The 288358-nt window shown below is 38.5% G+C and overlaps 1 protein-coding gene across 1 annotated transcript; it reads left to right on the top strand.

Moving 5' to 3' along the window:
- The first annotated feature begins 78506 nt into the window (after positions 1-78506).
- On the top strand, positions 78507-236911 carry LOC145989056 (uncharacterized). Its single transcript, XM_083124354.1, has 9 exons — positions 78507-78604; positions 164643-165413; positions 175107-175475; positions 181225-181255; positions 182129-182290; positions 210536-210705; positions 223989-224183; positions 229357-229499; positions 235431-236911. The coding sequence occupies exons 1-9, from the start codon at positions 78524-78526 to the stop codon at positions 235510-235512; spliced, it is 2004 nt and encodes a 667-aa protein (XP_082980480.1). The 5' UTR covers positions 78507-78523; the 3' UTR covers positions 235513-236911.
- Positions 236912-288358: the final 51447 nt, after the last annotated feature.

Here is a 288358-nt window from a genome sequence, read left to right as displayed (position 1 = left end):
AATCTTTCTCTTAATTTAGCAATTACTAAATAATGGTCACTGGCACAGTCAGCACCTCTATGTGTACGAACGTCAATTATACTAGTATGCCTTCTCTTATCAATGAGAATATGATCTATCTGATTATGAGTTTTACCATCTGGAGAAGACCAGGTATATTTATGGATATCTTTATGTTTAAAAGAGGTACTTTTCACAATTAAATTCTTTGAGGTTGCAAAAGTAATCAATCTTATACCATTATCATTACTTAATTCATGAAGACTTTCTTTACCAATCGTGGGTTTAAATGTCTCTTCTTTGCCAATCTGTGCATTACAGTCACCTAACAGAATTTTCATATCATACTGAGAAAATTTATCAAAGACCTGTTCTAACTCTGTATAAAAATCATCTTTAGTATTATCATCTTTATCTTCCGTTGGTGCATGTATGTTTATTAAAATATTTGTACACCACCTACCCTGTAAAACTGCATATGATATCCTATCGTTAATAAATTCTACTGTTTTAAGAGCCGAGATAATTCTATTATTTATGAAAAAGCCTGTTCCAAAATTATGATTTTCAGTACCACCATAGAAAAAAGTATAATTTTTAGTTTTACAATTCTCTTCTCCTGGCCACCTAACTTCCTGGACAGCTACTACATCTAATTTATACTTAACTATCTCATTAACTGTACACTGAAATGCCCCAGGCCGGTAAAGGCTCAGAACATTCCAGGTGCCTAATTTAATAGCCTTATTCCTTACGTAGATCTTATCCTTAGTCCAGAGACCTCCCAAAGTAGTCCCCACCCGGAGATCCGAACGGGGGACTATTTTACCTCCGGAATATTTTACCTTGGGAACATCCATGGCCTTATATTGCTGTTTCTTGACATTTTCTTTTTACAGTGCAGAGTTGTCAGCTCTACGCCTAACCCCCAATATGAATGGAGGAACTACTACACAAGACAAACACAAACACATTAGACAGCACAATTACTACACAAGACAAACACAAACACATTAGACAGCACAACTACTACACAAGACACACACAAACACATCACAACTATAACACAATATAAACACAAACACACCACAACTACTACACAATATAAACATAAACAAACTACACACCACAACTACTACACAAGACAAATACAAACAAATTAGACAGCACAACTACTACGCAAGACAAAACAAACATACTAGACAGCACAACTACTACACAAACATACTAGACAGCACAACTACAACACAAGACACATACATACACATCACCGATACTACACAAGACAAACAGAAATACATTAGACAGCATAACTACTACATAAGATAAACACAAACACACTAGACAGCACAACTACTACACAAGACAATCCCAACCACACTAGATAGCATACCTACTACACAAGACAAACACAAACACACTAGACAGCACAGCTACTACAGAAGACAAACTCACACACTACACAGCACAACTACTGCACAAGACACACAAACACATAACAACCACTACACAAGGAAAATAAACGCACAACTACTACTACACAAGATTATGGAAAAAAAAAACGTATGAATGAAAGAATGAAAAAAATATTTTCACTCTTCTAGGGTGTCAATAGTGTAAATGTTCCATCCAAGAAAATATTTTTTGTTGTTTTAATATTTCTTTCCCTCTAGAACTTGCAAATAGTAATAATCTCTCGCCTTCACAATCGTCAGCTAGTAAGAAAGTGTTGCCATCTGCCATGACTAAAATTTCTGGATCCAAGCCCGGACGACACGCAACTTATTAAACCGTCGCGGACAAACTGTAACATTTTTCTACGAATTTCGCTTTCGGACGAACTGCAACTCGGACGAAACGCTACTGAACCGGCTAGGGGAGCAGAAGCCAAGAGCGCCATTCAAAGCTTTAAAGAAAAGAACAATAATAGAATATGCGACGAAGAAATTTATACTTAACAAAGGTTTTAGGTATATTGTGGCAACACACTGCTGGAATTTTCTGTTTCCCAAAGTGGTAGTAATAGTACTTTTCTAAAGATTTTCTGCTGACACTAAGATATAACTGAAGTATTTTGAAATATGCTGAATCTTTTAACATCAGAACTGCAAACTACAAATCTTTAAATATAACCTATATTACTTCGTTCCCCTCATTTCAAAATTTGTAGGATGCAAATATCACAAAACATGACATAATGTCGGTGAGTAGGAGAGGAAAGGCGACAAACCACAATCACAGATAATCGTATTATACGTTCCTAAAATGACAATTGATTATGCAACAGAACAATGTTGTGGACAACAATTACTCCCTTTCGAACATTCACTGGATAGTACCTTCAAGTTCTTTACATTTTAGTCAAAGTTTCTTTAACGGAAGCTGAAGTTTTAAGGTTGTACAAATTTATTACAATGTAATGCAGACATGAACACGGAAATATTTTATTTATATTTAATCTAAAATGGTTTTAAAGGCTTTGCATATTTTCGAATAGGGTAAGGTTTTAATTTTTACTGGTTATTTTGTGTTGTACTGTAAGGAATATGTAATGTTTACTATGTTATTATTATTTGACAAGGAAGGTGCTGTACGTGGCAGGATAACTGTTCATGGAACAAACAAAAAGCATAATTGTTACATAAAGAAAGATAGAGATGGCCCTAGGATATATTACAGTGTCCTGTTTATTAATAATCCATAAACTGAGGCTATGTTCTACCTTTGTTACTATCTGAATTGCAACATACTTCACTTTTATAGTGTTAATAGTTTCGGAAACATTACAATTACTGTGACGAATCCAATTCATCATTTTGGGGTGTAAGGGGTGCTCCTTCCACGTAGTACACCCTGGTGCAGACTAACGAGGCTCTGGCGACTGGCTCCATGACCAGTATAATTCTGTGTCGTCCTGTGTTTTGTCCTTATTTGTGCTGAGCGCCTTTTTTGGCCTCAGCTTTTAACCAAGCTAAGGAAATTTTAGTTTTCAGGCACGCTTTTATTTTTGTTGTGATAAGGGGCTGGACCCCGTATAGTGTGACGGGAGCAAAATAGCCTCAGTGCTGACGAACCAAAATTATTTTAATTCAAATTCAAATTAATTCACAATTTTCTGTGGTTCACTTTTGCTAGATATTGCAGATTTAATTTTGAAATAAAACCATTCCATTGTTTGGAGAGGAAAGTATGATCACAATGTGGGTGAGATCGCATTTGTAAGTTTTGTATTTCTACTTCTATTTTGGTTATTGATATTTTTTTACCAGTACTAGCACCCTTGGAGTGCGAGTGTTGAAAATTTTTAGTTGGTATATTATTTTTTTTACATGAAAAATATTGATATTATGTTTTCAAATAATTCAAAATAAGGAAATGGCACAATTTCGAAGCATATATTTCTTGCCCCTCCTGGGAAAAGTATTGTTTTGTTGTGTTAGTAACTAAAAACAGTTGTATTTATCTTCAAAAGAAAAGACGAAAAATTATGATGTAATGTTATTGCAGTTCTATATTTTATTCATTGATTTCATTCACATGAAAGTTAGAGAATAACTTATGTATATTTCCTTTCACACCTTTCCTCCAAACCCTTCTCTTTCATTTTGAGATGAAGTTGAGAGAGTTTCATTAGACCTGCTAAAGAGCAAAGATTATTGTTGCATTTTTTTCAGTATCACAACAATGATTCTTTATGATAAGGAAATGCAGTTTACAAACTACCACTTCCAGACGTAAATCCCTTCACTCCAAATGCATAATATTGACACTTTACCGCACAAAGCATCATTTCGAGAAAGGTCGTGAACGGAAGATCCTTGCACTTTCTCAAAGTTCTTGACTTTCCCTGGAAAAACCGTTTTGTCGCTTCTGTCCGATCTCCACAATAGAGTTGTGTAAGAATCCCTGTGATGGAAGATACGCTTTCTCAGGGTTTCGAAACGCCTCGCTGGCATTGGCTTCAATGCAGTTCAAAGTTTTCCTTTCAATGTTTAAATGAGCCCCAGATTATGTAGTTACCTTCTTTCCCCGTACCAACAAAGAAAACCCTGTTGCCAAATTGATTTTAAGTTCCAAGTTATACGTTCCCACTGAAAATTTTAAGTTTGCATCCAGAAGCGTACCTTTGGGCCTAACTTTCTGAGGACACAATATGAACCTCAGATTGATTGTTTATTTTACGTCGCTTTTCTGTCTCCTTTGGATAATCACGACGACCCTGGAGATTAACTTCTAAAAGTCAATAAACCCGAAAGTGTTGGTAGGACGAGTGCCACTCTTTGCCCACCCTACGTTATTCCAATGATTGATTGATTGAGTTGGAATTTTAAGTCCACTTTATGCACATTAAAGGCCGCGGTGGCTCAATCGGTAACGCGTCTGACTATCATGCTAAAGGTCCCGGGTTCGATCCCCGGCCGGTTCAAATCCGGGAACTTTTCTAACGATGGAAGCGGCCCCGGCGCCCACCCAGCGTCGAATAACATGGGTACCTGGGGGAAACCCTGGGGGGTAAAGGCGGTCAGGGGCGTGATGCTGATCACATCACCCCCACTCACGACCGGATCAAGAAATTGTGGGGCGTTACCCCCACACCCACTATACGCCTTCATGGCGTGGTGCTATGCACAGGGCAGCACTTTTATGCACATTAAGGCTAATCGGGACTGGACCTACAGTTTAAACTGGTATCAGAGCCACTGTATGAGGAAGGCATACAGTTGTCCTACGTGAAACACCAGCCCTGTCATGGTGAATTTGAACCAGTTTGTTCACTACAAGTTATGCGGAAGGAGGAATATAATAGTTCAACTTTGAAAGAAAAATAAAAACTAAACTTCATGTGGGAAGACCTGATAAGAAATGTCTTATTGTTATTGGGTGAATGGTAACCACCCAATCCAGAGTCCCGTTGCCGCTATTATCTGGTTTCAGGGGAGGACCCGCGGCCCAATTTCAGAGAAAACTGATCCGGTGGAGAGTAGTGCGAAAATCGAATCTATGACAATTGCGATGGCGGACAATTTCGATGAAGCCAAAATCACGGACAATTGCAATGATTTTGACGGTGCAATTGCGACGATCAGGATTACTAACCCACAGGTGCACCTAACCTAACCTAACCTAACCTAAAAGTGGTTGTAATGCAAGTACGTTTACAAGCTACCTTGCCAGTCTCAAGCCTGGAGAAAGTGTGAGACGAATCAGAAATCAATATTTCACATAATTCTATTGTAATAGGTATTGTACAGGGCGTTAAGTCACCCTTCAATTTGATAGAAGATTTAAAATGTGATCGCAATTGTCCAACCGTACTTTCACTTCTGTGTTCATCACAATTGTCCGCCATCGCAATTGTCCGTCTACCGGGAAAATCAAGTCGGAGAGAGCTTTTAATTTTTTTAAATAAATTTGATTACCACAGTTAATAGTGAAGTTGAAGTTATCTTCATATTTAACAAGAAAGAAAGAAATGACATTCAAAAGGAAATGTACAATTTAGAGATAGAATTTCATAACCTTGTTAAAAAGAAACCATAGTCTTACATGTAGAAAGGAAGAAGCGTGTTCACAGATTATGCCTGATTTTGCCAGACATGGTGCCAACGAAGTTCAAACTTTGCTAGAGTTGACGAGCTGTATCTTTGCGGGTGAACCCTGCCCAAGCCCGGCTGCGCAGTAGCAAGGAGGAGGAGCTTCCGGCTGCGCGTCATTATCCTTGAGTTCTGTCCTTGCTGTCGACCACCCAAAGGGCGAGTAGGTGGCAACTACATAAACGTATCTCTCACACACTCTGCGCGAAGTATCCAAGGCCACCCGCAAAGATACAGCTCGTCAACTCTAGGTTTAGTACCATTATGCTTGGGTTGCCTCGCTGACTCCCTCCTTTCCGCATGCGTTACAACGCTACAGTAAGGCTGCATATACGAGGGTGATCTTTCACAAATACGGCGGTTAACCAATCCTGGTGTAGACGACAAAACTACTTTATTTTACGTCATATTTTCTGCCACTTTTGCTTAAATGCGAAGGAGTTGGCCTACAGGAGAGGAGATATTGATATTTTAGTGAGAGAGCATTACCCCTTACACCTAAGGTGACCATATGTCCCGTTTCAGAGACGTGTCCCGGTCGTCTCGTTTAATCCATATGATTAAAAAAAAACACTATTTGTCCAGTTTTATAAAAGTGTAGGAGTTATCTTGAAGAACAAGTCTAAATTTGAGTGATATTTCAGGCTAAAAAAAAGATGTATTGTTTTGCATATGTGTTCCGTCATTTGTAGAGCATTGAATAAGCATACAGTTTCTTTGGGTAATTGCAACAAGAATTTTAATTTCCTGCGTCTTGACACAACCTCAAAAGAAAAATCTTAGAGTTGTGTGTCTGATATGTGGGGTAAGGCTTTCGAGGAGAATTATAAACAATTGACGAAGAATACGGCTGCTCTCAAGAAGACTGGTTCTTCTACTAAATACTTCTGGTACAGCGCCTTGAATAACGTAGTGTGGAAAACGGCACGGTTCCGCGCTCTCTGGCTGGTTCCACTCAAAAATGATACCGCTAGAGGCGCTGGTGTTGGACCCGGTGCTAGGTATTCGTTTGCTGGAAGTAAATGGAGTTTTCGCTGCAACGTCTGATTCTTTTACATGAAGCACTTCTATGAATGCGATAATTGCTATGATATTTGGTACAGTGGTCGCGAAGATATTAACGAACATTCTAGACAGTCGACCACGTCCTGTTATCGTCATACTTTCGTTAATAATACGGGAGAAAAATTACTCGTGGAATGCTCTTGGCAACTAAATTTTTGCGTATGAATTAGGTTCATTATTATTATCATCATCATCATTTCTTTTAAAGATATACACACTGAAGTATTTGTATTTTGGATATTTACTGTCTCTTTTCTTCCGCTTTAAATTAATCGCGGCGATGATGATAATGATGATTGCATGAAACGACAAGGGGAACCCCACAAAACTTTCTTAGTGCCATCGACATGAGTGTAAGGAAACTTTCAAACCAATGGGACAAGCGACACGGGATGTTCACACTGTCACACTAGTGACACACACTTCCAGACTGTAAAATAGCATTCATTGTACATGAGGGTCCAAACAGCAAACGACACGTTCATATGGCGTATTCGCGTGCTACTTGTTACTTCGGTCGGAAAGCTCCTTAAAGGAAGGGTGCTGAGACCGAAGCGACGCAATACAGGGGGAGTTCCCAACTAAGTGACAAGCGGCATGGTGCCTTCAGTCTTATTAGCAAGCGTTGCTTGCGAACAACAGATAGGCGATACGATAAGCCACACGTGACGCTTTGTTGCTTCTGCGTCGCTCAAACTGGGCCATTTCCTCAATAGCTTGCAACATGTTGCCGTGGTTTGTTGTTCGCGCATACGCGATGCAATGCGTGTCTTGCTTGAGTGAGATTGCGCACCAAAGCGACAATCGGCACGCGCCACTTATCACTTGAGGATTTCACCAACCGAACGCTGGCCTGTGCTTCCCGTCATGCCGCTATGATGTGAAATGTTGCTCTTGATTGGCTCCTTTCCAAGCAACATGTGTCGCTTCGGTATGAAAGTTGCCTTGGACCGAAGGACCCGTCGCTTTGGTGTGAAATCCTCGTATCGTTTGTCGCGTGTCGCTTTGGTCTAAAATCTCCTTGAGGAAACGGTGCAGTCAGAGCTTGTGTCCCTACGGTTCGAAAGGCTGCATTGATTACCGACTGCTCGCTTTCAAGAGACACTTGTGGTTTGTCGCCTCGGTATGAAATATCTCTCAGGATACTATATTCTAATAACATACAAAAATAAACTCTAATATACAGTCCAAGACCTGACGTCCGGAATCACATTGCGATGTTTCTTCTTGTGTTACGCACGCATGCTATTTATTTATTAATCTTATTTTACTTTTCTTTCCAAATTAATGCCATTTCGTGACTGCAAATCACTCCACAAATATAACTGTTTCCATCAATTCACGTACCGCCTTTCAAGACAAACAAATCTACATAATATGTTCCAAAAACTAACAAAGCCGCATTACTTTCATAAGAAAATTAGCACCGATACTGATCGCACTGCCATCTATGTTCTCATCAGTCGCGGGAACCAGTTTCTTGGGTCGTTTTCCACACTACGTTATTCAAGGCGCTGTACTTCTGGCATTACTCAACTTCAGCGTGGGACTTAAAATCAAAGGCTGATCAGAATGGACCAGAAACAGTATGGAAGTCATACTGAGATTATAATAATACCTTTTGACAAAGGGAGAACATACGGTATTACATTTATTGTTTATGATGTTTCATTTATGTGATCCATGCCTATAATAATTTTATAATTAGGCTTAATGGATATTTCAGGAAAGGGGGAGTAAACTGATCTCCTTGGGATGTCCCGTTCTTAGGTCAACATATTATGGTCACCCTACTTGCACCCCATACGGTAAAGAAACGTTAAGTCATGTCTGCTATATTTAAAAAAAAATACTCCGAAATAAAGTCATAAGTACGCCACTGTACTAAACGTTTCTGAATCTGTTTCCCATTATACTCTTTCCTTTCCTGGTACACTCGCACGATTACAACTAATGTACCCTTTCTCCTACTTTCTTTTCCTTTCCTTTTCACTAGTGTTACGTTTTAGTGTTCTGTGTTATGGCATCCATTACAAAACGTATCCTTAACATTCTGTAATTTCAATACCTATCCTTTTCTTCATTGCTTCCATTCCCCCTTGGATTGTGTGGATGTAACAATTAAAAGTACAACAATGCATGTGAAATAACATTCTGAAGACGTTACAATTGGAGTTGGAGAAGGTGCATTTTTAAAAGTTCGTATGCGTCGATAAAGGATTATTCTTCCAGTGAAAGCGACAACATGTAGCTCGTTCTAACTCCAAAGATGTTCCTGAAGTAAATAACCTTTTGCAAACGCAACAGTTATCCATTTAGAAAGATGTTTAACCGCCATTCTCAGTTCAGAAACCTCTGTGCGTCCTATTCGACGATAAAGACTTTCGTGGGAGAAGTCAAAACGGTGTATAAAAGGAAGGAACGTTGCTCCATATGCTAATTCTTGTCAGCTGTCGCTTTGGAAAGCTTGCTTCGTCTTGGGCTATGAAACGATGACAGTACAGTGTGTTTCGGCGTTTGTTCTGCAACGAGGATTTTAAGTGTTGGACTCGTATCTAAGGTTAGTTCTTGTTTTCTGAGTCGACAATATCACTGATGTTCGCTTGTTTCGTGAACGATAACAAATCGTTTCGTTACGTGAGGTAGTGTTCCAGTGTGTATTCGTCAAACATTTTCAGCTGGGGGTCTTCAGTGTGCCAGGATTCTCTGATTCTCTCTTTTTCCGTAAACCTCTGTTTATCTGTTCTGTTATCACATTTTCTCACTATTTTCTTTCTTCTTTCTTCTTTTCTTCCTCGGTTTCTCTACCTCACTTTCTTTCCACTTCCTTTTCTCCTTTAACTTTCAATGAATTTCTGTCTTTCAACCTTTCAACCTTACCGATTGCGTAGTTGTAACGTCGTCGCATTGTCATCAAGGGGTTCCGGGTTCGATACCCAGTGGAGGCTCATAGTGATTCGGCTTCCACTTTGAACTGTATATGCAGTCTCGATTAGCCTATCTGTGCATAAAATGAACTTAAAAAGCAAACTGAAACAAAATCTCTTGTTCTAAGTGATTCTGAAAATTTATCACAGGGGGGAGAGGGGGGCTGCAGCCTCGGGTTTCTATTCTCAAAGGGGCTTCAACTGTAGCAAGTTACTTCTACAAAATGAAAAATGGAGATATTTGAAATATGTCAGAAAGTTTTTTTTCAAGTCCACTTTATGCCCAGATGGGCTAATCGCGACTAGACCTGCAGTTTCAAGTGGGATCCTAATAGCAGTGGCAATGTGCCTACGCCAGTGACAGATTCAGAGCCTACAAGTCGACAACGTTACAAATGAACCATCAGAGAGGCTTAACTTTGAAATGTGGTGAAAATAAAAAACAATAGCCATGACATAACTCACCTACTCGTCCTAAATCCTTGACTATTTAGATGAGCAGAAGATTATTCCACGACGGGCGAGAGTCCACCCTAAGCCCCCTCTCAGTTGACGCCAGTGCTTAACGCTTCAAATGCAGCGGACTTAAGCGTCTTGTACACGATCAAATTAATCATGAACTCATGAACAATTCGCTGAATTGAACGCAATTGGAAGTCAAACAGCATTCCTGTTAGAAATCTTGAATGATCTGAAATTGATGATGTAGACGATGAAAGAAAAAAATGGACAAGTTCACATTTGACCAAAAGGTGACAGTGTGTACGATATGCAAAAAAATATATAGACTAGCGATTAGCCGTAACAGAGATAATTTTATTTCCAAAGGAAGAAGTAGGACATATTAGAAACTCGAAAGAAGTGTGATGTTGACGTATTTTCTCGAATCTGCTTTAGTCGAAAGCATTTCCTTTAACATTATTGTTAGCATAAATGCTAAGTAAATGCTTCAAAACATCTTATAGCAGATATTACTTTACACGAAAGCATTACAAGGAAGGAGCATTTCTCTTAGTTTTTGCGATTTCAATGTATAATGCATACAGCACGAAAGGCACATCGAGTTACACCAAATATTCTTCCATACGTGTACAGTAAACGCTCTAAAGTATGTATTTCACCAGTGCCATTCTTTTGTACCTAAAACCATTTAATATGAAACCTTATTCCCCTCGGATGAATAGTTAAATACTTTTTAAAATGTGAAGTGAAACATTGTTTACATCTCACGCGGCCGCCATTACATCTGAATTCGTGACGTAGAGGTCGCTTTCGATAATCGATTTCAATAGCATGTGTTCTGATTGGTCGACAGTCAGGCTTGGATCGTGTTAATTAGAACCATTCCTAAATAGAAATTCTTTAACCGAACCTTGGATTCAATAAGAAAAATGGCGTTGTCTCTGACATCATTTCCTTTTAAGCGTTCAATTCAAGGACTTGTTCATGATTTATTTGATCGTGTGCAAGGCGCTCTAGCTCTTCCTTGCACTTCCTGATACGGGTCTGGTGCAGTGCACACACAGCATGCAACAAACGCCAAAACTTAAGAGCTCTAAACCTGGCCCTCCTCCCAACCTAGCCACCACATATGCATTATTAGGCCTAAGCGGAACTGTAGGTTAGGAATTGTTAGGTTAGGAGGGCCTGGTTTAGAGCTCTCAGTGTTTAGTTTTGGCGTTTTGTGGAGCTGGTTATGCCTCGCACCAGACCCATTCTGATACTGACTCAAAGCCATCAAATGAGTTGTAGTGCAATCAAAATTGACGGTACGGATAGGAATTAGATTGTGGTTATGCAGTCTTGTTTCTATGTAACTTAGCACCTGCGCGATACCGTAGAAGTAGATGTTAAAACTGAAGTTTCGAAATTAAGGATGCCTACATTGTTATCCGGTGCATTTTTTGATATTAAAATAATACAATATAAAATAATGACAAAAATACATAATAATCATAGAAACAAGTTGGCCAGAAAGTCACCCAACTAGATGAAGGCCACCAATTAAGGAACCAAGACAAGCTATAGGTTCTTTCCTACCTGTGCGTAAAGTGGCCTTCGATTTTTTTTCCCTAATTTTTTGTAGTATATGTACGTAGATACAAACTTCCACGTTGGTCTAAAGCCTACTCAGTCTCAAGTAAAAATAGTGCCCTAGGTTGATTGGTTGATACATTATAATACAATAATACCTTGCTCCCCCCCTAAAAGCCAACGGTTATATTACGGTTACAGATTAAAGCGTTTATGTGTATCCTCGTTACTATTATGCAGTTAGCTTTGAAGACTGAATATACGTATATTATGTATTCTATCAAATATTTTCTCATTCCAGACGCTTTCAGAGAAGCTTCAGCCATGAAGACTGAATTCTACTTCCTACTATGTTTTGGTAAGTAAAGTACGTTACGTTCCTGCCCTGAGTAAAAGGGCAGAAATGTGAACAAAACTAAATAAATCAATCAATTCAGAAATGCTACTGTAAGTGGACGGTATTTCTCGCATCCTCCACATTTCTAGACTTGAATTCATTTCTAGAATTTCAGTTCAGAATTCCAGTCGTTGAACAAGAAAACGAGAGAGCTTTATATTCAAGGGTAGCATTGTTTAGTTGACGACTTCTTTTAATTAGCCTGACTTGGTACTATCTGGTACGAACTGGTACTATCATATGCGAGTGGTTGAGCGAACTATCTATTCTGTCCATTGAGATAAAGCTTCCAAAGTTTTGGATTTAAACAAGGTTGTAGATCATTTTGCAGCTGCTCATAAAAACAGACGTATCATATTGCAATTTCTTGCTGTGGTTCATTTCAGAAAAAAAAAATTCAGTCTTTACACAGAAATAATGTTACATGTAGTATTTATAGGCCTACGTATATCCAGAGACCGGTCGCGGAGACCTACTATAACGGCTGGGGATACGTCGGGCTGACCACCCGGCTATTCCAATACTGGTCGAAGATCTCCACGCTTAGAGGTGACGAAGGAAAGCGTGGGAGGGTGACCGGCAGTCGGTAGATAAGCCAAGGCCCTTCATGGGCTGTTACGCACAGGATTATTATTATTATATCCATAGAGTTGAGAGCGAATATAGTTTCTATGGTGTACTGTTTATTTGAATTATGAGTGTGTGATTTTATTCTATTAAATAATGACATATGAAAACAACATAATTATTGTATTTTATTTGACTTAAAATATTCGTACGTAAAATAACTTTTGTGTATGATCGAACAGAATGCCACATCTTACATAGTGATTTATATTTGGGTCTAACTGTAAAATATGTTATTAGTAAAATTATATCGTAGTAAAGGTTTAAGTAAATAACTTGTTTTGCTTGCATTCATTAGCTACCCGTTCACGATCACTTTCAATTGAGCCGTTACAAGACAAATGTGCCAGGTCCTGTACATGATTTTAAGAACAACGAAACAAATTATTTTTGGTTGTCTTTATCTGGAATAATTAATAGTTGTGATTCAGGGATATTTTCAGATGTTTTTTTTCTCTTTCGTGTTGTAAAGCATATAAGGCATACTAAGACCGAGTATTCAATATTGCGTACAGATGACTCTGCTCATCATAAACATAGGAATGAATTCACCATTTCTTCAGAACGTAAATAAATCAAGCATTTTGCTTCGATAGAAAAAAAAAAACTTATAAAAGATATTTAATTCAATGTGAGAGTAAATTATGAATGTTTTGATGGAATGGATACTCAATTGTCAAATACGATTTCACGAGGCAAAAAAGAAATGTTTTAGTTATGCTTACAGTGGAAATTTTCATGTTTTGATACGTCTTTTAATTTCTCCGTTTCACCCGAATCGAATTCACAAGCATAAACCTACATATTAGGCAAAGGTAACAAAAAATATCAAGTATAATGGAGCATATGATATCAACGTACTTCTTCTTCTTTCATGAGAATAAGTATATGCATATGCATCTGAGGACATACTTTTAGTCTTTCAGTGTCTCCAACATAAGTTCTATTCCTCCAAAATTTCACACCTTTTCATCTTGGGCACATATTCGGTATTCCTACACACGCCGAGTGCTTCACGGGTCTCTCAAGATGGGCAGAACATGATTTAAAAACAACCCAATTCTTGCTTGGTTGTAACAATATTTTGTGTTCATTGGCGCTAAACAAATAGTTTCGAATCCTGAATTAATGCAACTTATAACATTCACAAACAACGTGAATCATACGCTCGTATATAAATGTACACACATATACAGCTTATTAAAAATATACATATGTTCTGTTTTCTTTTCAGCAAATGTCATGAGTAGTCCGGCAGAAGAATCTGTAGACGACAGGGTAAGTGTACTGAAAATTTAGAAATGTTTAATTGTATTTCTTAACCCTTCGTTGGTAGCGCACGGTCTCAGAGACCGGTTTTTAGAAAAGGTACTCTTCGTTAATTGGGCATGGAACGGTATATCGGATTTTCAGTGAAAACTAGTTACGCCTATAGCCGCGTATGGACTAAGACAGCAAATGGCTTCAACCAGGTGCCTGCAGTCTCGTATCATTCCTTGCTTTCGGTTTGAAGCCAGTGGGCGGAGCTTAAGTTTGTCTGCGTTAGATGGCCGCATTACAGCGCCTTGAATAACGTAGTGTGGAAAACGACCCAAGAAACTGGTTCCCCGAGACGATGACAAGTAGATGGCAGTGCGATCGACCCAGGTGCTAATTTTGTTATGCAAGTAATGCGGCTTAGTTAGTTTTTGGAATATATTGCGTAGATTTGTTTCTCTAGAAAGGCGGTAAGTGAATTGATGGAAACAGTTATATTTGTGGAGTGATTTGCAGTCACGAAATGGCATTAATTTGGAAAGAAAAGTAAAATAAAATTAATAAATAAATAGCATGCGTAACACAAGAAGAAACATCGCAATGTGATTCCGGACGTCAGGTCTTGGACTGTGTATTAGAGTTTATTTTTCTTTGTTATTAGAATATAAATAGTATCCTGAGAGATATTTCATACCGAGGCGACAAACCACAAATGTCGCTTGAAAGCGAGCAGTCGGAAATCAATGCAGTCTTTCGAACCGTAGGGACAAAAGCTCTGACTGCATCGTTTCCTCAAGGAGATTTTAGACCAAAGCGACACGCGACAAACGATACGAGGATTTCACACCAAAGCGACACGGGTCATTCGGTCCAAAGCAAGTTTCATACCGAAGTGACACATGTTGCTTGGAAAGGAGCCAATCAAGAGCAACATTTCACAGCGTAGCGGCATGACGGGAAGCACAGGCCAGCGTTCGGTTGGTGAAATCCTCAAGTGATAAGTGTCGCGTGCCGCTTGTCGCTTTGGTGCGCAATCTCACTAAAGCAAGACACTCATTGCATCGCGTATGCGCGAATAACAAACCACGGCAACATGTTGCAAGCTATTGAGGAAATGGCCCAGTTTTAGCGACGCAGAAGGGACAAAGCGACACGTGTGGCTTATCGTGTCGCCTAGATCTGTTGTTGTAATGTGCGGTTTATCGTGTCGCCTATCTGTTGTTCGCAAGTAACGCTTGCTAATAGACTGAAGGCACCATGTCGCTTGTCACTTAGTTGGGAACTCCCCCTGTAGCGCGTCGCTTCGGTCTCAGCACCCTTCCTTTAAGGAGCTTTCCGACCGAAGTAACAAGTAGCACGCGAATACGCCATATGAACGTGTCGTTTGCTGTTTGGACCCTCATGTGCAATGAATGCTATTTTACAGTCTGGAAGTGTGTGTCACTAGTGTGACAGTGTGAACATCCCGTGTCGCTTGTCCCATTGGTTTGAAAGTTTCCTTACACTCATGTCGATGGCACTAAGAAAGTTTTGTGAGGTTCCCTTTGTCGTTTCATGCAATCATCATTATTATCATCGCCGCGATTAGTTTAAAGCGGAAGAAAAGAGACAGTAAATATCCAAAATACAAATGCTTCAGTGTGTATATCTTTAAGAGAAATGATGATGATGATAATAATAATGAACCTAATTCATACACAAAAATTTAGTTGCCAAGAATCCATGCGTATTTTTTCTCCCGTATTATTAAAGAAAGTATAGCGTTAACAGGACGTGGTCGACTGTCTAGAATGTTCGTTAATATCTTCGCGACCACTGTACCAAATATCATAGCAATTATCACATTCATAGAAATGCTTCATGTAAAAGAATCAGACGTTGCAGCGAAAACTCCATTTACTTCCATTATAAGCAGTCGAACACCAAGCACCGGGGTCAACACCAGCGCCCCTAGCGGATCATTTTCGAGTGGAACCAGACAGAGAGCGCAGAAGCATGCCGTTTTCCACACTACGTTATTCTAGGCGCTGTAGCCGCATCTACTTCAACCAATGACTTCAACAGACAGAAGAACATCGCATCGGCTGCTGCAAGCGCACGCGGGCTGGAAGGAGCATGGAATTAGGCTCCAACTACAAATGTAAACTCGAGGTTTACTTTACACTTAAATAGTACAAAACAAACGATGACTAGCGGTATTTGCTTATGGAATATTATTCCTTCAGTTTTCCTGTTGCTTCTGTTGGTACAGCTATATGCTGAACAAGCCACCATTGCTCCGCAATTCGCATTAAAAAGTACACAAAATCACATATGTTCTTATGGCGACTACTGATGTCTTGGTCTGCCTACCACTGTTGCCACAATCTGGGCGCATAATTTCCCTTTCCAAGGGGCAAAATTTCGCTTTTTTCCCTTCACTAAAAACCTTTAAAAATAATAGTAATAAATAGTACATAATCTGTACTAATCTGTACTATTTTTGAGTTTGGTGTCTTAAAATTTCCATGGAATTTTGGTATTTTTCATCCCATTTCGTTCAAAATTTGGTTCGAATTTCCCTTCATGTGGCAACACTGCTGTCTCCGCTTTGTCCTACCACGTGACTCGGCTTCAGAAAAATGGCGCGATGCTTGCTCCTCTCCCTTCTTAGCTCCATGGCTTCAACGAACCCTCCCTAGCGGCTCGAATATCTTACTAACACTAAACACAAAATCGTGGGGTAAAAAAGGAAGGTTAGAAACTCAGCTAGGCAGAGGAAGGGTGTTGACTGATAAATAACGATGTTAAAATCACATACCGTGCGCGAGCAACGCAGGGTTTCAAACGAGCTTCCCGCCTATTGATACAATACACCTCAAGGCCCCCTCCATAGCTTTCCTCATTTCCGCCTCTCTCCCTTGCTGGCTGCTGCGAGGTTCACGCGTGCACACTAGAGCGCCAGGCTCGTAGCCAGAATTTTATTTCGGGGAAGGAGGGCTCATCCCTGACTCAGCAAGGTCGTACTCAGAAATATTTGTAGAGGGGATCAGACCATTGATGAAACTTGATTAGCAGAAATAATAATAACAAGATATTTTCACATACGTACTATTTTTAGTTCACTTTATGGGCACTGAGTTGCAATGCACAATGAATACTTTCTCTAAATTTTCAAATAAAAATGAAAAAGATTTTTGCTACAGTCCCAAAAAAAAAAAAAACCTCTCGGGTAAACATGGGAGTAAGAACGAATCCACTTCGAAAATGACTGTATATTTCTTGAAAATGCAAAAATATGCTGAATATGACAAAAAACATCAAAATATGCTATATCACGTAAAAATGACCAAATATGCCAAAATATGCCCTTAAAGAGCATCTTAACTTAATTAGCTTCTTCATAATGTAAATTTCTATATGTTTGGGGAAAACATCACCCTTAGCAAAAAAATATGCTAAAATGTAATAATAATTATTATTACCATGCTTATAATTGTAATTTTACAATGATAACTATTATAAGTTATTAAAAATAAACCAATTTCAATCCAAAGTTATTGTAACTTTTACACATTCCGTTCGAGAGAAGGCTTTAAATGTTAGGGGTAAATTTTACTCATTAAGTTTATATTGTTTGAGCTTTCAAAAAGAAAACTATTAATTTTGGAAGCTGTGAATCCATTTTTAATTTCGATTAAATGGCACAACATAAAAATATAACCGGATTTATCTGCTATACACTAAACGTTATTCGATCTAATGCAGTTTGTACATTGGTTAAAACTTTATTTCTGTTATCAACAATGAAAATAACGGAGTTCTGCCTTTTCAAAACTTGAACGATGTCAATATCCAGGGGGGATGGTCGACGGACCCGTTCGACCCCCACCCCCGGAAAAGTAGAGGAGAAGCTCTGAAGATGAAATTCTCACTATATTAGAACTTATTACACAAGATGTTTAATCCTGTTAAGGAAGTAAAATTAATTACAACTATACACTATTCAAATTAGATTTTTGTAGAATATCGGAGGGGAGGGGGGCTTCAGCCTCCTTAGCCCTCCCCCTGGTTACGTGTCTGAAGAGGGCTCTACCATAAATAGAGTGAGGTGTCCAGACCTGTTCAAGATGAAGATTGTGTTTCCCTCATCCTCTAGATGCAAATAAAGCTCTTATGCGTGCAGTGTGCTTCCTATAAAATTTCGAAAATAAAATCAATTACTTTTAAAACTCAAAATTTGCATAAATTGTCTGACGAAGCGTTATTAAGTTTCAATTGCTTGCTTAATAGTTGTAATTAATATTTTAAGGTCGGTTATACACGAAATCTATACGAGACATGTTTACTTCTGCTTGATTGCGTATTCCAGGTCAGAAGTAATACGATGTTGTTCCTATTTAATTAGGTTTAGATTCATTGAATTAGGATAAGTATGAAGTACCTGTATGACTAGCATACTAATGGGTGGCTCTGGTCCGTAGTGAAATAGTTTTAGCTCCTCCAGACCGCTCAAATCTGCTGCATCAGAATTGGTTGTATTTGAACAATAACCACACACATACACTTAGAGTGTTGAACAATAACCACACACATACACGTAGAGTGTTGTTGGTTTACAGAAAACTGAAAAGAGAAAAGAGAGAAAGTGAGATACAGAACCAAAGGGAGAACAAAGTACAGAAATGGAGAAAGAGTAAAGACGATATACGTACAATATGTAGGAGAAGAAAGAATAAGACCTAAGGGGAGAATATTACAAGAAAGCGACAGAGAAGCACAGAAAGAAAGAAATGGTGGAACAGAGAACAAAACTAAATAGGAAATAGAGCATGCAATATCACAAGAAAGAAAGAGAGAACAAAGAACGAAAGATAGCGAAACAAAGGGTGAAACAAAGAAGAAAATAAAGGAACAGAGTAAGAAACAAACCGAGGATTAAAATAGAGGAAGGAAGAAAAAGAGAAATATAACAATAATGGGAGACACAAACATAGCAAAAGATGGACGAAACAAATAAGGAAGTAGACAAACAGGATAACATAGAAACAGAGAAAGAGATAGAGAAAGAAAAGGAGATATGGGTAAAGAGAAAGAAACGGAAGAGGCAAGAAAAAAAGAAGAGGAATTCTAGATGAAAAGAAACGAATGAGAGAGGGAGAGAGGGAATATTAGCAGTCTCGACCACCAGCCCACTTCCCCAATTATTTCCTCTGGTTTTGAGTCCATTCGAATAAAATCCACTGGCTAAGTCAGTGTGACTCCGTCGTAAACCAACTTTCTTTCCAATATAACACAAAAACATCAGTGTAAATCTAGATTATTTACCATGTAATCTTTACCACTTCTTAATAATACCAAAAAAATCTTACAGCCAAGTAAGTTCATAATCTGCACCGTAAATTTTAATACGATTATAGATTTTCCAAATATCTGTTTAACTATGAAATACAGGGTGGGCACAAAGTCGTTCTCTCCAATAAATGAAGAAATCAAATATTTGGGGAAGGCGACTTTGTGCCCATCCTGTATATACAACGCTTGTCGTTTGTTCTTCTGTTAGGCATCATTCAAAAGATGACAGAAACAAGTAGTATTTTTAAAAATATTTAGTTTACTTATTTTAACTGGGTCCTATTATATTGGGAAAAAAATCACAATTTACATTACACTTGTTCTTGAGTGCACTCAGAGAGGATCAACGGAGGTTACTTACCTCTTAAAATAAGCAAAATTGCCCCTTTATTGTTTGCTTCCTCCTTTTTTTTCAGAATTATTTCTTTGCTTTCTGTTTTGCTCTTCTTATATCATTTTACAATATTTTGTGTTTCTCTCTTCTTCCGATTTCTGCCCCATTCTCTCATTTACACATCTCTTCCTCTCTCTCTTTCTCATAGATGCCTTCTCTCTATCACTTCTAAACTTTCCTTCCCTCCTCTTACTCCATTTTACTTTTGTGTTTCTCTTCACTTTCCTCACTCAATCGCTTCATCTTACATATTTCTTTTGTTAATTCTCTTAAAATGCTTCTGATTACACGTTAATTTAATATCAACAGCGCAAATATAACTTCAAGAAACAACATTTGAGTGTCTTTAGTAACATTTTATTGTCGCCCATGTATTTGTTATTCTTATGTACTTGGCAACTATGAAAAAAATGACTATTCAGGCAATCCTGTTGGAGTTTTTGAGATTTTTGCAGCGTCTGTACTTAAAAATTCCATTAATTATTTTAAATTAAAGCATAGATGTAGTTCCATTGTTCATATTCTGCAATTTCTGTCTCTCTATTATACTGTTTTCTTGGTATTTTACTTAGGACAAAAGAGGAACGTACGGTACAAGTTTCAGCAGTGGTCCAGGAGGTTATGGTGGATACGCAGGAAATCACGTGCCAATATCAACAATAGCCCAGCACGTAGCTTTGAGAGCCAAGGCAGTTAGTCTAGCAGAGAACTCCCACAAAGCAGCGCTGTACGTGAAGCTGAGACTAGCCCAGAAAGCACAAACCGCTCAGGCAGCGCTGCTAGCGAAGGAAGCGGTCGTGCAGCGCTTGAAGCAACAGTTGTACGATCTGGAAGCGCAGGTCGAGTTGGAGACTGCGCAGGCAGCGGAGGCGCAGCAGTCGGCAGCGGCTGCGCAGAAACTTGCGCACGAGTGCGACCAGCAGGTGCAAGCGCTCACGACGGCTTTGCATTCGGCCAAGATCAACGCTGCCCGAGCTGCGCATGCGTCGCAGGTGGCTGAGGACGAGGCTTTGCTGCAGAGTCAGGTGTTGTACGAGGCCAGGCAGAGGATAAGGAGATTGGAGGAGAAGCTGAGAGCGTCAGAAGGTGATCTGGACGCGGCCAAGCACATTGCTCACAAGGTCGCGGCGGTTGCACAAATAGCCAAGGATGAATGTTGTAAGGAAGAGTGAAAAAAACAGTATTGTCAATAAAATTTACACACTTTTTATACATGTTTATCAACCATAACTTTTTATAAAGCCATTTTTTAGTTAATAAAAAGAAAATCAACTTTTGTGTGTTTGGTTCTGAAGCTCCTGGTGTACAAATTACAACTTTGTTGTTGAGTTAAGTTTTTGTTTTTCGGGGCTGGACCTACAGTTTAAAGTGGAATCCTAGCAACTATGTGTCTTCACTAGGTATCGAATCGGAGACCTCTTGATTACAAGGCGACGACGTTACGGCTACGCCATCGAAGAGGTGCATGCAACTTGTTTTACTTCGCTATTCTGCCACATTTGGCAAATCGCGAAGATGAGAATGAATTGTGATAAGATCCAATAAATGAATGGACAATCATAAACACAAAGGGACAGAACAAAACACGAGCTCCACAGAGGATTATACTAGCTGTGAGTCCAGACGCCAGAGCCTCGGTAGTCTGCAACATGCAGTCCAGGGTGTACTACGTGGAAGAGAGGTTGACATATTGGGTGTCTTGAGAAAGATCACTCCTTACACCCTAAATTTATATTTTCCAAGTGCAATATGTTAACATCCATATCAAGCGAATCAGCTCGATTCCTGTTATAAATATATTTATATATTATATAAATATATATTAATGAAAATGTAGGTTATAATGCACTTTTGGCTTATTGATTTACCACTTTCCCGTGCGGTCTAAGGCTTTAGATTCCGACTGCGGGACGGCATGGGTTCGAGTCTGCCTGGGTTTTCGGCCTGTGTATAGGACCGGCGGCAACTCACCATCGTGAGGAAATTGGGGAGCTACGAGTGAGTAACGTAATCCGGTCTCGGAAATCTCCTATAACGGCTGCGGGTTCGACGTGCTGACCCCACGTCACCCCCATTACTGGTTGAAGATCTCCACACCTCTAGGTAGCATTGTGAGATGGAGAATGGCAGTCGGGAGATAGGCCAAGGTCCTTCAAGGGCTGTCGAGCCACGGGTTACTATTATTATTTTTTTTAATCATTATAGTTAATAAATAACTAAATTTCTCTAAACAAGGGTGCCCCCCCCTCAGGTAAGTAAGTTTCTCGTACGGCACGGATAAGCGAGGGTTAACTTGATGATCAGTTCAATGTCTTTAAAGAAATCTCTTCTAGAGGGCAGCATGAATTGAGCACAGCGAGAGTCATCTATTGGGAAACGCTTGAACTGCGTGCAAGAGAAGCTCACGATGCAGACTCCTCCAAGGCAAATCACGATGATATCCCCCTAATATTTTTAAAGTTAAGTCTTGGCCAGTGATGTGCGTCTACGCGTAAACAACGGTAGTCTACATTCTACACGTAGACAATTTTATAAACGTAGATGACGTAATCTACGTAAACAACATGGCGAAAGGTGATAACTCAGCAAAGGGCGCCGTGGAATTAAAAGAAAATTATACTGCGTATCAGTTGCTAATGTGTAAGGAGAACTTTTCATACGCTCTCTTCCAAATTCGAACAATTTCTCACCTAGGAAGAAACCTAATACAGGAAATATTGTAGTGTTTTATGGGAAAAATACCACTCTTGGCACATGAGTGCCATCTGTTGTTCTTTTAGCATACTATTTATCTTCTTCCATAGTTGATGATGGAGAGAAGAGAAATTTTGTTGTAAATAGGATTCTTTTCAGTTCGTTAGGGACAATGCTAGTTCTCCTCGATTACAGCAAAGCCTTCCAAACCGTAGACCACGATATCCTTCTGGCAAAATTGTCATCTTACTTCAACTTTTCCCAACCCGCTGTTGACTGGGCTCGCTCATATTTAGCAGCCCGACAGCAACGCACATTCGTTTCTGACAATAAGTCGTCGTGGCTGCCGACGAATTGCGGTGTACCCCAAGGTAGCGTCCTGTCTCCGCTGCTGTTCTCCATGTACGTAAATGATATATCTGGAAACTTTCAATCGACTAATTACCATCTGTACGCTGATGACGTCCAATGTTATTTGTCGTTCCCTAAAACAAGCATCAATATGGCCATCAAAGCCCTAAACGACGATATTATGAACGTCTGCAAGTGGTCTCAGGCAAACGGTCTGCGAGTAAATGCTGAGAAAACTAAATGTATTTTAATTGGCTCACGTCAGCTCATTTCCACAACAGAGAAGTCCTCCATCCCCGACATTCTTGTCGAAGGAAACCCCATTTCGTTGTCGCTTTCGGTCAAAGACCTGGGAGTCGTCGTGGACGAAAACCTCACTTGGAGTGACCATGCGAAGGCCATATGTAAAAAATCCTACGCAGCATTACACTCGCCGTACCGCCTTAAAAATATTTTACCACAAGAAGTAAAAAAAACACTCGTGGAGTCCTTAGTTCTGTCTCATATAGACTACTGCGACTTGACATATATTGACCTCAACGGTGAACTAGCAAGACGTCTACAGCGAATACAAAATGCACGTGTGCGCTACATTTATAATATCAAATTTTTTGACCACCTGACCCCGGCTTTCAAGGACCTAGGCTGGTTCGACCTTTCCACTCGCCGCCGCTTTCACGCTCTTACAGCGCTCTACAAAATAGTAAACTCACGAGAGCCGTCCTACCTACTTTCTCGATTTCAACCCCTAAGTTCAGCACACACATTTGCCACCCGTTCGAGAGACAACTCTCTGCTGGCCATCCCCTCCCACAAGACAACGTTTTATGGAAATTCCTTAACGGCCACTGCTACCAGAGCGTGGAACGACCTCCCCAACGACATAAGAAACTCTTCTTCTCTTCTCCAATTCAAATCAAAATTAACAAATCATCTTCTGGAGTCAACTTACCAGAACTGAAAACAGGGAAATAAAATAAAATTAAACCTTCGTGTAAACTGGTAGGACCAACACCCACCGACTTTTTCTGTAATTTGACTATGTTTGTTGCGTGTGTGTTTATGTTTTACGTGTATCTTTTTTACTTAGTGTGTATGTATTTTTGTCTTTATTTTTTATGTTTTTTGCGTCTTTCTCTTTTATTTTTTCTTGTGTTTTTCTTTTTTTTGGTATCTCAATGTTCTTAGTTTTTTATAGATTTCATTTCTTGGTATCTTAAATATTTAGTTTTTTATATATTTATCATACAGTTAGCTATAAAAATCAATTTATAAAATGTAATGTAGAGATGGTTAAGTGGAAGAAAAGGCTTGTGCCTTAACTTCGCCATCCAAAACAAGGAATAAATAAATAAATAAATAAATAAATATAGTTGAAAATATCAATTTCCTTTCATGAAAGCCTTGAAAATTAATTCTAATGCAATTTAGATTGTCCAGGTAGTCTATGTAAACTACAACCCAATGTAATCTACGCGTAGATTACGTGTAGACAACGGATGTAGACGTAAACTTATAGTCTACGGCACATCACTGGTCTCGGCTTATAATCTACAATACGGAAAATAGAGGTCAAGGGATCTGCATCATTCAATCTCCCACCGCTTTTAAAACTCGACGACAGCGCAACAGGATTTGCCTTCGTGGTAGAGCTGTATTCTCCCACCTCAGTGGCGTACACAACGGGGGGTTATACTCTCCCTTTCCCTGTTGGCTCAGAAGAAAAACACCTCACCCACAATAAAATTGGAGTCTGCTCCCTGATGAAATGTTCACATAATTTAGTATTGAATACAGGACTAAGGAAAGTGATCATGAAGAAAAATGGATTAGTACGATCGAATATAAATAACTTCCGCCTCACCCACCCTTATCAAAGGGTTTAATTCTAAAATTGGTATAAGAATTCTTCAAAGGAATGTTTGATGTACATACACGTACAAGAAACATCCCAATTAAGATGCTCTTCAATTACAGAATATTTACATGGGACAGAAATAGTGTAATAAAGGCAGGGCATCTCAGGCACTCAGTAATTATAACTGGAAAGAACCAGATTCATGAAGTAAATGCAGGACCGTAATGACGTGAAAAGTACTGCCTTTTCACCTTGTTAAGAAATGGCCACGGTAACGATACTGAAAGGAAAGCGAAGATGTTATATAGGTGATAAAATAATTTGCAACTTCTTAGCGAACAAAGAATACAACTTTAAGACGGGTGAGAATTTGAGAAAGGCGAAGAGTATACAGAGAAAAGGAAGTAAAATAACGGAGAAGAAAATAGAGAAAATAATGAGTGAATGATAATGAGAGAAGAAAGGCGAAGAGTATACAGAGAAAAGGAAGAAGAAATAAAAGTAAAATAAAAGAAGGAAAAAGAGAAAATATTGAGTGAATGAAAATAAGAGAGAAAAGTAAACTAAGAAGTGAGGGAAAGATGATAAAGAAGCAGACGGAAAGATAAAGATAGCCAGGGTGGCAAATATAAAAAGGGGAAGAAATAAAGGGAAGGGAATGAGAGTGAAGGGGGAAAGAAAGAGAGAGAGAGAGAGAGAAAGACACACATTGAGGGGTGAGAGGCAGGGACGGCGCCAGAAATTTTCGACCGGGTGGGCAGAAGCTCCTTATTGATAGATTAGGGTGGGCAGTATAAATGTAAGACCATGTATGTGTACGTATGTATCCCTCTCTCTTACACTCCCGATTTTCCTCTTACTTCTTTTTCCTTTCCTTGTTTTCCTCTTTATTCTTTTCTAATCTATTCTCGCATCTTGTTCCATTTCCTTTCGTTTTGTCTCTGATGGACACAAGGAAGTGTTTACACATGCGCAGCCATACCCCAGCCATACATTCTAATGTATGCATGTTAATGCAGTGAAATAAATTTGAATTAGATTTAAGCTTGTGTTGCAAATACAAGGCACATACTTGATTTTATGTATTCGGCGACAATGATAGAAAGTGCGATGGTAGACAATCGTGAAGATTCTCGTAATTTAAATGCATGTTCCTGAGCATAGTATTTTCATCGTATGAGTTTTTAACTGAAAGAGTATTCTTACTCCTTAGGGGTCACTTTTCTTAGCTTACAAGGTTTGTACAACTGAGAAATCTATCTGAATGTTTGTAGTAGCGGCGATCGGGTGCCAACATTTGAGGGGCAAGGACAATATACTTTTTCTTGGTAGAAAAGGCTTAGCATAAAAAGGCCATAGTGCAGGGGCAAAAAGTGGCAAAATTTGGCGAGGGAACCGCATCCCCCACTTCTCGGTTCTCCTAATCGCCGCCACTGAATGTTTGGATTGAAATGAACGTCTTATTAGGAATGATTTAAAACACACACGGAAATCAAATTCTTTGTTCATTGTCCAGTATGCCTAGGCTAATGAAAGGCTACTTTGACAGAATATCACTCACAAACAAGTAAGATCGAAAAATCTGTTCAGAATTGAAGAGATTATTAGCTAAGTTGTTATTCATTTTCTGAACTGTCATGTTACTAATGCGGGAGAAGCAATACACGTATGGTTGGTTACATGAACATATTTTTTGAGGTAACAAAATTATTTAGGACACAGGAATTCATCGAAGTTGATCACCGTGCCAGTAATAATTCATCTATTTTTCATAATGACTTGGGTTGCATGGCGTGACCATTTCGAACACACAAGAATGTCAACCTCTATCCTGTGCAGCACACCCTGGAAACTTGATTTTTCAGGTAACGAGTCCCTGGTGCTTGGAACCACTGTCAAAGTAATAATTTATGAGGGTTTGTATTTTGAGTGTCAGCTTGTGTTTGATTTCGCCCCTTCGTAACTTTAATCTAATCACCATTGAACCTTATCGTCCTCATTATCAAAATTAGCAGAAAAATGACAACCTTTAAACAGCCAATGGGTCATATATGACCCATGGTGCGGATTACAACATTCACGTGCTTTTAGGACCTTCATACTTGTATGTGAGGTTGTAAACGCTGACAGATGTTGAGACAAGACATTGAAATGTCATGTGGAAGAAAACCCACCCCCTAACCCTTTCTCTAATATGCAAATTAGCTATTTTTAGCCAAAATGCAAATTGTACATATTACTTCATATTTCAGCTTGTATGAGAACTAGAACTTGAAACAAGTTTCGCTTTGTTGCAAAAGGTCTACTCTTTGAAAACAATGCAAATGTTTGCGCCCTTTTTCCAAAATAAGGGGAGAAGAGGGTGCGAACGCCAGACTTTATTTTCATTGAAATTTTGGGACTTGCCCCTCCCAACCCCGTTTTTCTCACTTGGTCTTTCTGAATTATACACGGTCGCGTGCTCTGATGATTTTGCTTTCAAACAAAAGTTATCCGAAGTAGATTGCTCAAATAGTATCCGAGATATAACGTTTTCCTGAAATAAGTGTAAAAATTTAAAAATCGCGTGCAAAGACCGCGGCGAGAGAGGGGTTACTTTCGAAAACCGGCTCGGCTGTTTAAAGGTTAAATATAACAAATCAACCACAACTTACTGTTCCAAAAATGGAGTTGCATTAGTTCATACCTCTTAGACAGTTGAGATGGTAGTTTCAATTGCACAGCGTTTCATTAGTGGATCAAGTCAAGGCAGCTAATTCCGTGAACAATGATGTTGTTTTCCCAAAGTCTCAAATATTTGCCTCAGGCAATCACCCTCCTAAAATGGACGCACCTTCTGTGGTGATAAAATGCCACGTTTGGTGCGAGTTCTTTCTGTATATTTTTCCCCAAAGGCATAACGCTGTCGCATTATAATGAAGACGTCCTGTGTTCGACTCCCCCTCCTCTGGTGGAAGCACAATGCACACTGGTGCCACGTTAAACTGTAGGTTTAGTCCCGATTAGCCTATCTGACCATAAAAGTGGATTTAAAAACAAACTAATAAAATCGTCTTCTGGATACTTCGTGACATAACTTTCTTTCTTTACTTCAGCTGCATCTACAGATTCTGTTGACATTTTTGGCTGATTCATGTGGCAAAATTTATGTATGGAACGAAGATTTCTAAATAGGATAAGCCACTCATTAGCAATTGAATAATTCTGTAGCTTTTTCCATACATAACTGGTTTATTAAAATTTATTCACTGCAGTATTGTAGTGATTATTGTGATTCCTTCTTATTAGTAAAATGAATATAAAGTTGATATTTCGCATACCATATTGATATTTGAAGATAAGAAGTATATAAAAATTGTAATGAAATAAAAAAAAGGACACTTCTGGAATTTTAATGCAGAGCTAATTAAAACTATATTATACTCTCTAGGTTTATGGCTTCAGCAACAGAAGCCTTCCATCTGTCCCTATTCGGGGCAAGATCAATCCAATCTTTTCGATCCTTGCCGATTTCTTTTAGGTGCATCTCAACGTTATCCATCCATCCTCGGCTTGGCCTTCCTACTGGTCTCTTACCATCAGGTTTCCCAACAAGAATCCTGTAAACTATTTTTTCCCTCTGCCATTCGTGTCACATGGCCTGCCCATCTAAGTCTTCTTGATTAAATTATTCTAATAATAATAATTAAAAAGTCAAAATAATGTATTGTGTTGCCGGTGGAAGTAACGCTAAGATGATGATTTTATTTGTTTATTTAGAGATTATTTTAACCAACCCAGGCCGGGATTTATATACGTGTGTGGAGGCCCGGATCTGCAATCCTCAAGTTCAACCTAAATTCTGATCTAAACTTGATCATACCCTGCATAATTTTGAGCCTCCTAAGCCTACTAACTGCTTTTAATCATGGAAGTATTCATTTGATCACAGTTTTTGTTTCAATAGCTATAGTATTTACTTTCACTTTCTAACGACAAAATTGGCTTTTTATGTGTTGATAATATGTGAATATTTTTAGCATAGATAATATTCACAAGTAAAATATATATGTTATGAACACCAGAATACACTTATTTATCGAATTATTCATATATCTCCAAGTATATGTAATTATTGAATTTGATTGGGTGGGCAATCGGGTGGGCACAGGAATTTTTGGGTGGGCGCTTGCCCACCCGTGCCCACCCCTGGCGCCGTCCCTGGTGAGAGGGAAGAAATATTGACAAAAACAGAGAAGAGAGGCAGCGATAAAGACCCAGAGAGGAAGAGAGAAAGTTAGAGAGACGAAACAGATAAAGAAAGAGAGTGAAGTGGTATAAAGGAAGAGAGAGAAAGACGGGGAGAGAGAACAAATAGATGGAAAGAATGATATAGAATCAAACACCGAGAAAGATAAGGAACAAATAGAGGAAGAGAAAGAAAGAGAGACAGAAAAACAAGGACCGGGAGAGAGAGAGAGTGAGAGATAGAGAGAGAAAGAAACAGAATGGGGAAATCACGAAATGTGATTTGGACATTATCTATTGTCTAGTGCTTTTACTACTCATAGGTATTCCAACACAACGCCTCTCTAGTCTTCGCGGCAATAAACAGTGGGAAATCTAACTTATGGCTTTCTGATTTTAAATATAGTGCCTGGCACGTGTCCTTGGAAGTTACGTCAGAGCGATCGTTTGCTGTGTTGTGTTGCATACATACAGGTTAGATTTTAATGTCTTTTGAGGTAATGTTTGTAAGGACGCGTGTCTGAGCAGAGCTGAGCGATCATCCAACCAGTTAAGAGGTGACGCGTGGTCAGCACGACGAATCCCAAGGCTTATGCTACTCATTCGTAGCTCCCCAATTTCCTCACGATGGTGGGTGGCCACCTGTCCCATACGCAGGTCGAAATTTTAGAATAAATGTTGTTACGCTTCCCCCAGAAGACTTGAACATAGTACAAACCCTGCCGCCTTCGACCACACGGCCACGGTGCGAGACGCACATCATATACACTCAGTGGCGTGCACAGGATTTTCGAAAGGGAGAGTTTATGTACACTTTTTCTGGTAGTCAGCCCTCATTTCGCCATCTTATCCTACATTCGATGTTCTGTTTTTCTTGAGGAGTACTGAGCCAAAAGGGGGCGGGGTTAACCCCCATCAACCCATCACCCCTTGGGCACGCCACTGAATACACACACTCTAAGTAGGACTGCGGGAGGGAGACTGGAAGTTGGGAGATAGGACAAGAACAGTAACAATATGGGCCCAGCCCAGGCCCGTAGCCAGGCAGTGGCCGGGGGGGGGGGGGGTTGAGCTCCACCTGGAACTGCCGACAGCCCCCCTTGGCACTGAGGTCAGCCCCTTGACATTAGGTAAAACTATTTTGTGTAATTTCATTGCAGTGAAGAGTCAAAATGTAGACAACCGATATTATTTTGCTCACAACTTTGGTGAAGGATAAATTCAGGGAGCATGAACAGCAGCTATTACATTCATGCATCTTATTTATAAGAAGTCTAGTAGCGGCAAGTACTTAGGAGATTCTCTTCTCTAGACTTCAGAAAGTTCCTTCACAGGGGAGCTTCTTTATCTGTACCTTCGTTGCCTCTGTTGCAACCTCCCATTTATACAGAAATCTGTGACTTTGATGTCATTATGCAAATTCCCTCCGCATCTTCGCCAAAGGTTAACAGCTCCCAAATTTTGGGAACGAAGGGGAGTTGTATTGTTTCTGCCTGGGAGTGGAATGTTCGGTAAGCACTATGATTGAATATTGCCCCTTTTTGTTGTGTGATATCTGTATCATCAAACGTAATATGGAGTGTGTAGTAAGGGATGATTTCAGTAGCGGCCAATTAACACTTCAAGTGATATTTTAAAAGGTGTAGAAAAATGTAGTATTTGTGTGATATTTCTAAACTTTATGTAACTTAATGACACCCCCCCACACACATAATTTACCTTAATTTAACACTGTTAAACTTTTGAAAAATGGAGTTGATTTACAAAGCCCCCCCCATAACCCGTGAGCCCCCCCTGGAGATCAATTCTGGCTACGGGCCTGGCCCAGCCACAACAATATCCACAATTGGGGGAGAGGGCACTTGTGATTGTTAATGGTTTGCCGGAAGAGTGAACCAGAGCGAGCGTGCTAAGGAGCTCATTGTTTACATTCAAAGTCCTTCACGTGGAGGAGAGCGTGGGTCCCGAAGCAGCTTGTGAAAGTTACGCTGCATTTCCGGTAAAGCTTTTGCTGTGCAGACTTATGGAGGATTGAAGGCGACATTGCGATTCTCTTTTGTCCGAGCCACCCTCCCTCCACCCACGCAAGCGGCGACCGTGATTTGGCAGAGGAAAACTGGGAGAAAGTTTAAGAAAGAAAAAAAGAATTCAGCGGTGGAATTTACGAAAAAGGATTAAGAATTCCAGATTTCCACTTCTTGGAGGTTACTTGCGGTCAATGGAATGTCGTTTTTCCCCACACCCAAAGTATATTTTAAGTTCATCTCATGCACAGATAGACTGATCGGGACTGGACCTACAGTTTAAAAAGGAATCCGAACCAGTGCCTTCACCGGGAATCGAATGTTGGATCTCCTTGATTAGAAAGCAACAGCGTAACCACTACACCATACGGGGAGGATAAACTTTATTTTTCCATTAGATGTTTTAGGTGAATTTTGTTACTCCTGAATACATTTTTGATGGGGGACTTTATATTGCCTCTTATAAATTTAAAATACTATAATAATGACGCCATAAACAATTCAAAAATAGGTTCTAAGGGTTTTAAATTATGTGAAATGCTTCAATTGTTGGATTCCAAACAGTTTAATTTAAAGTTATAACACTTAAAGAACCACCCTCCAATATCTGTAACATAGTTGGTTATCATCCCACTTTTCAATTTTGTGTTAGAATATCAATGCAGGTCAGATAAACGTATGATAATGTTCCTAAATTTGAAAGATAATATATCCTACGCTGCAACTATATCATGGCATGTGTCAAATGCAGCGTGAGTCACTACAGGATAATAATATTAATGCATGTGTTGAAAATTGTATAATTTCATTCTAGGCCTTGTTGAAAGAAGCGAAGAGTAAATCTCAAAAGAGAAAAATCTATTATAAGTACAGAAAAACAGGATACATGGTAGGTATGGTTCTTTAGACTGCACGAGTAATGCTAAAAAGCAATGATTATTAGCAAAGCCCTAGTATTTCTACAAGTTCTTGTAAAGTTATACTTATGAAAAAAAATCTTGGTTCTGGAAACAGATAAGTTAAAAAAGCCATTGGCAAATATTCAACATATGATTATAATAGATCCTGCAAATCCTTCAGTTTCCTGATTTGTCAATAAAAAGTATAGCATTTCAGTTACTTAGAATTAAAAATGATATAATTTCCTTGAAATATGATCGTATCTCGATTCAATTTTAATGTATATTCACAAATGTTGGCGTAGGGATGTGACTACCTCATCGCCCAGTGACTTGTTCACTGCAGTTAGTCAACCAACAGAGTGAAATGGTCAACATTTTGCTCTGTTGGGATTTACAGAGCTGTCCTGTCATGGCTCTATGAGCGTCCCACAATCGGCAGAAGTGGGGTATGGTTGGTGGACTACAATGTGATCCTCCCAGCTAGATCCGAGGGATCCGCTGACCAACGACAGGTGCGGTCCTCCATTCATATTGGGGGTTAGGCGTAGAGCTGACAACTCTGCACTGTAAAAAGACATGTCAAGAAACAGCAATATAAGGCCATGGATGTTCCCAAGGTAAAATATTCCGGAGGTAAAATAGTCCCCCATTCGGATCTCCGGGTGGGGACTACTTTGGGAGGTTCTTGGACTAAGGATAAGATCTACATTAGGAATAAGGATATTAAATTAGGCACCTGGAATGTTCTGAGCCTTTACCGGCCTGGGGCATTTCAGTGTACAGTTAAAGAGATAGTTAAGTATAAATTAGATGTATTAGCTGTCCAGGAAGTTAGGTGGCCAGGAGAAGGGAATTGTAAAACTAAAAACTATACTTTTTTTCTATGGTGGTACTGAAAATTATAATTTTGGAACAGGCTTTTTCATAAATAATAGAATTATCTCAGCTCTTAAAACAGTAGAATTTATTAATGATAGGATATCATATGCAGTTTTACAGGGTAGGTGGAGTAAAATTATTTTAATAAACATGCATGCACCAACGGAAGATAAAGATGATAATACTAAAGATGAATTTTATGCAGAGTTAGAACAGGTCTTTGATAAATTTTCTCAGTATGATATGAAAATTCTGTTAGGTGACTGTAATGCACAGATTGGCAAAGAAGAGACATTTAAACCCACGATTGGTAAAGAAAGTCTTCATGACTTAAGTAATGATAATGGTATAAGATTGATTACTTTTGCAACCTCAAAGAATTTAATTGTGTAAAGTACAACTTTTAAACATAAAGATATCCATAAATATACCTGGTCTTCTCCAAATGGAAGAACTCATAATCAGATAGATCATATTCTCATTGATAAGATTGATTGATTGAATTGTTGTTTTAAGTCCACTTTATGCACAGTAAGGCTAATCGGGACTGGACCTACAGTTTAAAGTGGGATCCGAACCACTTGTGCCTCCACCGGGTATCGAACCCGGGACCTCTTGATTACAAGTCGGCGACGCTACCACTGCGCCATCGAGGAGGCCCTCTCATTGATAAGAGAAGGCATACTAGTATAATTGACGTTCGTACACATAGAGGTGCTGACTGTGCCAGTGACCATTATTTAGTAATTGCTAAATTAAGAGAAAGACTCGCAGTGATAAATCATAAGCAACAAAATATAAAAGTTTTAAAATTTAATACAGGAAAATTTGCTGATGAAAGAATTAAGAAAGATTACCAAATTAAACTGTCAAATAGATTTGATGTTTTGCAGAATTTAAATGATGATGAAAATATAAATGAGACAGACGTAAATAAGAATTGGGAGCACATACGTAACGCAATAGAATCAGCAGCTAAAGAAAGTATAGGATACCATAAACCAAGAAAAAGTAAGCCATGGTTTGATAATGAATGTCATAATCTAATAGAAATAAGAAATCAGGCTAGACTTAGGTGGTTAAATAACTCTGATGATACAAATCTAAGCAATTATAATAGAATAAAGCGAGAAGTTAACCGCACGTTTAGAAGTAAAAAAAAAAGAGATTACTTGAAAAGCAAAATCAACGAAATTGAAACAAACAGCAAAAACAAAAATATCAGAGATTTATATAAAGGTGTAAATGAATTTAGAAAGAGGTGCCAACCTAAAGTAAACTTGATAAAAGATAAAGACGGTGATTTTCTAGCTGACCCAAGCGATATTCTAAATAGATGGAAGAACTACTTTAATGACCTTTTAAATGTCCATGTAGGAGATAAATGAGAAGTAAATGAATTACACACAGCAGAACCTTTAGTTCCAGAACCTAACCTGACTGAAATTAAAGATGCTATTAAAGGGCTAAACAATAACAAAGCACCTGACATTAATTTAATACCAGCTGAGTTAATTAAATATAGTGGGAATTTGTTAATATGTCAAATTCATAAATTAATTTGTTTAATATGGAATAAAGAAGAAATCCCTCAACAGTGGAAAGAATCCATAATTGTTCCTGTGTTTAAAAAAGGTGATAAAATGAATTGCAATAATTACCGTGGAATTTCTCTACTCTCAACAACAAATAAAATATTATCTAACATTCTTTTAACAAGACTAACCCCATTTGCTAATGAAATTATAGGTGATTATCAATGAGGATTTAAACGTAACAGATCAACTACAGATCAAATTTTTCACATCAGACATATGCATATGATTCGGTCAAAAGAGATAAATAATATAATATAATAGTCGAGTTTGGAATACCTAAGAACCTTGTTAGTATGATAAAAGTATGCACCAGTGAAACAGAAAGTAAAATTCGTGTGGGTATTAATGTGTGTGACAAATTTACAATTCATGATGGGTTAAAACAAGGAGATGCATTATCTCCATTGCTCTTTAATATTGCCTTAGAATATGCTGTAAGGAAGGTAAAAGAAACTAACGAAGGACTAAAATTAAATGGTATGACTCAGTTGTTAGCATATGCAGATGATGTAGATTTATTAGGGGATGATATAAATACAATTAAGAATAATGCTAAAATATTTTTTAAAACTGCTAAAGAGATATGTTTGGAAGTTAACAAAGAGAAAACTAAATATATTCTTACAGGCCGAAACCAGGTGTTAGGTAATTATCAAAATCTAATTATTGATAACAACTTGTTTGAACCAGTTTCCAAATTCAAATACTTAGGAGTAATATTAACAAATGAAAATTATATCAAAGAAGAAATAAAAAGTAGGCTTAATTCAGGAAATGCATGTTACTTCTCTCTTCATAAACTTTTGTCTTCTCGTTTAATATCTAAGAAACTAAAAGTTAAAATATACAAAACAGTATTTTTTCCTGTAGTATTATATGGATGTGAAACTTGGTCCCTTACATTGAAAGAGGAACATAAATTGAGAGTATTTGAAAATAAGATCCTTAGGAAAATCTTTGGACCTAAAAGGGATGAGGAGACAGGTGAGTGGAGAAGGTTACAAAATTTAGAACTACATAATTTGTATTCATGTATAGATATTATTAGAATAATTAAATCAAGAAGATTTAGGTGGGCAGGCCATGTGGCACGAATGGGAGAGGAAAGAGGAGTTTACAGGATTCGTGTTGGGAAACCTGATGGTAAGAGACCTATAGGAAGGTCAAGACGAAGATGGAGGGACAACGTTGAGATGGACCTAAAGGAAATCGGTAGGGATGGAAAAGAGTATATAGATCTTGCTCAAGATATGGACAGATGGAAGGCCTGTGTTGCTGCAGCCATGAACCTTCGGGTTTAAGAAGGCTAGAGAGTTAGTTAGTTAGTTAGTTAGAAATATGATCGTAAAAATTGCGGACAGCAGACATCTAATCACATTACTCTCATTGTTGGAATTCTTCTCAAAGTACTCGACAAATACGTTGGTATTTGCTTGTACAGCGTTGACCAAAAGTCTTAGGACAACGACATGATACTAGACAACCCAACTTGCACAAGGAGTTGGTAAGTTAGGATCATTTTTAGGGTTGCCACATACACAATATATATGTGTAAAATGCACGAAAGGAATAAGAAAAAGCTATCACGTATTTAAAGATACAAATAATTCAGTCTTATCGAAAAAGAGAAAATAGGTTACTTTATGAAACAAGTAAAGTTCCCGTACATAAATGAAATCAATTTGTCATCCCTGACGAGCCTAAACGAAATAAAAGAAGACAGAAGAGAAAAGAAAAGCGAAGATGAGGCGAAAAAGGGAGTAGGAAAAGAATCGGATGGAAAAAATTAGAGAAAAGGAAAGTTCAATAGATACGAGGGGTAGAGGAGGAGGGGAGAGAAAAGGGAAAAGAGAGAAGACGAAATGAAAATAATGGAGGGGAGGAGACGAGAAGAGGGTAGAGTGAACGAGAGATAAGAAGGAGTTTGGTTTGGTTTGAGTTGGTGTTTAAAGTCCACTTTGTGCACAGGAAGGCTAATCGGGACTGGACCTACAGTTTAAAGTGGGATCCGAACCACTTGTGCCTCCACCGGGTATCGAACCCGGGAGATAATTGTATTTTTAAGTACGTGATAGTTTCTTTTATTCCTTTCGTGCATTTTACACATATACAGGGTGTTTCTAAAGGTCGTTTACAACGCTTGGGAGGTGATTCCTCACACGAAAACAAGCAAAAAGTCTAAGTTCCATTTTTACGACTGAGGCTTCGTTTCCGAGATAGGAGCCTCGCAAAAGGTGACAAAGTGATCGTCACACCTAACTGGGACGAATACTATAACAGATAGAGAGGCGGTTCCAAGGGAATCATAAAGGAATCGTATGTGCTCAGTCCGGAAGTCACTATGAAAAGTTCACTGCACGCATGCGCAATGGAGTCCTCAAAGGAATTGGGGATTTCCAGCAAGAACAATACATGGAAAGGGTATGTAACGCAGCAAGAAGGACCGTGACAATGAGAAATGCGTTAAAGACAACACATCCCGACCTCAAACATCAAAACATGAGCACCGAACACAAAATCCGAAAAGTTGAGCACGGTTGCATACCCCAGTTACACGCGAGGAATGAACGAATCATGTCATGTGGCATACGAGAGACACATTACTCCACCAGGAGGAGGGAAAGAAAAACACATTATCAGGTGATTGCGACAACGTGTATTTTTACACGCGACAACTACGTAATATCCCCCCCCGACACACACACACAACAAACAACAAATGCTACAATGTCTTATGCACAGACAGTCCGTGTCACTGTACACCAACTGAAGATGTCACTTTCACCACACAAAGGGGGTGGGGAGCAATACCAAGAGTGTTCTCACTGAGATTTGCCGAGGGCAATAATCACAGACGGTTTTCAAAATGTCTGCCATTCACTTCTACGCAGAGATGACAGCGACATTTCAAGGATTGTCGAGTACGAGCAAACAAGCCAGATGTATCTGCTACCGTCGCGGCGGCGACGTTGATGCGACAACGAGGTCCTCAGCTGATGTGACAGGTGTGTCGTATACGAGGGTTTTCATTTCTCCCCAGAAGAAAAAATCGAGAGGGTTGAGAACTGGCGACCTCGGTGGCCAAGGCACAGGCTCATCCCTACCAATGAACCTATTGCGAAACACGTCATGCAGGAAATGTCGTACATTACAATCGATATGAGCTGGTGCACCATCTTGTTGGTACCACATTTCTTGCCGCAGTGCCAAAGGTACGGTCTCCAACAGTTCAGGCAGAACGTCACTAAGAAATGCATGATACGTGCGACCATTCAGGCGAACAGGGAGAATGTATGGTCCAATTAAATTATCATGTACTATCCCGCACAACACATTCACTGAAAACCTGTGCTGGTGATGGGCCACAAAAAGTGCATGTGGGTTGTCAAAGTCCCATACATGACTGTTTCTACTATTGAAGACATCAATCCTGGTGAAAATGGCTTCATCTGTCCACAATACGTTTGCCCCGAAGTGAGGGTTTGTGTCCAGATGATGCAACAACCATTGGCAAAACTCCATACGAGGGCGAAAGTCACGAGGTAACAGTTCTTTTACTTTCTGCAGTTTAAAAGGGTGCATTCCTTCCTCTGACAACACTCGCCAAACATTCACATGAGACGTGTTTCGTGCCCGAGCGAGCACGCGAGTACTAGTTCCAGGATGTTCTGCGACCGCTGTTAACACATCTTCTGCAAACTGATGTGTGCGTACACTTCGGGGTCTTCCAACTTCTTGCCGCGGTGGTAACACTGACCCTGTTTCACGCAGTCGATTGTCCACTACCTGAAAGAAGGTGTGAGACGGTAAAGGTCTATGTGGAAAGCGTTCTCCATAAAGACGCCTTGCCTCGCGGCTATTACCACGTGCCTCCCCATACATGAGATGTATGTCTGCTAGCTGCTGGGTCGTATACGCAGCCATCTGTGTAATAGGGAGCTGGAACTGCAAAGTATTGTTTTTGTTTAACACTGGCACACTGCACAAATTGGCCGTATCACCGTACGAACACCACAGACCAATTGTTGCGATACTTGACTTGTCCACTCCACCACGTCAACTTCTTTCAATACAACATACTAGTACTCTTCAATGCGTATGACAACCTAGAGCGAACTGCTGATCATATCCCAGCACCTGCAACACGACTGGAACGACTGCCGGAGAGAACCAACCCTTCGAGCTCCTCTCGCGGGAACAGCAGTCATGAAGGTCAAACGTAGACTACGAGAGCCAGACTTGCCTGTGCAGCGCTTCCAAAACTGGTCTCTTTTACGTCACAATGATCGCGTGCGAACACTTTTGGTATTGCTCCCCACCCCCTTTGTGTGGTGAAAATGACATCTTCAGTTGGTGTACAGTGGCACGCACTGTCTGTGCATAAGACATTGTAGCATTTGTTGTTTGTTGTGTGTGTGTGTCGGGGGGGGATATTACGTAGTTGTCGCGTGTAAAAATACACGTTGTCGCAATCACCTGATAATGTGTTTTTCTTTCCCTCCTCCTGGTGGAGTAATGTGTCTCTCGTATGCCACATGACATGATTCGTTCATTCCTCGCGTGTAACTGGGGTATGCAACCGTGCTCAACTTTTCGGATTTTGTGTTCGGTGCTCATGTTTTGATGTTTGAGGTCGGGATGTGTTGTCTTTAACGCATTTCTCATTGTCACGGTCCTTCTTGCTGCGTTACATACCCTTTCCATGTATTGTTCTTGCTGGAAATCCCCAATTCCTTTGAGGACTCCATTGCGCATGCGTGCAGTGAACTTTTCATAGTGACTTCCGGACTGAGCACATACGATTCCTTTATGATTCCCTTGGAACCGCCTCTCTATCTGTTATAGTATTCGTCCCAGTTAGGTGTGACGATCACTTTGTCACCTTTTGCGAGGCTCCTATCTCGGAAACGAAGCCTCAGTCGTAAAAATGGAACTTAGACTTTTTGCTTGTTTTCGTGTGAGGAATCACCTCCCAAGCGTTGTAAACGACCTTTAGAAACACCCTGTATATTGTGTATGTGGCAACCCTAAAATTCATCCTAACTCTACATGCAACCCACTAACTTCTTGCGTAAGTTGGGTTGCCTAGTATCAAATGTTGTTGTCCTAAGACATTTGGTCAACGCTGTACAAGCAAATACAAACGTATTTGTCGAGTACTTGGATGTCTGCTGTCCACAATTTTTACGATCATATTTCAAGGAAATTATATCATTTTGAATTCTAAGTATCTCAAATGCTATATTTCTTATTGACAAATCAATAAAAATGATGTATTTGCAGTGCACACATACAAAAATGTGTATGAGCTTAAATTAATTATATGTACTTAAATCAACTTTTAACATACACGCGTGACTTTTCTTAGGTATCTTTCGAATGAAAGTGCAATGTTGCCTACAGCATATCGCCTGTTATAGCTCATAAAAAAACAATTCAGTAAAATTCAACCTTTATTACCAGAATGGGGTGACGCGCTTCATAATATTCTTGTATTTAGTTCAGTTCTATTCAATCGACATCTACATTTCTGCATGAAAGCTCTCTTGAAGCTAACTTGAAACTGATATTCACACACTATTTGCTGTAGTAATTTTGTTGCAGTGTTCGCAAAATTACTGTCTGAAAGTAACTGAGTTACATTTACTAATTTTAAAAAGTAATCGGTTACTGTAAGTTACTTTTACATTAACTTTCTGCTGGAAAATGTTTTGAAAGAATATTACAGGCACTCAGTAATGAATTAATGACTTATATTTTTATATTCATAGTCGCTGAACTTGTGTGGGGGCAAGCCAGTTTCTGCCCACCAAAATTTATCTAAATTTTATCTTTATCCTCTGTTTATATTATTACAACAAATAAAACGATGGAATAATGAGTCAGCTAAATTCAAATGCAACGTAGCCTAGCTTCCTTGCCTTAAGCGATTCCACGAACATCCTTTCACCTTAGGATCCAGAAAACATACACAGTTGGGAACAAAGTTGCCAAAATTAGCTCCACCTTCGAAGTTACAAATTTTCAAGATACCAATTTAAGTGTAGTTAAGTAACTGTAAAAATAACTGTTCTATTGAATAAATTAACTCTGTTACAGTTAAATACTATAATAAATATGTTATATACAATTCATTTCAATTCCACAATTCACAAACAATAAATCTAAATCCCTACTTTTAAAAGTACCTAGTTACAGTTAGAATTCCTCAAAAAGTAAAAGTAACTCTTACTTCCAAACACTGTTCTCTTGCCATGACTTGTATTCTTCTATAGGTCCCGACGATACTATGACGTCAACCCTTTTCAAGCTTTCGCCAGGCTTGCTGATAATTTGGTGCCTGCAGAGATGATATCGGCAAGCGAAACCACCACTGGAAATGCAATCACCCTGTCATAATTCACCTTCTGGAATGTTCGAACCGAAGAAGTGACCGAAACGATGTGGAAGCCAGGACAAGGAATGCAAAGAAAGTAGGAAACGAGTTAAAAATTCCAGTGATTATAGATTTTACACTTTCCACTTGCTTGTCCCATTTGAATAAACTGAAGCTCCCAGACTGGACAACAATGCATTCAAGGAATAACCGAAAATTTCCGTAACTTTCTTTACACGCTGAGACAGTTCGTAAGAAAATGATACGGCCATAAGAGAAAGGTTGTCTTCTTTTAGTAGACTTTGCTATGGATTTGCATGTATTTTACATCCATTCTCTTTTTTAGAAAATTGGAAACATGAATCCACAAACCGCGTCCCCTTTTGGACATGCCATTGCTATCGTGAATTGAAATCTGTCGTTTTATCATGTCTTCATACTGACTACTGCATTCCAAGAAAGAAGAGTTCAGAACCATTAAATATGGAATTGTGGACCCAATAGCTAATTCTGCGCTTGCGAGAAATGTATAGATGGCGTTTTCAAGCTTTAGCACTCTCACGACTCTTACTTCATTAAACACTAGCTGATTACCAGGCGTTGACCGGGTGTTTAATGAATTCTAACAATAGCGTAAAATGTAACTAATTTTATTTACAGCTCTTTAAAAGTATAAGCACAGTATATAAATTATAAAATAATATCTTTTACAAATTCACTAAGTCAAAACTTGATTATGAACAAAATTTTTAGTAACACCTCCAGGAGCAAGAATAAATAAATTGAACGCCATTGGGAGTGTCACTATTCATCTTAGCGACCCCGAAAACTATGGATTCCACACTAATATCGGTCGTTTTACATGTCTCCCCCTTTCCACCCCACCCCCAAGGGTGCCAGGGGTGTCTTGGAGTTGATCGACATTGGGAGTGTCACTATTTATCTTAGCGACCCCGAAAACTATGGATTCCACACTAATATCGGTCGTTTTACATATCACCCCCTTCCCATCCCCACCCCTAAGTGTGCTAGGGGTGTATTGGAGTTGAACGGCATTGGGAGTGTCCCTATTCATTTTATCGACCCCGAAACTATAGATTCCACACTAATATCGGTCGTTTTCGATTATTTTTACATGCCATCCCTTCCCATCCCCACCCCTAGGGGTGCCAGGGGTGTCTTGGAGTTGAATGGCATTGGGAGAGTCCCTATTCATCTTATCGATCCCCAAAACTATGGATTCCACACTAATATCGCTCGTTTTCGATTATTTTTGCTTGTCACCCCCTCCCACCCTCACCCCTAGGGGTGCCAGGGGTGTCCTGCCCCCACAGTATTTCTTTCCAGATTGCAAGTGATACGTGTTCCAAGTTTGGTTGAAATCGCTCCAGGCGTTCGAGAGTTATGTCGGTACAAACATACACACATACATACATACACACGTACATACATCCATTTTTATATATTAGATTTCATTGTAGTACTTCTTACCATTTTGGTAAATCACGAATATGTCCTGAATGGCTAATGGTAACACGATTTAACCTTGTTTCCACGTTAAATGCATTAAACGTGTTGATCAATCTTGACCTGTCAGTGATAGAGAACCGTTAGTCGCATGTCAAGAGATAACTTGCATGTAAATTCCTGTAGAGAAAACGTCCAAGATAAGGAATATCAACGTGATGGGTTTTTCTGTCTAGACACACTGAATCTAGCGCTTAAAGTGGGTTACGAATCACTAAACACGCCACCGATTACCTGCTTGCATTTTCTGATGAGGAAAGTGCATCCGTGCAATAAAACCTTGGAAAATATATAATTTTTTCGAGTACTAATTCGATGCTGGAAGTTTTGAATTTCCTTTAACATTTACGGCTTCGTTTTTTCGCTTGCATATGAACGCAGTTATTGTGTTATTGGGGCAAATGATGTAATGTAACCACGAAGAAAATTTCACGAGAAAAACCTTGAGTTGTTCTCGACTTTCCTTCATTGTTTTAGAAAATGCTATGATTGCTATGCTGATCACTTTTTCTAAAGTGCTGGTCAACACTACAAGTGACGTATTTGAGACAATTGTGAGTAACAGCAAGGTATGGTCTGTAGTTTTAAAAATATGAGTTGGCGGGTTCCTTTCTTTTACCTTGGTTTGCTATAATTGCAGTCACCCGGGTGATTAACGATGAGTGTATGGTGAAAAGTAAATGTCGTGTGTAAGACTAATGGAGAAAATTGACAGGAATTTCTTGGAAGTTTACCGCAAGGTTACGTAAGGCGTTCTTGGGTAGTAATTCCTGTACAACAATTGCAAGATAGGGTCAACTGTAGTTACTCTGAGAACTGGCATAGCAGAGAGGGAATGCGTTTATGTCAACGTAGAAGTATTCTCAGTGAAAGTATAATGTTTAAGGTGACGTCTACTCGTGATGTAAATTTTAACCTTGGAACAGATCATGGTGTGCACAGATATAATACACACACTTTCCATTACGTAGAAAATTTTTAAAAATTATAATATGAGGCATTGTGTATATTAGGAGGAACTCGCAAAATACAAGTTTCGAGCAGCTTAAAAGTAGCCACGTCTGTTTCTGCACTGTTCTATTCTAAAACAAATTTCAGAGTATTCGAGCCGAGTAAATGCTCGTCACACGTTGCATGAGTTCCTACAGTCTTCATTGATGCAACAATGAAAGAAAAATCGACCTTCGTCGAGTTAGCCACAAATATCCGCTAACACCTCACATGCACTAGCTGCCGTCCTCGGGTTGATCCATTTAACTACAACTTAAGCTTCTGAGAGCTACACATAGGCGTAAGCAGGAAGGGTGGGTGGAGTAGCTTTACCCTACCCCTCCGCCTTGATGTATGGAAAATTGTATACGTATTCTTGCCTTCTATGTTCTACATGAATCTCTCTTCATGTATCTTCTATCTAACTATCGATATTTTATTTTCAGTTTTAGTTGAATATGTACTTGATTGCTTCCACCCTTCTTGGTCAATTTATTTTACTGTTTTCCCTGCCGTTGTCTGCCTGATTTTATTTTTAATTCCGTTTCTTTTTCTCTCCTCCTCTCTCCTTTTTTATTCGTTTCTTTTCCTCCCCCAATTTTGCTCCTAAATTTACCTAACTTTACATTCTCTCCCCCCCATCTCTCGCTCCCTCTCTTTGTCTGTTCATATCCGTCTGGCTTCCTTTTTCTCTTTCTTACCCTTAAACCCAATTCCTACTTCATCTCTCTTCTTTCCTCTATTTCTTAAACACAACGTAATCAATTTTCATTCTCTTGCAGCCACACCTTCACAACTAATGTAGCTAACTAAGTGACATTTGCTGAAGTCACTTAGTTGCCAACCTCTCTTCTATGCAGCACACCCTACACTGGATAATAGGCCACAGAGCCAATATAATCCTCTGCGCGACTTGTTTTCTGTCCTTGTGTGTTTGTGCTTTCATCAATTTCATCATTTTTCATACTCATCTTCGGGACTACCCAAGACTGGCAGAAAAGCGAAGTAATATACGAGTAAATCAACCAAAACGGACAGTAATATTAATAACAATGCAATATGGGTTGCAATAGAGCTATGCATTTTAAAATGATAATAGCGTTATATTACTTTCCAATAATACCTTATTGTGGTGGTAAAAACATTTACATGTTAATTGTAACGCGAGAAGCTTAGAATACATGGTGTAAACTTGGAATCCACTTCGGTATGTTTGTATCTTTGATTTGTTGTTTTAAGTCCACTTTATGCACAGATAGGCTAATCGGGACTGGACCTATAGTTTAAAGTGGAATCCGAACCACTATGTGACTCCACCGGGTATCGAACCCGGGACAACCACGAGAATGAATGATGAAAGGGAATTAAGACAAACCATAGAAGACCCATGCATTACCAATTCTTCCCAAATACTACCAGCAAGATCCTGATAGAACTTCAAAAAATTAGCTTGCTTAAAGTTAAAAAAAAACATAGCTGAATATAATTTAGTTCGATAGCACTTAAAATTAAAAGGTAAATTAAATATAAGAGGAGTAGAAGCGGAAACGTACTTTTTATAACATTAATACGGTCTCTAACATTGGTTAACACTAGATCCAAAGTTTTATTGTTATTATTTTTTATGTCATTGATACTACTTAGATCAAATAAATTCATAAAATCATTAAGTGCATTTGCGATATTCCCACACCGCGTAAGATCAGCATGTGAATCCAATATTGTGGGGATATTAAAATCTCCAATAATAAATATGTTACCATTATAAGAGATATACACCTCTTCTAACAAAGAATATAGGTTTAAATATTTATCCAATTTAGTATCAGGAGGAATATACAATGATATAAATAAATAACTTTTGACGGCACAACTTATACGCAAATATACAATTTCTATACAATCAACTGACATATTAATACATTTTACACTAATAGTTTCCCTGACGGCGACCAACACACCTCCCCCCTCTACTTTTTGTTCGATCTTGTCTAAAAATCTGATACCTATTGTCTAATAATTCTGAATTTTGAACATCACTTGTCAGCCAAGATTCCGTAAGAACAATATCATAATCAGTTGCTAAGACACCCAAGTGCAACTCAGTTAATTTGGTATTCATGTCCCTTACATTTTGATAATAGCACAATAAGTTATTGTTCTCCATTGGCGGCATTGCTAATTATTAGGGCATGCACATCATCCACACTGTTTAAAATGTACACCTGGGGGTCATTATGGGTCTTTCTAAGCTTAATAGTCCCCGTCATGTCAATCCAAACATAAGCAAAGTTCTTATCTCTCTTTACTTTCCTGGCTTCATTAAATATTTGTTTACGACGTATTGTTAAATTTTGGTTAATGTAAATCAAACTACCAGTACTATAACCCAAATCACAATTCCGTAATGTCTTTTTGGTTTCCTTTTCTCGCAGCAAATTATCCCTAACTACGCGAACAAATTTCACGATGATTCCTGGTGGTTGTTGAGATGAGAAAGACTTCAGTCTGTGACGGCAGCTGATCATGTTCCTGTCTGATAATCCAATGCTCGACCAACATCCTTCACTACTTGCATTGTATTCTCGTTAGCCTGACAAGGAATACCATGAAGTTTCAACGTGTCCCTTCGTTCATACTGATCTAATTCATCAATCTGCAATTCCAAAGATTGTATTTGCTTTTGCAATCTTAAGTTCTCAGACTTTATATTGTCAATTGTATCGTAACACTTCTTCAAAGATTCTCCATGACTCTTCAGAAGTTTAGTATTCTCATCTAGTTTTTCATGTTTTTCTTCTTCAATCGTTTTTTGAGATAGTTTTAATGTTTCTATTTCTTTCTGAATTGTTAACAATAAATGATACACTTCCTGTATAGTTGGACAATCATTGGACAACGAAACCGGGGTTTCAGTTGTTATACTTGATCTTCGAGCTTTATCATACCGCTTGCAGCGCCATATTTGGTTTGAATCATGTAAGTTATGCATGCTCCATGGAAAACATCATTGCAAGATCCACACTTCACTTTTAAATTTTGATTTTGCCGAATAATTGGCTTAGAACATTTCTCACAAAGTCCCATGTTTGTACTAATATTCACACCCACTACTACCACACACACACACACACACACACACACACAAAACAATAAATACAAGTTCAGTTTAATGTCTGTTGAAAATTGACAATATAGTCGAAGAAGAAAAATCAAGCAAAAAATAATCGAAAAAATAATCGAGCGATTGTCTGACTGTGCTCCGCCATATAGTTCCAATATATGAGCTGGCAATCTTACCAAGCATGAGACTCGGTTTGTTTACATTGAGCAGTTCAACCTTAAATTAAAAAAATATTCAAGAAGGGGCTGAAAAAATTCAAAAATCTCTGGATGAATTATCATCATGGTGTGATATCAATGGAATTGAAGTAAATCCAGATAAGTCTTCGGTGGTAGTTTTTAATAAGAAGAGATCTCATTCATGCATATCAATAAATATAAACGGAAAAACTATGAATCAACAAAGAAGTCATAAATTTTTGGGACTTATATTAGATGAAAAACTTAAATGGAAGTCACAAGTAGAACTGGCACAATGTAAGGGATCTCAAGTGTTTAACATAATAAAAATGTTGACAGTTAAGAAAAAGTGGGGTGCTGATCCTAAATTATTACCTCAGATCCATAAATAGATGCTAAACTCAAGACTAGAGTATGGTTCCTTTATGTACAATGATAATCTAAGTTGGGCTTTTAACACGCTATCTTCTATCTAATATAGCAGTTTATCCAGGATTTATGGCCTTTGGAAAGGAATTCCAAAACAAGCAACTTTCTTAGAAGTGGGAGATCCACCATACAAACTTAGAGTTAAATATCTTGCGAGCAAATTTTTACTTAAGAAAATTGCCAACACGACATCTCCGATCATACCAAAACTTCAACTGTTAGACTCTTTGATGCTCAACAGACGTACAGCAAAATATAAATCCAGATTACCTATACTATATTATGCTTATAAGGACATTAATAAATTTCAAGCTAATACAGAGTGTCCGAAAAGTCACGCAACCCGGTGTTTACGACCGTATAACGGAATAGCGAAACGGAATGAGAAGAAACGCTTTCCGCCAAGAGAATGCCCTGTATATTGGGAAAATTTAGAGAGACAAACATATGTAAGAACATGCATGTTTTAATAACAAATAAGCAAAGTGTTGCCAAAGGCGGAAAAAAAATATTTGCAAATCGTGTATATTGATGCACAGAACTCACTGAGGTAAATTATTGCAACATTTCACAATACCAACGAATAATTTGGATGGCCATCTAATGAATTTGACAGAAAAAGAACTTTGACGAAGTTTCAAAAACATTGCAGAAGGGAATAAATGGGCTGTTCCAAAAATCGATGTTTTCACAATATTACGAGGGACACTGGCAACACTGTTGGTGTCACGTGTCACTAACAGACGTGTTTCACCTCAGGCTATCACATTAAGGCACTTTTAACGACAAAGGAGAAAGTTGGTTATTCTCGAACATATGCAATAAATTACATACACCTTGCAACCCTGAAATGTGGGTATCCCTACAAATTAAAGCAAATGTTCGAAGTGTCCACCATTTTCTTGGATACATAAGTTGGTTCGCTTGATCATGTTCTCAGATACCTTCCTGAGGGTTGCAGCACCGATATTATTAATTTCCTATGTAATGTTTCGTTTCAGCTCCTCCAATGTTCTGCGTCCCGTTTGGTATACTTTCCCCTTTAAGTAACCCCACAGAAAAAAGTCTCCAGATGTTAAATCGGGCGAGCGACTGGGCCATAAATCCTTGGATATTAGACGATCACCAAAAAATTATCTCAGCATACGAAGAGATTCATTAGATGTATGCAAGTTGCTCCATCTTGTTGTAGCCAAACATCACGTTCGTCTTCTTCCAGGAGAGCAACGAATTGCATTATGAGATCCCCGTACACAGCAGTATCCACTGTTGTCTCAAAGAATAACGGTCCCACAATACGACGTCGCGATATTCCACATCATACACCGATTTTCGGAGAGTGCAAGGGTAGTTCATGCAACTTATGTGGGTTTTCTGTCGACCAATGCCTGGAATTTTGGCTGTTGACATACCTATCCAATTGAAACCACATTTCAGGGTTGCAAGGTGTATGTAATTTATTGCATATGTTCGAGAATAACCAACTTTCTCCTTTGTCGTTAAAAGTGCCTTAATGTGATAGCCTGAGGTGAAACACGTCTGTTAGTGACACGTGACACCAACAGTGTTGCCAGTGTCCCTCGTAATATTGTGAAAACATCGATTTTTGGAACAGCCCATTTATTCCCTTCTGCAATGTTTTTGAAACTTCGTCAAAGTTCTTTTTCTGTCAAATTCATTAGATGGCCATCCAAATTATTCGTTGGTATTGTGAAATGTTGCAATAATTTACCTCAGTGAGTTCTGTGCATCAATATACACGATTTGCAAATATTTTTTTTCCGCCTTTGGCAACACTTTGCTTATTTGTTATTAAAACATGCATGTTCTTACATATGTTTGTCTCTCTAAATTTTCCCAATATACAGGGCATTCTCTTGGCGGAAAGCGTTTCTTCTCATTCCGTTTCGCTATTCCGTTATACGGTCGTAAACACCGGGTTGCGTGACTTTTCGGACACTCTGTATTATTCGTTTACCTAATGCACCATGCTTCATGACAGACTACTTTCATATGATATCTCCCATGAGGATTCATTTTCCTGCCTACCCAAGTAGAGTTTTCAGGAAGACAATCCCTACAATTTCAAATAATATACAACCTTAGTGACAATAAAGTTCGACCAGTCACAAATATAGGAGTGCGTTGTGAAAGAAGGAGAACACATGCATATGCTGAACATATTTTATTCAGCAGGCTACATGGAACAAAGGAAAACATAAATTTCCGCTGCAACGCAGCAATGTATGGTGTCCACACAAAATAAAACATTTTCGTCCATCTACACGTGACATTGAAGTTTGACCACTGTTAGAGGGGATCCTGTTTACCATGGTGTGACGCCGCCCCGTCGGCGAATAACTGTGGCAATGCGTCGGGGCATGCTGCGCACGAGTCGTTCAAGGTATTCCACATCGATGCGGTGCCATTCCTCCTGCAGGCAGGCGATAAGAGCAGCCACTGTCGTGGGTCCCCTCTGTTGCACACGTCGCTTAAGAACACGCCGCACATTCTCAATGGGCGAAAGGTCGGGACTCGATGGTGGCCATGGCAGAGTTCGCACGTGATGGCGAGTCAACCATTCTCTTGTCAGCCGCGCTGTATGAGGCCTGGCATTGTCGTGTTGAAAGATGAGACGCCGTCTGTGGAACAGGTGCCTTCGCACTGTGGGAAGATGCCGCTCCAGTATGCGTGTATGGGCGTGTGCATTCACAATGCCCTCGCAGACGTGTAGTGGGCCAGTGCCGTCATGCATCCCCATACCATCACTGACGCAGGTTTCTGTACCCGACGTGCATAACATTTTGCTTCATTCTGTTCCTCCTTCCGACAAATGACTGTTTTCCGTATTTTCCCGTACACAACATTCAAAATGGATTCGTCCGTCCACAAAACCATGTTCCACTGCCGAAATGTCCATCCCCGGTACATTCGTGCCCACCGTAGTCGATTGCCTTTGTTCAACATGGAAAGGAAGGGTTTACGTTTCGCCTTGTACACTCGGTAACCGCATCGCTGTAGGTAACGGCGAATGGTTCTGGTTGACACTTCAATGTGAAAGCGTTCTCGAGTCCACGGTCGTAATTCGGCCACAGAAACATGATTGTTGGTCTGGATATAGCGCCTAAATATCTGTAGGTCACGCAAGCTCAGCAGGCGTTTTCGACCGGGGGCCTTACCTGGCTCTGTAGTACCCGTATTTTGGTGGTGTTTGATGATGCAGTGGACGGTTGACTTGGGTAAGTTCAGTTGGCGCCCTATTTCCCGTTCACTGAGTCCATCCCGTTGCAACTCCACCACTCTTCTCCTCACGGTGTTGTCAATAGGTTTGCCCCTGGCCATGGTGATGATGCACTGCGGTTCCTCGGTGCACAGCACGCGCTTATATATGGCGGACTCCCTTATCGTGTCCGTGACGTCATGCTTCCGTCGAATGCGCCACTATCTGGAATTTTTCGTATGGGTCTGGTGCCTGGTCGAAGTTCAATGTCACGCGTATAGTTCCCCGTTTTCGTTCTTTACGTGACCTTGGGTGCAACATGCTGGGATCACGATTCTTGCCTGCTCACACGCCTCCTCTTACACACATGCGTCACTTCTGCGGGTCACCCATTCCACCGCCTATGCCTCTGCATTTAATCACGTATTCCTTTCTGGTTGAACTTCATTGTCGCCAAGGTTGTATATCAAGACTACATACATTCAAAATTACAATGTGAATATCACATATATACAGATGCTTCAAAATCAACGTCTGGAAAAACAGGAGCAGCATTTTACTGTGATAATTCTGCAGAATTCAAAATTTTTCCTTTGCCATCGTATCTGTCCATTTACACTGCAGAAGCTTTTGCAATACGACAGGCATTGCTTTATGTACAAAAGAAGAAGTTAAATTCAGTTCTAATTGCAACCGATTCAGCCTCTGTGCTAAATTCTTTACAGTTTGCATCATTGTCATGTCATACGGAATGGTACATTGTTAACATAAGAATACTCACACTGAAATTAACGAGATTGGGATATGATATCAACTTTATTTGGACACCTGGACATTCTTTAATAGAAGGGAACAATGTAGCAGATACTTTGGCAAAATATGCAGCGAATCAAACAATCCAACGACCGCTTTCAATAAAGATTCCGTCCGTAGTTTTGGAATCACACACTAAAAAAATACTATTTACTGACTGGCAAAGCTTGTGGACAAATACTGGCACTCAATGCGGTAAGGCCTACTATTCTATACAAGAAAGAATTCCAAAGGAATGTTGGTTTAAACAGATTTCGCTCTCCCGGAGTTCCCTCACAACTATAATGCGCTGCAGGTTAAATCACACTATCGCCGCAGCTCACCTTTACAAGAAGAATTTAGTGACTTCACCAGTTTGTTTGTGCAATGAATATACTGCAACTCCAAACCACATTATATTTCAATGCAAACTTTATGAAACTTACAGAGAACCATTTTTACAGGAATTGAACAGGAGTGGACATCAAGCGCCACTGACACTGCCTTGTTTACTGACTTCACCTTCATCCTCGGTAATCTATATTCTTACAAAATATCTTAATAAGTCTAATATAATTCTGTAAAAGTGTAATGAAATTTGGAAACTATTTATTATGAAAGGAATAATTGTGAGTAAATATTATGTGAATACATGTATATAATACCAATTGATAAATTGTTAACTGGTGCATGGATTTTGTCCACAACCAATAAATATTTTATATAAAAAAACAACCTTAAATTAACTAATTCAATTCATAAGGTTCGTTCTTCCACTGTCCAGCTTCATAATTACATAAACAGAGTACTTAAGTGAAATAAATCACTACTATCTTCACTCCCACATTGTTAAAAACCAAAGAAAATTTTATCTAAAGACGGAGCACAATCACAACACGTCAAGAAATGCAACCACGAATTTTTGTCTTGGTCAGTGGGGTAAGTTAGTAACCAATCCAATAATAATGTATACATGTAGTTAAAATGAAACACTTCACTTCGGTGTAATGAGAACAGGACATTACCTAAAGGTATATTTGGATTTGTAATGACAACAATATTAACAATTTTCTTACACCAGCTTAGGCATGTGTTCTTTGGTGACCATCCATTTATCAATTTTATCATATCACCACTCATCCTCATTGTTGCAATTAGCCACAAGTGGCAAAAAAGCGACACTAAAGAAAAAAAATCTAAATATACTTGCTGGTACTATACGACTTGGGCAATTCGTAGTAGCTCGCGTTTGGTCTGTCACGTGCCAGTGCCGACAACACAATGAATGTTGCAAGGAGGAATGGTTTCTCGGAATCGACGAGAGATGGCAGCACGCTATATAAAAGGAGCAAAGGCAATTGTAAAAACTTGGAGCGGAGAAGAGGGATTATATATAGTATAGTAAATTGAGAAATATATAAAAGAAGAGTCTAAATACTATAGAAGAAGTAAATAGAATGGTGTATATAGTCAATTAAAATAATTAAGAATATTGTCGCATACGAAACGTTTAGGGAAGTTATTAAGTAAGATAACGAATTCAGAAATGTATCTTTATATCTCTGACGAGGAGAACATCGTCAGTTTTTTGTTTGTTTGTCCCCGGTGGCGCTGTGTCAAATTAGACGCCCCGAAGCACTTTTCGGTTGCGCTTTTTCTTAGTCGCACTGGGCCATTGGTAGCGCTTGTTATTAGCGATCCTGGTTATTTCCCTTTGGTCGTCAAATAGGAGGTGGCGCTATTGTCAGTTTAGTCGACCCTACTCTTTCTACAAGTATAGCTTGTATTGTTTGACAAAGAAGTGGGGGGAAAAGCGAGCACATAAATAAGATTACGCTTTAAAGGAAGATAATAAATTAAACGAAGAAAAGAAGAAGAAGCTTTTTCGATAATTAAAGAACAAGAAGCCTTTTGATGATAAAAGAAGAAGAAATTCATATTAAAAGAAGAAGAAGCCCTTTCCATAATAAAAGAAGAAGAAGCTTTTCCATATTAAAAGAAGAAGAAGCCTTTTAGAAGAAGAAGAAGCCTTTTAAAAGAAGAAGAAGCCGTTTCCATAATAAAAGAAGAAGCTTTTTCCATATTAAATGAAGAAGAAGTCTTTTAAAAGAAGAAGAAGCCATTTAAAAGAAGAAGAAGCCTTTTTGATAATAAAAGAAGAAGAAGCCTTTCCGATTATACATACATATATATATATATATATATATATTCTCTGTATTTTGTCAAGTTCTCAGAATATAGATCCGCTTTTTACTATATCCTCTTGGCTATAAAACTCTTTCTTATTTGGAATTCTCAAACAAAGAACCTATCCCCCTGAGATTAAGATATCTGTAGCCGTGGTAAATAACATGTAAGTACGTACCCACAAGGGGCGTAGCAGGTCATGGTCGATTTTCCAAGGTAATGAACCTTTTGCTTTCAAAAATTATTTAATTCCTCCAATTTGGCTATGCCTCAGAAGAAAACAATGCTTTTATGTCACAGTTGCTTCCTGCCACACACACAAATAAAAATAACATGACAACCGGATAAAAATTGGCTGGTCGAAATATGATGAATTGACGTACACATTTCTTTGTTTCCAATATCAAATTTGTCCCTTTTCCGTCAATTGTGTCTAAGCTTTTGTAATGCACACTTTTTACTTGCTCGCATTCCATTACTTTTCAATGTAATCTACTTCTGTGTCAGAGCCGTTGTATCTTCCGGTGTGAACCTAGGCTGTTGCGTCACTATAGGGAGTAGGCGTCGTGATTGGCCACTTGCGGGGTTGTCTTTCCTGTGCGTCACAGCAAGCGTCCGAAACAGCCTAACGAGCGTGTTCTTGGATTCATCCCGCGCTCTTACGCTATTCGAGGCTGGGAATAGCACCGACCTTACTTTAAGTTATAATGGTCTCGGTGTGGCTTTGTAATACTTTCCGTTTCAATGTATTATGTTTGTTCTTACTTGCTATAAATTCCTTCTTTCTTTTTTCTTCCTTATTTTCTGTTCACTTCTTCTCTTTAATAAAACTGGTACTGTGTTTTCTATTATTCTTTCATTTTTTTCTTTCTTTGCTTAGTAAAAATAAAAAGTCTAGTAAAAATTTGTCTTGTGACATATTTTTACTAAATTAATTCTTCTTCTTCAGTATTGACAACCTCCGTGGTTAGCACAGCGCGCTAGGACGCCAGGGGTCTTGGGTTTGAATCCCGGTTTGGTCATGGATATTCATTGTTTTTCCCTGCATCAGTTTCATAATATCATCATTCATCTTCATCTTCGCGATTAGCCAAAAATGGCAATAAAGCGAATAAAATAAACCAAATCAATCAATCTTCTTCAATATTTTAACTTAATATTGGACTAGGTGATGATTGAGATAGAAAAGATCATTGTGTAAAGAGTGCAAATTCTGGAACTGTGAGTATTACAAAGTTGATTTTTAAGGCAAAATTGGCTACTAATTGCGACGGCACAATTTGAATTGATTTCTATTACCACAAAAACTACCTGCTAGGAGACATTACGGCAATATGGTAGAGAAAGGAGAAGGCTAACTACGTACAAATTAAATGGCATAACAAGGTACGAGGAAAAAAAACTCATGTTTACTCTAAAGTGGCGAGCAGAAGAAAAGGCTGGCCTTTCATTTCAATAACCGAACAAGAGCTTCGGTCACGATTTTCTCCTTAGGCCATCAAGGGGGAGGATTCGTAAGGTGTCGTTAGTTGCTGCTATTTCCTCGTGAGGCGTCAACAAGAAAGAACTGTAGTCACGACCACAGAAGAGCTATTGGTCATTCCGTTCTCCTTCTGTGTGAGCAGATACCTTCGCTTCCTTCCTGCTGTCTCTTGGGATTATTTGCAGGGAAGTTCCTGCCAAAGGTCAAGTGCTCTGTGGTTCATCAGTCTTCCATGTCCAGTCTTCTCTCACGGTTTATGAACTCCATGCCCGGCTGACTTCTAAGCGTCAGCTCTTTTGTGTCGTTCTTGTTTAGGAACGACACAAACTCTTGATGTCCAGTAAACCTTGGTTCCTAGTAAGGTGTTTTAATAAAATGTTTTTTTTTCTTTTCTGCTGGAAATTCTTCCTCACGGTTTTGGCAACACTTATTGTCTGTAATTTGTTTGACGAAACTGTACCATTTGTCAAAACCCTGTTGCCATTACGGATCTTCCTTATCGCACAAGGCGAGAACAACCTTGCGTTTCTGACGTCACCGCGGAACTCTTTCGTTATTAGGCTAAATGCCTACGTTGCTAGTTTAGGCTTGATAGTTAATTCTCTTAGCATAAATAATACATTTGCAGTGTATCTACACTAAGAAAACCAAACATAACAGACCTAACCTAACAACTTAGGCATTTCGCGTTTGACGTCAGAACACAAAGTTGTCCTCTACTACTACGGTAGTCCTTCTTGGGTCTCACTTATCGCACAAGCTTCTAGCAATCTCGTCTTCTGACGTCAGCGTGGAAGGAATGCCTTTGTTGTTGGGTTAGGTTTGGTTCTCTTAGCATAAATACACTGCAAATGTATTATTTATGCTAAGAGAACTAAACCAAACAAACCTAATCTAACAAGAAGGCACTTCGCCTAACAATGAAAGCTTTCCGCCATGATGACAGATGGCGAGGTTGCTAGAGTCTTGTGCGATAATTGAGACCCGTCGTTCTTAAGCCACCTGATTTCATTGTTTCTGATTATTCAGGACAATTTAAAAGTAAGATGTTTGCAAGTAGCCAACAAATCACTCTTTTATACATATATACATACAGGGTGTATCGTAAGTAATAGCGCAAACTGACGCAGTTGAAAGTACACTATAATAAAAGCAACAAAGTCTCAGTAAACATGGGTCTGCAAACGAGTCGTTTTCGAGATAATTGCGAATGTGTGCTTACAAGCCGCCACTGACTTCATTGTTTGTAAACGTCGTCCTAGTTGGTAAAATGCTAATAATGTGTGGTTACAAGCCGTCATTGATTACATTTTGTAAACACCGAGAACTTTACTCCTTGCGCGTTCCGAGGTTTGATCTTTGTTTACAAAACAGAACGTTTCCGAGAGATGGCGTTGTAATCAAACAGGATGGATACACTCAGTACAGAGAATTGTACATGTTTGTGACCAATTCCGAAATGAACCGGGGGTGTTCGAAAGAATTCGAAACTCAATACGGAATCGCGTCCAGTATTGCATCCAGATGCAAGGATGACACTTTGAACACCTCCTTTAACAGGTACGAGTGTACAGTAATTGTAACATACTAACGTTTGTTAAAGTAAGTAGAACGTTCAATAAAAGCAATGAGATCTCCAATGACTTTCCTTACTGTATTATTAGCATTTTACCAACTAGGACGACGTTTACAAACAATGAAGTCTGTGGCGGCTTGTAACCACACATTCGCAATTATCTCGAAAACGGCTCGTTTGCGGACCCATGTTTACTGAGACTTTGTTGCTTCTATTATCGTGTACTTTCAACTGTGTCAGTTTGCGCTATTACTTATGATACACCTTGTATAGCTATATATATTGTTATCTAGCGTCGGTCGTGTGCCACTTTTGGTTAATCGCAACGATAAGGTTGAGTGGTGATATGATGAAATTGGTGAAGAGACAGTCACAAAGAACGCCGGGATTCGAACCCGTGATCCCTGGCGTCGTAGCTCGCTTTGGCAATCATTCTTTTTTTCTGAGAGGAAAACCCCTAAGCGGAAATTTCCCCATCATTCATTTTCTCTGTTATCTTATGCCAGTTTCACTCACTTTTCTATTTTTCTCCTTAAGGACATACACAAGCATCCATCTCTTAACCGGGATTCGAACCCGAGGTCCCCGGCATTGTAGCGCGCTATGTTAACAAAGTATCTGTCACTGCGGGGATTGATTTAATATGGCACAAAAAATGTCATGAGGCACCATGGCATCTTCCCGCCGCCCCGTAGCTACGGCTCTGAATTTGACAAGATTGTAAGAAAATAAGACAATGCGAGCGAAAAGAAGACAATGTCCTGCTACCCTTAGATTCTCCTAGTCTTGCTTTCTTTTACCTCAATGTTTGCCCCGCTTGCCCCCCTAGAATTGATTTCCGTTCCAAGTTGGGGACAGGCAATGCCCATTGCACTCCCTTCCCCCGTAGTTGCTTTGAACTTTAATCGGCTTGAAAATACTTAATTTTCTTGAAGAGTATAATATCGTTTAATAACGGCGGTAAGATTCCTCTCCACTAAGTTGCTAGGTGAATGTACAATAATGTAGGAGGGACATGGACGTCTGAAAGGGGGGGGAAGGATGGTCACACCTCCCCCTTAGGAATCTAAGCTCAACCTAAAAGTATATATTTCACACGTATAATTTGATTTCAGTCATAGTAATTTATATTAATGCGATAATTTCAAATTCAAGTGGTGTTTTTTTGAGGGGGCAACACTATTATCGGGGTAATATGCCCCATGAAAAAATACTTTGCTTGTTCCTCCGTGGAAAAATCTGCGGACGTGCATGATTAGGGGGGGAAATTGCCCCCCCTTGCCCCCATGCGCACGCTTATGGCAGTGGGGTCCACCAATCCCTTGTAGAATGCGAAAATGGCTCGTAATAGGAACACAGTACCACTGCACTACAGGATATCTACAATACCTTTGGTCCGATTTTGTTATTATCACCAAAATCAAAATTGTAAAGACTCAACATTGTGCCCGAATTATGTGTATGACGTGATACGAGTACACTGATTGTATTTTGCAGAAGCCTGACAAAGGCTTTAGAAACGCACTTTGACAAAATGGATTCCCCTTTAAGTATGGTATGGATCAAGGCTTAACGAAATGCTTTCAATCCTTTGGGCTTTACGTAAATAATTCGCAAAAAAATCAATTAGTAGTATTAATGAGCCAAAAAATAATCCCAAAGATGGCAGGGTGAATTTTATATTTGAAATACACTCTTTCTTGAGAAAAATGTTTCGCAACCATTGATATAAATACAGGATAAAGAAATGTTTAAAAGGCGCTAGATTGTTGTTATTCTAAAGATTCAGGCTTTCCTTTTTCTAACCATGATGCATACAATATTTTGCGATGTCATGGTAAACATTACAACAACAATAGTTTATGAATATTGTACTTTTAACATTTGAATCAAGTATAAAAATTAATTATTTCGCTGTATTGGAGTCAATATGTATAGAGGCATTCTATGTCAAATCAACAAGTGAAGAGACACTTTAGACCAATTAGTGTCGTACCAGTGTACATCCTGAACGGTGCATGCTATGTTGAAAATTCAAGCACTTTAGATTCAAAATCATCTACTTCCACCAACTTTTCCCTTTTTTCATTTTCTCGCTATGTGCACTAATAACAGAGTTGCCAATGGAACTAGACTTTTGAGTCACCCTGTATTTCTAATAAACTGGAATTTAAATATCATATTCATGAACGTTAATTCAAACAATATTGTATTTGATTTCTGTTAGACTTTTACTTTTGAATATTAGGAATTTGTCTATCAAAATCTGTTACCTTCCATTACCTAACATACCAAACCCAGCCTAACCTAATCTATATAAATCTAACATAACACCGGATGCCATTGGCGGCCCATTTAAAAATTTTGTACACTTATTGAGTAATAGTGTATGTACGTATGACATGCAACATTTAAAAAAATAAAAGACCCGTTTTTTGATAAAATGGCTACCAAAGTTTTCTTAACACCACCTTCAATTGTTTTTTACCCTGGCATAGGCATGCTATATCTCGTGTGAAAGAGCCTTTCAAGTCTTTTCCAACGCCGTCCGAATCATTTCTATAGGTGCTCTGCTTACCGAAATATTGCAATTTAAAGTTAACAAGATGTTGGGGAAAATGGTCAAAATCGCACAGTTTGCAACACTGTAATTTCGTAAATACAAAAGATAATGACGTGTACAGTTGCATATTTTCCTACCTCAGGTGTCTGCTCCAGTATGCCAAATTTCAAATAAAAAAAATGTAAGGTTGACGACCTTGTTGATTTGATATGGAATGACCCTATAGCGAGATCGCACGTGAAGCACATTTCTTCAAATTATGCAATTACGTCATTGCTGGGTCATGTTCTATGCACATTTATATGATTAAAGTTTAAATAGGCAAATCTATAATTTCAGAAGACTTGCACCTTACATCACGTATCATTGCTGGACATTCTAGGAGAATTTTGCTCTGGTAGGCTCAAGTGTGGAGTGAGGTCTTCTGAGATCGTCTCTCTCTATACTTCTCTTCCTCTGTTTATCTAGGTCTTTCATCTCCCTTCATTTCTAGTTTTCTTTCTATCTGTTTCCATCTCCTCATTAATTCTCTATGTCTTTCTTCTCCATTCGTTTCTAATTTTCTTTCGCTTTTCCGTTCCTATCTCTTCCTCGGTTCACTAAGAATTCTTCTCCGTGTGTTTCTAATATGCCTTCTCTTTTTCTTCTTCATCACGCTCTTTATTCTCTCTATGACATTCTTCTCCATTTGTTTTTAATATTCTTTCACTTTTTCTTCTTTATCTCTTCCTCTGTCCTCTATATCTTTCTTTTCCATTCGTTCCTAACATTTTTTCTTTTCCTTTCTCATCTGTTCCTCTCTTCTCTATCCCTTTCTCTCTTAATTTATATCAACCAGTCTTTCTTTCATTCTGTCTTCTCTTTTCTTCTATCGTCCTTTGTCCCTCCTTTTTCTCTCTCCTTCTATCTTAATTTCTGTCTACCAATGTCTCTCTCTATTTTCCTATTCTCCATTGCTCTATTTGTGAGAGTCTTCCTCTGTCCTCTATATCATTGCTTTTTCAATTCTGACTACTATTCTTTCTCTCATCCCATTCCCTTCTCTCTCTCCCCTCTTCTCTGTGTTTTAGATTCCTGCACTACTATAAATAAGCCTGAGAAATACTGAAGGAAGTTATTTGGGTGGGTAGAAGGGTGGCCTAAGTCCAGATTAGATAAATATCAAGGCCCAGAAGCTTCCTTGAGGTGCCAATCACGCTGCCCATTTAGCAGTTTAACGTTGCAGATCTGGTTCGTGACCAACTCATCACGTAAGAGAAACTCGTTATACTCCGACATGTTGAAGGAGCAAACATCAAAACACACAAACAAGTTGTACGTGATCGGAATCAGAAAGCGGGCAAATGAAGTAATTATAAGAAAATTAAACTAATTTGAAAATGAATTTATAATCACTCGCGATTCTGTGCAGAAAAGTTTCTCAGTATTGAATTGTTTAGTGTTGTACCACACATTCTTCCATGGCTAATACACAACCTAAGGTATGGCTTTCCTTTCAGCTAATCGAGCTTTATATGGCTCTTATACAATTTAAATAATAACTCAATTTGTCACCATTATAGCATAGCATCAGAAGAACTACTTGAAATTTTAATAACAGCAGGTTACCAGGGATGATATAAGGATTTTAACCCCATAAAAGAGTATTGATTGATTGATTGATTGATTTAGTTTATTTTACTTCGCGTTTTGTGCCTCTTGGCTAATTTGCGAAGATGGGAATGAGTGATGAAATGATGAAATTGATGAATGGACATTCACAAACAACCAAGCCCGACCGGGATTCGAACCCGGGACCCTTGGCGTCGCACCGCGATGTGCTAACCACTCGGCCACAGGGTCGGGCCCCATAAAAGAGTAAAGAGATTATGGGAACACTGTACAAGATAAGGAATGTATTATTATTTTCATCTTTTGTATAAATCCTCTACATACGGGTAAATTATAAATGCGCACCAAATAAATCACTCAATTTTTTTTAAAAATATTTTGTCACCATTAGAAATTTATTCGTGTGGGATTGGTAACGTGCGTAAATCTAGGAGTCACCAGTTCGAACTCTGGTTTAGGCATGGATGTATCATTGAGCTTGTCCCATTACCCACGTAATCAGTTCATATTCATTCTCAAGGTCGCGATTAACCCAGGAGGTACAATTGATTGATTGAGTGTTTAAGTCCACTTTATGCACAGAAAGGCTAATCGGGACTGGATCTATACTTTAAAGTTGGATCCGAAACACTATATGCCTCCACTGGATATCGAATCTTTGACCCCTTTCTTTATTACATGTTACCGCTACGAGCCACCCCCCACACACACTACGTTATCGGGGAGCCCCCCCCCCCCCCACACACACACACTCCAAGGGATACAAACGCGATTATTACAGGTAGTAATTTATCACCAATACGAAGGTCACTATTTATATTTTGAGCCTAACAATGAAAAGACAGGAATTTGGCATTGAAAACTGCTTTATTGTTTTTCGAAGTATTCTCCTTTATGGTCAATACACTTTTGCATTCGTTCGAACCATTTGTCAAAGCAGTTTTTACAATCTTCTTGAGACACCTCCATAATATGGTTTTTGAACACATCAACGGCGTCATCCGCCGACGAAAATCATTGTCCACGAAATTTATTCTTGACATTCGGGAACAAGAAGAAGTCATTGGGTGCCAAATCAGGACTGTACGGCGGATGACCCATCAATTCGATTTTTTGACTGTTCATAAAGTCGGTTGTTAGACGAGATGTGTGACAGCTGGCATTGTCTTGATGAAGAATGATCCGAGGGCGTTTGTTTGTTTTCCGTATTTGACCGAAGACCTCTGGCAAACAAATTGTTGTACCCATTCAGAGTTGACCATTCTACGTCCCTCTAAAGGCACAGTTGCCACATGATCAGTTTTCCCGAAGAAACAGGCGACCATTTGTTTCGATGTGCTTCGAGCGCGAACAACTTTTGTTGGATTGGGTTCATGTTGAAACACACATACAGTCGAATGCTGTTTACGTTCCGGCTCATATGCATATATCCATGATTCATCACCTGTTACAATCTTATATACGTCTTTTGAAGCAGCACGATTGTATTTATTGAGCATTTGTTTACACCAATTGACGCGAGCGTCTTTTTGAGTTTTTGTCAAATTGTGTTGGCTCCAACGAGAACATACCTTTCTCACAGCTAAATGATCATGTAATATTTTATATATTCTGGTGAAACTAATGCCTATGGTTGCCTCAATCTCACAGTATGTCACATGACGATCTTGCAGTATTAGGTTTTGCACAGCATCAATGTTTTCTTGAACAACAACTGATTTTGGACGACCTTCGCGAATCTCGTCGGTGAGCGTATGGCGGCCACGATTAAATTCGTTATACCAGCGTTTCACAGTGGCAAAGGATGGGGCTTCATCTCCAAATGTGGAAGTAAGTTGATCGATGCACTCTTGTCTTGATAATCCACGTCGAAAATCGTAAAAAGTCATCGCACGAAAATGTTCACGAGTTAATTCCATTTTATTGTTGTCGCGCAATCTCCAAGGCAACATAAACAACACAAATGAAGCTATTGACAAAACATTTGAAGTAGGTTATGGTCAATAATGCCAGACGATTCCGTGCAAACGTCAAATCGCGCCTAACTTCAATCAGTGTTGCCAAGGCTCAAAATATAAATAGTGACCCTCGTATCCCTGCGTGGAACAGATTTGTGGTTCACCTAGCCTCGCATGAATGGCTAAGTACCAGAGAGCAATCTTGGGGCAGAGGGAAGTGGGTTAAAGGCGTCCGGAGCGTGGTGCCAACCACACCACCTGCACAAATGGCCGATTGTGAATGTGTGGTGTCCTATATTTACATCCCTCCATAGGCTTTTATGGCATGGCATGTTGCAACATGCAGTGTAAGCTTTAACTGAATATTTTATTTCTCTCTCGATACCCCTAATAGAAAGAGATCATCTCTCTCTCTCTCTCCCTCTCTCCATTGGCGTACCCAAATTTTTCTCCAGTGGTCTTGAACAGTCACTCTTGCAGTCATAGGAGGAGAATTTGCTAAAGATATCTCTACAGAAGTGCGAATGTAAAACTTATTCATATTTATTCAACTGAAAGATGCAGGAACTGCAAGATCATATATGCACACTAATGATTTACTGGAGGAGTTCTTCGAATGTGCACTAGAAAATAATTATATCTCAGGTGACAGAAGAATCGAATTACTGAGTTATTTGAGTGAAAGGTAAGTGTAATATAACAAAATACTGTTAATGGTTCTGTTCTAACGATAGTGGGCTAATTGATGGCGACATCTCCACTGTCTAATGGAAACTTAATTATGGACTAGTTTCCATCAGAATACTTTTAATGAAAGTGTACTTTAATGTTTAAGTATTACTGACATGTTAGGCTTATTCTGTAAACCTGAATCCATATATTAATTGGTTTGCAAGGTTTGACACGAAAATTTACTTATTTAAAGAAAGACCACCGTTAGATGATATGGCATACTTGGGACACAGGAGAAAAGAACTATATTCGTTCGAAGCCCATTAGTATCGTATAACCGTAATTTGTCTGAGGTAGTAAGCCCTCAAACATGGATCGTGAAGTGAAAGACGAAGTGAAATTGAAATGTTAAAATGTGCGTAGTTTAGCCTGCCTATCTTGCCAATACACGGTCATATATGAAAATGAAATACGTAGTTGATTGTGGGCTGAAACTACCAAGATGGATATTTTACTATCTACAATTATTGTCAATTTAAAATTATATTCTATTGTATGCGCTCCAGGATGGGGACCCGAACGGGTACAAGTGAGCGAAAGTGGTCCCATGCAGGACTACTTCTTCTCGTCAAGTAGCTCCCACTAATTTAACACTGAAATTTTGATGGGTTCGCACCGAGAATCGAACCGGTGACCACTCGCACCAAAGGTGAGAACGCTAACCATTTTTTTTTAAAGGAAAGCCCCTAAGCGAAAGCTTCCCCCATACACTTCATTCACTAATATAAGTTTTACTCAAATCTCTATTTCAGAACGGACAATCACAACCATCCACATCCGAGCCGGGATTCGAACCCGGGACCCCTGGCATTGCAGCGCACTGTGCTAACCAATGTGCCACGGAGAGCGACCTTAGCTAAACGGAACCACATACTGAACATTAGTCTAAACAAGACAGAAAACTTACACAGGCAGAACAGCAGAAACTGCTTTTTCACTGGTTATTACTGAAATCGACACATTACTTCAACTAGAGCTTCTCAGCGTCTGACTACCATGCGAGCGACCCGGGTTCGATCCCCGGCGGGGGTGAACCGGGATATCTTCCACCTGTTCAAGCGGATCCGTCGCCCACCAGGCGTCTTATAAAGTGGGTACCTGGAGGAATCTCTGGGGGGGGGTGTGTAAAGACGGCCAGGTGCGTGGTGCTGATCACATCACCCCCAACTTCGGCCGTGATGTGAGACCCTAACTCTACACCCCATATACACCTTCATGGCATGGTGCAAAGCACAGGAGAACACTTTACACTTACTTTTAGAGCTTCTGAGAGTAACATGTTAATTCTCTTCACACGTGGATGTGTATACATTATTCACTCTTCACGAATTCGAACATATGTAATACGTTCTTCCGCCCTAGGCGTCAAATATGCTGGGGGAAATATTTTCTGCCTCTGTCACCCCGACAACAAATTTCCTTACATTTGAGTGGATAGGAAGAAACACAGAAGAATCTTATCTACACTGGAGAATCTATTCTCTCCGAGGTTAATTGAATCAGAGTTTTGTTTAATGTGAACTTTATGCATAGAAAGTCTAATCGGGGCTGGACCTACAGTTTAAAGTGAGATTTGATAGATTGATATGATTTGTTGTTTTAAGTCCACTTTATGCACAGTAAGGCTAATCGGGACTGGACCTACAGTTTAAAGTGTGATTCGAACCAGTGTTTCGAACGTGAACCTTGCATTACAATCCGTTGACGTCACCACTACACAATCGAGCCGCCCCCGTGACGGAGTGGTTTGCAGATCGCGCTACGACATCAGGGGTTTCGGGCTCGAATCCCGGCCTGGGCATGGATGTTTGCGAGTGTCCATTCATCAATTTCATCATATCATCACTCATTCCCATCTTCGCAAATTAGCCAAAAGTGGCACAAGAAGCGAAGTAAAATAAAGCAAATCAGTCAGTCATTCACTGCGCCATGGAGGAGGTTCAAGAAGTTTATTATCAAGAAGAGACAGATTTCAGCTCCGGCATCTCTTGAAATTAGAAGCGCTACTTTGCAATAATCACTAGAGAAAGGTATATTTCATCTTTGTTGCATTGTAATGTTTTCTTTAGAAGTATTCAGAAGGTGTGCTGCTATATTTTGTCATGAATTAATGCAAACTGAAGTCCAAAATGTAAATATAAACACTTAAACACGCAATCTTTAAATTTATTTACTGACAAAACAGTTTCCTGGATCTAAATTATACTGTGACTTATCCAAAATCCCCGAATATTGAATCATTCGGCTGCAAACTTTAGGATGGAGAAATATGGTTCTCTACACAGGAATAAGCTTAATAGGGCTCCGAATAACTAAAGAAACGAATGTAGAAATATTTTAGACGAAATATATTGATATAGTTGTTAGCGTAGTGCTCTATCAAGTTGGTGGTTATATTACTTCGAACCCAGGGCAAGGTATGGACATTGCATTCTTTATTCCTTGAGTAACAATTGACTACTCATCCTTCATCGTTGCGATTAAACTAGAGGTAGACCAGAGACATTAAACTACAAAAAATAATGACACCATCAAGCCTGGTTTCCATGATATGAAAAACTCAATATGCTGACCAAGGCACAAATTTATTTTATTATAAAACATAAACTAAACGTAACGTTTCAACTTTCTAGCAAGGTCTTCTTCAGACTCTGTAGCAAGTACAAATGCAACAAGGTACACAACAGGACGATATTTATACACAAAAGTACTCCACTCCAGACTATTAGAAAGTTGTTGAAAGTACAGTTGTGAAAGTACAGTTGACAAGGGAAAACCACCTGCTAGAATGTTCCAGAACAACTTTCTAATAGTCTGGAGGGGAGTAATGTTTGTGTATATATCGTCCTGTTTTGTACCTTGTTACATTTGAAGTTGGTGCAGAGTCTGAAGAAGACGTTGCTAGAAGGTTGAAACGTTACGTTTAGTTTATGTTTTATAATAAAATAAATTTCTGCTTTGGTCAGCATATTGAGTTTTTCAAAAAATAATGCTGTAAGATTATGAGCGTAGACAGGGTCGGCTCAAGATAAGATTTTCACCCGGGCGAGGTGGAATTCTGGCGTCCCCTTAATTTTTACCTTGCCATCCCTTAACTTTTCACCCCGGTGCCCATATTTTTCACCACCCCTCAATAAAAAAAAGAGACCATATTACATATTTACGGATTTAACAATGAAAAAATAATAGTCTTACTTTCTAAATACCTTAAATGTTACTGTTCAAGACCATGTTTATTGTAGTTATGTATTTATGTAATAACTACATAAAACTAAAAGAAAGTGGCACGACAGCCCTTTAAGGGCCAGGGCCTGCCCGAGCGACTATTTCATTGAGTGACGCGTCCCATCGCCGCTGTTTTCTCGCTTTCGAGACCGGAGTCCGCTACTTCTCCTTTTCAAGTAGCTCCCCAATTGTCCTCACGACGCTGGATAAACGCAGTAATTTTCGGGGTCTCCCACCTGGAATCGAACCCGGCACCGCTCGCACCAAAGGTGGGAGCGCTTACAATTTGGAGCACATTAATAATGGTACAAAATAACAGTAATCTCTTAGCTCACATTGCCGGCCCCCTTGGCGGAGTGGTTAGCACATCGCGCTACAACGTCAGAGGTCCCGGGTTCGAATCCTGGCCTGGGCATGGATGTTTGTAGTGTCCACTCGTCATATCATCACTCATCCTCATCGCAAATTAGCCAAGAGTGGCACAAAAATCGAAGTAACATAATGCAAATCAATCTTAGCTCATAATGTCTCATGTTTTTTTGCAATATACTTATCATGTTACGCAGCGGTAACATTAATTAATTTTTGTCTACCTAAACCCAACTTTTTTTTAAAAAAATATATCCACGTTTATACAATTATGAATAAGGTTTTGGCACTACTCAAGGGGGACACCCCGGTTTGGCGCTCCCCGAGGGCGGTGCCCCGAACCTTAAGCAGCCCTTGAGCGTATAGGGAGAAGGAGAAACCAAATGTATCATTACAGCCCTTTACTTTTATAGAATCTTTACACCACCTACAATGCAAATGTTTACACATGACTTGTTTAACTGGCACGATTCACAAAATAATACTAAATCAGTTAAAATAAAATAAAAAATAAAATAAAAAAATAAAATAAAATAAACAATTCCTGTATGAATGCTTCTAATCCAAATGTACAATGAGAGAAAATGTAGCATCTATACACTTAGAGGGGAGGGGAACATGGGCGTCAGCAAGGGGGGAGTCGAACCGGTCTACTTTTTTTCAATTTATGGCAATTTATAAACAAAGCACTTTATTTCACCTCATATTGCGTCATTGTTTAAAAATGGTCTTGAGAGATAGAATTTGGTACGAAACTTTCATAATTTGCAACACTGAAATTCTGTTAATTTGTAACTTTCACACGTTTTGAAGCTTCTTATACTACTGCGTTTGCTGATGCTAATGTTAGAAGTAACTATTATGTAATCTTGGTTGTAACAAGAACTATATTATTCACATAATAAACTTACTGGATGCTAAAATAAACTCAACTAAAACTGCTACTACTGCTACTAGTACTGGTAGTAGTAGTAATAATAATAACAATTTAAAATACCGATAATGCAATAATTTTAAAAATGAACCCCTCTTTGACACACTTCTGCATATGCCACTGGTCTGTCTCTGTATCAGAATATTTTTAAGGGGAGGGGGTGTCCTCGACATCTTAGATTCGACCCCCCTAGGAAAATTTCTGGCGACGCCCATGGAGGGGAAAGACCTTCTTTCTCTAGTTGGGATTTATAACAAAAGCAGTGTTGAAGTTTCAAGGAGAAGCAACGAAATTATCCTTTATTTATTAATACTCGTATAACAGTGTCGCAACAAATTTAATACTTTATATTCTACTTTGAAGGATAGCGACAATGCATTCTCAAAGATGTTTTACTTACTGAATATGTATCTCGACTGTGTTCATGCTGTTCAAAATTAGCAGCTTATCACAAACAGGCTCGCTCACTTTCCACACTTAACACATGAATGGAAACTCACTTCAGACCTTCCGCTTCATAAAAAAATCATTTGGAGCGCAGCTGGAAACAGCGTTTCACTTTGTTCATGAGTTACAAATATCTCTGAAAGGTGTGTTACCGCCTCGCACCCATTTGAAATTAGGTTTTGCACTATGCTAAGGGAGTATTACTGGAAAGTAGAGGGTGACCATAAAGTCCAGAAATCTCTGAGAGAAACGATGGAAGGAATGCGACAAGGAGGAGAGTCACCATCCCAGCATTCGTTTGCGGCCATTGACGGGAAGACATTCAGAACGGGATTTGAAATGACGACCTCCAAATTTTCAGTTTTTTCCCCCCACTGTACGAATTAAACTTTGGGGGGGGGATGCCCACTCAGTGGCGTATTTGTGATTTCATTTTGGAAGGTAGGTTCTTTGGGGAAAAGCAAATTTGTATAATATATGTTATCTTTATCGGTCAGTAAACTAAACTACAGTAAAACTTCGTTAATCCGGACTATTGGGGGGATAAGTTGACCGGTTTAACGACAGTCCGCATTAACTGAAATAATCTAAAAGAACAGTAGAAAGCGTAACTGCGTTTATAGGAACAAAACAATTTATTATGGTGTATTTAAAGGGCATAGGGCTAAGTTCACTTGTTGCTGAATGTTGTTCGACTTCAAAAAATTGTGTGTTGGCTTAAAGCAAGGGGAGTCCGTTACGGAGCAATATGACGAATGCGAGTGTTGACTTCTAGCCACATTTAAAACCTTGCATTCTGCTTTTTTTCCCTTTTGCCTGTCCGGATTAAGCGTAGTTCGACTTATAGGGGTACGGATTAACGAGGTTTTACTGTATTACCTTGCGATTCTAAGTATCTTAGAACATTGGTTCTAACATTTACACGTAATTTAGCTTATTACCTTCTAAGAAAACCCAAACTCATGCAAAAAAAGAGGTATCGAACTAAAAACACCGAAAACTTGACCAAATTCCTATTGCCAAGCTGAAACTTAACGTCCATCGAACCCACCCACAAGTTTCTGGCGAACACTTTAATACATGAACAATGAATATTAACACTATATCATTAAAACTTAGCGGAAAACAACCTACTGTTGTCTCGTGTCGGTGAGGTTGCAGAATTGTGTCGTTCTTTAATCCACAAAGCTGGAAACGTTTCTGCAGGGAAATCTTCGATGACTGGACTGTTAAGAGTCATTATTTCGAAATTCGAACAAAAAAGGGATACTTGTACAGTTGTTTTTTGATTGGCTTCATTGTTTTATATGTTGAAGTAGGTCATAAGAAATTAATATTGTGCAGTTTTGATACCTTGAAAAGTGTTTCTCTTCCCTGTAGAAAATGTCATAGTTCAAGGTCAGACCGCCCATTTTTCATGAAAAGTGAAACATGAGTAAGTTCGAGGTGCTGTATCTTTGGAAATCAACATCATCCCAAACTTTTGTCTTGATATTACTGTTAATATAAGACTGGTTGCTTATATACATTCAATTGTTTAATGGAACATTGTTGCTTTCCATTGTTATGCGGTAACAAAGAGGGTCCAAAATGCAATTTCATCCTGTTTCGGCCCTTAATATCTTGGTTAAGCAACAGTACTCCAAAGATTTGTTTACTGGGCATTGAAGCTCACTATTAAGACAAGCTACCTGATATAGCACATTACTGTTGTGGAACAGTTTTCGTTTTTCTTTCTTTGATGGATAGCATAGTGGTAACGTCGCATCCTAGTAATCAAGGGGTCCCGGATTTGATGCAAGGTTAAGGTACAAGTTGTTCGGATCCCACTTTAAGCTGCAAGTCCGCAGTCCCGATTAGATTTTCAGTGAATAAAGTGGTCTTAAAAACAAAGCTATATATACAGGGGCGTACCAAGGACTTTCGAAAGGGGGGGAGGGGCTATACATTTTTTAATAGACAGCCATCTATTTACCATCTTTTCCTGCCTTTGACATTATTTTTACTGGGCCAAAGGGGGGGTTATTATCCTCACCACTCCCCCTTTATGCACGCCACTGTCTATATTGCAATAAGAGTATGTTTGTAAACGATTCTGTATTATTGAACCAAATAAAACAAATAACTTGAGATTCCAAGAATAAACCAATTTCAATTCAGGTAGGCCTAAGAGCAGACCTTCGTGATGGAGTGGTTACCACAGCAATCCACGACGCCAGGGTTCCCGAGTTCGAATCCCTGTCTGGGGATGATTGATTGTTGTTTGTGAGTGTCACTTCATCGATTTCATAATATCATCACTCACCCTCTTTGCCATGATTAGTAAAAGTGACAGAAAGACGACGTAAAATAACCCAATATCAGGCAATCAATCTCAAATAGGCTTAGGGAAAGTAGGCTTAGGATATTTCCATCATCTTTAATATTGTTACTGCAAATAACCAACATGCTTTTTTTATCATCATGGCAATTATTTGAAAGACATTTTAAAACACCAGACATAAATTTATATTTTCGGGTGCTTCACCTTTCAAGCATAATGGGGTATTCGAGATTTGCTTGGTTTTCTTTGAATTGTGGTACTGACAAGCCTTCAAAAAGTAATCAGTTCTCCCTTCTGACAGAACTAGATGACGAAACATACAACAAGTATTCCATAAAAGGCAAAACCATTAGGTCCATATAGGTTAAATGAAATTGTTTCAATGTAATATTTTCTACCCACCTGGCCAAATGTTTGCTCGTAAGTAAATCATGCAGCCATCCTGCACATGAATAATCAGGCAAGAAGAAGATCAGTTGACTACGGCTGTTAACCACGGGGCATGTTCCATGAACTATTAGAAAAGTTGTCAGAGCCTGCATAAATTACTTCTGTAAAATTCAGTATCTCTACAATGTGAATGAACTAAGTGCCCGTACAAAAATATACATGAAGAGGAAACTACAGTAGCATCCAGATGGAATGCCAAAACATTTACTAGAATGCAGAGCTTGAAGTAGAAATTCCTAGATGGGAGGAAATTTGATTGAGAATTGGGACAAGCTAAGTGTTGGCAGGGGGAGGGGGGTGCACTTCTTTGTTTTAACACGTTGATAGGCAACAAAACCCTTGCAAACTGGGGGGGGGGTACCATCCCCTGCATTCTCTTAACTTATAGCACTGCTTGAATGTTCACATCAAGATGGTTGCATGCTTTTCTGGAATGCTTGTTGTAAGTCTCATGATCTAGTTCTGTCAAACGGGAGAACTGATCAGTTTTTGAAGGCTTGTCCGAACCACAATTCAAAGAAACAAGCAAATCTCGAATACCCCATTATGCTTGAAAGGTGAAGCACTCGAAAATATAAATTTGTGTCTGATGTTTTAAAATTTCTTTCAAATAATTGCCATGATGATAAAATAAAATTGGTTATTTGCAGTAACAATATTAAAGATGATGGAAATATCCTAAGCCTATTTGACATTGGTTGCCTGATATTGGGTTATTTTACGTCGCCTTTCTGTCACCTTTACTAATCATGGCAAAGAGGGTGAGTGATGATATTATGAAATCGATGAAGTGACATTCACAAACAACAATCAATCATCCCCAGACAGGGATTCGAACCCGGGACACCTGGCGTCGTGGATTGCTGTGGTAACCACTCCATCACGAAGGTTTGCTCTTACGCCTACCTGAATTGAAATGTTTTTTTTTCTGGGAATCTCAAGTTATTTGTTTTATTTGGTTCAATAATACAGAATTGTATACAAACATACTCTTATTGCAATATAGACAGTGGCGTGCATAAAGGGGGAGGGGTGGTGAGGATGATAACCCACTTTTCGCCCAGTAAAAAGAACGTGAAAGGCTTGAAAAGATGGCAAATAGATGGCTGCCTACTAAAAAATGTATAGCCCCTCCCCCCCTTTCGAAAGTCCTTGGTACGCCCCTGTATATATAGCTTTGTTTTTAAGCCCACTTTATTCACAGGAAATCTAATCGGGACTGCGGACTTGCAGTTTAAAGTGGGATCCGAACAACTTGTACCTTAACCTTGCATCAAATTCGGGACCCCTTGATTACTAGGATGCGACGTTACAACTATGCTATCCATTAAAGAAATAAAAACGAAAACTGTCCCACAACAGTAATGTGCTATATCAGGTAGCTTGTCTTAATAGTGAGCTTCAATGCCCAGTAAACAAATCTTTGGGGTGCTGTTGCTTAACCAAGATATTAAGGGCCACACACAGGAAGAAACTGCATTTTGGACCATCTTTGTTGCCATATAACAATGGAAAGCAACAATGTCCCATCAAAACAATTGAATGTATATATGCAACCAGTCTTATATTAACAGTATATGAAAACAAAAGTTTGAGATGTGGTTGATTTCCAAAGATACAGCACTCTGAATTTACCCGTGTTTCACTTTTCATGAAAAATGGGAGGTCTGACCTTGAACTTTGACATTTTCTACAGGGGAGGGAAAAATTGTTCAAGGTCTCAAAATTGCACAATATTCATTTCTCATGACCTACTTCAACATATAAAAAATGAAGCCAATCAAAAAATACAACTATCTCACTTTGTTCGAATTTCAAAATAGCTCTTAATGTCAATTGTGTTTTTTGCATGGTTAAGAAGCTGTATACTATGTAACGTTTTCAATTCAATTTTTGTTTGTGAGTGTCCATTCATCAATTTCATCATATCATCACATCATCTTCGCAAATTAGCCAAAAGTGGCACAAAAAGCGAAGTAAAATATAACAAATCAAATCAAATCAATTTCATTTTATTTAAGGAGAACAGAAACATACAATCTTATTACAATAAGATAATACGTAGCGGTGAAAGCTTGTGAGGAAGGGGGAGGGATGTGGGGGTAGTGTTCCAGACATTCACAATCTCAACCATTAGTGGAGCACTTCAGCATCATGCTCCGGTGCTTCCACACTTCCATTTAATAGAGGAAGCGTGAAACTTCAGTTCAGATCCATGCACGGAGATTGTTGGGAAAATTCCCCACCTGAAATGACCCACCCGAGAATCGAGCCCGGGTCTCCAAAGTGACGGTCAGACACCCTACCGACAAAAGAGGCTGCAAGTTAGAAGAGGACGTCTTGTAGGTAGTCCTATAGTTTGACGGATTGAAGGTTTCACTGAACCTCAGGACCAGTGGCCAGGCACGTAGCCAGGGGGAGGGCTCGGGTGGGTTGAAGCCCCCTCCGAAATCCTTCAACTATCAAATTTAAATAGTGTGTAGTGGTAATTAATTTTACTTCATTAGCAGGATTAAACATCTTGTACAATATGTATAGTATGGGTGGGTTTTATGTGACGTCAGGATACGCATGTTTGTATTTGTCGTTAAGAAGGAAATATTAAGCACGTAGCGTTCGTTACATCCGCACAAACGAATGTGTTAGTATCTCCCGCCCGCTCTCTTGAATTCCGTATGCTTACAAGAACTGGCTTCAATCATGGCTGTTCGAAGCCACAATTCAGCAGTTTGTGACGTAGGTGAAATACACCTATAGTAATTTCGTCTTCAGTTATTCTACCCCCCCCACCAATTTTTCGCCTTTAGATGGCGTCTGCTGAAACGGATGAGCCCCTCCGAAATGAAATTCTGGTTGCGGACCTGCTAGAAGTCAGAGGAGGACGTTTTGCAGGTAGTGCTATATTTTGACGGATTGAAGGTTTCACTGAATCTCGCGACCAAGTGGCTATCTTGAGTGGACGATCTATAATATCGTCTATTAAGATCCATCAATTTCATCATATCATCACTCATCCGCATCTTCGCAAATTAGCCAAAAGTGACATAAAAGGCGAAGTAAAATAAAGCAAATGAATCATAACTGTAAACAAAACGGAAATCTTTAAGCCAACATATGACAAGACAACAAACAAGTTTTCTTTGATTTCAGTACCATTTCTCAGATACAAGTCGAACAACCCCCCCCCCTTAATTTTTTTACTTTTCCTTACACTGAGTCGCATTCCTGCAAGTTTTGGCTGATCGCTACTATATAAAGGAGCACCCATTCTCAGAACAGAACTCGAACCCAGAATCTTAAAAGACGATATTGTAGGTCATCCACTCAAAGTAGCCACTTGGTCGCGAGATTCAGTGAAACCTTCAATCCGTCAAAATATAGCACTACCTGCAAAACGTCCTCCTCTGACTTACGATATTAATTGAGTTGGCGTTTTAAGTCCACTTTATGCACAGTAAGGCTAATCGGGACTGGACCTACAGTTTAAAGTGGGATCCGAACCACAATGTGCCTCCACCGGGTATCGAACCCGGAACCTCTTGATTACAAGGCGACAACGCTACCACTGCGCCATCGAGGAGGCCTGACTTATGTTCTTGAAACGTTTGGAGCAGAACTTTGGAAAGTGAATACAAAAAAAAAAAAAGTCGCAAGAAGTACAGAAAGTGAACGAGGTCAGTTCAGAAGCCGCGAAAGAGCCCTGGCGGTCGTTGAAGGTCTCAGAAAGGAACTATTGCATGTTTGACATCAGCATTGCATTGCACGTATGCGATTATATTCAGAAGCCCAATCCAAATTATTCACACTTCGAATACTGGAAGGTTCGTCGAATGCCAAGAACCTTGAAATACCTTGGTTGCAGGGTAACGAGGCTCTAGTACATTGATTGACATGGCCAGTACAATAAAATACAGGGTGTTCCGTTCAAACCTCCCAAATTTCAATTCATCATTGCTAAAAATTATGAAACATAATGGAATGCGAGTGGTACTAGACGAAAAAGAAGAATTTAATGCATGAAGCACTAAACACGAATACACCAATACACTGAACTCTAATACACCTGTGCACCAATCTGAGAACCTCCGGATTCTTTATTAACACTTCCAGTCGCCAAAAACTTCGCACAGCATGCCTTAATGGTTTTTCATCAGGTGCTTCACCTCCATATTGTCTCCGGTAATTTCTTTGCACTGTAATGATTGATTTGGTCTCTGCATACCAGAATACAGATTGTGCGCGCTGCTGCGGAGTCGCCATTGTGCTTTATGCGATTGTGGCGCTACATAGTGACACAACGGTGAACTTCGAGGTCATGCAATAAAATTTGAGTTTCTCTTTCGTCTAGTACCACTCGCATTCCATTATGTTTCATAACCTTTTAGCAATGAATTGAAATGTGGGAGGTTTGAACGGAACACGCTGTATAACATTTAGCCTAATCTTCAATTGTAGCAAATTTCGTTAGGCGAGCAAACTTGCCTAATTATTAAATATTTACAATTAATGCTAAGATAATTCATATTAAGTAGCTTGTTCAAGTAGTAGGTGCTTTAACAGGAATACAATAGTAACAGTTTTCCAATAATTTTAAAAATAACAATATATATGACATCGATCTATATGGGACCAAACCTTTTTGAGAAGGCAAAAAATTAATGACATTTGACCACGTGGTACTTTCCTAATATAAACTTCAATGTGACTTGGTATATTTATAATATACCAGACGTTTACATTTTATAATCTTTTCTTTACGTCACTCTTATGTCACTTGGGCTAAATTCGGCATAAGAATGATTAAATGAAATTTAATAATGTTTGACAAAGAAACAGTCGTGACTATACCGCGTTTGTTACAACCGCGCTTGCTGATCGCTGGCTTTTCTAGCAGAAACCAAGCAGCATTGCCGCTGCAGACCGCGTGAACCCTGTGCTGGGGAAAGCCGAAGCAAGGTTGTGAATCAAATACTAGAAAATGCATAAATATACACAATTGTCCTTCCTGAATGTTCCAGCTAAGATGACATTAAACACAAAAAGGACACAATCAAATATCACCAGAATAAATTCCATCCTGGATATTTTAAAACGGACACTAATCAGCACCACGCTTACAAAACAAGCTTCTTCAACAAGACACAAACAAAACACGTGAGTTAGACCGCAATGTGGCAACAGCGTCTACGTAAACGCCTTACTTCTGCCTTCCATTCGCTCCTCGCTGCCCAGCAGACGATATTTTTCTAGTTTCTCATTGGCTCCGAAACAGTCTAGCGATTGCTAGCGCGGGAAACGGGACAGGTTCTAACAAACACGGTATAAGCTGGTGTTCGAACTCAGAATCCTTGTTAACGAGGTCGTCATTGTGCGGTGTTACTAAAGTGGTTAAAATAATTAGTTTTTAAAAAGTAATTAATTTTAGTGCTATGTGTGTTGTTATTCATAAAACTTCACTGTTTACACATTTTTGTTGTTGATGGTCCGTCCTATTCAATAATTTAATCAACTCAATCAACAATCTTTGAAACCATGTAATCAGTCCACTAAAATTATCCACAAATTTTTCATGTTTTGTCATTTTGCCTCTAGCCTTACCTCCACACCCTTTTAATCGAAAGTCTGAACAAACCTTTGATTCCACTAATGATGAATGTGTAAGAATTAGATTACGGATAATTTGATTTTTGTTTTTTAGAATCGCTTTTCTGCCACTTTTGGCTAATCGCGACGATGAGGATGAGTAATGATATGATGACATTGCTGAAGGGACACTCCATGCCCAGGAAGGGATTCGAATCCGTGACCCTGCATGAATAACAATGACATTATTGAACACTTTACGGAGGAAGATGTAGTAAAACATGTTGCTCCACTGGATAATGACTGGATCTCAATCTCCATGCGTCATCTTCCTCAGAACGGTGAGTTTCGCATTCTTTCAAAGGGAATAATTATGTGACAATTCTTCAGGATTAATTGAATTCCTGTTTTTTTTTTGTATTGGTTATCTAGTGTTCAAGCAGCGGAAAGCAGGTTTCGTCGGATTTGACGTCATTAGATTTTTATACACAGGGTTTAATGTACGTTCCGTAGTAAAATATAGATGTAGTTGTTCTTCGAAATCGCAAAAATAAAACCGTTCCAAGATAGCACTTGCAATGTTTCAATATGAGTTTTGCGAGAAGCTTGTTTGCTTTGAGATCTGTTGAGACATTAGTATTTGATTTGTAGAAATAGTTAATTGGGTACACATAGTTTGTCTTTCGCTTATTATCTGTACTGTTTTAAAAATAAATTGTTATTTTGAAGAACCGCCGTATGTGATTCTCTGGGTAGGAAATAGTCCCTGTTTAATATGCATTTAGTGTACGTACAAGCAAGTATCTTTACGACGTGGGTATATCCTGGTCTTAATGTGTCTGTTGATAAGAAATGTGCGATCTGTGATTCTGTTTTAATGGGCGAAACAAGTGTAATTAATGGCAATAATGTTCGCTCTGCTTCATGACAACGCGACTCCACACACGGCCCACAAACAGACCTGCAAAAAACTGAATATAGCAACACAGATGTAATTTTCGGCGTCTGGCCATGTTCAATATTTTGTTTGTGCTTAGAGTTGGAAGAATATTCTGGACTTAGTGAATTTTGGTTTTGTTTCGAAAGGATAGATTTGGTCCGTAAATTACGTCGCAGTAGTCTAGTATAGGAACGATCAGTTATTGCAGTAGTGTCTCATTTTAATCTCTGTTTCTGTACATTCTTTAAAACTGTAGATGGATCTTAGCACATATGAAAGTCCCAGTTAATGTGTTAATCGAAAATGACGCGTAGATTTTTTGCATCTGATGAATAAGGGATTATAGCAGGCCCGTAGCTAGAATTGATCTCCATGGGGGCTCACGGGTTATAAGGGGGGCTTTGTAAACCAAGTTCATTTTTCAAAATTTTAAGCTATGAAATGAAGGTAAATTATGAGTGTCGGCGGTCATTAAGTTAATGTAAAACATAAAATTTAGAAATACCATGCAAATACTATAATTTATTTCTATATCTTCTAAAACATCTATTGAAGTGTTAATTTGACTGCTGCTCCATATTATTTTTGATGATACAGATATTTATATCATACCAGTACAAATGTACAATATTCACTTCAATCATAGTGCCTACCGTACCCCGGCAGAAACAATACTCTCCCTCGTTCCCAAAACTTTGGATCTGTTGACATTTGACGCAGCTATAGAAGGAATGTGGATGACGACGTTAAAGTCACAGATATCTGTCAAACGAGAGGCTCAAACAGGGGGCAGACTTCTGCTCACAAACAAGATGAACAAATGCAATAGCTGCTGTTCATGTTCTGTGAGTTTATCCCTCGCAAAGTTGTGAACGAAATAATATATGCTGTCTACATTTTCACTGTCCATCTCAAAGAAATTAGAATACAAAATAGTTTTACCTAATGTCAAGGGGGGCTGGCGCCAGTGCCAGGTAAGCTCCCCCACCTGGCCTCTGCCAGGCTACGGGTCTGGATCATAGCATATATGTTTTGCCCGTTGCATATTGGTGACCTGGAAAAAAAACAAAATTCTGTTCATGGCAACCATGAAGAGCATAATGACCTGCCCAAAAGAGCAATTACATTTTTCCTCCGCTGCTCGTCATCTGAAGATTCTCCGTCCGTGAAGAACCATCAGCCAAACTCGCCTCGGCATCACGAGAACTTCCTGGTGCATCCATCCGGCGGGGCCATTGTCTCGCCTTCGGAGACTCCGACGGTGAAAGTCGCCGCCTCGCTGCCGCCCCTCCCTGGAAGTCGAGGGCCTGCCTCAGTGTGACTGATTGTGCCGCGCCGTCGACATGTGCCTCAGTGTGTTCTCTTTCAGGCTGTCCTGTGTTCTGTTCCTGGTGGCGGCCACTCCCGCAGGATACGCTGAGAAGGTAGGTGGTTCATTATTCGATTTGGTTATTTCACTTCGCTTTTCTGCCGATTAAGGTAATCGCGAAGAAATTCAAGATCATAAAATCAATAATTGTTGATCTAACACAATAACATTTTCACCATACCTACACTATGCTGGTCTCCGAATAATCATTGGTCCATTTTCTGGTATGATATACCTATATGTAAAAGAAAAATAGTTACAAATAAATAATAAAGAACAAAGATAAACAGGGGAATTCGGCAAATATTTCGCGTAACTGACGTTCCGGTATAATTTAAGACAGCGGAACATACCACATATCTCCGAATGTATGCGGGTGGAGGAGGGCATCTCTTGCGGTTCCCCACTTTATTTTTTCTCAATCGCAAAGATGAGGATGAATGATGAAACCCATGAAGGGGCACTCACAAACACCCATGCCCAGGCCGCGATTCGAACCCGGGACCTCTGATAATGTAGCGCGCGGTGAACGCATTGGTTTATTTTACTTCGCTTTTCTGCCTCTTTTGGCTAATCGCGAAGATTGGGATGAGTGATGATATGATGAAATTGATCAAGGGACACTCACAATAAACACCCATGCCCAGGCAGGGAATCGAAGTCGGGACGCCTGCAGCGCGCTGTTCTAACCCTTCCGCCACGGGGGTAGGTAGTTATAGAATGAAATAATGAAGTGAAAATACCATTTTATGTGAATCAATGTAAATTCACTAAAGTGAAAATTATAGGCCCCGTCTATATTCTATACCTCAGGCCCTTTCTAGAAGGCTTGTGTCCCTAGTTCGATTTCGGTAGCTGCAATCCACTGGCGTTGCATTTGTTGACGTCAATCTCTTTTCAGATGTAAGATCTCTGTACAGAAACTAAAAAATTACTGGAATCCTGGGCGGAATTTTTATAGAATGTGAATGGGGGTGAAGTGGGTCAATCTTCTCGCCCAAAAGTCTTTTTAATTCCCTTTTGACTACAGCATTACATGCAGCATCTGTATGTACAGTCAAGAGAAATGCCATTGTAAGACTTAGAGCCAACCTTGCATCGTGTATTGCAGTGGTTCTCAAACCTTTTCCTCATTGTACCCTTTAGTCGTAACTAAGCGTCTATTGTATCCCCACCGAATAGTGAATTTTGGGTTGTTGTTTTTTTGGCTGCTTTATTGGTGGGGTGTTTATTATATGTGGAGGCGTCTATCTCTCTCTATGTTTGATTCTATCAGCAGAAGTAATCTCTATCAAAGTATTTTGATTTTGCTCTTTTGCAAATTTGTGGTTTTGTTTTTTCTGTAGATATTTATTTGATGTGATTTCATTTGATATGAAAATTTAGATTATTATTCAATATATATGCAAATGTCTTGTGTAGTAGTTCCTCCATTCATATTGGGGGTTAGGCGTAGAGCTGACAACTCTGCACTGTAAAAAGCCATGTCAAGAATCAGCAATATAAGGCCATGGATGTTCCCAAGGTAAAATATTCCGGAGGTAAAATAGTCCCCCGTTCGGATCTCCGGGTGGGGACTACTTTGGGAGGTCCCTGGACTAAGGATAAGATCTACGTTAGGAATAAGAAAAATATTAAATTAGGCACCTGGAATGTTCTGAGCCTTTACCGGCCTGGGGCATTTCAGTGTACAGTTAATGAGATAGTCAAGTATAAATTAGATGTAGTAGCTGTCCAGGAAGTTAGGTGGCCAGGAGAAGGGAATTGTAAAACTAAAAATTATACTTTTTTCTATGGTGGTACTGAAAATCATAATTTTGGAACAGGCTTTTTCATAAATAATAGAATTATCTCGGCTCTTAAAACAATAGAATTTATTAATGATAGGATATCATATGCAGTTTTACAGGGTAGGTGGTGTAAAATTATTTTAATAAACATACATGCACCAACGGAAGATAAAGATGATAATACTAAAGATGATAAATTTTCTCAGTATGATATGAAAATTCTGTTAGGTGACTGTAATGCACAGATTGGCAAAGAAGAGACATTTAAACCCACGATTGGTAAAGAAAGTCTTCATGAATTAAGTAATGATAATGGTATAAGATTGATTACTTTTGCAACCTCAAAGAATTTAATTGTGAAAAGTACCACTTTTAAACATAAAGATATCCATAAATATACCTGGTCTTCTCCAGATGGTAAAACTCATAATCAGATAGATCATATTTTCATTGATAAGAGAAGGCATACTAGTATAATTGACGTTCGTACACATAGAGGTGCTGACTGTGCCAATGACCATTATTTAGTAATTGCTAAATTAAGAGAAAGACTCTCAGTGATAAATCATAAGCAACAAAATCTAAAAGTTCTAAAATTTGATACAGGAAAGTTTACTGATGAAAGAATTAAGAAAGATTACCAAATTAAACTGTCAAATAGATTTGATGTTTTGCAGGATTTAAATGATGATGAAAATATAAATGAAACAGACGTAAATAAGAATTGGGAGCACATACGTAATGCAATAGAATCAGCAGCTAAAGAAAGTATAGGATACCATAAACCGAGAAAAAGTAAGCCATGGTTTGATAATGAATGTCATAATCTAATAGAAATAAGAAATCAGGCTAGACTTAGGTGGTTAAATAACTCTGATGATACAAATCTAAACAATTATAATAGAATAAAGCGAGAAGTTAACCGCACGTTTAGAAGTAAAAAAAGAGATTACTTGAAATGCAAAATTAACGAAATTGAAACAAACAGCAAAAATAAAAATATCAGAGATTTATATAAAGGTGTAAATGAGTTTAGAAAGGGGTGGCAACCTAAAGTAAACTTGATAAAAGATAAAGACGGTGATTTTCTAGCTGACCCAAGCGATATTCTAAATAGATGGAAGAACTACTTTAATGACCTTTTAAATGTCCATGTAGGAGATAAATCAGAAGTGAATGAAGTACACACAGCAGAACCTTTAGTCCCAGAACCTAACTTGACTGAAGTTAAAGATGCTATTAAAAGGCTAAAGAATAACAAAGCACCTGGCAATGATTTAATACCAGCTGAGTTAATTAAATATGGTGGAAATTCATTAATTTGTCAAATTCATAAATTAATTTGTTTAATATGGAATAAAGAAGAAATCCCTCAACAGTGGAAAGAATCCATAATTGTTCCTGTGTTTAAAAAAGGTGATAAAATGAACTGCAATAATTACCGTGGAATTTCTCTACTCTCAACAACATATAAAATATTATCTAACATTCTTTTAACAAGACTAACCCCATATGCTAATGAAATTATAGGTGATTATCAATGTGGATTTAAACGCAACAGATCAACTACAGATCAAATTTTTCACATCAGACAGACACTTGAAAAAAAGTGGGAATATAATCAAAATGTCCATCAGCTATTCATTGATTTCAAAAAAGCATATGATTCGGTCAAAAGAGATAAATTATATAATATATTAGTAGAGTTTGGAATACCTAAGAAGCTTGTTAGTATGATAAAAATATGCACCAGTGAAACAGAAAGTAAAATTCGTGTGGGTATTAATATGTCTGACAAATTTACAATTCATGATGGGTTAAAACAAGGAGATGCATTATCTCCATTGCTCTTTAATTTTGCCTTAGAATTTGCTGTTAGGAAGGTAAACGAAACTAAAGAAGGACTAAAATTAAATGGTGTGACTCAGTTGTTAGCATATGCAGATGATGTAGACTTACTGGGGGATGATGTGAATACAATTAAGAATAATGCTAAAATATTTTTCAAAACTGCTAAAGAGATAGGTTTGGAAGTTAACAAAGAGAAAACTAAATATATGCTTACAGGCCGAAACCAAGTGTTAGGTAATAATCAAAATCTAATTATTGATAACAACTCGTTTGAAACAGTTTCCAAATTCAAATACTTAGGAGTAATATTAACAAATGAAAATTATATTAAAGAGGAAATAAAAAGTAGGCTTAATTCAGGAAATGCACGTTACTTCTCTCTTCATAAACTTTTGTCTTCTCGTTTAATATCTAAGAATCTAAAAGTTAAAATATACAAAACCGTAATTTTGCCTGTAGTATTATATGGGTGTGAAACTTGGTCCCTTACATTGAAAGAGGAACATAAATTGAGAGTATTTGAAAATAGGATCCTTAGGAAAATATTTGGACCTAAAAGGGATGAGGAGACAGGTGAGTGGAGAAGGTTACATAATTTAGAACTACATAATTTGTATTCATGTCCAGACATTATTAGAATAATTAAATCAAGAAGACTTAGGTGGGCAGGCCATGTGGCACGAATGGGAGAGGAAAGAGGAGTTTTCAGGATTCTTGTTGGGAAACCTGATGGTAAGAGACCAGTAGGAAGGCCAAGACGAAGATGGAGGGACAACGTCGAGATGGACCTAAGGGAAATCGGTAGGGATGGAAAAGAGTATATAGATCTTGCTCAAGATAGGGACAGATGGAAGGCCTGTGTTGCTGCAGCCATGAACCTTCGGGTTTAAGAAGGCTAGAGAGTTAGTTAGTTAGGAGGCGTCTATCTGCAATAGAGCAAAATGACATTCGGACTGTATGTGGAAAGATGGTAAACAAAAAAACATTAGATTCCTACGTTTACTATTTTATTTGGGGTTACAAAAATAAAAATGTGAAAGTCATGTATGCCATGAAGTGCTTAACTTTAATTTTCATATATTTTTCCACATTTATTGAAAAAAGTAAAGAAGAAGAATAAGTTTGTAAACGAACTGTCAAGCACCATTTTAGACTTTTCATTGTAAATACTCAGAGTTTCTAGTAAGAAGGATATGCCGACACAGTTTCTTGATGTCTGGTTGTGCACTTGAAACTTTCAAGCGGAGATTCGGCTCCAAATTTAGTCTATTATAGACTTCGAACGAGTATTTTATTTCAAAACATGTGAAACAAAGATAAGAGTGTCAGTGACAAAATCAGCCTTATTCTCCTGTTGAGTGTTAAAGCTATGGAATCTGCAATACGCACCTGTAGGAAAAATTTGTCGTATGGGTGTTCTCGACATTTCTCTGCCGAGCTGATCGCGTACCCCTTCAAGTAAGTAGTTCATATGCCCCTGAGGGTACGGGTACCACAGTTTGAGAACTACTGCATTGCATTATGAATTTTACTCTTACCATACTTGTCTGCTGAAACAGAATATACAGCATATTGTAGCAACTTTACTGTGTTTTAATGAATCCATAACACCTGCAATTTTATTTCGATTTCCCATTTTCACCTGCAGCGAAGAACTGAGAAAATAATACGAATTAGTGAAAAATTAATGAACGGCACATGTAAATAAATAAATTGATTGGATATGCTTGTGTAGTGTACAGGTCGTCTCCGATAGGGGTGGGTCTCGCGCTATAAGAGGCCTTGTGCTTCCGAAATATTTATATAATATTATTAAATATATTATTCGCATTCGTTTCTTGTTCAAATGTGATCGAATTAGAACACAAGAAAGAAAATCTATTATCAGCGATAGAGCTCAATTTAAAACAAGCTTAGGCACTATATAATAAAGGAATTGCTAGCTGCAAGCCTGCTTTGTTCGACGACGATTTCCTGCCATAAACTATTGTCCAAGAGAGTGCGGGACCTAAGGTCTAAGGCGATTCTTTGTTTTGGGGCCGAGACCCCAAATTTGAGGTTGATTTGAGTGATTTTTGGTACCGACAGATTGATTCATTTATTGATTTGGTTCATTTTACTTCGCTTTTCTTCCATCTGAATGATGTCATGATGGAATTGATGAAGGGACACTCACAATGAAAAACCAGGTCCAGTCCGCGATTCGAACCCGGGACCCCTGGCGTCGTAGCATTGGCTCCGTATAAGTCTAGCTCGTTTTGACTACGAGTTGATTCGGAATCAGGACTCAAGTAGATGATCCACATGTAGCAAATCTTTGGAACTGATTGGTTCGAGTTTTGGATTCTAACAACTAACTACTTCTGTGCGATTTGGGGAAGAAGGTCACTGAACTTTGATCGCAGGTTAAGTCCTCATGGAACAAAAAAGTCCAATGTTACTCAACCTTGTACTTACTCCTAACCTTTAACATTTTTTGCGCGGAAACAATTGACTGACTGGCATATTTTCCAAAGCCGGCCAACTTCTGTTGAACGATTTGTACTATGTTTTTACCTATACCATCTAAAAATATAAGTTATACTAAGACTTCACGTAGCCAATGATGACGAAACATATCATTATGCACTTGCAATACCACAATGGTTATTTCTTCAGTGTTTGAGGTAACAATTGACTTGTGACTGAATAATGGTAACTGTAGCTAGTTATTATTTATTTTAATGCTAAGTATGCTTTTAATATTTTATTATAGGTTACGATCGTATTGGCTACAGTTTTGGTTATATTTTGGCGTGTTCGATTGACAAGCATTCTGACGATGTACTGGCCACATTGAATTAGGAACATTCGTCAATGCGCTGGTAGAGTTGGATGTGCACAATGATATCGATTTTGATTTAAATTTTGATTTTTATTATTTAGCGTCGCTTTTCTGCTGATTTTGGCTAATGGCGACAATGAGGATGAGGGATATGATGAAATTGATGAACTGACACACGGAACAATAACGCCAATGCCGGGATTCGTACCCTGGACCACTGGCGTCGTAGCGCTCTATGGTAACCACTCCTCCACGGAGAGCGGTTGCAGAATGTATCGAAATAGTCTACGAGATATTACTCATTGGAGGGGGGTGAAACGGGTGGGTTAATGAGATTTTGAAGATACTTTTATTAATTTTGCGTACCGCTAATTTTTATTTAGTCATTGCCATGGTTTACTTAACAATACGTCATATATAACTACTATAAAAGTTAGTAGATCTACGCACTTGATATCGCCACCACAGTTAATTAAATTATTACAATCCATGCCAGTATAATAATAGCTTTTATTCTGTGCAAAAAAACAACAAAAAAAACATGCTAATGGAGATGACTCGAATCAGTTCACATTACCGGAATCAGAATTCTACTTATTTGAGAATCAAATGCTGATATACTTTGGGAAATCTATCTGAGAATATCACAGTAACTCGAAGACAAGAACTCACATTCCAGTACGAACTTGACTACCTAGTTTTCAGCAGTCACAGAAAACCTGACAGATCGTTAACGAATAGAGAAAACTTTCAGCCTGTAACGCTCTATGTTCAACATTAAGATAGTGCTGCCACCTTTTGGCCGCTCTGTAACTTCTGTACGCTATTTTCGGAATGAAATTTCTTTATTTTATCTGATTACAGACTATGGCTGATCTGTGCATACACGCAAAACTCGGAATTCCGAGTATGTTCTTCGACCGAAGAAGCAAAAGAGGGCATCAAGCTTTTAAAAAATGAAAATAGAACCAAAAAATATATGGGATGGAGAAATTTACACTTGGCAGAGGTAAGGAAAGGAGGATAACAAAAAATTTTTAAAAAATGACGATTTTTTTCTTCATTGTTAGCTAAGAAAGTAAAATTCTAATTATTTTATTTCTGAGATGTCAGTTGCGCTTTTTAAATATTTTGTAAATTTTACTTAGAATAAATAATATGTAATAATAATATGTAATACATATATATCTGGAGCGGGCGAACGAAAACAAGTACGTCTCTGCGCAAGAAGTGACGCGCGAGGGCTCCACTAATGAACACATGAGAGGAACGGTATTACATGGAAAGGGGAGGGGAGATACTGCAGTTACCAGCCTTCGAGCAGCGTGTACTGCTTCGCTCTGACACTAGATTCTCTCCGGTTCTCTGACGCTATGAGCAGCCTTGCTCCACAGACAGATGGGACAGAGTATAGTATTATAACGATGTAATTTTTTGAAGTACAGTTGAATAATATTAAATTACAATTTTTTCTACTGACAACATAGTGCACACGGTATTTTTTTTAAAAAAATATTATCCTTAACCATTGGCGTACGCAGAGGGGAGCCTGATGGGGCTACAGCTCCTCCAGAAAATGTTAAGATAATAAAAATTTTCAAATGGAAACAGTAAACAACTCGGGGAGAAACAAGTGTTAACTGAATCTCCGTCTTAAAATTATCCCGATTACAACGCAGTTATGTTTCACAATTCCTGCACCTTCCGAAAAAAATCGACGACAGTGTCCTTAACCTCTTGTTTTCTTCTTTTATAGACTTATATTCTCCTGGAATTTTCTGTTTCCCAAAGTAAAGTAAGAACTTTAAAGATGTGCTTTAAACATTAAGATATAACTGAAATATTCTTAAATATGCTGAACGTTTTTTTTAAATCAGAAATGCACATAACGAATCCATAGGTAAGATATATATTTTTTTTAAAATCAGTTTTCCTTGTTTCTCATTTCAAAATTTGTAGGATGCAAATATCACAAGCCATGGCATAAGAAGAAAATATCGAAGGGCGCTCATAAAATGTTAGTGCGGGCAGGCGCCAACTGCAATCCTGTCTAGTAGCTCTAGTAGCTGGCAGCTCTTGGGTCAGTTTGTTCTACAGTTTCTTGTCCTCCCGGCCCCTGTGGCGGAGTGGTTATCAGATCGCGCTACGACGCCAGGGGTCCCGGGTTCGAATCCTGTCCTGGGCATGGATATTTGTGAGTGTCCATTCATGAATTTCATCATATCATCACCCATCCCCATCTTCGTAAATTATCCAAAAGTGGCACAAAAGGCGAAGTAAAATAAAGCAAATCATATCATATCATAGTTTCTTGCCCTGGGCGAAAGTGTAAGAATTCTCCCGAAACCGGATCCAATGTTGCCATACTCTAAGGAAACTAACAGACATTTTTCTAATTTTTTTACGTTCCTTCGGCTTTTAGTCAATATACAAATGACCCTTCCCTTAGCTCAGAACAACACTTAATTACCTTATTCTGAGACCACTTAAGACATAACTATAGCCAGTATGATAACATATCTTCGGCATCTACACTAATACCAGAATTCTCTAATTTATAATCAAACTCTGCTGCTACTAATAGGTCTTTTTTTGTCTCAAAATATCAATATCTCTGTATGCAAACTGAAAATCTACAGGTTTTTTTACTCGTACACATTTTCTTGTTCAACAAGTCCATTTTTTTTCAGCTCATATTCGTCTTTAACGACACACAAGAAATTGTGCAGACGTAATGCTATCGTGAAAGGCAGCTGTCTTTATCCTGGTATTGTTTTGTCACGTTTTGGTTTATTTTCATTTGTTTAGATTTTTTAGAACACTAATTTACTGTTTTACTATTATTTATTTTCGGTTTAAAAGGGCTTCTGCTCCACTGGAAATGTCTATATATAAAAAATAACCACTTTGCGTCATCTACTGGCATAACAAGACATGACGTCATGACCCATGTCGAACTGCTAAGTTACGCGTAGGTGTGACAAAGTATAGTTTGCTAAAGTTTTTCATTAAAGGTGAATAAATGTTTCACGTGACGTAATTCTTTGACGGGTTCACTTTGAATTTTCGTAATTAGATATACCAGGTTTAATATAATTTAATGTTAACTTTGAGATGTTTATCAGCAACGAAAGAACAGTCCTTTTGTGCATCATATACGAAATATCTAAAAGTAACTTCCAGTTACTTTTTCAAGCAAGGGTAACTGAAACAAAGTTGCGTTTCAAAAATAGTATGTCCTAACCAAGAGTCGAACCCGGAACTTTTCTGAATTGATAATAATAACAACATTACACTTAATATATCTCTTATTACAAACAACCTAAATTCATCTAGCTGCAATAGTTCACGAGATATGAGCAATGATACATTTTTACTCAGACCTCCGTGGCGGAGTGATATGTGTAACGCACTATGATGTCGGAGGCCTCAAGTTCGAACCCTCATCAGGCATTGAGCTTGTCCAATTGCCAGTTCATGACTCATCCTCATCTTCGCGATTAACCAAAGAGGCGGAAAAGCGACGTAACTGAAAATAGACATTGAAAACAGAAATAGCCGGATCGATCTAGTCTGTAAACCAACATTTCGTACCAAAGTTTTCCTTTGCAATACATTGTATGTTTACATTTCACGTAGGTCATCAGGCACAGACACTCATAAACCTCTTTTTAAATGAGAAGCCTTGGCTACTCATTAATTAATTGCTTGTTTCCGTGCAAAAAGCAATCACTTCATAATGACTAAAGCGCCAGCTTTGAATCTACCGTGAGACGACAAACATGCCGAGTACACTCAGCAAGGAGAATACTGCTGTGAAATTTCCTCAGAATTTTCCCAAGACGGTTTAGTTTGCGGGGTAGAAAAACCGTAACATGTTGCTTAATGCATGATTTAACCCTTTCTCGGAAAACACAGATGTGAACGATGTTTTTACATGTAACGGAAGTTCGCTACAGTGAATTGCATGTGTTCTAAACTCTTTACCGACCTGCATAAACGTTTATAGTGTACTGTCAGTCCGCCGCGTAATAATATTTTCGAGGAAATTACCTTTGCTACAGCATGTTTATGTTTTCGTGTGGAGACTTGCATACTCAGAAAGACACGTAACATAATAATAAAGAGGTCCCGGATTCGAAAGCCGATGGAGACATTGGTTCGGACCTCATTTTAGACAATCTCGATTAGCATAGCTGTGCATAAAGTGAAGCTAAGAAACAAAGCTCAAAGTAACATAGTTCATACAGATTTTTTTGAAGTTTTCTAACTTTCAAATTGAAAGATAAGCTAACATAGTGCCTTGCCGAGGATTCGAACCTAGAACCTTTCTTGTTTTGCGTTACGTTACCCACTCTGCCATAGATGTCAGTTACAATTTGTGTAGAAACTTCAATTCATCCCATGTTCAAAAGTTCATGTCAAATATTACTCAATATTTATCTGTGTACGTTACGATATCAAATACAGATGTCAGGCATTTCTGATTCTCTAATTTTGCTCTAATAGTTTTTGTCTCTTGAATTCAGACAACAAATTAACTTCTCCTATTAAAATTTTCTGTTTCACCAATTTCAGTAATTTGTTTTGTTCCATAAATGGTAAAAAGTTATTTTATGGTAATAGTTTCAGCACAATATCACTGTATATCATATTTGAAAGTCACATTTTATGTAGCCCTATGGAGCAGCGTATATGAATAAAAATTTCGATCTTTATGCACCAGTGAAACAGAAAATAAAATTCGTGTGGATATTAATATGTCTGACAAATCTACAACTCATGATGGGTTAAAACAAGGAGATGCATTATCTCCATTGCTCTTTAATTTTGCCTTAGAATATGCTGTTAGGAAGGTAAAAGAAACTAACGAAGGACTAAATTAAACGGTGTGACTCAGCTGTTAGCATATGCAGATGATGTAGACTTACTTTGGGATGATGTAAATATAATTAAGAATAATGCTAAAAAAATTTCAAAAGAGAAAACTAAATATATGCTTACAGGCCGAAACCAAGTGTTAGGTAATAATCAAAATCTAATTATTGATAACAACTCGTTTGAACCAGTTTCCAAATTCAAATACTTAGGAGTAATATTAACAAAGGAAAATTATATTAAAGAGGAAATAAAAAGCAGGCTTAATCCAGGAAATGCATGTTACTTTTGTCTTCTCGTTTAATATCTAAGGAACAAAAAGTTAAAATATACAAAACAGTAATTTTGCCTGTAATATTATATGGATGCGAAACTTGGTCCCTTACACCGAAAGAGGAACATAAGTTAAGAGTATTTGAAAATAAAATCCTTATAAAAATATTTGTACCTAAAAGAGATGAGGAGACAGGTGAGTGGAGAAGGTTACATAATTTAGCAGTACATAATTTGTATTCATGTCCAGATATTATTAGCATGATTAAATGAAGAAAACTTAGGTGGGCAGGCCATGTGGCAATAATGGGAGAGGAAAGAAGAGTTTACAGGATTCTTGTTGGGAAACCTGATGGTAAGAGACCAGTAGCAAGACCAAGACGAAGATGGAGAGATAATGTTGAGATGGACCTAAAGGAAATTGGTAGGGATGGAAAAGAGTATATAGATCTTGCTCAGGATAGGGAAAGATGGAAGGCCTGTGTTGTTGCAGTCATGAACCTTCGGGTTCAAGAAGGCTAGAGAGTTCTATGCAGCAGCGTAATTAATTGTGTTAATGACGTATAAGTTTGAGGATTACCTTAAATTAATTTTATGCACCGATAAGTAGGCTAATCGGGAATTGACCTATAGTTTAAAGTGTCATCCGAAGCAGTATGTACCGTCACCGCGTATCGAACTCAGAGTCCTTGATTACAAGGAGATGACAATATCACTACTCACTACGTTATCGGTAAGGCCCTATTTATTTAAAATGGCACACAGGTTAACAAGGAGAATATCAAAGGCGACACGCGGAATAGTGTGAGTCAAGTTCATTTTGTAAAATACATTATTTGAAAGACAATAAAAAAGAATGTAAATTTACTCCATGTATGAGGCAATTTTACTACAACATTTAAATATTATAATGAATGTGAACTTATTACTGGCTACATTAAAAGCAGGACAGAAAACACTGGATTGCACTCCAGAAAGGATACGTGTTACATTTCCGTTTCTTTAAACACCCAAGCAATACTGAATACAAATCTTTCTTTGCAAATTCGCAAGGAAATGTCTCTGCGTATAAGTTTTCACGCATGAAAGTTTTCTCGTAATCCAGACAAAATAATCGCTGGTCGAAGTGCAAATGACACAGAAACTACAAGGACGAGTAAAAATGCAATTGAAATGTGAAAACAAGGAATGTCCGAAAGGGAGTCTCACTTATAGCACAACAACATTGAACACTGACGTCAGCGCGGAATGTCTTCATCATTAAGTTAGGTCTGTTAGGCTTAATTCTCTTAGCATAAATGCACTGCAGTTTTCAGGGCTTGGCCAAAAAAAGCATTATTTGTGTTAAGAGTCCTAAGTTAATATGCCTATTCTAACAACGAGAACATTTATCGTGACGTCAGTAGACGACGGTGTTAAATACGGTGTGCGATAAGTGAGGCCCGTGTCAAAGTACAGTTTGGGAAGATTTGAGTCCACATAAAAGTTAATCTGTATTGGACATAAAGCTAGATCCCAAATACAGAAATGTTCCTCCGTGGAGAATCGAACCCGGAACCCCTTGATTGCACGACTAGTGCAACGGAATAACTTGTAATCTCACAGAGAAAAATAAAAATTTCGGGACACGCAGAAAATTCAGTTTCTCTATTCTATCATTACGTAAAGGCTAATCAAATTTAATTGCTTAAATATAATGAATATGGCCTAATCTAACTAACTTTTTGCATTGAAGAAATTAACATGCCACTAGCTTGAACACTTTAAGAAATTATCTAGTGGTAGCCTATGTTAATTTCTTTAGTAGAATTTATAAGTAATATGAGATTTCCTTTAACTTTCAGTCAAATTTTGACCCATGTCCACAATGTTTATTAGTGGAAGGAATATAATTATCAAGTTAATCAGTGGTTTGAAATATTTGATAACAACAAACATTCTCAATCCAACTACATCTTGTGATCTATGAGCGTATGTAATGTGTAGGTAAAGTGTTGCAAGCCAAACTAAATTTCCCTTCATTGAATATTTCGGTGATTAACGCGTGGCTAGTTAAATGTGTTGGTAAGTTGGTAAAGAAAGTTTTGCAATGTGTTGGAACAGAATTGCTGCGTGTTATAGGATAGTTGAGGTTGTATTTTGACAGGAGATTTGTGTTGCATGTGATTGGAATGATTATATAGATGTCCTATACGTCCCGGATTTTCCGGGACAGTCCCGGAATGGTGTCATTGTCCTGGTTTCTCAAAAAGTTTCTTCGTGAAGCATTGAAGTCTCGGAATCGGATGGGACTACACTTTCATGAACATTATTTGTATTTAAATCCGTGATCTTAATTTTAAAATGATCATTTTACAAACCAATCTGACTGTACTGTACATTGCTCGTTATCAATAACACATAAGCTGCAGAGATCTTTGACTCCACACCACAGCGTACAAAGCATTTGATTGAATTCACACGGATTATTTTTATTTAGCAGGTTTGAAAGTTCTGGCTATTTCGTATTCAAAGTAGATGCAATCTTGGTACGTTGCGTTCATAGATTTTACACATTTAGCAACATGTTGAGAATGTTCCGGTTATTTTGACATACCGTTTACAATGGTTACTGATAATTGACCACCTTGTCAGTCGTGACTTTTGTACGAATATTCATATTGTACGGACCGTAATATAGAATTATTGTATTTTCCATCTTATGTTTTGCAATGTAGTGGATTGGCAGAACGTGCTGTACAGACAATTAAGAATTTAATTATGCTTAAAGTAGTAAGTTATCTAGACTCACTATTAGTCAGGTTACATAATACGCCTTGCCGTTCCACAAATCTCATTTACGCTAATGGTCATTACCTCTTTAAGTAAAACAAAAGAAACGTCTTCGAATGCAGATAGTCGGTTCCAAGACAATGCTGTTTATTTTAAGAGCTGTGCATCTCTACTGATATCGGAAACATTACTATTATGTAATAAGTGAGAACTTCCAAGGTCTATGGAAGCAAAATTACTTATACGTAAAGGAAGTAAAATTTCCAGGGTGACATACAGAAGCACATTAGATATGTGAGTACTTGTCTCTTGATGAGACTTCCTAGTAATTATAGGGATCCTGGTTCGGTAAGAACAAAATCGGATTACAAGTCTGCTAAAAATATTGATGATACCGAAGTGATGTTCTTTGACCAAGAAGTTTTATCCAGCACCTACTTCCCAAGAGATTCCTAAAATTACAATATTAGAAGGTCGACTAGAATAGGGAAACTGTCGGACGCTTTTGTGTATCCAATAGATGAAGTTTTTTGCCCGAAAGGGAAGAGTGTGGTGGCTCATGAAATGTATTATGCTTCTTTGCGTTTGATCTCTGACTAGATTCCCAGAGAAACGAGGTGCAACAAGGAAGGAGTTATATAGACATTTTGCAATGTGGTGCATTGCACATGTTTATTTGTGCTTTTCGATTTGCAATTTATTGAGTTCAGTGTAATTATAGCTTTGAGCTCCGTATATACTTATAAAACAACAAATCACAAGATTGAAAATGGAACTCTTTGTTATTAGAACCTACAAAACACACATTATTCTCATTTCCACATTGAACTCTCCCTTCTTTAATTCCCATTCCTATTATATCCTCTCTCCGTTCAGTCTCATTCTTATTCTCATCTCTCTTCTTTCATTCTCATTGATATATTCCTCAATCTTCTTACATTCTCATTCCTATCTCTTCTTCCATTCTCATGACTATATTCCTTTCTCTTCTCCCATTCTCATTCCTATTCTTCCACTCTCTACTTTCCTCCACATTTCTATATTCGCCTCTCTTCTTCCATTCAAATTCCTATATTCTGTCTCTCTTCTTTCATTCTCATTTTGATTGTTCCTCTCTTCTTCCATTCTCATTCCTATTCTCTCCTCTCTTCTTACATTCTCATTCCTATCTCTTCTTCCATTCTCATGACTATATTCCTCTATTTTCTCCCATTCTTCCCCTCTCTTCTTTCGTCCTCATTTCCATATTCCCCTCTCTTATTCCATTCTCATTCTTATCTTCCTCTTTCTACTTTCATTTTCCTTCCTATTCTTCTTCTCTTCTATAATTCTCGTATATATTTCCTCCTCTCTTCTTACATTCTCATTTCTATATTCTTCTCTCTTCTTTCATATTAACTTTGTATACCCCTGTCTTCTTTCTTGATATCCCTATTTCTCAACCAGCTTTCTATTCTCCTGCATTCTAATTTCTATGTTTCTTCGTCTTCTTTCATTTTCATTTCTACACTAATCTACTTTATTATCTCTGTCTTTCTTTTTCTATATTTTCGTCTCTTTACCCGAATCAGGGAAAAATGCGCCCGGGAAAAATGCGCTCTCGCAATAAAAGTGGGAAAAATGCGCCCTCCCAAGAGTAACCACATTAGAAAGTGGAAAAAATGCGCCCAGCACACAATTAAGCGAGTGGCAGCTAAGAAGCGAGCAAGAGAAGGTGACGAATCTATGTCTAAGCTCTACCAGAAAGAAATGGGTCCCTTGTTTAATCAAGGATTCGACCTCGTGGCGGAAGTTCCTGTGTACTCCAGCTTCAAACGCAGCATGAACTATGTGAGGAGGCAGGCACAAGGAGATCGTCGAGACCGAATTCCAGACAGAACATCGTTAATCAGTGTCTGTGGCGCAAAGTTCAAGACGTTGGATTGGTACCGGACTACAAGAATGACGAAGAAGTAAGGCTTCATGTCCGCATGTGCAGTGGTCTGGTAATGATCCCCCGCGAGGACGTTGAAGATTGGTGGCTCCTAATCCATAGTACGCCAGTTGATGTGTGGCACTGTGGAGATGCAAAGCACCGAACGAACAATGCTGTCGAAGGGTTGAACAATAAGTTGCAGGAGAAAGTTTGACTTCATCCCAAATTCTACACCCTTCTGAAGACGCTGAATCAGGAAGCGGAATACAGTGGATACAAATATGACAGGGCTAGCATCGGTTTGGAAGGAACGAAGAGGATGAACAGATTTACAAAATTTTACATACTTACAAAACAAGCACACCCAAGGACCTTACCAAGTGCCTGAGAAGTCTGGCGTACATCCAAAAAATGGAGGAAAAGATCGTCAACGGAGGTCACAAGAAATGGAAATACAAATGTAAATAAAAACTTTAATCAAATAAAATAAAAATTACAACATATTAAATAAAAATTACAAAAGTAAAAAAAAAAAGTATGACGAAGGACATCATCTCCAACTTCTAAACACGCCAGAAAAGAGAGTATTTTTACTGTACTTTTTTTGAAAAAAAAAATATCTTTCCTGACAGTCCCAAACCTGTGTTAAATGTGAGGGGAAGCTACGTCAAGGTTGTTTTAATCAACCTATTATCATATTGGTGAAGGTCGTGTGTGCTGGGCGCATTTTCCCCACTATTCACTGTGGTTACTCTTGGGAGGGCGCATTTTTCCCACTTTTATTGCGAGAGCTCAATTTTCCCGGGCGCATTTTTCCCGACACCCTTTACCCATATTATTTTATTCTGGTTTCTTTTATTTTAATACAAGCACCTTCTCCTTTTGCACAAGTTTCGCAAATGGAAAAATGCATCCTGGAATCCATTAGACACTAAGTTTAAGAGTGTGTCTTCAAAGGATTGTCCATAACCTTACAGACCCACATTTTAATACTGCGATGCTCTTAACCCGGTGCAGTGAAAGTTCTCCATCGTGTTACGAAGAGTCGGCAACTTTATATGTGTATTCCTTTGATGGTAGAAAGTAGGCATTGGTTTCTACGTCGCATTTAGGGTTATGGAGCATTTCAGCTTTATGTGTCCCAAGTAATGGGCGATATTGTCCGACAGAGGAAGACGAGACTAGCTTGAGAGGACGAATCTACTCACTATAGGGAAGGTAGGCAGTAACATGAACGAAACAATGTTGTAGGTTTCAGACAAGTGTTTCGTTTGTATGCGCTCAGTTGTATTGTTTATTATCGCTCGCATTGTTGTGTTTGTGATTTGCGATGGTTGTGTGTGTGAAACATCAATGCTGCTTCAGCAGCATACGATTTTCACGGAACCTGGTTCCCGTATCGCTCCATTTGCAGCTGTCATCCCTATCTTGTCACTGGACTCGTCCAGTCAGCGCATGCGCACTTGCATCAATAGTCTCGATCAACGCGCACCTCTGTTTATTTTGAATGGGTTTCAGCGAAATTTAAAGCTTGTACATGCTTCTTGGACCTGACATTGAGTAAAAGAAAGTGAATAAAAATGGTGACTGACAATTTGCGTGGTACTTCTTACGTATCCCACTCTACACAACACATAAGGGTAAAGTGGTCACCATCGTACCTGAAGGAATGTTTGAAACTTTTCAGAATAAATACATTTAAATATATGTAGGACAATAATTGTCAGCATATTAATATTAGATTGTTTAGTGTACTTACCACCTCTTTTTCACCCAGTGTCTTCCGGCCAAGAACAGCATAATTTCGTACAACCAATCATATCGGTGCTTTCTCAGGTTTTCATTGAACAGGAAAGTACTGCTTTTAATAGTTACTTAACACTCAATGCAAATCAATATTCGAACTAGACCAAAATTTTAAGATAAAAGGGCTTGAAATCTGAAACCATTAAAACGAGGAACAGCGTCAGATAGTTTGTGCACGAAACCGGTGGCGTGCCCAAGAGGTGTTGGAGGTGGATAAAACCCTCTCTTTGACCCAGTATTCCTAAAAAAAGAAAAAATAATAAAAAAAAACTAAAGGAGAAAAATATGGCAAAATGTAGGCTGACTAACAAAAGTACACGTACCCCTTCTTTTCGAAAATCCCGGGCACGGCACGCCACTGACGAAAACCTTACACATTCAACCAATGCTGCTGAAGCAAATTCCTCAAGGAATTTTGCCATTTACTCTGCAAACATTTGCAAAAAAAAAAAAAAATGCATTGGTGCCTGTCTACCAGTTACTGTTTCATGGGTGTGTAAGAAACGGACCTCTATCAACATTTATTCCATTTGTTGAGTGCATTGTCGTGTTTGCTGCCACACTTGAGTTTACGCGCGTGCTTAAAGTTCACATTTGCATCTATTTGCATAATTCAATATTGATGTTGAATTTTTGCATTCCATCAAACGCCTGTGCAAATTTAATTTTTCTCTTTTCCAAAAATTTCCTAACAACAAGAACAGTTCTTTTTTTGGTCTGGGACCTCTGTTGTCTTTTTCTTCCAGTTTATGTGGCTGATTCTAAGAACTTCCACGCTCTGTTGCACACGCAACTACAATTAAGCTCACGCAATGTTCTTTGAACAATCATTGTGTGGGAGCATTGTTGTAATTAAGCATTTTTATGGGTGCTGGGTGTGATATTGATGTTAGACTATGACACTGACGCAATGGCAACAAAATGCTTGCATTATTTTTGCGAGTTAATGGTTATTAAAAACTTGTGGTGTGCAGTGCAGTGTGAATGTACTAAAATAACTTAATATTACGCTGAGTATGTGTTTGAAGATGAGTTTAAGATAAAATTAAGTATGATATCGGGACGGAGAAAGAAAAGCTAGGTATGATGGAATAAGGGAAAACTGGGTGTGGTACTTAGACGGAAGAAGTGAACATTTTATTTCGGGGGGGGCTCATTTCTTCTCAGCAGCTAGAAAGTGGAGGGCGTTGAAGCCCTGAATATAAATTTCTCAGTAAATAACAACTTATTATACAATATGTTTAATCCTGATAAGGAAGTAAAATAATTACGGTAAAACCTCGTTAATTCGGACCCCAAAAAGCCGGACTTGGCTTAATCCGGACAGGCAAAAGGCATATATATATAATAAAACCACAGAATGCAAAGCTTTAAATGTGGCTAGAAGTCAACAAGAAAACTTCCCAGAGAAAAGGCAGTCAACGACTGATGAAATTCTGTTTCCCGCAGATTTTGTACTGTACTGTATAGTGTATTTAGGCCTATGTCCTTTAAATACACCATAATAAACGTGTTTTGTTGCTATAAACGGAGTTTTAATGCACTTTCTACTGTTCATTTAGGTTATTTCAGTTAAATCGGTCAACTTATCCCCCATTAGTCCGGATTAACGAGATTTTACTGTACCACTATACGGTATTTACAGATATTTGTAGGATTTCAGGGGAAGCTTCAGCCCCGTGAACCTGCCTCTGGCTACGTGCCTGGGTCTGACAAGCGTTGGGCATTTGGACACATTCTATACTCAAACTCTACCAGTACACTCACGATTTTCTTAATTCAATGTAGCCAGCACATCATCATCAGAATGTCCGTTAGTCGAAACACACTGTGAACATAGGGTGAGGCAGAAAAAGTAATGCAACACTGAACATAAACGTGCGCAGACACTCTGACACTTTGATTAAGTCCGTGAAAGACAAACCTCATTTGATCTCAATGTTATATTGTATTGATGGGTACGAAACAGGGGCGTGTATAGTGTGCGGCTCCCAACATGCCGAAAAATCACTGTTTTAGAAGAATTCCAACTTCCTTAGCACCAGTTTTCTCCGCACCTTCCTCTATATCCCCTCTCTGTGGTTCAGACACTAATTTGCATATAAACATGGTTTTGTACAGCAGATTCAAGACAACTACACATAATTTATTCATTTCCAACAGTGGCGCTACTTAGGGGGACGTGGGGTGCAGTTGCTCCCCCACTTCTTGCCCCCGCACTACTTGCTCCCCCAGTTTTGGTACCCAATCACTGTTGCTGTTCCAATGTATGTGCAATTTATTCTGCAAACTTATAGTGGTAACATAAATAACGAATAAAGTGCCTGGGAGTGTTAAAAACAAGAAATGTGCTAGAGAAGGACGTTGGAAAATCCAATTACAGATGATATAAAGCACCCCTGGTGATAAGATTGCTATACACTAAATTTCTTCAACGGGGGGGGGGGGGCAACTGCCCCCTCTTCCAGCCCGTGCGCACACCAATGACACTGAAGGTGCGGCCTGCAAATTCTAGGTCACCTTTCACAAAACTGGCTGGACTTGCACCCGCAGTTTAAGGCCTTGACCGAAAGTTAGCATGTATTTACGTGGAATTGGGTACATGAAGAGAGTCTGATAGCTTTTAAACAGAAAAAACGGGAAAAGACAGTACACCAAGAAAGATTTAACCTGTATAGCTATATCTGACTGTGTCAAGCAACTTTTACCTTATTCTCACCAAGGTATGTGTAATGTATATACGTATTCTCCGAAATTTCGTCTTTATATTGATGTACGTACGATACACGTCATTTTTTTGGTTTCATAACTGCTGTGAAGATGCCCCTTCCGATGTAAAATCCAATGCTACCGAAAGCGGAAAAAATTACGTGACCAGTTTGTATGGACTCAATCTTGCTCACTGACGTCACATCAGAAATCTGTGACTTGCATCCACGCCTCTGAAAGGAATTATTCTTGCTCCACAAGCAGTAAGCAGTACTAAGCTAAAGCCGCGTTCACACCGGTTGGTAACATTTCGAAATACGCTCGTGAATTTGTTATCAACACTTCTCATGTTAGCAACAGATTTCCCGTGTTGGCAACATAAATTTTGTTAGCCACAAGATGTCGGTAAAGATCAAAGAATGTTAGCAACATTTGTTACCAACACATGTTAACAGAGCCATTTCGATGTTAGCTACATTTCCCCCGCTTCCCCTCCCGCCAACATCACGCCAGTGACAGCCAGCCAGCGAGTGCGATAGCATCCGTCGGTACAAGGTGTGTTTTGTTTTGTAATTTATTTATCATAGAAAATCTTTTGAGTGAGATGGCGTGGTCAAAGGATCAAGTGCTGAACTTATGTTAGTTGAATTCTTCCTCGTGAAGCCTGTCATTTGGGACCAAACTTATCCACAATTTATAAGACAAAAAACAAGAGGTCACTTCCGCAATAATTAGCTCTTGCCCGGAGTGAAGGTCTCTCCCAGAATCTCCTTGCTCTTCTCTCTTGCACCAAAATGACATATGTTGCCGCAGCGAGTACAACTTCCTCCACACTCGACATTTTGCAGCCAACAAAAGTTATTAACAAAAATAAAGTCAAACTAGTGTTCTGGTTACCAACATTTGTTGCTAACATCTGTTATTATCTGTTGGTAACAAAAAGTTAATAACATGTGTTGCAGGAGCGTATATTCTAAGCTAGCTAGGCTATCTGCGAAGACTGAAGTCTTGAGAATAAAATAAGGAGGAAAATCGATCAGAAATTGTAAATAAAATTATTCATATCAGTGAAATGATGATGGTGATTCTGGAGTTGGCAACCTGATTTCTTGAGAGTTGGTAACCAGAATTCCTATGAGTTGGCAACCTGATTTCCTATGAGTTGGCAACCTGATTTCCTAGAGTTGGCAACCTGATTTCCTATGAGTTGGCAACCTGATTTCCTATGAGTTGGCAACCTGATTTCTTATGAGTTGGAAATCTGATTTCTTAGGAGTTGGTAAACGTATTCCTATTCATAGCCTAGGACCACGCGACATAGTGATAGCCCAGATTTTGGACTCAGTATACGCCACTGGTTTGTTGGTAACATTCGCTGTAAACGCGGCTTAGGACGAGAATATTCATGTAGTAGTACAAACAAAGTTTCATGAAATGATATGTCCTACTTGATTTGATATTGATATTTAATATTTAGCGTCCCTTCTCTGCCACTCTCCTCCCAAGCTTCGTTGCCAAAAAATTCAACAATGTTAAATATTACTTCTCTACTCTACTATAAAGTCCGCGCGTTCATTATATCCCCATCGGCAACCCTTTGATAAAACTTAACACTGGAAACAATAGCCAACAATAGCCAGACCGCTTCCGATAAGCGCGTGCACCCAGACGTTGTTGCCACATTTTCTTTACATTTCTTGTAGTTGCAAGGCGGAGCTGGCGGGTGCGTGAGCCTCTCGTTATTTTTGCACCATAACCACGTGCGGGGTTGATTTTCTTAACTAGTTGTGATGTGTTATTTCTTTGTTGTGTTATGGTGCTGCGTTGTTGCTTTGTTATAGTGTTGTGCTTTTAGTTTTTATATTAGATTTTGGTTTTGTTATTAGCATGCCAATATCGGAGACAGCAAATATTTTTAAATTAGACAGGAAAACAGTGCGAAAGATCACAGAAAGAGGCCCAGTTACACCAAAGAAGCCTGGTAATAAAAATAAAAAAATCATAAAGTGGACGAGTTTGTTTGCGATTTTGTTAGGAGAGAGATTTACAATTTTTTTTCTAAAGGACGCGCACCAAGTGTCTGTGAATTATTAACGCAACTGAAACTAATATCAGACTTCCCTTACAAACAAACGACGCTTCGAGAGCTTCTGAAGAAACTTTGTTTTTCTTTTCGTCAGCTGAAGAAAAGAAATGCAATAATGGAGTCGACAAGAATTGTTGCTTGGCGGTATCGTTACCTTCAAAAAAGGGTGGGACGATGGTACTTGCAACTGTATTTTGAAGTCGCCGTCAGCACGAGGAAAACGCATCATGGTGCTCCATGCTGGGAGCAGTGAGGGGTGGGTCCCAAATTGTTTGTATCTTTCCGCTAAGAACATTGGAGATTGTAAAGCTGATAGTCACGACGAAATGACAGGACAAGTGTTTGAAAATTGGTTTACCAATAATCTGCTGCCAAATTTGCCAAGTGATAAGAAGTGTATCATAATTTGCGATAATGCAAGTTATCACTCGAGGTTGCTGGTGAAAATCCCAACTATGAACACAAAACTGCAGGATATTATTTCCTTCATGGAGAGGCACGACATTCCAGTACCGAAACCTGTTCATATAAAAGCCCTTTTATTAGAAATAATTAAATCGGCAAACATTACTAAAAAGTACGTAGTGGATGAGCTTGCAGCCTCACGTGGACATGAAGTGTTGCGACTCCCTCCCTACCATTGCATGTTTAATCCCATAGAACTGGTGTGGGCCAAGTTAAAATCATATGTGAGGAAAAACAATGTATCTCCTACTCTAAGTGCCAGTGTATGCCAGCTGTTGCGTGATGGAACAGAGACAATTGATGCCCAGCTTTGGTTGTCCTGTATTCAACACAGCATCAAAATTGAGAGAAAATATATTGACCACGACACGGATAGTAACCAGGAGAGATTCGTGATTCACGTGGGAGACAGCGATGACGATGAGTGAAGGTAAGTTAACTATATATGTATATTCTGAATAATATATTATTCGAGTAGTAAATATGAGGATTTATAATATGCCTCTTTCCTATCTTTATTAATATTGTCCTTTTTAATCTTTATCTGTATTTCTTTTCTCTTTACATCTTCTTTAATTTGTTTGTTTCTCTTTCTTTTTCTTTACCCTTTCCTTCAATTTGACAACATCGCTTTCCTACTCCAGTTTCTTCAAGAGAAAACCGCCCGCTTGGGTGTTTCTTTTAACAAAGAGCACCGCTCCCTTAGTTAACCGCTGGGGATATAATGAACGCGCGGACTTTACAAAGGGCACAGAATACAGGTAATATCCACAATGTGTTGAAGAATGCCTCACATTTTAGCAACGCAGGGGCAGAATCACACAGTAAGCAGCTGACTGCATCACCCCACGCTCCATTCGTTAGGTTAGGGCTGAAAATTCAACGACAGCGCTAGAAATGGAACGCTTTACTTTTCGTCAACATGATATGTCTATCTCCTTTTCTCTCATTGATACAGCGTCGAGATTGACAACTAGCGAAGTGACGTGACGAAATGATAGCTAATGTTACAAGTTTTACATGAACATACATTGGATGCGAATCCTCTGGACTTTTCTTCCCATTTTAAAATGTAAACAGACGGATATTGTTACGAGGATTTTTTTAAAAAAATAAATGTAGCTTGTGAATGCTATAATATGTATTTTAGTATTTTTTTTTATTATTCAGTTTATTTTACTTTGCTTTTTTACCACCTTTGGCTAATTGCGAAGATGAGTAATGATATAGTCAAACTGATGAATGGACATTTACGAAGACCCATGCCAGCCCGGGATACGAACCCGGGATCCCTGGCGTCGTAGCGCGATCTGCTAACCACTCTGCCACGGGGACGGGTTACTGTGCTCATGCTGTTAAAGTAGTAACAATTCAGTTCACACTGAAAAGGAAAATGTAGTGAAATATCTCATATATTTAAAGAAACCGGAACCGTCCGTTGACATTTCTGACGAAGGGGAACGGGAAGGTTTCAATATTCACGAACCGGAACACCGTTCCTGTCCGCTCCGGTGTATTTCCTTCCACCCACGCCTGGGTATTTGATATTGTAGCATGTCTAAACAACTGGCAGGTTCTGCGGCGTTTTGTTTCCGTGAACCGTTTACTTGAAATCCATAAAGGAGCTTCAGCTCATATTGTACTTCGACAGGTAACTAAACCTTTTTCTATTCAAGCATTCAAGCACTCGGAAACGACTGCAAAGGCGTCCACATGTCCCCAAATGGATTTTTAACCCGTTTACGATCTGAGGTCAGGCCCGTAGCCAGAATTGATCTCCAGGGACTTATAGTTATGAGGAAGGGGTGGGGGAAGCTTTATAAAGCAAGTTTATTTTCAAAAGTTTAACAGTATTACATGAAGGTAAATTATATGTGTGTGGGGAGTTAATTAACATAGGACACAGAAAATGTAGAAATGTCGTTCAAATACAAACAGTTCATTTACAATATCTTGAACAAACCCCTTCTTCCCACGCATAGTTGAGACCGAGATAATATTCTAATTCCTTCTCCTTACTTTGACCGGCTCGTAAATCAGATGAACGATGTGTTTTTTTATTATTATTTATTATTTTGTGAATTTATCTTTATCAATTTTTGAGCAAAATAATAAATATCTGCTGTCTAATTTTCATTCGTCACTGCAAACAACTTTTACAAACTAGCTTTACCAAACTTCAGAGGGGGTGACGGCAATGCCAGGTGTGGCTCAGCCTCCCCCCCCCCTTCCGGCCCGGCCCTGGCTGAGGTTGGTTAATACCACAACGAGCATAGCATGTCAAAGCAACCTTTATCATATTCTACTGTAAAGCACGTGTCGTTCCTAGGTGGCGTTTGGAAAGCAAGGAGGAAAAGTGAAAGGACGGTGAGGAATCATCACCGATGACCTGGCGCTGTCAGGGATCATTTAATCCCGTTCCTCGCCAGGGAAAGTGTTACGGTTCCTCTGGAACACCATTTTTCTTCTTTGCCCAGCGGGCGTCCTTGAGGTGCAGCTTCCGTCTTCTTGGGGGAGTAGGCAGCAACAGCGTCCTCGCGGAAGTGACGGTGGCTCTTTCCTATCGGTGTCCTATGGGCTGCAGTTTTCAGGATAGCACCTTAAAACTGTGTGTCTGTGTTTGGAAGTAACTAGTTTGCTAGTAACAGCCATAGAAGTAAAATTATCAACAGTAACTTTTACCTGTTGGAATGTACAGTCGAAGAATTTCAGGAAATAAATAATTTTATAAAATAAATTTAGATTTGAATACATCACATAATGTATTTTTACAATATTACTGCACTAGGTATAGGAAAATGAAAATAAAGACATATCATATTGTTTTAGTACCATGAAAAGACAGTGTCCATTTTATGTATATTGTATTAAGTGCTTCGTCAGCATATTATATATAATCTGTCATGTACTTCCATCAATCCTGTGAGGGGTATTTTCGGTGTCAAAATTTCTCATTGATCTCAATTATTGGAGTGTACGGGGCGACCCTTTCTAAAGATACCCGAATGGCAACCTAAGTTCCATGTAGTACGCCCAGGACTACATTGTGGAAGACTAACGAGGCTTTGGCGACTAGACTCACGGCCAGTATAATCCTCTGTGGAACTTGCCTTGGATGCTGTATGTTTGCGGTTGTCTTTTCACCCATTTCATCTTATCACCATTCACTCTTACTTTCGTGATAAGCCAAAAGTGGCAGAAAAGCGAATTCAAATAAACCGAAAGAAACTTAGTGAATGTTTGATGCATCATCATTGCGGTTCAAATAAATTCGCGAAAGAGTGAATCGTTAATGAACTTATTGTGTAATCTGTTTCATTACTAAGAATATCGTACCGCCAAACATTACTGTTGATCTCACGTATCCATGAGAAGTGTTCACATTTGAGCCAATATGGTTGGAAATTCCACCATTGAAAGACTAATCTTCACATGATACAGAAAGTCAATAGCTTATAGGCCGAAAGAAACATTGGAATGGTTCCACACCCTCCATACAGTCATGATTTAGCCCAGCACTGTGATATTTCTTTATACCACTAACATAATTTTGATATGGAGATGGGTCAGAAAGGACTACAGAAAGATGGCAGGAGTCGCAGCCAGGCTTCAACAGTTACATTTCCTCCGGAATCACAGCGATACTTTATTCAAATTAACAAAAACTTTCTTATAAATTTCCGCGCAGTTCTTTCTCGACGCTACAAACCTGATATGATTCATATTTTTGTGACGTCATCACTTAAAAGTATGTCACTGATATATTCTTTTGTTAAAGAAAGCGTAACTATTTGTGTTATTATATGTAAATTGCACCTTGTTTGCAATGCATATCTCTTGTTTAATATTTATTGTATTTTATGATGTATTATGAGTAATTCAATCTATCTTTATATTTGAGAAAATGCATAGTGTGAATTTGGAATCTAAACTTGTGTAGATGTCAGTTTTGTTTGTAGCATCTATTTGTAATTAGCAAGTGATTCATCTGTATTTGATCTGTGACCTTGGAATGGTATAAAAGCGAGGATTTCGTGCAAGAAATTATCACACATTCGCCGCAGATCGTCGATAGAATCTAAACTCAAAATAACTGCTCGGTGTTGTACATACCTCTTGGTGTGGTAGTACGGGGCGCAAGCTAGGCCTATGCGACCATAGGTACGCCGATAGCCACGCATTGAGGTTATGTGTTATAGTTGCGTCGTACTTCGTTAAAGGAAAATCCTCACATTTATAAGTATATTTGCATAATAATTGTAAGAAATAGATAAAATTCCTTTCATTTCATCTACGGCAGTAAAGTGGTTTTATTCCTCTGTGCTGTGAAGTATTATATTTGCCTAACACTACCCCTGTACCTGAGAGGAGTCTGTGTACTTCAGCGAGTCTCATCGTTCACCGCTGAGCACTATTCAGTTATTATTACTAAAAATAAAATACAATCTTGGTAATGCCAAATATAATAAAACACCTAAACGTATGAAACCAATGTCAGTAAGAATTTTTTCGTCTTATTCAACAATAATTTATATATATAATTTATGGAGGTATATTCACGTTTCTGTCGGTTTAGAATATGTTTTTCTTTTCAATTAATTTTGTGTGAAAGTTATCAATAGAGGATATTTAACTGTTTGCAAGTCTCTGTTAATATTGTAATGCACGATATAAATACTAATTATCTTAAAATGCTTACAACATTCTACTATGTCGTCTAATGAGTACATCCCATATCAAACGTATTTGCTTTTTCAATGTCAACTAAGTTCGTTTTATCAAATTCGCCGAAAATTTCGAAAACCTCGAATATGCTTTGATCATACTTGTAGCACAATACATTATAAGCACATAAACAGATAAAGGTTATTCAATTTGCTCACCAAATCTTCCTGCAATTTTTAATTATTTTCTGTTTTCTTTCATGGCATGATATATGCACTGGAAAATGTAATAAGAATTTCCTGGGAAATTAAAGAAAGAAAACGTCAATGTAAAATACCAGCGTGATAGTGAACGCTTGGAAAATGTATTTTTTTGTCAGAAAATAAATCATTCACTATGCAGTTATTACTTAACGGCTTATTATTTTTATTATTGACAATACTTATAACAATAATATGCATTAAACTCTCCTCCAAAGGGAATAGGTATTCTTACAAATGAATTTAGATACGAAATTCAGGGTGGCAAAAGCGGGGAGGGGGTACTAAAGTGTAATACGAGGGTCACTATTTATATTTTGAGCCTTGGCAACACTGATTGAAGTTAGGCGCGATTTGACGTTTGAACGAAATCGTCTGGCATTATTGACCATAACGTACTTCAAAAGTTTTGTCAATAGCTTCATTTGTGTTGTTTATGTTGCCTTGGAGATTGCGCGACAACAATAAAATGGAATTAACTCGTGAACATTTTCGTGCGATGATTTTTTTACGATTTTCGACGTGGATTATCAAGACAAGAGTGCATCGATCAACTTACTTCCACATTTGACGATGAAGCCCCATCCTTTGCCACTGTGAAACGCTGCTATAACGATTAATCGTGGCCACCATTCGCTCACCGACGAGATTCGCGAAGGTCGTCCAAAATCAGTTGTTGTTCAAGAAAACATTGATGCTGTGCAAAACCTAATACTGCAAGATCGTCATGTGACATACTGTGAGATTGAGGCAACCATAGGCATTAGTTCCACCAGCATATATAAAATATTACATGATCATTTAGCTGTGAGAAAGGTATGTTCTCGTTGGATCCCACACAATTTGACAAAAACTCAAAAAGACGCTCGCGTCAATTGGTGCAAACAAATGCTCAATAAATACAATCGTGGTGCTTCAAAAGACGTATATAAGATTGTAACAGGTGACGAATCATGGATATATGCATACGAGCCGGAACGTAAACAGCAGTCGACTGTATGGGTGTTTCAAGATGAACCCAATCAAACAAAAGTTGTTCGCGCTCGAAGCACATCGAAACAAATGGTCGCCTGTTTTTTCGGGAAAACTGGTCATGTGGCAACTGTGCCTTTAGAGGAACGTAGAACGGTCAACTCTGAATGGTACACAACAATTTGTTTGCCAGAGGTCTTCGGTCAAATACGGAAAACAAACAAACGCCGTCTGATCATTCTTCATCAAGAGAATGCCAGCTGTCGCACATCTCGTCTAACAACCGACTTTGTGAACAGTCAAAAAATCGAATTGATGGGTCATCCGCCGTACAGTCCTGATTTTGCACCCAATGACTTCTTCTTGTTCCCGAATGTCAAGAATAAATTCCGTGGACAACGATTTTCGTCGGCGGAAGACGCCGTTGATGCGTTCAAAAACCATATTATGGAGGTGTCTCAAGAAGATTGGAAAAACTGCTTTGACAAATGGTTCGAACGAATGCAAAAGTGTATTGACCATAAAGGAGAATACTTCGAAAAACAATAAAGCAGTTTTCAATGCCAAATTCCTGTTTTTTCATTGTTAGGCTCAAAATATAAATAGTGACCCTCGTATATCCACATCCAACGAAAAATGTTAATTTGGGCTTAAAATGGCGTTTATTTTATCTCTTTGTTTTCTCGAGGGGAGGGGTAAAAGGGAGTACTTGTCGACCGGGCATCCAGCATAGAATATGACCACATATCATTGGTATACAGTACAAAGGTGAAGGGGACACTTTATAATTTAGCCCCGCCGCATCAAGGAGACTTAAAATATTACACTTGAAACATTCGTGTTTCTGTATTCTAAATGGATAGCAGGCAAACTGAATTAATTTCAACAGGAATAGGAAAAATATTTCCGATGTGACAATGTTATTTCTTGTACACATTTTTACATGTATTTTGGAAAACCTTCGTATCTTTTCTTTGAAGTAATGTTATCATTAATAGCTCTTGAGACTAAATTCAGTTTCATATCCTCTAGGAATTAAATGTAGAGATATTTTTCAACTCTCTGGAAAGACAAGTAAGATCTTTGAGAACCGAAGGAAAATACACGTTTCTCCGTCGGTTTTGCATATAATTTTATTTTCAATTATTTTTCTGTGAAATTCATCATAAGAGGATATTTAACTTTCTTTCTGTCTTTGTTAACGTCGTGATATTAAGTTTTAATAAGAGTTCCTGCACGATAGAAACGTCAAAAAAGCTGAACAAAAGAAAAATGTGTTAATTTCTAACCTTCTTTTGGTTTCAAGGAAATAAATAAAAGCGTTGACTTGTGCACTGAGACAATTGTAACTAAAATTAGTACAATGTTGTGTAGTTAGGAATTTAGTAACATATGTTGTAATTGCAATCTTTATGGAAAATTAACCAAACTATCTTCTAGCATATGCATTCTGTTCTTCAAATGTCCATCTCTTCAGATATGTCAATTTTAATTTTGTTGGCCATCTATAGACCGTTATATCAACAGAACCTAGCATTTCTGATTCCTCAGAAGTATAATTATATTATTCGTTTTCGCTACGGGGAATATCAAATAACATAACAATTCGAATGTGAGTCGCTAAATATGTTAGATATATAAACAAATTTTTGAAATGTGGTGAAATTCTGGAATCGACAGATGGTTCAGAAGACCTCATAAACAACAAAATTCAATGACAAAACAAGATCTACATAAATACAGTCGATCTTCACATGTAATTCTTCGTCTTCTGAAGACTTCTGTGTCACAAACTATTGGTCAAAACAACCCAATTTGTCAAACATGTTAGTGCTAACAGAATTCGCGAAAGGAAAAATAAAAGTAATCAATGCAGGCAATCGGTTCTCCGTTCGAACAGTGCGCAGATGCAAGCAGAGAAGTAAATGCTTAAGTTGAAACAAAAAAAATGCATTAAGTCTGTAGCTCAGGCCAAATATTTAAGTCCATCATCGAGAAATATGCAGGAAGGTACTTAAAAAAAATCAAGTGATGCATTTGAAGTACTGATTTACTTAGAAAGAAATACTCACCTGCATCCCATGATGCACTTTGGCGTTCCTTTTACAAACAGAACATCCAATTGTGAACCTGATTCTTGGCAAGGGCCAAAAAACATACTTCAGTGAAACAGTCTGTGTGTTTCTGGTGCATAAAATAGATTCATTTAGCCTCAGTCAAATTGAAAACTTACCAGATTGCAAGATTCCACGTGACGTCATCATCTCGATTAAAACAGCTGATAAGAAATGCAGGCGGGTATGTTGGCGATGGCGACGGAGCTAGTATACCAAGGACCATAGACAGACATACAATATCTAACAAATAGAAGAGGCAAGTTAAAAATACAAGCGGCTAGCGAACATGACCTGCCTAACCTACTAACGTATGATGTAAAAACAGAAATATGGAAAACTAAACCTGCCTAACCTATTCAAATGTTTATTTCTGCTAGTAGATGCACATGTGAGTAGGTTAGACAAGTCAGGTTTGGCGCTGTTGGCATGTATCTCCAAGCAGTACAAAGTTGTACAAACAACTGGAACTTCATACGCGCATAACCTGTCATGAAACTGTACTGGACTGTGTACAAGCTCTCTATTACCATCAATACGTTTCATAAAATTCAGTAGCGAAATCATGTTTTGCCTTAAGCAGGGCGTTGGCATAATTATATTGAACAGTGACTTCTTTTTATCAGTGAAGGCGGACATTGACTAACGTCTTTGCATTGAGAATGAGTGACAAAGTCGGAATCGAGTCTATAACCATTCAGAAGTGTTGTGCCAGCTGATTCCAAACACAGGTACATGCGAGGAAAGGTGTGTCGTGAATGACATTGCCCAACGTATATTGAATATATGTAAATACAGTTTCTGTACTCTTGTATAGCTCGTTCAGGAGAGTTCTTTGTAGTACACTATCGTACAAGTACTTTCACACGCAGTCGAAGACTTGACTGAAGCAATGATTATAATGTTTATTCTGTTCAGTGGTGGGCTAACGACTTCTCGTCAATATTCATTATGTAAATTAATTCTTATTTAATTATAGTTTTTCTGTCAGTTTCCCTTAATTTTGGATATACTGGATAGCCTATGTTGTCTGAAAGAAAATTCTGTCATACTGGTTTCATTGACTCTAAAGCAATTATTCGTTTAGCAGGTACAGTCCGTTTGCGTCAATCAAGACAATCGACATTAATGCGCATGAGCTAACTGAACGAGTTCAGTGGCAAATAGGGGTGAAGGCAGTGAGGCAGGTTCCGTGAAAGTCATCTGCTGCTGACAGAACTTTGAATTATCAAGCACAATATCATGTCTGTAGTACAAAACTAGCGATGATTAACAAGTGAATGCATACAAACAAAACTGCTGATCTGAAACTCATAGTGTAGTTTCACATATGTGTCTCTACCCACTTTTCCTCTCTCGTGTGGATTCGTCCACTTGAGCTACGTGCGTCTTCCACTGTTGAACAGTTATCTCTGGATGCATTGACTCTACAGTACTACACTTTCGCTCGATCATATTCGTTCGAGTCTGACACCGTCGAGCGTTTACAATGGAATATGGTTTCAATGTGACAATAATCGTAGATACATATTGTGTATAAATTTTCAGTCGTGACAGTTTCAGCCCATAATCATCCGTTTCATTTTCATATATCTGTATTGGTAAGATATATTAAAATGCAGTTTAACGTGAAGATGATGACTTTGTTCACTTAAGTTTCAATTTCACTGCGCCTTTCACCTCACGAACCCACTACCACAGACAAATTAAGGTTATTCGTGTACTTTTGGGCTTCGAGCGTATACCGCTCGAACGCTCTCAATTCCGTAGGCTATCTAGCGTCGTCCGTGTGAACTATTTGGTGCTCGAGCGAAATTCTCTGCCTGCATCACTCTAATTGTCCCAATGTATACAAACTTCTGACGAGAGAGACAAACCTGCAGAATAAAATGTAAATGCAACAAGAATAAGAACAATCTTGCAGATGGAATTCAGTGACGAACAATGGCTGAGGAGGTATTTGGAAGGGATATAATCTAGCTAGACTTAAAGGACATGCGATGGACCAATATGTATAGTAGTAGCTGTTTAGAGAAACGAGATATTTGTAAAATGTACTGTGAATAGAGCTTGTTGAATGGCTTTGTTGAGAAAACTAAAACTTTTAAAGAGTTGTAACGTCAATGGAGGAAGAAGAAGAAGAGAGCAGAGATTGTTAATTCCTGTAAGGCGGTAGAGGAAATCTATCACCCTTGTCGCGATTAGCCAAAAGTTTTAAATGATGAAGGATGGTACCTTTGGATACACATATTTGTGGTAGATGGCACTAATTTTTGGAAGAAAGAAACAGTATTTGTGTTTTCGTTATTTAAATTCGCCTTATATCTCTTTACAGTCTCTCGGGAAGCTGCGGGGCAAGGCCGCGCATAAAGGAAGAGAAGGGGAGAGAGCTAGTGGGCGGAGCGAAGCAGCGCGCGCTGCTGCAAACGTCTGGTTTCCCTCACTCACTTTCCCTCCCTGACGTGTTCATTGGTCAAGCCCTCTCGAGTCACTACTTCCGCAGAGGACTTGTTTTCGTTCGTCGCAACGGTCTGGTTAAATTGTAAATTGCACAAGTAAATGAACACACACAATGTGACGCCCGCCCTTCTCTCTTGATCGAGTCTCTACGCTAACCACTCCGCCATGCAGGCTGGCGAAAAATAGGCGACCTTAGAGGAGAATTGAGAACTTTTGGAGTGTCCATTACATAACAATGTCAGCTTGTTTGGTCTGTTGGCGCATGCTAACACTGAAACACAATATGTGACAAATAAACCTTGGGCTTCTTCGAAGGGAACTCTCAATCGAAGCCTTTTACCGAGTATCAAATCCACCCCGACACACCTGAAAACGATTTCTTCAATCAGCAGTTATGTAAGATGTATTGAATAGTAAACTATGCAACTGTACAATGTAAATATTAGCCCGACGGGGTCTTTTGCAACTCCATTTCCATCGCAATACTAGCGGAAAGGTGTGGAAAGTGTGTGGGTGTCGAGTTCAAAAATGAACACGCCGTAAACGATATGTATAGCGGCTTCACAAGGAAAAATTCCCTGCACTATAAACGCCCTCCTCCCCCTTCCCCAGTGTAAATTCAGACAAAAATGATTTATCTGACCTAAGAACCTTACATAACAGGTAAATTTTCTCCCATAGAGCATACAATAGCTACATTACTGTAAATTTTCTACATAATTTTTATTTTTTCAATTTTCTAGGATTACCGTTGATTTTAACGAAAATATGACAAGAATAACAATTGAAGGTCTTATTTATACCATTCAAGCAAAAAAAGACAAATTTAAATCGATTGAGAAATAGCCGAGAAATGAGCGATTTAAAAATATGAATTCCGCCATTTTGAATCCAATATGGCGGCTAAGGGATCAAAAAGCGAGTCATGTGATCATTTTTTTCTTCTTACTAGGACAACCTGTTAATATTCTGTTCAGACAAATTGAGGGTACATTTCAGTGCACACGAAAGTGGAACTCAATCACTAATCATAAAAACTTATATGTGCCCCATTCAGAATTCAACGAGAACACCGTTGATTCCAAACCGGCAACATTAACCACTACCCAGTGATCGAAGTGATGGGGGGGGGGGGGTATCGGGAGATAAAATTCGCCAAGCTAACAAGATTTTCACGAATCATTCCCCAAGCTAACCCCAAGGCTCACCCAAACACCCTCCCCCCCCGTTAAAATTTTGCAATTCAGGCGCTGGGTCTACCAGAGAAGTGGTAGAAGTTATACGTAATTTACCCCCCATGATCATGAAGCAACAATTACTTCGTACTATATTATAACAGCACCATCCTCAAACAGCTTTCTAGTTTTTTTTTGTTTTTTTTGCAATAAGTAATTTCATACTTGTAAGTAATTATTTTGTAATGGAGGGTCATTAAAGCACTTGTATCTCACAACAAAGAAGCCGGAATGATTATATAACCAAGTATTCGCATACCGAATGGTATGTCATGTGTAAGAATGTTATCTTATGTGCTCAAGTGTAGCCTATTATTGCATCGTCATCTTGTTATTGTTGCATAAAGCAAGCAATACGGAAGGACACTACGTATGCGGATGATGTAGTGATCTAAGCATTTGAAAGTAGCGGTGGTCTTTCAAAATAACCAATAAAAACATTGGAAAGATTCGGGTTGCACTTTGTGGTAAGTGGTTGTTTCGTTAGACTAAATAACCGCCTTAGTAAATTAAAGGATTTTTTAATATAAGAAGAAGATTAACACTGGAAATATTACCTTTAGCAGAACTGGGAAAAAACGCAATTATAAATATTAAATATACACGGTGTTTTGTAGAAAATAGCCCACATTAATATTTGTTTCTGATTTTGAATTTATAGCCGAAATATATATTGATAAGTATCAGTGTTGTAATTCACAAAGTTTTTAAAATTTCAATATTTTTCAAATTATCAGGATATCACGCACATATTATCTCCTAATGTTAATACATAAAACCCGAGAGGGGAAACATTATCCAGGAAGGGGATTCTTCCCGACCCCATCAATTACGACCACTCCAATTTTGTTTACATTATCATTTTGTTCGAAGAACAAGTAAATATTTTTTTCATGTGCATGACCAAATGACACAACTTTCCAAGTATAATGGCTCACTTTGAATTATCCCCCATCTATATTTTCTTATTTAAACATATGAGACTTATAACAAGTAGAGCTGAGCCGATACCGAGGCCGGCCGATACTAGTGGTATCGGTATTGGAAAGTATCGGTTCGAATTCATCTACCCATACCAGCCGATACCTTTCCTGGATATTGGTTTTTCATAGGGTCTACAAAAATGCCGCGTGACAATTTATCTTAATCATCTTGGAATTTATGCAAATTAAAAGTTTATTTTTATTTTGCACAAAGTTTGCACGAGCAACTGTATTTTTTGATTACATAACACCTATTTTGATATTCTGACGTAACTCTTGACTATTCCAAAGAAAATTCCTTGGCAAATTGATGTATATAATTGGGAAAATAATATTTACACACCAACATTGATCAATATTTCGAACAAATTTTATTTTTTGCAATTTACAAGTATCGGTATCGGTAAGAGTATCGGTATCGGTAAGAGTATCGGTAAGAGTATCGGTATCGGTAAGAGTATCGGCATCGGTATCGGTAAGGGTATCGGTAAGAGTATCGGCATCGGTAAGAGTATCGGTATCGGTAAGAGTATCGGCATCGGTATAGTAAGGGTATCGGTAAGAGTATTGGTAAGAGTATCGGTATCGGTAAAAGTATCGGTATCGGTTCAAAGTGGTATCGGCTCAGCCCTAGTAACAAGTTAATACAAAACAGTCCTAATTTTCTGTGATCAGTAAAAATGAAGAACCGTCTTGCAGTTCATGAATTAGTAAAAGTAACGTACAGTTACTTGTTCATGCAATAGTCACTGTACAAAGTGACACATTAAAAAGAGTAACTTGCTCCCTCGTTTTCTCATTAAGTAATATTACCTCTGTCGTCGTAATCGATTAATTAAATATAAATACAATACAGCATACCGTTCGATCGAATTACAATTAGTAACTGAATAGTGACAAATAAGATTGATTGATTGATTTAGTTTATTTTACTTCGCGTTTTGTGCCTCTTGGCTAATTTGCAAAGATGGGGATGAGTGATGAAATGATGAAATTAATGAATGGACATTCACAAACAACCAAGCCCGACCGGGATTCGAACCCGGGACCCTTGGCGTCGCAGCGAGATGTGCTAACCACTTTTTTTTTTATTACATTTGCAATTTACATTTCAACTTATTGGGCAAGTAAACATTACAGTAAGAAAATTAGCATACAATCTATTTCTTTTACAGTCAGGTATCCTGTGGTATTCTTGATGGAGGTAATTTACAAATTGTATATTAAAATCTGGTTGCCGATATGTCGATAGGAAATAGGCATAGTGTCCTAGGAGCCATTGTACACTTTTACGTTTTGTTTTTGGGTAATATTCAAAAGCTGGATATAAAATAATATCTACAGAGATGTTATACACTGATGTTCGACAAATAGTACTCACAAGTTTCCTTATATAAAGCCATGATGTTTCTATTATTTGGCATTCACTCAGTCTATGGACTAAACTATCAGATACATTACATTTGGCACACATTGGCGTATTTATTAATTTAAGATCATAGAGTCTCTCTCCAGTGATTAATTTTTGGTGGACAATTATATACCATGCTGATCGGATTCGTGATGTAAGATGGTGAGCCTGAATATTATTCCATATTTCTCTCCACTTCATTCTGGGATTTTGCTCAATAACACTGTACAACAAATTTGAGGTCATGTTCTGTCCTTTAGTCGAAAACAGGTGATTTGGACTAAATTGGAGGTGCTGAATCGATATGTAAAATCCGATTTCTCCTAACACGTACCATTTTTATTGTACAGTCACATGACATTTTGTTACACAGACATTAGACAGGTAAATCAACGTATACAAACAAAAGACTAAAAAAATGTCTACGAAAATGTCCTTTGGTTGAAAACATGTGAGTTTAAATAAGTTAAAGGTACTAAATCGATATGTGAAGTCAGTTTTCTCCCAAGACATACCATTTTTATTGTACAGCCACATTATATTTTGTTGCACAGACATTAGACAGGCATTTTACGTATGCAAACCAAAGAAAGTACAAACTTCTACGGAAATGATAATTGTGATCTTCTTCTCTTGTATCTATGTGAAGGAGTCTATCTGTTGATAGACCAGCAATATTCAGCAAGCATACTGCTGTTCCATCGTCCACTGAACCGCTTTTCAAATGTTGCATGCAATGTCTTGGTGGAACCGTTCCCCATGTTCATCACTAACAGCCCCTAAAGTTTGTGGAAAGAAGTCAAAATGAGAATCCAAAAAAATGTAATTTCAGGGACATGTGGCATCCCATGATTTGGAAGCAGTGCACCTAGTTTGATGTTTAATATGGGAAGAAAATCATCTTTAGGGTTCACAAGTTGTTGATGTGATACGTTCTTGATTCCTGGTACATATTCCTGTCGTGGTGGCCATATTTTCCGCATGTAATGGTTAACTCGGTCCCGGCTGTCCCAATCACACAGAAAACAACAAAATTTGGTATACCCTTGTTGCATGCCAGTAAGAATTCCAATTGCTTTCAGGTCTCCACCGATTCACCCCTTGAATGTATTATATTCAATGTACTGCGATATGTCACGCATTACCTCATATGTTTCTTTTTTTGTGAACAGTATACGCCACTGGCACTAATGGATAAGCATTACAAATATGGAGCAATACTGCCTTCAGCCTTATCTTACACGAATCAATGAACAATCGCCATTCTGCTGGATTGTGTTCATGGCCCAACTCCTGAAATAAAGCATTAATATTGTTTCAAAAAACAATTCCTCCAGTTTCCGAAAAGCAAGATGAAAAGTTACTCTGTCGCGTTCAGAATGTGCTGATTTTGACATTTTTATCCAATAGATTCCATTCTTGAAGTCGAGAGCCCAAGATTTCTACTTTTGTTTTCGATAGATTTAAGTCCCGTACCAGATCGTTTAACTCTTGTGTGATGAGATGTGGTGCACTTGAGAGGGTTGGTGGCGCGAAGTCGACGTCCTCGTTGCCTGAACTTCCTTCTTCAATTGATGTATCAAATGTACAATTTTCTGGAGCTTTCGGCACTATGAGCCACTGGGCGCCTTGCTGATTCCAAATTAGGATATCGGATGTGATGTTTTGATTTTGAAGAGAAGACCATTACATCTGTCAAACAAAAGTAACAGTCACTTATGTGGTCTTTGGGCTCTCTCCAAAACATTGGTACGGCAAATTTTAGCCCACTTCGCTTTCCTTGCATCCAGTTTCGCAAGTTCCTGCAACAAGAATTGCAGCAGATATGTGATGCCCATCGCTTATCTTGATCGCCTACTCGGCATCCAAAATACAGTTCATATGCTTTTTTGACAACAGGGGTAAGGCTACGTCTTTGACTTTTCAACGTCAGTTCACCACATATATAACAAAATGAATCAAGGTTATTCTTACACTGACGGGACATTATGATCCACTGAACGAAGCCTCCTTTTCATACACACCTCACTAACAGAAACCAGCCACAAACATTAAAACTTTACACAAACACCTGCAATTGCAAAGCACAACCTTCACGTTGGATAGGACAAAACAGATGGCAGCCCTTGTTCGTCAGTGGTGCCAGTACGGTTATTGTTAAGTAACAAATTTATCACTAGAGGATCCAGCAAAACGTTTCTTTATGTAACAATGCGAACTGACAGCGATATCATTTTTATCAAGCGCTGGAAAAAAACAGTTAAAGGGATTATATTTGTTTAAACGTAGTTAATACACATAATGTGTAAAGATGGCGTTTTTTTTAAAAAAAACTGTACGTGATACGAAAAAATTAATTGCAGATTCGTGTTTTGTATGCAAAAATACATTAGAAAAACATATTTTTAAGCAAAGGACAAATTTCGTGTTGTACAGTGTAATTTTACATGTTGGTTGTTCTAATTTACATAGTCTGCGATATATTTCCGATATCACTGGTATTGTTAATATCGGAGATTGTAATAGGGCATAACTAATATCCACTATTTTTGACTTAAAATACCATAAAGTGCCTACCAGTCTAGTAATATCAATAGGAGCCTCTAGTGAAATATAGTCCAAAGCGCTTCTCAAAACTTTACTTGTGAGGCTGAGTGGATGCTGAATCAATGTCTGCGTGTCAGCTTGAATACATAAGGCCTGGCCTTTGAGTTCTATATTCACAAGATTCATTCCTCCCTCGGCAAAAGGCAAACAAAGTAATACATGTTTCACCCTCAATATCTGACCATTCCAAATAAACCAATTTACTGCACTCTTAAGGTTATTTATATCTAACTTCCGTAGTGGGAGGATTTTTGCTATGTACCATACCTTTGACAGTGCATAGACCTGTACAAAGGCCACCCTTGACTGTAAACTAAGGCTGCGAAATTTATTTGTTTGTAATATCGCTTTAACCCCAGTTAATACTCTATCATAATTTAATTGGATCATACTTTGGATAGAGTGCGTATATATTATACCTAGTATACGTATCATTTGTACAACCTTAAAATTACCTCGCTGCGAGTGAGAATGAACCAAATTTAAATTCAAAATTGACGATTTTTCTTGGTTTACTTTTAATCCCGACCATTTTCCAAATTTCTGTAATACTTGACATGTTTCATCAATATCAGACTGTTCATTTATTAATACAGTAACATCGTCAGCATACGCTAACACCTTAATGGTAGTAGAGTGTATGTTAATTCCTTGAACTTTTCGGCCTATTTCAGACAGAATGGGTATCAGTGCAATACAAAACGCTAACATCGATAAAGGATCTCCTTGCCTTACACCTTTATAAATATAGAGTTCTTTTGTCAGAAAACCATTTATTTGAATTTTTGCTGTTGCATGACTATAAAGACTTTTAAATACTGAAAGAAAATGTCCACGTATACCGTAGCCCTGCAAAACGTTAAATAGATATTCATGATTTATCGAGTCAAAAGCACGTTCAAAGTCTAATGCTAATATAGCATTTTTAGAGTTTTTGTTCTGTAGTCTATAACATGTAATTATTTCACGCATCGTTTGTAAAACATTTGTGATTTTCTTATTTAAACCAAAAACATATTGATCCTCTCCTACTAATTTGTCGACATAAGGCATAAGTCTGCCAAGCATACATCGCGCCAATATTTTATAATCCGTACAAAGGAGGGTGATGGGTCTATAATGACCAGCTTCGCTTGGTTTTGGACATTTTGGGATTAGAATTATAATACACATATTGGAAGATTTACCCATTTGATACGTGCTAAACACTGCATTTATCCAATCCGTTATTGTTTCACCCATCAATTTCCAAAAGGTTTGATAAAACTTATTGGGTATCCCATCCCAACCAGGAGCTGAAAAAGATTGCCCTACCTTAACCGCTCGAAACACTTCCTCACTTGTATATTCTTTGTATAATTTTTCACTTTCTTCATCTGTCAAAACCTCTGATTCGGATGCCAATTCATCCATTAAAGCTCCATTATGTGACGCTGGTTGGGAATATTTTTGCTCAAAATAATTATAAATGCAATTACGTATTTCAGGGGCTGAATTGATCTTTGTTCCCCCATTATCCAATATTTCACTAATACATTGTCTTTTAGCATTTATTCTTTCATGAATTACATGGCTGATAGAGGCGACCTCATCGTTGTCAAAATAAGGAAGTCTACTACGAATTTTGACCCCTTGACGCCTTTCTGCAGTCATTTTTAACAATACAGCTTGTATACGTTTGACTTCAGTTTGCACTTTTTTCCCGTCTGTTGCTTGCTGAATTTGTTCACGCAATACCCTGTAGTAAAAATTATATTTATTTGTCCACTCTCTCGACCGTTCCTTACAGTAACTGATACAAAATCTTTTTATACCCGGTTTGAGAATCTCCTCCCACCAGCGGATTATATCTATCCTCCTCAGACGGTGTGTTATTCATCTCGACCATTGGTCATTAAATGCTTGTTGGAAATTTTTCTCATTAAGAATTGAAGCATTTAATTTCCAACAACCGTACCCTCTCGGGACTATTGGAATGTCAACATTTATCATCATAATGACAGCACTGTGATCTGAAAAACATGTAGGTAATGTGGGTGTGACATAAAATCTATCCAAACGGGATGCACAATTGTCACGTACATACGTGAAACCCCTCTGCCCAAAACATTTGTCACTCCAGACATCTGTGAAGTTAAAGCCAGTTACTAATTTTTGCAATGAGTTCGACGTGTTAAATCCAGGTCTTTGATCCTGCGGATACAATACACAATTAAAATCTCCCCCACATATTATGTGTTCTCTCCTACCCTGCATTTCAACAGCAACTTCCTGCGCAAAAAACTCATCCCTTTGTTTTCTACACTGTGACCTGGATGGAGCATATATGTTATATATCCATACATTTGCAACTTTTGCTGATATGATTCTATTATTAGGATGACATACCACATTTGTGAGGGGAACCGTATTACGTGTTAACAAAGCTGTTCCTGTCGATTGGAAATTTGCATTATTATGAACTCTTATCGTTGGGGAAAAATTGAAATTCATTTGTCCACATTCTTGGAGAAAGACAATATCTAATGATGCTTGTATAATAAAGTCCTCTAACGCCGCCTGTTTTGTGAGGGATTTCATTTTGTTTATATTTATTGTAGCAAAACGAAGGGTTGTCATCATAAATACTATGAACAAAATTTTTGGGATTGGGTATTCCCAATACTTATACTTCCACCTTTGCCCCATCTAAGAGTAATAGTTCTTACACTATTTTTATATGCCCCTAATGTTATACACCAAAAATTAACAAACACACTAACAATATTATTTTAGTAGGGGGGAGGAAATACCCCTTTCCTTTGTATAGCTTAATCCATAAATATCTACCACCACGCAATACAATATCATTAACTTTCTGACAGTCCATATAAAAATATTCATTCCAAATGATACTATTTTCTAATCTTAAAGTGATTACCTGTATCCAGTATTCACAAACTTTCATGGCCTATCGGACTTGGATCAATAACCATGTCTTGGACATTTGTTTTTACATGTCGCAATGATCGTCTTTTCGTCCGATTGCTGCCTGACGCTTTCCTTATACTCTTTGGTCGTTTTTGTGAGCCGGAAACCGAACGACCCGTACTACTTTGGACACTTCCACTTTCACTATCCGTTTCCGAATCTTTTTCCTGTTCAGCTACTTGTCGGAAGTCCTTTTGCTTGGTCTGATTCTGCTTCCTCTCCTTGTTGCTCTGTAGCACTTCAGCACTCGATTCCTCTTGCACTTTAGTTATGTCTTCTTGTCGTCTTAGTGGTCCACCCTTCTTCTGCTCCATAGTATCCAGGGACATTTCTTCACTTTGTCGCGTAAGTTGAACATTTAACACAGGTTCTTTTGGTTGATCTTGCATATTTTCTTCAGTTCCTTCCTTGGTCAAAGTTTGTTGATCATTCTTGTGAATATTTTTCTCTTCCTGTATATGTTTTCCCTGTTGAAGCCCTTCTATCACAGTCAGTTGTGCTGATTCTTGACTCACATTTATATCTTCGTGTGTAGATGTAGACGGTGCAATTGCTTCGCTATAGGACCGAACTGCACGACCCATGACTTTGAACACTGTTGGTTTCCGTAAGGTACAATTAAACCGCATGTGATCACTACTACCACACCATTCACAAGTCGGGATTTGACCATTATATACTACATGTGCCGTATATTGGCCTATTTTCACAAAGGAGGGATTTGGCTTCTTAATTGCCATCAAAACCTGACGCACCCCATTATACACTTTGTACCTAAATTTGTCACTCCAAGTTTCTGCTTTCAATTCATCGATTGTCCCATATTCACTCAGTTTTTCACGAATTTGTCGTTCTGGCACTTCCAAAGGAAGATTAAACACTCAAACCGGCTTCAAAATTCGATTCGCATCACTTAGTTTCACTTGTGTCACAGCTCCACTACTATAATAAAAATTCACTTCACCAGTATTTTCTTCTAATATTTTTCTCATTTTTCCCGGACGCACTAATTTCAAAAATACACATTTAATCGTCGTGGGAATTTGTATGGCTGCAATTTCATCCACACTCAGTTTGAATTTATCATGAATAAATTCGTGTACTTCCAAAGGACTAGGTTTCAAAGTTCCCGTTTCAAAACTGATTTGTATCGTATTTTCGCGATCCATTCTATACTTTACATTTGTCCAATTCTTCACTAGCACAGTTCAACAGCACACCCTCTCCCACACGTACGTACCGATATCGCGCTGAACTTTCACTTTTCCTCAAAGCACAGAGCTCGTACAGCACGACCTACCTGTTCCGCGCTAGGCGCGAGACTGACCACTTGGCCACAGGGTCCGGCTGACAAATAAGAAAAAGTCACAAAAAAGAAAATTTGCTTGACCTAGAAATTAGCCATATTCGCGAGACACTCATTTATTAGAGACCGGGTGAACCCCTGAGCCAATCCGTGCAGCAAATATCCTCGAAAAATTCCAATTAAACAATGGTTTCTTTGCAGCTTGACCTCTATGTTCCAAAGGAATGTAACAGTCTACCAAAACACTGCAGTCCTTGCGCACAATTAGAAAATACGAATTCTAATATAGCGTGGATATTCTAAATTTGGCAAGCAGCAAAGAGACTAGCTTACTTGGTATAGGCGATTGCACGAAAATCTTTTCACCTTAGCATCCAGGGAAGACACGTAGATCAAAACAGGATTGTGAAGTTAGCAAGTCTCCTACTTTACAAATATTCCAGTTAAGAATTCAAGTGTTACAATGTTACTTGTATTGCAAAAAAAGTAACTCTGTTACAGTTAGGACTACTTACTTTTAATTGATTGAGTGATTTGCGGTTTTAAGTCCACTTTATGCACAGTAAGGCTAACCAGGACTGGACCTACAGTTTAAAGTGGGATCCGAACCACTATGTGTCTCCACCGGGTATCGAGGCGGCGATGCTACCACTGCGCCATCGGGGAGGCCTACTTACTTTTAAAAGTAGCTAGTTAAAGTGAATGTAGGACAATTGCGATGAAGCCAAAATCACGGACAATTGCGATGATTTTGACGGCGACGGTCATTTTACAAATTAATGGTAGGACAATTTCGACGATCCGGACCTACCCTAACCAAAGGCGTCACAGAACTAATATGCTGTAGAAGGTTGAGACAAAAAAATAAATAGATGGCTTGTTCTGGCCTGCCGCAGGAGCCAAGCAGAAGACACCAACATCAAGTACATGCGGATGCAACTTAATCTAGAAGGTCAGAAAAGGAACAAGCGTGACATTAAAATCGGCGAGAGAGTTGGGAAGTGTATTCGCACATATGAGGAAACGGGTCACTTCAAAAGGTGGTCAGTTGGCTCTAGCCCCTGTTCCAAAACTTGATTGAACCAAAATCCCAACCGAAAATATCAATATTTTACATATTGTACTGGGTGTTAAGTCACCCTTCAATTTGATGTAGAATGTCATCGCAATTGCCCACCCGCCCTTTCACTTCTAACTGTGTTCATCGCAATTGTCCGCCATCGCAATTGTCCAGCTGCCAGTTACAGTTAGTATTCCTTATATAATTGTTACTGTAACTGTTACTTCCAAACGCTGATGTATAGGGAAGTGAGAAGAGAGAGAGAGAGAGACGGGATGGAAATAAAACAGATAGGGGGAATAAGAGTAATAGGAAGATAGTGATAGGAGGATGAGATGGCGGGAAAAACAGTAGCAAAAAATAATAATACAAAATAAGAAGATAAGCAAATTCTAAAAGTGAAACAGAAGAAAGAGTTTGAGATTTAGTGCATAGGCTAATCGCGACTGGACCGGGAGTTTAAAATTAGATCCGAATCATATGTGCCTCCACCGGGTATTGGGATTCCTTGATTACAAGGCGATGACGTCACCTCTAGCAGTGAAAGGAAGGCAAAAATGTAGGAAATAAAACAAATAGATTAAAGTAATGCAAATAATTAAAGGAAGAATAAATGAACACTTTTCTTTATTCCAAGAGGAGCCAAATTACCCACTCCCCCTTTTTTCCCCCGTGGGCGACGCACTAGTGTTGCCTACGAGACGAGACGAGACTTTGGTCTGTCTCGACTCTTCTCGTGGAAATGCTGTCTCGTCTCGTGTCTCGTCTCGAAAATATTCGTTTGTCCCGTCTCGTGTCTCGTCTCGAAGGGTTCTGTCTCGTCTCGTCCCTCGTTTTGTCTCGTCTCGTCTCGTAAAAGTAATGCAGGATATTATACCAACAAAAGTTATAACTATAGAATCTGCCTTGCTTTTCTAGCTCCCATCCACTCTTAATCCATCGTACACGTAAGGAGCTTTCAGACAGAAGGAACACGCGACAGGCGACAAGCCACACGGGGGTTTACACTGAAGTGACAAGCGACAGGATCCCCTTCCGTTCCATCTATGATAAAAGTATTCACCGCACGGGCAGTATCAACAGATCGAGGCGATTCTACGCTCGATATTAAGAAAACGACCCAATTTGAGCGACACGGAAGCGAGAGACACGTGGTGTTTCGATTCGGAAGGTTACGTTTACTGAGGGTTCGTATCCAAGCGAAACATGTTTCTTGCTTGTCGCTTCTCTCCTCTGGCTTGTTCAATGTGACAAGCGACACGGAAGTATCACACTGAAGCAACGAACGACAGGGACACTTCAGTTTATAAGCAAGCATTCATCGCGCATGCGCGGATAACAACCCTCGCGACTATATACACGGTATCCAGAAAACGGCCAAAGCAGAACAACAAGCAAGCGACAAGCGAGACGTGCAACTTCGGTTCGAAGAGTTTCCTGTGAGGAAGATTTCTTCACACCAAAGTTACAGGCGCCAAGCGACACGAGTCGCTTGGAAGCGAACTTTCAGTAGTTAATGCAAATGCCTTGTCGCCTCGGTCCGTTGTTCAAGGATGCGGGGTGAATGTTTTCCTTCAGACTGAAGGGGATTGTGTCGCTTGGGTGTGAATTATACGTGTCACTTGTCGCTTCGGTGTGAAATTTCCACAACATAGCTTTCAGGTTGAAGCAACAGGCGACAAGCGACACAGGGTTTTCGTACCAAAGCAACAAGCGACACGCTCCTTTAGGGAGATTTCAGACCAGAGCGAAAAGCGACACGCGACACATGTTGCTTTGGAACGAACCAATCAACAGCAACGTTTCACAGCGTAGGAGCATGGCAGGCCGCACCTGCGTTCGATTGGTGAAATCCTGAAGCGAGACGTGTTAAGGAACGCGTGTCGCTTCGATGTGAAATCTCCCTTAGTCTATAAGCAAGCTTTCACTGTGAATTCACTACCAACAGACAAAGGGGACACAATGCACGCTATTAAAAAACGGCCCAGTCCGAACGAAACGCAAGCGACAAAGCAACACGTGCCGCTTGCCGGTCTAGTCGCTTCCGTTCGGAAAGTTGCATTTATTACTGTGGGTTCATTTCCAAGCGATACTTGTTGATGTCGCATGTCGCTTATTACTCCTATGACTTCAGGCAATTTTATGTTCGTTACGTCAAAGCAGAGTATCTAATTGAACTAGCTTTTACTAGGTTTTTAGAGCCGCGGTGGTGTAGTCGTTAGGGCGTCTGACTGCCAGGCGGGAGACCCAGGTTCGATTCCCGGAGTGGATGAATAAAGGTCGGAATTATTCCGCATTGTCCCCGCATAAAGCAGCTCCGGGGCTCAAAAGCCTCATATCAATGGGTGTAATCCTGGAGGGCAAAAGCGGCCGGAGTATGATGCTGATTACTTCGCCTCCAAAGTGACCTTTCCCCCACATCCCGTAAATGTGCCTTCATGGCACTATGTTATATGCACTTGGAACTTTACCTTTACCTAGGTTTTTAGTGCGAAATCTTTGGAGTTTGCAACCAGCACTCGAGGCTGCTGTGGATTTTGAGAAGAGGGTCGCAAATGAAAGAAGGGTCTGTTTGGACGAGAAATTTTATGACGATTGTCGCCAGTATGGCTGGAACAGGGCCATAGTAAACAATGGCAGTGACTACCTACGGATCGTTTTGCGCAAGAATGAATGGAAGAGAGCTTTTGGGGTAGCAGATAGTTGCCAGATTCAAGGTATTCTGAGGAAATTTCAGTAGGAAGATACAGGGATTTTGCAAGTTAAGATAGTTGGGAAGCGAGGCTAAAGTCTCGGCAAATACGTTACAGACAACGTGTGACGAATTAGGATTTTTCGAGGGGAGAATCTTGCAGATCTTTATTCATGTAATTGAAGCTCTTTTGGGTTTCCAAAGAAAATGCTTTATTCCGAAAAAATAAATATTTGCAATTGATTAGTTATTTTGTTTATATTTTTTCGAGACGAGACGAGACTTTTCAGGAGCCGTCTCGTCCCGTCTCGTGTCTCGTCTCGAAAACGAGACGAGACAGGTGGTCAGTCTCGTCCCGTCTCGAATTTTAGAAAGGCTGTCCCGTCTCGTTTTCGAGACGAGACGGGACATGGTAACCAGGCAAAATTCCAGCAGCTATATCACACGGTGAATGTGGGAAGACGATGATTCCCATGTGTCGGTGCTCTTCCATTGACAGGGGAAAGTGTTGCTTTGACGCGGAGTGGGTTGGTTGGCTCTCTTCTCTATGGACGGCTGCAGCTGCCCTTGCGAAATGGATGAAGAATTTGGAAGGTATCAGAGCGTATCTTCGCCGAGAACAAAGAGTAATCTTTCATGGAGCGGGTAAAACGGGGCAGCATATTCGCAAAGCAAAAGCTGGAAAAACTAAAACAGAAAGAGATCTCCACGAAAGAACTGTTTGAAATGAAGTGAACGTATTTGTTTGGTAAAAAATTCAAAACAACCTCAAGGCAACATCTAACTTTTGTTTTACGCGACTTCTGGACCAAACTCTTTTGTTTGGGGTAAATGGTGACGTAGGTGAGGAATAATGAGACACAGATGAGAGAGATACAAAAGAGAAATTAGGAAAAGAGGAAGAGAATGAGAGAAGGAAGGAAATGGAAAGAGAGAGAATATTAGAACGAAATAAATAGCGTAAGATGGTGAAAGAAGAGAGAAAGAGAAAGGACCACAGAGAGAAGAAGAGATATGTAAAAGAGAAAGACAAAGACGAAAGAGAGACAGAAAAGTGAAACAGAGAAGGAAAGAATTTAGGAATCACATTAACAAAAGAGAGAAGCGTAAAGGAAGACAAGGGAACAGAAAAATGAAGATAAGAAAATGAAAGAGGTAGTGAGAGAGAGTTAGAGCAGAACTGTACAGGAAAAAAGAAAAGAGATTAGATGGAGGAAGAGATGACGAGAAGGAAGTACAGAGTGCAGAAAAGATGAAGAGATCGATAAATGAGAAAGGAGTCCAAAAATGCACAAAGAGAGGGGGGGACAAAGTGAGCAACTCGCGTGCACTTGTGGAGGACATCTCAAAGGAAGCAAGCAGTAGAGGGAGTTGAAAAACTTCTTTCGACAAAAGAACGACTTCAAGAGCTGTAAATGGTGATATATTGAGCTGGAATTTTTACTGTAGCTAGGGTGGGGGACGCTTTCCAGTTGACTACTTTCCTCCCCTTACCAAAGTAACAGCAGACATGAAGATCCGATCTACTGCACGGGGTTGTGCGACAAGTTTCTGATAAACATAAGGTTCACACTGACACTTAACCCTAACTTATCCGAGGGAAGCTACCAGGCCTACCACCTCCTGTTTTCGATGGTGGTAGGTCTGGCAGCTTATCTGGGACCTCCGCATGTGATGTGTGTTCCGCCGACAAGACACTCATGCTTGTAACACTGTACAATTGATTGGTAATTATGGTAATTTTTGTAATTCTTATAATTATTACATAAATTGACTTAAAAAAGCATTGATTCAGCATTAATAGATTTCTATGTGATTTAGTGAACGATAAAATACGCGTGTGTCACACAAGCAATAATTTTTTCTTATTTTTTTAATAATAACGATATTTTTTGTAATTATTATATAATTGCATGTATGTAAACAACAGAGGAAACAAAATGGTTTCTTGTATTTTTGTGATAAAAATGTGTGGTCGTCTGAGCAGTCTCCCCTTTCAGTAAGTAACTTTCTCGTATGTCATGAAGATGAATATCATAAGAAACTTCGGGTCGGGTACCCTATTCTACACCCTCGAATTCTGAAAAAAAAAATTTCATTATGAAGATTATGTGATCCTATTTGTGAATTTAAAAAAAATAGAGCCCGGAAAGAAGTATTTACGACTGTACAGCCGTTAAAAGTTGCGATTTTGTCGTTTCAAATTGTTGAATCAAAATTTCCCACCGGTTTCGGGCTCCGCCCCTGCGGTAATTGACTTACCGCCCCCTACCGCTACCGCGGCCCCGCCTATATCTATAGAGTCCCTTTTAAAGGCATGTTAGAAATTGGCCGAAGTCACCTGCCCCCAACACTATTTCTCACTGTTTTCCGCATTGATACATGAAGATACAAAAAATGAAGGCTAAAATTAAACCAAAGAAGGTAACTTACCTCTTTTTACCAAGGCCAGGTATTGAATTGTGGGTTAAAGTTCAATTTGCAAGTCCAAAAATGAAGTAACTCCTACGTTGAAAGTCCTTCTTGTCCTTTTCCATAGAATACCAACCTCTACTCCCTTCCCATCATAAAAATTAGAAGTCGCAAATTATCCCATCCCACAAGTCATTTAGAAAAAACAACCCTCCCCTTTACGGCATGCAGTTGCCAAAAAAATATTAATATTTCCAATTTCTGAAGTCGCACAAATGAAATCGAATGTCTGAAATGTCCAATCCGCCAATATAGCCTATCACACAAAGAACATATCGCAATCGCAAATGTTCCTATTGCACAAGTCAATCATAAGAAGAAAAAGAAAAAAAATCAGACGTGCGCCTGTGACATAAATCGATGATCCGAAATCTTCAGACTTGCGCCTGTGACATGAATGCATCATTCGCCATCATAAAGTTGTGAAAAACCTTTTTGACGTTACGCAGGGAATTAATTTCATAAAAAACGTAAGTTTCGTAGCACGTAGATCTAAAAAATTACATCGTTTATTATGAAGAACTAATTTTTGTAACGAGAATATTTGAAATGTGCGAAAAATCGAGGGTGTAGAAAAGGGTACCCGAGCCGAAACTTCTTTGAGACAAGAATTTGTATTTTGTACTTTGAAATCGAGGAGAAGATTCCACGCTTCAAAAGCACTAAGACATTGGAATCATACTAACATCGAATGTTTACACGAGAGATTAACGCAATGCTAATATGAAGCCATTACATACTAGTATCAACTGATGATATAACATGTGTTCCTTGCGCAATATGCCTTTAGTTTATTGTTCTTCCCTTATCATGTGGAAGTTCTGTTTACTAGAATTCTTCGGATTTGGGACGCAATGGAAGGTAAAGGAAGAACCACGTGACAAAGTCATTATCTAATGCACGCTGCATTGCATCAAGCGCGACCTCTATTAGCCACTGAAAGGTCAGCTCCTTTATCGGCTATTCACAACCATGTATTTGTCCTGGGAAGGCATTTCGTGATTTCTTCTACGTGCTGTTCGGCAACTTTGCCAATACGCCGATGATATCGCAATTATCTTAGGATACCTAACTCGCTGCAAAGACCTACAGACTGGCCGATAACCTGTAGACTTCTTGCATGTAGAAGGGTTGATAATATCTGATAATTATTGGTTACGGCGCTACTTGCGGTAAGCCCACTGTCACAAAAAGACAATTAGCAATTATAAAAGACAAGAGATCAGTTGATCTTAACCTAATGGCAGCGGAATTCTGAAAGACCCACGAAGGCTTGAAGAAACGTTACGAGTGTCTGAGCCTATACCGATTCCAATGTATCGGTATCGGAAAGTATCGATTGGAATTCATCTACCGAAACCAGCCGATATTTTTCCGGCATATTGGTCTTTCACAGGAGTCTAAATATCCTGAAAATTATGCAAGACTCAAACTTCCTCATTATTTTGCGCAGATTTTGCATGAAAAACTGGATGTTGTGGTTGTATAACATATATTTTAATATTCTATTTGTTCTATTTGGAAGCGAGGTTGACACTTCAAAAAAGGCAACTACTTACACCCCACGTTACATGTAAGAAAGCCGATAAAAATAGATTTGTAAATCAAATGCTGTCCATTAAGGTAATAATAGGCCAACATCCACTCTTCAGAACTTTTTTTTATATTATTAAAGTAAAATATGAGTATTGGAATATATTTTTTGGTATAATTATGAACAGAAAATCTTTGATGATCAAATATGATAGGTTAAAAATGCTGAGATAGCATTAGATATTATTTATTCCCTGATATTGATAGATGTCACTGCTAAAGTAGATCGACTGAATAAGATTCTATCTTTTGAGCTTTGCTCCTAAATGATGTAATATGTAAACCTTTAAAATGTATAAAATACGTAGTAAAAAGTATAATTTTTGTAATCAAGTGGAAAGTAATTTAAAAACAATAAAAATGATAAGAAGGAAATAAATTCTAACTGTATCAATATCTGATTGTCATTAATTTGAATCACAATATGTACTAAGCACGTGAATCATGATCCCCATCTTTGCTTATATTGATTGATTGAGTTGGTGTTTTAAGTCCACTTTATGCACAGAAAGGCTAATCGGGACTGAACCTACAGTTTTAAAGTGGGATCCGAACCAAAATGTGTCGGGTCGGGTCTTGGACATCCTAAATAATTTGAGAAACAAGGAAGATTTAAGTAGGCCTAAAATTACTTTTCTCATTTCTACTCAATGAGATTTCTAATGTTTGTTACAGAATGACTCCAAGGTATGGTGTCAGATTGTTGGTTTTCTCATATTTAACCAGCATTTAAGCCATTTCTTCCCTCTGGAAGCCTCTTGGTAGATGGAGCCCTGGTGGTGATCTTCTCCGCCCCCCCCAAAAGCCCCTCCAAAATCCTGACCTGGCCACTGCTGCCGAGTATAGCTACCTACAATCAATCATATAGTTCGTCGGCTATCTTCAAAGCTCTTTTTCTCAGCGGTTTTCTTTTCCAAGGAAGAAGAAACAACAAAAAAGGACTTGGACACGCAAAGTGAAAGTCAACGAGAGTTTGTTCACACAAAAGACAAGAGAAGACAGACTGTGACAAATGAGGTGACACGTCGATGCTTCAGAATCAGTAAAAAATATATATATCCGGATGTTTTTACTGTTTACACAGCTCTCGTGGTATATTCTACTGAAAGTGTGACGTCATAATTTCCTGCTCCTTACCTTATCTGAAAGATACTCGAATGAATATTCAATATGACCAAGGCAGGCATTTTGAAATACAATGGATTTTATTATTATTATTAAGGATTTGTTGCTTTATATAGACAGATTTCGCTGTATAACAGTGGCAAAGTTTCACAGCAAAAGCGAGTACTTTTCTTGATAACGTTTCACTCGCTGAAGCATCGTTTCGACGCTACGAGCCCTTGAAAACAGGAATTTTCATCCTGCATATATCCAATCATGGTTGCCAGTAACATTCATTTTGTCTCTTGGATAACACTATTATTTGTTACTTTTTAACGAGCAGACGAAGGCCTTGAAAAACGATATATTCATACTGCATGTATGCAACCACGCGGTACAGTCATGGTTGCCAGTTGCATTCATTTTGTCTCTTGGATAAACACTATTATTGGTCACATTTTAACAAGCGGAAGAAGAACACTCTCTCACACTTTCCACCTCCTTAAGGTCCGTTGTTGCCTTCTCGTCTCTTCCCTCTGCGCATCTGCCGCTCAGTGTTGCCAGCCTATTGACTTCTACCTATTTATGGTACAATTTTTATGTAGCTGATTTGTCGGTAGTAGGATTGAAATATTCTTTAAAAATTGTTGGCAATGTTTTTTTTTTTTTTGTTTTTATGATATTTTTAAAGTATGATAGCTATTAACAGAATGCTTAAATTTCAAACAGGGGCCTGTTGCTCACATTCTAAATATTTTATGCTCATGAATTATAACGTAATAAATGTTACGAAAAGATTTGCTTTATAAACTCAATAAGCATGGTACTTGTTAAAGTAAGCCACATGTGACAGGAGAGAAAAGGAGTGCAGGGATTAAAAAAACAATCATTCGTCAATATGAGGTACCATGAAATTCTACAGTAACTTCTTTTTAGAATTAAGTATTGTACATTCCAGTGTAATGTGAAATTTGAGACTTGATTGAGGGAAATGTAATTTAGGTTGAATACCGACAGATAGATTGCGCCTACAATATAAGGCTGACAGGTCTTGGCTTGACTTAATTTTTTTAAAGTACACTTTATGCACAGGCAGGCTAATTTGGACTGGACTTACAGCTTAAAGTAGGATCCTAACCACTATGTGATTCGCCTCCACCGGTGTAAGAGGCTGGAAATTAAAGGTAATTTCGCAACAAGATATCCTTATCCACATTATTTCTAGCCCTCATCTGTTTAGCTTCGTGTAGTGGAAATTATAACAGTTAGCAAGATCTGTGTATTGGTGGCCGTTAAATTAACATTGACTTGGAAAGAGAAGTAAGGAACTGTGAACAGTGTCAAGCACTTCAGAATAATCCCCCGAGAAATAAATACGTACCTTGGGAGCACACAGATAAGCCATTTCAATGAGTTCATTTGGATTTCTATCATTTCGCTGGTGGCACATGTTTATTGTTCGTTGATTCATGTAGAAGATGGATAGAAGTTTGATAAGTTAAATCTACAGGGAGCGAAGAAACGATAAAATGTCTTAAATAATGTTTTGAAGGGTATGAATATCGTAGTGTAATGACATATGATAATGGACATCCGTTTTCGGGAACGAAGCTTAAGTAATTTTGCATTAATTTGGGGATACGAATTATTCATTCACCGTCATATCATCCACCTACTAGTAATGGTTTAGCCGAGAAGTGGGTACAAAACGTGCTTAAAAGTACTCTGAAGAAGAGGTTGTTGGAAGGGTATCTGGGAAGAAGTTTCAATTTCAGAGAAGCGGTGGAAGGTGCGTTATGAGTAGCCAGGTATACACCTTACATGCTACGGGAAAGACACCTGGAGAGTTGTCATATCAACCTTGGTCGCAAATTTCCAAAATATGTACCAGCCACAGTGACGCGTCATTTAGAAAGACGTCTGTTGTTGGTCAATGCCGGTGGAACAACGACAAGGGTACACCTACATCAAGTAAAGTTTAAATCGAACACGTTGGATACGAACAATGCAGAAGATAATTTTTTGATCTTCGATGGTTCCGTACTAGCACAGGACAGGGCGTGTAAGGAGAGACTGCAGACTTCGCGAGAGGAAGCTGTTACCACCTCAGCTGCGAAGAGTCCACGACGACCTTCTAGAAGGCGGAAACCACCTGACAGACTGCAGCTGTCATTTGGAAGAAGGGGAAAGTTGCAGTAGATAGATTGTGAAACATCTACGATGTTGTAATGTCTTAATATGTAGAGATTCAATTGCTTTGTTGATTTTGGTTATTAAGATGGAGTTAGTCATACTGTAATATTCTGAGTTATGAATAAAAATTGTTATTAAATCGAACCCACATAAGTTATTATATTACCGTGGTTGGTAACGCAGCAGAAAGCACTGAAGTGTCAACCTCACTTCTGCACATTACACCCTGGACTGCAGATTAACGAGGCTCTGGAGACTGGATCCACAGCTAGTATAATCATATGTAAGGCACGTGTTATGTCTGATTCAAAGATTAAAAAGTTTCAATCACTACTAATAGTAAATAACATGTAAATAAGTTTATAAACGCTAAGGATCCAATGCAATTATTGTTTAATTGCACGATAAAGCGATAAAGTACGAACAAATATCTATATCCATTTTCCAATATCCAAAACACACCCTATTTATATCCATTATTGGATGTTCAGTTTTGGACAAGTTCTAAGTACGTATTAGATAAATATGATTGGCTGAGTTCCAGATATCCAGTTTTGCACAACATATGGCAACATATTGGACATCTAGAATTGGTTGAGTTTCGGTTATCCAGTTCAGGATATCCCATAGATGTCCAATGAATATCCAGAATTAGGTATTCCTAACTGGATATTTAATGGATATCCATAATATCCATGGATCTTATTTGGACAATGTGGATATTCAGTAGATATCCGTTGGAGATTTGTGCTTTGTGGACATGTATGTTTGTGATTTTCCATCAACTTCATCTCATCACAATTCATCCCCAACTTCGCGAATAACCAAAGGTGTCAGGAAAGCGACGTAAAATAACAAAATCAATCAATGCTCGGCACTGGCGTTTTCAGAATTCGTGATCAAGGGGTACGATAAGCAAAACAGCGCCCCCTGTACTTATACAGAATAAAAATCGATTATACAGTTTCACACCATCTTTTATATATAACAATAACTTTACCAATTGACGTGACTAATGTACAATTTACTGCAAAAGCGAAGTAAATGCAAAAGAAACCTATTTTTGCTTAAGTGCGTAACCTATTTTTGTTCGCATTGAATTTCAATAAATTTAAAATTTCCTGCTTTTCCGTTGATCCATTGATAATTTTGTACAATAAAATTTGCTCGTGGATTTCTCTTCTAGTAGAATGTATTATATTAATTTTTTTCTAGCAATTTTATATGTAGTATCTGTATGACGATTTCTTTTTCAGTTTAATAATACAGTATAATTAACGTAAGAACTTTTTTGGAATATACAGAACTAGTAAAAAGGATCCCATATTATACAGGCATATTTCTATATGGTTGTAACGAAACTATTAACATTTAATTATTAATATTTAATAATGAAATTATATAATTAATGCCTCTATATTGTTAATGTATTTTGTATTTGTTATATGAAACCTAGCACATGATACGAGGTATTACATAACATATTTTTTCAATATGTGTTCTGAAAGACGAAAGTTAACTTGTGATCGATCACTGATTTCTCTCCTCCTTTCCAAAATATTACCACCCACTTTACACTCTAAGCAGACTAAATGTACCTTTCTCTTGTAGCGCCGGTGCCGTAAGGTTTATTTAATTTTCTTCTATTTGTACTGAAATGTTTGTGCATGTTAAAAATACCAAGGTTAACATTTGAGTTTACAAAAGAAGCCTACGAGGGCCGTACGATCTGAATCTATCAATGCAATGCGAAACATTAACATTTCTGCACAAGTTTTGTTCAACAAACATCATCAAAAATTCCTCGAGTCGATCTTAAGTTATTGAGAGACAATTAAACACGTAACCTGTTGCCCCCGAGAAGAAAAGTTAAACAAATGCATAATAATTTTTGCAAACATCTTCCCCATTAGCTACCGTGTTAACCCTGGAAATTAAGATTTTTGGTCCTAAGTATACATACCAACATTAAAAAGAACTAGAAGCCACAAAGAAGAAATCGGGAACTTGAGAGTTCCGAACAGTATAATTACATGTCTAATCCTAATATTTGATTTTCTTTGGGGGACGATAGCTTTTAGAATCATTAAGACGACCGGAAGTATGATGAAATGGGTGAAACTATAGAATTTGGTACGACTACTTCACTCAAATACTCGCCCAAAACGTATGATTTGATTAACGTTTTTTCTCAGGGGCGAAATGTTGCGTGTTCTGATTGTTTCTCAATAACTTCACGGACGAAAGGTTGGTTAACTCACGTTTCGTTTTGTCGTTGTTAGCCGTACCTATACGTGCTATACGTAGTTTTACCAAGAAATGTTCAATTCTTGCAGCATTATTTTATTGTCATTTCAAAAGAAAAAACCAGGAGAGAAGCAAAGACAAAAACAACGACAAACCTGACATAACTAATGTTATCCAAAATTCAAGTGTCAATATCTCTAGTTTCCAAACTCGAATCGCAAAATTCTTTTCACTGATACTGTTCGGGAAAAGTGTACAAAAATGATTCGCTAGAAGTAGGCTGTTTTTCAATGATTTAATAACTCACCTGATTTCGAACGTTGCAGAAAATTATTCATGAAAGTAGACTGACGCAAGGTAGCCTTTTCCCGTTCTCTCTGCCTTTTTCTATTGACTGCCCCTGACAGTTTTTTTTCTTTGCTGTACTCATTTTCATTGGATGCGAAAACGGAAAACCTTCTAATGCATGCGATTCACTCACTACCAGACCAACGAAGGGAAGCAATACTACGAACTATTTCTTTTAAAAAAAATATCATGCCGCTTATTGTTGGGGATTATTAAAATGTTCAAAAATTTGCAGTAGCCCTTCCGAACAACCGCCTGCCGCGTTCTGAAGCAGTGAACGGAAAAAGACACACCGACAAATTTGATTCGTAAAAGTGAGAATGGATCTTATAAGGGATTGTTGACGTTAGAGGACAGGTTCCGCCCGATTGTTGACAGTTGATTGAAGCAGCAAACAAAAGGAACGATGTTATGGCATTTTTTCCACTTACATATCCTCAAAGTGTTTCAGTCGGAACTTGGCAACGTCGAAGTTGCACAGCAACAAACATGCGCAAGAACAAGAAGAGTTTACCCCAAAGGATGCATTCAGTAAATACAATCCGGCTACGTTCTGCCTACATGTCGCCCGCCCTGGCGTCCGTGAAACAACAGGGGGTACGGCCGTACCATCGTATTCACCCCCCTGGAGCCGCCGGTGATGCTCGGCTTCGTTCAGGAATCAAGAAACAATAGCAAATATCATGATTCCTTAGATTTTTTACCCACGTCATCAAACGTAATGGAAAACGGAAGCGTTCAGGTCACCCTGAAGTTTTGTAGAGTGGGACAACCACTTCAGGAGCAAGTTTTATGCAACCACTCCTCTCGAACAGACGAGCTGGACAGAAGTGAAGGTTTTCTGACGTTTTAGTAGGTTGGAGAAATATTCTTGTCATCCAATGTTGGGAAAACAATCTTCTTGTGAGATTTCCTGTTTCACACTTTCACTCAACTCACTCCTAAACGCTCCAAAAAGAGAACTTGGATCGCATTATTTGTTTAATGTCTTAATTTTACTTTTCATTTTGTTGGATATTCATGAAATACTTGGGCATAATCTTACGCAAGACGGATTTAAGTAATGAGGCAAAGAATTCGGTTACAACTGTTAACAGAACACATCTTTCATGTTCCTTAAAGCATTTGACAGGCATGATTGTTCTCTTTGTATGATCTTGCAACAGGCCCTTATTTAAGGAAAACCCAGTTTAGATTCAAATTCCTATTTCCGACAACGTTCCTGTTAGAGTAGTGGTTATTAATATATCTCGTTGCTAAGTTATAGATTTTGGGTTGATGCGTTAGCTGTCAAATGTCTTTGTTTTGTTATTTAGCGTCTCTTTTATGCCACTTTTGGCTAAGCGAGACGATGAAGCTGGGTCATGATATGGTGAAATTGTTGAAGAGACACTCACAACATCCATGTCCGAGCCGGGACTCGAACCCCTGGCAAGTTGGCGCGCTGTGATGAACACTCCGTCACATAGGTCTGCATAGTTTTGTTGTTTACTTTTATAATGATTCATCAGACTTCAAACAGTTATTTACAATGCAAGAGAGCAGAGCAATATGTCAATCCGCGGGAAAAAGCATCACATATTTTACCTTATTATAGGTATTTCCACTCTCATGGCGGCCGGTCCTAGTTCTGGCAAGAGAAGTGGGGAGCGTGAATTTCGCCATAGCCAGACAACGGCAGTGGCGCCGAGAGACACGGCGCGGCGAGAAAACGTACTACGTGAATCTCGTTCTACAGGCTGCTGCGTTTCTTATCGTGCTGGATTGGTAGCTTCCCCGCTCCCCACTTCCCTTGCCAGTATGAGGATCGGCCTCAGTAAGAGTAGAAAATACCTTTAGTGCTCATGTAACATCCTTTAGAGACACCAGCAACATTAAGGTGATAAGAGTAAATTTATACTCATTTACTAGGTAGGGGGCTTCACTACAAAATATTTCATAATTACCATCTATTTTGAAAAACGTTTGACCGAAGACAAAAATAGTAAATGGGGGTCACTTTAAGGGAAATTAGCATTTACCACTTTGCTTTTTCATCGAGTTCTTTGGAAAATTTCGGGAAATGCTGTAGCCCTATCAGCTCCCCCTTTCGCAAGGATGAAATAGTGATGGATTAAACACAATGATACATCCATGTCCGAGGGTTCGAACCTAGGACATCTGGCTTCGTAGCGCGTTATTCTGACCACTAAGCCACGGATGCCGGCAGATATAAGTTTTCCGAGTGTAGTAATCGATTTCGCAATTGGTATTAATTCTAAGATTTCGGTGTTCAAAATGCAACGTGTCGATGGAAATAAACACTTACTTCATTAATTTAATGATGTTAGCCTGAGGATACTCCATGATTTTATTAGATTCAGTGGTTGACAGTTAATTTAAACATAATTTCATATTTGTCAACAAGCCTCTTTATGAGTATGGTTTAATTTATTTATTAATGTTTAATTTCAAGGGTACATATTAATTAGTGTACAAACAATTGAAAAATTAGAATGGTATTTAGGAGTAAAATTGTTTGGATTGGTGTATCTAGTTGTAAAAAAAATAATAATTGACAGGGACGCGGTCTCACGAAAGTTGAGAACAACTGCCTTAGGGCACCAATATCCAAGTGCCACACGCTTAATCCTTTTCTCCAAACACAGTTGGAAATTTAACAATAGGATTGTCATGGTTTTGTTGTTCCCTCAAACAGAATTCGGTATTGACGTTTGTCATAAATTCGGTAAACATATCCATGCATGTACACACATACTCAGAATATGCATTGTTTCCCCATAACGTCCCCTCTATTGCTTTCACCTTTCTCTTCGAAAGCCTCTTCGGAGGAAATGCTTTCGGGGCGGTGATTATTGTGTCTTATCCTCTTATTGGATTAGAAAGTATCGACGAAACAGAAGTCAGCGCATAGTCACTACTTTGACACGAACGGTGTGCAAATCTCCTTTCTTCCGGTTTGCAGAAGCGACGCTGCTATCCTGAGATCTCTGTGTAATTCCCATCTACCCACTTCGAGTCTCACCCAACCACAGCTATACAATGGTAGTGTGTTTACTAAACCAATATTGAAATCGCAACTGTAGGAGTGACTTAAAGCTTCAATTAGTAGCACTGTATTTCATTTCTTCATATTTACATCAGTCATAATGTTTATGTCTTACTTCTTCGTGCATGTAGCATTTGAATGTTGTTACAGAAGGTGAAAGTTGTTGTAATAGATTTTACAAAAGGTTAGAGCAAGTGGAAGAATATCAATAAAAGTAAATATTTGTGTGAATGTATGTTAGCCGTTTTGTAACTTATAATTAAAACTATTGTCAATAGATGGCGAAAATATAATTTAAATTCAATTTTGATGTACTCTTTTACATAATGGAAAATATACAAAACATACAACAAGATCTTGTTGTAGAAATATGACTGTTAAATAAAAGTTTTAGAATTTGAATTAGAATTAAAAATTCTTTATTCATGGACGAAGTTCAGCCTGTGAGAACCATAATGGAAACTAAATAAAATTAACATTCCTTTAAAACTTTACATCTGAATTTATATATTTTAAATACGAAGAAAGACAGTTCAACTGTTGAGAAGATATGAGAGTAGATCGATCACTCCTCGAAGTTTTGCTTGAATTGACGTATGGATTATTGTGGTTGCCTGTATCTACACAAATTTTCTCTGTTTCTGAGACCCTTATAGTGTAATCTGATCTACTTTTCTGCGAAGATCCCACCTGCAAATTTCCTCAGCATTAAGGGGAACTTAGGCGAACACGTTTTCTTAATAAGCCTTCGTTAACATTGCAAATTATGATGCTAGATGGTGCTGGCGTGATATTATTTCTATATTTCCATATTTAGAAGCTTTTATTAAAATACTGAAGTACATTTATTCCAGTTATCAGAATATAATAATAGTAAAATGAAACTGTACCTTTTTATTTAATAAACTGTCTTCATTACTAGGATATGACTAAATAAGGGCCTATTGTTATTGCATTAGTATAAGATAAATTTTCAAATTTGTTCGTTTAATCTTGCATGCACAAGGTAATCATCTGTAGCATCTCGAGCTTTTGACTACTAGGTGTAAACATATTGTATTGTTACATTGTTATGTATTATCATTAATAAAATATTGTATTTAAATTATGAGGGACTGGAGTCACATAAGAATTTAAAAATAAGATATCAGCCAGTCAGACATAACAAAACTGCTGAATTTAATATCAATAATGTTTAAAATGGTGATAATATTGGAATCTTTATAAAGTATCTTAATTACTAAATGTGGAAATTGAGACCTACGTATACTTAAGTGTAGTATAGCTCCGGCAAACTCGCGAACTAAAGTGGAAAGTCATTTGTGTTCTCTCGCTTCCCCTTTGCTTGTACCCCCTTCCTCTCCTCTACTTGCTTTGCTGTCAAAATCTTCAACAGTAATGTTGCATCTCTACTTTCGCTGTGCACGGTTTAAAGGAAAGTTATTACATAGCTACGTTATATTTCGTAACCCAGTTCTTTACTGGTTTCATTTGAAAAATTCGATTTTCATGAATTTCTGAAGGGACTGTAGTCACACCAGCCCCTCCCAATGCACGGCAAGCATCTGATTGCATCACCCATTCTCCCTCCGCTTGCATGCGGTTGAAAATTCGACGACAGCGCCAGAGGGTTTTTCTCGTCTTGGTCGATCGTTACGATGTTTGTTGGGTTTAAAATTGGTTTTAAATTCGCTTTAATCACAGATAGGCTAACCGGGAGGAGGCTTACGGTTTCAAGTGAGATACTTGTTGTTGTTGTTGATTTGGTTTTAAGTCCACTTTATGCAGAGAAAGGCTAATCGGGACTGGGCCTACAGTCTAAAGTGGGATCCGAACCACTTGTGCCTCCACCGGGTATCGAACTCGGGAAACCTTGATTACAAGCCGACGACGCTACCACTGCGCCATCGGGGAGGCCACAAGTGAGATACGAACCACTACCTCCACGGGGTATCGAAGAGTACCATGTGCATCGATACTTGCTTCACATCAATTTTCCCAAGGTTGAAGACAGGTGCTTTCTGGATTCCAACCTAAAAATTGTGACTAAACAGCAACGCTACTTGTTAGGCTGGGTCAAAATGCTAGTATATTATTAACAAGACTGTGAGGCTACTATCAGTTTCAAGAGAATGAATATGATCTGGCAAATGTCTTGCAAAAGATCGCACCTATGCGCCGAAACATCACCTCCAGGCAACACTATTCGCTGGTGGGTCATGGTTAAAGTGTAGGTCACAATCGAAAGTCCAAGGCGAGCCTTTTCGCATTGTTATCGTAACAAAGCCATTCGTTACCTAAGTGTTGTTCCAAATACTGAGATTTCTTCTAATTTCTGACACACTTTATTTGTCTCTCTTCCTGTTGTTTACTTCAACGTTAAACCAACTCAGAACAGACAAAGAGTACCCTTCAAATGATAGGAAGAGAGAGAACGACTGCGAGGACCTCTACCGTAGAAATCAGCAAGCACAAGAATACACACCTTTTGAATGGCTGGCAATGTACGTAGGGAAAGCAGAACGATTTGAGTACGATGTGAAACGTCAACCTCAAGGAAAAGAACCTTCGGCCAAAAGTCTCCGCGTATCGAGACTCTTCATCGATTCAACTCTGGCCATAAGGAAGCACGATCCACTATGCCGCTCCCTCCAGGCGGGAGTACGATGCACAACATCCGTGTCTTACCTGGCGTCGTAGTGCGCTGGGCTAACAATTCTGCCACGATGGTCGACAACTAACCTAACTACCGAGCCAGCGACAGCGAAAATTGCAATGGATATTATCAATAAATAACATAACATAACCCGTGGTACAACAGCCCTTGAGGCTCTGGGCCTACCTACAGACTGCAGGTCTCACTCCCACACGTGGCAGATCATCAAACCAGTTACGGGGTGACGTGTGGTCAGTACGACGAACCCCAGTCGTTGTCGTAGGTTTTCCACGACTGGGTTAAGTTTGACACGTGTCAAGCTACGTTTACATTCTGACAAGTTCCAGACTTATGACACGCAACAGTGCATAATACGCCCGCAACAACACTGGAGTGCAGGACCGCAGTGTAGCGTTGTGCAGTGCTGTAGAGTGGTTCAGTGTTTCTTCTCTTGTATTGTAATAATTTGGTGGTGATTGAACTTGTGTAAAGATGGACAATACAGGTATGGCGGGTTTTGCTGTTATGGCAGGCGCGTGTCATGAACTTCTAAAAAAGAGGTGAAAACGACCTAGATGGTGGATTAGAAGTTTTCTAGCGGGGAAAAAACTTGTTTATGAGAGACTTACGTCTTCAAAGTGGATACGAGAACTTTGTAAGGATGACTGCAAGTGATTTTGCATTGTTTTTAAATCTTGTTGGACCAGAGATATAGTCGCGTCGTCTGTTTCTACTCTAGTGCGCATGCCCGTGCCCCAGGAACTTGCTGCAGGCTGTTTCCATTATCCGCGGCGCATGTTGTGCGTCAAAATCGTTTGGGTCAATTTTGTCCCGGGCACTTGCGCAGCGGCATGTTGCAGACAGTTTCCATTTCAACAAATGCTTGTCACATGCCGCGCGTCATGTTGCGCGGCAAATTTCTGGTAATGGATACGGGGCTTTACAAACACGGAAAAATCCGGCAACTAGAACTTCTGTCGTCTGCTTCTATTGAAATCAAATGGTGTAACGCTTACTACTGGGGAACGTGTGGAACCGAAGCACGGAATTTCCGAGTAGAAGTCTGCGGGTTATCTTGAGGGTTGTCGCCCACTGAGACACCGAAAGCAAAACTGTTCCGTTCTTGTTCCGCGCTTCCGGCGTCTCAGTGCACGTCAAGCTCAACGATACTCATTCGTAGCTTCTCAATTTCATCAATATGGTAGGTGACCACCGTTCCCAGGAGGCCCATACCCTGTCCAAGAAGTTGTTGCGCTTCCCCCAGAAGACTCGAAAACCAGCGCGCTTCCCGTAGCCCGAGTTCAAAGCCTGAAGCCTACTGTATAGCCACGGCGCGGACTACTATAGTGGAACCACAAGCAAAAAAGCCTGCGCAGATCCGCGACTCCTGTGCACCGCACTCTCGCGTGGAGGGGAGGGGCAGAGTGTAGCATGCTTCCTTATGGCCCGAGCTGAACGAAGGGCTTTCCCGATGACGCAGTGGTAGCGTCGTCGTCTTGTAATCAAGCGTTCCGGGTTCGATACCCGGTGGAGGCACATAGTGGCTTGGAGCCCACTTTAAACTGTAGGTCCAGTCCCGATTATCCTTACTGTGCATAAAATTGACCACCAAATCAACCAACCGAGCTGAACGGAAGAAGAGGTTCTTTTGGTTGTGGTCGCTCTATATCAATTCATGGCAGCGATTAGGGGGGGCGAGGGGGGCAGTTGCCCCCTAACTTTTTGCCACTTTTGCTCCCGCTGTATGCTAAACTTTATCTACCAAGGAAAAGTAAACTGTTCTTGCCCCCTTAGTTTTTGCACCTTGCCCCCCCCGCCAGTTTTGAAACCCAATCGCCGCCAATGCTATCAATTTATAGAAAAATATACAAACACACACACACACATATCAGGTAGTACATCCCGATAACTGCAATGTTGTATGCCAACAAGATCTCTGGTGTCTGGACCTATGCCAGTATAATCATCATCTGCAGGTGTGGTGTCCTTACATGTGCTGAGTGCCCCTTTACAGCCTCAGCTTGTAACTAGGTAAGGATGTTATTCCTCAGAGACATGTGGTGATTTTAGCTACGGTAAGGGCCTGGACCCCTTATAATGTGACGGGTGCAAGTAGCCTAAGCAAATTGAAATGGCGCACACAAAATTTTTATTTCAATCAATCATATAAAACACACACTTCGTTTTTCTGCTACTTTTGCTTAATCACGAAGATGATGGTGAGTAATGATATGATGAAATTGAAAGGACACCGATGCCCAGGCCGGAATTCGAACCCAGTACCCAGTGCGCTGTGGACTCCGCAATGGAGGTCGGCACATACACCGCCGAATTCTACTCTGGGTAGCCATTTGTTCACACGCTCCTTCAGAAAGGACTACGATTGCCATGCAACGCCAGGACTACAATGACCTGCCCATAAAAATTAACGTCCTTGAAGAACAACGGCAAAGATCTTCTTGCAGTGGAGTCTCTCTCCTTCCGTCAAGGTCCAGAGACCGTTAGCTGTTCCAGTTGAAGTCTGAATCAATGCCAAGGTCACGGCTTTCTCTTTTCTGCATCGCCCGGTGGTTTACCAGATGGCTTCTTCTGCAGCACTCTGCATAGATAAAGGCCGAATCACACGGACATGGATTTCCAGTTAATTGGCGCTGAACTGGCTACCTGACCGGAAGTGATGGCTGCCTGGCTGGCTACTTGATTGGTTTTGAGGAATAGGTCATGTTCTAAGAACTGGCTATCATCGACTGGATTCACTGGAAGAGCCAATCAGAGCGAAGTTTGGCCATGTCAAGAAAATCTGTGTATTTGCAGAAGGAAATTTTTTGTCTGTGGTTTCCGAGTGTTGGTTGTTTTCTTCGTTTCTCGACAAAAGAAAATGTAACTGAAATGATTCGCGATCGTGTTCAGTTCGTTAGGTATTTATGCAAAGGGATGAGATTTATACCTGACAAATATGATTAGCCGATAATGAAAATCCTTATTATTGCAAGTGCATTGAATGTTTGATATATTTAGTTGAAAAAAAATATTGCTTTAACGGATGAATCCTGCGAATCTCGTGTATGAATTAATTGAATATGTATACCGGAATTCGTTAAAAAGTTTCATCAGTACACATTGATTATCATATTTTCCTTCGAAACAATTTCTACTTCATGCTAGATTCCTTCATTGCAAGGCGACAGCGCTTCCATTGCGCCATCGATTGATTGAACTGGTGTTTTAAGTCCACTTTATGCACAATAAGGCTAATCGGGACTGGACATACAGTTTAAAGTGGGATCGAACCACTATGTGCCTCCGCCGGGTATCGAACCCGGAACCCCTTGATTACAAGGCGACGACGCTACCACTGCGCCATCTGGGAGGCCTGTTTGTAATATGTTCTAAGGATAGCCTTGAAGCTTTTGTGCAAGGAAGTTGTTGCATTTACTATTGAACCTAATACGAGGAGGTGACGAGAGTTCACTGGTAAAGAGTTGTCCATCAATGATTTTGAAATGAAATCTCAAATCAAAAATTCGATGGTCAAGAGAAAGATTGCATATTTGGAGATTGGATATCATTTTATGTTTGGAAGGGGTTCGCAAGCTTAGGACATCTATGTTTAACTTCCAAAGCACTAGACTAATCCAAAGAGACTTAGCTACGCAGGGTGTACCAAAAGTCCCATTATCCCTCCCCCCCCCTTTGAATTGTAGACAAACCTGCAAAATATTATTTTAACAGCATGCGTATGATCAGAGGATGGTATACCATTAAATCAGACCAATGGCCACCATTTACGCCAGAGGATCTGTGTGCGCACCGCCAATTTCATGGCACAGTATTATTCGCCTCCAGGTGCGAGGTGAAATCCTCTGTAACATAAGATGTCAGATCTGGATTTCGGGGTGGCCATTTTAAGAGAATTCCTCAATGATGTGTTCTGAGACAAATGGATTGGACGAGGATCGCCAAATTTACCAGCACCTCTATAATTGCCAACCCGAAGTCCAAATCTGACATCTTGTGATAATGCGCTATGGGGGTACATCAAACAGAAAGTCGCCCATAATCGTTATCAGACAACTGAGGAACTTCAAGAAGCTGTTCGCAGTGCGTTTGCTTCCCTCACGCCAGCCAAGTTACGGAGGATTTCACATCGCACCTGGAGGCGAATAATACTGTGCCATGAAAATAGCTGTGGGCACACAGATCCTCTGGAGTAAATGGTGGTCATTGGTCTGATTTAATGGTATACCATCCTCTCATCATACGCATGCTGTTAAAATAACATTTTGCAGGTTTGTCTACAATTCAAAGGGGGCGTGATGGGACTTTTGGTACACCATGTATATACACGTATATAGTAACTTGGAGATATATGCTAACAGCACTAAACTTGACCTGCTTAACCTACTCACGCCTGCATCTAATATCAGCAATAAACAAAACGTAACCTGTTAAACCTATTTATAAGGTTATTTCTGCTATTAGATACGTAAGTGAGTAGGTTAGGCAGGTCAGGTTTGGTGCAGTTAGCATACATCTCCAAGCTGCTGTAGCTGTCGATAGCCGCTCGTCCAATCCAATCCTTTTCCCTTGGTAACAGAAGCTTTACAATGTACCCAGTCGACTGTGGCCGAAGCAACCACGAATCTGACCGATGATCCATAGCAATGCCTTAACGTTACATCAGACACGATTGCAAGAAAGTTATTTTTTGCTCCCAGTTCAGCATAACGGGCAACGGCAATGACTTCATCCAATTTTTTTGGACTCGCGTACCACAGCCTACGGTAACAAAAAATGATCATTCATTAGCTAAGCGATTTCGTCATCGGTTTTTTATACCCTTTATTGGTCAAAGAAAATCCGCCATCATTGGTAATCTAGGGCATAAGCTCAGCGTGGGGTTTGAACCACTTGTCTATCTGCAAATTTATTTCTCATGTCTTGTGGTTTCTTTTCTTTTTGTTATTTTGCTTGGATGGAACCAAAAGAATGGTTTGTATGTGTTGTTTATCGGTGGTAAACAATGGTAGATGCTTGTGTATTCCCTAAGTTAGAATAGAGTCAGTTTGTTGATACTTATTGTTCTTGTTAAGTATATTGTTAATATTTTTAAAAACAATAGGTGCTCAAGATGTCATATTCTCCACTTCTTGGAATGAAATTCCTGATGTGTCCTACCTTTTTCTATCTAATATTCCATCCATGATCTTGAATTTGAATTTGATTTTAAAATTTTGGGTGCGTCAGCACTTAGGCTATTTTGCTCCCGTCACATTATACGGGGGCCAGCCCCTTACCATTACAAATGACAACTCTAACGTTGCATAATTAAAAATCTTAAAATGTTCTGACCTCTGTTAAACGCTGAGGCTGTAAACGGGCACACAGCACACACAAGGACAAAAAACAGGACAATACACACAAAATTATACTGGCCATAGTGCCAGTCGCCAGAGCCTCGTTAGTCTTTAGTCCAGGGTGCACTACGTGGAAGTGAGGTTGACTTTTGGGCGCCTAAGTGGAAGGTACCCCTCACACCCCTCCATCCATGATCTCATCGGCATAATTGGTTCAAATATTACAATGTTACTAGCGCTACGTAAAATTTACGTACATGAAGGAATCGATTTTCAAATCAACCTGTACATCATGAAAACAAAATTACAATTCTTTGTGAACATTTTTTAAATTTATTTTCCTTATATTGGAGTTTTGAAATGTTTATACATGGTTTTATTAAACATAGAATATTTTAATAGAATGTCTAGATTGACAAGCCCGTACGTACATTAAGAATGAAGGCGGAAAATTCAAACAATGAAAAACAAACAATAATTATATTCATAACGCTGTAAATAAGGAACGAAGTCTTACAAGAAAATTGTGCATGGTTCTGAACTTTTGTTTTCAAAATCTAACTATCCAAATCGAATTTTTAAATGTCAAAATTACGTGCACGATTCTTCTTCTACTTGTATTACTAGCGCTACGTATTATTGACGTACAGAGTCCAACATAACGAACAAACTAAAGACGTTCAATGCTTGCACCCTCCTTACTACAGTGCTGCCTGGTGCGAGGTGGGAGGGCAAAGCATACGTAAATTTTACGTACGGTAGTGTTCCAGGGACACGAGCTGAGTGGAGTTTTTGTTTAAAGGCTCGCGGTACCGTTAGATGATGCCAGCGAAGCCTTTTTACAATTTTCCTCTCCTTTTGAAAAACCGTTATTTCATTCCAAAATATGAAAATCTAGAGCATACACGTGAATCTTCGTGTGGTTTGCTCCCGCTGGTTCCTATAGATACTTGCAATTCTTTCATCACTTGTCTAAATAACCCCATTAAACCACTGAGAATATCCGGACTACAGCGGAAGAACACAAAGATTCACGTGAATGCTCTAGAAGGAATTCTAAGGAGGTGTAAATTTTCAGGTTACCCTGCAGCGGTTTTTCGAAGGGAGACAAAGATCCGAAGACAGCTACCCTTGCGTCGACCAAAGGTCCAGTCCAGCCTTGAGTCCACTCTATGCACAGAGAGGCTAATCGGGACTGGACCTACAGTTTTAAAGGGATCCGAACCACTATGCAATGTGGCTCCACAGGGATTCGGACCCGGAATCCTTTCGTTACAATGATACGTCCCTATTCTGTATTATTATACTATTAAACGTATTATTATATTTATTAATAACTTAATAATACTCAGCGGTGAACGATGAGACTCGGTGAAGTACACAGACTCCTCTCGGGTACAGGGATAGTGTTAGGCAAAGACAATATTCACAGCACAGAGAAATAAAACCACATTACTGCAGTATATATAAACTGAAAAGTTTTATTCTTTATTTATTGCGACTCGCGTACTTTCGACGTGGCCCTTGGCCACGTCTTGTACGCTCGCATGCGTTACCTTCGGCCACGTTGTGGGCGCAATCATGTTATAGATGGGGTTCTTCATAGATCTTAATGACTGAAAATGTCTGCATGTTGTATTGGATGATGGGGAACATGTGTACAAGTTTGAAAAGTTTAGAAAGTAACTTTATGTGTGTATGGGCTCTAATAAATTACAAATATTCAAACTATTATTGTCTATTTTCTTAATAATAATAATAATCTGAGTAAGTAATAACCGTTTCAAGATAAGTAGTTGGATGTTTTGCATAAACGAATTGAATAGCGACTAAATTGAAAATGCAATATTTACGTATTTTGTTATTTTCACATTTTTGAACATAATTGGACAATAACTGTTTTCCGTCATTCTCCTCAAATTCCTACATTGCCTCTGTAATAAATTCTGATGCTCGTATTTTGAAATTCGAAAAGTCTAGCATAATTCCCTTACAGTAGTTTTCGGAGTGAAAATAAACTTTCTTTAAGTTCCCTAGCAACACCCGTTTCCATGGACAACAATAGTCACTTCAAGCTCTAAGGAATTGCATGTCATTATACACCATAAACATTTAGTTAAAACAAGCACGATGTAGATAATAATTTCGCATTGAGTTTACCAATATATATACGTAATTGTATCTGGGCTGAAACTCCTTATTATGTAGATGTCACCCTTGTTTGAGCCATCTTTTCAAAGCCAGGAGTTGATTCATCTGTGTGTTGTAGATCTGTGAGAAATATAATGTATCTCGACAATTAAGAATTGAAGGAAACAATGTGTGCGAAAGAAATGCCCGTGGCAACGGTTGCTAAGGATGTGAAAAAAGGGCATTTTCACCCTTAAGGAAGGGCAAAGTGAGCGATTTCTTAATTTTCTCGGCCTTTCGGGACGATTTCATGGGGGGTCGTAATCGGGCGTTTTTCGCCTCCGTGGCTTCCTTCATGGAGAACATTTATGTCAGTGAGTCAGTGAGTGAGTGGTGGGATTGGGGCTTTATATATGTTGGACTCGCGCACTTTCGACGTGGCCTGTGGCCACGTCTCGTGCGCTCGCCGACGTGGTTCGCTTATTTGGAAAGTTTTGAACGTAAATTTATGTGTGTATGCGCTGTATATGTACAAATAATCAAAATATTGTTGGTTTCTTTCTTAATAATAAGCTGGGTAAGTAATAACAGTTTCAGGATAGTTAGTTAGATGTTTTATGTAAACGAATTCAATAGCGACACTAAATTTGAAAAGTAACATTTTACTTCTGTAGCCAGTTTTACATTTTTAAACATAATTGAAATTATAACCCTCTGCCCACAAATGCATTGAATGTGCTGGTAACATTGCAACTGATGTCATGCCTGGATTTGATTGGCTGTTATGCTCAGAGCCGCCAGGAGGAAACGAGCACGGTTTGTCTTGAGGCATCGGTCACGGGGGAAAGAGCGGTGTAGCTCTGACTGTAAACGTGTATGGTAAGTGTGGCGATATGATGGGGAATTTACGTAGTGTGGTTCCTTTAAAATTCTATAGTTTATTTGTTCATTTCTTTACCCTATATTAGGTTTTTGTTATTCTAACTTCTAATTAAATTAATATTAGTTTGGGTATTGAGGAACCTATTCTTAGAATTCTCGGTCGTATGGCCGCATTCACTATACACGCATTGACCCCTAATTAATTGTCAATTTAAGTTATAGAATATAAATTTAAGTTGCATATCATACAGTTGTGTGATTATGGATATATAAAGAAAGGAATTTATTTACTTTTTGATTGTTACAATTCTATAAAAGTACTTTGCACTGTTAAAATAAAAAGGAAAAGATCTAAGTTTCTGGTTTTGAATTCGTAACTAATTTCCTAGAATAATGGACTCTGATAACAGCTTGCTTTCACTGAGCCTCTGTATGGTAGATCCTGCTTTATGCAGTTGAGGTTGAGCGTGTTGAATATGAGTAAATGGGCCTTTTTTACAGCTTAGTTGCAAAATAAAGAAATGTTTTCCTTCATTCTTCGCAAATTTCTATCTCTCCTCTGCAATGAATTATGATGCTCACATTTTATAATTCGAAAACTCTCATACTGTGCACAAAGTGGACTTAAAACTCCAAATCAATCAATCAATCAATCGAAAACTCTAGCATAATTTCCTTACAGTAGCATTCGGGGTGAAAATAAACTTTCTTTAAGTTCCCTAGCAACGTCCGTTTCCATGGTGAACAACAAGCACGGCAAGCTCTAAGGAATTGTATGTCATTATACCCCCTAAACATTTAGTTGAAACAAGCACGATGCAGATATTTACGCATTGAGTATAACAATATATACGTAATTGTATCTGGGCTGAAACTCCTTATTATGTAGATGTCACCCTTGTTTCAGGCACCTTTTCAAAACCAGGAGTTGATTCATCTGTGTGTTACTTATCTGTGAGAAATATAATGTAGCTGGACAATTAAGAATTGAAGGAAACAATGTGTGCAAAAGAAATGCCCGTGGCAACGGTTGCTAAGGACGTGAGAAAAGGGCATTTTCACCCTTAAGGAAGGGCCGATTGAGAGATTTTTGAATTTTCTCGGTCTTTTGGGACGATTTCATGGGGGGTCGTAATCGGGCGTTTTTCGCCTCCGGGCCTTGCTTCATGGAGAACATTTATGTCAGTGAGTCAGTGAGTGAGTGGTGGGATTGGGGCTATATATATATTGGACTCGCGTACTTTCGACGTGGCCAAGGCCACGTCTTGTACGCTCGCATGCGTGACCTTCGGCCACTTTGTGGGCGTAATCATATTATAGATGGGATAAAATGTCTGCATGTTGTATTGGATGAAGGGGAACAAGTGTATAAGTTCACTAATTTTAAAAGTTTAGAAAGTAACTTTGTGTGTGTATGGGCTCTAATAAGGCACAAATATTCAAAGCATTATTGTCTATTTTCTTAATAATGAACTGAGTAAATAATAACCGTTTCAAGATTATTAGCTGGATGTCTTGCATAAACGAATTCAATAGCGACACTAAATTGGAAATGCAATATTTACGTCTTTTGTCATTTTTACATTTTTAAACATAATTGGATAATAATTGTTTTCCGTCATTCTCCTCAAATTCCTACCTTGCCTCCGTAATAAATTCTAACGCTTGTATTTTGAAATTCGAAAAGTCTAGCATAATTCCCTTACAGTAGTTCTCGGGGTGAAAATATACTTTCTTTAAGTTCCCTAGCAACGTCCGTTTCCATGGACAACAACAAGCACGGCAAAAACTCTAAATAATTGTTTGTTATTATACCTCTAAACATTTAGTTAAAAGAACCACGATGTAGGTAACATTTTTCGCATTGAGTTTACCAATATATACGTAAGTAATTGATTCTGGGCTGAAACTCCTTATGTAGATGTCACCCTTGTTTAAGGCACCTTTTTGTACCAGGTGTTGATTCATCTGTGTGCTATTGATCTGTGACAAATATAATGTAGCTAGACAATTAAGAATTGAAGGAAACAATGTGTGCAAAAGAAATGCCCGTGGCAACGGTTGCTAAGGGCGTGAGAAAAGGGCATTTTCACCCTTAAGGAAGGGCCGATTGAGAGATTTTTGAATTTTCTCGCTCTTTTGGGACGATTTCATGGGGGGTCGTAATCGGACATTTTTCGCCTCCGGGGCTTCCTTCACGGAGAACATTTATGTCAGTGAGTGAGTGAGTGGTGGGATTGGGGCTATATATATATTGGATTATAATGCAAACAGCTTAGTACGAAAGTGAGGATTTCTCTTTGTCAATGAATTGACTCAACTAAAACGCATAAACTCAATGCGTGGCTATCGGCATGCCTATGGTCACATAGGCCTAGCTTGCGCCCCGAACTACCATACCAAGATGTATGCACAACACCGAGGAGTTCTTTTTAAGTTTAAAAGCTTCGTCGATCCGTGGCGAAAGTGTGTGTTATTTCTTACGCGATATCTTCGCTTTTATACTATTTTCGAGAACACAGATTCAAGTACAGATGAATCACTCACTATCTACATAAGGATACTATCAACAAAACTGACATCTACTACACATGTATAGAAATACAAATTCACATAGTGCACCCTCGCAAACATGAAGATACATTAAACTCCTCATAATAGAGCATAAAATACAATAAACATTAAACAAAAGTTATACATTACAAACAAGGTGCATTATTACATATAATAACACAACATTTACGTGTCCTTTCATAAAAATATAATATATCAGTGACATATTTTAAAGTTGTGACGTCACATAAAAATATGGATCATATCAACAAGATTGTAGGCACGCACGGATCTGTATCGTGCGTTGGATAGTCGATTCACGATCGAAGGTTTCGAGTTCGAATCTCGACCTGGGCATGAGTATTCCTTCATCAACTTTGTCTAATCACTATTCTCATCATCACGAGCGCCAAAAGTTGCAGGAAGGCGACGCAAAGTAAGAAAGTTTTAAAATTATTCCCTGAGTTACAACTACAGCTTACTGGAACAGTTTCATCAATTTTTTAAAAAAGTTGGATTCATCGAATTCTATGTGACGTAAACAGTAAAACTTGTCACGTGACCATAACCTCAACTAAAATCCGCTTGAACCATGGAGTCGTTTGGACTGATTTTTTCGTACATTTCTCCACTCGTAAGAAAAAAAAATCGTTACAGCTGCTGGTTTTATGCTTCTACATTGCTTGCTTACAAACCGCACTTGGCAGTTCTGAAATGTGTTTTTTTTGACTGTGGCAACACACCATGAAACTATGGAGAAAACTGGAAAGTGCACTTTCGCAGATTTTTTGATTAGCGTTGTAAAAACATCTGAAAAACAAACCGAATTCCATTATATTGAACAATATTTCGAGGATGGTATATTCTGACATACATATAAAAGGAAAAAAGGGTTATATCAGTATATTGTTCGAAATTTGTTGGGCAATATTGTGAACCAAGCACTACGCACATGTCTGCGAAGGTATTCGTGGAAAACGTAGGCTTTCTAATGTACCAACTTTTTATCTTTTCGAAGTGAAAATATATTCTTAAGCACAGGGAATTTTCAAATATATTTGACGTAACGAAATTGAATTCTAGCTACATACGCTACACTTTCATGTGCACAAATATAATTTACATTCAGAGTTCATTAGATAGTCGTGTTAATAATTGTTGACTAGCATCAAGGGTGAACTTCCACATAGCCAAATAGTGTTGCCATCTGCTGTCGTCTATCGTTCTAGTTCTGGTGGAAGTCCACCATATTGCGGTGTTGAGCCAAGCACAATTGCCACGGTGCTACTGGAATAGAAATAGCGGGCTTCAGTCTCATAAAGTTAGAAAACACTGGCGATGGGACTTCTTGTTCATATTATGTACACCTTTATCTCTAAACATAATTGTCTTACCTACAATGCACACCTTTATCTCTAAATCCAATTTTCTTGTTCAATTAATGCACACTTTATCTCTAAACGCAAGTTTCTTCTTCATGAAATGCACACCTATATCTCTAAACAAATTTCCTATTCATAATGCACGCCTTTATCTGCGAACGCAATTAATTTTCTTTTCAAATAATGCACACTTTATCTCCAAACACAGTTTTATATTTTCATAACATACACTTTATCTTTAAACATAATCCTCTTATTCAAAATAATGCACACCTATAAATACAAATTTCTTGTTCATATAATGCACACTTTTTCTCTAATTTTCTTATTCATAAGGTACACCTTTATTTCTAAACTTAATTTTCTTGTTCATATAATGTACACTTTATCTCCAAACATAACATTCTTATTCATAATGCACACCTTTATCTCTGAACACAATTGTCATGTTCATGTAATGCACATTTAACTGCAAACGCATTTTTTTTTGTTCATACATTGCGCACTTTATCTGTAAACATAATTTTCTTATTCATAATGCATACCTTTATAATTTCTTGTTCATATAATGAACACCTTTGTCTCTAAACACGATTTCCTTAATCATAATGCACATTTTATCTCTAAACACAATTTCCTTATTCATAATGCACACCATATCTCTAAACATACATTTCTTGTTCATATAATGCACACTTTTATCTCTAAACACGCTCATCTTATTCATATAGAGCAACGATCATTATTTTCAATCCCTGTACTCATCTCTCCTTTCCCCATGCAGGCCTCTTCGAAAGGAAGGTAGATCGTTATCGCCTTGGAAGGGGATGGACAACCGAGGCCATTATGCAACCTAATTGCTTGGCGCTTTGCAGGATCATCGGGTCAAATATATTTTTTCGTTCCAAACAAGGCTTTTGCTCGTCCGAAGACAATCCATCGACGAACGCGAAAGCTCAACGGTCCTTTCACTTGGTCAGTTGCTGTTCCTGCACTTCGTCACGTTCTCGGCATCCTCTTTCTGACTTTCAACCTATCACTCAATTCTTTTCTTTACAAAATAGAAAAGAAAGACTCGTGGGCACAGTCTGTTTCTGCGATTTCCGCCAGACCCAATTCTCGCACTTACGTAACGACGCATCGTTGTGTACATTTAGTAGGTTCTATTTCTCGGCTTTGTTTCTATTACAAGGTTGGCCACAAGTCAATTGACACTGCCTGTAATACACCTCTTTGCTGGCCAGCGTGTAGCAGTCACTTGACTAGGGTATAGTAGGCCATGTTATAGGAGAGTGACAGCTGTTGAAGTTGTTTTCCAAGTACACTTAATGTGATTTGATTTATTTCACTTCGCTTTTATACCACTTTTGACTATTAAGAATTATTTGGTTTGGTTTGAGTCGGTGTTTTGAGTCCACTTTGTGCACAGTAAGGCTAATCGGGACTGGACCTACAGTTTAAAGTGGAATCCGAACCACTATGTGCCTCCACCAGGTATCGAACCCGGGACCACTAATAAGAATGAGTGATGATATGATGAAACTGATGCAAAGACACTCACAAAGAAATCCATGCCTAGGCCGGGATTCGAACCCGGGACCCCTGGCGTCGTAGCACGCTGTCATAGCTACTCCGCCATGGAGAACGACATTTAACCTCAGTGGTACGGATAAATGGTTGTAATCAACACCATGAAAGTTTAAAGTTGACCAAAATATGATGTGGACCTCCTTCGACTACTGTCTGTGTTGCAGTGAAACTGCACCTTGTTAATACACCAGACAACACGCCGACCGCCGTGGGGCAGTTGTTCGTCGCGCTTCGACGTCAGAGGTCTCGGATTCGAATCCCGGTCTGCATCTGAGTGTTCCTTCATCAATATCATCTAATCACTATTCTTAGTCATCATTGCGATTAGTCAAGGGCGACAGAAAAGCGACGCTAATGAACAAAAATGAAATAAAAATATCATAGACAATACCCAAAAGAAATGTTTTTACAGCTTTATTTTTCTTCTTTGAATTCGTAGTGATTTGTCCATCTTTGTTTGCTCTAACACAACAACGCCACCTGGTCAGTTTCTCTTGTTCATCTGGTTTCATCTTGTGGATACCATATCAAACAATTTCTAATAAGTACTTGGTGAATGGAAACAGATTTGATTTCTGCTCTGTTTGTACAACCGTGTTACCACACTCGTTAAAGGAAGATCTTGTACTTCGTTCAGAAAGTACTTTCGATTCTGTGCGGGTCTTGATGAGGGAAAAATCTCATGAGAGAAGTAGAAGATGCAATGCAATTTCTGATTTCATACCCAAGGAGCGATCCAAATTATCCGCTTGCCAGCCATCCACGCTCCAGAAGTGCAGCGGAATGAGCTGCTCCATTGAGAGGAGCAACTCGCCGGTGCAGAACTCAGCCATTGATTGCCTCACACAGATCGGGCGGTTCCCATGGCCCTTGTGTTCCCACAGTCAAAGAATTGCACCAACGAACCACCCACACATTTCTTCTAAATCTAATTACTCCCGCTCTCCTTGCCTTTCGTTTCAACTTCCGCCAGTTTTCGATTGCTGAAACAAACACGAAGTGCATTTGTCTCTGTGGACCACTCAGTCTCCGAATACCAGATCGTTACATTCTCTATCTCAGCTTAGCATGTCATGCTGTATCGCACGCAAGGTTTCATTCCGAATCACAGATGTATTTAGGGGGGACTTGAGGGTCGTACCCCACCTAACCAAGCCCAAAACGATTTGATTTGCTTTATTTTACTTCGCCTTCTGTGCCACTTTTGGCTAATTTGTGGAGATAGGGATAAGTGATGATATGATGAAATTGATGAATGGACTCTCACAAACATCTATGCCTAGGCCTGGATTCGAACCCGAGACCCCTGCAAGCCCAAAATGAAATAAGCACAATACTTGTTGCTGTTGTATAATACGAAGTTGATTTATTTTCGCAGAACCTACACAAACCGTGAATATGTAGTTTTGCGTTACCAGTGACTGTGAAAATTTAGGCGTACCACTACAATAATAATACACAAAAATAATGATCAGAGACTTTACTTTGCATCGACATCCGAACAAAATCGAAAGTACTTTCTGAACGAAGTATAAGGCCTTCTGTTAACAGAGCAGAAATCTTTTGAACGACCTCACAATTTTTTGTTATTCAATACTCCATTTAAAAAGTTGACATATATTTCTCTGGTAAGACAGCTGCTTTTATTTAAATGTGAGTTATTTTAACTACACGTAAGCCGGATAATGATCGCATACTTCATTTCATCTGTTCATGCAATAACAACGACAATAATTATTATTAATTCAAGAATTTTAATATTATCATTTTAATCTCATTAACCTGTTGAGATTAAACATCATCATCATATTAATACATGCCATGCACTTAGTTCTGACCCCCCCCCCACGCCGAAATATAATTCTGGATACATACCTGATCCTAATGTCTGTCATTTTCTAGCTGAGTTTTGTGACATGACACGTATGATGAATCATAATACATATGTGAACGTTCTCCGAATTAATTTCTTATGTAAAAAGGGTTTATACCTCTGGGGTTCATAAACTTTGGAAAATGTACTTTGTACGAGGGACATGAGTTAGTGGTATTACAAATCCAATCAGTGGCTGTGATTGAGTTCCAAAACTGGGGGGGGGCAAAGATAGTATATTTCACTTTGTATATAAGGTTTAGGTTTCTTGTTTCCCCCGAACTTAACTATTCTTATACCGCCATTTTACCTACTCACGTAATAATAATAATACAATATTAATTTACATAATGTTACATAATTAAATTATTAAGTCACATTATTTTTATTATTACTTATAAATTATATTAACGTATTAATTTAAACATTTAAATTCTTAATATTTCTGAGACACTTGGTTCGCCCCCCCCCGAAATATATTTGTGGATACGTTTCCGGTGTATTGGTGCCATATATTTTTTAAAAAAGCATGTATATGACACGCACATATATAACTTGATTTTTACATCAACTACTGCAAGTAACAATAGACTGGAAATCTTTGCCTCCTTGTTTCCGTAACGCAACAACCAATTCTTTGTTCTCTCACACACTATTGTTATCCTTATTATCTCAACAATCACACAAGATGTCACTCAGGTGTTAGGTCTTACTGTCTGCGTGCAATAATAAACCAGTGCTACAGTTGTCTTACATGGGAAAGGCAATTTGTAACGGAGCAAGATTATTCACATGATAAAATTTCTCACACCCATGCGGAATTTTCCACCAATAGCTGCCATCTCTTTAACTGAATTTTCCCACTCAATTTCAGTTGCATAATATATTTATGTCTCTTGGTCACTGAAAGGGTGCAATGGACGGAATTAAATCTACGGGAAGCGTTGCCACCGTATGACCCTGACCAGTGGCGGCCATTTTGTACCAAACTTTGGGGGGGGGGGGGGTGCAAGGGAAGTAAAATCTTATCTTGGTAGACAGAGCTTAGCATTAAGAGACCATGGCAAAAAGTGGCAATTTTTTTTGGGGGGGAGGGGGCAACTGATTTACCACACCCGCATTTTATTTACAAACTGTAAAGTGATTTATCCAAACTCCTCCTCAATCAGTCCTCAAAATTTTCACGAAATTCCCGTCCTTCTTTTTTTCAATAGTATATACTGATCATTTGACTCCAAAAGTATATGTTACCGCCTTCGTTTCCCTATCACCTTCAAATCATGATTTTCATTAAAAGAAGAAAATTTTAAATAGCATCCTGTGTAATTATATAAATGATACTTAAGATATAATATATGACCTGTGTGCTGCAAACGCACTAGTACTCTCGTTCACTTTTAAATATTAAAAATATTAAACTAAAGAACGTGGCACAAAATGTTTGACAAATGCTGTTGTTTTGGATGACGCGTGGTCAGCGCATCAACTTTGAACAGTGCTACCATCTAGTTTTCTGTACCGAAATCAGCAACTTCTTTCTAATTAACTGCTTACTTATCCTCACGACGTTGGGTCATTGATGATCGGCGAATGTATTCTGTATAATCATGAGCGTATCCACAGGGGACAAGGGGGACACCTGCTCTCCCTGGAAAACGACTGGTGAAAAATGTCATTACATTAATTGTGATTTTTACGTGCGAAGTGAAACAAATGTTATCCCCTTTTCAAATAATTCAGAATAAAGCACTTCCCTGCTAATCACTGTGGCACGGTGGCCGGCAGGGTAAATTAATGGTGCATACAGAAAGATTTCTTTCTATTGTAATTATTTTTCGTAGTTTTTTTCTTTAATCGAGACGATGAAAAATGAACGAAGAGCTGATGGAACAAAAAAAAAGGATTCGAATGCATGGCGCGTTACGCTGATCATTTCGCCACGGAGCAAGGGCGCCCGGGGGGAGGCACTTGCCCCCCTGAGATTTCTAGAAAGATTTGATGTAATTCGAATGGTGAAATTGTAGCGATAATTTATTTTTAAAAAATATTGTTTTCTGAGACTTACAGGAAGTAAGTTACTGCAACTGGTATTAGGTATTATTATTATTGAAGCAGGATTACATTTAAACTTACAGTCTACTTTACACTGATTATCTGACTATAAAAAACAGCTTTTTGTCCTACATGAATTAATATGTTAAGTATTCAGTATAAGCCGTCTAACGCATGGTCACCTGCTCCAAGGGCTGGACCCTCCGTTGTGTCGTGCTTGTAATGTTATTTTAAGCATCCGACACATTCTCATTGAATGTGTCGATCTTGCTTACTTCCGGCAGACTTTTAACCTTTCCGGCTGTTTGTCATCCCTCTTGGGTGATGACAGCAGTATTTTATCAAATGTTTTTAGGTTTTTGCGAAGAGCTGGACTCTTCCACCGTCTGTAAGGAAGTTTTTAGTTTGTTTTTTCTGACTTTTTAATGTGTTGTGTTTGTCTCGTGCAGGCCTCTTTACAACCTTGCACTTTTAGTTTTTTCCAAGGGGCTATCTACACCCCTTTTTTAAATTTTAAGTCAGAATTTTAGATAAGGGGACATTTCCCCGTATACATAGAAGGGTGCGAAATGGCCTTAAGTGCCGACGCACCCACAAATTTTAATTCAATCAATCAATCATAAGCAAATTATACCAGGTGATCTGTTGGAGATGTCAGAAAAGTAAACCTTTATATACAAGAGGTTAATGTAGTATCTGTGAGCAGCTTGTTGTAATATAAGAAGAAAGGATGTAAGTTTCGAATGAGTGCTTCAGCTGCGTGGCGGCAGTAGCATGCATGTAAAACTCGAAAATTTCGCATACCATGTGACATACTATGTGCGCTGTTGTGCCGTGATCACCACCTTTGTTATCATGCACATTAGCGCCGCCATGTGGCTGAAGTCTGTAAACCTCCACTCATTCGAAACTTACGTTTCTTCTTATATTACAACAAGCTGCTCACAGATACGTACGTGTATATTAACCTCTTGTGTATAAAGGTTTACTTTTCTGACATCTCAAACGGATCACCCGGTATATAGACGCACAGAATATGGAAATGTATATATTTTTTTAAAAAAAGAAGTTTTTGTAATAGTAATGATGTTAATAATAATAACAACAACCACAGAAATAATATCAACAATAATAGTAATGATGATGACGATAGTTTCTATGACCGCCCCCCCCCCCTGAGAAAAATCCTGCTGGTGCCCTGCCACGGAGGCTGGCGCTGGGTAGGGATTTGGCACAGCTGACTGGGAAAAGCAAAAAAAAAAAACAATAGTGTCTGGACCGGAAGCCGACAGAAGCGATCATTAGGAACTGCACAAGGCAAACTGTGCGAGCCGCTCAACAAAGATCAGAATCTAAATCGAATTAGCACTCTTAAGAAGAATCCGATGCATCAGAACAGTGAGGAAGTGAAACGGACTCAATATGGCCAAGTCCAGATTGAATGGACACGGAAGTAAAATGCGGACGATCTCACAAACAAAAAAAAAAGTCCCCCTTCCCCCTACTTAGATGATCAAATGCCTTTCCTGGAACATCCGTGAAATTTTACACGCACTTCCCTGTGATTTCTTTTTTTCTTTCCTTTATAACCTGGTTCGATTGCAGTGAAAGTGCATTTCGCAAGATGCAATCGGCGACATGGCATTGAAATTAAACTGCCAGGACAGTAACTGCTAATGGATAAAAATGGTGTTCTACATTTCTATAGTCATAGACGTCCGCATGATTTTTTTTTTCAGGGACGGGCAAGAAAGGTCATTTTTTCCCAAGGGGGCCAAAGGAGGCATTCCCCCCTCCCTTAATAGTGATGGCCCATCAAAAAACACTGCATCAGTCTGGAATTATTATGTTCCTTCATCACCCTCATAATAACATAAATTACTATGACTGTAATGAAATTATATGTGAAATATATACTTTTTAGGTGTACATTCATGTCCCTTGGGCCCCCTTCCGGACGTCCATGGTTGTAGTTCCAAAATTTTCACAAGGTATACAAGTTTCTTGAAGATCGTGTTTCCATTATCTTTGGATTATATTCCAATTAAATATAAAGATGAAAGCATTTAACTTCTAAAAAAAGGTCATAGAATATGATGGTGATGATGATGCTATACCGATAATGGACATAAAAGAAAGGTATTACAATAGAGAAGGTATTTTCAAAATGAAAATAAATATACAGTAAAACCTCATTAATCCGGACTAATGGGGGATAAGTTGACCGGTTTGACGAAAGTCCGGATTAACTGAAATAACCTAAAAGAACAGTAGAAAGTGCATTAAAGCTCCGTTTATGGCAACAAAACACGTTTATTATGGTGTATTTAAAGGGCATAGGCCTACATACACTATACAGTACAAAGTCTGCGGGAAACAGAATTTCATCAGTGGTTGACTGCCTTTTCCTTGGGTGGTTCTCTTGTTGACCTCTAGCCACATTTAAGACCTTGCATTCTGCTTTCTTTTTTTCTCTTTTTTTTGTCTTTTGCCTGTCCGGATTAGGCGAAGTCCAGCTTATCGAGGTCCGGATTAACGAGGTTTTACTGTATATGAAACTCGTAGCATGTTATTGTGTTTTTTTCTTTCTTGGTGATATTTCTTTTATGAATTTTCAGATTGTATACTTTTAATAACTTTAATAATACTGATAATTACACTAGAAATGGAAAAAAAATTGGGAAATACTTCTGTAAAACCGAAAAGTGAACAAGAAAAGCAATGATTCTCTCTTATTTTTGTTAAGACTGAAATACAATAGACCTCAGTTATCGCGTTTAAAGATTATAGTTCTCTGTGGCTCAGTCAGACTGAAATACAATAGACCTCAGTTATCGCGTTTAAAGATTATAGTTCTCTGTGGCTCAGTCGGTAACGCGTCTGACTACCATGCTCAAGGTCCCGGGTTCGATCCCCGGCCGGTTCAAATCCGGGAACTTTTCTAACGGTGGAAGCGGCCCCGGCGCCTACCCAGCGTCGAATAACATGGGTACCTGGGGGAAACCCTGGGGGGTAAAGGCGGTCAGGGGCGTGATGCTGATCACATCACCCTCACTCACGACCGGATCAAGAAAGTGTGGGGCGTTACCCCCACACCCCCTATACGCCTTCATGGCGTGGTGCTATGCACAGGGGAACACTTTACCTTTTTTTTTTTATAGTTCTCTGTAAATTATTGAAGTAATTATCAAATTACATAAACATGAATGCATTGTACTCATTGTAGAAGAATGTATAGCCTGAGTACGGTTCAACAGGATATACGGCAGAGATGCTCTTTAATTAGTGTCAAGGAGTTATCAGTTCTAGTGATTTGCGATAGATGGCGGTCCAAGTGCTAAGAAAGCTTTTTTGTTGCTACTATGGATAAGAAAATAAAACTCAACGACAATCCTTTGTTTTATAAAGAAAATTATGTCTCATGGAGGCCTGGAGTTCTGACCCCATTGATCTACTCTTTGGTGCATCTCTGTGCATAGTGTATATAGTATATCTACTTACATTGGTTTAACTAAAGTATGTAATGGCATGGAGCACGGGCTATGTTTGAAGTATAAGAATTTGTTGTTTAAGTCACGTGTTCAATGCTTACTCGAGAAATTCTAGTATAAATTCAGTACTTTCCGACCACGGAGGACAAGTCTAGCTTGATTCATTCATATGGTTTATTTTACTTCCAATTTCATTAGGGTGAGTGATGATATGATGAAATTGATGAAGGGACATTCACGAGATTCGAAACCCCTGGTGTCGTAGCGCTCTTAGCTAAATATGTCACTACAAAGGTTGGCAAGAACAGCTCGAGAGCATGAATCAACACGAGATAGGGAAACTAAGCAGAAACAAGCACGAAACAAAGCTGTAGGTTTCAGATCAGTGTTTTGTTTGCATGTTTCAATTTGCTTTGTTTACTATCACTCGTTTTGTTGTATTTGTGTTGTGTTGTTTCAACATTTGGATATTGGATTCAGTATTCGGATGTTGAATCCAGTATTCGGATTTTGAATCCTGTATTGGATTTTGAATTCAGAATTCGGGTGATGGATCCAGGTCTTGGAAGTTGGATTCAGGTTCCAAAATTCGGACGTAGGAATTGAGTTTCATAATTCGGACGTAGGTATCGGGTTCCAAAATTCGGTCGGAGGAATCGAGTTCCAAAATTCGGTCGTAGGAATCGAGTTCCAAAATTCGGTCGTAGAAATCGGGTTCCAAAATTCGGTCGTAGGAATCGGGTTCCAAAATTCGGTCGTAGGAATCGGGTTCCAAAATTCGGTCGTAGGAATCGGGTTCCAAAATTCGGTCGTAGGAATCGGGTTCCAAAATTCGGACGTATGAATCGGGTTCCAAAATTCGGATATCGGATCCAGAGTTGGGAATCGAATATCGGATCGAGAATTCGAATCCCACTGATTCGTATTGGAAATACTTTCCTTATAATAAATAAGCAAGATTAAATGAATGCGTTTCTTTTTTGTTCTATCCTAACCTCTGCGTATTTCTATTTCCAGCACAAAAGGCAGATCTTCAGAGAGCAGGTGCTACCCCGGACGGGAGGGAAGATCCCAGAGGAAGCGTTCAGAGTGGATCGTCTGGTGCTGAACAAACTGAACAAGGAAGGGATCGCCATTCCCGACGGAGTCCTTCTGGAGACGAGGAAACACAAGAGCGTCGACACCTCGGAAGACCCAGAGGACGAGGTAGCAGTGATCAAGATAGTTCAGAACCTGGACGGACGATACGTGCCACCGGAAGGGAAATATCAGTACGAGTACCCGCCTGTTGTAGACTCGACGTACATCATCCGCCCTCCCATTGGGTCGTACGTGCACGAACATCCAGGACCCACACATTACGTCATTCCCGTGAAACCTCCATCGTTGTCACCGTACCCTTCTAGCTACCCTGTGGGGTTCTCACACGGGTACAGCCTGTACCCCAACGGCGGAGTGTTCTCAAGGGCCCATCAGGGTCTGCTGCACTACTATGCCCCCAGATCAGTGAACGTTGACCCCTCCCTTGGGCTGGTGTTCCATCCTCACACCAGGCTGCCAAGGGGGTATCCAGAAAGGTACAGGACTGTTCGGCAACTTCCGGTTCCGGTTGTGAAGGAAGTTGCCGAAGCTGTAAATGCCAACGTGGCTTCTAGTGACTTAATAGTTAGAGGAAGGGCAGGTGTTGATTACCCTTCTCTTGTAAGTGTTCCTAAAACGAACTTCAGATGCAGTTCGAAAAGAAGTGCCAGGACTAGATTGTTTGCTGACACTGATACAAGATGTCAGGTATTTTGATGCTTATTTTTCAATCCTTCTCTAGTGATGACAAAGAAATCAGTATTTTATCTGTTCTCATCATGTACATTTATTTAAGAACATGTTAATCTTTTCAATCAATTTCTTGTACAAATTTCAACCTTTTAAACATGATGTTATATTAAGAAGCACTCAGCAGTGATAATATGGTTTGGTATTATACGAATATTGCAACATGTAATGAAGTTCAAGTAAAAAATTCTTTGTAGGCTGCTAGTTCATTGAACTCTCCAGCCTAACTATTGCCTATTTTTGGGGAAGCAGAAAAGGTTCTTAAAGCCCTTGCCTAGACTTATTCTCGCCCAACAGGTCGGTAGGTGACGGGGGGGGGGGTTGCCCCAAGTTAAGTTGATATTTTCCAGGAGATGAAGCCAGTAGAATTGGAATCAGTTCTGACCAAACAATAGACCCTTTAATTGACATTAATGGTTTTGTTTTATTAATTTTCGAAGGGTGACGCTATTGTTAATTAATCTAGCGCCACGTGTCGGGGGTGGAGGAGGAGATGAGTCATCGATGACTCATGCACACGTGTGAGTTTGAAATTAATGGTTTTCCATTAGTGCACAAAAGATACTATTATGTATTCCGTTTTCGGCCAAACCTAACACTATTGTTGTATTTTATATATGCGTTTCTGTCGGATATGAGTCACAGATGATTTATACAGACGTTGGAGTTTGGAATTAATGGTTTTTCCATTAATGTACAAAAGACACTATCATGGAGTTCGTTTTTTTTACTCTAACCTAACACTATTGTTGTACTTTATATATGTGTTTCAGCCGGATATGAGTCACGGATGATTTATACAGTCGGGGTACTTGAAGTTAATGGTTTTTCCATTAATGTACAAGCCATTTGATGGCGTCAGGCAAGGTTTCCAGGCGTCGATGATGTCATGTGGCGACGGTGGTGGATTATATTAGCTATAATTAAGGATCTGGATTTACCCGAATTCAACTGGTGCCGACGCGTTCGATCGGAGGTAGAAGATATTATAACATATGTTCGCTTTAAAGCCGAAGAAATTGAACGATGTAGCCTATATGAAAACGAAGTATTCGGGAAGAATGCATGTTATTAATAATAATTGCTCTTAAAAAAAGGGAACAATACAGCAAGAACCTGCTACGAGCTTGCATTCATCGTCTTTCCAAACCGCGAGCGATCATTCACGCACGAGAGGAGAAACGACTCTATTGTTATGTCCCCCATCGGTCTTTTTTCGGAGCTGTATGGTAGGCACGCAGGTGCCGCCAATATTTTTACACGTGGGTATTGATTTTCTTTGAGGTTCCAATTTTATTTGGCAGAAGTAATTTACGCGTTCTTTTTTCTTCCGCCTTTCATAACATTGCAAAGATTATTTAACCTAAGGCGTAAGTAATTTGGCTGAACTCGGAACAATCACTTACAGTATCTTCAGGTTAAAGTGGATGCGATCCACTATTTGCTCTTACTTCTAGGTTGCGAACCACGGACACCTTGATTATTGCCTTATGAACATCAGGATTTACGTAAAATTGACCAGATTTTTTACTGTTAGCGCCAATATTTCGCATTTTTTGTGTATTTTTACTCAGAAAACGCTATTTGAACGATTCAAGCAAGAGTTTTCATGGCAATTTAGACACACAAACTGTGTTTCTTCAACTTTAGCTAAAGTTTAGGTTTATTTTTTACTCTAATATCACAATTTCATCCTTTCAGGCAACATTTTTTATTAAATTTTGGGCTCACAAAGACATTTTTTCAACTTTTAACTTGCTATTTTAAAAGTTTATTTCCATTTTTTTACTCAAATAACACAATTTCATCTATTCTGGCAGGAGTGTTTATTGCAGTTTAGACTTGCAAAGATAATTTTTTCAACTTCTTTTATTAATTTTTATTTATTGCCTTTTGTATCTTATATTTTCTTAATTTTTAACTTTGAGTTTTGTTCTTTATTTAAAAAAATTCTCTAATCACTAAGGAAGAAGTACTTTTAAGTAAAACTGTACCCACAAACTTTGTTATTACTATTATTATTATTATTATTGTTTTGATGTAGTTGTTGATTGTGTAGTTCATGTTAGGGTTTATTGACTTCCACTATGCTATTTTTGGTTTGCTTCGTAGGGACGTTTGTTTATTTTAGAGTTTCCTCGGTATTTTCGTATTGTTAGGGTAGGTAAAGTTTGCTAAATATATGAGTAGGGTTCCATATATTCTTGTTCTTGCATGTTTTTTCATATGATGTGATCACCACAACTCTCCAAGTGCCTTTACTGCACGTTTCCATTTTATTGAGGCTTAGTGATTCCTAGAGCCGCTTTATGCATGAGAGAAAGCTTGAAAATTTCGATCTGTGATAACCTTCAATCTTATGTCAGAGTATTTTCGAGTATATTTCAGACTTATTATGGGCCACTAGAATATCACGGCTTGCTTATTTTTTAAGTATGTTGCGCAGTTATTGTATTTTTGCTTTTGCTTTCTAGATAAACTGTATGAAATGTTTAATATTTGTACTTTTTTGCACTTATAAGAGGCCAAACATTTACTGTAACTAAAATTATTATGTCTCTAAGCACTGAAATCCCTTTACCAAGAGTACTATAACTGAATGTTTATTAATATTGTTTCTTTCATCCCTTCAATATAACAATTTAACAATATAATGACAAATAATATTACAAGACACAAAACAAGTAGATTCAGTAAACAAATAAAAACAAATAAGGAAATAAACAAAAAAAAGCAATCAACAATAAAGTTAAAAAAGGATAGCACTGAAGTCAAACAACCTAACTCAGATAACAAGCAGCAAAAAGCATAAACAGAAACTAACATGGAATTCAGAAAGGGACATCAATAGCTACAGCCATAGCAAAAATAATAGGAAGTCAAACAACCTAACTCAGATATGAACCAGCAACATACCTCAGATATCTAGCAGCAACAAGGCATAGAATAGAGTAAAACAGGGCATGCGTATGGAGAAACTCAACAACATAAGAATAAACTGGACAGCCAAGGCTATTTACAGTACAGAATTATAATTACCCAAATAAGGTACATCATACATAGCCCCTGCGAATAGGATATTAATAACATCAGCAGTAACTACTTATACCTGCTAGAACAACTAAGCGACTATAGTTAATCAGAAAAATACATATTTTCACGAACTAATTAACCACTACGATAATAATACTGTACTAGCAGAATGCTAAGGCTTCAAAAGATAGCTCCCAGATCAAAGTACAGCGTGGAGTATAGGGTCACATGCAAATGATTATTCAAAGGAGCTTCGTAGATCAATAAGTCAATAGCGATTATTCTAAGTACTGCAACTTGCCCGAAAATAGGAAACCTACACAAGAACATCAACGCAAGAAGGAAAGATACTTACTACCATTACAGCAGCCACTCAATATCACAAAAGACCATGCAAAATATTCTACAACAATCTGCTTCATAACATAAAAAACTGCTAAGTTTCCAAAAAGTATCCAATCAATGAAAGAAAACTGCTTGAAAAGGGAGAACTCTCAACAGTCTCGCAGAATTATAGGAAAATAACAGCAAAACTTGGAAGCATACACACTCAATAATGCTCAATATGCATACACTTCACATGCAATCCCCTGCAAAAGGCACATAGCAGACTCTCATCTGAACTTGGACACCAAAAAAACAGCACTTTGGGATTACTAATACTCATAAATACTAAATTGCCTGCCCTTGTTTGAATAGCGTGGATGCAAACTTCATAGCAAAATATTGAAAAACGTCAAGTGTATGTTCGTATAAGTGTGTAAATGTGTGTATGTGAGTGGGGTGCGTGTATGTGTATAAAAGAGAATATATGTGTATTTACCAGAGTGTGGTCTTACATAAATTGATAAAAACAGCAATATAGAATCTGATAGAATAGGAAATAGTAAAAAAATAATGTTTTTAACGTGCCAAAGTAATTAGTTTAGTTTGTTAATTATAAGAAACATAAGTTAATTACAAGAAATATAAATGAAATGCGCTAAATAAGTACAATTGTTTGGTTTGAAGGTAGTGAATATATCGAATTTGTGCAAAAGTTTGCATTATAACCAGTGAATTAAACAACGTTTGCCTTAGAATAGCACAAAATAGCATACTTATTCGATTAATAACAAACTTTCTGATGCAGTAAAGTATTGACTAGTGCTGAATGATTCAATTACTGTAAAATATTAGTCTCAGATTGAAGTAAATAAAGTGTAAACATTACCATTTGTTTGTAAAATAGGGTTGTTAATTCCTCTGATAGCAGAAATATCAACTTGTACACAGTAAATTTGAGAGTTTTAGCAATATTTGTCCTGAAATGGATATAAGTGTAACTTGTTAAGCGTGCCAAATACAAAATATTTAAGAAACAGTACAGTATAACCTCAATTTTGAAAGCTAACAGTACTCTAGTGTTTCTACATAGGCGTCTGTAGTGGTAAAATACATCCAGTCCTTAAGATTTTTTGGCCATCCATTCATCCTCAGCATCACGATTAGTCACAAAAGCAAAAAAGCGAAATCTTGTGGTTGTTATAATTTCTACTTTTCATGCAATCACCTACACCATAGTACTAAGTTTAGTGAATTTTGCAGTCTTCCTGATTGGTCTGCTAAAGTTAGTAATCAATAAAAATATACTTGCATAGAAAAAATCCTGATATGGTTGGATTCTCAAAAGTATGTACAATCAGTGTTCTTGCTACATTTAGCCCCTAATATAGTATAAATTGAAGTCAAGTTAGTGTTGGGCTGTAAAATGTTCTGGTACATGTAGTTACTTGAAATAGCAAATATTGGCTGTGTAACTGGTAAAGCACTCAAAAAAACCAACTTCATTTCCTCGTAGTACTCCCTGAAAGTGCTTCTTGCACGCTAATAAGGCTCTGGCGTGTGTTCCTATGCCTCCTACTAGCCTCTGTAAAATTCATATTGACCAGTGCTTAACCATTCAACATGCTGTAGAGCCTAAGCTTTAAGCTTCAGTCAGTGGAATTTAGTTCTAAGGGACATATAGTGATTGTAGAATAAAAAATAGAAGCCTCGAATAATACAGCATAACAGATACAAATAACCCCTGGTATTAATCAAACACTCAAAAAGTCAATAGTACTTGAAACGTACCCCGGATAAAAGACTATAAGAGTAAATAGCATGGTAAGAAAAGTTTGGCAGGTGGACTTAAGAGCCACGTAGTCATCTGCTAACATCGACTTGTCCTGCGATTTGTCATTATATTGTTAAATTGTTATATTGAAGGGATGAAAGAAACAATATTAATAAACATTCAGTTATAGTACTCTTGGTAAAGGGGTTTCAGTGCTTAGAGACATAATAATTTTAGTTACAGTAAAGGTTTGGCCTCTTATAAGTGCAAAAAAGTACAAATATTAAACATTTCATACAGTTTATCTAGAAAGCAAAAGCAAAAATACAATAACTGCGCAACATACTTAAAAAATAAGCAAGCCGTGATATTCTAGTGGCCCATAATAAGTCTGAAATATACTCGAAAATACTCTGACATAAGATTGAAGGTTATCACAGATCGAAATTTTCAAGCTTTCTCTCATGCATAAAGCGGCTCTAGGAATCACTAAGCCTCAATAAAATGGAAACGTGCAGTAAAGGCACTTGGAGAGTTGTGGTGATCACATCATATGAAAAAACATGCAAGAACAAGAATATATGGAACCCTACTCATATATTTAGCAAACTTTACCTACCCTAACAATACGAAAATACCGAGGAAACTCTAAAATAAACAAACGTCCCTACGAAGCAAACCAAAAATAGCATAGTGGAAGTCAATAAACCCTAACATGAACTACACAATCAACAACTACATCAAAACAATAATAATAATAATAATAGTAATAACAAAGTTTGTGGGTACAGTTTTACTTAAAAGTACTTCTTCCTTAGTGATTAGAGAATTTTTTTAAATAAAGAACAAAACTCAAAGTTAAAAATTAAGAAAATATAAGATACAAAAGGCAATAAATAAAAATTAATAAAAGAAGTTGAAAAAATTATCTTTGCAAGTCTAAACTGCAATAAACACTCCTGCCAGAATAGATGAAATTGTGTTATTTGAGTAAAAAAATGGAAATAAACTTTTAAAATAGCAAGTTAAAAGTTGAAAAAATGTCTTTGTGAGCCCAAAATTTAATAAAAAATGTTGCCTGAAAGGATGAAATTGTGATATTAGAGTAAAAAATAAACCTAAACTTTAGCTAAAGTTGAAGAAACACAGTTTGTGTGTCTAAATTGCCATGAAAACTCTTGCTTGAATCGTTCAAATAGCGTTTTCTGAGTAAAAATACACAAAAAATGCGAAATATTGGCGCTAACAGTAAAAAATCTGGTCAATTTTACGTAAATCCTGATGTTCATAAGGCAATAATCAAGGGGTCCGTGGTTCGCAACCTAGAAGTAAGAGCAAATAGTGGATCGCATCCACTTTAACCTGAAGATACTGTAAGTGATTGTTCCGAGTTCAGCCAAATTACTTACGCCTTAGGTTAAATAATCTTTGCAATGTTATGAAAGGCGGAAGAAAAAAGAACGCGTAAATTACTTCTGCCAAATAAAATTGGAACCTCAAAGAAAATCAATACCCACGTGTAAAAATATTGGCGGCACCTGCGTGCCTACCATACAGCTCCGAAAAAAGACCGATGGGGGACATAACAATAGAGTCGTTTCTCCTCTCGTGCGTGAATGATCGCTCGCGGTTTGGAAAGACGATGAATGCAAGCTCGTAGCAGGTTCTTGCTGTATTGTTCCCTTTTTTTAAGAGCAATTATTATTAATAACATGCATTCTTCCCGAATACTTCGTTTTCATATAGGCTACATCGTTCAATTTCTTCGGCTTTAAAGCGAACATATGTTATAATATCTTCTACCTCCGATCGAACGCGTCGGCACCAGTTGAATTCGGGTAAATCCAGATCCTTAATTATAGCTAATATAATCCACCACCGTCGCCACATGACATCATCGACGCCTGGAAACCTTGCCTGACGCCATCAAATGGCTTGTACATTAATGGAAAAACCATTAACTTCAAGTACCCCGACTGTATAAATCATCCGTGACTCATATCCGGCTGAAACACATATATAAAGTACAACAATAGTGTTAGGTTAGAGTAAAAAAACGAACTCCATGATAGTGTCTTTTGTACATTAATGGAAAAACCATTAATTCCAAACTCCAACGTCTGTATAAATCATCTGTGACTCATATCCGACAGAAACGCATATATAAAATACAACAATAGTGTTAGGTTTGGCCGAAAACGGAATACATAATAGTATCTTTTGTGCACTAATGGAAAACCATTAATTTCAAACTCACACGTGTGCATGAGTCATCGATGACTCATCTCCTCCTCCACCCCCGACACGTGGCGCTAGATTAATTAACAATAGCGTCACCCCTCGAAAATTAATAAAAAAACTATTAATGTCAATTAAAGGGTCTATTGTTTGGTCAGAACTGATTCCAATTCTACTGAAGCCTGCTCGAAAAGGTTCTTAAAGAAGTTCAATGATAAGTAATGTTGATGAAAATTATTTTAAGAACATAGAATGGGAATTATTTGCCAGCGTGCTCTGTGCTTCTATGGAGCAACTCGAAGAGAAGAACTATCGTGCTCCAGTATTGAAATCCAGAAGACAGTGGCGATGGGACTCGATGGCCTGACCACGTGTCACCAAAGTAAATGCAGCTCTGGCAGGTCCGGCTCCATGAGGGCTGTTCAGCCGTTGAGTTTAGTATGCATTGCAAAATTTGTTTCTCTTTGTATAAATTATAGAAATATTGAATTCATAATATTCCCAGTCGATGGAAAAGTGACAAAATTAATGTGAACGACAAGAAGATGCAGACCAAACAGTCAAAGTAGTGCACTTTCTATTTGGTAGAAAGATTGCTGACTCACTAGCGTAGGCAGGATTTCTTTCGGAGGGGGTTGGAATTTTAAATGTGGATAACACTGGGTTCTAGGGAGAGGACGGGATACACAATATTATTTTTAATAGTTAACCATTTTAACCTTCATTTTAATAGTTGTTCAAAGGCAAAAATGTTAATCGGGGTATTTTTTAAAAGGAAGGGGGTTGCATTCCCTACTTTGGTTTTTCCCCTGAGTCTTTTAATTCTTTCATTTGAAAACTTTTATTTTTTCAAAATTGCGGGAGGGGCTCTAGCCCCATTAGTCCCCCCCTGCATACGCCAGTGGGCTGACTCGACGGTACTTTAAAGGTCGGCTGCTAGCCTGTTAAGTAAAATAGCAGCAGTAGCTATTATCCTAAACGTTCTTATTTGTCTGCGCAATGTCTGGTATGCGAACGATCATTGTCATGAAGCAACAGGACGTTCTTGGCCCCCTTTCTCTTGCGACACTGCTGTATCCGGCGACTTAACTTCGTGGGAAGGGAACAAAAGTCTACCAACAAGTAAGGTAACGAGATTCGTATATGGCGGAAACTGACAGGTGAGCAAGTACCACACAGAAAGGCCAAATGAGAAGGAACTGGATATCCAGTTGGTTGGCGCTGAAGTGGCTACCTGACCATAAGTGATGGCTGCCTGACTGGTTTGGAGGAATAGGACATGTGCTAATTATACCGGCTTTCCTCGACTGGATTCTGTGGAACAGCCAACCAGAGCAAAGTTTGGCCATGTGAAGATAATCTGTCAGTTTGCAAAGGGGAGTTTTTTGTCTGTGGTTTCCGAGTGTTGGCTGTTTTTGTTAGTTTCTCGATAAAAAAAAAGTGAAGAGATGGCGTGCAGTGCATTCGTGTTCAGTTCATTAATATTTAGGTATTTATGCAAGGCGATGAGATGTGTACGTGACAAATATGATTAGCTGAAAATGAAAATCCTTACTATTACAAGTTTATTAAATGTTTGATTTTTTTTTTTATGAATCCTACGAATCTCATGTAAGAATATGCATACCCGTGTTCATTAAAAAGCTTGTTCGGTACGCATTGATTAACATATTTTTTTCGAGCCAATTTCTAATCCATACTTTTCTCTTTTAATTTTTAATAAAAGCACAAAGCAGTAATTCTCCTACAACATTCTTCAAATTGCTCGTACGAGGGGCGTTTACAAATTATTTAGACTGGGGCTGATATTCGAACCCCGGAATAGGCAAGCAGGCGACAATACAGTAGTCTGAAATAGTCGACCTTGAAGAGTGAATAATGATGCGGGAGGCCGGTAGATGTCAGGAGTAGTGTGACTAGCGCGCCATTTTACAGGCAACCTGTGTGGCGTCACAGATAATGGAGTGTGATTACCACGGGCAGAGGTGGACTGCGTGGTTCCTGTGGAAAGAACGGAACAGGCCAGCAGCCATTAACAGTAGATTGTGCGCAGTGTGTGACTGGTGATGAATCTTGGTTTCATTATTACGCCCCGGAAATGAAGCAGCAGTCCATGCAATGGAAGCACAAGGGCAGTCCTGAACCCCAAGACGTTCCGGTCCACTCGATCCTGTGGAAAGCATATGGCAACGGTCTTCTGGGACGAACATGGCATCCTCATGATGGATTGGCTCCCGCCGAACATGACCATCAACAGCGATGTGTACTGTGTTTCTCTACAGAAGTTGAGTCGCCGGATACAGCAGTGTCGCAAGGCCAAGAACGTCCTGTTGCTTCATGACAATGTTCGTTCGCATACCAGCCACCGCACAGAGGTTAAGCTGAGATCACTGGCGTTCACAGTGTTGGCACATCCTCCTTACTCGCCAGATTTCGCACCGAGCGACTACGCCCTCTTCAATGAAATGAAGAAACCCGTACGTGGGGGCTTCAAGCAGCTGTCAGGGACTAAGTACTTGACACCCCAAGAGATTAGTACCGTGCGGCCATACGAAAGCTACCGGAGAGGTGACAATGTTGCATCGCTCTTCAGGGAGAACAGGGAGAATACGTGGACGCCTAACCTGGGAGCCCGGGCCATCCACGACATGGTACGTGTCATTAGTCTAAATCATTTGTAAACGCCCCTCGTATATTGCTGATATTAAGGCTCCATGGGGAAGTATTTTCCATGACTGTGCATCTGATGCATTCGCATAACGTACATATCCACCACTGGCGTATTAACAATTCTCTCTTGAGGGGGAAATGACCTTTTCAGCTTTGGCTGGCTGACTTCATAGCTTCAAAATTAAGCGATCTGTGCGATCGCTTAATCACGATAAGTACTCGCTTGATCATGGTAGGTGGTTGCTCAATCGTGGGAGGTGTTCGCATAATCATGGTAGGCGATTGGTTAATCACAGTAGATAATCGCTTCATCATTGCGGGTAGTCGTTTGATCACTGCAAAAGCACAATCCTGCCTAAGGCGCCAAAATATTCAAGCTACGGGGCTGATAGCACAAATCATATGTACTGTAATTCCAATTCATTGAAAACCGCTCTGTAAGTCGTTGTGTTTAAGTCTCCAAAAGTAGCAATTAGAAACATTTTCATGGGCAAAAAAAATTGAAATGGCGAGAGGTATTTTCGAATACTGTAAAATTAAAATTATACTTGGCAATGTTCTACACTGTAAACATTGAGTGGAGAATGACCGTTTAAATCGTCTATTCTCGCTGCCATCCAAAAATTACCATGAACGATTTTCGTAGCACTAACGGTCATTCCAAGTTAACCTAATATGTGTAATTTAAAATATACAATTTTCAAAAGCATGATAGAAATATTCACATTTAAATTACGAACTGCTTGCTTCTGTGTCTCAATGCAACAAAAACAGTTTTTTTTTGTATATTAACATTTACAATACCGTAAATGTTTACGGTAATTTCTAACAATGCAATATATTAGCTGCTTACAGCATTGTTTTGATTGATTGATTTTGTTTATTTCACTTCGCTTTCCTGCTAATCGCGACGATGAGAATGAGTGATCATATGATGAAATTGTAGAAGGGACACACAAATAACGCCCATGGTCGAACCGGGATTCGAACCCAGGACTTTACTGTATATAATCATCACTGTTAAGCATTTTCCTCTCTCCTTATAGTAGAATGGATTATCTTGCGTTTGAGTTTTCAGTTTTTGCCTTAAGTCAACTTTATGCACAGATATGCTAACAGGGACTGGACCTACAGTTTAAATTTGGATCTGAATCATTATGTGTCTCCATCCGGGACCCTTGATTTGAAGTTTCTTGCAAAGTATTTTCTCTTTAGGGAATCCACGATTGGATTCAATTCCCCTCATAAATGAGAAAGAAGACCAATTCCCATTTTAAGAACCATAGATACGTCTTCGATAACACAACAAAAGTTTACCTATTCACGTAACATGACATGTATAGCTCTCGTTTTAAAATCCTTTGTGGCTAAGGCAAACCATGTGCAATTCTCCGCTTTCACTTCTCAAAATGCATCGCAAGCGACAGAGAAAAAAAACACTCCTCGTGGATGTCAATTACAACATTGCAATCCATCACTGATTACTCTAATTCTCCATTTCACACGAGATGCAGAGGAATGCATCTTGAAGAACCTGTTTCTTCATCTTTTTCCTGCTCTTACTTAACCATTTTTGCGTTTGGGAACATCCCCGCTACGTGAATCATTATTTCAACTTGTTTTTGGCGCTAGTGTAGACCGTCATAGGCTCGTCTGTTCCTAGAAGTAATGTATCCATTTAAATTAGTTTTTCTTTCTGTGATGAAGATGCTACTTGTTGGAATCACATGTAAATGAGGTGCCATTTCTATTATGGGATATGTTTCGGGATGAGTATTAGTAAACATTGACTGCACAAAAAAGCTGACTCCCTTGTACCTTAATCTTACAAGCTTCAGAATTGGTATGAGTTGAAAAGAATATGTTTCCAGATAAACAGAATAAGTTTCCCCAAAAATGATTCTTGGTAAAAACCACATATTAGTGAATAGTTTTGCAAAGATCAAATGTTTCAGTATTTGCATGTAGCAATTGTGTTTCTAGGAAAGAAAATACTTGCATATATTCACAAACAGGCTTCCTCATGGAAATTTTCCAGGCACCAAACTTTTCAGCATTTACATAAACTGAAACCGTATCTAGAAAGAGGGAATGTGTTCCGAGAACACATATTCCTAATACAAAACCCATATTTCTGAACAATTTTCTAGGCACAAAGTGTTTCAGGATTTGTATGACTTGAAACAAACATGCTTCTGTAGGAAAATACAACAATATGGGCTGTATGCATGAATTGAAGTTTCATTTAAATGATGATGAAAATATAAATGAAACAGACGTAAATGAGAATTGGGAGCATATACGTAATGGAATAGAATCAGCAGCTAAAGAAAGTATAGGATATCATAAAACAAGACAGAGTAAGCCGTGGTTTGATAATGAATGTTATAATCTAATAGAAATAAGAAATCAGGCTAGACTCAAGTCGTTAAATAATTTTGGTGATATATAAATTTAAGCAATGATAATAGAATTATGAGAGAAGTTAACCGGACGTTTAGAAGTAATGAAAGAGATTACTTGAAAAGCAAAATTAACGAAATTGAAACAAACAGCAATAATAAATATATCAGAGATTTATATAAAGGTGTAACTGAATTAGAAAAGGGTGGCAACCTAAAGTAAACTTCATAAAATATTAAACCGGGGAATTTTTAGCTGATCCAAGCCACATTTTAAATAGATGGGAGAACTACTTAATGACCTTTTGAAGGTTCTTGTAGGAGATAAATACGAAGTAAATGAAATACACACAGTAGAACTTTCAGTTCCAGAACTTAACGTGACTGAAATTGAAGATTCTATTAAAAGTCTAAAGAATAACAAAACACCTGACATTGATTTAATACCAGCTGAGTTAATTAAATATGGTGGGAATTCGTTAATATGTCAAATTCATAAATTAATTTGTTTAATATGGAATAAAGAAGAAATCCCTTAAGAGTGGAAAGAATTAATTATTGTCCCTGTGTTTAAAAAAGGTGATAAAATGAACTGTAATAATTACCGTGGAATTTCTCTACTCTCAACATCATATAAAATATTATCTAATATTCTTTTAATAAGACGAATCCCAAATGCTAATGAAATTATAGGTGATAAACAATGTGAATTTAAACGTAACAGATCAACTACAGATCAAATTTTTCACATCAGACTGACACTTGAGAAAAAGTGGGAATATAATCAAAATGTCCATCAGCTATTCATTGACTTCAATTCGGTTAAAAGAGATTAAATATTAGTCGAGTTTGGAATACCTAAGAAGCTTGTTAGTATGATAAAAGTATGCACCAGTGAAACAGAAAGTAAGTTTCGTGTGGATATTAATGTGTCTGACAATTTTACAATTCATGATGGGTTAAAACAAGGAGATGCATTATCTCCATTGCTCTTCAATTTTGCCTTAGAATATGCTGTTAGGAAGGTGAAAGAAACGATTATAGGACTAAATTTAAATGATCTGACTTAGTTCTTAGCATTTGCAAATGATGTAGACTCTCTAGAAAATGACATAAATACAATTAAGAATAATGCTGAAATATTTTTAAAGGCAGCTAAAGAAATAGGATTGGAAGTTAGCAAAGAGAAAACTAAATATATGCTTACAGGTCAAAATCAAATGTTAAACAATAATCAAAATTTAATTATTAGTAACAACTTTTGAATCAGTTTTCAAATTCAAGTCCTTAGGAGTAATACTAACAAACGAAATTGTTATTAAAGAGGAAATTAAAAGCAGGCTTAATTCACGAAATGCATGTTACGTTTGTCTTCATAAAGTATTTCATCTTCTCGTATAATATCTAAGAAGGTATAAGAAATATACAAAAGTGTAATTTTGCCGGTAATATTACATGGATGTGAAACGTGGTCCTTTACATTAAACATAAATTGAGAGTATTTGAAAATAAAATCCTTAGAAAACTATTTGGACCTAAAAGGGATGAGGAGACTATCGAGTGGAGAAGGTTACCTTATGTAACAGTTGGGCTGAAAAGTTCGTAGGCTAACATAGTAAAAAATATTTTTTTCACAAAATTCGATTTTATTATTCAATATAGTTGCCTTCGAGGGCGATACAACGATTATAGCGGTCATACAATTTTTCGATGCCATTTTTATAGTACGATTTCTCTTTAGCCTCAAAATAGGCCTCAGTTTCGGCGATTACCTCTTCATCAGTGCTAAATTTCTTTCCAGCGAGCATTCTTTTAAGGTCTGCAAACAGGAAAAATTCACTGGGGGCCAGATCTGGAAAATATGGTGGATGGGGAAGCAATTCGTAGTCTAATTCATATAATTTTGCCATCGTTTTCATTGATTTGTGACACGGTGCATTGTCTTGATGAAACAGCACTTTTTTCTTCTTCAAATGGGGCCGTTTTTTCGTGATTTCATCCTTTAAACGCTCCAACAACGCTATGTAATAATCGCTGTTGATGGTCTGGCCCTTTTTGAGGTAATCGATGAATATAATACCATGCGCATCCCAGAATACTAATGCCATAACCTTGCCAGCCGACTGTTGCATCTTTCCACGCTTTGGATTCGGTTCATCACGTTCAGTCCACTCGCCTGACTGTCGATTGGACTCTGGAGTGTAGTTATGGAGCCATGTTTCATCCATTGTAATATATCGACGGAAAAATTCGTGTCTATTACGGTTGAATATCGCTAAACATTGCTCCGAATCATCAAAACGTTGTTGCTTTTGATCGATTGTGAGCACGCGCGGCACCCATTTTTCACACAGCTTTTGCATGTTCAAATATTCATGCACAATATGTCCAACACGTTCCTTTGATATTTTTAAAGTCTCAGCTATCTCGATCAACTTCAATATACGATCATTTAAAATCATTTTGTGGACTTTTTTGATGTTTTCGTCGGTAACAGCCTCTTTGGGGCGTCCACTGCGTGCATCGTCTTCGATGCTCATTTCGCCTCGTTTAAATTTAGCAAACCACTTCTCAACGGTTGATTTTCCTGGTGCAGAGTCCGAATAATGTTTATCAAGCCAAGCCTTAGCTTCAACAGTATTTTTTTTTCGCCAAAAAGCAATGCTTTATTAACACACGAAATTCTTTTTTATCCATTTTTTCACAATAACAAAAGCTGCTTCACTCACAATGCTATATCTCACGAACTAATTATCCGGCAGCTGTGAAATTTATACACGTATCTTTTGAAGGTTAGTACTAAGTAAAAATCACATGGATTTAATTCTAGTAACGCCATCTATGAGTCAGCCTACGAACTTTTCAGCCCAACTGTTAGAACTCCATAAAATGTATTGATGCCCAGAATTAAAGCAAGAAATCTTAGGTGGGCTGGCCATGTGACACGGATGGAAGAGGAGAGAAGAGTTTACCCGATTGTTGTTGGGAAACCTGATGGTAAGAGACCAGTGGAAAGGCCAAGACCAAGATGTAGGGATAACGTTGAGTTGGACCTGAAGGAAATCGGTAAGGATGGAATAGTTGGATTGATTTTGCCCTGGATAGAGACAGCCATATACCTTCGGGATCGGGTTTAGGAATGCTAGAGCAGCCTGCCATACATGAACTGAAGTGTAACGTTATCGAGTAACAATGTGTAATTTTTGAAGTTTTCTAAACAATATTGACAGTTTTATTGTAACAATTAAACTTAACAATCAACTTCTCTTTTGTTATTGCAGTACTGGTATTGAATTCGTGAAAACCTAAAACTTCTCTCTAATTTCAGGTATTTCACAAATGCACTCCAAATGGTAAACGTGAGTCTTATGTTTGTCCAAAAGGAACTACTTTTAACCAGAATCTGGGACACTGTGATTGGTGGTACAACGTGAAATGCGGATGAACATTAAATAACCTCGGCAATCTGTTTCCTATTTCATCAAATAATACGAGGACTTTTGAGAAGCAGCGAACAATAAGCGAAAGAGCATTGGACTTAAACTTATTCGACAAACAATTGCGCATGGAGAATATTTCTGTGATCCAAGTCCTAAAAATGTGAAATTCAACTACAAGCATAAATGTCATCATGCCAAAAGAACTAGATTACAATTTCTTAAAAATGTGCATGAATGTGAAAACATATTTAAATGTTTAATGTGATTCCCGTTAACTAATTTTTAGTGTGAAACGTACGGAAAGAGCAAAAAAGTGTTTTTAAGCAAAGTCCGAATTTGATTTATATAAATTCTTCAGTAGTATTTAAAGTAAAGAATGTACAAAGAACGTTATTGACAATGTACATTTTTAAACACGATAAAGCACCATGTTATTTAATAAGGCTTTTTATTATTTAATACAAACGTTTGTGAAGTGACTTTTAGCAGATATTGGATAATATTTTGGTCAAGTGAAGTATACAATGAGTATTTTCTACATAACATTCTATGAATCAAAAACTCACATGGAACGATGTGCGCTGTTAAATTACTAAGAAGAAAGTGTTATTCTCACAATAAGTTAATTTTTCTGAGATAAATTGAGTCTGTGTATAACACACTTATGAATGATATTTGTCAACACGCTTTCTCTTGTACAAAAAGTAATTTTTTGACTAATTTCGCATGAGTAAAAATGTTATTAATTTGTGTGTATACATGAAGTGATAAAAAAAGGTCTTTCCATTGCAGGCTTCTTGTTTCTTTCTCCATTGTACACTCCTGTTCACAAAAATAGGCACACTTTATGGGATGAACAGTTGAAGAATGTGCTACTTTATGTGAACAGGAGTGTACAAAGAAGCAAAGGGAATTTTTACATCGAATGTGTGTGTGGCATGTGGCATCTGGAAGGTGAGGGAGACTGGCATCCTTCCACTCACTGAAATGTAGGGGGGGATAGGAATGAAGAAAAGAATCGGAAAGGATGATGGAATGAGGGGAGAAGACAAAAGAGAAGAAAAGCGAGAGAAAGAGAGAGAAAGAGAGAGAGAGAGAGAGAAGAGGGAAATTAGAGATAATAGAGAATAAGGGATAGAGAGAATGTAGTCTGTGAACAAATGAAATGTCAAAACTCCAGAAAAAACTTTATGAGAAGGAAAAGAGGAAGAAATGAACGGGAAAATGGAAGATAGAGGATGAAATGGAAGATAGAAAGAGTGAATAAAATGGAGAAGAGAGAAAAAGAAGCTATGAAAACAAAGGAAAAAGAATAAGTAACGAGATATACAGAACGAAAAAAGGAAAGAAAACCTGCGAGATGTAGATGTGAGGAAAAGCAGGGCTCGTAAATGTTTGTTTGCTTGCCACCTTAACCAATTATTTTAAACTCAAGTTCGATCCCCGGGATGGTTTATTACGGGTGGGAAATTTTCTAGCAATGACCATACTTAAAGCGGCTCTGGGGTTCACCTAGCCTCTAATAAATGAGTACCGGGAGATAACCCTGAGGGGCAAAGATAGCCGAAGCGCTGTCCTGATCACATCACCTCCATATCCCCATAAGCCTTCATGGTAAGTTGCAACGTGCATGTACCTTTTTCTTTCTTAAGTATAGCCCATTCTTATTCATGTAATTTAATGAAAATTAGTGTTAAAATTTTAGATCGTCATCAGTAAAGAAGATAACTGCTCGCTGGGCTGGACTGGATCGGGACTGGACCTACAGTTTAAAGTGGGATCCGAACCACTATGTTTCTGCACCGGGAATCGAACCTGGTACCCCTCAATTATAAGGCCTATGAGTAATAGTAAATGTAGATTATAGTAACAGTAAAAGTAATGGAGTTGTAACTCGGTTACATTTCAAAGATAGTAAGCGTAAGCGAATTACTTCCTGAATAAAATAAATAAATATAAGAAGTAAGCGCACAAAGACTAGTGATAATTCATAAAAAATGCAAATTATTGAATGGAACCAAAACAAATTCATTTATAACTCTAGTATAAAGGTAAGAAGATACCTGATATTTTCCCGCATTCCTCAAAATTCTCTCTTCTCCTAGAAAGAAAAGAATACTAACTTACAATTTCTGAATAAAGAATTTCAATAGAAGGATATGATCATATCCGCAAAAGTGTTTCATTACCATATCCATTCAGTGGCGCAACCATAAGGGGGGCATGGTGGTAATCCCCCCCCCCACCCAACCTTGGACCGAAACCAATTCTAAAGGAGGCAATCTAAGAAGTAAAGAAAATCAAGGCTAGCAGAATCTAAGAGTAGCAGGACAAAATGATACTAAAGATGGAATTAGTTTTCATATATTTCTTGCATTTTCCTTCCAGACTGCCTGCAGACGGTCACGGAGAGACCCCCCCTTGATTTCAAATTTTATGCAAATAAAAACACTTCTCGCGAAATTTTCTTGCTCGCTTCGCTCACATTTCTCCTTTTCTTAGTCTCATCATGTTCAGAGCCGTAGCTAATGGGCGGCAGGAGTCGGACCTGGGAACAGAACGATCTCAATGAAAAAAGTTGTAATAGAGAGAATGCCATGGCGCCCCGTGAAATTATTTGCGCCCTATTAAATCAATATTGTTTTCAGTTTGCAAAAATTGGATCTAAAAATATTCTCGCTCGCATTTTCATTATGCGTTCTAAATTACTGGAGAGAGAAGTTAGACCACATACGTTCTTCAGACTGTTGCTGCTAGATTATTTTCTTTTAAATGTATGAACAATTGTTTTGAGGAAAAGGAGCACACACATGTGGGAGACAATTTCTATCATTTTTGCTGTTGGTTTGTTATGAGGTGCAGGAATTGATTATGTAACGTATTTAAATCATATGTATATCAATGTTTCTTCAATACACACACACGCACACACACACACACACACACACACACATGTCATATGTACAAAAATAATTACATTCGTCATTTTTATCTTTCAAAAATACAGTTTCTGTGCTTGTCTTTCATTATTAGCTAATGTGAAATTGAAAGTGTTGAAAAAATACCAGGAAATAATTCCATAATAATAATAATGCCATTATTATTATTGTCAGGTTTATCCTCCTGGTACTCTCCCCCCCAGACAAAAATTCGTGGTTCCGCCTCTGTATCCATTACCCACACGCTCCTTGTCTTACATCAAATCTACCCTTGTACATTGTTACGCCTCCACATAATTCTCAAAATCCAATGCTTAATTATAATAAGAAATACTTGTGTCATAGCATGACGTCATAATTTGTTTAACGAAAATTTGAAATGTGTTTCAATGGTTATTGTTACCTTAATATTTCAGTTTTGGTTGCTCGGTGATGTGAATTATTGATTATTATTTAAAATGGCTTGAGTACGCTACTATGTTCCGTTCCGTGTAATTATTCCACAGTTAATAGTCAGTCTTCTAGCTTCTTCTTCTTCTCCTGTTACCCCTCTCTGAAGCGCAGGATCGCCACTGTTCAATAATCTACGGCTTCGTTAAACAGTTTAGCGGGAAAGTTATACCTTATGGAGAAACCATCGGCTAATACAGGAAAAGGTTGAAAGACTTTAGATTAAGTTGAATGACTTTAGAAAATCAAGTGTAGTAATTTCGTCTTGATACAGTTTCATTTTTTAGCCAAATAAAACACTCTTGCAATCTATACCCGTTGCATTAAACAACCAAACCCAAAGCCTCTGACTCATTTCCATTGTTAAAAAAATCTAGATTTATGAATTAATATGTATATTATTTGCAATTTACAGTGCAATTTATTGAAAATGTAAATTGCTTTGTGACTATATCGTCTAAGTTTTTGATCTTAAGTATCTTTGCTAACTGAAATTAATTCACGATACGAGATCCTTAAACATCTATTTTTAGGACTGTAACTTAAATGACAATAAAGTAATATGAATTAAAACAGGTATTGCCATCTGGAATTCTTTTTGTAATTTCTAACCCTATCAAAACTCAAAAACCTTTAAAGCGTTTAAGATTTTTGTTAACATTATTTTACCAAAATTTTGAATGAAATTTATACACAATTCAATGGAGTTGGGATGAAATTTCTAATGGCAAGTGATGAATTTTTAAAACATCGAATAGCATGTTCAATTTTTCTTCTCCTTTCTCAGCCCTCCGTTTTCTCTGAGCGAGAGAGAGAGAAGGAAAAAGACAGAATTGTTATTAAAAAATAACATGTAGAGGGAGAACATAACATTTGGAAAGTATACGTAAGAAAATATAAATTCAGCAATGCTCAGAACATGTAGAAGCAAATTTTTACGGGCATCTATTGAGATTTTAACATTGATAAGATATTAAAATATAATATATGCGTTGTTGAACGATTGGATATCGAGAATTCTACCATCTCTTGTGCAGACGACTTCCTTGTTCCAATTCATTAAAGATATTTCTTCACGGTTCACCAGATGAGATCTGAAGCGTTTTCGAGTTTTCAGGAGTCAAGATGAGAGGGATGTAAGTTCTCGAAAGCTCGGAAACTTTTCCAGAACTCACCTGGTGGGTGTCATTCAGAGAAAATTTCCTGAACAATGCGAGTGTAATTGTCCTTTTTCTTTGTCACGGCTTGAAATGCTGAAAACGAAGAAATTTTCAAATGTAAAGCATTCAGCGCATAATATACTACCATACAAATAGCATTTTGAGGAGAGAATTAGAACAATAGGTCCTATTACGTTAGCAATAAGGCTTTACTCTAAAATATCGTAAAACATTAAATGACGTTGCACTCGCGATGCAACAACTCGTTGTGCAACGTTCGTGACATGAAAGTAATGCAGTTGGTGCAATGTTCTCAAAGCTCACAATCTGGGCTGATTTCTGGCTTTCTTGCACGTAAATCACGGATCGTGGTTGAAAATTACTTTCATCCACCATCAAAGCTTGAGAAAGTCAATTTACTTATGCGCTACGTACTTTCTCTAATTGACATTAACTTAATGGAAGTATCTTATTTTTAGAAAATCTAATTCAGCGCTTTGCAGAATTGGTGTTTGTCTACATCTTATTTTTCATTGCTTCGCTATCACAATCGCGACGATGGGAATGAAACAGTTATGCCCAGGCTCGAACTCTGTTTCCTAAACATGGCACCAGTTGGTGCAGTCTCGTCTCGTTTCCTCGATGAAGAAGCCTGTCTTGTGCTCGGTTACGGATTTGAGTTTGTAAGGCCGGGGCGTCGCCACAGCATTTAGTTCGGCTGGCTTCAAGAGTGGACAAATTATTTTCTGTTGGGTTGCGCTTCGCTGATCATCGTTAAGATACTCAGTCAATTATCTTTCTCCATCTCATATTTGTTTCTTCTCCTCTTTCTTCCTTTGTTTAAGTATCTGTTTCTCTTTTTCTCCGTCTGTCTCTTTCTTTATATCCCTCCTTTTCCCTCCTTTAAATCTCTATCTTATCTTTCTATGTTTCTTTCTATCTCTATTTATTCCTCTATTCCCTTCAATTTCTATGTTCTCTCTCTCCTTTCCTCCTCCATTCCTCTATATCCTGTACCAGCTAACTGTAGACCAGGCGAACGAGAACAAGTCCCTGCGCAAGTACTGACGCGAGAAGGCTCCACCGATACTCTTATCTTTGTTTCAAATGTTTTGAAATAAAGTACTTGTTCGGAATCTCTACCCATTTCATTATTCAACTCAAAACCTAGAAACATTTGTTTGTAAAAACGTCACGAGTACGACTGGGTATTTGATGAAGTTTATAAGCATGGTGCAATAATACAGGCGGTACCTCCTAACTACTGACAATACATTCTGGTGCCAAACTTGCTTCTGCATTGTTAGATTGTAGATGTTAATGTATACGCGAGCACGCAATGGTTTGAGTGAGGTCTTTACTTTCTTTGAATTCCCCTGGAAGAAAAATATATAAAAATTAAGGTTTTTTTATGTACTTGTTAGCATACATGCGTTTCATAATTTTATTTTTCTAACTAATCTTAAAGCTTGTATAATAAATAATAAACGTAGGATTCTATTGCTTATTTGTTTACCATCTTTCCACATTTAACCTGAATGCCATTTTGCTCTATATATGAAAAACGTCCTATCAATTAGGCAGTCAAAAAAAATCCCAAAACGCATGATTCGGAAAAAATCTATGTTGGGGGTACATTAAACGTTCAGTTACGACTGAAGGAAAGGGTACAATGATAAAAACGTTTGAGAACCGCTGGCTTCTTCTTTAATCTATCTTTGCGCTTATTTTTCACTCTTACTTCCTCCCTCTCTTTCATTCTTCTATCTTGTTACATTTATTTCTTTCTCCATATTCCTCTTACCCTCTTCTTACTTCTATATCCGGCACGTTGATTGACTTGCTTTCTTTTACTTTGCTTTTTGTACCAGTTTTGGCTAATTTGCGAAGATGGGGATGAGTGATGATATGATGAATGGACACTCACAAACATCCATGCCCAGGTCGGGAATTGAATTAGTACAATAAATAACATGTCTAAATGTGAATTAACAAAAAGAAGAGACATTTTGGCATCACAACTGCAGTTCCAAAAAAGTCGGTACAGGAATTAAAAGTAACGGAATGTCTCGACTAAATCACTAAATCGGACATCTGGTAGCCATGCATCAATGATTATAAAACCAAAAGAAACCAATATTGTATATGTAGACTACAGACTTCTACACAACAAACACATTATGCAGGAACAAAATTGAAATTTTTACAAATTCGCAAAATTGTAGATGTTATTTTCGTAGCTTCTTATAGGTTCATATTTAAATGTTTCATGGTTTGGGGGGGGAGCATGGCCTGTGTGTGAGTCTAGCTGTACTGTAAATGGTAAAAGAAAAAAAATCTCATGCACGCTATTTAGATAGGCTAGCAGACTATTTTAAGAAGGACACGCCCCTGTTGAAGGGTCTCTATCGTTCACAGTCTTCCCTATATGTCAACTCCAAGCGTTTCGAAGTTGATTTTAATTTATTGATGTACACCCAACGACGAAATAAACAGTAGACGGGTTATCCACGACCATTTTCATTCGGTCTGAATTACACAATGTGATGACAATGAATTGAAATAATGACGTCAATAAGCAGATGAGAATGCCTGCTTCGAACCAACATAGTTTCATTCCTTAAAACAACACAGAACGTAGAATAAAAAAGTAATGACAATATGGTGGACAATTTGCCCACCATTATCTTTGCCGTTGACTGTACAAAGATAGAAAAATATTATTAAAACAATCCTAAATATGTCTACGTTTTACAATGCAGTAACACGTTGAGTTGTGTCGAGGTTTCACTGACAGATGGCACTAGCAGTCAAGCATGATGAAAACCTCATTCGGTTACCTGCCATCTGACGAGAGATTCAAGAACTGCTGAGTGAAGCCTTGGCTCTCGCACTTTTCCCGTCTCAAGACTTCGAGGAAACGACATGCAAAACACCACCTTATTCCCATCTACTACACCTAACGGTAAAAGAAATAGTAGGCGAATTGTTGTCCATCATCATTTCCATTTAGCCTCTTTTTCACAAAAATAGACTGGATGAAATCATGAATTGAAATAAAAACATCAATAATCACATGACAGCTCCATCTGCTTCGAATCAATAGAATATGTAGAATATAAAGGAATGAAAATAACGGTGGGTAATTTGCCTACTATTATCTTTGCTGTTGGCTGTACAAGGTCAACGAAGTTAGTAACAAAGTCTGTTTTATACAGCGCATATTGATACACTTGTAAATTGAATCATAGAATAGTTGGTTTGAGTTGCTGTTTTAAGTCCACTTTATGCACAGTAAGGCTAATCGGGACTGGACCTACAGTTTAAAGTGGGATCCGAACCACTTGTGCCTCCACCGGGTATCGAACCCGGGACCCCTTGATTACAAGGCAATGACGCTACCACTGCGCCATGGCATAAAATAGTAAGAAGAGTAACCTTACTATTCTATGGTTGAATTGTATATTCTGCAAACATGGTGTATATTGAAACTAGGGATGGCCAGATCCTGGCGGATCCGAAATCCGGATCCGGTTGGTTCCGGATCCTAAAATTTTTCGGATCCGGAATTTTTTGTTCCGGATCCGGATCCGTTTGGCCATCCCATATGAGCGCTTTTTTGAAAAAAAAAAAAAAAGACTGTGTTTATAACATATTGTTACCTGCTAATATATATATATATATATATATGATAAAAGCAAGGAGGTTACACAGAAGATATACTGGGAGAGTACCAATGTGGATTTCGACCTGGCAGAAGCACTACTGATCAGATTTTTATAATTAGACAGATGATGGAAAAGTTTTATGAACATGATGTGGATTTGCATTTTTTATTTGTTGACTTCAGGCAGGCTTTTGACAGTGTTAATCGAAATGAACTGTTTAAGGTACTTGAAGAGTATAATATTCCCATCAAAATAATAAGACTAATAAGAATGACTATGAGTGGTACTAAGGCACGAGTGAAAGTTTGTAGTAAACTGAGTGAAAAGTTTAAATTCAATACAGGAGTGAAACAAGGGGATGGCCTTTCGACAGTATTATTTAATCTAGCATTGCACAAAGTAATGAATGTAGTTGATCAAAAGGGAACCATATTTGGAAAATCCAGTCAAATATGTGCATATGCAGATGATGTTACAATCATTTCTAGAACAATAACAACACTTAAGCAAATCTATGAGCAAATGGAAAGAGAAGCAATAAAAATAGGGCTCAATGTAAATGAAAAAAAGACAAAGTATATGAGAATGTCTAACTCTGAGAGCAGAAGAGCACCTCAAGATCTGACAATTGGAGATAATAAGTTTGAGGGAGTTCCTTGTTTTAAATATCTGAGGACAATGGTATATAGTGATAATGATATGAGTAAAGTAATAAAGGAAAGAATACAGGCAGGCAATCGTGCATATTTTGCAAATATGCAGTTGTTTAGAAATAGACTGATCGCAAGAAATACAAAGCTTAAAATTTATAAGACACTGGTACGACCAGTTGTCACTTATGGATCAGATAATTGGACTTTGAAACTGTCAGATGAAAATGCCCTCAGAATATTTGAGAGAAGAATATTAAGAAAGATATATGGACCTGTGAGGGAAGATGACGACTGGAGAATAAGATATAATGCAGAGCTAGATGATTTAATAAAAGGCCAAGATATAGTGAGATTTGTCAAAGCCCAGAGAATAAAGTGGTTCGGGCATGTGGAGAGAATGATGGACGATAGGATGCCAAGAAGAATGTTGAAAGAAAAGCTTCACCACGCAAGAAGAAAGGGCAGACCACGACTTCGATGGATAGATGACGTAGCTGCAAACTTGCGGACAATGAAGATTAAAGGATGGAGGAGAAGAATTGATGATAGATTGGAATGGAGGCTGATTGTGGAGGAGGCCAAGGCCCACCAAGGGCTGTAGAGCCAGAAAGAGAGAGATATATATATGATAAAAGCAAGGAGGGACAAAAGGGCTAAGTAAAAATCAAAGAAGGTAAAAGGAAACACTCACCGGACAGTAGAAAAATTAAAAATTTTCGCTAACTTCGTAGCATCATCGGTGTGTGTGCGCTTGCGCGATTTGTAATTAATGCACTTACAAGGGAGGTTATCTAAGTGTCCCCCTCCGATTTCCATGAAACTTGGCAGGTGTATAGAGGGGCCCAAAGGATGAAATACGTGTTTTTGTGTTTCAGCTAAAAAAAAAACTGTTTTAGGGGTCACCCCCCCTCAAATGTCAAGATGAGGAGAAATTGAAGTGGGGATCTGACCACGAAACCACGTAAATATGGCATAGGAAGAAACAGGGGGCATAGGGCCCCTCTATACACCTGCCAAGTTTCATGAAAATCGAAGGGGGACATTTCAATTTGTCCTTATTTTGACATTTGAGGTGGTTTTGCCGCCCCTAAAACCGTTTTTTAGCCGAAACAAAAAAAACACGTATTTCTTCCATTGGGCCCCACTATACGCCTGCGAAGTTTCATGGAAATCGGAGGGGGACACTTAGATAACCTCCCTTGTTAGTCTTACACTTTATAATTATATAACACTGCATATATTATAATGTTTTATTTTAATTTTTAAAGCTGTAACTGTAGAACAATTGTATAATTTTTGTATAAACATTTCTATGTTGTTAATGTGTTAAAGGTTTCATCCTGGTATGGAATGTCTCACATTTATGTGTGTTTCCATTTCCAATCCATTCGAATGAATACATATTCGTTTCAATGGCATTTACAAAATCACCTCTGACATTTTATGTTAAACAAGTAAGATTATTTTTGTGCACGAGTGTGTTAGCCGATGCGTAGCAAAGTATTTTAGGAACAACGCTTGAAAAAAATTCTTGTAGGATTAACTAATGAAACATTTCTTTGTAATCGAAGATCATAATACCTTTTAAGGTGTGGTAATATTATAATGGGATTGAGATACGAAACTCTCGGATCCGGATCCAGATCCGGAATTTTCGGAACCGGATCCGGATCCGGATTTTTCGGATCTAGATCCGTTTGGTCATCCCTATGAAACAAACTACCGGAGTACTAATTGAGGTGAGTCTTCACCTACAGCCAGTATAACCCTGTAAAGAAACAGTACCTGCAGGCAGTGGCGGCTGGCAGGTAGTATGATGTGTAGTGCCAACGTTATCAAGAAATCGAAAAATTTTTGCTAGCATATGTCATAGAAATCAAATGAAAGAGGTAATTTTAACGGAGCTTTGTTTACTAAAGTTGCAAACAAAAATTCAGAGTTCCTAAGATTGGTTTATTTTACTTCGCATTTGTACTACTTTTTGGCTAATCGCGAAGATAAGGATGAGTGAACACTCACAAAGAACACCAATGCCCAGGCCGGGATTCGAACCAGTGATCCCTGGCGTCGTAGCATGATGTGTGAAGGTCGGCCAGAGTTTATAGGAAATAAATGCGACTATTAAAATTTCGACGCCTGTCACCTTTACCATTTTGTTTTATATTTTTAAATAGAATTGTTGTTAAATCTGGTGTGGGACAGCCAAGTTGTTTAAGTTTTAATTTTACCTTGGAAAACGCTGTATGTAATAATGCTCTAATCTGGCTCATCTTTAATAACTACCCTTCCTTTCAGACACCATCGGACACTTTCACTTCATGAAAAAGAAAAACACTGAACAATTAGAGACACCGAGTCGAACACGGTATTCTCGCCTTGCTTTGTTTATAATTTGCAACCCCAGCACGGCAGACGGTACATCAACAATCGGTGTTACTAACAACTGAAATATGATTATCTGCTAAATAAACTGTAGAATTGAATTATATCTCCAAGTGAAATTCTTATACTGATAGATTTTCCGTGTGATTTTTTACAAATATTAAAGTAAAAAATCCCCTGGTGATGCGAATTCCCTTTGATATTTAGGCAATTCTTTTGTACAGAAAATTTCTTCAATATTGTCACGTCAGTTGCAACACGTGAGTGTCTGTGTGCGTGAGAGCAAGGGATATATATATTTTCTTAAGGAAGAAATCGATAACAAAAAAGTCTGGATGGCTCTTTAGACGCATCTATATACATGGTTATATAAATTTGCGGAAGATATTACGTTCGTTCTTGCCAAGTATGCAGGAAAGTATCTTTCTCGCGAATTACTTCTCTAACGAATATTACAAATCGGTCAGGATTAGTCACTTCTCTGTGAAGTTTGCAACTATGTCAACACAATGCGAAAGCTCTCGCGTCGTGCCAGCCGAAAAGGGGCACGGCTGGTTGTCTTATGGCTACCACTGGGCTACCACCTACTCGCTCGTTAACTGCGGAGACTTTTTCATGCCTCCGCGCATGCCTCTGCGCTTAGGCCAGACTATGCTGGCCCAGAGCAATCGAGAGAACAGCTGGGGATGCGGCGAAGGAATTGAGGCGGCCGTAAGCTCGAACGCTTACGAGATTCGAATCTCCTCGTTCGTAAATGTATTAATTTAACTATATTTTGGCAAAGCAAGTGCTTTTTCTTTTTCTGAGGGTAGAGCCATGGCACGGCGGCTCTCCCCTTAGAGCCGCCGCTGCCTGCAGGTATTTCTTGACAATGCCAAAATGAGGTGGAGCCCTACCATGCTGGAAAATTTCTGGAAATGCATTTCGTTTCTTTGGAGGGCATTATATGTTCAGTTCTCATTCCAAAAAGAACTGGTTATTATCAATGTTTCTACACATAAACATTATATACGACTTATTTACAATTATATATATGCATACAGGGTGATTCACAAGTATGATAACACCCATTTAAAAACAGTACAGATAGGGAAAAACATATCAAACGTGTTGTTACACGATATAGAAAAGGAGGAAAACTTACTAGGGTATGCTATAGATCGACCACAAGAAAAAAAAACCTTGGGACGAGAAGTCCCCGCGCAACTTTCCCTTCTTCCCTCCACCTCGGGCCATAAGGAAGCATGGTTAACTCTCCCCCTCCCTTACTCGCGGGGGTACGGTGCACATGACTCGCGGGTCTGCGCAGGTTGTTTTGCTCGTGGTTCCACTATACCTACATGCTGGTCATCTTGAAGTCCGCCATCTTGGATTCGATGTCATTTTACATGGAAATGTGATTTTCTCAAGCTCAGCTATTCTGTTTCGTCAAAATGCATTACTTCACGTAACGTACAGCATTATTTTCATGATTTTTCTTGTTTCAAGAATGTGTCCTACTATAGTCCAGCACAGATATTTCTGCTGTGCGATGCGCGACAGAACTAAAGAAGCAGTGTTGCTAATGGAGGAGATAGAAAAATCGCTGCAGTGCGCCGATGCACAGCTGTTACGTACAACAAGGAAATTAGAGAATTCAGGTCTATCTAACGTTGAGTTTTAAACGTCATGCATTATACCAGGACTAGGATTAATATGTACTAACAAGTGGCTTTGTATGTAACTACATACATATGGACTAAAAATTCGCAAAATATGAACTAACACATACGTAAAATTACCAAAAATGCTGCAAAGAAGACTTCTTCATACGATTCCTTATTTGAGTGATTTCAAACAAAATAAAAAAATATTATTTTTCATTGCATTAATGCACTGGTGGCGTTCTAACTGTTCACTCCCAAAACCCGTATACACTGGTACGGAACTGCAACGGCAGATAACAACGTGCCAACGTGTTAAACCGCGACAATTGGACCACAACACTCCTCCTCAAGCAGTATTATTATTTCCTCTCTGTGATCGGCGAAAGTCGGTTGCCTTTGTTCTACATTTACAAACGATGTACATATACTGCCACTAGACGATAAGCTGCGCGGCTTTTTCTTTTGCTATGAACCAGGGCTGGCGCTAGTCATTTTGCCTCCCTGGGCGGTGGCCGTAGATGCCGCTCCATTTCGAACCCTCCCCCCTGTTACGCAGCAACGGGAAATTGAAAATCAATATATTCCTAAGTAAAACATCAAAATATAAAATAAATAATGAGACTTCTTATGCTATTTCAATACTGTTAAGCGCAAAAGAATATCTCGCTCGACCACAGTTTTCAATAGGCTTATTTTAACTTCTCTTCAAATTTTGCCGCCCTGGCTGGTGGCACGGTTCGCCCTCCCCTTTCGCCGGCCCTGCTATGAACTTGGTCACCCATCAAACCATGGCAATTTTAACACAGAAAACAATATGCATCGCATTAAGCAGCAAAAATGACAGCATCCTCTTCCTCCACCTAAATCCCATCTTTCGCAGCAAACGTCGCAAACTCTCTTGACTTCCCGCAAAATGTATGTCCGCCTGTAATTTGACATGCAATTTTTTCAATGTCGGCACTTCATTTTCACGCAGAGCGTAGTCGTATATGCGCCTACGGATAACGTTTTCATCGAAAGCGTCCACTGACGATTTGGTCGCTGGTTTTTGTCGTTCTATCCCGGGAGTGTGGAATGATGTGGAGGGGCCTTCTGACATCTCAAGAGATTGTCTTTCGTTCATGATAGCCCTGATTGTTCGTTCAGGAACTCCAGTCGTAGCCGCTGCTCTCTTGCCAAAATGCTGTATTGGGATGCTAACACCTTCACTGGCTTCCTCCTTCATGAACTCGTGCACGTTGCTTAGAATTTCCCGAGCTTGGCTATACAAGGTTTTTGATTTCAACTTTGACAGAACTGGAGGCATTATGGAAATCAACGTTAATTAACAAACGCACACGCAATACACGTACACAACGTCAAACCGGTAAAATACTTAGTATAAAATAAAAATATGGTGCTTCCAATCCAACAAAACTCACCGTCATTTTACCTGCCTTTCCCCTTCCGTGACAGAAATAGTGCTTCATTATTACAGTTGGCAACACTAGTTACTAGCTAGCCAATGAACATGCACTGCATAAAAGAAGCAACCACTACGCCGTTCTATATTGCCACATTACCGTCCCTGCCGAACGGTGTGAACCGCGAGCTGGAGCGCTATTCAATTGTTTTCAATGATGTTTGCGCGAGTGTGTCCAGGAATGGAAATACAATATGGCAACAATAGCGAAGGTTTTCGAGCAGGGTAGAACACGTGATACTAAGAGAGAGGGAGACGAAACGAAAATTGGTATCTACGCAACGGCAAATTTATGTGTGATGCACTCTACAACTTCTCTAAGTTTGAGAACTGAAGGTGCTTTTGCTAGGAACTTAATTAGTTTTTGCTGAAAATGGGAATTGAATTTTTAAAGAATATGTTGATCTCGAAGCTTGTAATCAATGGCCGCGATTAGGGGGGGCAGTTACCCCCCACAAACTCTTTTTGCCACTGTTTCTCCTGCACTGGCCTCTTAATGCTAAGCCTTGTCTACAAGAGAAACTAAACTGTTCCTGCTCCCGAGGTTTGGCACGCAACCGCTGCTACTGATTGTAATGGTCGATTTTCAAAGTTATGTAACATTGTATATCAAAGGAATGTCTAATCCACTGTTTAACAAACATAATTCCCTCACTCTTCTCTCCTTGAATTATAATTTTATACATTTCTTTTTTTTTTAAATTTTACGCCGCAATTCTGCCACTTTTGACTAATCGTGACGATGAGTAAGAATGATGATTACATGAAATTTACGAAGAGACATTGACAAAGAGTCGCCCATGACCAGGCAAGGACTCGGAACTCGATGGCCAGATCGTGAGTCGGTCACCCAACTCTCTCGCCCACCGAGGCAGTTCTCTTAAAAATTCTAATATATTTATTAACCACCCACCCACAACTAAGTACTTTTCAGCTTTGCTTCAGATCCATGGTCTGTCCCAGGGGCTGTGGAGCAAGCGAACGAAAACAGGTCCTCCACGCAAGTTGTGACTCGAGAGGGCTCGACCAATGAGAGCGAAAGAGCATGCATGGAGGAGGCAGAAGCCGAATGCAGCAGCGCGCACTGCTCCACTCACTTTCTCCTCTTCTCTGCCGCTATGCGCGGTGTTGATCCAGACTGTACTACAGAACAGGTCCAAATTTCTTTAGCCGTTTCACACTTACGTGAACCGAAATATTCACATTTAGAGCATTTATTTGAAAGATTTGTTTGTAAAATTATGTTTAATTTCTCTAGTTTTCGTTAATTATTATACTTTATATTGCCGTAATGACTCAAGTTTCCCTGCTCTGGATTAGTGTAATGAAAATAATATCAGTTAAGCAGTTGCGTTCCCAGGATTTTTGAAAGGGGGAGGGGCTACGTATATTTTTTTAGATTTATCTTTTCCTGTCTTTAACGTTCAATTTTTTGGAATACTGGGCAAAAGGGGGGGTTATGAACCGCACTAACCCCCATTAGGCACGCCACTGCAGATAAGTCCTCAAATTCAAAGCTAAGAAGACACGAAGAGACTGCTTCTCGCAACAGCCTAACTCCCTACTTGTTGTATCAGGTCCAGCAAAATCGAGTGACAAGACTGTCAACCCTCAGCAGAACATGCTTTCTTTTCTGTCTGTATACATTATGCTTCATCGTCGTCTAGACAACCATTATGCACACCAACTCTATTTTACAGCCACGTGGAATTATTGAAAGGTAAAAAGAAGAAAGGAGGGATACATTTTTGGTCAAGAAACATCGGAATTCCGATCCCTGGATTGCAGTCCATCCTGAAATCCCGTGCATTCCCTAATGACAACGATCTCCAGGTGTTCTTTCTTAACCTACTCGTCTATGAAACGAACGCATCACGGTTGAAACAGGATACGTAAATCAAGCATAGCAATTTGTTTCTCGTCAAATTATAGCCAATTTTGATGTTACATGACCATCTTTCTGTTTAAAAAAAAGTGAAGTTGAATTCAAGATGGCGGACTTGAAGTTGGCCGCCATGTTGTAAGCATATCCTCTCTTCTTTTCTATATCATGTATCGGGATAGTTGATTTCAGTTTTCCCATCCTTACTTCTTCCTAATGGGTTGTTTGCTTTGTCAATTTAAGACCATTTTATGCTGAGCAAAGGCTAATCGGGGAAATACTATAAACATTTTCTGGGGAGCACTCACATTTAGTTTACACTTAAATATGATCCAAGAAATGCATAGTTGGGCAAAGAGAGTATATATTTGTATAATTTCTCTGGCACCGTCACTGAATCTGAACCACTTAGCAATGTACTTCTACCGCGGATCGAACTTGGGACCCTTTAATTACAAGGGGACAACGTTGTCACTACATCGTTTAGGAACCATGATCTTAACAGGTGTTTCCATTGTCTGCAAATGGATTTTACGAGACCTTGCCATAGCTTTGAATTATACTCGACATTAAGACATGTTAAACCTCGATTTTCGAAAACAAGATGTCTCTGAAAACGTTATTTAAACATTGTTATTATAATTTTAGTCAAGAGTGGAAATATATGTAAACGTTTTTACAAAAGAAAAAGAATAATATAAAAAGTTGTGCAGTAACGCAGAAAGCTGAAGTAGAGTTCCTGTAGAATTCCTTAAATCCATTGTCACAGACGAATTGCCCAATGTTATTTGTGATACAACCAAAAATATAATTAGGTCACGTTGTCGAATAAACAATTTTTCCTGTGTGTTTTTCTGGAAAATGTTTGTTTATATGTTATGTTTTTCTAAAGTCTTTTAAGAAGCCTTTGTACATTTCCTAAATTGCTTCATTATTTTCCAGTAATCGTCCTGTTCCTAGCATAAAACAGAAAAGAAAGAGAAAGGCAAAAAGAAAGAAAGCGAGAGATGTATAAAGACGGAAGAGGAAGGGAACATAGAAATGTAGAATAGAAAAGACATAAGAGAAACGGAGAAAGGAAGAGGAAAGCGATAGGAAGAAGAAAGAGATAAAAGAACAAAAGGAAGACAGAACTACAAGGATAAAAGGAGAGATAAAATGAGAAGAGAGAAAAAGATAGAAATATAAGAAAGGAAAAGAGAGGAGGGAGAAAGAATGATATAGTGAGGTACACAGAGACAGAAAGAGAGAGAGAGAGAGTTCCTTTGTCTCTCCCCTATTTTTCTTTTATTCTCTGTCCCTGTTTATTTTACAGACAAGAATCAGAGGGAAATGTATATTGTACACTCTATCTCTTTTCCTTTCTCTCTCTGCCTTCCCTCTCGTTTCTTTTTGTATCTCTCTGCCTTCCCCCTCTCTTCTCTCTCTCTCTCTCTCCGTCTGTCTCTCACAGGAAGAAAAAGTCTAAGGGAAATGAAGACAGACTTCTTATTCTTTTCTATGTACATCTGTCGTGCTTCTAATAATGATGATGAATCTTTCATAAGACGAAGGATTCCAAAGCTCCGTTTCCATTACCACAAATTTGCCGCGCAACATGACACGCGGCATGCGACGCGTCATGTGCCAAGCATTTGTTGAAATGGAAACTGTCTGCAACATGCCGCGGCGCAAGTGCCGCGGACAAAATTGCCCCAAACGATTTTGACGCACAAAATGAGCCGCGGACAATGGAGACAGCCTGCAGAAAGTTCCTGGGGCACGGGCATGCGCACTAGAGTAGAAACAGACGACGCGACGACAACCACGTGCTCGCTTTTCGGACTGAAGCGGCGTCACGACCATAGACAAACTACTATGAGAGACCTGTGAACTTTATGTTATAACTTGTTGTCTTAATACATCACGGGCAAAACTAGCGACATCTAGTTGACGATGGCACATCTAGCGTAAAACCAGAGCGTATAGAAGGAATAGTGTGCGTACTCCCTGAGTTGCCGTGGTCCACCGCCTAGATGGCAGTGGTGACGTTTGAGACGGCGCGGAAGATGCTCGCGTTGCTTACGTAACTAACTACATAAGAAACAAAAATGCATGATACTTATGTTTGGAGAAGAGCTCAGTAGCTGGATAGTTTGGAGAATTTTCGACATGATTTTGCTGTCTTCGGGGCACTTAATTCCTTTCTTATCTCCTTGGTGCGGAAGAAAAATCGACATTTCAGAGAGTGAAATACGAGTTTAGGTAGCGTACGCAGCACATGATCTTCACAGCATACTAATTGCGAAGTTTTTACAGCAATTATATTTAAATTGTCCAAACATTCAAAAAAATACATCACCCCATAAACTATTAGCACATGATAATTTTTCTGCAACAACTTCTTCCACTCGTAACAGCAAATCATAAACACTTTTCGATGCATAGGTAAGGTGTTTACAGCCGTCGCCCGAACCATAGTCTTGGATTAACGTAAGTGAGGCAGGTACATTAGTTGGTTCCCCGTGCAGAAAAGTTGTACACAGTTTACAATCCGTCACTTTGGAAATATACCGCACTATGTATCCTGCCAAATGATACACCAAGTATTCTTTACCAACACTTTGTTCATTTAAGTTCGGTATGTTGTTTTCCCAGTCCAGTATTTGGATTTCATCTTCAACAATGGAAATTTTTTCCCTTATTTTATTTTCAGCTTGCTTCTTCACCGAAAGATTTTTATTTTCGGTTGATCTTGCCAGAGTTCGCATTTGATTAACAAACTACGTCAGAGGAGATTCCGTCCGGTATTCACAGTTTCCGCTCGAAAATAAAGCAAGTTTTGCTGGTACGTAAATTTATTGCATCATATGTAAGTGCAGAAAATCCACAGTGGAGGGATGATCATCACACGTGAACGACCGGAATACGCGTATACCAAAATGGCGTTCTAGGGGATCTTGATTAAATTTTCCTGTCAAAACGTACTTGTAATTGTTGTTCCACAAATATTCGGACACTTCTAAAGTACTTTCGAAAGTCACTCTTAAGCACTCTAGAGTTTTTTTCTGAAGCGAAGGAATTTCGATTATCTCTAAGGACAGCATTCTGAAAATGCCCAAAGCTTTCTACTAGAGTCAGCTGGATTGGGTATAGTGCACTTAAGATTGTTTCTGTTTCCGGAAATTCCTAAGCATTTCCATAACTTTTTGTTAGATTGGCTACCGTCAGATGGAAAACCAATAATTCTGACCCCTGCTTTTTCCAAATGTATGATAACCTGGATAAGTATTTTTGTGAGAATGTCACCAGGGGTCTGGAACAAACATAAAAACTAGAGTATGATTTGCTAATTGATTCTTGCTTTCGTCTGGAGTAAGATTTCCCAAATCAACAAAGCCGTCTATTTTTAAGGAATTCGAGTTAAACTGAATTGCTTCCCTAAGTTTAACTTCATCAAAAATCAGCATTCCGCTACGCTCATTCTCATTCTTTTCACTAAAAAAATGTGTTACAGCTTCGATGGCATGGGAATTTACGCCATAAGACCCTTCACCAATTTTCTCAAGTGAGCTTCAGAAGGCAAAGGTAGCAAACAGTGTCTATACCCCTTGGGGGACTTAATTTTTAAAAGAAGAGAATCCAGTATAAACTCAGAACTGTATCTCATTCCTGTCTTACTTTTCAGTTGGCATTTCTTTAAGATTGTATCAATTACATTTTTTTGATTTTTTGCTAAGAGGCGCGAACTGTTATATTGCGTTTCTGATTCTTAAGTGTTTTCTTTAGCAATGCTATTGTATTGCTAGCATACGCAGTGTGAAGCAAATCATCCTCTACTGATAAGCTTAATGATACATTGCGACGAATACTTACTTCATTATCTATCATCTGTCCGCAAGGATTGCCTTTTTATGGGAGATTTTAGCTTTTTAACTGTCTTAGAGAGGTGTTTGGGCAGATTAGGAAATATATGAGGAACTGCTTCTGGTTTTAATTTCCACCTTTGTCGTGGAATTTCTACTGTTTCGCCATCCACTATGAACGAATCCACTTTCACTAAAAGGTCAGTGGAAAAATTAATGTCACACACATAGCAATTATGACTTAGTTTTTTAGCTTTTCTAGGGATGGCATGGCACTCTCCCATTTTGAGAAACCATTACTGTCTTTAGGTGGCCTAAAAAATGTCTACTACGTGAACAACAGCGGTCATATATAGATCTACAGCCAGGTACGAAACACGTAGGCATCTTGTAGTTTTCGCTCGCTGCTGTCTCAAACACAATAATAATGCTTTGAACACAACACAAACTAGTCACAACTGATCAATCAAAAATCTAACCACACTAAACTGAATAACGTAACAACGTTGTCATTAATAAAAGTACACAATGTTATTCTAGCACAACAAAACACAACGCTCTACATAAAGCGCGGCCGCACTGCAAGCAGAAGACGCTCGTCGCAAGCGAAGGTGCTGCCAGTGTTTCGGTGGGGCACTGCTCTATTCACTTGGCTTACGGGAAGAAACCGAAGTACGCACACTTTCTCTTCTATACGTTCTGGTAAAACTATGAAATACTTCGCGACTGAGAAGCGCATAGCTTGGGCTCACTGCCAATTGATGTCGCTAACATCGCTGACGTCACGAAGACCACAACTCTCGTCATTAGAGTCTCACCCCCCCTGGTCACGACACAACGTCCTGTTATTTGAGTGTAGTTGTTGCAGTTGGTTGTGTAGTTGTACGTGAGTGGTGTTTGTTTTGTGGACAATATTGAGTGGTCGAAAGATAAAGTAGTAAAACCAATAGAGCAACATGAACAGGAGTCAGTGTTGTGGAATTGGAATGTCACCAGTTCGAACCATAAAACTCAAACTTTTGGGGCGATGCCTTACAACGAATTGCCGACGTAATTGAAACCGCTATGGAGGAAGTTGAGAGGAAACTCCCCACACTCAGATCACAGTATTTGAGGGTGTGGGTGCAGGTGCAAAGGATGTTTACTTTCCGAAATGGCACTCCAGTGTTTTTGCGGGCATATTTTTCAGAAGTAGTTTTGAATTGGAAACGGTGCACTACATGACGCACAACATGCGCCGGCGCATGTTGCGCGTCATGAGTCTGGAACTTGTCAGAATGGAAACTTAGCTTAAGGAAATTGTTGCGTCTTATTAAGCAAACTGGAGAGAAGTGACCCAATGAAAGAACTTCCGATTGGTTTGAGGAAACTCTCCAAAATATATTCCCTTAAGCTTGACGCACACTCAGACGTTCCCTTGTAGTAAACATTACACAATTTCATTTCAATAGAAGCAGACGACAGAAGTTGTGTTGCGCGATTTTTCCGTGTTTCCCCCTTCTCAGAATGCGGGGTCCTTTACATGTCTTTACATGTCCTTTACATGTTGCTTACAGTTCTGTAAACAGGAGAGAAAGAGTTAATGTATAGAAGATGATGAGGTATGCTAATTTGACTAAGAGTACGTCATGATTAAAAGTGTCAAATGCTCTACGAAAGTCAATACATATTTCGTTAACATATTTTTCTTCATCCAAGCTAAATCTATAAAGTCTGTTATCGGTAAGATTAGTTAACACAAACAAGAAATTAATGCCGAAAATGTTAACACTTTATGCAATCATTAAAATGCACTCCAAATTCCTAAAGTTGGAGCTGTGTTTAGTACGTAGCCGCGAGTAAAGTGGTCGACTCCCACCAAAGCTCCCAGGTTCGAATCCTGACCTACGCATGGGTATTCTTTGTGAGTGTCCTTTCATCAATTTCGTCTGTCTTCACTTATCCTCATCGTCGCGATTAGCGAAAAGTGGCTAAAGACGCTAGATAACAAACATACAGATATTGCGTAAGAGCAATATGCTCCCTGGGTAGTGATCAGTATATTGGCACATACTACAGTTTTCTGGCTAAAAAATATCCATTTGCTAACAAGGATAATTTATAACAGAATTAATTAGCATTTCAATCCGATATAATTACACAAGTTTCATCTTTCTAGCATTTCATGTTCCCTAAATAGTCAAATCACCACAACTAATGTTTTATGAAGGTTATTAACTGAGGTATTTTTTACCCACAAAATATATTTTTTTCTCTTCTGTTAGTTATGGGCTGCTATAATTCCGATTTCTGTCAAGTTTTCACTCACATTGACAGACAGACAGACAATAATTGATAGATTGATTTGATTCTTTTTACTTTGCTTTTCTGCCACTTTTAGTTAATCACGAAGATGAAGATGAGTGATGATATGATGAAATTGATGAAGGAAAACTCACAAAATATATGCACAGGCCGGGATTCGAACCAGGAACCCTTGGATCGAGATAATGAATATCCCACGATAACAGATCGTGGTATTCTATCAGTTAACGAAATTCTATCTATGTATCTGCAATATTTCCGTGCAATCAACAGATAACAAGCATTTGTTTTCATGAACGGACAACTGGACGGACCAATCGCATGCTCTTCTTAGAATTTTCTTTATATGTTTTTCGCGACACCAAATTAAATTTCTGTACCTTTATTTAGATATTATACAGGGTGTCATTTTAATGGCGCCCACGGACCACAAATTCGTATAGAGGACATCAAAACAAAAAACTTTTCTCAGTAACATTTTTCTCGTTTGTGCGTCGATTCGACGCTACAGCCGTTCAAAAAATACCGTTGTGCCGCCTGGATGCTGGCAACCCAACACAACATTTGATCGTATCTGTGACGTCATTTCCTGCGGCGAAACAGCGCACGGCAGGGTTGCAAGGAACACACAAATTTTGTGAAAATTGACAAAGTACCAACCACATAATTAGGTGTAAACAGAATCGAGAAACGCGTCCAGAAGACCGAACATCATAATCTATCAGTCAGAAGATCAGCAGTCATCTCAGCGGAAGGGGGAATTGAACCAACGATATGAGAAATGGTAAAAACGTATTCAAAATGAAGTGTCAATATTGGATTTTGTCTCGGCCTACATGTAAAATATCAACAATACATTTTATTGGACTTACAGCTTACATGTGGCTGTTTGCGCTCAGCTACATGTCAAATATATGCAAATCTCGTTGCAAGGTTGATATCCACAGGTTTGTGTCCAGATGCCTTGTGGTACTTTTGTGCTGATAACGGAATTATCCGAGGTTCACGTTGTTACGGCTAAAACAAGTACAACCACAGTAATAATCTAATTTATTTATTTATTTATTTATTTGAAAAGTCCTGAATACAGAAAAATCCATTTTACATCAGGATATCAACCGGAAAAGAAATGAACAAAATAATAAGAAGGACACATACACACACATATACATATAATATTTACGTAGTTCGTAAAGTAAGTTCCACTGATGAATACCGTGGCGCTGCAAGCGGGGCAGTATGAATGCGCATGCACCTTGTGTAGCCACAACCTTGATGAAGTGCAGACGTCAGTCTGAGGCAGGTTGGTCAGGATAGTAGTGCATAGTGCGTTGTTGTTATGTTTAAGACAATCCAAACTCCCGCCACGTGTGAGGTGCGATCCGTGATCCGTTTTCTGGATGCACGTAATGTTCCACGTCAGATTTGTGAGGTGTATGGAGAAGGAATAATGAGTACTTCAATGGTAAGAAGATGGGAGAGACAGTTTCGTGGTGGACGGGTTAGTGCTCATGATGCAGAACGAAGTGGTCGACCGTCTGTTGTGAATCCCAATTTGGTTCGTTTAGTGGAAGAGCAGATTAGGGAGAACAGACGATTCACTTTGTCTGAGCTGTCATTAGAGTTTCCACAAATCTCCAGAACTGTGCTGTATGAAATTGTGACAGTGAATTTGAAATTTCGCAAATTGTGTAACCGTTGGGTCCCTCACCAGCTCTCCGAAAATGTCAAAAAGGAAAGAATGGGAAGTGCATTAGAGTTTTTGAAACGGTATAGTGAGGAGGGGGAAGAGTTGTTGGATCGGATTGTGACTGGAGACGAGACATGGGTTTTGCATGAAACCCCAGAACAGAAACGAAGCACCATGGAGTGGAGGCACTCCGCGTCACCACGGAAAACACAATCAAAACCAAAGCTTACAAACAAAAAAATCATGTGCACTGTGTTTTGGGATAGGCATGGAGTATTGCTTGTGGAATTTATGGAGCGTGGACATCACATCAGTGCCGAAACCTATTGTGTGACACTTCAAAACCTGCGTCGTGCAATCCAAAACAAACGACGTGGCATGCTCAGTCGGGGTGTCATTCTCCTCCACGACAATGCTCGTCCGCATGTGGCAAATGCAACTCAGGAACTCCTGACGACCTTCCATTGGGTAAAACTACGACACACCCCTTACAGTCCTGATCTTGCCCCATCTGATTTTCATTTGTTCCTCCACCTTAAGGCATTCCTTGCTGGAAAACATTATGGTACTGACGAAGAACTGAAACGTGCAGTTTCCCAATGGTTCTCCATTCAGGTGGAAACGTTCTATGATAGGGGTATAACGAACTTGGTATCTCGCTATGATGCGTGCTTTAATTCTTATGGCGATTATGTGTGAATGTTGTACCATGTATATATTCTCATCCCTATAAAGGACGTGATATTACCATTTATATTTTTCATTTTATTGCATGATGGAAATTACTTTCCGAACGACGTAATATATATAACAAGAATAATAACAACTAGGGCAAAAATAATATTTTTTATACTTCAGCTGCTTTATGCACGCCGTTCTGTAAGTCTGCTTTGATAAATGGAAGCCCGGAGCGTCTTTTAATGAGTTGTAAGTGGTTTGTAGCCTGTAGAGAAGTGATCTTTGTTCTAAGGATAGCCTTGAAGATTTAATGTAAAAGAAGTTGTTGCATTTACTGTTGGGACGTGGGATTCTGATATTAAGAAGTGGCAAGAGTTCGCTGGTGAAAAGTTGTCCATTAATGATTCTGAAGAGTAGTGTTAAATCTGAGAGTTGACGGCGAAGAGAAAGGTCATGAATTTGTTGAGTGGATAGAATTTCTTGTTTGGAGAAGTTTGGAAGGGCTGGGCATCTGTGTTTGACTATTCTGACGAAGAAACTTACTACTTTGTTTGTTTTCTTTAAATTGCTTTCACATGCCATTGACCAAATACAGGAGCCATATTCAAGAATAGGAACAACACATATTGTAAAGTAGGTTTTGAGGGCAGAAACGTGTGTTATGTCTGTAAATCTGTAAATTATTCCAAGTGTTTTCATCGCTTTCGAAGTTATGTAGTCTATGTGATGGTTGAAAGTCAGTTTGCTATAAAAAATGACACCAAGATCCTTGTACTGTCGTACGAACGGAATAACCTGGTTGCATAACTTGTAGGATGGTACTGTGTTATTGGATTTTAGGGTAAACCTCATGACAACAGATTTATCCGGATTTAGTTTGAGATTCCAGTCTTGACACCAGCGTTCAATGTGTTTGAGATTGTCTTGGATATAGCATGTGTCCTGAAGTGAGGTAATGTTTCGGAATAATTTGCAGTCATCAGCATACAATAATACTGAACATTCGGAAGAAATATATTCGTGAATGTCATCCATGAAGAGAGAGAAACACAGGGGCCCCAGAGAACTTCCTTGGGGCACACCGAAAACTACTGGAAGCCAGGACGAATGATGAATCAGTAGTGAATATACTGCCTTGCTCACAGTTTCAAACTATTACATGTGTATTCGGTGCATAGATAAACACAGTTGTCAGAGAGCTTGTATTACTACTACTTATATCCCTGTTTTTTCAACCATTTTTGTCACTTGCCTTATAATGTCCCTGAATTACATTATATTATGTGTTGCTTACCTTTGGAATTTTGAGTTCTTTCATTCCTATTTTGTCATCTGTTCAGTGTGTCACAGACAACTAGTATCAGAAGGACGAAGTGGATAGACTAAATTGTAGATGACAACTTGGTAACTAGGTTTGCAAGTATTTTACATGTAAGCTGAGATAAAATTCGATATGACCATTTCCACCTGAATTACTTTTTCTTTCTACCATTTTTCGTATCGTTTGTTTACTTCCTGTTAGGTTAAAGAACATGTTTTCTCGTTTTCTTTTACGGTACATAATGTGGCTGATTGTACCTATGCCATTTTTCACAGAATATGAGTGTTCCTGGCAACCCTGGAACGCATTGCTTCACGACGGGATATGACGTGACAAATGCAATCAAATGTTGTGTGTTGTTGCCAGCATTCAGGCAACAAAACGGGCTCCTTGAACGACTGTAGCGCCGAAATGATGCACCAAGGAGAAAAATGTTACTGAGAAATATTGTTTGTTTTGATGTCCTCTGTACGTTTCCGTGGTCCGTGGGCGCCATTAAAATGACACCCTGTGTATATATAAGGTTATACATATATTGATGGCTTATTTTCGATTGTTTGATTCCAATACACGAACAATCAAATGAACTTCTCTTATATCATTTAGATTGATTCTCTGATGACCTCGCTGATTGGGAAGTAAGTACTCTGGTCATCCCCCCGCCCTCCCCTATTCCGAGAGGTGTTTTTCAGAGATGGAAAGTGCATTACACCCGCCTCAAATCGGATTGAGAATGAAGTCACAACGATTCACCTACTTCCCCGACAAAATACGCAAATGCCAATGTACAGTAAAACGTCTAATCCGGACTATTAGGGGGATAAGTTGACCGGTTTAACGAAAGTCCGGATTAACTGAAGTGACAAACGGCAGACGATAAGCGACACGTATAATTCGATAGTGAAAAAGCAAGCGACACAGATCACTTCAGTCAAGAGCAAAACATTTACCGAGCATTTGCGAACAGCAGACCAAGGCGACACGATACACAGTACGGAGAAAACGGCCTGTTCCGATGGCAAGCGGAAAAAATGGCAAAGGGAAAAAATGTCAAATGGAAAACTGGCGAAAGTAGAAATCACAAACAGAAAGCAAAAGCAAATGATAAATAATTGATATAAATAATTAATATGTAAATTGTAAAGAAGAAATATATTGATGCTGTGTTTAACAAAATCAATATTTATTCACCTTTGATTTTGTCACTTTACAATAATGTATTTAACCAGGTCAATATTTATTCACCTTGGGTTTTGTCACCTTTTATTGTATTTAGCTAACAAAATTTATTCACCTTTGATTTAGTTACATGCATTGCAACTTTACGTTATGTGCTACTCCTCGTAAGAAATTCTGCATTGTTCTTTTGTTATATAGCACTGTCGGTATAAATTACCCTAGTTTTCTTCTCTAGCAGTTGTCAAGTAAGTACTATATAGTATCAAATGTCCTCTTATACCGTCCAAAATGTTTCAATAAATTTATTTTTAGAATTCCTCGACACTTGAATTTGTTCCTCCACCTCATTACATTCTTCAGATCAGACTGTTTTGTACACACGTAGATTCCTACCAGCTTCTCTGCAGCTTTCCGAGATTTAACATTTTTCATTTTGAAAAAAAAAAAAAAAAAACAAACAAGTTCGTCTCTCTGAGAGAAATCAGTGACACAAATTAGTGCGGGGGGGGGGGGGTAGATAAGGGCCGGCTTCAAGTCCTGATGCTGCACCCGCCTCCCCCTTAAGTTTCATGAATCACACATGCTTCAAATTATTTACAAAGGTTACTTTTTATTAACGTGATTCTATAGCCTCAGGAACTTCTGCCAGAAGAAATAAAGAAATAAACGGCATTAAGAGTATAATTATTTTTGGAAAACTCAAATAAAATGTATCAATTCAAAAGCAAATTAGTGATAATGACACCAAAATTATATTAACTTTAAATTCCAAACTGTAAAATGCAAGACCATTTCTCAATTTTCGTGTAAAATCGTAATTTATTTTATTTGGCATTTTTATTCTTGCCATTTTTTCCATTGCCATTTTTTCCTTTTGCCATTTTTTCCCTTGCGCTTGTCGCCTTTCGGGTACCGATTGAAAGCGAACCCTCAGTAATCAATGCAACCTTTCGAACCGAAGACACACGACAGGCTGTACGTGTCTCTTGTCGCTTAGACTGGGACGTTTTCTCAATATCGTGAATGGTGTCGCCTCAGTCTGCTGTCCGCACAGGCGCGGCGAATGTTTTGCCTTCGTGAGATTTCAGACCGAAGCGACACGCGACATGGAACACATTCTCTTGGAAACGAGCCAATCAGCAGCAACGTTTCACATTTTATCGGCATTGTAGGCCGCACAAGCCTGCATTCGAATCCTGAAATCTTCTTGCGACACAAGTTCCCTGTCGCTTATGTATGAATTCTCCCTTGGACTGAAGTGGCTTGTGTCGCTTGCAGTGCGAATTCCACGTATCGCTTCGGTCTGAAAGCTCTCTAATATTCAGCGAATGCTTGTTCTTTCAAGGAAGGTCGCAAACCATCTCTTATTTCACCATTCACCACGTTATTCTTATAAAACTAGTTAATTCAGCGCTGCGATAAAACGTCATTGGATATGCGGTAACGGAAGTCATGCTACCAAACTTGATGGAAATATCGCTCAACGAAGTAAACACAGAGATATCGTACATTGACTCGGAAACTATAAAACAATCACCTTAGCACGACGCGACGGTGAAATTTCATCATAACATACAAAGTACATCTCGTTTATAGTTAATTTGAATCCCAATTTGCAATTCTGCCAGCGTACTCGACTTCCCTTGAAAACTTTCCCAGATCGGATGCTCCAATTTTTATTACGGAAAAAAAGTCCTTCCAGAAGTGAAAAGAAGAAAGTAAAAGCATTCTCTCTCTCTCACAAGCCTGCACTTTACCTGTTACAATATGCAATTAAATTGAACAATAAATAACACCGAAGCAGCGACCGAACATTGCTAATACCGTTGCCGCCGCTGAAGGTGAATGTTGTAACAACACTTCTTTGTCGTTTCCACGTACACAGCTCTGTGATATTTCCCGCTTCGGGGTCTTGAGAGGCTGAGATCCTTTTGGGAAAGGAGGTCGGCGTGTTTGTTGCAGAGAAAGTGGTTACAACCAAAGAACGCAAAGCAAAACCTCACGAACATACCCAGCATCCAGTTACAGAATGAAGCTCTACCTACATCTGCTGGCAATCGTGTTTCTCCTGGTCATTGTCTGCGCCGGGGGAGAGGATCCGAAAATCAAGGTAAGCAAATACCATATTTAATCATATTTGGACCATAGCTTCCTTCCAGGAAGATAGGTTTCTGTGCATATTGCTTTTGGTTGTGTTTGGTTTCGTAAGCACGCACGAGAACAATGTTTAAATAGATGGAAAGTCCGCTTCTCGTTTTGGCTATGTAGGTCATTGAGCGTTTTTGGAATCTTTTAGATGGACGTTTTCCAGTAACTCCTTTCTAAGCCAGTATATTCCTCTAACGGGTAGTGGTACCTTTAAAGTGGACACTGGAATATTAACGTTAGATTTGTAAGACCATCCAGTGCAAAAGGGCAATGAACCATGTCATTTTCAAAACTTAACCGTTTTCTGTAATCCTGGTGTGCTTCAGAGGCTCAACCAGGAGTTTTTGTCGGGGGGGGGGGGGGGGGCAAGTAACAGGATAATAATAATAATAACAACAACAACAACATTGCTATTATTATTATAGTAGTAGTAGTACTAGTAGTGGCAGTAGTAGAGTAGTATCCTCGCAAATCACGTAAAAAGAGGGTAGAAGTCGGTTTTATTTTGGCACAAACGATTTTAATATAATTTTCAAAACGTTCAATTTCACATGTGTTTTACACATATACAACATGGAGCGACGTAAAATAAAAAAATATGCTAACATGTGTACGTATTAAAAGCATTTTAATACATATGTATACTACATATATTATTTAAATACATTACATAATCAATTCATCCACCTCACAATAAACCAACAGCAAAAAATATATATTATATTATCTCTCAAATGTGCACGCTCCTTTCTCTCCAAACAATTGTACATACATTTAAGACAAAATTAATTAAGAGCAGTCATACATCTCTCTCTCTCTCTGATAATTTACAATGCATTACAGAAAACAACGAGCGAAGCGAGCAAGAAAATGTTTAGATCTACATATTGCAAATTGAAAACAATGCTGATTTAATATGGCGCAAATAATTTCACGGGGCGCCATGGCATTCTCCCTTTTACAACTTTATTCATTTAGATCAGTTGGCTCTCAGGCCCCAGCTACGTTTCTGAACTTGATAAGACTAAGAAAATGAGGTATTGCGATCGATGCGAGCAAGGAAATTTTACGAAATGTGTTTTTATTTGCGTAAAATTTGAAATCGAGGGGGCGATTGACCCTCTGTACCCCTGAAGGTGCCCTTGACCGTCAATGTTTGCCACCCCTCGTCCCCCTTGAATCGATTTCCCTTTAAGTTTGGGAAGGGCGACGTCGTGCGGGATGTAAAGCAATCAGCAACGTTCTTGCCATCTGTAGTTGCTGAATGTAATGGCGGCAATTAGGAGGGCGGTGGGGTGGGAGGCAGTTGGTCCCCCTCCGTGTTTTGTCCCCGCAGGCCACAGTATGGATTCTTAATGTTAATTCTTGCCTAGCAAGAGAAAGTAAACCCTTCATGCCCCTCAGTTTATGCACCCAATCGCCTCTACAGCTTGTTTGATATACAAACCAATTACCAACGTTCTTGCCACCTGTAGTTGCTACTTTGGGAAGCGAAGCAATCAGAAACTTTCTTGCCATCTGTAGTTTCTACTTGTATGGGATACAAAGCGATCAGCAATGTTCTTGCCACCTGTAGTTGCTACTTTGGGAAGCAAAGCAAACAGCAACGTTCTTGCCATCTGTAGTTGCTACTTGTATGGGATACAAAGCAATCAGCAACTTTCTTGCTACCTGTAGTTGCTACTTGTATAAGATGCAAAGCAATCGGTAATATTCCTTCTCTATGCAGTTGCTACGTTCTGTGGGATTATTTCAACACCCCCATTCAAGTGTATTCCGTGTAAAGTGTCCAACATGTATAAATTAGAAACCAATAACGCATGTTCCAAAACCCGCCTCCTTCCCCAAGATACATGGAATTCCCCCCCTCCCCGCTGTATCAAATCATTCCTAGCCTCTCTCGAATTTTGTTCTGAGAGAGGCACAGAATATGCTGCAAGCTTATAATAGGATGTAAGACCGAAAATTTAGTTTGCCTTCTCTACAACTCCTTGGTCACAAGAAGACTGCGCTAGCAGTTTGTGTGTGTGTGTGTGTGTGTGTGTGAGAGAGAGAGAGAGAGAGAGAGAGAGAGAGAGGCGGGTGCTTATGAAATAAAAGCAATTTTACAGTACGCAAATTAACAATGATTTTTCAAAAATTGAAATAAGTAAGCTTGAGAATTCACGTCCTCAGTCGAAACTGTATCAAACATCGGAAATATTTGGTTTTCTGCAATACTTCCTCTTTTGCATCAATCAATGAAAATTTAGGTAGAGTCTACAATTTCGTTCACTACCTTATTATTCGAGGAACAATTTTTAAAAGATGAAACATAACGAGATCATCACTTTTCATGTCATGATCTTATCCACCCTTTCTGACTACACAAAATTATTATCAAGAAATATTTAAAATTTTAAAGTATTTTTTTATATTTGGCTAAAACAAATAGTAGCAAGATAATAAATATAATGCAAAAAGTTCCAAGAATAGGGAAGTTTACAACACTGCAAGACTTCTAGCTTGGTAATTCTCAAATTAAATTCGCACCAAAAGATGGAGCGAATGGACAATTTTTGGAATATAGTGAGTACAGCAAGAAAGAATTTTAATTTTATTCCAATATTTAATTTTAACAAACTCAATTAAATCTGATGCAGAATGAGAAATCGTGTTATGTACAAGAAAAATGCAAATTCGGTAGAGTTATTTGTGGAAGGGTGTAATTTGAAAGTCAAAGTTGTGCGTTCATTATTAGCACCGCAGTTTCATACAACTGATTTGAATGTTTGCTTAATTAAATGAACAGATTTGAAGTTTAGCAATTTCGAAGCGAATTGCGCACTATACCCTATTACGCTATTAGGGGCTGTTCAAGGTCAACTTTCTACATTCTAGCTTGGACGAATTCTCTCCTCTCTCTCTCTCTCCTCCGAACACAGTAGCCTGATAGCAGTGTTGCCAGTAGTATAATAGTGATTCAAACTAAATCCATGTGTGCGTATTATGTCTACAATTTAAGTTTAACAACCACACTTTGCTACCACAAAAGCTGACGAAACGTAAATATTACTGTGAGGCACTTTGAACCAATTGAATTTTGGTTGAGGTATTTCGCAATCAATAAAGGAGAACCTTAACACTCTTTGTTAAGGGCGTTGCGAACAATAGTCAATCATGAATCATTTTTGTCTGCTTCTAAGAACATTACAATGCCCCCCCTCTCCGACTAAGTGCTCCGTTACGCAAAAATTACACCAGATGATTGGTTGGAATACAATAGACTGGCAAAACTGAATGAAGTGAGCAGTGCGTCGAGGGAGGAAGGGAGAAGGCAACAGAATTTACAAGGTGATGATTCTTATTGCGAGGCGGGAAGTAAGATAGCGTGGCCTTCATACGCCAATTTTAAAGTAACAATGGTTATAGTGCAGGAGACCTTAGAAAGATCGTTTCGCGGGCTTGCAGCAGACGACAATATGGGAGTGTGTCTGCGAGAACCAATCAGGTCCGCGAATGAGCGAGCCCGGTTGCCACAGCTAGCTCGCAGCACCCTTCTGAAAGGGCGAATGACCTCTGCCTCTTGCTACCTCGGCCTGTTTGTTCGGCTGAGTAGCAGACGACACGAGAGTATCGGCAATAGTGTGCGAGCGACGTCTGTTGTTAGCCCGCGAAACGCTCTTTCTAAGGCCTCCTGCACTATAGTAACTTGTATCAACAGAATGTTTCTATATATTTTGTATAGGTTCTTTATAGCTGTCTGCTACTATGGTAACATTTACTGTTACTTTTGGATGTCTACTAGGAAAGGGAGGGGGCTCTATTCTTTATTCGTATGTTTACGGCATAGTTTATGTAAAGCAAGGGCGGGCATTGGTCCTTAGTAGGTGGGTTGAGGAGTGGACAAGGTATTGTTATGTGGGCTTCTGCTTTGGTAGTATTGAGTGCTAAGACATACACACACTCTCTCTCTTACACACACACACACACACACACACAAACTACCCTGTCTCTTTTTGTAACTCTTGTTCCCTCACTATCACCATTTTTTCTCTCTCATTTACTACTACTCAACTTCTCTCACTCTCTCTTTCATTCGCTCTGTCATTTACTCTTTCTAAATACTTATCTCACTCTCATTTCGTCTCTCTTATTCTTTCACTCTCTCTCATTTACTTTTTCAATGTTCTTCTCCAAATCTCTCTCTTTCATTCAATCTCTCTTCTTCTCTGACTCTCTTTCTGCCTCTCTTAATCTTTCACTCACTCACTCTCTCATATTCTCTCTCTCTCTCACCAACACACAAATATACGCACATGAACTACTATGTTCCTCTCTCTCCCTCTCATTTCCTCTTTTCTCTCTCTCTCTCTCTCTCTTCTTCTTCTTCTCTCTATCTCTATTTCTATCTACTTCTCTCTCCCTCTGAGTTCTCCTTCTATACTATAAACAACTGTAATGCTAACGTTTTGGCACATTTTGAAAATTTCGAATATGTGGGTTGGCTGACAGCGACGGTAGCGACGCCCCTCGCTGGTCCCACTAATTATTCCATCCCATACAGGGTGGCTGAAAAGTAACTCCCTATTTAAAATTGTTAATAACTTTGTGATTGATCGATTATAGTGAAATATTTTTTAATGTGGACAGTGGAATGGTATACTTGTGTGCATGTTAAAATTCCACATAGGTACCAGCTTTGTCCATCAGTTTCTGTAATCGCCTGGGAACAGCCTCGATTGACTGCAGCAGATATTCAGTTAGTATATTGGTCAGAACATGCCGAATGGGATCCTCCAGCTGATTCAGAGGTTTAGGATTGGTGCCATAAACTTCTTCCTTCGCCAAACCCAACAGGAAAAAGTCACATGGCGTGAGGTCAGTGGTCCTTGCTGGCCATTCAATGACCCAGCCAACGTCCCGGAAATTAGATGTAGAATAATTCACAAACAGTGCGTTCAAAATTAGGAAAAATCAGACATTTACACAATTAAATTCTTCACTTCGGGGATCACAATACATTTCATGCAAATTCAGTGCTACAAGCAAAATTTATAACTATTTTTGAATAGGGAGTTACTTTCTAGCCACCCTGTATATTGTGCAGAAATCTTATAATCTTGAATTTATTACAACTTAATTGAGAGTGTTTGCAAGAAACAACAAGAATTCAGCTTCATTTTGCGTGATGTTTCATTGGGTAATAATCGAAAGACTTTATCATTTATCTCTTGCTGTTGTCTGGAAGTAGTAAATCTTTCCTGCTTGTTACTTCAAGGCGGATGTTTATACCGGAAATACAAGGTTGAACGCAGATGTAGAAAATCTAGATATGATCACTAGCTCAGGAATAGCGACCTCCAAAGGTATGTTATGAAAGCAGTAGGAAGTATTTCGTTGGTGTTCTAAATCATATCAGATAGTTTACACAGACTATTATCTGATGGAGTGGCGTTTCTTAAGCCTGCTCTAGACGAAAGCATTTTCCAAAGCATTTTTCTCAACATTGGTGCCATACCAAAATGCTACCGTGTAAAGTGAGAAATCTTATGGCATTTCAGATGCCATGGCGGGCGCGTGAGATGTAAACAACCTATCACTTCACCCTTTTAAACGACCTTAACTATTCAACCAAGAGGAATTACGCGTCGTATTAAATTGTTTTATGCAGAGAAGCATGGCGCTGATTAAATATATACTTTACAACGTTTACTGTACACGTATGGAATAATATTTTAGTTCTTTCAATTGTAAACACCGTGCACTCGCCATATATGGTGTAACTCGATGTGCATATCGTCCTGTATGTATCATACAAGGTCATCTCAACAGCTAACCGAAATGTTCCATGAAATGCTTTCGTGTAAAGTGATATCTGCTATAAGATTTTTGGAAGCATTTACATAGCATTTATGCTAGAAAATGATTTCGTCTAAACCGGACAATAATCTACAAAACAAAATAGCCATTTCTTGAAAATCAAGCACTTTTTTAGAAGCTGTTGTAAGTCACTTTAACGCATGCAATTTTACTTCATGTTTCTTTTTCCTCTTGTTAGTACATGCCAACCTAAGAATATTTATCAATGAATAATGATGTATTTTAAATATTCTCAACGTTTTGTGAAACTCTTTTCATAAGACTACACTCAATGTTGTAACGACCCTGCTTGGTCGTCATTCAATTATTATTAGACCTTGCGTGGTCGCTATATTATTTTTAATCGGATGAAAGAGTTAAGCGGAATGTCCCTGCGAGGCGTACGCTTCTAGTTTAAATGTATTCTGAAAACGTTAACGGTTCCACCTCTACGTTTACGAGCTTCACTCATTATTAGACCCTGCGTGGTCGCTATATTCTTTTTAATGTTATCAATTATTGTCATTCACATTGTTCAACGTGTTGTTTAGAATAGCAGAGTCCTGCGAGGCTCATTATTAATTGTATTATCTGAATGCACACAGTTTTAGTTTATATTGTCACGTGCATCTAGTGATTTTCCCACTAGTGATTTCTCAATGTCAAAACCTTGATATTTCTCAGTACGAAGGTTGCAATATGTAAAAAAATGAGTTAGCAACGCGTACTTGTAGTAAAAATTTTCACCACCCATGCGCCACCGCGAGTATAAAACCCAGCACAGCGAGACCGGAGCTCAGTTGGCTCCCGGATGTCAACTGGCAAACATCTTGGGAAAAACCGGCCATCCAGCCAGAAGCCTAGCAGCCATCCCAGAAGGAAGGAAGGAGGAAGAAAGAAGAAGAAAAGCCTAGCAGCAACCTAACTACCCGGTCTAGGTGCCAGGCTCTACCTGCCTGGCTTGACTAGGAGCACCTAGACCTCCTTCCTAACCTGCCGCCCTTGTACAGGAGACACCGGTCGGCTTGCCGATTCCTAGCTAACGCCGGGGGTGTCGCGGCATCCTTAAATCCTTTACCCAGCGCCCGCTTGTCGGAGGTGCCGGCTGGCTACGGCCAGTTCCTAGCTTTGGTTGGGGGCACCGCGCACATACTACTTTCTCTTACAGGGGAGTCCGTGACGTCAGCAGCGAACAGCGCCCTAAATAAAATTAGGTCCCTATACTCCCCCTGGCGCCTCACTGCGAGGAATAAATTGAATGGTGCCTTCCCCCCTTTTGAATCCTGAAGTGGTGAATGCACGTGTATGGTAAATGTAAATGCACTTAAGTGATAAAGGTTAAAGACTAGTGTGCTAACAGACTTTCTTACGATAAGTTTATAATAAACATATATATACATATAAAGCTGTTGTTCACGTTTTACCCAGCAAGCCCTGAGATATCTAGAATCTGTGTTCAACGACTGGTAAGAAGTTAGCATTTATGGGTAGACTTTTGCCGTCCTCCTAATTGAAGTGTTTAGAGTGTGGTGGGACGTTGCAAAAGAATTTGGCGCCATAACGTGGGGCCCGACATAACAGTGCAATTAAGTGAAGCCAACCGAACCGTGCATTAAAAGGACTGTCCAGTGAAAGTGAAAGTGTGGACTGTATTAAATATGGACCAAGAATTTACTGGTATGAACCTGAGAAGTAGAGGGAGGAAGACCATGGATTCAGAGACTGGATATGGTTGCTGTGAAGAACTGGGAGAAGAGGCAGCACATTTCCAGTGTTGCCAGTGCCAGCGCCAAATTCACTGGAGCTGTGATGGAAAAGATGTGGCTACCTTCCCCATTGTAGGAGTTAAATGCCAGACGTGTGAATCTGCTCCGCAGACTCAAGTAGCGGAGACCGCAATACAAGAACCAAGTCCGCTGACCAACCCTCCATCAGACCATTGGTTATTGGAATGGCTGACGAAAGATAGGGAAGACAGAAAGAAGGAGAGACTTGAAGAAGAAATACGCCGAGAGAAGGAGAGACTTGAAGAAGAAATACGCCGAGAGAAAGAGAGACTTGAAGACGAAGAGCGCAGAAAGAAAGAGAAACAGGAGGAAGAGAAAGTGCGCAAAAGAGAGGCAATTCAGGCTGAAAAGCTGAGAAAAAAGGAACTGATAGAACTTAGATCCCTAATAGAGTTTCATGAAGAGAAAAGGGAGCTTGAGAAACGAGAGATTGAAGAGAAAAGGGAGCTTGAGAAACGAGAGATTGGAGAGAAGAGAGAGCTAGAAAGAAGAGAAATTGAGAAGAAAAGGGAAAAAGACTTTGAAACTCTCCGAGCTTTAATTGAGAGCCTAGAGGAAATAAGAAAGAAAGAAAAAGAGGAAGAAGAAGCCAGAAGACGAAGAGAAAAACAGGAAGAAGAAGAGAAGCGTAGGAATGAACTGCAAGCCCTCTTTGCCCAGCAGAGGACTGACATAGAAGGTCTTAAGGCCGGAGTAGAAAGTATCCAAATTACTTCTCAGCAAGATATAGTAAAGGTTGAGGAAAGATTAAAAGAGGCTCTTCAGGAAAAACTAGAACCATTATCTCAGTGGCGCGGACAAGTGGAGATTACAGTGGAGACCATTGAGAAAGCTGTCCAAAACTTGGGTGACAAGACCGAATCCATCGAGAAAGTCGTGCAGGAACAGAAGGAAGTGATGGAGTCAATGACCTCAACTCTGCGGAAGGACGTAGAGCAGGCAGATGAAGAGAAGGTGAATTCTCTTAGGGTAGAGACAAAGAAGCTTGAAGTATCTCTGCGAAGAGAAATGCAAGATCAGACAGGAACGTTTGTCCAGAGGGTAAGCGAACTTCAGGTTCAGTTCCAAAGATTGAATGTTCAGCCAGAACCCACTCCAGATGTTCATTCCAGCCCTTTTACTCCGGATAGAGATCTGAATCCGGATGCTACTCCTTATGAGCCGCCCAGGTTAGCTGAGAAACCTCTATTCGCTGCAAACAGAATGAAGGCTGATGGAAGAAAGAGGCCTCGATACGATGATACTTCAGATGGATCGCCACCTAGAAGAAGGCCAGATTTTAAGATGCCTAGAATGGCGGATATCGCCCACATCCCTAAATTTAAAGGCGACATTGAAGCTCAGTCAGCTGAAAAATATCTTCGGGAGCTCAACGTCAGCTTTGAACTTATGCAGGTACCCGAACATTATAGGCTAGAGTTGCTTCCTAGAGTCTTCACTGATAAAGCTGAACACTGGCTTGCAGGGAATATTGATAGTTTCGTGAATTATGCTGACTTTTGCGCCAGGTTCAAAGAAGAATTCGCTTCTGAGAAGGCTAGACAACGGCAGCTAACAGCTGTGAGAAACAGGAGATATTCCAGACTTGTCCACGAAAGTATGGAGAGCTTTGCCTGGAGCGTTTATGCGGCCTATAGAAACCTGAGTGATAACTTTAATGAGGGAGAAGTACTTAATTTGATCATCGGGCAACTTCCTTATAGAATGCGAAACCTTTGTTTAGCACATGCGCCTAGACCAGTAGATGACCTAACCCATTTCCTCAAGGATTTTGAAATCTATGATGAGCCAGATGCATGGAGGAACAAAGATGAACCGAAAGGAAAAGAACAGAATTCCTCAAGAAACTATAAAGTCCGGAACATAGAAACGAGGTCAGAAGGTAATTATCAGCGCCCTCAACGTTTCACTAATGAAAGAGGAGGCAGGCGTGATTTTAGATGAAACTCTTTCCGACCTTACCAAAACCAAAGACGTAGATCTCCTGACTCAATAAGTATCCGTGAGGCTAGAAGTAGCCCTGGTCCTCCGAGACGACGATTTGCGGTTGAGCAGAATGAGAATCGCGGACCTCCATCTCCTAGACAAAACATTACATCGGAGCAGGAGGAGGCCGTAGAAACAGCGCGGGAGTTTCATCAAAATCAAAGGTCCCAGTCTAGCCAGACAAACTAGGACCTTGTCTAAATGCTTCGTTCCTGTTTAGGCAAGGGCCTTCGATGGAGCGGCCCAAATTAATAGATAAAGATGTCCAAGAGTTACTAGTAAATTTCCAGCTAACAGAAACTGAAGATACCATTTTACAAAAGGAATTGAAGTCTGTAAGGAAATCCAAAATTAGATACAGATCTGCAGTGGTGCAAGCTAAATTAATGGACTTCACAGTAACCTATTTGATTGGTACTGGAAGTGAATGCTCGATCCTTAATTATTCAATCTGGACTAAGTTAGTTGATAAGATACCTGGCATACAGATCCAGAAAGTTCCAGGGGTGCGATTGGTAGATTTCTCTGGAAGTCATAAGAAGCGTGTCATCGGAAGTAGACGTGTGGGACTGGAGATCGGAATTGTGAAATATATTGTTACAGATCTTCTTTTAGTCATGAAATTCATCGAGCAGCACGATGTAGAGATGCGATTCAGAAGAAGCTCAGTGAAGTTATTTTTCTGGAGAACTCCTGATCGTGAGGAAGGGAATCCTCTGAATATTGAAGCAGTGCGGTACATCCACATGGCCCAGGAAGAGGATGTTGAGATGTATAAATCCGCGGACCTACGACGGAAAGTAGAGTCAGTAGATATTTTGACTGGTTCCCAAACACAGGAGTCGAGAAGTGTGCTGGACTGTACTCTGAAGAGAATCCCTGAGAAGCTCATGCCAGTGAAGGAAGATAAGTGTGAGATGTTGCAGTGCACCGAAACAGTTCTTTACCCGCCGTATTCTGTGCCACTTTTCCTGATGAAAGTTCTGGAGAATGAACTATATATGTGTGGAAGACTTGGAACATTATCCGACCATCACGGTATCTATTTGTGAGTGTATTGGTTATCAGCTGGCTAGTTACTTTGTTCTACATTCTGTGTCAGATATTACAATGTATTATTCTTGGGTCATTAATCCATGTATTCATGCCTAACGAAGTCCTTCATCATTACAACTGGCCTATCAACGAAGTAGACCCGCAAATCTCCAACTGGAATCAAAAGCTGTTTCTAGCCAAGTCCAAAGAGCGCTCTAGAAATATCAAACGCAAATTTAAGACTAAAGACCATGCGCTCGAGCTGCACGAAGATGACTTGTTTCTTGTTCGAAATCATAAGCTTAGTTCGAGGAAGAATAGAACAATAGCTAAGCTCTTCGAAGTGTATATTGGACCTTATTTAGCCACTGATCTTCGGAACAACACAGCAATGCTAGTTCACCCCAGGACCAGGCAACCCATCGACCGAGTCAACTTCGACAACCTTCGCCTCTACAGGTGTTCATCGGAGCGAAGAAGAGAAGTGGTAGGGGAAGAAGATGACCTAGTGACTAATGTGTAGGAGAAACAGACTCTTATTACTGTCATTTTTTTTTCTACTGAATTTGAAATCAATGTTTCATGAAAATTTTTCATAAATTGTAAGACTTAAATTTATTCAAAATTTTCGCCCGAGGAAGGGGCATATGTAACGACCCTGCTTGGTCGTCATTCAATTATTATTAGACCTTGCGTGGTCGCTATATTATTTTTAATCGGATGAAAGAGTTAAGCGGAATGTCCCTGCGAGGCGTACGCTTCTAGTTTAAATGTATTCTGAAAACGTTAACGGTTCCACCTCTACGTTTACGAGCTTCACTCATTATTAGACCCTGCGTGGTCGCTATATTCTTTTTAATGTTATCAATTATTGTCATTCACATTGTTCAACGTGTTGTTTAGAATAGCAGAGTCCTGCGAGGCTCATTATTAATTGTATTATCTGAATGCACACAGTTTTAGTTTATATTGTCACGTGCATCTAGTGATTTTCCCACTAGTGATTTCTCAATGTCAAAACCTTGATATTTCTCAGTACGAAGGTTGCAATATGTAAAAAAATGAGTTAGCAACGCGTACTTGTAGTAAAAATTTTCACCACCCATGCGCCACCGCGAGTATAAAACCCAGCACAGCGAGACCGGAGCTCAGTTGGCTCCCGGATGTCAACTGGCAAACATCTTGGGAAAAACCGGCCATCCAGCCAGAAGCCTAGCAGCCATCCCAGAAGGAAGGAAGGAGGAAGAAAGAAGAAGAAAAGCCTAGCAGCAACCTAACTACCCGGTCTAGGTGCCAGGCTCTACCTGCCTGGCTTGACTAGGAGCACCTAGACCTCCTTCCTAACCTGCCGCCCTTGTACAGGAGACACCGGTCGGCTTGCCGATTCCTAGCTAACGCCGGGGGTGTCGCGGCATCCTTAAATCCTTTACCCAGCGCCCGCTTGTCGGAGGTGCCGGCTGGCTACGGCCAGTTCCTAGCTTTGGTTGGGGGCACCGCGCACATACTACTTTCTCTTACAGGGGAGTCCGTGACGTCAGCAGCGAACAGCGCCCTAAATAAAATTAGGTCCCTATACTCCCCCTGGCGCCTCACTGCGAGGAATAAATTGAATGGTCCCTTCCCCCCTTTTGAATCCTGAAGTGGTGAATGCACGTGTATGGTAAATGTAAATGCACTTAAGTGATAAAGGTTAAAGACTAGTGTGCTAACAGACTTTCTTACGATAAGTTTATAATAAACATATATATACATATAAAGCTGTTGTTCACGTTTTACCCAGCAAGCCCTGAGATATCTAGAATCTGTGTTCAACGACTGGTAAGAAGTTAGCATTTATGGGTAGACTTTTGCCGTCCTCCTAATTGAAGTGTTTAGAGTGTGGTGGGACGTTGCAATGTAATGAAATTAAATTAAATTATAGGCAGAAAATTTTAAGGAGGAAAGGAACTATGATACATAGTCATAAAAATATAAATACTGACTTAAGTATTAGAATAGTCAATCCAATTTCATTGTCTAAAATATTTTTATAGCTTATATTATTATTATATAATGCAATACATAATATAAGCATATTGTGTGCTCTGATTCTTTTTTGTACAAGGAGTTATTTGTTGTGTCCATTTGAAGTATTATGTGTTTATTATTTTCATTGTATTGTGTTTATTTATTGTTCTAAAGACTACATTTTCATAAATCATAGTGAGCGCGATATTATTAACTTTCTAAATGAAATTTTGCATTAGCCTCAATTAATTATGTATTTACTGTGGTTAGAATTATTGGTTCCCTAAATGTCGTCAATTTTATAGTCAAGTTTCCCGGAATGCTATGGTTTGAAATATGATTTTCTCTTTTTCCCACAATAGCTTAACCACTGTATTAATCATGCCAATAAAGTAAATAATCAGATATTGCCTCTGTAATACCCAGCTGATGCTGACTTGTTCTATCACTCATACACGCTATTACACATGGGAGAATTTGGCTGAGAAATAAAGTTATATTTCTCTAACTATAGTTGCATTTCGATAAATGTCTTTGTAAAATGTGAATGATTATTTGCCAAATACTGATGCTTGTTATTCTTCTGCAGAAGCGTCAAATTGCATATGCGCCTCTGGTGGCCGTCAAGAAGAGGATCCGGGATGATGAGCAGGACTTAACCAAGATCCCTGGAGTTCCGGGGGTTGACTACCCCCTCTTCAGACGTGTCCCTCCAACACATTTCCACTGCGGAGCCGTTCCTTTTGCTCCTGGAATCTACGCCAACGTGGAAACAGGTTGCCAGGTAAGTTAAACCTTCTGTTGTTCTTACTTAAGTAAGATCTGATAATCCTACACAATATGCTAAGATGCTAATTAATCCACAGCGCTTATTTAACTTTAACAGGACAGTGGAGCAATATCTAATTCTCTCCTGTATGATAATTTGCCGTGTGGTCCTATTCCCGCCAAAATCACACTCCACTAAAAAGCGCGGCAGCTGAAGAGCCATTCACTCAGAGCCTGAGCAATACGTAATTGAATATGATTTGTCGCTTGTTTCACGTGAGCGCTATTGCGTCAGCTGCTTCGGCGGAAAAACGACATAGCTATTTCTATCAGTCTATAGACATTATTTTTCAAAACATTACAACCAATTACAGTGAGCCCAGACGCCAAGGCCTCATTAGTCTGCAAAGTGCAGACCACGATGTACTACCACAGAGAAATGTATTCTAATTAAAACTCCCTGATACTACATGGAAAAGATATTGACATTTGGATGTCTTCTAAAAAGGTCACCCTATCAGTACTGAGTTGAAAAATATTTTAATATTCATATCATTAAGGAACACTATATTGAAGTATTTGAATACGAAATCAGTTAGTAAAGTTTTGTCTTGCAAAATTTCAATTCGATATCAAATTTTTGATGTGAATATAACTTTTTTGCGAAAACTAGAACGAGCTTGATTTGATTTGTTTATACTTCGATTTTCTGCTACTTTTGAAGAGTTGTGAAGATGAGGATGAGTTATGATGTGATGAAACCGATGAAGAGACACTCACAAAGAACATCCATGCCCAGGCCTGGATTCGAAGCCGGGAATCCTGGGGTTATAGCGCGTGTGAAGTAAAAATATTACTGAAATATTGATTTTTTTCTGCAAAAAAAATATCCTTTTGCATGAAGGGGACTCCCATTTACCTGGCAACCCTGCTTTTGCCTTTTGCGAATGACGTTCGTGGCGCAACGAAGTGAAAACTTAGTCTTTTATTTGAAACAAAACCGGCCAGCCACCACCCACCAACGGGTTTCCAATGTAGGGCAACGATTTGCCCCAAGGCTGTCTAGCGCCTTTTCACCTCGCCGCTTGTGTGTCTGTTCAACTCAGACCAATCACGAATAACGCAAGAGAAGGGATGACGCAATCGTGATCATTGATAAAGTTGAATGACACACCGATATCGGATAAAGACAAGTCATACAAGCAGCTGCAATATTAAAGTTATGCTATTCAGGGTGCTCGTGCAAGAGCTACTTTAGTTTCAATCATGGTTGCATTGCATGGGTGGCGTAGGGGGAGATTGCCTCTTCAGTTGGGTTTAACTAAGGGGGGGGGGGTGATTTTTATTGCGTCTTGTTTATCATGGTAAAGTTAAGCCGTTGTAGCCTTTTTTGCCACTTAACCATGTTTACTGCGAAATTTTAACGAAAATTAAAACCAACATTAAACCAATACATAAAAAGTTAAATATTAAAAACAAAGAAAGAAAAATATAAAGTTACAAAGAAAAATTACAAAGATAAAAAGGACAATGAAAAAATGCATACGGGAATAAAAGTCAAACCTATACTCACGAGCATACAATTGGGTTTAACTAAGTGGGGGGGGTGATTTTTATTGCTTCTCGTTTATCATGGCAAAGTTAAGGCTTTGTAGCCTTTTCTGCCACTTAACCATGTTTACAACGAAATTTTAACAAATGACAATTAGGAAACAACATTAAACCAATACATAAAAAGTTAAATATTGAAAACAAAGAAAGAAACATATAAAATTACAAAGAAAAATTACAAAAATAAAAAGGAAAATGAAAAAAATGCATACGGGAATAAAAGTCTAACCTATACTCACGAGCATACAACAAAACACACATACACACACACTCGCATATTCATGACTAGGGAAGGGATTTTTAGGTGCTAAAAAAAGAGGGATTTAGGACTTTATAAACTCCAATTTAGGACTTTTACGTGCTTATAATAAATTAATAGACATAATCATTAATTAGTAATACTGTTATGAAATAACTGGTGTTACATGCAATTTGTATACAAAAGTAACTATTTTTAGTGCAGTGATTGATTGATTGATTTGTTGTTTAAAGTCCACTTTATGCACAGTAAGGCTAATCGGGACTGGACCTACAGTTTAAAGTGGGATCCGAGCCACTATGTGCATCCACCGAGTATCGAACCCTGGACCTCTTGATTACCAGGCGACGACCCTACCACTGCGCCATTTGGGATGCCCTATTAGTGCAGTGAATACTATTCTTTGATTATAAAAATATATAATTTGCCCAATGTAAGAACGTTATCATATTTCGAAGTACTGCAGCACCATATGCTTTTTTCAATGTTCTCCGTGGTGAAGTTCTTCCAGTCGCCTGTGAGTGGGCGCATTTTGTGCAGTCACGGACGATTCTGGATTGCCACAATTCCATTAACTTTCAATGTGATCGTTACAAGCTAAAAGTGTCAGTGTGGAACCAACCTTCTCTCTATGCCGCAGGAAGTTATTTGTGCAAACTTCATAAATGCAACCGAACCTGATTCCCAAGGCAGGTTTGGATCTTCCCTAGGTGTAGTGGCAACATCGTCGCCTTGTAACAAAGAGGTCATAGGCAGGGTTGTTAAATGTCCAGAATTTTAAGTAAATTCAATTCCGATCCAGGATAGAAAAATCAACAAAATGAGTTCTGGATCATAAAGAACCTTTTCATCTGTAAATTATTTCAATTCTGTCCAGGAAACAATTTTTCCAGATCAGTTTTAAATATGGTTCAAGAACCTTTTTCCAGATGAATTTAAATTCGGTTCAGGAATCTCTTGTTCCGGATCAATATAAATACGGTTCAGGAAAGATTTCCCCGGATCAATTTGAATGCGGTCCAGGAACTTTCTTCCCATGAAACAATACGCAATTTGTACCAAATTTAAATTGTGCAAGAAGACAGGTTATGCTTCTGGAGTTACATCGTGGTTCGGATTACACTTTAAACTGTAGGGCAAGTCCCGATTAGTCTATATGTGCATAATGTGTGCTCAAAAACTCAGCCTCAAACTAAACTCAAACTGCAGGCAGGTTCGCAATGGTCTTCTCTCCTTGATGAACATCCCCTATATTAGGGAAGCTGTAGTTTCCGGCGCAAACCATCCCCTTTCACCTAGACTGTTTTGTCAATGGGAGAAATAGGCAACGTCATTGGTCACTTGTAGGGTTGCCTTACCTACTCGTCATAGCAGGCACTCGAAACAACCAATCAGATCAATTTTTGGAATCTTCCCACGCTCTTACACCATTGGAGGCTGGGAATAATGCCGGTCCTGTTTTACCAACTGAACTATTTTGTAGCTAGAATTCAATCTCAAAATAGCCCGCATTTTTGTTTGGTATGCTGCACCTACGGCGGGAAGTACTGTGTTCAACAACAGAAAATGTCTATTCCACTCCACATTTTTCCAATTACGAGATGCGGAAATTTGCAAGCACGTTGATACCCCTGGCTGTTCCGTTGCTTCTTTTGCAGCTCGGGTTCGTTCAATGTCTCAAATGTTTCTGGTGGAAATTAAGGGTATTTCTTTAAATAAGTTACTTTTAAGTTAAGCAAATTGTTTAAAAGGCATTTTTCAAGTCAAAAAAGGGCTTTTAGGCATTTATAGGAATTTGTAGTTCATTTAGGCATTTATAGGAATTTATAGTTCATTTACGCATCTTTAGGTCCTATAGAATTTTAGTAGAGAGGTGCGGTGTACATGAAACGCAAAGATCTCTAAATAGCACACGTCTAGGGCGTAGCAATGAAAATAGGTATGGACCTAGAAATCCGTTCCCTACTCACACAGAAGTAGCGTAGCTTTCACTGCGGCTACTTTATACTTAACGATGTTCCAATTATAAGCTAAGTCCTCCTCCAGGTAAGATAAGCCAGTGGGTAGCATCCTAAAGCGCCCTTTCACAGGGCACCACCTAAGAGTAGCCCGTATGGCAATATGACGCTCCCTATGAATATTCCATGTTAGCAAAGCTCACGTAAAAGGAATATACAAGGGTCGTACAACAAGGATTGTCTTGCACCAAATTCTAATCAAAATTTCCGATATTCGTTAGTTTAGTCCGGCATTGGAAGTTAGAAAATCTGAAAGATTTTGTGTCTTTAAACAGAGGTTCATCTCGCGAACTTTTCTCCTCCTTGTCCCGTTAAAATCTGGACCCTGGTTACCTAAAGCTACCTCTTTCATAATAGCCCTGTTCTCAATGGACATACCCAACTCCGGTATCTGAAAATTTTCCATTCCAAATATTATTTTCAAAATAAGAGCTCCCCAACTGGGTTGCTTGGGAATACAAAAGTCTAATACACACAGAACCCAAAACGTGTCAATTGACACATATATATTTTGATTTCAATAACACGTTAACGTGCATAAACTGCAAATGATGCACCTTTTAGTGTGTCAAAATACACATTGTAACGTATTAAAGGGTATTTTTGTGAGATGAAGTTCCGTGTGATGCACTAAAATTCATCAATTTGGAAGATCAGACAAGATCATTTCGAAGATAAGAAAATTACACATTTAGCTGTGTCAATTGATGCATTAAAAGTGAAAGTTTGTTATCTTCGAAATGATCTTGTCTGATCTTCCAAATTGATGCATTTTAGTGCATCACACGGAACTTCATCTCATAAAAAAACCTTTAAAACATTCCAATGTGTATTTTGACACACTAAAAGGTTCATCATTTGGAGTTTAAGCACGTTAACGTGTTATTGAAATCAATATATGTGTGTGTGTGTGTGTGTGTGTGTGGGTTCTGTGTGTACAGAGTAAAACTATCAAATAAGAACAAACAAGCACATATATAAAACATTAATTAACCCTTATACGTAATTGTCTAATAGCTGATTTCCGACCAGTTCTCAATTCAGTACAATAACCAAAATAAACAACCACAGATCAATACCTATCGTTTCATGGTAAAGAGACGTATAACGTCGGAGTGATTAATAACCATACTGTTTGATTCTCGCCCAAGTAAAATGCTAAGGTCACACTAATGCTACTGACAATATACAGTATGCTTTTAGGTGATACTAGAATTAGCTATTGAAACAATAATTATTTTAGAATATATACTCTGCATTTGTGTACCTTTGTTTTTTAATATACGTGTTTACCATTTAAGGCTTACCACATCTGTCACGACGGAAGAGAAGGGGCTCAGGGGGCTCAGTTCCTCTGTCCAAATGGCACCATCTTCAACCAGAAGGAATTTGCCTGCGACTGGTGGTACAACGTCAACTGCGCAGATGCTCCTGCGTTTTACAAGTAAGTAGCAGTTTCGGCTCTGCAATAAGTACTTCAGAGCTGCAAAACCACCAAATTATTCATGCGTTGTGTGTTTGGGTACTTTGCATTTCAGTCAACGTAACTTAGCAAAGTATAAACATACGAGGGGCGTCCAAGACGAATTTAGAAACTCTCACAAAGCGACCATGCAGACAGATCATATTGTGTCAAAGTAATGTTAACACCATTAAACATTTACTCCATTTTTTACATCCTGCTATCTCTTTCCAGGTAATTGCTGGGACCGTTGAAAGTTACCCTTGCGAATAAATTTTGACTGAACAACAATTGAAGTATCGAGCGGTAATAGAGCTGGTTCATCTTGAATGGATTTTCTTCCTCTCTTGAAGTCGTTAACCCAGTTGTAAACGGTGGCAAGGGAAGGGGAAGTTTATTTGTATACCTTGAGCAAACGGAATTGATGGCCTTAGGTGGAAGCTCTTCCAGCATCAAAAACTCTATCACCGCTCCATACTTCAATTGCTGTTCAACCATAATTTATTCGCAAGGGTAACTTTCAACGGTCCCAGCAATTACCTGGAAAGATAGCAGCATGTAAAAAAAAAATTGAGTAAATGTGTAAAGATGTTAACATTACTTTAGCACAATATGATCTGTCTGCATGGTCGCTTTGTGTGAGTATCCAAATTCGTCTTGGACGCCTCTCGTATATTTCCAGTCACAATCTATGTTCCTAACATGATTCAGATACCAGTACCGTTAAACCCTTCATAATCTGCGAGCAGACTTATCCAATATTCTCTTATCGGAGGGGGCTGGAATGTAGAAGTGAATATTACATATCTAGGGTGTTCGGGGGGAAAAGCGCTTAACTCAAAAACTGCAATTTTTACAGCAGTCGGTTATTTATGCTTATTCTGTTAATAGAAAACATTGCAGACACAAACTACATGTTGCATCATCACTGCTTAGAATATTTACACATACCCAATATCAAATTATACTTATAGTATTTTATTTAATTGAGTCAGTGTGACTTAAATGAAAGCAACAGAAAATCGTAGTTTGTGACTTACAGTATGTGTCTTTTCCCGAACACCCTATCTCCTTTATAGTGGGGCGAGATACACGATAACATTCTTCGTAATTACCTTTTTTAACCATCGTTTCAAAAGCTGTTCAAAGACAAAAATGGTAATTGGTGGTCATTTTAAGAGGGTATGCATTTACCACTTTGATTTCTTCCGAATTTTTATTGTTATCAATTCAAAATGTTGATTTTCTCAAAATTTTAGACGAGGCTGTGGCCTCAGCAGTCACCCTGTTACGCCAATGCTCATACATAGTGAACTTTATCCTGCGCTTTAGCCTTCTCATTTTGTATATAAGGTTCCATTGGAGCTACACGACTTGAAGTTCAACAGTGACCATTGTTAATGGAATGATTGTGTTTTATTCTTACGTAGAAACGTACTACGTATACGTGCAATCACTTCGTACAAAAAACTTCGGACTGTTATTTCGTGTGACATCACATTCTTTATGCTTCTTGATTTTCCATCGTTACATTGTTCAGATACTTGCTTAGAATAATATGGTGTTTTGATAGACAGAGAGAGCGCGCTCGAGATGATGCTAAGTTTTGTCAATATGACAAAACCTTTAATAACGTAAAGCATCAATCATATCATAATAATCTTTCCATAGGTTACCGATTCATGAAGTATAGAGTCATTGTGGGATATTTCCATACTTGCATGCGCAATCTCACCTAACTGGTTAGAAGAGATCGCGAGAAATTAATTCTCCGATCAAAGTGAATTATCAAACATAACAAAGCGGTAGGAACAATCTACTACCTTTTCTAATTTGGCCTACTTTCGATGTTAACCAATCCAATTAACTACACTACTTGGTTCAAACCTAATTTTGGTTTTCCTGTCCATCACTTTATAATCATCCACTGGTCTTATCCCATTACAACACTTAGATATACTAACGGAAGTAGTTCGTATTGCAATAAGTTAGTACTGAATATGACGTCATGTTCTAAAAATTCCATATATCTCTAATTGTGCTAGTTCCCCAGGTGTCACTTTTGACACGGTTTTCTTATCAGAGCCTAACCATTTTCGCTTCCCGCGCCAGCGCTCAGCCAATAAAATAACGTAACTGCAACCGAACCAATCAGTTAAGCTCTTGGCATACGAAGCTGATTGGTTAGTTGGACCACGTGAGCTGCTACGTCCCAGGTTTTGGCTCGAAACAAACAAAGCCACACATCAAGGCTAATAATTCTCTAAACCAAATGCAATACGGAAATGGTTTCGTTACGATTTAACACCATGTTATTAAAACAAGTGAGAGATGGAAAGAAGAACCTCCGAGCGGAACGAGAAACAGTAGGGGACGAAATTTCACTCAGGAACAGGATATGGAACACACTTGAGGGGATCACGATACGTAGATTCGAGAAAGTTATTCAGATGCCTTGACACACAGGACAAGGGAAGAGGAAGTGACGCAAAATCACTTGTAAAGATCATGGGCTCATCGCAACGGTGCATAAAGTTCGTACAGGGCGTTGCGACTTTTCTGGTAGCACATGTAAAAACGCCGATTCTAGACCCAGTAACGAATAATATTCTTATGTAAAATATACCATGCAAAAGTTCTTCTCAGTAACAGACTTATCGAATGAGATGACACTCGGCTCCTTTTACCACTTTTCAAGTTACTCCCCTCCCCCCCCTCTGGCTATCGGGCTACAATCTCACAAGAGAACCTCTTCGACTTCACCCATAAGATTATATGAAGCGAATGACATTCTGAACTGTTTGATTATTATGAGATTACGGATTCACCCTATATGCTTAGTTAAGGTCTTAATATTGCATTTTTTATCGTAACTCTGAAGATAAATAATGAAATTATGAAGATCTAAACACATTCTTACTCATGGCAAAAAAATGTAACCCTCGGTTGCTTAAAGCAGTGCAACACACTTGACTTGAGAATGTTTAGACAAGAAAAACCAAGGATGGCGATATGTTATGTAATAATATTGAATCAGGAAACTACGAAGAAAATTGTATTGCAAGATGAAGATATTGAAAGATATAAAAGGGAGATTGATATTGGTATATAGTTTAACATTTTAGGTTGCTTGTCTTCTCATTTTTTGCCAATAGTGAAGGTGACGATCATTTTTTCCCTTCGGTGTCAGCTATTATTAAGCCAGCATCTTGTTTATTTCATTAACTGGTATCACAAATACATGTATCTTATACAACAAAAATTATTTCTTACATCAACTGTTTACACACCTTCCGCAACTGTCGCGGAAGGTTCTATCGACAATGTTCCCGAACAAAAATTGGATGATTAACAACATATTGAACAATACAGAACAAACAACAACAAACACGAACGAAAAACAGAAGAGGTCAGATGGCGGACAACAACTCCGGAAGGAGCGGAAGCCTGGCATCCGTATCCTTGGTCCGGCGTAGGGCGAGGAGTCCTTCCACCAGTATCTGTAGAGGCTGGAGTAGAATGGGGTCCAGCAACAAGCTGAGGAGACGACGTAAAACTGCTAAGTTGTCGACTCCTTGCGTTGATGGTTTCGAGGAGAAGGCCTGTGATTGGCTGGGAGAAGGAGCGGCCAAAGTATCGCTAGTATCTGGCTTCGGAGGTTGAATGGTGCTCGGCTGTGACATCGAAGGTGGTTGAATGGCGCAGAGCGACGAAGTCGCAGGTAGTTGAATGGGAGCAGATGATGTTGGAGGTGTGGGCAATTTCTTCTTCTCCTTGGTGCTGGGGGCCCTGGTGGATTGCTTTGAGCCTGGCGTACGGGAAGCCTGTAGAAGTCGTACAAGGGACGACAGCCCTTGTTGTTCCCTGTATGCTTCCCATCACAGTTGACACACGTAGACGGGAAATCTAGTGATCTATTGGGGCAATCTTCTATACGGTGCTCCCTTGCACATTTGACACACTTAGGTGCCAGATAGCACAATCTCTGTCCGTAACCATATTTCTGGCATCTATGGCACTGTAGAATTTTTTTAGGCCGCAGTTTTTCCACTTTGACTTTGAAATCAGAAATGGATACAAGATTGAAAGGGACGAACCCCTTCGAACGTCAATTCAGCACGTAGTATAGAACTACAACCAGTGATGATGGCACCTTCTTGGAGTCCCGGGAGGTCGGGATGAACGAACTTGTTGTTTGCGGTCTTTCATAAAGAGCTCCCCTAGGGCATTGAAAATGCTTTTTCTCGGAATGGTCCAGAGGGACATGTCGAAAAACTACCTTTCGGTAGCATTTAGATGCAGAACCTGCAGCCATGGGGGCAGAGTTTCTCTCCTTCCAAGTTTGCAGATACGACCAGACTTTGTGCAGAGAATCTTGAGCTGATTCCTCGAGCAGACGAACGTGGGCGACGTAGTAGCTACCTTCTTCAATCTCGCTGCAACAGCTGAGTGTTGGAAGGTATTTACGAATATGGGCCGAAAAAAAATTTCGGAGCAGAACGGACCAATGTCGAATCGTTGGAAACCATATTTGGTCTCCTTGGTGACGATCAATGATGATTACATTAAATTTATTTAGGGCACTCACTCATATGCTTGGACTGCAACTTCCGAAGTTCAAATCATAATCTTGAATGGCGAGTTCGTCTGTCGAAGTAGAGTATAATACTCTACAGTAAAGACAAACCGTGCTTGTTTTTTATCACTATCTTCACTTGACTCTAATAAAGCCTTCTTTTTCATCAATTTCTTTCCAACTGTTCGATATTTTAGTTCTTGGAAAAGATTTTGCTTTTGCCTTTAGGCATTTCATATTCTTACTTGCCTACCACGTTCTGCCCTGGGTGTTGTTGTTTGATAACTAAAAATCAGTAATAACTTACTTTTAATAATAACAATTAATCATAATATAGAGCTAAAGCTTTAAGGATTTACCTCCCCCATTCTACCCCGGGTTGCCCTATATGCGACATTCACTAAAATCAATCATTTAAGAAATTTTATCAGAAAATTTATAAAGTACCAAATTTAATAAATTATGTTAAGTAACTCATATAAATGGATCTTATTCTAGAATTTCTGGATAGATGGTGAAACTTTCAAATAAAGTATAATCGAGCAAAATATTTTGAAACAAGTTGATTCAGTTATAAAAGAGGATGGCAATTTTTACGTTCAATAATAGCTTTTCTTTAATATGAATTCTAAAATAAGTTATGTAGACCGTACCTATATTAGGAATGTATTTCATGCCTTCCCAACGAATATCCTTTTCACTCAAGTAATAAATATTTTTAGCTACCGTCTACACTCGAAAATTGCAATTTCTTTGAATAGACAGGTTGATATATCAAAATAAGGATTCAGATTTCTTCGTACATGCAACTCACTAACTTGGAATGTATTTTCAAATATGTAAATGTGAAAATTTTGTTACTATCATGCTGAAAAAAACATTCCTGCAAACAATATGACAACTACAGAGGTGTAACTGCTATAATTGACATGTATACGAGCACGTCATTACTCTACATTATATAGACCTATGTATTATATTTATGTTATAGTTATTTACATGTAATATCTATGCATGCTATTTAATTTCACTTACATTCATAATATTTGTATTAATACCTCTGTAACTGGGGATATCCCTTTCTCTGTAGGTAGCAAATAATTAAATAAATAAATAAATAAATAAATTCAAATGCTGTCTCTACGAGTGATTGTTTACTACTTGTTACGACCTCACAATATCTGCTTGTTCTGACACATTGTTTAAAAATTATAACGTTTTGATTTGTATAATTATTGCTTTCAATACTTCTTCCTAATGATCGTGGAGTCATTGTTTTTATTATAAAATACACACGAATTACTATCAACATTGACTGGAGTTTTTCAATCTTTCAGCTTGAATTTGGATCCATACAAGAACCCATACATTCCAACGCCAGAAGAGGTAGCCAAGAAGAAAGCACAAATTCTACTTTAATGAAGTTTATTTTTTTAACACCAAATCAAGGATATGCTACCTTGGATCGTTTTTAACATTTGTGCATGTGCTGAAGTGAGGTACTTGTATTTGCATCACACAACATTTAAGGAGTCAATTAACCTGATTCAATGTAGAAGCAAGGTGTTAAAATTATAGGTTCATGCAATTTTATGTAGATTCAACTCCTACACCATCCCACAATTTTGAGATTCTTTAAGCAAGTTTCAGCATGATTGCTTCTAGTCATCAGTCTTATGATTCGTTCAGATATTTAATTCAACTTGTCTTCCACTACTTTCTTTACTTTACTGTAGTAGATTTGTCACAAGTTTTCAGCATCCTTACTCAAGTACTCTATCTTTGGCCTCTCTCATCTTTTTCTGCCTTCAATTATGTTTCTCACTATACTTTCAGAGTATGTGAAAGTCCTCATCTGTTTTTAGCTTCTACATACTTTTTTCTGCCTTCCTTCTTCTTAGATGAATAACCGAATTTCAATCGTTTCTGTACTCTCTTTTTCATTCCAATACTCAAAGTAACTCACTTCCATGGATCACACAAGTGTTGACAAGACTCTTCTTTAGTCCATCTCCTGTGTGTGCCAAAACATAACTTAAAAGTCTACTTGTCTGTTTATACTGTTATATATCTTGTTCTTGCTCTTTGACCCTCTTCTAGCTTGAACTATTTAACTTCTAATTTCTGACTTGCTTTGTTCAACTTTGATATCAATAACATGTACCACTTTCTCTTCTTCCAGATCAACTTTTCACCCTCTTTACCTGTTGCATGCCATGACTTTCATCTTCTTGTACATATTCTTCTTGAACCCTGTCACATAATTTTGTTCATTTCCTCCAGAAGCTCTTGGTTTTCTTTTACCCCATTTTACAAAAAATGCCACTGCGGTGTAAAATATGTTACTGTATTACATATACATATTATTTGATATACAAAGGACCACAGAATCGAAACAACTTGTTTGTATTCCGTGAATCATTTGAAGGATTCATATAAGAAGATCAAATATATTCCTTGGGAAATGGCCATCATAAATGAGCAGGAAGTAAGAACAGGTAGTACTCAGATTCAAAGAATACAAATTATTTTAAAAAAATAATCTACATGATCTGACAACATTAAGATTACTTCTTATTTGGGTTTTCTCTTAACTTAAGATGGTCAATTTTGAGGGAAGGTAGGCTATTTGATCTAATCTAATGTGAATCCTTCAGATCCTGATAATGCAAAAAAGAATATTGTAATATGTTTGAAACATTTTGTTTCAATAGTTCCATGATATGTATATCAACATTAGCAAATACTGTTATTTACAGAGCTTGATGTTATACGGATTTGAAAAAATTACATTACTCTATGCCCGTCTAGCTCCATTTCAACCATCGCGTCTTTCCTTACATTTCAATCATTGCTTTGTCCATATATTCATTTGGAAGCTTTTACTTTTGCTTAATTGCATACTTTTCCCCCTCTTCAGCGTTATTCTTCTTAAATTGACTGTAGAGTTCTTATTTTTGCGAATTACATGTTGTAGTTATTCGAAGGACAAAATCTCAGATATATTTTAAGGTAAACAATTTATCATGTAAATATTGCAGCAATGTTAACGAGCATTGATATTATGTTAGTTTGTTCTGAACATTTATACTTAGTTTAATGTATGTACATTATGTAGTCATACAAATATATTTACACTATGTTTTTGTTCCAATGAAATCAAAATGAAAATCAGAACCAAATAGTACATTATAAAGTTTTCTCCTCTTGTAAGTATATGTATTAGTCATTCTGTAATTATCCTATGGTATTAAATTGTATATGAGGTTCGGAAATGGTAGCTGTAATATATTTGTATAGTGTTAAATCAAAATGAACATACACATGTATACATACACACACACACACACAAACACACACATACACTTTGTCGAAATTATGTCTACTTTTTTTAAATCATGAAACTAAGTATCAGCAAGTAATGGGTTCTATAATTATATTGAAATGTTTTCATTTAGGTGTATCATGAAGGACTGTGAAGTAAAACAATGCTTATTATTATTGGAGCCACAGGGCTTTAACTATTCAATTGTCCTTTATTGTTAAATTAATTTCACTTGCATATTAGGTAGGTTTAAATAATAGCAGCCTACCTATTTATAATGAAAAATGTGAAATATGCAAAAAGGTAATGTTGTGCTAATTAAATGGAAAATCCAAACGCAAATTTTGAATAGTAATAATATCATCTTATTGCACGAAGTAATTATCTAAGTTTTCAAATTACTTCTGATAAGATCAGAAGTAACGAAAACTTCATATTCGATATTTTCAAGAAAACCTACAATTTATCATTTGAAAACACTGCTCAAAATGTGCACAATTCAATCAAAAGCATTATAATATAACTTGTTTTCAATCAAAACTTAAAGGCAGGCTAATATGATTTTGAATCGTATTTTGTCTTTCGTAGTTACAGGTGTTTGTTCAGTACTATTATTTAAATTTTCATATTAAGACTTAACTTGTAGGTAGTAAAGACAGGGTACATTTCCGGTAGATAGTTATTAAATATGTTTAACATAAATTATATGTTTTATATGTATCAGCAAATATCGGTGGTACAAAGTTACCAAATGTAAATAGTGTAGTTAGATGTATACATACCTTAAAACCAATAAGAGTTGAGGGTATATTTATTTGTATTATTTATTATGTCTACACTTTTGTATAAGTTCCACTTTATGCATAGAGTTTATAAGAAATTTATTGGTATTATAGTCCAATTAATTAGAAATTAGTTTAGAATAATTGTTGAATATCAATGATTTCAAATATTGTAACAATATGCTAACTTCATTCAACTGGTAGATTTTCATAAATATACATTCGTACATACTAAGTAAGTTGTTAAATAGGTTGCGCTGTAAAAGTTTTGATATTATGTTTTAAAGTCGGAGAGGAAATTTGTCTTTCTTTACTATTGGAAATAGTTTAAATAATATTTAAGGTTTATAATATAGGACAAAAGCTATGAATTTTATGTACATAAAAGTGTCCTGAGCATTAACAACTTGGAAACGTGCAATAATGGGAACGTGCAATGCTCCCAGTTTAATAGTTTAGTTCTGTAGTTGATACGTTTGTTTGTATATAACCTACGTAGTTTTATAGAAAATATCAATGCTCATAATACTTGTTTGTCGTGAACAAAATGAAATATACACATAGCACATGTAATTCCGCGTGACAAGATTGACAGTTTAGATAATCGAAAAAGTAACTTGCAAATGTTTCAATCATACATGTTGTGTGTTGTTAATTGTACATCTTATTTTATACGATCCAAGAAGTGTAATAAACTCCTGCAAAATAGAAACGGTTATTATTTGTTGCTGCCTGACTGTAAATGCCATGTAAATACAAAGTAATAAATGAAATGATAATTACGATGTTACAATTTTTGATAACAATTTACAAATTCTTAAATTTAAAATTGCAACAAGGGCATTTGAGATTAAAAATACACCCAGATATACAAACACCGACACAGATTTCTTTTGAGTTAAAGCAGTTTTTTTACCTTTCAATATTCATAAGGTTAATATTATACAAAATACTTAATATTCTACAATATTTAAGAAAACGAAATGCTAACATTTTTGCTTATTTTGGTCGGTTAATTTGAAGAAAACATATCGATTTTTTTTTCGATTTAGGGAACATGCACGAATTTGCTGCTTAAATTTATATTTCAAGCTTACTACTTGAGAAGAGAAAGTTACTGCTTCAAGAATCCATGTTTAGTCAACTGCAAACAAGGTACATTAGAACTGTGCTAACGGTTACTAATTACAACTTGGTATATCCATATTTCAGTTCCTACAGATTTCCAATGAACTTATTCCCATAATTCTTCTGATTGCTCCTGTAGCGGTGAGCAAGAAAGTTCTAACAGGCTGACAGTATTTGTAGTGTAATGGATAGGTTGGTTGTACTTTCAACATAGGTTTATCCATTAGTGTTTTGACATTTAATAACTATTACATTTCATTCAATTAAATGCTTTTTCATTTTCCTGAAATACACTGCTTTCCAAAACTTAAGCACGCAATGCAAATTTTAGAAAGCGTATGTGAATTTGAGTGGCTGAAAATCGCTTCGGATGTAGATGTCAGTTTTTATGTGTAGCTTCCTTTTTGCAAGTAGAGAGTGAATCATCTGTACCTAGGTGCTTAATCTGTGCTCTTGAAATAGCATAAAAGCGAGGATTTCGTGCAAGAATCCAGCCCTGGCCCAAAACCATGGTAACGGTTGAAGTTTTTGCTTTCGATGACGTGTGACCGGCCAAGTGAATGCATCACTTCAATGTGAAGTCACGTGAAATGACAAAACGACAGTGTTGCAGTATGCAGATATTAAACACCAGAACAAGAACAATGTCTAGATGAGGATGTGTACTACAGGCTGTGGAAAAGGAGATGCGATAGCCACTAACGCCGTCAAACGGTTGGGCGGGAACTTTACGTCACATACCATGAAGAAGTAATAGGATCTGAGCTGATTATGTCATTTGCGACTAGTCCACTCAGAATTAGTTCACTTCATCAACTGATTTACTAAATCTCATCAATTTACATTGTCGAATTCATTATTTGAGTTTCTTTTTTTTTGGTTTAGGTTCAACATCTTCTCCGAAGAGAAAATTATGCTCATTTCTTTGTTTTCCTTGACCCTGTACATCCAGGTGTGTTATATACAGTGTACGTACAACTATAGATTGAATTGTATATGATTGTATCTTCTCCAAATATGATGTATAAAGAAACAAACTGCCGGAGAAGTAAGTGAGGTCAGTGTACAATTTTATATTACTATTATAGTGGAACCACAAGCAGAGAAACCTGCGCAGACTCGCGACTCCTGTGCACCGTACTCCAGTGTGGAGGGAAGGGGGAGAGTGGAGCATGCTCTCTTGTAGCCCGAGTTGAACGAAAGAGGAGGAAGGTTCTTTTTCTTGTGGTCGCTCTTATAAGTAAGGGGAACTGTGATTTTCCATTCATCTATTTTATCACTTCTTCATCATCTCAATTGACTTAAATGGCCGGAAGAGCAAAGTAAATTTATCAAATATAAATACAAACACGTACCGTTTAATAAATAACCAAAATGGAATGAAAAGTTAACAGTTTGTATTTTTATTGCTTTATGTGAATATGTAGGGAAAAGCGAGAGAGAATTGTACACCAATGGCAAAGAAATGGTAGGCGAATTTCCCCATCACCATTTTCCTCCAGTCTGTTTTCCCCAATCTGGTGATTACAAATTGAAATAAGCAGAGGTAAACACCCGCTTTCCATTTTTTAAAACAACACAGGATGTAGAACAAAAAAGATGAAAATAGCGATGGACAATTTGCCTACTATTATCTATCTCTTCATGAATAAAAATGCGTATAAATTTAGAACCACAGTAAAGAGCTTGTTAATGTAACATTTGTTTTATAGAAGATTATTTGTGTCACATTTTCCATTACAAAATACACTAAATTACTTCTTAACTTTCTTAAAGTATTATTGTTTTTACTAATTAATAGATATAACTAGACTATAGGTTAGTACACCCAATTCAACAACCCAACGTCCACGGAGTACATCTTGGACTGCATTTTGCAGACTAACGAGGCTCTGGTGTCTGGACCTAAAGCCCGTATAATCCTCGTAGGACTGTGTTTGTGCTGTCCTGAGTTTTGTCCTTATGTGATGCACACAAAATGTTAGAATCACTCACTCACTCTAAACTAAAGAAATATCACAACGTAAATTAACATAACACAACTTAAACAGCAAAAATACAACTTTGATTGGAAATTAAATCTAAAAAATATAACGTATCGAAGATCTGCAGTATTTATAGGTGTTATGTAAACACGCCGACCTTACCCGGGTCACTTCTGGTAGGTAGGGCAAAGATGAGAACTTTGAACTTTCGGAACCAAACATAACAACTTCTCTCTTCTCATTTATTGTTCAACAATAATATCAGTCACATCTGGCTCAAAAAAATAGTTCATTCTCTCAGGTTACCGTGCAATGTCACACTCTTTCCACCTTTTAATGTGGAGTCTTTAATTTCTGGAGCAGAAACCAAGTGCGGCTTCTTGCATTGAGGTCCAAGAGAGAGCACGTCAAGGTCAGTGGAACGCGTAGAAGCTATCCATTTCCTTGCTTTCTTCCGGTGGTACGCTTTGCATCTCTTAGCTTTATCTGCGACGTTTAAATGCCTAATACGGATAAAGGTTCTTGTCCGTGCGTACACCTTTATAACACAAGGATCAAGTTCGGGGCTCTTGTCTGCTAACGCTTTGGCCAGTGTTTTGATTATTCCCCGTCCTTTAGCTACTGTTCTACCGTGCATAGTACCAAAGATAACTTCGAATTCCTTCACTTTCTCCAGCCATTTTTCTGATGGAACGATCAAACCGCCTCGTGATATTTTTATTTTCTCGATCCAACCACTGGTAGAAAAATTACGTGGTGAGATCTGTAGAACCTCGCCAGTAGGATGCCCAAGAGTTTTATCTACTGTTCGGCATCGGAAAGCTACGTAGCCTGCCAAATATCGCAAGCCTTCCTCACAACACTCACTTTCAACGACTGGGAAAGGTACGCACTCTAGGGTTAAATTGTTCACAGTAACATCGCGAATTTCTGTTTCATCACTCTCAATCACAGAGAGGACCTGTGCCATTTCAGGAACCAGGCCTGTGAAAAGTTGGGAAGTAAAGTAGTCTGAGTTATTGTTGCACTCCATCGTAACAGGCGAAGTATTTTCCAGGATTATACTCCCTACATTCCTGCTCATAATAAGAAGTCGAAGGCGGTTTTTGAAGTCGACAGGGAGAGGGTTGTCGTGTGTCCTTCCGATTGCCCTGACTTGCGAAAACAAATTTTCCAGACAATCCTGATTTAACCGTGATGTTAATAAATAATCTATACTACAACTTTTCATATCATTGTATAGACCCAAGAGGGAGCGAATGGATGTCATGAATCCTTTCTGGAAGGGTAGAAGTGACAAGGATTTACCTACTCTCATATGCTGACACGTGTTGTAGAATTTTTTTAGCACTTCATCCTGAGCCTGATATTCAAGTCCGAAAGCACTTCCTACAGAAGCGTCAGCTTTCTGGGGGATTCTGCTATTCATTATGTCGAATGCATCGTTGACCAGGTGAAAGAAATTTGCAGTCTCTTGTTCTTCGGGAATTGTGTAGCTAATTGCTTCTGCAGTATGTTTCGAAAATAACTGGCAAGCAAGGGATACACGCTGTCGGTCTCTTCCTGACACAGATAGGTGACACTGTGTCAATTTAGGGCACAGCTTTATTTCTCCACAATCGATAGTTAAAAGCCGTTCAATGATTTCCCTACCGATATGCTTCCCTCCAGATAGAGTTAAACCATTATCTACAAAGTGGTTTCGGAGCAGCTTCATCATGTGTGGTATATCCGAAAAAACCCACACTCGTGAGTTTGGTTCTGTGGGATTCGTAAAGCAAGGATTCATGTATGTTACTGCCAAATCGTTCCACACTTTAGAGTTTTTGCCTCCCAAGTCACAAACTACAGCTACCACTTTAAATCCAACATCGTGCATCTCTGTAATTGCACTCTTTAGCAATGATCCTGTCATCTGCACATCAAAGTTATAATATATTGGTTGTTTCCAATTACTTATCAAACCACGTGCCATAATTACTTGCACTTGACTGTAAGGGCCATATACCTTATCTTCCTCTTGATCATACGACCTTCGAGAGTCAATGTTCATCTCATCAAAGCACAAAACACTTAATATTTCATTTTTCCCTAGTTGAAATGCTTGATTCTTCATTAATGTTAATACATCGTGTAAAAACCCAGTATTACAATGGAAAGAACGCGAGACCCACCTCTTAAGAGTCGATAATGCTGGTAATGGCATGTGCATTTTGGACCTCAAATAACTATAGCATCTTTTGGAAATGCATCTCAACGTTAGGGCTCGGCTTATGTCGTCCTTTTTCCAGCAAACATTCTTCTTTCCATTAACAAGATAGTCAACCTGTGCTTCCGTAAATATACTTGTCAATGTTTTAGTTGCAGTTTCTTTGACGTTTATTTTACTTTGCTTGATTTCATTACTTTTCTTTCTTAGAGTTTGCCTCAATCGCCTTGTTTGTCTTGTAAGTTGATCAACTTGATTTTTCAACCGCCTGTTTTTTATTTCTAGGTTTCTGATTCTAGTTTCTAATGCTTTTTGTATCAACGAGCTATGTTCATTTACCTGTATTTCTTTATCTCTTGTTTCCTTAACGGCCAATGGAACAATATATAATTTGGCGTTTGTTTGATTACTCTTCAATCACATACAGGAGATTCATAACGTGATGTTCTTTTGATTATATGAAAAAAATACTGGTGATATTTTTAAGGATTCTATAGAGCATAAGTTTAAAATGTATTATACAAATTAGTAATAGTATTTTTAATATTTGTGGCAACGTATTCAATTCACTGAATTATTCTTAAAAATGTATACTACTATGTAAGACCATTACAGACACATTAACATTTATTTCATAGAACGTATAAGCTATATTAAAAAATACAATACTTCTGCAATTGAATTGTACTTTATGACCAAGTTACAAAGCAAAAATTAAACCATTAAGCTAAACTCCTACAGCTTATCAAAATCTAATTACGGCTTCGCAGTAACCAACTTAGCTTTGAACAAAACTTCGTATATATTTTGTGCTTATAAAATACCGACACGAAAGTTGTCGTATTAATCATTTTACACATCGGTAAGAAGCCACACTTGGTTTCTACTGCAGAAATTAAATACTACACATCGAAAGGTGGAAAAAATCTGCCCTTGCATGTTAACCTGAGACTGCAGTGGCGTGCCCAGGATTTTCGAAAGGGAGGGGTTACGTATTTACGGTAGTCATCCATCATTTTGTCATCTTTTCCTACATTTGACGTTCTTTCTTTTTAGGAATACTGGGCCAACGGGAACTGTTATAACCCCCACCAACTCCCCATTGGGCACGCCGCTGCTTGTGAGAATGAAATATTACTACATGCCAAGTTTGCGTGAAAGCAAAGTTGAACAGTATTACATTTCATGTTAGGCACACTGTGATATATTCGCGGAAACATGTGCACTAAAGAAAAAAATACAAGTGCATTGCCTAGTGTAAATATAGCGTACATAAATGCTCATTTGAACTTTTCTTTTCTGGTATGCACAGTACATTATGTTCAACGTACTTGGAAGATGTATCTTGTAATAAATAATAATAACAAGTGGTGTGCGCTATCTAGAAAAGTCGGGACCGGGATCGGAAAGAAAAATTCCGTCCCTATCCCGACTCCAGCAAATGACTTCCCTACTTTTCTGGATACCGAGCAGTCGGGAAATACCGAATGGTCATTTTAAAACGGTATTAATTCTTTTCTTTTCTACATTGCAAGTGCCTGGAACTTATCGGAAATTGTTAGTTTTCATTCCAGAAATGCAAAGACAATCAATTAAGGTGAAAATGACGTGTAAAATTTGAAATTTTCAGTGCCTCGGAAAATTTCGGAAATTTCCCGTCCCGAAAATTTCCCGACTAGTCGAGAAATTGCGAATATTTCCCGTCCCGAATGTCAGGATTTAAAAAAATTTCCGTTCCGATCAATAATATTCTGTCCCGCATAACAATAAGTACCTATCGATATTTATTTTCAATTTGTATGAAGCCACAAAATGTAAATGGGTGGAAATGCTCATTTGTGTACTCGATTTCGTGTTTTCAGTTTTTTGGTATGGTTTTCCTATCTGCATAGTGCAACACTAGCGCATAGATTTGGAATTCATTTCATGGATAAATTCACTTCTTACCGTCGTTTCGTCATTTCGAGTAAACAACGGATTGGCCCAACCTTACTTCTAATAACCTTGCAAGAATCATCACACTTTAGTTGAAGACGCCAGCATTTTGAAGGGTTTGAGGTGAATTTAAAAGCTGATACGAAGTGTGTATAACTTTTGTAGGGTTATTTTTGATAATGTTCGTGTTTCTATGGCTGAAAGAAGACGAATGACAGATAGAGAGCGCTGGCGTGCTCTCGGACGCATTGAAGCAGGACAGTCAATCAAAGATGTCGCTATTTTCTTTGGCGTTGATCATTCGGTAATTTCTCGATTATGGAAACAATTCCAAACAAGTCAAACAGTTGTCTGGTGACCTGTTCCCGGTCGTCCAAGGGTTACCGCACCCTCTTATGATCGATATATTGCCATAGTAGCCAAGCGGAATCGACGAGCGACCTCCACAACTGTTACATCCATGGTTGCAGCGGCACTTGGTAAGACAATATCTGCCAGTTCTGTGCGCCGAAGGCTCCACATGAAGGTATAGTACGCCCAAGTACCACGTTTTTGTGTTGCACTAACCGTCCAAGCCAGAGGGGCAAGATTAAAGTGGTGTCGTCAACATGTCAATTGGACTGTCACAGACTGGTGCAACGTCCTGTTCACGGACGAGTCCAGATTTGCCCTGGAATCAGATGATAAGCAATCAGGCCAAGAACATCATCGAACATCACGCATTCAGAGGTGGCAGCGTCATGATGTGGGCTGGAATTTCAATGGAATATCGCACCGAGCTGCACATCTTTAAAGGTGGTTCCGTGACGGCTGTGCGGTATCGGGATGAAGTCCTAGACCTCATTGTGAGACTCTACGCTACAGCAGTTGGTCCTGATTTCCTCCTTATTGACGATAATGCCCGTCTTCATCGTGCCAACATCGTTGACGAGTACCTGGAGAGTGAAAGCATTGTCGTATGGAGTGGCCGGCGTATTCCCCCGACCTTCATCCCAGCGAAAACCTTTGGGATGCCCTCGGGCGTGCTGTCTCTGCACATTTACCTCCTCAAGCCAGTCTCAGAGAGTTGAAAACTGCCCTAGTGGAGGAATGGCCATTGGTCGCATCTGCGATGGTTGATCACCTCATTGAAAGCATGGAAAATCGTTGTAAAGTTTGTGTGAAGGTTCGGGGTGGTCACATACCATATTACTGTAAGTTTTGTTTATTTTGTTTGCCTTTAAACATCATTATGTTAGTGACCCAAATGTGACATCATATAACTTACGAAAAGTAAATATTTTTTCATCTTTGTACACAATTCTTGTTTTCTATAATGCATAAACGTATTTTCTACCTTCATGTGAAATTTTATGTTGGCAAAGCTTTACTTTTCCATTTTTGTTGATTTTACCATCACGTGCTTAACTTTTGGAAGCGTATTTATTTTCATCTTAGGCATTATAAAGGAGATTTGAGAGTTTTAAGTCCTCTTATTCACAGAATGCCTAAACAGAACTGGACCTCGAGTTTAAAGTGGGATCCAAACAACTAGGTGCCTCAGCCGGGTATCGAAACGGGGACTCCTTGATTACAAGGCGAGAACAGTAATACACATTGTTACAAAATGAATTTGTAGTTAGATCGCTCTTCTGCAACTTTTGGCTAATCGAGAAAATGAGTGATGATTAAATGCAATTGGTTAGGTAAATCACGAAGTCTTGATCTGACCGAGCCTCGAATCAGGGAATTTAGGTAAAGACATGACGTTATCGCCATCGGGGAGACCTCAACCAGTGTTCGTAAATATACCTTTTAATATTAATTGAGTTATCAAAAAGTAACTGATTTACAGTTGCAGTTACTCAACAGTTACTTTTGGAAATTTCTCTGGAAGTAAATTACACACAATCAATGATCATTAATTATAATAAGATAAATATATGAAGACTGTATTATATTTATATTTCTGGTACATAATATAAGTCTTTATGCACGTATGTTATTACAACAAATAGAAAAGATAGAACAAGGAATCAGCATTCCTTGAATGATAATTTATTATTTCTCTCTCCATACATAAACATTTTTTTGTTATTAAACAATGACATATTTCTAGCTCAAGAACCACGTTCCAAATGAATGCAGCCAAAACACTGAAACGACGAATTGCAATGAAGTGCAGATGTTATAAATTTAGCATGCCACGAAGCCTAGCTTCCTTGCCTTAGATGATTCCACGAAAATTATTTCACCTTAGCATCCAGAGAAAACAGTTGGAAACAGAGTTGCCAAATTTAGCTCTTTCCCCAAGTTACAAATTTTCAAGTAACAACTTAAGTGTCGTAAAGTAACTGTTGATAACGTTACTTATATTACAAGAAAGTAACTGTTACGGTTACAGCTACTTTTTACTTTTTAAAGTAGCTAATTACAGTTACAATTCCTGAAAGAAGTAGCTGTCACTTGTAACTGAGTTACGAGTAGCTATTTACTTCCAAATATTGGTCGCCATAATTACTAAAAGTGACAGTACGGTGCTAAAGAGGAAAGATAGAAATATATTTTCCTTGCGTTCATGAAAGTCGGGAGGGCTGTCGAACGGGTTCGTTGACACCCCCCCCCCCGAAATGGGCATGCTTCATTTCAACCTACAAAAAGCAGAAATTTGTCATTTTTATTGTTAATAACGGAAGCAAAGTTCATTTAGTTAACATTGGAACAAAATAATCAAATGTATTAGATACCAAAAAATTGAATGAAAAAATACAGAAACCAGGTCATATTTTCATATTCTACCATATCCAAAGAATATATGGTTCCACAGTTTTCAAAATTCCAAAAGTTATTATTTTAGGTGAGAGGTCACACAATATGAACTTGATGCATAAAATTTTATTTTATGTTTTAAAGCCTTTCCTTGAACGAGGCGTGCAAAAGTTAATAACAAAATACGATAACTGTGCACTTCAGTATACTAATAACAAGAAATGTGAAAGAAATAATGGAAAATCGTGGTGCTGGATATTCACTCGTCTGGTGGATCGAGGAGCAAAGTCTCCCCATTTTTATATAATACATAATTTGTATATAATTTATAATCTTGAGCATTTATAACCGTGGTAATAATAATTATTGTTGTTATTATTTCTACTATTCAACGTTTATCAATGGTTGAGCCCCTGCAAAAATTTCTGGCTACGTCCATGCTTGTTAAAGACCAATTGAATAGATTATACAAAAAGTAGCTCGCAGCAAAGTCATTGACGTCACGAGACGATGTTGATAGGAACTGACTTCCTGGGACGCAACTCAAGAAAAAACATTCTTCCAATAGAAGGAAAGCCCTTGTTACCAATGGCGAGTTAATTTAGCTTCGGAAGAAGGAAGAAAAAGTAATCTTCGCCTTCAAGACCAGAGTATCGCGTGACTGCAAAATGCATTCTGTTTATCCGACTCAAAAGCAGGCAATATCTGACACGTTGCTGGATCTGGAAACGTGACGTACGACGTAACAGCCCTGTTGCAGCGAAACCGGTCTCAAAGTCTTCCTCTTCCTACGAAACTGGGTCACTGCCACCCCCCTCCCCCTCTCGCACCTTTCTTTTTCTTTCGCGAGAACTGTAACATATTGTAAACCAGGGATTTTTCCTTCCTCGAGTACGCAGGCAAGTTCTGAGAGATGTAGCTGCCACACCTTTCTCTAAAGAAGGTCTCAGACCGACGCGATTGTCACTTTCAAACGAACCTTCAGAAATAAATGCAACTTTTCGAACCGAAGCGACACGTCAAACTTGTTTCATTCGGTTTATTTTACTTCGCTTTTCTGCTACTTTTGACTAATCGCGAAGATGAGTATGAGGGATATGATATGCTCGGAATGGGCTGTTTTGTAAATACCGTGCATCGTGTCGCTTCGGTCTGAAAGCTCCTTTAGAGAAAGGCGTGGCGTTGGCACATGCGCGGCGAATGCTTTGCTATAAAATGAAGGGTGCCTTATTGCTTGCTGCATTATCGGTATGAAATCCGATGTCGCTTGTGGTCGACTGTCACTTGTCGCTTCGGTCTTAAAGTACCCCTAGCGAGTTCTCAGGCCAGAACGACAGACGACAGCGGAGGTTCACACCGAAGTGACAATCATCCATTTAATCACTCATTCTCATCTTCGTGATTAGCCAAAAGTGGCAGAAAAGCGCTGCTAAATAACAAAACCCAAAACAAATCAGGTACAGTCACGGACACTTCTGGGTTGTAACAACCCTACTGACTTTCAATGGGATTATATATTGGGATTATGCCCCTTTGTAAGCTGTTAGTGCCCAGTTCGATTATTCGCGAATAATTATATGGTGTCCTACTGTTTAGATTTTCCCACGGGTTGGTTAAGGATGATTTATTTTCATAATTACGACTTTGTAGTTTTGCTACCCCGGAATTTATACGATGTGAATACTATCAAATTGCTTAAACGAGATTATCTCTTCATTGAAGTTTTTCCAATACAATAATATATCGGACAAGAATATAACCGTAGCAAGAGCAAGAATCATGGTCGCCATAGCAACGAGGTTTGAACAGATGAAAAACCAACACCTGTATTAAAACATCTTTCACGTAGGTGATTTCGTCAGCGCTTGAGTTCAAGAACACTCGACATTGTGGTGAGTAGATGTCGCACCTATACTAATTGTAGATTTTTCTCTCTTACTTAAACTATTCTTAGAATATCATTAAATACCCTTCAGAACTAATTTCATTTTTTCTATCCTTTGACTACTGTTGGTAATAGTGTTTGAACCGAAAAATAGAGCAAATTCGTTGACAATGACAACAAACATTCAAGTGTGCTTATTAATTTAATCAAATAATAACCTTCTTGTGTTACATAATAAGTAAATAGATTGATCTTAAGGGTGATAACAATTGAAAGGATTTTAAGGTGCAAAATTATGGTCGGGAAAGGGAAGAAAAGGTTCGAAAAAAGGTGCTGATAAAATGCCTTTAATCAATGCTCTCTTTCTCTGCGCATTCTTTATATAATGCGCGCGGACCGCAGAGAGAACTGTGGTTCTGCCGAATAGGTTTTGTTGAAGTTTGTGTTTTCTCTCGCGGGTTTTGCTACATTATCTTGGGAACTTGTTTCTGTTAGTTTTGTATTAGCAACTAGTAAAAATATATTATTTGTTTTATGAAAGAAAATACAGAAATCTACTTACGAATTGGTATATTACACTATACCCCATAATACATAATTAGAACAGTAACAGTGATAATGAAATGTCTTTCTTCTTATCAAAGATTTTTATCATTAATGCAACTTAATTGTGAATGTTATAAAAAGATGACAGTCACAATAATCTCCCCTCCTGGGGGGGAAGAAAATATAGACATCATACTTTGATGGCTTAAGAAGATACAAGATTTTAAATATACACATCGAACAGTTACATAACTTTGAAATATTCAACATTCAAAACAACATTTATTACTATAACAAATCTTTCAAAGAATGACAATCAATTCAAAACTACGTTGTTACCCTTGCGCACCTATTTGTTAACATTCAACAACAACTCGTGTTTCTTCTCCAATGAACAGTAAAAGGGTTTGATATTTTGTAAATTGTGTCTACACTTTATCTGTTGTCCATCTAAAGACACCAAGTTCACGAAATTGTTCTTCACTTCCTCCACCAAAAATGGCCCCACATATAAGTCATACAATTTATGGATAGTTTTGTTCAAGGCAGAACTTCTTGTATGATTCCTAACCATAACCAAATCACCTTGAACAATTGTAGGGGTTTCTGCGTTTGAATGAATCTTCTTTCTAGATTTTGAACGTTTAGTTGTTTCAATTAACTGAATATATTTAGCTTTCCAAGACAATTCGTTCATCTTTTCTGGCCAGTCAATAACAGAAGTTATTTTATCTCGAACTTCCTCGTGTAGAAAAATTTCAGCCGGAGTGAAACCAACAACCTCGTTATATGAGTAATTTAGTAATTTTATAACATTTGTTAAAACTTTGGACCAAGATCTGTGGTTGGTTTTACAAAAGAGTCTAAGCAAACGAATGATCTCTTTATTATATCTCTCAATTGGATTCGCATGAGGCGAATATGGTGAAGTGAGGATATGCTTTACACCAATTGAATTCAAAAATTTTTCCCATTCATTGGATTTAAATTGTGATCCATTATCCGTTAACATAACTGTACACATAGGATAATGATGGAAATAACCTAAGTTAATTCTGTTGATAATCTCTCGAGTTGTTGCCTTCCTGAGAGGATTTGCCATAACATATTTGCTGGTCAATTCTACAATAGTCAGAATATGTTGATATCCTTGAGATAATGGCAATGGACCAATCAAGTCTAAAGATAAGAACTGATGTAATTTGAAAGAAATCACGTGAAACTCCTCTTTGGTAATATGCTGTGTTTTTTGTTTCGTCCTTGCACATTCTACACAATCACTTAAATATGACTTGACACTTTCTCTCATCTTTAGCCAGAAATAGAATTTAGAACACTTCTTATAAAGCTTCGAAAACCCAAAATGGCCAGCCAAATCATGTTGTTCATACAAAACTTTCTTGACAGCTGCTTCAGGTACAAAAACTCTCCAATGATTCGAGTTGGTAGATCTATAAAACAATATATTTTTATGTAGTTTAAATATTCCCTTAATTTCGAAATGGTCGTCACCCTTGCCTAACATAGAAATTATACGTTGACATAATTCATCGTTTTGTTGTAGTTTCATCGAATACAAAAAGTATTCTTCTTCAAGTAAATAAATATCTGTGCAGTTTACATGTAAAGTGGAAGGAAACAAATTGTTTTGTGACTTAATTGGATATCTACTTAACGCGTCCGCGGCCGTATTTGCAGAACCACTAACATGCTGAATTGTATAATCATAATTTTGCAATTTCAAAGCCCATCTATTAAGCCTTGGATTTAACGATCTTGTTGAATTTAACCAAGAAAGTGATTGATGGTCACAGTGTATTTATGGTCTGCCCAATAGATATATTGAAAATTTTTCCACGGAAAAAAGGATGGCAAGACATTCTATTTCATGCACAGAATATGTTAATTCTGAACCTCGCAAAACTCTGCTCGCATACTGGATAATCAAAGTTTCACCATTGTCAGAATATTGCCATAAGACTCCACCGATTCCAATTTTACTGCCATCAGTATTTACATGGAAAGTGTTGTTCAAGTTAGGTTGAGCTAACATCTCCGGAGACAAAGCCAATTCCTTCAGACGTTTAAATGCCTGGAGATGTGCTTCATTCCATTCCAATTTCTTATTTGTTCTAAGTAAATCGTATAAAGGAGCAGCAATCATTGCAAACTTATCCACAAATTTTCTTCCCCAATTTAACATTCCTAAAAATTTTCTTAACGCTTTTCTATTTGTTGGAGTAGGATATTCAGTTATTGCTAGATTTCTTTCTGGATCTACAGCGATGGTTTCACCTGATACTATGTGACCAAGAAACTTCACTTCAGTTTTACAAAATGTGCACTTCGATAATTTGATGGACATATTTACTTCTTTCGAAGTTTTCAACACGTAGTCCAAATGTTTTAAATGACTTTGCAGTGATGATGAAAATATAAGAATATCATCCACATACACTATAAGAAATGAACTAGTATCATTGCCAAACACTTTATGCATTCTGTCGACAAAAACACTAACAGCACTCTTAATACCAAAAGGCAAAAAATGAAATTCCATTAAAATACCACGATATGAGAAAGATGTGAACTCATAAGATCTAGGTGTCAGTGGTATTTGAAAATATCCACAAGTTAGGTCAATCGTCGAAAAGAATTTTTCGCATCTCAACCTAGGCAAAAGTTCAGATATAGGTTCAACCTGTGTCATGGGTGAAATTACATCTTCATTCAGCTTCCTAAAATCAACAACAGGACGCCACAATCCACCTGCCTTTGGAACTATGTGGAGAGGGTTCCGGTATGGAGAAGTACTTTCATGAATTACTCCCCACGTTTTCCATTTCTTTAATTCTTTCTCCATATCATCTCGCCTAGCGAATGGAATAGGGTACGTAGATGCCACTATAGGTTCATTCGTATCTAGCTGTATGTCATAAGATTCCACCTTGGCTGCCTTTGGTTTGTCCGAAAACACATCTTGATACTTCAGTAATAAATTAAATAACTTATCAGCAACTCCAGCTTCACAATATTCGTTGCCATAAACTTTCTTATGGATATCTTCTTCAGAAGCTAGATAAGCAGAATCATTAACATGAGAAGATTCAAATGTCAAAGTTTTACAAGATTCAATTACGGAATTTAGCGAGCAAGTATTATTTGTGGAACTCGGAACAAAAGGAGCTGATACTTCCTTACTACTTGAATGAATTAGTTCAACAGTAGACATACGATAATTAATTATAGCCTTATACTGCCACATAAATGGTGCTCCCAAGATCAAATCGGCATGTAATTGTTTAACTACATATAAACCCACGTGGAAAAATTCATCTCCCAACTGCATAATGACATATTTAAAACCTACAACTTTTATACGTTGCTCACCAGCGAAACAAGCCAACTGAATTCCTTCTATTGGTTCCAGCTTTATACTTGGTAATAAAGAACTTAGAGTGATCCAAACCTTGTAATCCAACAAATTACATTGACTACCAGTGTCAATTAAACAATTAAGAAACAAGTCACAAATTCTTCCCTGTATTTCTGGTGCTTCAAGTAAAGGTGTAGGAGTTCCTTTATCTGTAACAGTCCACTCAGGCTCTGAATCAAACCACTCCAGCAAAAATGCAACAGGTAAAACATCTTCTTTATCAACGCCTAAATATTTAACTTTATTAAAGTCACCGAGACAAGACTTAACATGCAAAAGGTAAGGATCATAATTACAATTAAGCTCCATGTGGTCATTCTTGACAGGGCGAATTGGAGCGCATTTCCCCGCCTTAGTTGTTTAATGTTCTCGGAGGGCTCCCACTAGTAACATTAGTTACTGAGGAACATTCTTGATTTAAACTAATGTCATTGCAATTCATTCCATTTCGGAAATTTCCATTGTTCCTTGCTGAAATCTCTGAGTTAGTGTTAATGGAGTCAACTCGAAATTCTGTATTGGTCGGACCTTGAAATCTTCTATTTCTGTTGTATCTAGGTGCATCTGTATTATTGCCATTACTAGCGTTCCTTTGAGTATTTGTTCTTCGATTGTTATTATGAAAATACAAACTTCGATCGTTACCTTGTCGCCTATAGCTCTCTTGGTTAGCTCCAGATTGCCTATAGTTGTTTCTGGGATTCCTAGCAGCTGGTTGGCCCATAAGTCTCTCTGAAGCTACTGTTTGAGTAGATGAATCGCTGCATGACTTATTTTCCATAGACACTTGCCTTACAAAATGCCTAGATTTCTCGAACCTATTCGAGTTGTACTCCCCACTTATATAATCACCAGGTAGTGACAAAAATTTGTTTTTATCACTAGAATATAAGTCTATTGTCCTGAGTTTTTGTGTTAATTGTTTAAGGTTGGAAATTTCGTGACAACCCACATTCTTAGAAACTGTTTCTGGCAATTGCTTCAGAATTACTCTTATTATCTCAGCTTGTTTAGGCTTTTCTACAAGATTGCAATAAGATGAATATACCTTCAATGCGTAGGGTTCTAATGATAAACCAGAAGATGTGTTGTATTTACGAGAACGCAAAACTGCCAGTTGGCTTTCTAACAAATCATTCGAAGCAAATTGTTCAAGAAACTTGCACACAAAATCATCATATGATGAGAAATTCCGTCTTTCACTATTGAACCAATACGCTGCAGTATTGTAGAAACATTTGTGAATAACTTGCAGGCGATATTGAGAAGATACACCAATAAAATTTAACATTGTTGTCAGCTGGTCTATAAACTCCCTAGCTGATTGTTTCGAGACGTCACCTCCAAAACGTGGTAACTGGCTTAGCTCATTTAAACGAATAACTTTACCCGGGCATTCTCCAAATGGGTTTCTTGCAGAAATATTTGTATTACATTCTGCACGCGCAGGTTTACAAAACTGGTTTGATTCAAAATTTGGAGACTGAGAATTCTTAGAAGCAATGTTAATTGGATCATTCAAAATGTCATTTCTGGGAATGTAATTTTGATTACAAAACATCGGACTCATTGAAGTTGTAGCAGTTGTATTACCAGCCACAGTATATAATGGCTTCTCACATGAAGGTGTATGCTGAAAACACATTTGTGAAATTGGATTATTTGAATAAGCTTTCGTTGTACAACACTGAGTTTCATTATGAAAACTGGCATTCAGAGGACTTCCATAACCATAATGGTTAGTAGAACAAGGTTCATTGTAATGCACTCTATTTGTATTTTCCGAAAGTGCGAAGTCCCTATTGGCCAACGGATGTGTAGTGAAATGAGCAGGTGATTCGTCACGTGATGGAGGATCCCACAAATAAGATGTCTTGGAAAGCCTGTAGGTAAAATCAGTTCCTAAAGAAGCGTTCTGACCTGATTTACGTTTAGTAATTACAGGTACATCAATATCAGATGAATCATAACCGGAAGAACCAACACCACGTTTGTCACTTCGAGCACTATCCTGAAATTTAACATTTCGTGATCTTCGATTTGAATTTGCGTTATTTGTTTGACAAGCCACATGCTCAGTTTGTTTACTATTTCCATCCTCTTCGCTCAGTTCTCGTCTTCCATTCAAAGTTTCGTTAGCAACACTGTTGCTGATGGCATTGCCTTGCTCCAAAGAAATAACCCTATCTCTAAGGTCATTTACCAAGGTTTCAGAGCTACATGTAGCAGTCTGAACTACCTTCAGTCTATCTAATTCCGCATTTAATGTTCAAACCTAACCTCATGTTGAGTAAATTTCTCCATAATTTCCTCATTGCAGACTTCCAACCTTGCCAACTTTCCGTCATGACTCTTCATTTGTTCTTGAATAACTGAAACTTCGACATGCATTGTACTAATACCTTCATCCAATTTACACCTCAACTCACTGCTAACATTCTGACAAGTTTGGGCAACATCTTGTTACGAATGTTCAATATGATCAAGCCGGCCGTTAAACCTAACATTATGCTGCTGTAATTCATTTCGAATGGCTTGAAACTTCTCTTCCAGATTTTCATTATTTTGTTGCAATTCCCTTTTTAACATTTCATTATTTTGTTGCATATCCTTTTGCAACTCCTTTTGCAACTCCTATTGCAACATTTCATTATTTAGTTGCATATCCTTTTGCAACTCCTTTTGCAACATTTCATTATTTTGTTGCATATCCTTTTGCAACTCCTTTTGCAACATTTCATTATTTTGTTGCATATCCTTTTGCAACTCCTTTTGCAACATTTGATTATTTTGTTGTAATTCACAGCGAATGTTCTGTTGCAACTTTTCTTGAAGATTTTCATTATTTTGCTGCAAATTTTGGGTAACCGTAACTTGAAATGCAGCAATAATCTTGTCCAAGTTTGGATTCACTGTACTTGTATAAGACTTTAACAAAAAAGGATCAAAATCTGGTTTACAAGATTTACAAAAATAGCTTTCATTAGAACTAAATATTACCCAGTGCATTACAGTCAAACCTCTGCACTCCAAATGTTCCCATTCATTGCAGCTATTGCACTTCACAAGACGAGAATCTGCTTCAATGTTACTGCAACAAATAATATTCTTCATTGGGTCAGCATTTTCTTCAATAGTTTCATTTTCCCTGAAACTATCGACGACATCGGATCTTAAGAAAACTCCCGTTCTTAAGTTGTAAGAATGTTGCTTCCGATCCATTATTTAAAGTAATCAGAATATAACTTCCACACTATATATTCACGAATCCTGCCTGAAGGTCGCCATAATTGTTGCTGTTAGTTTTGTATTAGCAACTAGTAAAAATATATTATTTGTTTAATGAAAGAAAATACAGAAATCTACTTACAAATTGGTATATTACACTATATCCCATAATACATAATTAGAACAGTAACAGTGATAATGAAATGTCTTTCTTCTTATCAAAGATTTTTATCATTAATGCAACTTAATTGTGAATGTTATAAAAAGATGACAGTCACAAACTATTGAGGCTGCAATGATTATATTATACCATTTTATAGCTCTCGTTCTGCTCTACAAAATGAGACTATAGGTTTTTATGTAGCTGTTCAAGAAGAGTGAAAAATCATTTATTTTTCTGTCCAATTTTCAAAGCAAAACATTAAAGAAAGGGATGGAAAAAGGTGCCGAAGCATCGAAGAGGGGTTAAAAAGGGGATACATATGCTAATCTTACAAAAAGGTGTTCATTTTACTTGATTTCATGTCCTGAAATACATATCTCAAACAATCGGCATGAAAAGAGCTATATTTTTGGAAAGATGCTGCATCTTGAAATCCGTCCCTATTGATAACTAAAGGATAGGCCATCGGTAAACGGCTACAACGGCTGCTTTTTACCAGGCAGCTCCTGCTTAACTAACTTGAGCATCGTATTATCTGACGCTATCAACTGTATATCTGAAATCTCTCAACTGGATGTAATATATATATATCTTGATTTCTCCAAAGCCTTCGACTCTATAAACCACAACTACCTCCTACATAAATTATCTCATTGTTTTAATATTCATGGGAAATTTCTCTCTCTGCTCAAACACTACCTCCGAAACAGACAACAAAAGGTTGTACTTTCCGGAACATCTTCTTCATATCGAGGTGTATCTTCTGGTGTTCCCCAAGGCAGTGTTCTTGGACCTCTTCTCTTCATCATCTACCTTGATGATCTTCCAGAATATCTTTCTGGCTCTTGTAAAAACCTTCTTTTGTTCGCCGATGATTGCAAAATATACAGTAAAATATCAAATTTAAATGACATGGCACTGTTGCAAAATAACTTAAGATTCCCTAATAAAGTGGTGTGAAATATGGAACCTGAAACTTAATCCTCAGAAATGTACCACCATGACCTTAAAGAAAAATACATTTAATACACAATAATTCAAAGAAAATAATTGCGTTCAAAGGGTTGCCGCACAGAAGGACTTAGGCGTCATATTTGATGAGAAACTCTCCTTTTCTGACCACATCTCTGCAGTAACTAAGGGTTCCATGCGTATGCTAGGTCTCCTCTATCGTTTTACTGAAATAAACAACATGTCTGCCCTCGACCTTTTTTACAAATCTTTCGTTTCACCTAAACTTGAATACTGTTCTCCGATCTGGTCTATGGCCTGCCCCTCAAAATTAGATACATTAAATTCTGTTCTAAATTTCTTCCTGGCCATTGTTCGCCACCGAATTCCATCCACAAAACATTTACAAAAGTCCATCCTTCTGAAAATGCTAAATATCCATACCCCTCATGATAGACACATACTTAAAAAAAAGTAAAAAAGAAAGGTAAAGTGTTCCCCTGTGCATAGCACCACGCCATGAAGGCGTATAGGGGGTGTGAGGGTAACGCCTCACATAGACACATACTTGCAGACCATATTTTCCTTCATAAAATAACCAATGGGAACATAAGAAGTGATCGCCTTCTTCAAGAAATTCACTTTCGAGTACCGTCCAGCACCACAAGGAGCACTCAGTTTTCCACATATCAGAAACCCAGATTAAGCCTAATACAGCGTTCTCTCTTCCACAGACTACCCGACCAATACAACACTCTACCAAACCAAGTTGATATTTTTGAAAATCTGTCACGTTTTAAAAAGCTACTGTGTAACAACATGTAATCCACTTTATTTCATATGTATGTATGCACAAACGTGAAGTATGAAGAAAAAAAGTATGTATTTTAGTGTGTTATTATTATTTATTGTTACTTCCATTGTTATTTTTTGTTATTTCCATTGTTATTACATTCCAATGTAAAATGGCCAAAGCTGTATTTGGAATTCTCAGGTAAATAAATAAATAAATAAAGTTTGCATTAAAATGTTAAATAAATATTGCATGCAGTAGGTGTGAGGGATTCACAAAATTATGCCCTGCGATAACTGCATTAATTTTACAGCTTTTGAAGTGCATTTTTTCATTGAGCTAGGGACTTTGGTAATGCAGTTGGGCAATATCGGCCAAAGCGTTTATGAGTGTAAGGGATGGCCCTTTCTAAAGACAACCAAATGTCAATATCTCTTCCACACAATACATCATGCTGATTATGCTCTCCGTCTCACATCCAAGCGGACGAAAGAAGTTCTTTGGTTGATTATGGCCCGCATTATCTCCAAGCGGAGACAAAATTTATTTAGTTGATTATGTTACATACGTTTTAAATTGCAATTGCATGTTTGTTTTCTATTTGGAGGTTCTGTTACCTTTAGCTGTATATTTTTTTACAAATGCAGAATATTTTAGTATGTTTCGTGTCTCTTTTGGAAATTTTGTTGCTTCTAATTTTTCATTTATAGTTTTGATATATGATTGTGTATTGGGTTTCATTTTCTTCTAGGATTTCAATATACAGTATGCGCCAAAATATACAGTACTGAAATGAAAAGATGAACAAAAGCAAACATGTTACAATATAGTGACTCGTTTATATGCAACCCAAATAACAATCGTGCCTTTTGGGTTGCATAACTGTCAGGAAACTTAAGGTTAGGTTAGGGCATGTGGAGTGGACGATTGTCATTTGGGTTGCATATAGACCAGTCACCTTTTTCAAACTCGGTCCACCTTCACGACCGCTTCCGTATGAGCGGAAATAATGCTCAACTATGAATACTTTTTCCTCCGTCGAGAGATCCATTTCCAACAACAACTGCACAACACAACTTCCTTTTCACTACTGCGAACACGTGAAGCTGGAGCTATGCCCCGTCGACAAACGCAACCACGTGTTCGAGATGCGCGAGTTTCAGTACTGTATATATTGGCGCATACCGTATTTTTTAATCATCAAAAAGTTTGTTTCCGTGTTAATTAGTTATCTCGATATAATGGGCTGTCTGAAACTCACTGGATGATCAAAATTCATTATTAGTTAATGAGTATTTCTTCTATGTCTACTTCGTTCTCATATATGTTGATCGGGACTGGACCTACAGTTTAAAGTGAGCAGCTAACCACTGTGAAAATTCGACCGAAATATATATGAAATGTCACTATATAAGATGAAAAGTGTGTGTGTGATAGTCTGTACATCGTCGCAAAGTTTCTTTTTTTTAATGGCGCTTAGAAGGGCCTCCCCGATGGCGCAGTGGTAGCGTCGTCGCCTTGTAATCTAGACGCTCGGGTTCGATACCTGTTGGAGGCACATATAGTGGTTCGGTTCCCACTTTAAACTGTAGGTCCAGTCCCGATTAGCCCTACTGTGCATAACGTGGGCTTAAAACACCAACTCAATCTATAATGGCGCTTAAAAAATTTCTTCAATATAGGATCTATTATATGGCATTTTAGCTTTTGAGTGGGGTGTTATCCTTATGTTTATTATACTACAAGTTGAATTTAAATATTTTTGAAATCATATACTGTAGCTTTCGTACGGACGAGTACAGGGTTTAACGCCTTTGCATCCCGTTAATAAAGTGAGAATAAAACAGGAAGATCTGACCTATTTAGAACAGCCGATAGAGGTCAGCGTAGGAAGGATTTGAATAGAGCTTACCAAAAAGTACTTCAAACGTGAAAACGTCACGCTATTTAAATCAAGAACTAGAGATAACTACATAATTATATTTGAAATTAGTAGTAACTTTAATAACTATTTATACCACTTTAGTGTTACAACAAATAGTCTTAAACCACAGATAAGGACCAACAACACACGCCTCTCTTTTCCCATGCCTGAAGTATTTTTGTTCGTTGAATAAAGTTATATTTCACAAAGTTCTCAATACGTATAAACATTTGCAGTAGTTACCTTTATGAAACGTGCGAACGATTTTCGCTATTCCGATGTGTCACAATTTTGAATTTAAAATTTTATACATACCGTTAATAATAATACCTCTAATAAAATCACAACAGATATTCGTGTATAATAAACGTAAATATGTTGTAAGTATGTTTATCTGGGGAATTGTCCTTCTTTTTTTAAAAGACTACCGTCCAGAGATATTGCAAAAGAAACGCAAGATAAATAAAACCCCATATAAACGATTTATCTCGTTGCTACGCACAGAATATTTGTGGTAAATTGCTTGAGTGTTCCTTGAAAATGTACTCGTTTCTATAACGCTGTTTCTGTAGTAATCTCTTATCTGTTAGGAATGAGTATAATAGTCTAGTCAGGTATTTTCCAGATCCGCTAATAAGCCACGCCTTCGCGGTCAGTTTCGAATGCCAAAGCCTTGACGCTTCGCAAGTGAATTTGTCTCGGAATTCGATGACGCCAAATTTTAGCACGCGAGCGTTAGCAATGCCATCTCTTTACTTTCTGTGGAAGCAAGATTTCGAGTGGTCAGCGCCTCACAGCGTATTACGTTGAAGCTTCTTGCGAGGGGACCGATCCCAGCGGGAGGTCCGTGCAGCGGTTTCCCTGCCTTCAATGAAGATCTGCTTATAGTATATCCTTATCTGTGCTTAAACTCTCTAATGGACCTAAGACAGACACTTAAATTATGATGAAGCTACTGTTTTGATGCATTGGTGTTCTTGGTTCTGAAGTAATAATTAACAATGTTATAATAATAAAACACTATGTAACTTGCAACGTCCCTCCGCTTGTACACCAGTCGTCAGAAAGTTAGTCCGCTACTCCTTTAGTCGGGAACATGAGAATCTTTGCAAATCATGAGGGCTTGTTGGGTAGAAAAGAAACACAACACAGTATTCGAAGTTAAACGCAGTTTTATAATCACTTTCTGCCTGAAGAGGAACAATTCTATAGCATATTAAATCACATCACAATCACTAAACACACTTGCATATAGAATTAACGTTGGACAAGACAAACGTAAATACACGAAAGTTTCTGTACTGAATTATTATTTCCGAGTATAGCCAGAAGGAAACGAAAATAATTACCAATTACACTATTCGGGCATTCCATTCACCGTTACCACGTTTCTGTTGATTTCTCACCTTCACCTGTTTTTTGACTGAGTCTGTCGTCAGGTTACAAACATTCAGGTGGGTTCACTTCCTCTGCTGAGATGAGAAAGTGACGTCAACACGAACAGATTATGACGTATTTATAAACATATACACAAGTTCCAACCACAACTGTATCAATCTAACTATAGTTGTCTGTGACAGCTTGCACATTATTTGAAGTAACAAACATTTTAAAAATCTTAACTTCTTACAAATATAAAACATTAAACGCTCAGGTTCGTTACAATCTCTATGTTAAGGAAAGCGTGATGTGTGACTGATGTGAGAATCAATTCAACAATACAAATTGCCTTTCTCGCGAGGCTTCCCGAAGACACACGGAAAGTGACGAAGAGTGAAGAGTTGATTGGTCATCGTTTTTGGAAGGGAATGATATATCGTACCAAACTCAAACACTTGTTCAGTCAAGCACCGAGCTTCGTCTTCTGACATGAGAGCGAATGCTTTCGTTGTTCGGTTTAGGTATTTTAACATAAATACACTACATTTAACCTATTAATGAAAGCGTTATTTAGACAAAATTATAGCTTCTCATAATTTCATGTCTTACCTTTTCATTACAACTCCATGTTACCACCTCAAAAACAACAAACTAAATGACAGAACAAAATCTATACCTCGTCAGTCTATCTTCACTATTACTTCTTCTCAAGGTTGGTGTAAATAACAATACTTATTTTAGTTTCTTTTAGTGCTGGGAAACCTGCTCGAAAGTAATGTTTGCGTAGCCGGGAGTTAGTTATACTGCTGTAAACCATTCTAAAGCTACCCCCCTGAGAAATAATGCAAACGCTGTTTTCTTTTTGGCTGCGTTCCAGCCATTATACTCAGCAACGTTTTTCGAACATCATGATAAAATTATTCACGTCCTCTTTTGCTTTACCGGAGAATACCGATGTCCTAAATGACGTGGGGTTCGCCATGCTGGTGTCAGGGAGGGGATTTATAACGCTGGGTTGGGTTGCACTATCTGGATGCCGTTCTTCTATCCCAATCTATGCTAATCTAGCCTGCCTAAGCGTAATTACTCTATTCGCCTCAATGGGAGTTCATGAAATAGCCAGCCTAGTATTTTCATCCAGCGTACGATTGAGCTCTTCTTCTAGCGGATTTATGCTGTCCATCAGACACGCGTCATTTTTAATTTAGGAAAAGGGTTTATTATTAATGTTATTGTTAACACAATTTACCGCAAAACACGAAATCTATGGTATGCCGTTGTGTCCGTTACAATTTTCCCCCGCACCTCCACCATTTAGGCTCTGTCCGAAAGGTGCAAAGTACATAGAAGTATGGTTTTGACCGAAGTAACGTCACCTAGTACAGTTCGAAAGCGCCAAAAACAGAAGCACGGAAGTACGCAACTCTCAGCGCAGATGCTTGGTGACTAGGTCACGTGATATCCACGCTCGTTGTTCATTTGTTTTAAATCGCGGAGATAGAAAGCCAGCAACGCATGTTAAATATACGTTATGGGTCACCAAGTTGTTGGTTAAAGTTCTTCTAATGTGTGGAAATGTATGTGTACGAACATTTGAAAATGCTATGTGAATTTTATGGTTAAAAACAAGTGTTTAAAACGCGAGGAAAACAACGTGTCCTCAGTTTTATCTACTGATCGTATTTGGTGCTGCAGCCGAAGTGCAATTCGAAAGACTTGTACTTCCAGTCCACGACTTGAAGACCGCACTCCAAGACCATACTCGGAGGATGCTCGCTTCAAGTACGGACTTGCACCTTTTGGACACGGCCTTAGTCTCAGCTCTCCCCGAGGGAACGGCGTCCTCTATAGGACAAGACGATTCTGGATCGTCGCATCCCGTAGCTCTACTAACAGCGTATCCTCTGGGAGAGTAGAGATCGTACCGGGATAAGGCAAATGGTAAATTATAACGACCGGTACTCTCTCCACATTAGATTTATTGATGTGACTTGAGGTAAGGATTGTAAACGGAAGGCACACTCACTCACTCAATTGCCTATTCCGGTGGCGCTTCTTTGAGCACAACGTATCACCAGCCCAATAGCAAAGAGAACACCATGTAATTGCTCCTATGTTTATATAGCAGGTAGGTGCATGACCTCCCTGTCGCGCCGGACGTTTGACGTTGAGCTTACGTGGGCATTAGGCAAGGTTCGTGCGTCGCTTGCACCCTACCGTTTACAATATTATGGGTATAAAAAGCAATGGGGCCCGTGCTGCGTGATGTCTTTGTGTGTTTCTCATTGTCCCTTCATCCATTTCATCTTATCACCATCATCCTCATCTTCGCGATTAGCTCAAAGTGGCAGAAATGCGAACGCAAATCGATCGATCATTGAACTGTGTTAGTAAATAGAAAATTTTACATTCCCGAAGACTTGAAAGATGGAAAGAATTCCAATTAGAATGATAGAGGGGGTTTGGCAAGCAAACATAATTTAATAGTCTAATGTTACTAAGTCTCACTGATTCAGAACATTTCGTTAGGGCATTAACGTTTACAAGATTTCTTCCCATGACAATGATCATTCACCGCAAACAAAATGTTACTACTCTGAACAGAATGCACCTCTCACATAGTAATTACTAAGGCAGCGTAATCTTTAGCCAGGACAATACAAGTAAATGATTCATTAAATGTACTCTCGAACTATTTTTCTTTTTAGATCGGATGAGAGAAGACACGAAATTCGTCAAATGGGGCACGGCGATACAACACATGACTGAAATAATTTACGCAGATGAACACATGTAAACATCGAAAAAGTTGTGTTATGTTCACTTCGTCCTCAGGTAGGCTAATGGTGACTGGACCCACAGCTTAAAGTGAAATATGCATCTCTGTGTAATGAAGCTCTACCTCGTGGGACCTCGTGATTGCAAGCTGACCAGGCCTTAAGAGTAACTCTGGTTGGACACAAATTGCGACAAATGGTACACATACAAATGTCGAAACTGGAAGTCTCGGCGCTGTAGTTCTTGTTTTGGGATCGCTGGGCGTATTGTAAAAGTTCACAATACAAGACACACCTTTAAGTAGAAAGTTGAGAATTCCCTACCCTTATGTAATGTGACACTTCACACATAACACAAATTCCATAAAGTACCAAAGAAAACTTCATCATCATTATGCCTTAATGATACAATGCGTTTGGAGCATCGTTTCTCAACCTATGAGGCGCGACCCACTGCTGGGTCCCTCCCGAGGGACCATTTGGTGGGTCACGAAGTCGCGCTCGAAAATTTAAAACCTATTACATTTAAATTACTACGACATATTGTTTTAACAATTTAAATTCAACCCATGTTGAACGTAGTCTAAACTCTACATTTCTGTTATTCGCGCTCTACCATTGTTTAATACTGTCATCTTTCAATTTCAGCATGTGTGTTTAGTTAGATGTTAGACTACAGTAAATTATTCTTTCAAATTACATATTTACTTTTCTAGAATGAAATATGTGTAATTTGTTTAAACAAGCGTGTGCGCACCCCTGCAAGTTATAACGGCGTCTACCTTAGTGTGTGCCTGAGGACGCTCCGGCTGTACATTACATGGGTAATGTAAACAAACAAGAAACAAATCAACAAAAGGCAATGATTCATACAATATTTACCTTTTGTGCCAGGGTAAGTGCCATCAGTTGGAGCCCAAGAGATTTTATACGGTAGAATAGATGTAACAGTTGCAAATTACACACCACAGGGTTAGCTCTCTACTCCATCGTGTTTGTAAACAACTAAACACAACACTGATTGATTAGATACAAGAGGCGAGTACTTTTAAGCGCGGCTGGTTCTCGAGAGGTTGTGTAAGATAAACTGTGTATTCCGCTTCCCCGCTTGTCTATTTATGTGCTATTCCAAATGTTCGTTATGATACCTTGTTAAATCGTACTCAAACCGTGGCATATTACCCTTCTATCTTTGCCCGTGTAATTTGAGTTCCTTGACCTATCTACAGCGACTCCTCGAAGGGAGGCTACCCTCTCGCCCGATCCATTATGTTATGCACGGTCGCTCCGTAGAGAGCGACGGAGATTCAGTACGTATTGTAATCCCTCTCGCTCTTTAACCTTTAATATCTCCCTTAATTCACCTCCTATCATGTTGTGTTTTTGGGATTTTGCCGATCAGAATCTGATAATGGGCTCTCTTAAATTTAAATCGAATCCGTTCATTGGCTCCAAAGTTGTATTTTTATTGTTTTTTTTACCCGAGGATCGGCCTCCTCGCTTGGGAAACCGGCTTGTCATCCGTATTCCACAATGCAACTTTCGGGGAACAGCCACAGTCCAATTCTTTTTATTGCTTATTACGGTGATTAATCTATTTACCTGATAGTTGGCAAGATTTGATCGTTATAAAGTAATTCTGCCGGCGTCCATGCTTATGGGTCCCATGAAGTGTAATATCCTTCAAGGTGGGTCCCGGACTGAAAAAGGTTGAGAACCACTGGTTTAGAGATGGCTGGTGGGTCATGGCAACTATTTTTTTTTTAACGAGAATGCGGGACCAGTGCCAAAATCCGAAATATACAAATGGAAGGGGGGAGTGTGTTGTAATGTGGAATGTATGAATAATGCAGATCATGTCTGCCAGGTTTAGGATAGGGAAGCGAGCAAACATCCTTAAAGATAGCATCGTGTCACGTGTGTTTACAAGTCTGAAAGCATAGGAGCATTAGAGGAACAGAAAAGGCGCATACTACGGCAGTTTCCACCAGTTCCCTGTGGCATTCTCTGGCATTTTTCTACCGAAGAATGGCCATTTTGATACACGACCGCTGTTCACGCCGTGGAACAGCGTTTGACAACAAAGAATTACCACTGTCCTCTGTACCATAACCGTTCGTCACACCGCCATCTAGTGACGTGTCGAATTTACTACGGGTGTCCGGGACATACAATCATATTGTGGTACAGTTCTGTTCACAAGATCTGGCACACTCGTTTGAGTTAGATCAGCTTCGGAGCCTATCGAGTGTGGCAGTACAGCCGAAGTAAAGTTCGGGAAAACAGCACTCTGCAGTGTTGTTTACCACGGAAGTTTTTCACCGGATGCAGGGAATTTTCTGACTTGCCGAGTGAAAAGAAATGGTTACAGGAAAGCTTTGCATTTTAATTATTAATGCAATGCAGTGTTCAATTTTAAATGAGAATGGCGGGGAAAAGGTCAGGAAAATATGTTCGAGATAATCAGTATCCCATAACTAATCCCCCCCAAAAAAAACGCTTGCGAAAAGCTAATGTTCATTTGAAAGCAGAGGGAAGTGGATGGTGGTTCCATTACCTCTTTCCATAGAATAACGTAACAGCAAAGTCGACGTACACCAAGAGGACCCGGGTTCGAATTCCGACCTGAGCGTGGGTGTTCTTTGCGAGTGTCCCTTCATCAATTTTCCCATATCATCATTTATCTTCTTCGTCGCGATTAACTAAAAGTGGAAGAAAAGCGAGGCTAACGAAAAATAAATCAAATTGCCGTTCTAGATGCGGACGGGAGAAGATAAACAATCCAAGGCAATAAGAATATCTATCACGGCCCGAATGACGTCACTTCAGGATCACTTTCGTTACTTTCTCTTATGTATGCAAACTGCTTTTCTACCTTGTAATTTGATCACGAAAGTAGGATAAAAGAAACTCCCAAAATCAATACAGGCTGGATGAATGTCTTCATATTTTCCTGAAAAGTCACCCTTCTTCGTCAAATAGTTAGTTTAAAAATATAATTATGAATTTGCCATTGACTTATACGATTCGTCGCCACATATCAGAATCTGCTATGTTAACACAAGCTAGAGCACTAAGATTATTAGGGGATGGAAACACTAACCTTGTCTTCGATCGTCTTCATTAATATACACACACAACATTAACTTACAGTCTAAGAGCAATGTGTGCACAGCATAGAGACACTATACCATAAAGCGTATTGCTTTCAAATTAATGTAATTAGAGAGAAGGGGCATGGAGAATTTGATGCCTGACAGGAAAAGTGCAATCTTCAGGAGATATCTCCCTAATAGCATGCCTTTTTTTTTGCAAAGCGGCTTGTGTCCATGTCGGTAACATGCCAGTTTCCAAAGCTGAAATCCTAGGTTCGATTCCCCGCGTGGTGAAAGTTTCTTTTTTCCCCCTTTTTCTGCCAAACGGATGCCACGAAAAGTATATCACCGAGTCACAGCTTTATACTTTGTTGTCGTTGTTCGTGTGGCAATGAGAAAATTATTACTGAAAGGACTATGCGTGTGGCATAATTTTGATTTGGAACGTATTTTTTCTTTATTGCGTTGTTATTGAAACTCCGTGTATATAACAACCACTTCTGATGTTTTCATCTGGTAACAAATCCCACCGTATGATCAAACGTTATTTTTCTGTGAAAGAAAAACCACAGAAGATACACACAAAAAAGTAAATGCACCAGCTAAAACACAAACTGCATAAGATTTATAACTCAGACCAAATGCATCATCGAGAGAGATGCAGGAAGGTGTATCAAAACGCATCAAGTGATGAATTAAAGTACAGCTCGACATACAAAGAAATACTCACTTGCATCATATGATTAATTTTGGCGTTAACTTTTCATATGATATACGAAAATGCATCAAAATGTAAATATGATGCATTTAGCTTTCTATGTGTATGTGCATATTATTACGTCTCAAGTTCTAAAAGGGAAAGCTGACTTTAAATATTCAAAAGTTCACTGGCTACCCGTGGGCCTGTACGGGCTGCAATTTTGAAGCGTTACGAATTCCCACTGAAACGCCTTGGTAACAATTCACGCATGATCGCCTACGGAACACGCTCGTAAGAAAATATCATAATATAATTTTTCGGTTTTGGCACGAAAGATTCAACATCAGTGTTTTTATTCTGCAGCTTCCATCTTTTGTGAGGAGGAGAAAAACACCTACCGAATATTTCGATGTATCCCTGCAATTCACTGAGGAATTATGTATTATTATTTCTATGGAGAGAAGTACACACAAACAAGTCCACGCCCTTGCTATTTCAAGCGATCAGCATGGGCAACTTTCACTTCCCTGGGTCACGATCATGCCTTCTAAGATTTTGACCTCAGCTTGTGAAATATCTGTCTTCTCGAGTGGACTTATTAACATTGTGAAACTGACGGCGAAAATTTGCTTTTAGCGCGCTAAATAAGCGGAGGAGATTTACGTACTCTCTCGTTCGGTACTTAGCAGACTTGTTTTCTTAATTTTGATTTCTGGTATGTTGTAATTTTTAGTACGAGAAGCGTACCGGCAACCCTTCGCAATGTAAGGTTGCCCTAAGTTGCCAATAGATGGTGCTGCGGGTATGTGAAATTTATATTTGAGAAACAGAGAAACGAAGCAAGCGTTCCTGTCTGGTCGGCGAGAAATAAATCCACACTATCTAAACACAAAATAAAACTGGATCTGTGGTTACATACTACAGAAATTCGAACTAGAAATATTTCATTCCTTAAGTCTCCACGGAAAAAGTACAAGGACTAAGGACTGTGGCTCTTTTTGTCAGAGTATCGTGCCTACTTTGGGGAAGGGGCTAGATAGGATCAAGCTATACCCTGTCCCAGTTATGTCTGGAGCAAGGGCGAGCATAGCGGCACAGAAGGGTAGGGAATCGAGTGGGCAGAGCGAAGCAGTACATGCTGCTGGGAAGACTGGTAACTGCAGTCGCTTACCCTCCACGCAATCCCGTTCCTCTCACGAGTTCACTGGTGGAGCCGTCTCGCGTCACTACTTGCGAAGAGATTTGTTTTCGTTCGCCTGCTCCAAGGATACCTGGGACAGAGTGTAGTTCCTTCTTCTCTCATTCTCACACTAACGCGTCACCAGGTACCAGGGCTTACCTATACTGTATCTCGGGAATCTCTGGAGCAAGGTCGCACAGAAGAATAGGAAGAAAGTGGACGGAGCGAAGTAACACACACTGATACAAACAGATGGGAGCTGCAGTCGCTTTACTCCCTCCACGCAATCCTGTTCCCCCAAACGTATTCATTGGTCGACCCCTCTCGAGTCACTACTTATGCAGAAACTTGCTTTCATTTGCTCGTCCCAGAGGTTCCAGGAAGAGAGTACAGTGTGAACACTAGTGTCTCGACGAGTTCTGCAAAAACTACAAATGTTGGTAACGATATACATCAATGTCATATTACACATTTTGGGGTATAATTCGTACATATTTTCCGTTCAGTGTATACGTACAGACTTCTAGTTAAAAAGCGGTGTTCGACTTTTCTAGAGTTCTTAAACATTATTTTCAACAGCCATTGATTTAATGCCGAAAATCACGCAACTGTGAACTACAATAACACCCAGCAGTTCATGAAAACGAAAGTATACAATGATTTTCTCGTGGCTCACTTGGACGAAGCACGACAGTGTTGCTAATCATCTTTTAGCAATGTCTCTAAAATGCACGTAATGCAGAAGAAATATCTCTATGGCAAGAAGCTGTTATGACTGCAAGTGGTTCTTAATTAAAGTCACCCGCATTCAAAACACGTTGCAATCATATACACTGATTTTGTATATATAAACTGATCATATGTTTTACAGCCATATGATCAGTCTGAAAAAAAGTTAGCTGTTTATTCCAACTCAGCTTGTTACTCAGATAAGTTAATCAGGAAATGTCTGTACAACTTTATAGAAAGTCAAAATATTTCTTAAGAAATGAATGTCTCTTTCAAATTTGTCGTGGTATGGTAACAGCAGTTTGTTAAAAAAATCCTATTTGTTGTTATTTAAATGTGCTACAAAGTTAATTTTATCTGTTCTTGGCAGAGCAGAAAAGATACTTTTGCACACTAATAGTAGTTTATTGGCATTGCTGATACCAATGACAACAATGGCCAGATACAGCACCACGGCCAATATTTCAACAACTATTTCCAAACACGGCATTATTGAAATTATCTATAAGAGTTTTATCAGTCCACACACATTGTTACAACTTACTGAGGTCATGGAATTCTGTATAGCCCTATATTTAGGAACATTGTAAGCAATAGCTCTCACGAAATAGTCACTATCAATTATTGATTAGAGCATTTTACGTACAAATACACTTATTTTTAATTCATTCTTAAATACAGGGATCGTAAATTAATAATAATAATAACAATAATAAATGTTTTGTCTTTACATTTTAAAATTTTTGGGAAACTGCTGGAAAACTATGGACAAGTCAACTTTATACTCAGATGGGTTAATCACGACTGGACCTACAGTTTAAAGTAGGATCCGAACCACTGTGCAATGTGGCTCCAGCGAGAATGGAACCCCAGACCCCCTTGATTACGAGGCCAGAGCGATAAAGAATATACCTACGCCTAGGATGAAACCCTTGTGGTTGGCAACACTTCAACATATTCTCTCTCGAGACCGGCAGTTCCATGTGCACTGGACAAGAGAAAGAAAGGACCATTTCCCTTTAAAAGGGTATTGTTCTTCGAATAGTGTGTAAACGACCACAACACGGTGACTGTTCGCATGCTCAAGCACATACAACTCCACTCATCCCATACGACTGCCGCTTCTTGCATGACATGCTCTACAACTTTCTCTTCAGCTCCCAAGGAAAGCCAAAGCAGAATATAAAGGTAATAACCAAGGTGTAACCAGGTAGAGTCGAGAAATGACGTCACCAGTCGGTGTTTAAGATTTAGCCCGCCGACATAAATGTAATAAATGAGAAATATTCAACCATGTTTCGACATCCGTCGGAGGCATAAAGTGACATAAAACCTAATTTGCAAAGAGTAGCATTGGAGAGAGAGGGAGAGAGAAAAAGAGAGAGAGAGAATGGTGTAGGAACAAATGTAGAGAGAGTTGGAGAGATAGAATGAAGAGAGGAACAAATATATATAGAGGGAGAGAGATAGAGGGGAGAGAGAGAGAGAGAGAGAGAATGAAGGGAAGACCAGATATGGAGAGAGAAAGAGAGAGAGGGAGAGAATTAAGGGAAGACCAGATATGGAGAGAAAGAGAGAGAGAGAGAGAGAGAATGGACAGGAGCAGATATGGAGAGAGAGAGGAAAAATATAATGGTGGAAGAATAGATATAGAGAGAGTGGGAGAGAGAGAATGAAGAGAAGAACAGATATATAGAGGGAGAGAGATAGAGGGGGATGGAGAGAGAATGAAGGGAAGACCGGATATGGAGAGAGAGAGAGAGAGAGGGGGGGAGGGAGAGGGAATGGGCTGGAGCAGATATGGAGAGAGAGAAAAAATATAATGGTGGAAGAATAGATATAGAGAGAATGGGAGAGAATGAATAAAGATAGGAACAGATATATAGAGGGCTGGAGAGAGAGAGAATGAAGGGAAGACCAGATATGGAGAGAGAGAAAGAGAGAGAAGATAATGGTGGAAGAATAGATATAGAGAGAATGGGAGATAATTATTAAAGATAGGAACAGATTTATAGAGAGAGAGAGAGAGAGACAGACAGAGAGAGGGAGAGAGAGAGAATAAAAGGAAGACCAGATATGGAGAGGGGGAGAGAGAAAAATGAAGGGAAGTCCAGATATGGAGAAAGAGAGATAGAGTGAGTACAACAAGATCCATAGAGAGAGGTCGGAAGAGCAACAAAAAACAGAGAAGGAGCATTGACAGCCAAAGTAGAACTCACCTTATAATATTCATTCCACTCCTTCAGCCTTATCCACTCCCAAAAATCACTTGTTACGCCACATGCAGGCTCCACGGATACATTATTTTTATGTTTGGAAATTTTCCTGTGATGTAATTTAGAGGTCCTCACTAATTCGCACAAAATGACAATTCTCCTTTTTCAAATCAGAGCTTTACGAGGTTAGTTCGAAGAAAATTAATACATTTGTGTGATATTAATGGCCTTACACTATTCACATTACAACAATATCATTCTTCAAGAAGTTAAACACCTTCATATGAAGTCACTGCATTATGTTTAGTGGTTCGCGACGCATGTCCCGAACTATCCACTTGGACAAATCTCTCTTTGGGTAATGACGCAACTCTTACATGAAATTTGTCGGGTATCATAGCATCACTCAACTCATCTTCACATTCTCAAATATTATGTAACTTCATGATCTCTTATTCTGAAAGAAAGTCACAAGATGGCGTTTGTGAATTACATTTAATTGCCCAGGTTGTAATTATAACGTATTGTAACTTCCTACAAACTTTCAGCCACGTTTTTGAAGGCAAATTATGATGCACTGTATCTTTAAATGATGTCATTCGTAATGTTCTATTTACATAAGAGTGGATCATGATGTAGCTATTTACGGTAATTACTTGTTTGATCTACAATTCTAGTGTCATTTTGTGCAAATTGTTTAGTGTTATATTGTTTTGGTTAACGTCGCTTTTCAGTTACTTTTGACTAATCGCAAGTGTGTGTGTAAATTGAGGTATTAATTATACATGCATTTATGTCTTTGTTATTTGTCACATGTGTATGTGGAAATCTGGAGGAGCACTTGTAGTTGTAAAATACAATATTGTAAAGCTGAGGCGATACTGCTTTGATCCGATACTCATACCGATGTCCACCGATACCAATGCTTGAAAATAGTAACAATTAAAAGTTATTCAAAATTCTGATTAATATTGGTGGGAGACCATTCCACTCCAATTATATGCACCAATTTACAAGAGTTTTGATTTAAAAAATTCAAAAATAATACTAAAATACTTATTATGTAATCACAACATACTCGGTGGGGACACATAGTGGTTCGGATCCCACTTTAAACTGTAAGTCCAGTCCCGATTAGCCTTACTGTTCATAAAGTGGACTTAAACCAACAATTCAATCACAATATATAGTTTTTAAATGTAATACTATTGGAAAAATAATGGAAAATTCGAGTTTTGCATAACTTCCAGGATAAACTAAACTACGTGGAGCAACAGCCCTCGAAGGGCCAGTGCCTGCCAGAGCGGATTTTCATTGGGTGACGCGTGGTCAGCGCATCGGATCCCATCACCGCTGTTTTTCTGGCTTTCGTGACCGGAGCCCGCTACTTCTTGAAGTCGCTTCCCGATTGTCCTCACGACGCTGTGTCAACGCCGAAATTTTGGGGGGCTCCCATGTAGAATCGAACTCAGGACCGCTCGCACCAAAGGCGAGAGCGCTAACCACTTGGCTATGCCGGACATATTCCTGAGAATACATTATTTATTTAGATTTTATAAATTGGAGTTACGTTCCCCTGGTTTTCGCATGACGATTTGTCGAAGAAAAAGTCAAAATATGAACGATACGATCCAAGACTGGGAACAAACACGTTCTGAAATAAAGTCGCGTGGATAAAAGAAAAAATATGGGCCGAAAAAGAGCTATGAATAACATGCTGGACGTCACCGAGCAGGAAGAAAACTGGGATCATAAAAGGTTAAGAATCTGCCATGACAGCGAACGTTTCCCTCGATACGTGAGCGATGGGAATTCGATTACATGGGAATCGATGAAACGATCAGCCTTTCTCTCTTGTCTTTCGACAAAGCGACCTCACGTTGCTTCCTTGTTGGTCATCTTGCGTTGTCCATGGCGGCGTGTGGAGCAAAATCGCAGAGGAGGACTCTTCACCATCTAACTTTTGGGTGTCGCCCCCCCCCCCCCCCACTGTTCTTCTGTGACCCGAACTTTCTTCAACATAAGTAGCATAGCGTGGCAGTACTACCATTGTTTAGTTGTTTGATTGATTTGCTTTATTTTGCTTCGCCTTTTGTGCCACTTTTGGCTAATTTGCGAAGATGGGGATGAGTGATGATGTGATGAAATTGATAAACGGACACTCACAAAAATCCGCACCCAGGACGGGATTCGAATCCGGGTCCCTGGCTTTAGTTGATTGATATATTTTGTTTCATTTTGTTAAAGTTATTTGAAGAAATAGTCAAAGCATCAATTTCAAGGTGTTTAGCGTACAAGAATATTACAGACAGAGAAAAAACGAACGAGAAAAATCAACGTCCCAGCAGTCGAGACTGCTAACACAGAATACTCTGTGATATACCACACATACTACTCACCAACATTGATAAGTTCTACACTCAACCACCAGTTGGCAGCACCAAACAAATACACATCATAGAATGCAGTGTTTCTATTATTCTTAACACATTTTACTCCCGTTTCTGCCACATTTGGCCAATTACGAAGATGAGGATGAATGGTGAATAGATGAAATAGAGGGAGACACAAATGTAAACATACATAGACAGGACACAACACAAGTTACATGGGTCCACACGCCAGAGCGTCGCTAGTCTGCAACATGCAGTCAAGCATTGAGGTACCCAGGGTATTTTCTCGGGAGGGGCTGTAATGTAAAGATGGATAGTATAAAAGCTGATTTGTAGGGGGACGGCACACGCAATAAGATATTTCTTACATTTAGAAGTTTCTACACTCAAAAATTGTGATTGGGGTCATTTTAGAAGGGGGGTTGCATTTACCACCCTGGTTTCCCCCAGTTCTCACTGCTTTTTTTAAGACATTGCTTTCTCAAAATTTCGGAGTGGGGCTGTAGCCCCATCGTCCCCCCTCTCCGTACGCCAGTGAAGTAAGGGGTGTCTTACCTCCGTTTAGTGTACTTGATCATCTCTACACACTGTATTGCAGGTCTCTTGGGATCTTGCTGTATAAAACTCTCTGTGTCCTACACTGTTAAAAAATGCCAAACAACCAGCCACCTCAGGTCAAAAGAAAAATTGCACTTGGGTATGTTACTCGGTGTTTGGTCTGAATACAACTCAAATGATCGGGAGACCGAGTTATATGTGTCGCGTCGTCGATATACGTAATTTCTGTTGCCTGCTTCGAATGAAGTAAAACTGCGCAACTACCACTACAGAGCACCTTTGAGAAACGTGCGGAATCGGCGTGTGGAATTTCCATGCCAGAAGTCTGAGATTTCTAGAGAGAACACGCTCTCGTATTTATTGTAGAAGTAAACATAAGACAAATGCTATAATTTTCCAGCACACGGGGGTTCGGAGCGACGCGCTATTCGGAAGGATCATCTCCAAATGAAAAAATAAACTCTTCTGGTGATACGTTGCATGTATTTCAAATAAAGTCTTTCCCACAGAATAAAACCTGTCGATACAAGATAATACTGGTTCGAGCACAAAACATTTTTTTTGCACAGAATCCTCGCAAAATGCTCGACAGAGTGTTTCCACGGAACAAACACGATTGATCCACCCCACGACCCCCTATTCGCTTAAGTAAGATTAGAATCATTGAAATGTTTTTCCAGAAACCAAACCCAATAACAAGTCGACAACGTTAATCAATACGCTATTAAGCAGACCAATCATTTTTGGAACTGTAACAATGGATTCTTCAGGAGTCGTACCAATTGTGAACAGATTCTTGCAACCTTGTTATCCTTAGCATATTTCATTCCCACGAGAGTTGGCTGTAATAATTGATACTTAGTACCCAAGCATATTCCCAGTGTACTTTGCTGTTCATTCATTTCTCGATTGCTGTCATACGCATAACGTCATACGCAAAGCCATCACCGGTATTCGCAAGAGACAAAACGCAACGGTAACGTTCCCTCTGCGTTTTGTCTCTTGAAGACCGATTGTCATTCTCTTGTCGCAAAACCACTTCCTTATTTGCACAATCTGTTCGTGTGTGTGAAGGCACAAGCTTGCTTTTCCCATGTACCCTTATAGGAAACTCTGGCGCTACATGTTGCGACCTGCTTGTATTCGTGCGAACGAAAAACCTCCAATGACCATTGGATTATGAAATAAGAACTTGGACATGTAATTCCATTGAGGAATAGGCACCTAATAGTTAAGATGACAGTTGAGAGGGAGAGAACAAATATGCTAGCTAAGCGTTGTTTTTTTAAGGTTATTTTTTGCGGATCTCACTCATCGCACAAGCCTCAAACAACATCTTCGCCTTCTGACGTCTGCCGAAATTCATTCATTGTTAGGTTAGGCTTTTCTTAGCATAAATAACACATAGTTGGTCAAGCCCCGTAAAACTGCAGAGAAGGAGAAAAGCGGAGAGGTTCGTTCAGGCTTGTGCGATAAGTGAGTCTACACTGTAAAATAGCTGACTGCTGAAATCACGCTATTAGACAGCCACTTATGTATAAATGATCTTGACCGTTCTTATTGTATTAACGGGATTGTGCATCGTTAAACTAATTAATGAAATATTAATGCTTCATTTGTTCATGCATTTATGGTGCACACAACTGCAATTTATAATCATTATACAGGGTGAGCCTAAGAGAAATAGACAGATCAAACGCTTTATAAATCGAAAATTGTTTGTTCTATCAGGAAGTATTTAGTACTGTTTTATACAGAAAGTTTTGAAAGTTTACTACTTTCGTTTTTTATTTGTTTTTGTGACGTCAGCATCACGCGAGCGCCCTTGACGTCACACCGTTTTTTTTTCTTAAACGACGCATCACAACAGCTGCTGCGGCCGTTGACGTGTACATGCTGAGACGTGTTTAGGGAGAACTGGACTATCACGTCGGTATCTGTCATGTTACAAAAGGGTCACACACAGAACATTTGTAATTTAGCCACGTAAACTTCAGTACATACTCTTCCAACCATGCAAGTATTTCAGCCATGTTATTAAAACCATTGTTTCTGTAAAACTTTAAAAATGTTGATTTCTTTTAAATTCACCCTGTATATCTTTATGTAAGATATAATATTAAATATGAAGTTTTTTCTTATATGTTTCAACGGGGTGTAATGGGCATCATAGAGCAATGACTCTTAACGGCTGGGCTCTTCATTGTTTTCAAAATCATACTAAAATTCCTTTACTTTTGAACCTCTTCATATATTGTTTGGTACTTACCTACGGACATGCGAGCAGCAGAACTCAACAAATCAATCTGAAAATAAGAGCACAAATTCTGTTACCACCTGTTTATAAAGACCACAAAAGAATTGAACATTTCACAAAGGTAATTATGTTATATCAACTACACATCCAATATTAAATATTGCAAACTTTAAAAAATAATTAAAATCGAATAGTGTTACAGATCCCCGCCCCCTGCAGTTACCGAACCATCAATTGAAGACGGTGAACAAGTTTCTCTGCAGGAAGGCCAAGACGAAGATGGAGGGATAACGTTGAGATGGACCTAAAGGAAATCGGTAAGGATGGAAAAGATTGAATAGATCTTGCCCAGGATAGGGACAGATGGATAGCTCGCGTTGCTGCAGCCATAAACCTTCCGGTTTAAGAAGGCTAGAGAGTAAGTAAGTAAGGTCATCAAGCTTGACAGGAAAGTGATGTCAAACAGCATCAAGAAGATCTTTAGTGGACATTGGAAAATGCCTTGATGGCATATGGCAATTGTTCACAATTGTGGAGGTGCTGTGATCAGCACCAATCTCTGGCATTCTTTATCGCAGGCTGTAGGTAAAGTATTCATCAGAGGCTAGGTTAACCCCAGGCAGGGACACTGCTTGAAAAATTCCCACCCAGGAATCGAACCCTGGTCTCCCACGTGGCAGCCAGACGCCATACCGATAGGACCATCGATTGATTGATTATTTTTACTTCGCTTTTTTGTCACTTTTTGCTAATCGCCAAGATGAAGATGAATAATGATGAGATGGATGAAGCGACAATCACAAACAGATCAGGAGGACATACCACGAGCCCAACAGAGGTTTATACTAGCTGGAACGCCAGAGCCTCGCTAGCCCAGGGTGTACTACGCGAAAGGGAGGTTGACCTTTTAGGTGCCTTCAGGAAGTGTCACCCCTTGCACCCTAACTGGAACATCGAGGACCCGTTTCATTTCAAAAATTATCATTAATACTATTGCTTTTATAGTAAGTTTGAAGAATTAGTAAATTAGAATTGGAGCACATACGTAATGCAATAGAATCAGCAGCTAAAGGAAGTATAGGATACCATAAACCGAGAAAAAGTAAGCCATGGTTTGATAATGAATGTCATAATCTAATAGAAATAAGAAATCAGGCTAGGCTTAGGTGGTTAAATAAGTCTGATGATACAAATCTAAACAATTATAATAGAATGAAGCGAAGTAAGAAGTAAGAAAAGAGATTACTTGAAAAGTAAAATTGACGAAATTGAAACAAACAGCAAAAACAAAAAATCAGAGATTTATATAGAGGTGTAAATGAATTTAGAAAGGGGTGCAACCATAATTAAACTTGATAAAGGATAAAAACGGTGATTTTTTGGCCGATCTAAACAATATTTAAAATAGATGGATGAACTACTTTAATGACCTTTTAAATGTCCATGTAGGAGATAAATCAGAAGTAAATGAAGTGCACACAGCAGAACCTTTAGTTCCAGAACCTAACTTGACTGAAGTTAAAGATGCTATTAAAAGGCTAAAGAATAACAAAGCACCTGGCATTGATTTAATACCAGCTGAGTTAATTAAATATGGTGGAAATTCGTTAATATCTAAAATTCATAAATTAATTTGTTTAATATGGAATAAAGAAGAAATCCCTCAACAGTGGAAAGAATCCATAATTGTTCCTGTGTTCAAAAAAGGTGATAAAATGAACTGCAGTAATTACCGTGGAATTTCTCTACTCTCAACAACATATAAAATATTATCTAACATTCTTTTAACAAGACTAACCACATATGCTAATGAAATTATAGGTAATTATCCATGTAGATTTAAACGTAACAGATCAACTACAGATCAAATTTTTCTCATCAGACAGACACTTGAGACGAAGTGGGAATATAATCAAAATGTCCATCAGCTATTCATTGATTTAAAAAAAGCATATGATTCAGTCAAAAGAGATAAATTATATAATATATTAGTAGAGTTTGGAATTCCTAAGAAGCTTGTTAGTATGATAAAAATATGCACCAGTGAAACAGAAAGTAAAATTCGTGTGGGTATTAATGAGTCTGACAAATTTACAATTCATGATGGGTTAAAACAAGGAAATGGATTATCTCCATTGCTCTTTAAATTTGCCTTAGAATATGCTGTTAGGAAGGTAATAGAAACTACCGAAGGACTAAAATTGAACGGTGTGACTCAGTTGTTAGCATATGCAGATGATGTAGACTTATTAGGGGATGACATAAATACAATTAAGAATAATGCAAAAAAATTTTCAAAACTGCTAAAGAGATAGGTTTGGAAGTTAGCAAAGAGAAAACTAAATATATGTTTACAGGCCGAAACCAAGTGTTAGGAAATAATCAAAATCTAATTATTAATAACAACTCGTTTGAACCAGTCTCCAAATTCAAATACTTAGGAGTAATATTTACAAATGAAAATTATATTAAAGAGGAAATAAAAAGTAGGCTTAATTCAGGAAATGCATGTTACTTCTCTCTTCATAAACTATTGTCTTCTCGTTTAATATCTAAGAAACTAAAAGATAAAATATACAAAACAGTAATTTTGCCTGTATTATTATTTGGATGCGAAACTTGGTCCCTTACATTGAAAGAGGAACATAAATTGAGAGTATTTGAAAATAAGATCCTTAGGAATATACACTGCTCTCCATAAATTAAGCAACAAATGGTGATCATCCAATAGAATCAAACACAAGGCCGGAGGGTGTACATATTTTATTTGTAACGAAAGTGGCCGTTGTCTGACACTAATAAGGGATATGATCCCTAACGCATTCGTTGCTTTCTTTCAGCGTGCTCACAACTCTTCTTCTCTTTTCTCCAACTGTTTTCTCTTTTACCTCACATTTTCTTGTTGTTGCTTAATTTCTGGAGGGCAGTGTATTTGGACCTAAAAGGGATGAGGAGACAGGTGAGTGGAGAAGATTACATAATTTAGAACTACATAATTTGTATTCTTGTCCAGATATTATTAGAATGATTAAATCAAGAAGACTTAGGTGGGCAGGCCATGTGGCACGAATGGGAGAGGAAAGAAGAGTTTACAGAATTGTTGTTGGGAAACCTGATGGTAAGAGACCTGTAGAAAGGCCAAGACGAAGATGGAGGGATAACGTTGAGATGGACCTAAAGGAAATTGGTAGGGATGGAAAAGAGTATATACGAGGGATGATCGAAAAAAAGGTTACAAAGCCTATTATCGCGTATGTGTTAGACATAGCTGGAAGATCAATACACCTGATGATGGAGGGCACTCAACACTAGTCCTCGATGTAATCACCTTTTTTGTTCAAGCACTTGTCACAACGGTAAATGAGGTTTTCTATACCGGTTACACAGAAATCCGCGTCAAGTTCTCGTAGCCACCGTGAGGCAGCTCTTTTGACATTATCACATGTCAGATAATGGTGGCCAGCCAACCAAATGGTAGTCCCAGCTCAGCTGATATTGAGCGTAATGTTCTTCTTCTGTCCTCACGAATACACTCATCCACAAGAGCACAGTTCACGTCAGTTGTTGAGGTAATGGGCCTACCGCTGTGTCCAGGGTGGTCCGTCCTTATTTGAAGGCACGACACCACTTCGCTACATGTTGACTGGAAATTGACCCCTCCCCATACACCTCCACAATCTGCCTATGAATGTCAGCAGGTGTAGTGTTTTTGGCCCACAGGAACCGCACCACTGCCCTCACTTCTACTCTTGACCAATATTCTAGACGAGTCACTATTTTAAATGTCCGCTTCTCGGGTATACATGGTCAGAATCCGAAGTCCTCAAACTCGCAACAAGACAAACATGTTATTCATTTACACATAAATTTTCGTTACGTTGCAGTGAATAAAACAAAAGTTATATGCTTTGTAACCTTTTTTTCCGATCATCCCTCGTAGATCTTCCTCAGGATAGGGACAGATGGAAGGCCTGTGTTGCTGCAGCCATGAACCTTCAAGTTTAAGAAGGCCAGAGAGTCAGTCAGTAAGTTTGAAGGTTTGCAGAACGTGAAATGGCAGGCGACAACACACTTTTGCTTCTGACTGTATAGAAAAAAGGGGGGACGGTAAATTACTATTTCCGAAAGTTACAGACTTCCACTAACACCTGTGATAAAGCAGGAGTACAGGCAAAAAACTTCGCAGTGTCGGTTTTCCCTGCAATTGTTGTAATCACAAGAATGTCATTAGGTGAACAAGGCACCTGCTTTAAGTAGAAAGCATTTCCCCTTGTTAATGAAACACAGGCAGTTGTTATCTGTGCTACGCTTGGACTTTCTTCGACTTCGATCACAGGACGGAAACGGCGTTGACACTCTCTTTCACCAACTGCGATGAACTTTGAATCATCTTTCTCCTTCTTTCTGCAGATACCGTATGCACAACCCTATTCTCATTATGCACCCACCCACTTTCACTCTGCCAACATCTGTGTTGGACTGGTTAGCCTGACGTGCTACGAAGCAAGCGGTCTTAGGTTTGAATCCTGTCACGTTGAGTTTATCCAAGTATCTATTCCATCGCTGTAGTGCCATGAGAACTTCTATGTTGCAACAACCACATTGACTTTTAATGGGTTTGTTCCAACCCAGTTGCGTCGTGGACTGTACCATTCAACTCTATCGTCACAATTATCCCCAGATTTCGATTGATTTGGTTACTTTACGACTCCCATTGTGGCACTTTTGACTAATCGCGACGATGAAGATGGAAAGCCAATTAAAAACACACATGGACAGGAAATAACTCAAGCTCCGCAGAGGTCGATTATACTGGCTGTAAGTCCAGATGCCAGAGCCTCGTCATGCTATCGTCGTCACTTTGAAATCACGGGGTCCCGAGTTCGATACCCGAGGGAGACTGGTTTGAATCCCAAATTAAACTGTATGTTCAGTTGCGATTACCCTTCATGTGGACTTGAAAGTCAAATCTATAGACGCCAAATCCTAGTTAGTCTGCAACAATGCATTCCTGGATTTCGAATGAGGCTGCTGGAATTTCAGTGCCTTCCGAGAAAGATGCTTCTGAACTCCCTCCTTAGATTTCCAATATCTACGTAAAATATCGACAACAACAAGAAAAATAAATATCGGGTGATCCGTTTGAGATGTCAGGAAAGTAAACCTCTATTCACAAAAGGTTAATGTACGTATCTGTGAGCAGCTTGTTGTAAGATATGCAGAAAGGATGTAAGTTTTGAGTGAGTGCACGTTTACAGACTTCAGCCGCGTGGTGCTAGCGTTCATGGTAGATAAAGATAGTGGTCACGCCACAACAGCGCACAATGTATCGTATGGGATGTGAAATTGTAGAGTGTTATATGCACACTACTACAGCCACATGGCTGAAGTCTGTAAACCTACACCCACTCAAAACTTACATCCTTTCTGCATATATTACAACAAGCTGCTCAGAGATACGTACATTAACCTATTGTACAGTGTCTCTCAAAAGTTTTAGGACAACGACATTTTAAACTAGGCAACCCAATTTACACAAGACGTTGGTGGGTTGCGTGTAGAGTTAGGCTCAATTTCAGGGTTGCCACATGCACAATAGATATTTATAAAATACGCGAAGAAATATAAAACAAGTATTATTGTATAAAATTATTAAAAATATAACTATTATATCGCAAGTGACAAAATTCTTTCTCAAACAAAAATAGGTTCTCTAGTATTTCATCGCTAATGAGTCTACAGAAAGAAAATGAGGTGAGAGGAAACGAGGGGTGACAAAGAACAGGAGAAAGAGAAAGCGAAAGGAGAAGAGGAAAAGTTAGAGGAGAGAAGGAAGAGAGGATGGACGATAAGAGGAGATGTAGTGAAGAGAATGAAAGAAGATTATAGGAGAAATGACTAAAATGGAGCAAAGAAGAGAAAAGAGGAGGAAAACGAGATGAGAGAAAAGGAGACGAGAAGAGGGGAGTGGGGAGTAGAGTAAAGGAGAGAAGAAAGAAAAGAAGAGAAGAAGAGTGCAGTGGAGTCGGAAATCTAAAACAGGAAAAGAGATACGAGAAGTGGAGATGAGTGGGATGGAGATAAGATGCGAGAAAAGCAGGGAAGGCGATATCAGATAAAAGCAGGGCAGAAGGAGGGAAGAGAAGAAGGAGAAGAGACGAGCAGAAGGGACTGAAGAGAAGAGGTAGTTGCAGAAAATATCGTCTCAGCGTCAAGAATTGATGCATTGGTCAAATTATCGACATGAAACATTCAATAACATTTTGAAATGTATTGGAGAAAGTATTAGATCGGTTCAAAATGTCTTTTGGCTTTGTTCAGAGCAAGATAAAATCCTCCATGTAAGATCTTTGATTTTATCTGCGATTATATTACTAAAAATATGAATGTAATTTTAATATTTATAAGAATTATCCAATTTTTGTCCACTTCTCGGTTCGTTGAAATGGAGATTTTGTAATTTTATATTTCCCCTCCCCCCATCGTTTAATTCAAACTGAATCATTCAGTTTCACACGGCGTGGACAATGAACACAATGGGATAGGTCTAAAACTTACGAAAATTTTCTGCCACCGGAGAGGTTTGAACCTACGACCATTAGATTGACAGTCCTGAACGGTAAGCACTACCCTAAAAGCTTTCGCTCCTGAAAGTAAGTAGAAGGAGCTGATCAATGTGAAATGTAGATGCAACTCTCCTCCTACATGTAATGTGCAAACAATACTTGTTTGTAAGAAAGAAAACGAAGGTAGTACGACTCGGCGAAAACATTTAATGGAGAATGACACATGATGAGAACTTTTCATTCGATATTTGCGGAGGTATCCTTGCATTAAACTCGAGTGGGAAAAGGGGTAAAATTAGTATATCCTGAATTGCCACAAATATAAATAGTTATTTCATTAATATTTGTCAATGTCTTTGAATCAGTACACAATTATCGTTAGAGTATCATAATTCACGATCTTATAAATAAAAATATCCCTTTGAATGTGTGTCAATTCATTTATTTGTTTATTTTTTTTATAAACTTCATATGCAGAACAATGTAGCCACTATACACTGCTATTACAAATAATGTTAACATGCTCTCCACACCTAGTATGGAGGATCGAACCTGGGATCGCTAGCAACATAATCGAGAACTCTAACCACTACACCACGCCCTTACCTTCGATTGAAACAACAATTTTTAAGTTTTCTGTCCCTCCAATATTGTAAATGTCGTTTGGTATACATGTAGTTGAACTTTTACTTTAATTTTGAATTACTTTCTTGTAGTATAACAGATATCTTCGAGAAATAATTTTAGAAATGATGAAGAAAAACGAGAATATTGTTAGTTGCGAAAATGCGAGTTATTTCTTCTAACTTATTATTGTGATTAGACATTATTAATGGAAAATATCTAGTGTCTTGAACATTGCAGAACGATATTCTTTTCCTGTGATACTGCAACAGACGAAATGCTTGTTTACTGACGCAAGTCTCTTGTTCAGAACAGTCTTATAAAATGTATTTGCTGTTGCGTAAGGTAACACGAAATAATGACACCGTTTTCGAACTACCAAATCTACGCAACGTTAGACATAAACAGGCGGAACATTTTATTCATAAAATCACTTCACATTTGACAGTATTAATCAAGAGAGACTCGTGGGACACTGTGTTAAGGTGCTGGACTAAATCCTTCTTATTTTTCTTCCTCGAAGAACAACAATTTTTAAAGTAGAGCAACAGTCGTTCTGCTCTTTCTTATTTCTTTTAAATTCTTCCACATTCCTTTAATTGGGTTAAAATAAATAAAAATATTGCTTGCATTTCTGTCATTGACGTAGACCAGGCCCGTACGCAGGATTTCTTTCAGGGAGGGGCCAGACCCAAATTTTTATATATAGTAGCTATATATAAAAGAGAGAGAGAGAGCGACAGATATTACAAAATAGTTCAAATAGTGCAAGCGCTATTGAAAAGTCATGATAATTCTATGTTTAGATAATAATATATTTATAAATTAAATGTTGCGTACTAGGAATTATTATTACAATATAGAACATGTCTAATTGTGAGTTAAGAAAAAAACAATAATAAAGAGACATTCTCGCATCACTATTGCAGTTCGAAAAAGTCGGTACAGGTATTGAAAGTAACGCACTGTCCTGGCTAAATCGGCGAATCGGACGTCTGCTAGCCTTGCATTATAAAACTAAAACCATCCAATATTGCAGACTGAAGTCTTTTGCGCAAGAAACAGATTGATTTATGTAAGAACAAAATTGAAATTTTTACACATTTCTAAAATCGACGATGTTATTTTCGTAGTTATTGATAGGTTCACATTTAAATATTTCAGGGTTCGAGGGGGCATGGCTCCCATGCCCCCCCTCCTTGGCACTGGCCTGACGTAGATAGTGGGAGAGAAATTTTGGAGAATCTTTCCATTAAATGTATTATTTAAATCCACCTTATGCTCAGGTAGGTTTATTGACAATCCTGAACTTTTCGTTTAATAGATAATATTTGGTTTTAAACGACGGGAGAACATTGGTCGAATTTCCTTTCTTGCTCTTTTGAGAGAATATATACTTCTACAATAGCAATCGCGTTCGGAAACGGTAAAAAAAATGACTTGGTTTTCAAAGGCAGACAAGCTTGGTAGCGTAGCTTGCTCGCGTTCAAAGTGACTCACTCACGCTATTCAAGGCCGCTTCTTATCGCAAAACACTGTGCGTCGATGCACAACTTCTGCACCCAGCATGTTGCAAGTGACCAGAGTCGAATTTGAAAGAGAATCTGAAGAATGATAGATTTCATCAGAGGCGGCTAGGTGGGCACTAGCTCAACATGCAATAGTTTAAGTGATAATTTCTGACAAACAAGAAACCTTATTGAATAAGTATTAGAATAGTAATACGTGTATCCGCTCCTTTTTAACAATGTAAGCTCGAAGACAATCTGTATTCCATTTGTTTATATTGGCAACTTGGTCAACGGGAGTTTATTATAAGGAACTATTTCGTAGATGTTCATGTAACCGTTATAAAATTACAAATAAAGTATATTCACAAGCTTAGATATACTAACAACGAAGAAATAAATTCAGAGTTAAATTTCAAATGCATGTGTATAGAGTAATTCTAGAAGTACAGAGCTATATCAGAGTATTGAACTTCTTTTTACAGCATAACGTTTACAATATTGACGCGACAGAATAATTAAGAACTGTTGCTCCAAGGGAAACAAAGGGCGTAGTTTATTGGTTAGAGTTCTTGAAAGCATTGGTTGCGGTCCCAGGTTTGATCCTCCATACTAGGTGATTTTCTCATCCTTTTCTAAAATCCCCTTCTATTAAACAAGAGCATGGTAACATTATTTGTAATAGCAGTGTATAGTGGCTACATTGTTCTGTATATGGAATTTATAAAAAGAATAAACAAATAAATGAATTGACACGTTCAAACGGATATTTTCATGTATAAGATCGTGAATTATGATACTCTAACGATAATTGAGTACTGCTTCAAAGACATTAACAAATATTAATGAACTAACTATTTATATTTGTGGCAATTCAGGATATACTAATTTTAACCCTTTTCCCACTCGAGTTTAATGCAAGGATACCTCCGCAAATATCGAATGAAAAGTTCTCATCATGTGTCATTCTCCATTAAATGTTTTCGCCGAGTCGTACTACCTTCGTTTTCTTTCTTACAAACAAGTATTGTTTGCACATTACATGTAGGAGGAGAGTTGCATCTACATTTCACATTGATCAGCTCCTTCTACTTACTTTCAGGAGCGAAAGCTTTTAGGGTAGTGCTTACCGTTCAGGACTGTCAATCTAATGGTCGTAGGTTCAAACCCCTCCGGTGGCAGAAAATTTTCGTAAGTTTTAGACCTATCCCATTGTGTTCATTGTCCACGCCGTGTGAAACTGA

This window comes from Lepisma saccharinum, chromosome 6, assembly GCF_977018435.1.
Source record: "Lepisma saccharinum chromosome 6, izLepSacc3.1, whole genome shotgun sequence".
Lineage (NCBI taxonomy): Eukaryota > Metazoa > Arthropoda > Insecta > Zygentoma > Lepismatidae > Lepisma > Lepisma saccharinum.
The sequence above is the reverse complement of the archived record's forward strand: the minus strand, read 5'-3'. Positions and strand labels throughout refer to the sequence as shown.

Excerpts from the sequence above, each read along its gene's own strand:
- LOC145989056 (XM_083124354.1), top strand. The coding sequence starts at position 78,524 with ATGTGCCTCAGTGTGTTCTCTTTCAGGCTGTCCTGTGTTCTGTTCCTG. Across the intron at positions 165,414-175,106 it reads ACACTGATACAAGATGTCAG|AAGTTGAGTCGCCGGATACA; the intron begins GTATTTTGATGC and ends GTTTCTCTACAG. Across the intron at positions 181,256-182,128 it reads ATGCACTCCAAATGGTAAAC|GCTTCTTGTTTCTTTCTCCA; the intron begins GTGAGTCTTATG and ends TTTCCATTGCAG.